General features: G+C 41.9%; 2 protein-coding genes across 4 annotated transcripts; both read right to left on the bottom strand.

Moving 5' to 3' along the window:
* Positions 1-104,177: 104,177 nt before the first annotated feature.
* On the bottom strand, positions 104,178-136,717 carry RAP2A (RAP2A, member of RAS oncogene family). The gene is made up of 2 exons (XM_061996125.1): positions 136,377-136,717; positions 104,178-108,155 (listed from the first exon to the last, which is right to left on the bottom strand). The coding sequence occupies exons 1-2, from the start codon at positions 136,688-136,690 to the stop codon at positions 107,918-107,920; spliced, it is 552 nt and encodes a 183-aa protein (XP_061852109.1). The 5' UTR covers positions 136,691-136,717; the 3' UTR covers positions 104,178-107,917.
* Positions 136,718-162,883: 26,166 nt separating this feature from the next.
* On the bottom strand, positions 162,884-275,175 carry MBNL2 (muscleblind like splicing regulator 2). Of its 3 annotated transcripts, XM_061996109.1 has the most exons (8): positions 275,037-275,175; positions 236,213-237,057; positions 198,232-198,396; positions 195,045-195,245; positions 193,635-193,898; positions 185,366-185,519; positions 180,449-180,543; positions 164,150-164,262 (listed from the first exon to the last, which is right to left on the bottom strand). In XM_061996109.1, the coding sequence occupies exons 2-8, from the start codon at positions 236,384-236,386 to the stop codon at positions 164,248-164,250; spliced, it is 1,068 nt and encodes a 355-aa protein (XP_061852093.1). In that variant the 5' UTR covers positions 236,387-237,057; positions 275,037-275,175; the 3' UTR covers positions 164,150-164,247. The 3 variants fall into 3 exon arrangements, with proteins under 3 accessions (XP_061852085.1, XP_061852103.1, XP_061852093.1); XM_061996101.1 differs by lacking the exon at positions 180,449-180,543 and having other exon boundaries at positions 162,884-164,262; XM_061996119.1 differs by lacking the exons at positions 180,449-180,543; positions 236,213-237,057 and having other exon boundaries at positions 162,884-164,262; positions 275,037-275,117.
* Between the last annotated feature and the right edge of the window lie 13,183 nt (positions 275,176-288,358).

Genomic DNA, 288,358 nt, shown 5'->3' with positions numbered 1-288,358 from the left:
CATGCCATGTAGTTGCCTACAGTAAGTATGTCTATGTGTCAACTGGGAGCGTACCCATTATAGTCAATCAAGACCTAGGTCCAGATTCAGCTGCACACATGTAGGCTTCTGGTGGCATTTGAGATGTCTCAGATGCCTGATTTGGGCTGACACATAGTGCACAATATCCGTGTCCTTCCAGAGGACAGCATTTGGAGGTCATTCAGGATACCTCGAATGGCAATGAATGCCTATCTTTAGGCAGATCAGTCAAGCCTTTAGTCAAGATAAGGGAAGCGAGATAGCTGTTCAGCTCACTCTAATCTCACCGATGTTTCTTTAACTTCATAGAATCATGAAATGGTAGGGGTTGGAAGGGATCTTTAGAGATCATCTAGTCCAGCCCCCCTGCAGAAGCAGGGTCACCTAGATCAGGTCGCACAGGAACGTGTCTAGCCAGGTCTTGAAGATCTCCAAGGAAGGAGACTCCACAACCCCTCTGGGCAGCCTGTGCCAGGGCTCCCTCACCTGAACAGTGAAATAGCTTTTTCTTATGTTTAAATGGAACTTTTTATGTTCCAGCTTCATCTCATTAGCCCTTGTCCTGTTGCTAGGTACCATAGAAAAAAGGGATGTCCCAACTTCCTGACATGGCCCTTGTGGACAAGAAGGCCAATGACATCCTGGGATGCATCAAGAAGAGTGTGGCCAGCAGGTCAAGGGAGATTCTTCTCCCCCTCTACTCTGCCCTGGTGAGGCCTCATCTGGAGTCCTGTGTCCAGTTCTGGGCTCCTCAGAGGGACAGGAAACTGCTGGAGAGAGTCCAGTGCAGGGCCACCAAGATGATCAGGGGACTGGAACATCTTTAATATGAGGAAAGGCTGCAGGAACTGGGGTTGTTTAGTTGGGAGAAGAGGAGATTGACATTATTAACATTTTCAAATATCTAAAGGGTGGGTGTCAGGAGGTTGAGACATCCCTTTTTTCTATAGCAGCTAGCAACAGGACAAGGGGTAATGGGATAAAATTGGAATACAAAACGTTCCACTTAAATATAAGAAAAAAATATGTTACTGTGAGAGTGAGGGAGCCCTGGCACAGGCTGCCCAGAGGGGTTGTGGAGTCTCCTTCCTTGGAGGTCTTCAAGACCCGCCTGGACACGTTCTTATGCGACCTGATCTAGGTGAACCTGCTTCTGCAGGGGGGTTGGACTAGATGATCTCTAAAGGTCCCTTCCAACCTCCACCATTCTATGATTCTGTGACATAACTTGATAGCCTTCCAGGCTGCACTGACTACATTGACTGACTAGAACATGCCTGTAGTAGACACCTTGCTCACATGTAGGTGCCTGCACGTGGACACCAGCTGTTGTGCATCTGCTGGACCACATCTTCCAAGGGCATAGAACCTGTAGGTGCTCTTGTCCAGGTGGAAGGGAGAAAGGGAACTGTCCTCTGGTTCCCTCACTATGGTTAGCTCACAGACCCATCTGTGATCCATTGTTATAACTAGGATCATACTTAAGGAGAAAAAACAGACAGTCGTATCCATGATCTACTGTAGGTCAGAGCCACATGCTGACATGAGTGAGTATCATTGCAGTATGAGGTGACTAGTAGGATTTCTCAAGCCAGATGACTTGCATTTGTAAAACTGCCCTGGTTTTGGCTGGAATAAAACTTATTTTCTTCATAGTAAGTGATATAGTGCTGTGTTTTGTATTTAGAATCAGACTAGTGTTGGTAACATACTGATGTTTTCAGTTGCTGCTAAGCAGTGTAAATACTAAGTCAAGGATGTTTCAGCTTCTCACCCTATGTTGCTAGCGAAGGCTGGGGATATACAGAAGCTAGGAGGGGACAGAGCCAGGACAACTGACCCAAATGAGTCAAACAGATATTCCATACCATAAGATGTCATGCACAAGTCTATAAATGGAAGAGAACTGGTTGAGGAACGCTGTGGCTTGGGGATTGGCTGGGCATCGGTCAGCAGGTGGTGAGCAATTGTACTGTGCATCACTTGTTTTGTGTATTCTATTCTTCCTCTCCTTCCTGGTGGTGGTGGTGGTGTTGTTTTTCCCATTCATTTTCTGTCCTATTAAACTGTCTTTATCTCAGCCCACAAGTTTTACTTTTTTCTTTCAATGCTCTCTCCCATCCCACCTGGAGGGATGCAGTGAGCAAGGGGCTATGTGGTGCTTAGTTGCTGGCTGGAGTTAAACCACAGCAAAACCCCAATGAGACAAATAGAAATGCTCAGTAGTTGTTTGCCTCACTGCAGCAGGAGTACATGCATCCTCTGCTGCAGATAGGACTTCAAATCACCTATTATGCATAGAAGATGTGGAACAAGTGACACTTCAATCACTGTGTTTTGGATTGTAACTTTGATTATACAGGAACAAAATGACTCCCTTAGCGTCTTGTAACCCTGTCTCACTTCACAGAACCTTTTAAATCTCTCCATTCACACATCCATACATCACATTTTATGCTTTTTGCTATCTTTTAATCTTTTGCTACTGGTTTGGTATGTACAAACAGAGGATGTGGAGCAAAATATGCTGCTGCATAGAGAAGGGAATATGCAGAAGACTTGCACCAGGGCTCTTATCATTCCCATCTGTTAAAAAGGTGATCAAAGTTACCATCTCCAGAGGCCCAGAAACTGCCTATTGTGGTTTGGTAGCTGAGGGGAAGCAGCTGAAGGCTGAGAACCACACTTCAGAGGTTGTATCCTCTGATATAGCCCAGCTTAAACAGGGTTTTCAGTGCAAAAAAGAATCTATGTGATGTGAGCAGGGAGACCTGTACATGAGACACAGGACTCCTTTGCTAATGGCAAGCTGAAATAGCTCAGCTTTGACCCTATATGTCTTCATGGAGACCTCTTAACTTCTTGGACTAACTTGACTGTGGCCTTCTGGACCTGTTCCAATTTAAATCAAATGCTGCCTTGCTCAGAGCAGCCTGCTTCCCATTACAGCCTTACAGAAGCTGGGCAGTGCAGAAGCCACGGGATGTGCCTTCATTCACTCAGGTGCAAATTTAATCAAGCAGAGAAACCGTGATAAAATCTTTCGTTTAACAAAACATGGGTGCAAGGCATTTTGGTGGTGAAAGCTTGGTGTTAAGGGACACATTCCTTGTGCAGTGGATTGCTGTAAGTTTATTTTTGAATGGTATTTCATGAGGAACCTTTCACCAACAACCTGTCATTAATTGCTAAGTGTCTGGTCTTTCATTTTTCTTTTTGAGCTCACTCATTCATACATAGACAAGGAAAAAAAAAACCCACAATACTTTTCCCTGAAGAAGGCACAGTTACAATAGCTGACTTCATTGAAGTAAGAAATGCAGTGGTTTTGTGGCTTCAGTGTGATAATTTCAGAGCATAAGGCAAGTTTTTAATTATTTCTTATCAGCTGTAGCTTAAAACAAGTCGCTTTAACTATAGCAAAGGAATTTCTTCAAGCTAAAAAGGTAACTTTTTACTGTTTTCTGCAAAGGGAAGACAAATACATCAGTATTTCATTGTTTTGTTCCAGACAAGTGCATCAGGCAGAAACATCCCTTAGCCACAGCCTCCTCATCTACTCTGCTCTGCAGCCACTCTGAGCAAGGCCTTGGTTTCTCAGCTGCTTGAACCGCAATATTTGACGCACAGCTTGCTTGGCATCTCCTCTTTAGTAAGTAAATGTGGCTGAAGAGACTGCTGAATAATTTATTGTGTTTTCAGAACCTCACTAGCCAGACCTATTAATATTTAGTGAAAATCATATTCCTGCTTTTGAAAGGCAGGGTATTGTCAAGGAATGAATGGCTGCGGTCAGTGAGGACCAAACGTCTCTTACAGATGCTTAACCAACAGGTCAGCAGGAGGAGGCTGGTGTCTCCAGGGACTTGCACGGACAAGGAGCTTCTTGTGGCAGCCATTAAGACAAGCACTAAAGTTCAGATCCCTGTGACACACTTTGGTGGGTCTCCAGCCTGAGAGACCAAGACCCAAGGTGTGCTGCAGGACATCTGCACAGCAAAGATGGGATGAACAGGATATCTATCTCTGACAAGATGAGCTGTTGTATCTTACACACCTGTTTGCTGTTTCGTTGCTAAAGAAAAGCAAAAAGGGGTGAAATGTGAGTAGAGAATTTGTGCCTGAGGAAGAAGATGACGGACGTGAATATATCTGCAGTGCTCAACCTGACCTTTGGGTCCTGGGAGCCTTCTCATGACCTTGCTTTCAATGGTGACGCTTCCATTCAGGTTGTCATTTCTCTCTTTTGTTTCTCATCTTGTATTTTACATTGAAAATATGTTACACCTCCCTACCTGTATGAGGGACTAAAATCTCTGTTTCAAGTAGGTGATAAATTAACAGAATTGGGTTGCACTGCAGTTTAATGTGATATGAAGTTTTTGATTAATCAACTTGTGGTCAATAGATGAACCCAGAAGAGAGCTCCAGAATAATATCTCAGTGAGATATCAAAGTCTGGCCTGGAATTGCCTCTTCTTTTCCTAATACTCTCAGGCTTCTGCTGTTGAAAATTATAATAATAGCTTTTGTAATCATGTCTCATGCCCCTCTAGAAAAGGAAGCATTAAGAAAAAGATATTAAAAAGTAGGTATTAAGGGAAAATAGCAATCCACCAATTTCTGCAAAGGGAAATTGTGTCTCACTAATCTATTAGAGTTTTTTTAAATCTGTCAGTAATGCAATGTAAAAATGCAAACCAATATTAAAAGGAGGTTAAAATAGTGTATTTCAATTTTCAAAAGGTGAGTGAAAAGTTCCTTGGAAAAAGGTGTATGGATGGTTCTTGTTTCTGTTCAGAGAAGTGGTCTGTTTTCTGAGAGCAAAAGCCAAGCAACAGGGAATAAAGAATTAGATGAATCCGCTTCCAACAAAGCAAAAGATAAAGAGTAGAGTACTCAAGTCCTGATCTCTTGAATAATATTCTTGAAGGCTGTTTGGAGCTCCATAGACATGAACAAGGGTGAACAGGATGCGTTCCTGTGCGACCCGATCCAGGCGAACCTGCTTTAGCAGAGGGATTGGACTAGATGATCTCTAAAAGTCCCTTCCAACCCCTACCATTCTATGATTCTATGATTCTATGATTCTATGAACAAAATGACAGGTGGAGCTCAACACTAACAAATGCAAAATCACATTGGTTAGCGAGGAAAACATGATTTACTCATAACCTTACACCATCTGCCCGTGAGGAGGTTAGGAAGGAGACTCAGATATGGTGGTGGAAGGCTGTGTATAGCCACAGTTCAAAGAATGAAACAAGTTCATAGTTGGTAAAGGTATGAAAAAAGAAGGCAGCGTTTTCATGTAGTCGATGGTGTGACTCTGTGCGGAAGACCATGTGCAGGACTGGGTGCTCACACTCTCAAGCAGCAACGCTGATCTATGTCAGCTTCAGCACAGGGTGATGGGAAGGATTAGGAGCATGTAAAAATATTCAGCAGTAGCCGTGTTTTAAAAGATTGAGATGATTTGCCTTTGAAACAAGGAGAAGTGGGAGTATGATAGCAAAATATAAACCAACAGATGATCTGGAGAAGTGAGCTTGGGAACACAAGAATTAGGGAAAATCAATGGTTTAGACAAAGGCAAACACAGTTAATTGGAATTAGTTTGTGTCTAATTTGGATAATACAGTATGTATATGGCTTTCATTGCCTCAACTTGGGACATCAAACATCTGGGCTTACCCACTTTTTCAGTCAATGAGTCTCACAGAGACAAAATTACAAAGTAATAAAAGGGAATCTTGTTGCCACAGAAAAAAAAAAAATAGACCATAAAAATCATTAACCCAGAGTTGTGTTTACCATTAATACTCCATCAAATGTTGATTGTGTGTCTAAATTGCAAAGTAAAAGAGCAGCCGTAACCACTACGCAACAATATAATCAAGGTCATTGTTGCTGTGAAAGAACACATGAGATGGATGAAAATGATCCAAAAGGTACTTTCATATAAAAGTGGTGAAACTGAGCAGGTTTTTAGATGTAAATCAGTAAACAGTTTTTCCCAATTTTCTGGTACCAAAATGATTAAGAAAAATTAGTGTCTGTTAAAAAAAATATGCACAGAGACACGTTGCAAAGATTCAGAAGCTACTTATGCACATTTAATTTGATCTCACCTTCATATATTTTGGAAACCGCAGCATTTTGCTTGTATGAACGTGCCTGTCAAATACATCCACATGAAATATCAGCTCCTGCTCTCCAGTAGTCTCAATTCAACTTTCTTCATTGTTGTCATGGCAATAAGATTGTTTTTGACACTGCCATTAATGAACTCTGAGGGTGAGAAAGGTCCTTCTCCAACAAAGAGTGACACTGCCACAAAGCAAATTAAATTGGTCTGACAACGTATCTATTGAGAGTGAGTTCACATGTCACTGGAGCTTTTAGGATCTTATTGATGACTTTGTGGCTGCCAAAAGTCATAAAGTACTGTCGTTGTAACAGGTTTATGTTTATAGATGGTATTTGCCTGCATTGTTTCCTGACCCTAATGCTGATATATTCTGTCATTTTACCTTGACAGTGGTATTCGCTACTACTCCTGTCAGTGAATTAATGAAGAGATGTGTGTGTCAGTAATCATTTCTTATCTCCAAAATGGTATAATGTATATGCCATAAACACATAACTAGGTGACAACTGATTACACTACAGTTAAGTGATAAGAGCGGCTGACAGGAGTAGCTGCTGATCACAAAACAGACATAGGCCAGTACATCCTTCTGGGTGATAAAGCTGAAATAAAAGTGTCCCAAACTACATGTGGGTAGAGCCTTTTACAGTCATTTTTCCTGGCTGTTCAAAAAAAGGACCTGCTTCCTGCAGAAGTTACAAAAGATATTAAGAAGACTTCTTTTAAATACCATACATTAATGTGGATGGTGCTTTACACTGAAAGAAAATCACCACCCTGGTGAAAGTGGATTGCTGATTATAAACCTGTAGCACTGTCAGCTCAGAGCTTCTCAGCTGCATAGAAATTTACTTCCCCTGAATTAATCAGTCTGCAGCTTTATTATTTCTGGATAACAGAGGGAATGAGGTGAGCAGTAACAGACAGCCCGACTTGCCACAGTCACTCCTGGCAGTGGCATGGGAGGGATGGGGGTGATGGATGCTGCAGGTTTGGATGAAGGGGTCCTCTTCCCATCCCAGTCTCCTGGCTGCAGGAGACAGTGGCTTTCCAGGACACTATATAGGTTTTCTTAAGCTGTGTAGGCAGCTGGTTCTATCTATTTTTACACGTGACACTCTCTGAAGTGACTGCATACCTCTCTGCTCAGGGCCAGCCCATCTTGAAATCAGTCCTGCAGGCAGTCACCATCTGTACAGGTGACTCTCTCATACAAGCCAAAAAGAGAAACCTTATCTTGCCCTGGCAGAGTACATGAGGACTGTCTGTGCATTAACTATTGCTCAATGGTGCATGAGCTTTGGGACTTTGTGCCTATAATCTTGTCTGCTATAACCTAGCTTGATCAAAGTCATCTCCCTGCCAATTTTTTTTTTCTTTCACAGACAGGGAAAAATTAATAAAGTTGCAGGAAAATGTAATTCTGAGAGTATTTCTGAGGAGATTAATGGATAGTATGGTACATGGAGCCATACATGACTTTTGTCAGCTGCAAAGTCACTGTAAGAGATCCTAAAAGCTCCAGTGATGATGTGAGCTCACTCTCAAGAAATATGCTGTCATAGCAATTCATTTGCAGACTCACAGGTACTCTGACAGACAAACAGCTGATTTGGGTTTGTTATGGCATAGCTGTAACAAGATTTGGACAATGCTCTTAACAACATGTTTTAACTTTTGGTCAGCCCTGAACCAGTCAGGTGATTGGACTAGCTGACCATTGTAGGTCCCTTCCAAATAGTTCAGTCTATTCTGTTCTGTTCTGTTTTAGCCCAGCTTGGGCTTTCTTCTGTGAGGGGGAAACAAATGCTAGAGCCAAGCTAAAGTGAGCTAAGCTAAAGTGTGCTCTTACATCCTGGGCAGTTATGAGGTGCCTGGAAGAGAGAAGCCTCTGCTACTGTTGTCCAGTCTTCATCACCGCTGCAGGCAGTAGAGTGATGAAGGAGATACATACTGAGGTGTTATGGCAGCCAAAAGGACTGAGGAGACACAGGAGAGACACATGATTTGGTAGTTACCTATGATAAATGATGTAAACTGCTTGGCTACTTAATTGACTGTCTGTTGCTGGGCAGTGCAGACAAGAGGCATCCACCATGGATTAACCTGAGATGTCACAAATATTAAGGTGTCCTTCAGCAGCAACCAAACTTTTCCATGTTCTTTTCAAGCACATTTCTGCTCTCCACCATCTTCCCCCACACAACGAAGACCCATTTGGAGTCCTCGCTATTCTGATGTGAACCAGCTCACCCAGATCTGCCAAGGATTTTCGAAGAAGGATCAGATGTGTAGGTGTCCTACTGTTTCATCCTTCTCAGTCATATTCTGCAGAGCCTCCAAAGGTTTCCACATTCTGTCTTTAAGCAGCTCCATAGTATTGTGACTGGTGATGGAAAAAAGAAAATTAAACCAGTTGATTCAAGGTGCTATGTAATCAGGAACAAGCCATTCAGCTTTACTGAGCTTCACCTAGCTTAGCTAAAAATGTGGATAGAAAGCAACTCTGCACTGATAACTAGATACGGCACCTGAAAATTCATTTTGTTATAATATCTAATACAGTACACCTTATGTGGGCTTGTGGATGGATCTCAAAGGGATTTAAATACCCTTTGGTGCATTTCTATAACTTTATCTTTACAAAAATGCTGCAGATAAAGGCTGCACAGTATCTAGCTAAATAATGTCATTGCAGGCATCAAGAATAAATTCTCATTGTTAAAGAAATATCATGACTCATAACTAGAGTTGCTTTTCATTATTTGCTTAAGGGCTAGAGAGTACAAAAGATATATTCATGACACACTTCAAATTCATGTTGCTTATTCATTTTATTTTTGATTGAACACACCAGCCTCAGAAAAACTCTGCTAATCTTTTCCACTGGAACTGATCTGCCCTCAGTCTTTGTGTGTGTCTGACACTGCTGGTAACCTCCATTTCAAAAAATAAACACATTATCAACACACACGGGAGGAGGCATCTGAAAGCTCATTTTTGTCTTTATATTTGGTCTTCTAGTCAGATTGCTTTACTCGTACAGAGACTCACTCATTTTAATGTCCTTGCAGGAACTGCTAAAATGCTCTGCCACGTGCTTCTTATATAAGTAAGGCTTCATTTAATAACTTGATTCCACCCTGAGTGCAAGTGGTAAAATTCAGCATGAAAAATGGTGAGAGAAATAAGAGCATGTCCTGTACTTCTGGTAACAAAATGTGGTTTGCTCTTTGGGTCCATTATATCAGCAAGTCCACCCTCATATTAATTTGCTGTTTCTTTGGCATTTTAGAAAACAATTTTAACTGAAAAGTAAATAATAAACCCAGTGCCTGTTTCATGGGGGCCACGTTTGTTCTTTATGACAGAAATGGCTGTTTGTAGACCAAATTTATCCTTCCAAATTCAAATTCAGAAGAACGGGGAAAAACATGAACAAAAAGATAATGAAAGAAAACATTAAATTGATTCTTGAAGCCTTGACCAGTATGGAAATTTATATTTTTAAATGACTGATGAAATAAAATCAAATGAGACAGGATGCTCCATGGATTACTTACCACCAGGACTCCAGCAGTGAAGGTTCAAGTAGACAGATAATAGAGGTGAATAATCCTACAGGAAAAGATTTGAGTCTGCTGGGGATAACAAGCTGGATGTTAGGCAATGAAGTACTGCTACTAAAGGGGGAATATCCTACCCAAATACCAAAACAGGAGCACAGCCTGCAAGACATGTGAACTAATCCTCACCTCAGGACTGGAAAGGCCTCAGAGGTGCCCAGCTTACGTGAATATATGTGATATCTGGGGAATCACACTTTTTGAAGGCTTGTGGTCTCACAATTGAACCCAGAGATAAAAAGGTTGTGGAGACATGTGACAGACCCTTGAGCTGTCTCAAAGAGTCTAACACAAGGAAGAAAGGGTCCATGACTCAGGGCAAGTTTGGAGCATAACCTCTCCTTAGAGGTGAAGGGCTGAGGGAGAAGCTTCTGTGGCCTATGGCCTGCTTTACCTGGGGAAATTTCTTTGGGTTTGGTCATGTAGACCTCTGGGCATTGATATGATGGGACGTGCCTGAGAAAGTGACAGCAGAAGGCCTGTTCTGCTGTGGCCTGGCAATGGCTGTCTGCAGGCCCAATAGAAGAACAGTGATACTCTGCTTGGTCTTCCAAGATGCACGTGCCATGTCTGTACTTACTTCATAGAATCATAGAATGGTAGGGGTTGGAAGGGACCTTTAGAGATCATCTAGTCCAACCCCCCTGCAGAAGCAGGGTCACCTAGATCAGGTCGCATAGGAACACGTCCAGGCGGGTTTTGAAAACCTGCAGAGAAAGAGACTCCACAACCCCTCTGGGCAGCCTGTGCCAGGGCTCCCTCACCTGAACAGTGAAATAGTTTTTTCTTATGTTTAAATGGAGCTTTTTGTGTTCCAGCTTCATCCCATTACCCCTTGGCCTGTTGCTAGATACAATAGAAAAAAGGGAATGTGCCAGCCTCCTGAAACCCACCCTTTAGATATTTGTAAATATTAATAAAATCTCTCCTCAATCTCCTCTTTTCTAGACTGAACAGCCCCAGTTCCCACAGCCTTTCCTCATAAGGAAGATGCTCCATTCCCCTGATCATCTTGGTAGCCCTGTGCTGGACTCTCTCCAAAAGTTCCCTGTCCCTCTTGAGCTGGGGAGCCTAAAATTGGACATTGTACTCTAGATGAGGCCTCATCTTCCTGTACAACTCATCACAGATAATCTCTCTTTTTGACTCAAGCCTTCCAAATATTGGAAGCAACTTAAAAAGCCCAAGATATTTGAAAGAATACATTTAGGTTCCTTCCTCTTTTTTTTTCAGATGTTATGGGCAATATCTGCACTGCCAACTCCTGGTACATAAGCCCAGCGCAGACATGTTCCTACCTAACTTGGATATAAATTTTTCTAGGTTTTTTCCCATCATTATGCAAAATTTTTTTGTTCTCTTTTATTTTTTTTTTAAAAAAAAAAAAGATGATCATGGTTTCCCTGTCTCTGATGAACACCTCAAATCTTCAGTTTCATGACTTAAAAATTTTGTATGTGAAGTCCACAGGTGCTGTATCTTGTATGCTTTGTTTAAGGAGTTCTCCCACCGACTTCAATCTGAGTGGTACCATCTCTCAACTCAGCAAATAGGACACTCAAGAGCCCAAGTTCATTCTTATTCAATAAAAGTCTCACCCTACACTAAGCTACATTCTATCCTTGAGAGCTTTGTTGAATACAAAGAAATTTTGGAACTGAAACCTCAGAAAGGGCCTCCTGGCTACAGAGAAACAAATTGCTTTTTGTGTTGAGTGTATTTTTGTCTCTCTCATTTAAACTTCCGTTTATTTCTTTGCCTGCCCTTAGGTTTGAGTCTTTCAAAGTAGAGATCATATTTGATGGAAGGTGCCTTGCACAGAAATACTGAAGGTGCACAACAGTGGAAATGCAACAGCTGCAATAGCTTTAACTAAAGGCAATGAAAGGAGTTTTTATCCTGCTTTAAAAACGTGTCTTAGAAATAGAAAAGAATGAGAGATTGACTGATTACTGAGAAAGGGCCAACTGTTAATCATATCTTTAAAATTATTTTAATGCTTTAGCAAAAAGCTGTCTTGAATATGAAAATGTGACTACCCGCAGTTAGGAAGTAGTGTAAATCTCATAAGTGAAGACCTCAGTTGAAGGAAACAGGTATGAGTCAGAAAGATTTAATTTCTACAAATCAGCAAGACGAGATTATAGCATCCTAAATTGTAGATGGAAGTACTTAATGAGTTTATTGAATCCCTAAATTATTTCTGAGCTGTTCTGGTGAGCTGGGGTGGTAATGAACACTGGGCAAGAATGTGGGAGTTGTCTACTTTCATATATATCTGTGAGATGGAGGCTGTTGTGCTGCTGGTAGTCAGACAGGTAGTGGATATGCTAATTTCTTTGAAGTTTATCTTCTTTAAGTGATGTCTCATTTTTCCATAGACAGGGATAAAGTCAATGGAGGACACTGAGGCAGAAACTCTTTAAGAAGGGAGCCTGAAGTTCTTAAAATGAGAACTTCTGAGGAGACATGAGAAAGTTTGCTATAGATATGACCTCATGAGAGGTCCTCCAGAGGGCCTAGTGCACATGAAATGAAGAGTTTAGGTGCACAGCTGGGCCACCAAGAGATGTGAAAAGGCCCTCAAGCTCCTCCCCTAAACCAACATCTTAAATCTGACACCAATGACAAGAGAAGTTTTCTCATGTTGGTTTGTGAGGTAATACATTACACTTCTTGTTCCCACCATCTGCCACCAGCACAGGCTTTGTAAGGTGGAAGAGACATGTATTACAGGTCACAGACACAAGTTGCTTTTAAACAAAACCTTTTGTGGTAAGTTTTAAGGGCAGAAACTCTTGGGGATGCCAGTTGCCTTGATAAAACTCTTCTACAGGTAGGACAGTAAGAAAAGAGGGACAAAACTCTCTTCCTCATCACAAAAATTAATGTCCCTTTATTTAAGCTGGCATGTTCTTCTTTATTGCCAGTGTCTGTGCTCGTGGAGGTTGATTCCATAATGCTATATTTGTAATTCATTATATAAGTGATAGTGACTAATGTCATTTTGCATGTCATCAGGGGATTAAACACAATCCACTTAATGCACTCAAGAAACTCCACTATAAAGTTGTATTTGTGATTGTTGCTGATGACGAATGTTGGCTTCTAGTGTCAGAGAAACCCGAGGGCTTCCTGGAGGCTTGCCTATTCTCTTGAAATACCCACTTAATTAACATTTTGCCTACAATAAGCAGTTCACAAAAGTAAGCCTCAGACAGGCATTACTGTCTGTGCTAAATAAATTACTGTTGCTCCTTAGTACCTTAGTGTGCTGTGAAAATAAATCTGCACACAACTCTTTTCAGATCGGTAGCCTTTCTAAACTCTGTTAGTGTGAAAGTTCCTAAAATCAAGGAGAAAGATAGAAACACAGATGCTGAACACAAAACGTGCCAGCAGTGTCTGAGTGTTGCGTTCACTTTGGTATTGATTAGTGTCAAAGGACTTGAGCCCTTGGAGAAATTTGTTGTTCTTTGGGATTACACAAGGTAGGTTTTAAAATATATTGGCTTTTCCCTTTCCTTGATATTTACTGGATTACCATGTGATTTTGTCTTCATTGCAGTACAAAAGAATTTTGGCATAAGCTAACATTAACAGGTTGTGGATCAGTTCCTGAGGTCTGACATGGAGACCAAGTGGGACAGATCTTCCTTATCTGCTGCTTCTCTGACACTGAAAAAGTAGTGTCTATTTCCAAGTTTCATACAGATGGTAACGCTAAATAGAAGATCTGACTTTCTTACCATATTAGAGTTGGTCCAAAGGAGCATATTTCACTCAAGAGGGCATCAGGCCAAAAGTCTTTCTGGAAGAAATAGGATTTTTCTACTCTTATTAAAATAAGATCTGCTATGGAAGGTTTGGAACAAGAGGCCTGAGCTGCAAATGTGCAGCATGAGCTGACTGATAAAATACCAGATAGCATCTGATAAATTTGTTTTCTGTCAAAGAAAAAGCCTCTTTACCCAGATGTCTTAATATTATAGATGTCATGAAAAAAAAGAAAAAAGAAAAAGCAGAAAAGGCAGAGCATAGTCAACATTTAGCAATGTGTACCGAGTTTGGAAAGGCCCATCACAAATATCTGAGCAATGCTCAGTCTTACCTGGGTTTCTGATAGGGAAAGATATACTTCAAGAGGAGTGATATTCAAGAGGGAGACATTCTCTGGCCCAACTCCTACCATCCTCCCTTTGAGCATGGGGAAGAGACCTAGGGAGCTCCTGGAAGGCTTTTGGGGCAATATGACTGCATCCTGCTTTTAACCCAACTAGTTATAGGGGCTCTACAGTGTTTTGGATTCAGAAAACAATGTGATTCACAAAGCAAGCATTCCCTGGAACATGTTTCCTGGGAAAAGGTAGACAAAGCTTTGCCTATTCTGTTTCCATCTGCTGGGTCTCAGGAAAGGGAAAGGGCTTTTTCCAGATATGCACTAAGAGACATCTAGGAGTCAGAAACCTCAATCCACAAGCTAATGATCTGCTCTACTTCCAACAAGCATAAACAGACTGTATTAAATGGGAAATCAGACCAGATAACTATGATCAGGCTGTTCCTCTCTTCATTATTCTTCTTATTCATTATTTTGAATGAATGAATGATGGTGTATGATTTGTATATTCATTTACTCATCATAAATCATTTAAGCCAAGACATTAAATCTATTTCTTTTTTTTTGTGAAAGCAAATTCAATGTAGAAATTAATATTTTGCATTTCAGAATCCCCATGCAGCCCACTTACTTTGATTTATTAAAAATCTATTATCTTCTGATATTTGTAAATGCCATTTTTATTTCCCTTCACTTCTTTGGACAGAGATAACCAGGCCATTTTTGTCTCTCTGTACTATGGCATGTTGATTTTTCACCCTCTCCCTTTCCACTACAACTTTTGCAAGCTCATGGTTAAAGGTAATCTCTGGGTAGCTACCTGCACTGCACATCAAAGAATTTCTGTTCTTTGGCAGGGGTACTGTAGGGCCAAACTGGAGCATGGCTTCTCATTTTAAAGCCCCTCTTTTACATTCCCGTTCTGTTCTCTGTCACTCGGAGTGTTAGTTGCAAGCAGGCTTTTGTTTGAGCCTGGGCAGCTGCCTCCTGGCAGGGGGAGTTTTGAGCGGTTGACCTGTTTGAGCTCATTGCTTGGTTAAAAGCCTCCATTTTCATATGGGTGGAACCAGAGGAAAAACAACCTTGGCTCCAAAAGCATCCTCAAGGGGTTCAGGATCATTATTCAGCTTGGTCAGAAAACACAGCAAAACAACACCAAGAAGCTTTCTCAGATGTGAATCCTGTACTATGTATCCAGACACAGCCAGCGTATTGTTCTTGCTCAAATAAAATGCACTCACAATGCACTTACTGAGTGCAACTGATGAGACTGTAGAGACGGAGTCTCTTCCCCTGGGTGCCAGACAGGGGGCACTTCCCAACCCATCTGTGCTTCGAGACTGTCCTTCCCATCCCTGGGCACCAGGATCCCCTCTGCCAGGTGGCCTTGGGACACCAAGACAGCAGACCTGCCCAGGGAACATTTTTGAAACAAGATTTATTATTTTGTCTTTTTCAGAGGGTTTCAGCAGCAGCCTTTTTTTGTCTGAATTGCAGCAGACCAGAAGCTTTCTGTTGAACATCAGGCTACTGACTGCTGCAGTGCTCACCATGCTTCCTGAAGAGGTCCACAGTGCTTTTCCACTCTGAATCTCCTCCTACAATGGCCTGAGGAAAACGAGAGGAGATGCCTATAGTAAGCTTTCCTCCCTTGAGGAAAGCAGCATAATGATTTTCCTAACATTAGACTAGTGTAAAGATATTGCCACCATTAGGTACCTCAAAATGGTATCCAACAGCTCAATGTCACTGTAGTGCAATAAAAAAACCACCCAACCCACCTTGTCCTCTATAGTTCTGTATATTGCGTGCACGCTTGGTTTCCTTGGAGCCCAGAAATCTGATGTTAAAAAGACGTCACATAGGTATGTGTGTGCTTCTGTTTCAAACCACTTATTCACATCAGGAAGAAAAATGTGCTTTGGAAAGATTTCTTCTCATTAAAAGAAATAAGTTTTATTGGGAGAAAAAATTGTGTTTGGCAGCCTGCAACATTTGATTGCCGTAATGGTGGTGACGGTAGTAATCTATTTTTTTTTGCCTTGCTGGTAAATGGAAGTATCCAGCAAAGATAAAAGGTTACCAGCTGGGATAACTATCCTCTAATTAGTACTGCAGGATTTTTTTGGGAGAATTCAGAAATAATGTGAAGCAGCCTCTTAAATTTGTTATAAATAAGACTAAATAGGAACAAGCAAAGTCCTGAACGTGTGAGCTGTAGCACCTGACCTGAGAGGGCTGATCAGCCATTTGAAGCAAAATGCTGTTGGGCTTCACTGCATTGGGAAGAGAAGCAGTTTGTTCTGAGAGCCACTACTGACAAAAATCAATCTAGTCTTGAGCTTCTAACTTGCATGAGGTGCTTCTTTAGTGGTTGGTCGAGGTATGTAGCCGATACAGTCACAGAGTGCAGAGGTGTCAAAACTAATTTTTAGTTAGGTAATTTCCAAGGTCTGGTAGCAGATTAGGTATGGGAGGACAGAGAACCAACAGTCCTGGTTGATTATCCCAAATACTACTTAATTTTGTCAAGAGTTTTACTTAGAACCTACAAATTGTAAAGTACAAGGAAGAAGAAAAATTCCCACAGTGGAGAATCGCTACTCTAGGAGCAACGATTAGAAAAAATGAAGCAATTAAACTTAACTGTGGGATGAAAACTATGGCAGCTCAGGAGCTGTGCATAGCAGGTCAGATGCCTCTGCCTTGGGGGAGCAAGGTCCAGAAATGGGTCGGCAACAGCTTCAACGATCTGATTTCAATGCCTGTGAGAGCCTAAACCCAGCTATTGGTGCTAATAAATCACACCTCAGCCTGTGCCCCCGGTGAGCTGTTGCCAATATTTTGTTAGCAAATGCCTACAACTTTCACAATACAATTGACTGGTGATGAAAGCTGAAAGCTCAAGGGTAACTGTTCCCAGAGAGGAAGCATAGGGCAATGGGGACAGTTTTTGCACTGTCAGCAAGGAGCTTGGCTGGGCAGACATGCTTAAATGTCTGGGAAACCTAACAGACATATGCCTGAAACCACCTGAACTAGCAGAGATGCAGTGTTAGACAGGAAGGATAATGGAAGGGTCTACACTCATCTCTGGTTTTATTCATGTCTTCCTTTGCCCTCACATGTGTTTTCTGAAGTGATGTGCTTGCAGTTGAGGGCAGTTTGGCCTATTTACCATCAGCAAAAACTTCTGGCAGACTAGATAAAAGTTGCTGCTGGGTGAACTGCTCAGGTATCATTCCTTGTCTGGACAGCTTCCTCATACTTTTTGAGATCAAAGTTGCAATTTATGTGTATGGAGCACAGCTGCAGCCCAAAAAGCTTGTGACTGATCCTCCTACTACATCAGCTCAAAGCCAGCAAAGGCTGTGCAGGAGCTGAGCAGGGTGACAGACCTTGGAGGCCACAAAGAGGCTGCAGCCACGTCTCAGTTGCTTCCCTGCATGCTGGTAAAGCCATGGAGAACAGGACCTGCAGCTGCCAGAAAATTATTATTCTTCACACATATTTGGGGAGCAAAGATCAGTCTAGACTGAATTGCAAAAAAACCCTTGAGGCTGCTTGTCGTCAGACCATACCCCTGAGCGCTAATCAGAGCATCCACTTTTAAGTGCCTCAGTCTGCTATTTTTAGGCTATAAGTAAGGTGAAATAGATTTTGCCTTTGGTCAGACAGGAAAACGCTTCTGGAAAACCAGTGTGGCAGAGAGGAGGATTCTTGGCCACACATTTAGGCTGTCAGTTCTCAAAGTTTTGTCCAATGTGAGCCCCTTAGCAAGTGAGACAGCAGGTTGGGGCCTATCTTATTAAATATGCTAGGCCTTGAAGGACAGAGAGGGATTGAAACATATTCCATTTGAGGGTGCCCTGCAATGGTCCTAATAAATGGGACTGTATCCCAAGCAGAATAATACCATCCACACTTTGGAGTCCATGCCCTTCTCTTCCTCAGATACACCAGGTGGCCTCACAGCTCCAGCAACTCAGTCTCCTTTCTTCTGATTCTCACCTCCCTTCTTCGGGGGGTGACAAGCACTGGTGCAGATGTGACATAAACACACCAGCAGTTCTTATACAGTCGATGCCTATCCCATCCTCCCTTGTCAAATGCTATTTAAACAGGAACAAATCAAATGCTCAGGAATCCCAGGAGATTCAAATGCATCAAGAGGCAAGGTAAGGCCAAGGTAGAGGAAACGTGATGGAGCATTTCAAAGCCTGTGAGCAATCTCCATGCAGCCCGCTAGGCCAGCCTACCTCCTTAGTCACCTCAGTCTGGGTTTCTTTTTGTGCCAGTGGTGTTACAGGAAGGATTTTATGGGCAGAATGATTCTGTGATTGACATTCATAAATCAATTTAGGAATTTAGTGGCATTTAGATCACACTGCACAGCAACAGGCTGATGTGGTTTCTACCCACTGTAGTATTTACTGAGCAGACATTGGCTTTTTGTACATTTCATGAACAATGCCAGCATGACTATGACCCCTATGGAGAATGCACCACTGTCCCAGGATAAGTGGCTGAGTTCAAATTGTCTTTGTTTGAAACTGGCCCCGATATCCAGGAAATTAGAGTCCTTGGCTATTTCTGCAGCAGAAACAAACTCATCTGGTGCTGATATGCAGTATCAGTTGCTATATAAGAATTTGCTAAAGCAATACTTTTTGCTAGACAGTCATACTTCTCAGCTCTTGTACTTTAACTATGCCAAAGCACGATGGCTGAATGGGCTCCAGACTGTCTGCATGCAACAGATCTTTCATGTGTTTAAGAGAAAAAGGGGAGCATCAGGAGCAGCCATCACTACCTGCTCCTGCAGGGTTTGAGACCTTTGTGGCCATCTTCCTGAAGGAGAAGAAAATGGTCACAGTACAAATCTTGAATGGATCTTCCTGATGCTTTGGGAGACACTTGCTGCTTCTCTCTTTTGACCATCCCAAGCAGGAGTTGATTTTTTCCTTTTTAGCACTAGAGAAGTGAAAAAAAAAGAGAACACAGTAACTATGACCCAAAACAGGACAGCTTGGCTGTCACTCTGATTAAATGCAGTGAAGGATCTGATCCTATTTTTGGAAAGAACTTCTTCAGTATAAATGATGAGGTAGCCAAAGCTTTACTTTTGATACATTTTAAATAGTAGAGTAATCATAATAACTAAGTTTTGTGACTTTTTACTTCCAACTTCTGTTGTCAAGACTTTCTGTACTGCGAGTTTCCTAAGTTTAGCCTCATATTAGAAGACCATACCCTCTTCAAAGCTTAATATCTTATATATAGAAGAAAATACATGCTAGGGAAAAAAAAACCCCGTATTTGGGGATTTATGAGATTCCTGTGGTTCACTGGGAAACTTCTGGTGTTGTGCTTTTCCCGGAGAAGTGTGATATTGCTGGGATGCATTAAAATTTCTGCAAAAAAAAAGGGACATATCTGTGCATATGTAAATGAAACCCCTGTGTTGCTGTCCCATGCCCAGATTGTGTTCTCTCTCTTATATGGGTCAAGTTACTGCCATGATTCTAAACATGCTGCCTTCATAAAAAATTATGTATGTAACTATAATTTTATTATACATTGTTACATTTTTTTATGCAACTTATCAGTACAATAGTTTGACTGACATGTAGGGTATTTTGGAAGTTGATATTTATAGCTGAAAATAAATAAGTGAAAACAGTCACCAAAAAAGAGTCTGTTTTGACCTGTTCTTCTGCTATTAGCCATTGTGGAAAAGTAAAAAAATTACTCTCTCCTGTATTACTGCCTGTATTAAATACTTTATTGAAATATTTGTGGTGTCTCTGTTTCAGTGTCACCGTTGAAAACTGTTTCATATAAACACATTATCTGCAAAAATTAAGAAATTCTAAGTAAAGGGAGTAGAGCCATTAACACAGCTTAACCACAGTGTTAACTTGGTGCTCAAGTTAGAAAATTAAGTCTCACTAGTCTGTATTTAGAAGAACACAATTGGATTTCTATCTACTTCAATTCTGATTTCTTCTTGTCTTTTGCTACTAATTGGAACAAATTTGAAAACTGGTGCTTTGAAATAGACTTCAAGCAAATGTACTGTTTAGACTCCTAGGGTCTGGGGATACTTTTGATAGTTCTTTTCAAGAAGTTATCCATGATAATTTTTACCTACGAGTCTGCTCTGCTAACTGAAAACTAAGGAAATAATTTCTTAATTTACACACCTTCGTTTATAAAAATGTGCTTTTTGTCTGTGTCTCTGTACTGTCAGCTACTGTCTATTTTTCTCCATTATACTCTTGTCTCTTTCTTGCTTTGTTCTTCCTCATGTACACTAGAATGTCTCACAAGCTACACATTTTATCCTCTTCGTGGAATGTGTTTCTCATTCACTGCAAATATAGACTTGCTTGTCCACCCAGAATCGATTCTCACCTGATCGATAGGAGATTAACCAATGTTAAATGTTTGTTTCACCATTGGAAGAGACATCTATGATCGAATTTCTTACTATAATTGTTTAAATTGACATGTTTCTTTTAAATGACACATAGGTGATTCTCCTTTCCAGGATTTTCAGTACAAACACTAATGGTTGTTTCCCAGTTTTACTTAGGGAGAAAAAAAAGTTTTCTTTCTTCCTATGGATCCCCTAGAAAGAAGGGGCATAAAGAAGGCTAAAATAAAGGATTTTGAAGTGGTGCAATATTTATGTGACAGGGCAAAGAGTTACAGGCCTGCCAAAATCCTCTGTCCTTTAACACATGGGCACGTCTGCAGGTGAACATTTTCACGCACATACATACCGATGGCCAAATCTCCCTCACACAGCATGCTGCGATACAGCTTCTGCGTCACAAACAAATGGGAAGCACAGTATGACTGCCAGGTTGCTGCATGTATTTTTGGCATGTTGACTTTCTCTGATTTGCTTTATTTTGCTGTTAATTTTAATGCTGGGGGAGGAGGGAATCAACATACTTGTGTACAGTGGCACTTTGAACACAGTAAAGCCCAACATTTCATTGCATTATTACATCGAAAGGAAAGATGTTGTACATTGCTGGAACGCAGCCAGCTCTCAAGTCAAGATTAGCATCCTGGAAACAGCAAACATTGGCAGCTGTGTATTCCTGAATCCAGCAGCTCTGTGCAAAGCTGGTGGTACACTCTCAGGTTCTGCTTACACCACGGTACAAGGTAGAGCATGGTCCATATGCTGGCCTTGAAGTAAAATAATATGGTAAACTGTGTGTCTCTGCTGCTCATGGATAGTCTCCATGGCGTGTACTCTCTCTAGAGCCACACCTGAGCATCATCTAGGAGACTGCTGGCTTGCAGGGGCTGAAGCAGAGGCTGGCAAATGAGCTAGCAAGTAGTACAGAAGATGGCAAATTAGTGCCAAGCCCATGTCCTCCTCATCTCTTTCACCAGCATAGGTGCAACCAGGGAAAAACAGTACCGAGAATTATTGGGTTTGACCTACTGCAACCCAGCTTGAGGCTGAAGGTGATGGGTTGCTTGCCATAAGATGGGCTCTAGATTTCTCTTCCAAGGGTTCATACAGCCTCTCTTTGTCCTGGGACTGTGTTTTGCTGCATGTCCCCCACTTGTAATGGGACATGAGTGTAACGACAGGAAACATCTGTCCTGGTTGTTTTTGTGCAGGAGGGACCCACATCTGGTTTGTACAGAGGTGTCCCGCTTTTTCCCAAGCCGGAGACACCTCAGGCGGTGCAAACAGTGAGAATGGCAGCAAGGAAAAGCTCTGTTTTGTGAGGTGCTAAGTTAACACTTTCAGCACGTCTCTCATAGAGACGGAGAGGCTTAAGAGCCACCCAGTACGGCTATTTGTTGTATAAGTGAATCCTGAACTTGGGATACAACCTAAAGCAAGGAGTATATGTAAGAATTTTATTTGGAACAAGAGAAAATATCTGCTGATAGGTGGTCATTTCTAAATTAAATGCTCCTTAACAAAAGCCTCTGTTATACAGTCTCCTGTGTATTATTCTCAGCCTGTCTTGTCAAATGCACTTAACTACTATATTTTATCAGCTCAAAATGGAGTCAGGATTTCTGAAAATTTTACATTCAGACTTACTCACTTGATCAGATGAACACTGATTGCACTTCCCTGATCTTGTGTAAAGGATATATGATGCATGGAGTTTGTGATCAATCAGCAGAGCAGCAATGACGCAGCAGCAAAGAGAAAACCTTTCTTACATGCTGGATAAAGGCCACTGTTTTTTTAAGAAGCCTTTCTATGGCAAAAATTATGTGGAAAAAATAGGAACAGCTGTGAGGAAAAATAAAGGACACAAAGTGCTAAGGAGACCAGCTTGATTTGGATTGCTTTGAGAGCAGTCTGCTGAGCTTTTAACGTCAATGGAGGTCTGAAGTCATGGCTAGGAGCACAGGGATGCCAGGGATGAGCAGGGCTCCTTACTGGACCTCATGCATTTCTTCTCCAGAGGAAAGGGCAAGGAGGTAAAATGTGTGGGGCTGATGGGTGCTGGGAGCTCCCAGCAATACTTTTGGGGCTGGACAGCAAACAGCAGGCAAAAGGAGCAGAAACTGCTTGTAAAAAGCCAGAATGGCTCATATGAGAATCTGCACAGCAGGAGGTCTTCAGGATGTGTCTCAGAACCAGAGAACGCATTAGCTTTCACTCAAAGACTCTGAATGCAATGAAAATCATTCTGTTTTCTTGACTCATCTGCACTTTCCTCTGCAGCAGAATGAAGCTTTCAGCAGGAAAAAAAACAAAACCCATTTTAAAAAATGCCAACTTACTAAAGTGCTATTGCCTTTAAAAAAGGCCTTCAACTATTAAGCTTTACGTCTTCCAAAGCCTAACATTTGTATTGGAAGGAAGTCAATGAACCCATACAAATGCATCACATGGTAACATCTCTTATAAACCTCCAGTCAACAACTGATGAAAATAAGTAGACAGGCAGCGTCTTTCCAGAACATAATTAAATACTGTAAATAGTTTGTTTTCAGAAGTGTATTTCATTGTAAAAACCACTGCTATGTAATTCTGTTACCCAAATAATAAAACAAAAGTCAGGAGTACTAATTGTCAAGGCAAAGAGACAAAATATAACACCAGTTTCAACCTATGTGGAATTGAAACTATTCTGCTAATGCATAGAATTAGGCTTTTACGTTTTCAAAGCAGATTTCAGAAACACTACAAGAGAACCTGTGTATTCATCCATGTAGGGAAAAGAAAGCAAATTCATCTTTATGTATGTGACAGCACTGTTTTCTGGATGACTGGTGTCTTTTGTGTTTAAAAATGGCTGCCTATGCCAATTCAGAGATATTCTGGAGTCTTGTGTGAATGCGTAGCTACATCCCTATGTCCAGATTAATTTTTGGTTAGAATTCACTAGTAATACTAAGTTACTCCTTTCCAAAACAGGAAGCTAATTTTCTGAACTAAAAGGCAACAGCATAAAAAACTTTGTGGCTGAGAGCCTCATTGAAAAATATGAAGTAATTTATATTTACTTCTTTGCTTCGATTCAAGTTGATAGCAAATCCCTTTGCTCCTGCTTATTATGGCAACTCAGGTGAAGAGGTTTCAGTTTGTATCTCCAGTCTGGTCAGCATGAGGGAATGAGGTGACTAACAGCTACCTACTATCACAGTAGTCACAGTGTTTATCTTTGCCTCCCAACGAGCAAATTCTCCGTGTTTGCCACCAACTGGCGTGTCAATGGGTGGCTTTTCAAAGTTTTGGATGAAATGTTTCTCCCCACAAGATATTGGCAAAATTCCACAGGCACTTAAAAGAAGACGCAGACAAAAGGGAGTTGTAGCTGATTCATATGCTAGGAAATCAGCACAACGTAAATTTGAAAACTAGATACTTTGCTATCAAAGACTATAATTTAAAACATTGTTAAATTCATTGATGTGACTTTTTCAGTAGAAAATTGCAGTCGGGTTTATATCAGATTAGAAATTTAATACATCTGCTGTTAAGCATCTAGAAAGTGTTGCATAACTTTCATCCATGAAGAACAGAGCTGGAGTAAAAGCACTAGAAGATGAAGGGAAACCTGCGACAGGGGTGTTGCATGGCAACTGAAAGCTTGGCTCAGCCAGTCGGTGGCAGTTCTTTGTACTTTAAACTGTATGGTAGGGAAATTAGTCATTAAAGCGGATCTCAGATGGATGACTCTTAATTTCTGAAATACCGCTGAAGCACCGCTGTACACAAAAGCTTGCTTATGAAAACATCTCTTTTCAAACACAAGAACACTTTGTGAAGAGCTGGAGGTTGAAAAAAAAAAGAAAAAGAAATGTTTGGTGAACCTTAGAGAAGAACTATTGCTCTTTTTCTCTTTTTTCGCTCACTGCAAATGATCTAGCCCAGCTTAGACCTCACACAACATTCAATCTGTCCTTCATTTTGGACAAACAATACTTTTTCAGTCTGGAAAACAAAATATAGCAAATAAAATTGCTTGGCCTCAGAATTATTTTTGTTGAATTTGTTCCGGTAATCAGCCAGTCCCATGGAAGTAAAAAGATTAGTTACATATGTGTTTACTCATTTTTTTCCACAAAGGTTGCATAGACCACAATGACCTAAGGCTTGATTATAAACATCTTTTCCAGTGGCTGATTTGTTTTCACAGAGGGCATAGATAAGCAATGGCTTGCTACTCAACATGTACCACTCTGGCTGGGGTCTAGAGCTGCAGGAAAGATGGGATCTGCTGGGCTAGGAAAGTCCTACCATGATAGGTCTGTGGGCATCTATGCTCCTGTCCAAGGGGAATTTGGGCAAATCCTCACTGTGAGAAAAGCATGCAGAGGTGAATAGATCTCAAGTCCTTTTCTAGGATTTGAGAATATTCCTTGTATAACAATGAAGACTATTAAAAGGAAGACTAAGGTATAGTCATTACTGTGCAGAAGACAAGACCAATTGTGTCCTTTCATTGGCTTTTATCATGGGTTACATGGTGTTTGCTGCTTGATTTCAATTCTGAGCTTTTGTAATTTGTAAAAGCAGTATTTATGTTAACATTTTTGGACAAAGTGCATCTCCAGAGTCAAACTTACATGTACCTGAAGAACAGACATAATGGTGAGCAGCAAGGATAGGGCTCTTCAATTCCCAAAGTTGAAGTTGGTAGCAGGAGCTAAAGACAAAGCAGGACGTTCAGAGAGAGGCCTGGGGAGATGGTGTGGGAAATTTTGCTGAGGGTAGTCAGGCCAGTGGTGGCAAAGAGCTCAGAAGAGCCTGGGAAGTTGACATGTGAATATAGTGAAAGAGGAAGAAAAAGAAATATGTAAAATAGTTAAACTAGATTTACTCATTAAGCCATTTCTAAGTTGAAATGTTTATAAATGTTCACACTGTATCATCTTAAATTTCAAACGTGGCAGACCCCTGGCTGCCTTTTCACCTTGTTTCCCAACACCTCCTAAATTTTATCATTTCACAGAAAAATTATTTTGTTCTCAGAAACCTCTAGTTTAAAATGCTCACTTGTGCTGCAGAAGGAGAGAGCCTGGGTCCATGCCAGCATTTCATCAGCATCCTTACCATAAGAAAGCCATTTATTTGTGCAAAAAAGTGGAAGGCGAGTGTTTGCCAAGAGGACCAGCTGTAAGTCTGTTGCATCTCCTTCACCTAGGAACTCTGAGAAGTTAAGCCTAACAGCACAGGGACTGCTCTAGCAGATGTGTCTGTGTCCTGTGTCCATGGAGCTTGGGCATTGAAGTAATTGAGATATCTTTGATACACTGTCCTTAGGATGCTTAGATATGAGTGAAGAAACGCGCTTGGTTTGGATTTTGGCTGCCTTTTTGAAATAAAATGATCTGCATTGATTTATTGATTGACACTAATCCAAACAGGTTTTATTTCCTGTTCCTTCACAGCAAGACTGCATTCTTGTTAGGTTTCTGTCACTAATTTCTTTTCAAATTAAAGTCTCTGGTGCTGCATATTCTGGTGCTGTGTATGTTTAATGTCAAATCTGGTATCACTGAACTCAGAGAGTGTGTTCTACAGGTAAAGATAAGGGTGGTATTACTCAGTTGTGCTTTTGCCTGTTGCTGTTTTCTGATATTAAAAGAAAGAACCTGATCAGCAATAGTACTGTTTTAAATCATTTTAGATTTACTTTTTAACATTTAAAAAAAAGTACTCTGTAATGAATATGAAACAGCAGAAGATTGATTGTAATCACAAATCTGATTTTAAGTAAATAGTCCCAACCTCATGTGTAAAACTCTGAGAATAGCTTTACCAGTGGAAATATTTAATATGATTTTTTTGGCAGTTTTTCACGGACTTAAAAAGCAAGTAATTCCCTGAGCAGCAGAATTTCTTGCAAACTTGTGTCCTTTCATGTTCAAGCTACCCTTCTGCAATACTCCAGCTCTCCTTTCTGTCTCCTATAGTATTCCTGCTCAACAGGAACCAGCAAGCACTGCGATGAGCTGGGAGCAGTGTGCCTGCATCTTGGGCTGTTAGATGCTGCCAATTGGTATTCTGTGTTTGAATTTGGACCACTTCTCTGCCAGTGAGAGCACTAATTTAGGTCTTTCTTTCACCCATCTGTGGGCATTGTCATAACCTGTAGAAACCTGGTTGTCTTTGCCTCCTTCACATCCCGTTGAAAAGCCAAACGGGTTCAAGAAGTGTTAGGGAAACTGGCAGGCATGTAATATGACTGCCTAAACCCCAGTTTCTTAAGGCAGGAAACTAACAAAGATCTAGTAGTTTAAGTTGTCTGTCTGAAACCAGGGTGTATTAATGACAGTAGTCAAGTGGATGAAAAAAGGTTACATGTTACAGCTTTCACTGCCATTTAATTTATCCAGAGCAAGGAGGAGAAAAATGAGGTGATAGGTAGAAAATCAAGTAAACTTGAAGGACTGAGGAAATGATGGAGAGGAGTAGGGGCAGCTGGAAGGATAGAAAGTTAGTGAGAAAGAAAGAATTCCCAGGCTTGGCGAGGAGTATGTTTTAGAGGTTTCATTGATCCTCCATCCCCTCTGACACTTCCTGTTGTTGACATACAGCGAAACCTTTTAGGTCTCCCTGAGCAGAGGTGCAAGCTGGGGATGTCTTATGGACAGAAAAATAGGGTTGTTGTCACCCTATTTGTGAAAGATAAATGGGAAACAGTCTTGCATTGCACCAGGGAAAATGCTGACTGGAGGCAGGGAAAAAAAATCTTCCAAAAAGGACGGTCAAGCCTGAAAACGGTTTGCCCAGAACAGTGGCGGAACCTCCCTCCATCTATATGTTCAACACTTACAAAGCCCTAAGCAACCTGGTTTAATATTTAAGTGGCTTTTGTTGCCTTTTTTTAACTGGCCAGTTATCCAGGCTAGTCAGGCAGTCAAAATATCCTCTCTGGACTTGCAATAAGCAGATTTTCTTGTCTCCTGTAATTAAGATTTGGAAAACAGTTTTGCCTCGGGCAATATGATAGCAGTTGGTTGTCATGTAGACAAGTGTACTGTCTAAAAGAGGCAGCTGGATAAACAGAGAATCATTGACTTTTTACAGTCCCTGTACTGTGACTTTTTGTATCTCCAGTTCAGTATCAGAACACAAAAAGCAGATGACTGCTGATTTACAATGCAGTTTCTCGTCTGGCACACATAGAATAAATATCAAATCTCCTAACGTCCAAAGCGTCAAACAGAACCTGTAGTCTGAACCCCATGGGCCTCCACAACTTGTCACGCATGTCAGGAAGATCAGATAGGTGAAGGTCTGGTGTTCAGCTGAGCAGTGAACTGGGTAAGAAGCTGGTGCATCAGTGAATGAGAGAGTTGATTAGGGAATGAATCACTTAGGGAGAAAGTTGTGCAATTAAACTGATAAATTTGGCAGCAAAACAAAAAGCAGAGAGGGAGGATGAGTGCAACAATCAATCAATAAAGTAGTGAATCAATTTTCTAGTTAATAAGGTAGTTAATTATGCAGAACAGAGCAGGCAAGCCAGTGTACTTGGTCGGTTTGGCTCCAACAAATTTCACCAGTATGTGTTAGTCACTGCATCATTTACTTTGTCTAATTTCTCTTAATAGAAGTTCCAAATGTTTGACTTCTGGATTAGTATTCTCCTTCCTGTAGTAATCTTTAAAGATAGGAGCTATTTCTTGACTGTTATGTTCTGCTTGGTTATATTGTTTCAGAAAGGCAATGATTAGCTTATGATCTGGGAGAATTAGTATTCTGCATCATCTGAAAAAGCAGTAAACTACCAGCATATTCTTATTTGTATTATTTCAGTATTTTATATTCTATTTTATTATTTCACGTTAAGGAAGGTGTATATTCTATTTTATGCTACTGGGGTATTTATCTATCTTTCCACTGTCAGCACAAATATGGTAAGTGCTTTCCAAACTAAAATATACAAACCTTTCCTCAAAATAGTATCCACTTTCAGAACACTTCGTTATGTTATTGAAACAGCTCTCTGTTTTCTCCCCGTTGTACAACATAGAGACTTAGATAAAGAACCAAAAATTTAGTTTGCATCCTAAAGTGTAACAATACAGTGTAATGCAGGAGGTGAAGAAATACATGAATCATTCTCGTTGTGGAAGAAAATAGAGGTGGAAGATTTTCGGAAGTTACGTGGATAACATCTTCACCTAGGTTCTGACTGCAGTATTTGTCAGGAACACTTTTATTCTACTGTTACAATCAGCTTCCACATATGTGGTGGTTTAGCCCTGGCTGGGTGCCAGGTGTCTACCAAGTTGTAAAATCACTCCCCCTCCTAAGCTGGACAGGGGGGAAAAAAATATAACGAAAGGTTTGTGAGTCAAGATAAGGACAGGGAGATCACTCAGCAATTAACGTCATGGGCAAAATAGACTCAGCTTTGGGAGAAAAGGGTTTGATTTATTAATGAATAATCAGAACAGGGGGATGAGAAATAAAACTGGATCTTAAAACACTTCCCCCACCCCTCCCTCTTCCTGGGACTGCCCTTCTTTCCCCCTCAGCAGTGCAGGGCATGGGGGATGGGGGTTGCAGTCAGTTCATTACAGATGGACTTTGTTGCTGCTTCTTCTCAGGGAGAGGCCTCTTCATACTTCCCACTGCTACACTGTGGGGTCTCTCCCATGGTAGACAGTCCCTCACGATCTTCTCCAGCGTGGGTCCTTCCCATGGGATACAGTTCCTCATGAACTGCTCCAGTATGGGCGTCCCATGGGGGCAGCTCCTCACACCCTGCCCCAACATGGGTCATCCACCAGGAGAACAGTCCTTCAGGGACAGACTGCTCCAGCCTGAGTCCCTCACAGGATCACAGGTCCTGACAGCAAACCTGCTCTGGCGTGGGCTCCTCTCACCCCATGGACTTGCAGGTCCTGCCAGGAACTTGCTCCAGCGTGTACTTCCCACAGAATCACAGCCTCCTTCAGGCATCCACCCACTCTGGCATGGGTCCTCCACAGGCTGTGAGTGGGTCTCTGCTCCCTGGTGGCCTCCATGGACTGCAAGGGAACAGCTGCTTCACCATGGTCTTCACCACAGATCACATGGGAGTTTTTCTTTCAGGGCCTAAGCATCCTCCTCTCCCTCCTTCTCCACTGACCTTAGTGTCTGCAGAGTTGTTTTCACATTCTCACTCTGTTGCTGCTGCAGTTTAGCAACCACACAGCAACTTCTTCCCTTCTCAAACATGTTATTCACAGAGATGTTACCTCAGTCACTAATTGGCCAGGCTTCAGTCACCCGCAGGATTCATCTCAGAATTGATTGACATTAGCCCTATCAGCTACAAGGGAAGCTTCTGGCAGATACTTGTTTAAAGAAGGCACCCCTGTAGCGCCCCCACTAACAGAAACCTGGACCAGGGAAAAACCACTACAACATAGTATGGCTGCAAATCTAGGCAGTTTTGGGCAAGATCCAATAACTGTCTCTACGATTTAGATGTAAGTTAGATTTGGCCTCCACTGTTGGAGCTGAACACCAGTAAGCCTTAAAGGTGCCTAAACCTCATGAGCATTTTAGTTTATCTTCTAAAAGCCCCAAAGTCTTTTAAGGTGTCCCTCTAGCCATGTCCATATCTGCCCACCACTAGAATGGGCTAAACGACTTGATCTCACACCAGAAACTGAGAGAGGCCCGCAATCAAGCTTTCCTTGTGAAAGTCCACAGACGTTGTAGTCCCAGGCCAGTTCCTCACTGCAGAATCCAGGTCTGCAGAAAACACAATCCAGGTGGTTGCTCTCTCTGTTCAGATCAGCAGCTGTGGTGTGATATTGTAATGCCCATCTGCATCCAACAACTGTTCAGTGTATAATACAGAAATAATCCTGTCAGCAAGCTTCTGTGGAAGGATTAACCAGAGTTTAAAATGTTGTAAGAATAGTATTGTCCTTGAATCTATGACTTTTGATACTCAGTTGAGTTATGAATAGTAGTTTCCAGGGCTGTTTTTATACTGTTTCAAAGATATTCCTTAAGGTGAAGATGAAGATGTTGAAGATCACAGAATCACAAAATTTTAGAATGGTAGGAAGTGAAAGGGACCTCTAGAAATGATCTAATCCAATCCCCCTGCTAAAGCAGGTTCAGCTCAATTGGGTCACACAGGAATGCATCCAGGTGGATTTTGGAAACCTCCAGATTAGGAGACTCCATATCCTCCCTGGCCAGCTTCTGCCAGGGCTCCCTCACCCTCACAGGAAAGAAGTTTCTCATCTTGTTCAAGTGGAACTTCCTGTGTTTCATCTTGTACCTGTTAAACCTTGTCCTGTCACTGTGCACTACAGAAAAAAGACTCACCCTATCCTCTCAACATCCTCCCCGTAGGGATTTGTAAGTGCTGATGTTCTTCTTTTCTCCAGACTGAACAGCCTCAGGTCTCACAGCCTCTCCTTGTCACAGAGATGCTCCAATCCTCTGTTCATCTTTGTATCCCTCTGCTGGACTCTCTCTAGAAGTTCTCCATCACTCTTGAATAGAGGAGCCCAAAACTGGACACAGTACTCCAGATGTGGATTTACCAGGGCAGATCAGAGGAGGAGGAGAACCATCCTCAATCTGCTGGACACACTCTTCTTGATGCATCCCAGGATGCTATTGGACTTCCTGGTCATGAAGGCTGACTCATGTTTGCTGTCCATCAGAACTCCCAGGTCTCTCTCTGCAGAGCTGCTCTTCAGCAGGTCAGTCCCCAGCCTGTACTGGTGCATGGGGTTGTTCCTCCTCAGGTGCAGGACTCTGCACTTGTCCTTGTTGAACCTCATTAGGTTCCTCTTTGCCCAATTCTCCAAGCCAGTCCAATAGCAGCACAGCCTTCTGGGGAATCAGTCAGTCCTCCCAGTTTGGTGTCATCAGCGAATTTGCTGAGGGTACACTCTGTCCCCTCATCCAGGTGATTGGTGAAGATATTGAATCAGCCTGGCCTCAGAACTGACCCCTGTGGAACTCCACTGGCCACAGGCCTCGACCTTGACTCAGCTTCTTCAATCACCACTCTCTGGGTTCTGTCATTCAGCCAATTCTTGATCCACCTTACACCTTACCGTCCACTCATCCATCCACTCTGCCTGAGCTCTCCTATGAGGATTTTGTGGGACACAGTGTCAAAGGCCTTGCTGAAGTCAAAGTAAATGACATCCACAGCTCTCCCTTCATCTACCCAGCCAGTCACACTTCATAGAAGGGTATCAGGTTGGTCAAGCAGAATTTCCATTTGGTGCATTCATGTTGAGTCCTCTGGATAACCATCTTTTCCTTCATGTGTTTAGAGATGACATCCAGGATGAGATGGCTGTTTTGTTAAACACTGAAATTGTCAACTGGATAGTCCTGTTCTTGTATATGTGAATTCAGTCTGGTTTGCAGGACTGGTTTAGCTTCACTTACATAGTTTCCTGGCACATTAGGTGGCACAAGATCATGTTCTGAGATGCACATGCTAAGACACCTTTACTTAGTGCTTTCTCTGAAACAATATTGTAGAGTTTTACACGTAGTACACTGGTCTGGTATTGCTCCATCCAGGAAAACCAAGTCTGCTTGTGCTTTAACCTGCTAATATCGAAGAAACAGAACAATCTTCTTGTAAAGTTTCAGTTTAGGGGGTAGATATGGTCACCTCTTCCTGACACTTGAGACAGTTGTTAATGGTTAGTAATCTATTCATTACTTCTAATCGTCCATCAACTGTGAACTGAAATAATTTTGAGCAGCTCATCTTTTGGTTTCACTAAAGATTTCTCTTTGCCTTTTTATGCAATCTGATTATTGCTTTGGTGGAAACACCTTATGTGAATGTAGCAACTTTTAGGAGGCAGTTGGGGCAAAACATGATACAATACCCCAAGTAATGCTGTCTGCTACTCTAGTTCTTATTAACACAGTGGGCTCCTGTGTAAGAGGCCTCTTTACTGAAGTACTAAACACTTAAAAATTATTAAGTAGATATAAAGACTTCCATAAAAATTCCAGTGACTGTACTTTAATCCTTCCAGTGTTGTATGCCACAGGTTGGAGCCTGCCTACATTGTGCTGTCGGATGCTTACATATGTGTAATATTCTGGGTAATTGTTTTGTATTGGGACTGAGATAGCGGTATTTTTCCACAGCAGCCCTTACAGTGCTGTGCCTTTTGTTGGTAGCTGAAGATATGTGTTGATAACACATCAGTGTTTTGGCTACTGCTTGCACAGTATCAAGGCTGCCTCTCCAACCTTCCCCCACCTTCACCAGTAGCTGTGGGTGGGCAGGATCCTGGAAGGAGCCATGGCCAGGACAGCTGACCCAGGCTGACCAAGGAGATATTCCATACCATATGGTATCAGCTCAGCAATATAAACTTGGAGAGAGGAGCAGGAAGGGAGAGGTATTTGTGATTCACTTTTGCCTTCCAAATGCAACCATTACATGTACCAAAGCCCTGCTTGTAGTGAAGTGGACAGATACCACTGCTGATGGGACGTAGAGAGTAACATCTTTATTTGCTTTGCTTCTCACATGCATAGCTTTGCTATTTCTTTATTAAACTGCTTTTATCTTGACCTATGAGAGTCCCATCTTATTTTCTCCCCTCCCTGGCTTGCTGAGGAGGGAGATGACGTAGCGGTGTGTTGGGCACCCGGAATCCAGCCAGGGTCAAACCACCACAGTGCCCATCCATTGAGCTGATCTACCTAAGGGGAAAAGCATTTTTACCTTTAGCAGACAGGGCACTTGTTTTTCTAGAGCAGGAATTTAGCATTTGAGGCTTTAAGCTTTTATTCTGGTTAACTCCTCCTAGTCATATTCTGAGGAATGAAAGACTTGTAAACACAGTCAGTAAGCCCAATTTGTCATACGTAGTAGAAACACTGTAAAAGAGGAGCTTGACGAAGCCAAAAATCCCATTGTGAGGGTCAGTGAGGAACATTATAGGCTTTACTAGGGCCCTATACAATATCCTCTTCAGTCACTTTTTAGAAGCATGTAAGAACACACAGAAATATAAAATAGTGCAAAAGCACATTGGCAGCTTAATAAGAACGAAGCTTATCATAGTGGAGTGCCAATCTATACAGAACTGCTTGGTAATATTGGCTTTCCTGTTAATCCCATAACAATCAGATAATGGTGAGATGTTGATTTATTCACTGATTTACTCTTAGCTGGATTGAAATAATGGAGTAAAATGAGGCCATTTAGACTGGTTCTTAAATTGAATGCTCCTAATTGCATTTGAAAGAATAGACTGTAATGTATATGAGTATCCCAATGACCCTGCTAATCTATGCAATTAGTTAACTGTTTTGGAAAGGCAACTACCTTACATGTAATTTTGTCTTAAAAACTAGAATATATTTTTAATATATTCTGTACATGATTCTGTACTAAAGTCATGGTCCATGTAAAATCTTCAGTTTTGCTTCAAAACTAGCAGCTCTCTGTGTAAGCTTGCAATAAATCAGCTCAATTACTTTATTATATTTCCATTTAATTATTGCACTAGAATTCTGAAATCTGCACATATATTCATTCTGGGTCACAGAGTTCATCATGGAAGGGAATTCCAAATTACACATTCCATTAGAAATTATCAAAAGGCCTTCTGTCTTTCTTAGTGGGTTTCAATCATTCAAGAGCCTGAGGATATTTAGGCAAGAAAGGAGAGCTAAGAGAGAAAAGCTGTTGCAGTAAAAATCTCAGCAGGTCAATTGCAAGTTTTGAATGTTTCTAGACAGGTAAAAGCTGACAGTGATTATAGGAGAATGTCCTGTTCCACTTAATGTTTTTCATCCTCATATTTTTGGAGAATCACTTTTAAAGAAATGTCTCAGCAAACACTTGGTAGACTCATAGCTGTAGAAGCTCCTGGCTATACTCCTGCCTATTACAATAAAGCAAATGAAGGAGACAGGTGAGTGCTAGGGATTTAAGCACTGCTCCCAGTCAGCAGATCCTTTTCTTACCTTCATCCCAAGATGGCCATATTGATAAACAGGCACCATTTTAAGTGAGATATCTGTGTTAAACTCTTCTGTGTATGTTTACATTATGGTCCATTTTTGGATACAGCTGGGCATTACCATATTGATTATGTGTGCAGCTGCAAATGAGAGCAATTGGGAGCACGAACCTGTGCATGTGAACAGACTTAAGTTCTACTCACCAGTTGTGCTTGTTGTGCAGCCCTGAAGCTAAAAGACAGGAACTATCTCAATGTTTTCAACTGGATAGGACCAGACCATTACTGTCTTGCATTTCTGTGTTTCAACAGTAAATTACCAGATTTTTCAGAGCTGAACTAGCTTACAGCTATTTATATACCTGGCCTCAGGTTTATGCAGTCATCTTGTCCTGATGCATGCATGAAACAAGCCATGGAAAACACTACAACCTTTCAAAGTAAAATGCTTCACACTGCTACAATTAAAGAACTTTTTAAAATGGGCTATGTAGGCTTTATATGTTGATAAACACATAACATACAACTGCTGATAGTTTTCCTTGTTCTTGAGATCACGGAATCTGTGGCGAAGAGGTGCAAAACCAAATGTTGGGTGAATGAGTAAAGGCATTGGATGCTTTTCTCTAGCTTTAGGTTAGGCTGAGAAATATTCAGATTTATCAGATATTTTTCAGCTGAGATATCCAAGGACAAAAAAAAAAAAAAAGGTTACTGAGGTTTGCAGCATCATCAGCAGTGGAGGAGATACCACCTACCCCACAAAAGCCACCTGCCTGATTGGCTCCACTAGGAATACAGGGTGTCCTCTTCTCATGAGATTGAGCACTATGAGCACTCCTACAAGGGTATGAATGGTGATAATGGTTGATTGTCCTTCCTTTGAGGATCTTATGACCCAGCTTGATGTCCTGTGAAGTATGTTGTTTGTCAGGACTTCAAGCCCAAGGTGCTTAGTTGCTAAATCTTGAACTCTTTGTTACAAATGAATACAAAAACTTATGAAGATAATCACAGAATGGCTGAAGTTGGAATGGACCTCTGGATGTCATCTAGTCCAATCCCCTTGCTCAAGCAAGGCCATCTAGAGCTGGTTGCCCAAAAACCATGTCCAGACAGCTTTTGAAGATCTATGAGGATGGAGACTCTACAACCTCCCTGGGCACTGTGTGCTAGTGATCGGTCACCCTCACTCTGAAATAGCACTTCCTGATGTTCAAATGGCACCTCCTGTGTTTCAGCTTGTGCCCGATGCCTCTAGTCCTGTCACTGGACGTCACTGAGAAGATACTATCTCCATCTTCTTTGCATCCTCCCTTCAGGTATTTGGCTACATTGATGAAATCCTCTCGAGCCTTCTCTTCTCCAGGCTAAACAGTCTAAGTTCTCTCAGCTTCTCCTCATAGGAGAGATATTTATGTCTCTCTTGTATTGGAGAGCTCAGAAGTAGACACAGTACTTCAGAAGTGGCTTCACCAGTGCTGAGTAGAAAGGAAGGTTCATCTCCTTTGATCTGCTAGCAACAATCCTAATACAGCCCAGTATAAGATTAGCCTTCTTCACCACCACAGCATATTGCTGTCTCACGTTCAACTTAGTGTCCTGCAGGACCCTTAGGTCTTTTTCTGCAAAGCTGTTTTCTAGCCATTGACTTCTAGTGTGTACTGGTGCCTGGGATTGTTCCTCCCCAGCTGCAGAAATTCACACTTCCTCTTGTTGAATTTGATGAGATTCCTGTTAGCCTGTTTCTCCAGCCTGTTGGGGTCCTTCTAAATTGAAGGACCACTCTTGTATCCTCAGCAGTCTTGCTGGGAGTGTACTTTACCCCATCATCCAGGTCTTTTTACTCAGCATTGATGCCTGGGGTACATTGCTAGTTAAAGGCCTCTAATTAGACTCGGTACCATTGATCACAGCCCTCTGGGCCTGTTAATCTAGTTTTCACCTCACTTCTCTGATTTTCCAGCCATAATTAAACAGCTTGTCTATAAGAATGTTATTAGAGATGATGTCAAAAGCCTTACTGAAGTCAAGGCAGAAAATATTCACTGTCCTCTCATCTACCAGACATTTTGTCATAGAGGGTTATCAAGTTGGTCAACCATTACTTGCCTTGCTCAATTCTTGCTGGCTACTCCCAATCTCCTTCTTGTCCTTTATGTGCCTGGAAATATCTTCCAGGATTATTTGTTCCATCTCTTTACCATGGACTGAGGTGAAGCCTGTTGGCCTGTAGTTCCTTTTGCCCTTTTTGAAGATGGGAAGGATAACCACAAAGGGATGGAGAACTTGTACATAGATAGATGGTTCCAGGTTCCTGGTATCTGTTTAACTTTACTATAGCATATTCAGAGACAATCAGTCCAATTCAGGAGCTGTTGGTGGCATAGTTGAGAGCTTCTGGAGAATATATGAGGCCATAGAAAATCAAGAATGGGCCAAACTTGTACTTAATTTTCAAAAGAAAGAGATGGAAGCAGTCAGCTTAACCTCAGTTCCTAAAAAGCTGTTGTCAGGCCCCTGAAAGGTACATCCAATGCAAGATTGTCAAGAACAACTCATGTGGAACCAACCTAATTTTTCCTGACAGGGTTGGCTGATAGGAGAGAATGGGTACCTATCATCTCTTGACTTCTGTGGAGCTATCACATTTGACATCCTCATATGGAAGCTAGAAAACTCAGTAGTGGAAGAAAATACATAGCAGAGAAATGTACAAAAATGCATTGCCTCAAGAATAGATACAAATAGTTTATTGTAAAGATAGGTAAACTTTTGTAAACTATGGCGAGCTGAACTACCTCCTCTACAAAAGCAGAACTACCTCAGGACCTCATCCTCATTGCAGACTTTCTTTCCCTGTCCAAATTAATGTATCAGGGTTTTTCTTGTCCCCCAAATATTCATCTAATATAGTACTGCAAAGATAATTTCACAGAATCCCAGAATGGTTGATGTTGGAAGGGACCTCTGGAAGTCATCTAATTCAACTCTTCTACTCAAGCAGGGCTACTTATAGCCAGTTACCCAAGACTACATCCAGAAGGCTTCTGAGTATGTCCAAGGAGGAGGTCTGATATCCTAGTTCAGTGTTTTAATGTTGTCAGTCTCTGTATTGCTCCATTGGCTTTCCATTTTCACTGTGTTACATAATGAAGAAAGTTTCTTTTTTGGGGCCTTTCAAGGTCTGTCCTCACTTGATATATCTTTCATACACTATCACCTCCTGTGGCCTGCAGCACAAACCTCAATCTTCAACTTTAAACACTTTCCAGAAAAGCATCTTTGTGGAATTTGTAGGTATCTATCCCTCAGATTAGGAACATTTCCCTGCAGATATATACTAAGTCACTGCAACTTGCTCTTGGAAAAAGAGAAGGAGATAATTGGGTAACATTGCTGCTAGGCAGAAAACTATGTCAGAAAGGAAAGCTTCTATGGGATAAGAGTGAATTTGCTGGCCTGTGGCTCTATGGAGGCCTCAGTGGGAAACGAGAGTGGAGACCCATTTGTGGAGCCCTGTGGTTCATGTGAGCCACCTGATACTTCTTTGTCAGCTTATTTTCTTACCTTCTATGCCTCAGAATTGAAATCTGCTCCCCAAATGTACATGGAAAACTGAAATTCAGAATAAGCTTTAGAGCCACTTGTCAGAGTTTCCCAGTTTGCTATGATCTCTCCCCCAAAATGCTATCTCCTACTACTTTTGAAAGTATTGCTTGCTTGTGTGGTGAAACCACTGCACATCAATATCCACTGCACTGCAAAGCAGATGCGAGCTGAAGTTTAGAACAGTACTCTTGAGATCTCACACAGGCATAGTTAAACATATCTTGTCACATGGCCTATTTGAGCCAAGGGTGAGAGTGTGATTATGATTTTTATATGGGAAAGTAAGGACTGGGAATAAGAGTACTATGGTAAATTGTTGAAATCTTCCCTTCCAAACAGAAGGAGTTTTTGAATAACATATCTAGGCAAAGGCTGTGCCAGGAAATTCACTCCAGATATCAATTGCCAAGGGCATGCACTGTCCTGCCTTAGCAGCCTCCAGAGAAACCTCTTTCCCAGCCCTCTCCTTTGCCTGAGACCTCATCCGAGGCTTAGGGTTGAAGACTAAGACCCATGAGAACACTTTGTCTCATTTTCTCCATGGGAAAACTTCTAGTAATAAGGTTAAACTTCGCCTGGGGTCAGCTTTCCAAGGATATATGAGCTGCCCTACACATCTTCTGCTTCCTAACCCAAAGGCAGTCCTTTGAAATACTCTTAGATCCTTGGTATCCTACTATGTGACACTCCTAACACTCCCACAGCAGTGTAGTCCCTCTAGTCCAGGGCTGCCTTGCTGACTCTTTGCCATCACTGTTCCCTGACGTGTTCAGTGGCTTTTCCTAAAGCCAGACCACCACTCAGCTCGGTTGTAGCCAAATTTCTCATTGGGAGGCAGAATGACTGTTCTCCTCACTTGGTGTCAGCAGCTGTTTCCCACTGGCCCTCTTCCAGTCCCCAGCACACCAGGAGTATCTACAAAATAGCCCCTTGCTTTCTGGACAAGAGCCCCAAAATCCATATGGTCTCTGGTTCTCCAGTCCTTGCTTCCTTTCAGCAAAGCTGGCATGAGACTACAGACAATAAGGCACAATGATTGCATATGGTGGCACATGATGACTTCAACCATTGGATTGTGTATGCTTAAAATAGAGCCTGGAGTCTATTTCCAAGGACATTCTTCCTGTCTTTCAAAAATTCTCCTTGCTGAGCCTTACCTCAAAGTCCTAGCTCTATCTCCCCCCTTCTCATGAAACACATTCTGAATCATGAATCTATAAATCTCACGGCTCTTCTTCCTGTTTCCTCTGGTATGTGGCTCAGTCCTGCCCTCCTGTTCTGTTCCTCAAGCCTGGATTTGAATGTAGCTGGAGTCTTGTCCCTATCACTCCCCAATGAACTATAGATGTCCTGAGTTTCTGTCCAGAAGCCATGTTGCCATTTGCCAGAGGTCCCTGAGGAGCAAGGAATAAAGGAAAGTGGACCTCAATGACAGTGAACTAGTATAGCAGTGTAGCCATTTGTTATCAAAGGAAGGGTTTTGGGAAGGTCTTTCCTGATGTGATAGTTGAACCAAGTGAAATACCTCTCCTCTTCTGCATGGGAGAGCCCTGTACCTCCAAGATGAAGGGTGCCACTGGGAAACAGACGCAGTGTTTTCTTGCTGAGAAAATGAGGAACATGGAAAAGGCTTCTGAGCAAAACCTAATTGTAGAGTTTATTCAAGTATAAGGTAGATGGTGAGAATAGTCATGCTTTCAGGAAGGATTTCCCAAAAGACATCCTTCTGCAGTGAAGGTAGAATTTTTCCTTGTGTCTTTTTTCTACCTCAAACTTATCACTGTTACAGCATGGACCTAAATAAAACCTACACATTTGACTGACTCCACACACTAGCCAGTAGTGTTCCATCCCCTAGCACGTGCTGAGCTAGTCTCCCTTAGTTTAATAATAAATAACAGTGTTTATTGGAGCAAGATGTGGCTGGCTGCTGGTAATGTCATATCCAGTTTGTACAAATCTGCCAGAGAAGCGTGGAAGCTGCTAGGAGCTCTCATGTAAATTCATTGTCTGTGCCTCCACAGCTGCATGCCAGATAGGAAAGTATTGTTTAGAAGAAAAGTAGATGAGTGAGCCTTACATCTGGCAGTGCAAGCAAGAGATAGGAGGCCTGCAAATACTTTATTCCCTTTAAAAGTCTCTTTGTCTTTCCTGCTCTTGATCTCTTGATTTTGGGGTGGTTTTTGTTTTGTTTTGTTTTGTTTGGTTTTGATGCTACTAAAATAAAATTTTCCTCTTGGATTCCCACGTGGTGCTGTGGGATTCTCACAGGAGTCCCACAAAAGTGGGGTTTGTCCAGAGGACACAGGGATTCTCATCCTGTGAAGAGAAGAAACCAGAAGAAACCTGCTGTGTAGCTCATGCTTGCACTGCAGCAAGTGTGAGCTACACAGCAGGAACCCCTAAACTGTAAATATGGGATGAGCTGACAGTTATGTATGTTGTACATCACAGGAGATGTATAGGCTGCCTTTGGGAATCTCTCCTCTGCAGTATCTTTCTCCTCCCACACTTTATGGGCTTTCTTGACCTTATCTGTTCTCAGACAGTCTCTTTTGTCCTGTTTCTCTGGGCTGGAGGACCCTTTGGGGAGAGGGAAAATGTTCATATTGTTTCAGAACAAACATCTCCACAAAGCCCTCTGTGGATCATTGTTGCCTGTCTAATGCCAATTAATTATTAATCTGTTTAGAGCTGTAGGTATGTGTAAATAACATATTTAAGCACGGAAATTTGTACGAGCTCTATTTTTAACCAAACCAAATGTCTGCCATCCCCCAGAATCTTTACCCTTGCTGCTCCCTTGGGATCAGAGAGTAGGTCACAGCATGCACTCTGGTTGAACATAGAGCTCAGGCTCTTACAAAGGCTTAAGGAGTTTTCCAGTCATAGCCCCTTGTTGAATACTTAACCTATCATGAATTATTCAGACATCCCCTTCTGAGGAGAGAGTGGAGAGGGTGAGGATGGCTTTCCTGGAGAGGTGCTGCTGAAAGCATTGCTCAGGGACTGGGAGGTTGGTAAAGGGTTTAGCAGAAGGAGTCAGGGGGCAACTGGAGGAATAAGGAGCAAACAAACAAGAGGAGGGGAGAACAAGGGAAGGTTTTAGACAGCCAAAACTCCTGCCCTTTGCTTACCTGAATGGTTCCTGTGGGTGATTGTTTTAACCAGGACGTTTAGGCAGCAACTGCCAAGTACAAATTGTTTTTCTTACGTGTTTAATTGAAGATTAAAAATGGACCAGCTTTGGCACTTGACTGGGTTTTTATTGCCAATGTTCAAAATGGAAACAGATAACAGCTTAAGGACAAATAGGTTTCTCAGCTCTTATTTCTCAAAGCCGTGTCACCAGATGGGAGAAGTGGTGGCACTGTATGGTGTAAAGTGTTGAGAAAGCCTTAAAGAATCGCAGGCTTGATATAGATCCAATTATGCTCAGGATGATCTCCAGAGTCTAGGATTAGGATGTGTTATTCTAGCATACCACAGCAAACTATGAGCTCGCCTGAGAGTGAAATACCAATGGGGAAAAAAAAAATCACATCTCCATGATACCAATGCAATCCAGGAAGAGAGAGAGTGCCTGGGAACAGCATGTTATAGGGAATTCACGTCTGTAAGGGAGCCGTGCTAATGATTTCCCGGTGGGTGGAACTGAAGAGGAAGTCTTATCTCCAGACTCCTCAGAGATAGTCAGTGGGAAACCACCGGCTCCAAAGCTAATTTTTCTGACTGACTAATAGAAGTGCAGAAGTCACAGATATGGTATGTGTCATGTGTCAAAGTTAAAACAGTGTTCACCAAGCCTGAATCATAACTGCGTTGTCAGACAGAAAACTTTGTAGGAAATGCAAGGGGAAATGACAAAAATAATAGGAAGAGAAATAAAAGATGCGATCCAAGGAGTCGCCCAATGATACAGAAATCCTACTATATTTCATTTGCTTCTGAGAGAAGTGTTCTGTAATAACAGACAGATAAGGATACATCATTGGTTGAAGTAGATCAGAATGGCTCTTCTGAAGCCAACAAAGCCATATTGATTTACACTGCTTGAGGAACTCTGCTTGAAAATTCATTGTTATAACAAATACTATAAAACTCCAGGTTTGTCACCAGAGGAGAGTCTGTGGGGATGACAAAAAGGAATCATCCTTCCTGCTTGAACAAAAAGGTTACTTAAATGGGAGACGGTCTTGCACCAGTGTTCCTCCATGATATGGTGCCACAGAGCTGCAAGGAACTGCCTTACGGGCAACAATCCTGGAAGCTATCTGAGTGGCCAAAAACAAGGAATGACTGGCAACTGGAAGTGTTAAACAGAAAGGAATGGCAGAAAGAAAGAGAGAGAGAAAGAAAAGAAAGAAAGAAAGAAAGAAAGAAAGAAAGAAAGAAAGAAAGAAAGAAAGAGAAAGAAAGAAAGAAAGAAAGAAAGAAAGAAAGAAAGAAAGAAAGAAAGAAAGAAAGAAAGAAAGAAAGAGAAAGAAAGGGGAAAGGGATGTAAAACATGACAACTATATGAGTTCGTTTTACTGGCTGTGTGCTCAGTGCCAAGGAGCTACATGGGTGGATGTCTACCTCAGGGCTAACAAAAGGGAAGTTGGACAGTCTTCATGGAGTCTGTATGAGGAACATAGTGAAGCCTCAGATTTGCCTGGAGAAGGGATTAAAGGGCTAAATATTTTCTTTAAGGTCTATTGTAGGCTGGAAGAGAAGGTTGATTTGAAGTTTGGGCTTTGTAGGAAGAGAGAGCTGACTTTCATTCAGGGACTGGCTTTTAGAGGCAACACATCTCCAGGGAAGAGCCTGTGTATGGGTTTGGGAATGCTACATGCTCAGCCCTAACAGGGGCTTGCCATGCTCCAGAGTCCTTCAAGTTATCAGTGACCTAGTAAACATGTCCTGATACGTACCCTGTGTCTATTAATAGTGCCTTTCTTTTTGCAAATAGGGTTCAATTCATCCTTCATCTCATTGTCTGAGTGGGGGCTGTTAGTAAATGTCATCTTTATACATTTATTATATACCACAGGAGGTTGCTTTATACTGTAGTACAATTATACACAATGGAGGGAGTACAGAAGCTAAGTGAGCAAAATCATAGAGGAATCTACAGAGCTTGTCTTTGCTGTGGTAAACACACGGTAAAACCAGCAAGCTCACAATCAACGTTATTTGTTATTCAAAAGATCTCCCAAGCCACTTCCATCAGCTACACAATGAGGATCTGCTCTTATCTTCCAAGATGTGTAGCAGATGGCTCATGTTTTATGAATGGAGAAGACACCACATGTATCTATACATATACATACACATCAACACATGGACACATGCCCAAGCTTAAGTGGTGCATGTCTTAGTCCAAAGTAGTATTGTATTCTGTGCTTTTTGATAGGGAATTGGCTTTGGCTGCTCTTCTCAAACTTTGTCAAGCTGACTTTTTCCATCTCTTTTCTCTTGCTGCTGTGGCAGCAGCAATCTCACACTGTTTACCTAAAAGTCTGCCTTCTGAAATACGTCTATTGATCTCTGCTCAGTCTAAACTATCCACCTTTCACACCCCCATCTTTTATGTGCCTGTAGGTATCTGTTTGCCTTTTTAAAAGTAGAGAAGAAATTATAGTCTCTGTTCTGATAATGTGACTCTACAGCAATCTTGACTTCTGACACAAATTATTTTCCCACCTGTAAAACTCTGATTCAAAAGTTCCTTTGCTTTACCTAAAGGCCCGATTCCTCAGCTTTGATTAAATCCTTGGACTGGGAGACAGTTGTGAAGTGCATAGTGAGGAAAATTAGCCTGGGTAAAAGAAATATGCTTTAATGTGGCCAGACTGATCAAAGTAACTGAGGTTGCACATGTATTTTGAGACATTGCTGGACATTACAGACAAACCCTTTGCACTACAGGATTTCCCCTGAAAGTGTGGAACATCAGATTATCTGCCCAGCTGGCTGACTACCAGACTTAACTGAATACATGCTTCAGTTTAATTGTCTTCAGTGCAACAATCACCTTAATAAATGCAGAAATACAATGATATTAAGAAGTTATGCACCTCCAAAGGTAGACAGACTTCTTTCAGACATACTTTTCTTTTAAACAGCACTGTTACAATGTGGATTGTATATTCAAGACTAAAAATGAAGCTGGAATACTTGGAGAGTCTCAGAGTAATTCAGCCAGTGTAAAAGATTTGCCACGTTGTCCTGAGGATATGATAGTAATTTATACTGATATGGGCGTGATGACAGTGAGCCACATCCCACAGACCCTATTGAGACAACACACCCTTTTTGCCAGAGGAGTTCTGCGAGAGATATAATGATAGTCCTAGCATCTGACTCTGCAGCAAGTTGGCACAAGCTCAAAACAAATTTGTAGATGCTTCCTTTACAAACTCTTGTATCAAACTGGATCTGTGGGTGGAGAAGAACAGAGGTATGGATTATGGTCCAAAAGATGGGACCATGGCTGGCTGCAGGAGCTGTCTTGAATGCTGGTTTCCCCAGGCTTACAGCAAAACCTGTAAAGGGAAATTCCTGTGGAGAAGGCATCTTTGTGCCCCCTGGGACCTTTCCAACCGATCATTCCACGTGAGGCATGGCAGACCCAGCCTTTGTCTGAAAGTGTCTGTTGTGGTTTTGCAAGGAACCACTTTTGCTTAGTAACAGGGGGAGGAGGCTGCAATGCAGACTAGGTAAAGAGTTCTCGGACTTTCCCCCCGGCTCTTGCGTTCAGACCCACCTCTCGCCTGGCTGGGCCAATCTGGTGTGTCACTATTTAAGGACGGGAATTTGAAGCGCTTGGCAGGAGGTGTAAGAGTGGTACAAGATGGAGGCGACCATGTGGACCCCACAGTCAGAGAAGGAGGAAGGAAGGAGGAGTGACAGACCAGAGACCCTTCTGCAAGCCGTGGCGAGAACACAGGCTGTATCCCTGCAACCCATGGAGGGCAATGACAGGCCTGAAAGCCACCAGCGGCTCTGGGTGAGTGCACCCGGATGGGCAAGGGACTGTATGAGGAGGCGGCCATGGCACAGGCCGTGCTGGAGAGCCTGCGGGCCTCAGAGCAGCCCCACACGAGAGGCAGAGAGGAGCTGCAGCCTTTAGGATGAACACAAGTCAGAGCAGCCTGTGCAGGGCTGCTGTGTGTGTGAGGTACCCCACAGACTTGCAGGGAGGACTGGTGCGGAGCCCACCTGCCCTGAGGAGAGACAAAAGGCAGAAGCCATCAGGAAAAGACTGACTGAAACCCCCACTCCCTGCCCCCCTGAGCCGTTCAGAGGGGGAGAAGATAAAGACACAGGGATCAGGGCTCTGAGCCCAGGAAGAGGGGAGGGGTGGGGAGAAGGTGGTCTTAACGGGCTGGTTGTGCTCTTCTTCATCATTATACCACTCTGTGTTGTTTTGTGTTTGTTATGCTTTGGGATTTATGGTTATGTTTTAGTTGGTGTTGGATTAAATTATTTTCTGTTTTCTTCCCCAGGCTGAGTAGCCTGGTCTGTTTTGTCCTGGAACATAAGTGGCAATTAAGCCCTCCCTGCACTTTAAGAATTCTCAGGTCTTTGGTACTTGAGTCTAATCGTGATCTTTTGTCCCTGGATGGGCCTAACCATTACAGTGCCTCTGGTGACTGTTGCACTGCGACATGACTGGTGGTCAGCCTCTTTGAGGGCTCAGCCTAGCAGCCAACTCACATTCTGTCCCCATTTTCCTGGGTTTCAACATCCCCACCCTTTCATAGAAATAGCTGAAACAGTGGGGAGCTTTTCTTCCCACCAGCCTACTTTTCAGTTTTGTTCTTTTCATAAGGGCTTCTCTCTAGAGCTGCCCAGCAAGACTACAGCAAAGTCCCTAACAAACAATTTATTTAAATGACTTACCCTCTGGTATCAAAGGCATATTCTGGACGTTCACTTATACAGCAGTATGGCCTGACATACTGGCCATACAGCCTCCATTACCTAACTGAGGGGCCTGACAGTCAGCCATAAGGATTAAAATCATGTCTGGTAACCCCATTTCTGTGCTGTTCAGAATCCCACAGTGTGTGTGTATATATATATATATATATATATATATATATATATATGTTTGTGCCTGTGTTTGTATACTTATAGAGCCAGAGTATATAGAACATATCAAGTCGTTCTGAAACAATTTGTACCCCAAAATTGCTTTCTTAACACTTTGTAATTTAATTTAGGGTGCAAATTCATCCAGAATGACTTGGTGGAATGATAACAGGATGCACTCAGGTGTTCACTTTTGAGTATGGAAAGCTTCAAGAGACATCAATCAAGTTTTGCTAGTGACTTTCCACTTACATCCATCTTCCATATTTTTTTGTGCATGTTCACAGTGTGTTGGGTTTGCTGCAAAGCCAGATCTCTACAATGGTATATCAAATAAGAGTATGCCTCCAGTTGTAAATAAAAACTAAAGAATATCCACAAACTTCATACCAAGGTACATGTATGTGTATGTGTAGGATTTTTTAAGAAGGAAAGAAAGAGGAAGCTGTGGGCTGTTCCAGAGCCCTCATCGTGCGGTATAGGATGGAGTGAGATTTCATCCAAGTTTGGTGAAAGTGCTGATGTTCATCATATAGAAAAATGACATATGATCTCTTTCTCCATGCTTTTAACTCTAGCAGAAAGTTTTGTAATGCAGGTTATTGAATGCAATAACATAAGTCCTGCTGTGTGCATGAGGCCTCTCCCTTTCCTACTTATCATCTAGTTTTGAGGAGTGCTCGCTTTCCTGTATTTCTGTAATTGAACTTCCTATCTGAGGCTCGAGTAGCCCTGTCAAGAGTTAACCTCCTCCACTGGCATAGCTCTCTGGGTCACTGAAATACATCAGCTTTCCCACCATCTCTAGATGCTCTCCCCTGGGAAGTATCATCCTACATATATACGTGTATACAGTGTAAACGTATAAAACTTGGGAAGCCTGGGAAGGCAGCAGCCTCCATGACCTTACAGGCACAGGGCATGTGATGTAAGTGGGAACTTTCCTTGAAAAATTGCTCCAAGATTTGTCCCATGTGGATTACATGCCCTGATTATATACATTAAAGTGTTCAGTGTTTAAAATACACTCCAGATGCCTTTTCCTGCCCTTTCCTCCCACTCAGATTGACTTTTCTCCAGTTGATTGATTCTCATAGTTTATATTCAGAGATTCAGTATTTCACTTACTTACTAGTTCAGCCCTTTTTGACATACCAAAAGCTGCCCTCTAAGCCCATGGGAAATGCAGTATCATATGCAGAGAAGCTGCGGTGTAGCAGAATGGGATGAGCAATCAGAGTATGAATGTTCAGCTGTACTCAGCACCAGACAAGCTCTGGGTTTTGTGAAGTCAGCAGGAGCTTTCCCAACAATCACAAAAGTACAGAATCAGTCCAGGATTGGGAAGCAACAATAAATGCAATCTATCAAAGGACTAGAAATTATTCCTTCTGGTATGATTTTGACTTGTATATTTTTTTTTTTACATAATTTTTGCATTTTTCCTAAACCACACAAATTTGAGGCTGCTTTTGGTCCCAAGTCTGCTGCTTGATTTGCCTTTTAATTCTTAATTTCTTTTGCTGCTTAGTGATAGGCAAACATCACAAAGATCCAAAGATACCCCCAGCATTTTTTTTTGCTGTCTGCCTTTACACTGAAACTCACACCTTTCCCATTCTCCAGAGAAGGAAGCAGCATGGTCTTGTTCTATAGAGAAAAGCTTACAAAGATTGCTTTCTATGCACCAATTCTCTGTACAGCATATAAATATGAAAGGCAGAATCAAACAAACCTGGGATGTGACCCAAACAGGGACATTAATTAAGAAAAGCTTTGAATGCAGAACAGACCACAGTCCTATAACTTAAAGCATTTTGGTTTCCTCCCATGGCCACTTTTAGCATTGGTGATATCCCAAGCAAATTTTAGGCTCTCTGCCAGGTAAAAGCTCTGGGTGATTGTGTGGGATCTGCTTCACATTTGCAGGACAGAGGAAAAAAGCAATACAAGAAGGTATGCAAGGAAATGCTGGTATTGGGGAAGGAAGAGGATTGACAGGCAGCCCCTTTTTCAGGGCTATTGCAAAAAACCTCCACAGGCACCCTTTTTTGTTTAATTCATTCAGATAGTTCTTCCTATACAGAGTTATTTACAAATTAAGAAGAATAATATTATTGGTGCCAATGATGTGCATGATTACCTAATAGATGTATTAAGATAAAAAGCCCTTTTTCCTTATGCTTTAAAATAATATATATATATATATATATATATATATTCCTATCCTCAAACACAGCTGATTGTACACACCACATATAAAGCACTGTGTGGCAAGGACAGGAGCAGATTAGAAAGCTGGCTTTGCCTGCCTTGTCCTGCCTTGCCATGCCTCTCCTGGCCTTTCATCAGCCATCAGCATTCACTCCCCCAAGCTGTGACACCAGCCTCTGAAATTGATTCTTTTCAGCTCTGCAAGAAGTCTGTTTATTGTTGCATAGAGTCACTGATGATAGTACAACTCAAGACACCTGGAGGTTTGTTCAGGATCTCTCGGCTGGTACTATGCTGGCTCATTCATGAGATTTCTTTGACAGGCTCCATCCCACCTGCAGGAGAGTAGCTCGTTCCTCAGCTGCTCCACAGAGAGCAGTCACAACCATTTGTCCATATATCCCCTAGAACCATCATTGACATTTAAGTGCACCACATGCACTAATGCTGTTCTTACTTCATTTTGTGATGTTGTCTTTTTTTTTTCTGTAGTGTGAAGGAACTGTTTGGATTGCTTATAGGCCAGAAGAGGCAAAACAACTGGACTGAATGTTTGCAACTCACTGGCACAGTAGACTGAAGTAAATAAAGTCGGCAATGCATAGGACAAAGGGAGCTCCAAAGCCATCAAGCCCAGTCTTCACCTATCATAGGCCCTATGCTTTTCCCTGACACTTTAGCCACACTTGTTATTGCAGCAACATTATTTTTCTACTCTCTCTGTCTTAATTCTCTGCTCCTGCACAGACAATATGTTCCCCTCACCTTTGTCTTCTTTAGGCTGAGAAAAACATGGTATTAGCTACTCCTAATGTAGTCTTTATGTATATAATCTTTATATATGCTTCATATATAACCTTCTCAATAGTCTTTCTCTCCTTCAGCTCATATTCATCTTTCTTGAACTTGTATCCCCTATTGTACACAGTAGTACAGATGATACCTCACCGATGCCTAATGCGGTGGCATTAATACTTCTCCATTTCTGCTAGACATACTAATGTTTAAGGATTACATTTGCCTTTTTCACAGTCTCATCAAATTGGTAACCTATCATAATCAAGACAATAACTAACACTATCAGATCTTTTTCTTTCTCTGTCCTTTCTACATGGTGCTCCTGGTTTACAGCAAAAAATCTTGTTACTTGTCTGGATGTACATTATTACTACCTTTCAAGATTTTGCGTGTCATTCCATTGCTATTGTGAGAGTTTGAAAAGCCATTCATTTTTTCCTCCTATGATGTTTAGACCCTTCTACCTAAGTGTCTTTAACACATTTCAATAGCACATCCTTGCTTTGTGTCAAATTTGTAAGTGAAAACATTAAATAAAGTTAGTCCCAAGACAGAGCCTTGAAAAACTCTACTTATAATCTCCCTCCAGTAAACAATTGTCTTTTCACTGCCTTAATCTTCTGTTTATTTGCTCTCTTCAACCTTACATTTCCTATCTCAGTGCTGATCATTAGTAATAGTTTCCAATGTGACAAAGTACCATAAGCTTTATGGAACAATATGTATATCTCCTTCATCTGGAAAGTCAATCCTACTAAGAAAAGATACCACATATAATATACCTTTTATACACCTGAGGTATTTTTAATCTTGTTTTACATTCTTCTCCATATTTTTAAATGTTATTACCTTTAAAGTCTATTCTAAAGCCTTATCTGCCAGAGACCACAACAATTATCTGCCAGAGATACTGAGACCAGAGTGATGATCCACCATAGCACAGACTATATTGCCGTTTTCTTGGAAGATTTGGCACAAAAGGTCTAATTTGGTACTATTTATTCTAAGAGCACCATTTCTGAATACGAACATGTCCTGAAGATCCTTACTACTAGGCTTGCAGTTGCACATCTGTATTCTTTCTGGACAATCATAGAATCATAGAATGGTAGGGGGTTGGAAGGGATCTTTAGAGATCATCTAGTCCAACGCCCCTGCAGAAGCAGGTTCACCTAGATCAGGTCTCATAGAAACATGTCCAGGTGGGTCTTGAAGACCTAAAAGGAAGGAGACTCCACAACCCCTCTGGGCAGCCTGTGCCAGGGCTCCCTCACCTGAAAAGTGAAATAGTTTTTTCTTATGTTTAAGTGGAACTTTTTGTGTTCCAGCTTCATCCCATTGCCCCTTGTCCTGTTGCTAGCTATTATAGAAAAAAGGGATGTCCCAAACCTCCTTACATCCACCTTTTAGGTATTTGGAAATGTTAATAAGATCTCCTCTCAGTCTCCTCTTCTCCAGACTAAACAGCCCCAGTTCCCACAGCCTTTCCTCACATGAAAGATGTTCCATTCCCCTGATCATCTTGGTGGCCCTGTGCTGGACTCTCTCCAGACAATGGACATGGGCATCTTTAGACACTCCGACTGAAGTGGCAAAGTGTTAGTGCCTGTACCCCATTATAAACAACAGAGCTCTAATAATACAGCAAATGAAGTTCAGAGATCTCTTCAGCTCCTCCTAATGGTAATTGCCTTGACACAAGTCTCTAGCGGCATTTGAGATGCTCAAAGTGTCTTCACGTGGTCTCCAACCACTAGTCCAGCAGTAAACAGTATTTAACTATGAGAGATGTTGCATAATTAAAAGAGAAAGAAGCAGGAGAAAGGAGTAAACGGGGAATAAGTATCCAAATATTAGACTTTCCAGAACATTTTTCTACTAACAAGGTTTATTTTCTACTAATCAAGTTAAATGAACTTTATACTTTGTTCTCAAGAATATTATTCTTTTCTCCACAAGTCCACAGGAGATTGTCCTGTAGGTGGTCTAGTCCCTCAGGATTTCTCAGGATGTTGCAGGCAGTATGGATGGTTTGTAATGCTCACTTCTCTTACTGAGATGCAACTGTTCAGAGTGTTACCCATTTTACCACTGGAATGCTTAGAGTCACAGCTTTGTGTACACTTACATCTCTCACCCATATAGCATCTGGGAATGATGAAATAAAGGTCCTGGAATGCAGCTAGTAGAATGTAACCATATTTCTTTGTCTTCCACAATTAATTTATCTTTTTGGTTTGGTTTGGTTTGGTTTTGCATTTTGTTTTTGTCCTGGATTTTTACACAGGTTTGTGCATCACTCTTTTTGGACACATCAGAACAATCGAGATTTGTAGAAGCAAAATGATATACTACTGACTAAAAAGCTGTCAGGTTTTGATAAATATGCATTCTGCTCCAAAGAGCAAGGATCTGCTCTACTAGAACTCTTGTAATAAGCTGTGATAGCACATCCTACTCGCTTCCCAAGGAAAGCAGATTCTCTCAGCCTGCTGGCAGGGGTGTTGATGTGTGTGTGCATGAGGAATTCTCTGTTGGGGCTGGAGGCAGAAGCGTTGGTCAGGAAGAATTTTTTGACTACAAAAGAAATAGTTGGGTGTGGGGAAAGTAGTAAGGTTTATAGGTTCTTAGTGCCATAAGACTGTTTCTGCCTTTTTGGCTGCGGAGCAAGTCTTGAGCTGGCCAAAGGCCAGACCAGAGTGATTTTTTCATGTCTGAAACCAATCTGTTCTGGAACTCTGCAGTAAATGCAAAGGATTCAGTAACCGAAAATGCAATGGGCTTCTTCCCTCTACCAACTGTGAAGGCGGCCAAATGCTAACTCTGCCCTCATAGCACTTAATGCATTGATTAAAGATTATTATGGCATGAGGACAAATCTGAGGGAATACAGTAGGCCTATCTAGTTACAGAACAGGGGTAGGATTACCATATTCTAGCATTTTACCCAGAAAATGGCGAGATTTCCTTTCAGATGACATACACCTTTTTACTCTGGAGATAAATACGTGTTAAAGCTAGTGATGAAGAGAAACAGAAAACACTATCAAGGTAACCTTTTGTAGGTTGTGTGATATTTTATATAAGGGCACTGAGTATTCATTCTACCTGCCAGTCTTGCCTTCCCTATATCCTCAAGTTGTCACTGCTATAAGAACAAACTTCTCTAATGCATTAATACTAATATATTCATCTACACATGGGTTTTTTTAAGTTTTCTTTTCTGTGTATTTTCTTGGTGGGGAAACAGGGGATTCTTTTTTAGCTTCAGTTTGGAGGAAATTTGCAACAACCCAAATCCCATACAAAAATTCTGATTTCATTTTTTTTCTTCTTTTTTTTTTGGGTAGCATTAAAACAGACTAAATCTTCTTAATGGTATTTTGGTATCTTTTCAAGTTGGAAACCATTCCATTTCAGATTAATTCATACTGCCGCATGAGTCCTAGAGCTATGGAGATAAGCCGAATTCACCACACTACAATATCTGTGCTGTAAACCCAAGGGTATTCACGGACTTTTCAAGTGAATGCACATTCATACGTGAAGTAGGCAACACACAGTGAATGAGTTACATTATGTGAATGTGCTCAACAGCTGAAAAATTAACTATGTCATGGATTTCAGCTTCGTGGAGTGAGCAGCTGAATTTGACGGTGACACTGAAAGATTGTTATCCTGTGTGACTCAGTTCGATTCAGTGGCCTGACAATGCCCTCTTCTTTGTGAATCCTTTGCACCTGTAGATGCACAACACTAACAAAGGTCTAATTCTGCCAGTTAGCAAAATCCAAACTGTTGGCATGCCCAAGTAAGTAAGTGGAGCAATTTTTTTTCTGATGTCAACACTGTTTGCAACACTTATTGTATGCTGAAGAATAGTGTTAGACTGATGCATTCTTTGAAAGCTCAGTTCCAAGATTTTATGTCAGAAAAATATTCACGTTGAGTACAATAGTGTCTCAAGGAAATCACAGACAAAGTGCTATTCCTAGATTGTAACACTGCAAACTTGAAACCAAATAGAATGGCAACTGTTTTGCCCCTTAGGCCACCTTGTACTAAATTCTTTGCAAGATAAATAACAGCAAGCCATTAAATAAATACAACAGATATCTCAGGAAGTCCAAGGTGATGTTCCCAAGTCAGACCACAGGAAATCTCTGTGGACTTTGCCATAGATTTTCTGATTTATAGACCCCCAAATAAATATTAAAACCAAACCCGCAAGTTGTATTCTTCATGCTGCTTGAGATCTACACTGAGCTGTCAGAATCTTAAAACAGTATGTGCTCAGGTTGTTTATGAAAAGAATAGTGGCTGTCACTGAGCTAAAGGAAAAAGGGAAATAACCATCTATCTGAAAGCATGAGGCTTGCTTCTTACTAACCAACTTTTGCCTCAATTCCGAGTTTAACAGTAAATCAGGGTTTCAAAAGGGAAAGGGAAATAAATCATTCCACACAGAAGGAAAACTAGCCCAAGTTTATATTCCAGCAGAAATGGCAACATCTTCTTGGAACTCATTTTTAGCAACAATTATACATGAAAACTCCACTGAGAAACCATAAATCTTCAAACTCTCCTGCATGTCCCCAGAAGTATGCAAGAATTTCTTGAAAGCCTCTAGAAGTCACGAGTGAGCTGCAGGGTCAAAATACAAATTCAGCTAAGATGCTGAAACATATTGCTGATTGTATGTTGAAAAGCGGTGCGTTCTGTGTTCTTGTTTGAGATTGGATTATGTACTTCAAACACACAAAAACATAAAGCAGCACTTGATTCAGTGTACAGCAGTCGTCTCAGGTACCGACCTAGCCGGGAAGCTAGGCTGTTGAATCCCTCTCTATGTGATCAATGACGCAGTCCAAGACACAAAATGTCAAATGAAATAACACATGATTCAGAAAAACTCCTGCAAGGGCCTAGACAAAAAAACAAGTGGAGAAGCTGGAAGAGGCCATGCAAGGAGAAAGGAAAAGAGTTTTCTTTCTGACTGCTACCTGTTCAGGTAAAACTAAGTTCGAAGACTATGTGGTTCTTGAAGTAGTATAGATTTTTTCTTAATACCAACATTTTCCTTCAGGTACACAAATTGATAGAGAAAGAGAGTTGGCTAAATCAAATGGGATAGTGCTCTGAGTGCCCATCATGCCCAGCATGGATGGAGATTTGATTTCAGTAGTGGTGGTAAAGTGGCACTTGATTTAGGAAAAGTGATTTGTGAGGTACCAACATTTTGAGTGTCCCTTCCAGCTGGCCAGCGTGCCATCCCTGATGAGCTGGACACATCTAAAGGGGTATGCAGAACTGGGAACAGCTTTCCCTGTGCAAATCTTATTCCCATTTCTTGGGCTGTGCTATTGGACTTAAGGGCCAAGAAGCACAATTGTGAAAAGCCTCTTCATCACTTCCAGAATTCACCTTAAGGCAATGTACTGCTGTCCTTTTCAGGAATACAAGCATGTGAAAATCACTGTGATAACTTTTGAAGCTGTCTAAAGAGTAATATTTATTGCCATTTTTCTCTTTCTTCTTTTAAGTATCAGTTGCCAAATAAGACTCTTGTATTTGACAAAGGGGTATTTGTACTATGTCGGAAGAGACTAAAATTAGTAGGAATAAAAGCAAGGACAGTCCAGTATAGTGTCGTTTTCTTGATATAAATTGAGTCATTTTATATCTGAGTACCCATGGCCAGGGCACTTTGCAATGCCATAAGGCAAAGATAAAGTGCAAGGCAAACTTAAAAATGACACCTAAACCTAAAAATTACAACTATATGAGCCCACTAAGTGTATGACAGTGGGTAAAGAAGATGATGAGGGAAGGGAAGATATGCAGGACTAACATTGGAAACATAAAAAAAAAGACACCATTGACATGAACCTTAACACATTAATTCTGTCATTCCTAAAAGCAGGCTGCAGACCTCTGAAAAGGTTTGGAAAAACTGAGAGGCTCCTGTTAGTAGTTATGCTCTAAGTAAGACAGGTAGACAGGAAGGCGTGAGCCCAGGAGATGTGCAGCCCTCTGCTCTCCATCTGTCTGTGGCAGAACATGAAAGTAACCTCACTCAATAGGACCTTTGCTAAGCATCTGCTTCAATGCTCTGTTACACTGGTCCAAGGTGCCAGGCCATTTCTCTTTAGCTGTGTCTCATTGAAGTCAGAGCTGTTAAAACCAAAGATGAAAAGGGCTGCTGAGTCCCAGGCAAGCAGAGGATGACACCAGACCCACTGGGAGAAGCTCATGGTGGCAAGAGCATGGACAGCTGAGACACGGTCTGATCAGCAGCGTGTTGCCTCCTGAGGGATGCTGATGAATCACATGAAAAAAGCACACCATCAGGTGGCCAGGAATGTAGTGCAACTCACAGAGAGAGGAAAACATGAACTAACTTCCTTGTACAAAACACTGGAGTAGGAGCCTTTGTAAAATCAAGTCTGGTTCATGTTTCACCAGAGTACCAAGGAACCAGGCACGTAAACCTGACAATACCTGCTCAGTATGTCAGGGGAGCTGCCACTGATGCTGACGGGGCCTCTGCCTTTCTGCTCTGCTTCTCCTCTTCTTTTGCCTTAAAAAGTTCTGGGGCAGGCACCTCTGGACTCTGCATTTTTGAGGGTGTGGGTCATGGCAGACACCTCCATTTCAGTCCCACCTCCTCCTTTCCTCTCGGTGCTGCTGCAGTAATGGATGGGCATGGGTAGAGAAGCACACTAGCAAAAATTGTGAGAAAGAACTATGGTAGCCCAGCTTTTTTAAGTGCCAGGAATCTACAGGTACATTATATATTCAATTTATTGTTGCTTTTATGGTCAGGAGCCAATTTTGCCTTAATGAAAATAAAGGTAAGCGCCGAAGTTCAGAGCCATGCAAATGGAGATTAATATACAATTTAAAAAAGGTTATTTAACAGTTTCACTGCTTTAAAACCATAATGCTTTTGATTTTTGAACATTTTCAGGACTATTAGCTTTGCTCAGATTTAATACAAGAAATTTATACATATGAAATGGAAAGACAAGCATGCAAAAAATTATTGCAGGAATTGCATTGCAGAGTGAGGACTGTGTATGGATGCTGAAAGACTCCATATATTTAAAGACAATCATTTTGGGGATAATGATGACTGAGTCATCATCACATACTGTGTGTCTGTGTGTGGCAACATAAGAGTAATAAATGTAGTCATCAGGCAAATCTGTGTGACTGAGTAATGAAGAGGCTGAAGAAGACGTAATAGCTGGAATAATGATGGCTGGGAGGGTTACTTGTTATGATAATCTGTGGTTGGCTTAATGAGGAACGGGCACAATAAAAGAGTCAAGATACTGCACTGTATATTATAAACCAAGATACTAGGGAAAAATGGTCAACAATGGCACGCAGGCAGATTTTGAATAGCTTATGGTACATAGTGCATTCTAGAGAGGCAAGTTAGAGCTAGCAAGGTGACAGGGTATCCTTCTTCCTAGAGCGTTAGCATCTGTGGCTTCTGCAAAGCGTGGCCAGCACACTTCATCTTCAGTGCAGGGAAGGGAAATGGGCCTTGGCACACCACAAGAGAAGCTGCTGACAGTTGTCACAAGCTGCTGGTGGGGCAAAGGCAGGCTGTCTTGTTCATGGAAAAAGGGGTAAGTGACCCTGTTGTACAGCTGTTGGTGCTCCCTCACTGAGAGAGGGTTAGAAGCAAATGAGTTTCCAATTATGAAATGCAAAACTGCTTTGGAAAGGTGGTACTTCATTTATGGGTGTCTCAGGGAGAGTTTTGCCATCAACTTTAGAAGATTAAGCATTTCTTCTACAGATGTTTATGAACCAAAAATGCTCCAATATTGAGCAATGTTTTAGCATGGATATCCTAATATGTCAATTGGGAAATAAATGATCTGCCTTGAACTTCTCAGTTAACAAAAGCAATGAGGCATGAGGTAACTCATTAGTAATTTTCTCTCTGTAGATAAATAATTTCCCTCTAGATATCAATGAAGTCTTTATTTTGGGCCCATGATAAGAGTGTCATGATGATTTAGTGACTTTCTTCAGTCGAATATATATTAATAACTGAAACGTTCGTTATTTCTGAAAGTACTATAATTTAATCGACCTGAAATGTCTAAGAATTCCTCAATATCAATCAACAGTAATAGATTATCATTATCCATTAGTTATCACTCTACTGTCAAAAGTAACTAGCAAAGAATATTAATGTTTGGGAACAACTCATCTTGTCCATGACGAATACACAGAGTTTTCCACTCCATGCAAGCCAAATATGACATTTTAGAGATCAGTTAGAGCATTGTCAGACCGTTTGCAGGGTCTGGGATGTTGAAAGATCATATCATAGAGCAGTTCATTATCTGCATTGAGTTCCCCTTAACGTTTCTCAAACAGGGACTAGGTTAATAGTTGACAGCTGTCGGTGGGAGCTGTTGTAGGGAGCTGGCGCAGGCATCCCCCTTCTCTGCATCCTCCATCCACAGCCTCTCACAGCTCTGAATGGATAATTGCACCTGAGAGCCTAGTTTTGTGCATCCTTACTCCAAACTCTGCACCTTTCAGTTGTTGTGTTTACTTGAACTGTTAATGAAACTGAAGATTTGCTGAGGAATCTGCAGGGTTGGGTGCCTAACGAACAGAATTCTTAATGGACCATAAATCCAATCAAGATTTTCATACCATGTAAGCAAGCAAAGCAGTTTGTGGAAAACAAGAGCTACTGTTATGCAAACATCATCATACTCAGGGCATCCATTAAAGCAGCCCTGGAATTACAGCCTTTTGGCTTTACACAGGAAATAAAACGAGATCAAACCAGGAGGGTATAATACTGGTCGATTTGCAAGATAAAGATTAATAAAAGAACTCATTGTATGCTTTACACAGAAATTTTATGATTACCTTGCTCTATTTTTTTAAAGACCTTTTCTTAACTTTCTGTGCCAGAACTATGATTCATTCACACAAAAAGGTTATAAGAGAGGCACAATTTTTTAGTTCATTCAGACTCTTCCATTCAAAGGAGAGAAGCCTTTGTGAGATCCGCCATTGTTCAGAGAGGGAATTAGTTTTATTAGCACTGTGTCATTCACAATGTGCCTTACACATCCATCCACCAGTTTCCTCATTTCATTTTCTTTTTTCAATTTGTTAGTGTTTCTCAGTATGAATAAAACCCATTGTGTGCTTCCTATACTCTCACCCCAGGGTGGTATTTCCCTCTGACCAAGGACACAAGACCCTTTAAAAAAGAAAGGGAGCACACACACACACACACACACACACACAGAACCCAACACTGTGGTTCCAGGATGTCAGCATTACTGACTGATTTTACCATCAAAATCTTCCTGCCTCATCCTTTCCTGTATCTTTATGTGTTGTTCTTTGCACTGAACTAGCTCAGGAGCTTTTCCTAGACCTTTGTTTTCTTTGCCATCTGCATGGTCTCAGATGTAATTCTCGCATTTGGGAGACTGACCATCAAGGCCATTCGCTACAAAGCAAACCTTTATTATTATTCACAAATCCTGATAGGATCACATGAAGCGTGGGGTGTCTCCCTGTTCCCTGGCAAGCAGACACAGGCAGACACAGCCAGCCTGCCCTGCTCTTGTCCTCGCTGCTCCAGACAGCTGGAGTGGGAGGACAAGATGCCCATGTCTCCTGGCAAAGGATGCTGCCATCATATCACTGGTGCCCAAAATAGGCTGTAAGCAGAACTTAGGTATCTCAGTTTAAGTAAACAAGTAAGCCAGCTCTTGTTACATCAGCACTCACATATAGGTGACAGATTTCTGTATTCCATCAAATACATAGCAAGCATGTGTAATAATCTGAGCTTTATTCTCATAAATTAAAAGTCCAAGAGAACCTGCTAGTGACCATCTCTGTGACTGTTTGCGTATGGCATACTGTAAGTTTTCTTCAAATTAATTGGGGCAGGAGCATCTGTTCCAGAAGGAAATTAATTGATTTTAAAATTTCCTATCCTGTAGAAACCAACAAGCTAAGCAGGCTTGGAGAACCCACGTATTTAATGATTTGTGCCCTGTTTCTCATCCGAAGTTTTCTATTTTCAACACCAGGCCACTGACTGTTGTTATTGCCGTTCTTTGCAGAATGAAGAGCCTTCAAACTCCTGTTCTCTAAGTCAGTAGTTAGTCTGTGATATAACTTCTTCCTTCTTTTTAAGTAAAACTGGTGCAGCTCCTGAATAATTTCATTATTTAGCATGTTTTTCCTATCACATTCCCTGTTTTTTGGCTTTTTTTCTGAGCTCTCCTTACGTTTTCAATATCCTTCCTCACTAGGGTGCAGGAAATGGAGACCCCACTTTGGCAATAGTCTTATGTGATGAAGGATGAATAGTCTTGCGTGAATGCACCTTCGTCCTTCTCTCTCTGCTCCTCCTCCTGGAGACTGTCTTGGTTCTACAGCCTCTGATCACAAGTTGTTCAGACCCACGGGTGCAGCACAAGCTATTGAACAGCAGTGGGCATACTTCTGGATGCTCAGGTCTTTTTCAGGGTCTTGGCATACCTGCAAGATTGCATTCTGTAAATGCAACCTATGTTCTGCAGGTATGGGCTATCAATTTCATCCTTGTCAGAGTGAAAATGCCCATGGCTTGCTTGCGGCTGTCCTAGTACTTAATTTTTTTGCCACCTTGAAGTATCTCAGCCATCCTTCTTTTCTTTTCTTTTCTTTTCTTTTCTTTTCTTTTCTTTTCTTTTCTTTTCTTTTCTTTTCTTTTCTTTTCTTTTCTTTTCTTTTCTTTTCTTTTCTTTTCTTTTCTTTTCTTTTCTTTTCTTTTCTTTTCTTTTCTTTTCTTTTCTTTTCTTTTCTTTTCTTTTCTTTTCTTTTCTTTTCTTTTCTCTTCTCTTCTCCTCTCCTCTCCTCTCCTCTCCTCTCCTCTCCTCTCCTCTCCTCTCCTCTCCTCTCCTCTCCTCTCCTCTCCTCTCCTCTCCTCTCCTCTCCTCTCCTCTCCTCTCCTCTCCTCTCCTCTCCTCTCCTCTCCTTTCTTTCTTTCTTTCTTTCTTTCTTTCTTTCTTTCTTTCTTTCTTTCTTTCTTTCTTTCTTTTCCTCCCTAAATCATTGATGAAAGTGTTCAGTGGAAAAAAGGTCAGGAACTGATCTTTGTGGGACCTCCTTAGAAACCAATCCACTGCTGAGTAACTCCCCATTTCCACATGCCTTTAGGGAACTGTCAAACAGCTTTTAATCCATACTGCTAGGAGAATAGCATTAATTTTGACACTATTCATGCCCCAGTGGAAAAGAACACATTCCAGGACTGCCGTATTTGACCAGAACAAAGTTGAATCTGCAGCTGTATTTGAGTTTTCATAGGATTCAAATAACAGACAGCTGGTTGGCCAACTCAGCCTGTTTCAGCTTAATATTTCCATGGGTTTTCTGAAAAGGAAAGGCAGACCTCTGCAGTGATGTGTTGCCAGCGGTTTAAGTCAGAGGTCCCATAAAATGTTCCCAGCTTGGTGGGATAAATCTAAATTTGCCTTTGTAAAAAAGAGAGAAAAAGGGCTGCAGAATTTTGTAATGTATTTTAACTCTTTGTGTATTTTCCTGTAATACAAGACACTGATAGGATGGCAGAAAAGCCTGTCTTAGACACAGTGCGAACAGTTATAGTCTGCTCCTAGTAAATATCTTGTGGATATTTGGAAAGAATAGTTTGTGCAGTGGTAGATGTGGTTTTGGGGTTTGGTTTTTCCCTCTATGAAAACTGAAAGTGGGAGAGGGGCAGGTAGAGGGGTAAGGAGAGAAGTTTCTAGTCAGAGTTCTGTCCCAGGGCAAAGGGGAATGCCCTGGGTACCACCCAGCTCTTCCAGTACAGATCCTTTCTCAGCACTTGGAGAAAGTGCCTGTGTGATGGGTTTTTTTAGTGTTGTCAAATGACATTCTGCAGTGCATCACTGGGTTAGCCACGACCACAGCCGTGGATGAAGGGGAAGATGCTTGGCTATAAAAAAACTCTGGTTCTCACACTTCTCAGTCTGTAAGTAGTGTGACTAGGGCTGTATCTGCTAAAATGAGCAATTTTTTGGGGTGGGGTCGAAGCAGAAGGTAGGTGTGCAAATGTTATGTCAGGTGGTTGGGGCATCCCTTTATTCTATTGTACCTAGCAACAGGACAAGGGGTAATGGGATGAAGCTGGAACACAAAAAGTTCCATTTAAATATAGGAAAAAACTCTTTCACTGGTGAGGGAGCAGTGGCACAGGCTGCCCAAGGAGGATGTGGAGTCTCCTTCCTTGGAGGTCTTCAAGACCCGCCTGGACATGTTCCTGTGCAACCTGATCTGAGTGCATCTGCTTCTGCAGAGGAGTTGGACCACATGGTCTGTAAAGGTCCCTTCCAACCCTACCATTCTATGATTCTATGAAATCCAGCCTGGGAGTCCTGCATTTGACTGAGCGACTCCAAACTGAGTGGAAGATGTCTTTCTTGAGCTGAGATAGTCTGTCATGTATGAGAATTGCTCCTACCTTGAAGCATAGTAATCCTTGAATCATTTTTATACAAAACCCATCAGATTTTCTCTGAGAATGGAGGATAGAGGTGCACTGGGAACTTCTTGAAAACAAGTCAACAAAAAAGTCAGCATTTAGATGTAGATGGATGAAAGCTGAGAATGCTTTCCCTTCCTCACCCAAGTTACCACTTCACATCATTTATCTTAATTTTCTAATTGTGAGATTGACAGCCACTAACCTTGGCACACTGGAGTACTCACATAAGAGGAATACTAATCTCCTCCACATCTGAGAGAAGCAGCAAAGGAAGTTTCCTATCAAATGTCCACTTGTCAGGAAAGACAGCAAAATGAAATACGTGGAGTAGCTGAACACGCTTCAATTTTTTCTCTGTCTTTCTAAAACATAAAAATGTCCTTTGCTCTTTTGCTGTAAGAACACAGGCTGGTTCATTTGTGGAACAGATTACAATGCAATTGCAGCTACCAGGATTTGGTTGGGGTTTTTCTTTTTTTCCCCAAAAAGAATAAACCGCCTATTGCTCACCTAAAACGGACAAAATTGCTCTTTGCAGCAAATAAAACCAGATTTGGCACATCACTCACTCGTACAACGTTTCTCTGCTGCTCGCCTGTCCCACGCACTAGATACATGTGTGTCGGTTGTGCTCGCGTCATCTTTAAAAGCCTTAATGACTGACTCATTTTTGCACGGCATGTGGCGAATGTAGGCTGGACTTCTGCGGGCTCTGGGAGCCAGGGAACAGGAGGAGGCTGTGGTGAAAGAATGGCTGCAGGGAGGCAGGCACCAGGAGGGCAGAGGAATGGGCACGATTCACTGCATCCAGCGCTATTTCTTATTTCCCCCTCCCGTTTTGGCCACTCTGTGTATGTCGCTCGCAGCCAAGCGTTCGTTTCGCAAACAGATGAGCTGACGGGAAACCACGCTGACTCCAGCTGAGTGCCGTGACTTCTCCAGGGGAAGTTATCGCCTCCCCTCGTGCTCCTGACAGCAAAAGACACAGCAAAAGCATATCATCGAGGGACTTGAGGATTGCTCTGCAGTTGCCTAGTCCTGGCTGGTTGCACTAACCCAGGTGACCTAAGCCAAGCCAAAGGAGAGAGAGCACACACAGGGGAGATACTCACAGCTGTCACGTCCACAACTGCAGTACAATATTGTTCACTAATATACTCTCTCTCAGGAAGTGCTTGATTGTTTTGGGGAGCATAGCATCAGCCATCACATAACATGGTGTCCCAAGAGAAGCAGTGTCCTGTTTCCTGTCCCAGGCTTCCTTAGTATCATCATCCTTTTAACAACTGATCAGCAAAAAAGACAATTATTCTTTTTACTCAGGTGCCCTGGTAAAATTAGACAAGGTGTGCCAGAGTCAGTGTCTTGCAGAGCCAACCTCTGACTCTTATAAAACAAGGTACTTGGACAGGTGGCTCCAGCAGCAATTTCTAGGTGTGGGTGAAAAATCAGACAGATCAAACCTCTTCATTTACATGACTTCAAAATAGTAAGAGAGCCCAGTTAGCTTGCCCATGATGGGCTCTAACAAAATCAGCATAAGGTACCAACTTTCTTCCATGCATCTATTGTGCAAGTGCTGTGGCATTCCTAAGTGGTTACATTGCTTTGGTGGCAAGGCACCTCCGAGCATCCCCCCTGAGACTGGCATCCCCCATGAGACTGGCACCCTCCATGAGACTGGCACCCTCCATGCTGACATACAGCAGGTGCCATTTGTGCAGAAGCTGAGCATGGCTTCCTCTCATGTTTTTGCTAATACACCTCAGCCCATGTTGCAGGAAGCTTGTTTTCAGGAAGATGAGACAGACATCCTGCTTGGTTTCTGCAGCAGCAACAGCATCAATTAATACCAGCCAGTTAATTACTGATGGTAGGCCAGAGGAAACTGACAGCCTTTCCTTTGTAGGTCCTCCAGAGAACAGATCCATCCCAAATGGGTCAACCAACTGTGCAGCAGATGGCTGCAGCCTTCCCTGCCACCCACCTTTGCTGTTGCTGCCATGGCCGCTTGGCACTGCCCAACCTGGTGTCCAGCACCACCTTCTCAGTCTGTCATTCAGCCACATAGAATTTGGGGTAAGATGTTCATTTATCAGCTTATTTTTGGAGATGTAAAAAGCAACCATAAATACTTGGACTGCAACTATATTTTGCCAACTCCCCCCCACCAAAACCCAACCCTGCAGGGAGTGAATTCTTTCAAGTGAACAGTTGAATAGATCAATTTAAAAGCCATTATATACTGCTGCAATAACCTGTGCACAGTTCTGCTTTATGGTATATAAATATTATTTCAAATAAAGCTAATCTAGCACCTCATTTGTCTGCATTGATTACACAATTAAAGCACCAAATGCAGTCTGGGAACACCTGGGGTCAGCTCCAAGCTTTGCCATGCCAATCTCTTTGCACATTCACTTTGTCTTTTATTTCAAGTTAGTTGTGTTGGCTCCTCCTAAGCTGCCAGAGAAGGTAATGCCCTCACTTTGCTTTTACCTAATTGGTGTTTTTCTTTTCTCCCAGGATTCATTCCTTTTATTTTTTCAGGCTGTGTGTTCTTGACAGTGATATATCAGATGTAGGCAAAGGCTCGTACAAGCAGAGCTCTGTTCCTCTTGAGCTGCTCTGTGCATCTATGTGGCAGAAGCAAGGATCAAGCTCAGTTTCAAAGTGTGCTACACAACTGTTGGTGAAATGTTAGGTTTGAAGTCATTGTAGCTACAGCTTCTTTCCATAAGACTTTTTTCTACACATTACATGAAGCCAGTTACAGAGAAAAACATTTTTCCTTCACCAGATCTAGTGTTGCCAATGGTGAACAGCCAGGCTGTTTGGGCTCTGGTGCATGTACCACCACCAGTGAGGTCAATGAGAGCCAAGCAAAAACCAGCACTGGCTGCACCATATCATGCCCAAACACGGCTGTTTGAAGAACAGTCATCTCATTCTTCAGCTGCTTTGAAACTTCTAGAGCCTAACAAGCTTTAGCTGCTGCAACTCTACCTCTCAGAGGAAGGAATCGTGAAACTTCTTTTATTTGTGTCTCCAAGAGCAAGGATTTATTATAATGCAGAACTTTTATGTATTTGTAATAGCTCTCCGCCCATCTTTCCCACAGAAGAGGGCTGCGTTTCTGTGGGTTTTGTTTCTGCATTTTGCTTGTAAAGAAGCTTGACTGTTGGGGCCCAGGTGGGTGCTGTGGGGGCACAACACTTTCCAGCTGAGACTGGCGTGTGGATCTCATCAGGATGGTAGGTTTCTAGGCTTTGAAAATCTAAAAGGAGGAGAAACCCAGCTAATCACATGCTAGACGCACAGGCTTAAGATCAGGCACCAGTTATAACTTGCTTGTTAATTCACATTCTCAGAGGAAAGTCCTTTTATCTGGATAAGCTATACTTAACTGCTCCACTTCATAGAACTGGGAGTCAAGAAGCTCTCCCTGCTGGCGAGGCACCGATGTAGGCTTCACCACCTTTCATGTGTTTCAGATCATCTTTCATTTACTCTCGTCTGGCTGGTCTGAGCTACCTGCTCCAGGTGAGGGCCAAGAGGAACACAAGCATCTGACAATCTACTTCCCACACGGTGAGGCTACGTCTCTTTCTGCAGGCTTGCCTCTTCAAAGGGGCAAAGAGCTCAGAGCAGTACAGTTGAAATGAAATAGGCGCTGTTGAAACTTTGCTTTCCAATGTGTCTAAATTCTCCAGTTTTGAATTCTGAATTCTCCAGTTTTCTCCTGAAAAAGTGGTCCAGCCTTCAAAGGCGAAAGTCAGCAGCACTGATTAGCTCCCCTGAGAGGCAGTGCAGCAGAAAAACAGCCCTTATGGTCTTACCCCAGTCATTCCAGGATCATTACCCCACTTGGGTGGAGCATCCCCAGGCTCTCATGTCCATCAGCTGGGGAGGCTGTGAGCTCAGCTTCCTCAACAGGTCTCAAACCGCACCATGGTTCGAGAAACTGGGCAAGCATCAGAAGAAACTGAGCACAAGCCCAATGCATAAGAAGCTGTTCGCTTGCTACAGTGATTAGCCAGCCGTAAAGGATGTTTCTGTGGTGATAACATCACACAAAATTAGGAGAAGGAGCTTGACACAGGTTTAAAATGATGAGGAAGAAACCATAATTTTCCAAACAGAGCTGTTCTGCTCCAGTGCAGGAGGTGGGAGAGCTTTGCTGCCTCTGCTCTTCACTCACTTTGGAGTGTGATGAAAGCAGGAATCACATACTGGGCATAAACAGTGAATTTTTGTTTTTTAAATGCCTGTCTGAGTCTGTATCCAACCACTTCTCTCTGTCCCAAGGCCTCCTAATGACAAAATTTTCTCTATGGCTGGGAAGCTGATACAGATGAAGTGCTGCTGAGTGGATAATGGCAGATGTATTTGCCTCTGAGCTATCCGCAGCCAAATTGTCACTTGACCCAAAGCACCTGAAAAGACCTCGCCAAGTTTTCTTCTTACTTGCTTGTGGATGCCACTACTTGACTGCAGAAAAAACTTAATCAGTGAAGGCAGCAGCAGCACAAAGTGTGCCATGTGAGATCAGATTCAATTTCTGTCAGTAAGGGAGAGGCTGTGGGAATCACTGCTTTTACAATACCGTGATGATGCCAAATGCAAAATTTCATTCCAGGTCCACTCCAAATCAAAATCCTTCTGAGTTCTGGACAGATATAAAGGACTTCTCGAATCAAATTAAATATTGTATTCATCCCCCAAATACTTTTTTTAAATGCATTTTTTCATCATAGCAATGGGTTTTAGGCTTGCAACACCAGGATGGGGTGATGGAGGGTCGTATTCAGCAATGTGGTGGAAATGGTAGGAGGATGCAGAGTGACAAAGGTTCTGACCTGGGGTAAAAAAATAAATAAAAGAAGGAAACTGAAATCACGTCACATCTCAGAAGTATGTCCTGACTGCTGGGAATGCCTCTCCATCCTGCATGATTTTCTGACTGGCAGTTACACAAATTTTCTCAAGTTTTCTCTCAAGCAAGCATTTCCCAGAATTCACAGATAATTCAGTCTGTCTGGAACGGAATTTTTCACTGCCAAAATCTTGATCCAGGCAAAGACATAATTCTGACACAATAGCAGGTATGATGCAGAAGTCTGCCTGATTGTGCCATACAGAGGCAACAGAGCCCGTCAAATGACCCCAGAGAGATTCAATGCGTGCCTTCCCCTTGCCTGTGGATGTGATTATCCATTGTCAGTCCTATAGTGTATTCATCTCAGAGCTGCAGAACCTCTTTGTAACAAAGACAAATGTATATTGTACTTATCCAACTAAAAAGAGATGAAGTTGGCAATTTATAATGTTGGAATGCAGCTTCAGCTGAGTTTGGTGGATTGCAGAGCTTAATCTCCTTTATTTAAAGTTTTATTCATTGTGACTGCTTCATTCTGAGCAAATTTTTCAAATGACCCTCAGAAGATGGGGAATCATTTTCAGCCTTTGACAGATTTGATCTCTTATAACTTTTGAACTGAGGATTTGGAGATATAATTATTGTAGTGTGTTTTTTAATTTGAAAATTAAACTTGTGTTTATTTTATCAATAAAAGGACTAAAGAGTACCTCAGAGGGAAGGCTTTGCAATTACAGAACCATAGAGCAAGAACACAGCCATAGTTCCCTGGTTTGGGAGGAGCTGTCTTTGAGCCAACTCTAAGATCAAGATTGTTGCCGTATTCATTTTTGGAGGCCATTGATTTTTCATTTGTGTATTCATTAGATTGAAAGCCCACAAAGTGCAGTTGTTAATTACCATCAATGGTCTGGTTTTGAATTCTTTTCTTTTTCAGACTAAGTTGATAATTCAGCTAAGTATCTGAATGGCTGAGGCTGGTTAATAGCAGCCTGCTGCATGGCCTTTCATTTCTTCTCCAGAAGGCCTTTGTGAAGAGAAGTTAGGGCACATCCACAGACTACCCTCAGCTTTTCTTGGGAGTATGATGCCAGCTTTCCCATTGATGTCTGTCATATTTTTGCTGTGAGGCATTTGAGCACAATGGAGTTGTCTTAACAGAAGTAGCAATCTTACATTTCCCACCAAAATAGATGCAAAAACAGTTGATTCAGGCAGCAGAATAAAATGGTCTTTTCTGCCAGTGATTTAGGCAAGATTTCTACCGTTCAATATTCAAGGACAGGGATGCAGGCAGATACAGCTGTATGATGAGAGCTCCTGTTCTTCTGACAAGAGGCCTCCCCCTACAAAAAGAAAGGTGAAAGCTGATATGAAGTTATTTTAATGTCATGGCTTTCAGTTTTTAAATCATTGTTGAATGGCAGTAATAGCTTGTGCTGAGAGTTATCTTTTTTTCCTTTCGTTTTTTGGGGTTTTTTTTCCCCTTTTATTTAAAACATACTGAGCCCCAAATGCATAACAAGGCGTTTCATGACAGAAGAAGTGACACGAACCCAACAACCTGATCTTCTCTGTCAGCCAGCAAGACGGGACTTCACAAAGAAAGACCTGGGAGTGAATGAGATTGAACCCAGTGCTGTAACCCAGGCAGTGACAGCTGTGGCTGCTCTCTAGGCTCATCACAAAGACAACCTACCTTCCGTTGGCATCAGAGTAAAAACCTTAGGAACTGCGGATTCTCTCCATGCTCCGTGGCTACAGCACATCCAAAACTAGAGCTCTGACTGCTGGAGATGCCCCATCTCCAAGGCTCGTGATGGCTGCAGTCACTTTACAGGGCACTCTGCAAGGTGGCATGACACCTTTGTTCCCTGGTTGTGCTCCAATTCAAGTGCTCATGTTTTGGCTGAAGGTCACTAATCTTCCTTTTTTTTTTCCTCTCCCACAAAAGGGTCCAGGTGCAGCTTCCAACCTATAACTGGGCTCCCGTCTTCCCTCTGCCGCAGTGGCTTCTTTGTGGGGGTGGAAGAAATGATTTCTGAATACACTGAGCCCTGAAGGATGCTCCTGGTTGAGACATTTGATAAGCCCGTTGTTCGTGCATCCTGCCATGTAATTACCCATATTTGGTATTTTTTAAATGACTAGTTGAAAGTTTGAGAAAACCTAAGTAAAATCCGTTTGCTAATGAAGATCAGAAAGATGTGAGAACTGTGACCTTGATAAAATTTTCCATTTTTAAATGTTTCTGGTACAGCATATTTATGCTTAGTTGCAAGGAGTGCCTAGGGAAGGGTGCTATGAAACTGCCAGGCATTAGCAACCAGATAATCCAACATTCTGATATTTTGTGCTCGTGCAACCCACAACGTCGAGAGGTCACAAAACGCCTCAAAATTCAAACCACTCCTGCTTCTCGGATTAGAAGAGAAAGAGGATGTGTTAAAAATTAGTGGAAGCATTTCTTGTGCATTGTTTTCTCACATTTTAAACCTGCTCGGTTGTTTTTCTCCCCAAACAGTATGATAGTTTAGGCAGATTTCCGTACTGGCAGCCACAACACAGAAGATATGGAGGAATTCATGGTGCTTCTTTGGTGTAAGAGGTACAGTGCCTGAACATGTCAGTGGTTATTTTTGATGTCTCGGCTCTGGCACAGCGCCAGCCAGAAAACAGCCCCCGCCACGAGCACCAATGGAGGGGGTGTGGGTGCCGATGGAGGCGTGTGGGGATTGTGGCAGCTAGTCTCAGGTTGCCCACGGGTCCTTGCAGCTCCCTAGCTGTGCCAGTGCTGTGGCCCCAGGCACTGTCCACAGCAGGGAGGGGAAGGGAGGTTGGGGCAGTCTGTCAGAGCCGGGTACACTGGGGTGAGTCACGGCAGCCGAGGAGAGCGCGCCTTTGGACTTACAGTGTCGTTCAAGTTTGCTAATATATGATGACAAGAGTTTCAGGCTTGTGTTGACGGGCACTTTATAATCACGTTGCTATTATTTTGTCTTCAGAATAGAAATGAAATCTCAAAAAGCATTGTATTTTGCTAGCCTGGTTGTTCTTCCAGCATGGGTCATTACCAAATCACTGCATTGCCATCAACATGCCTGAAATATTTTGCTTGCTTCAGTTACATTTCTCTCGAGCCCTGACTGGCTGTGTGTGCCAGATAACCAAAGATACGCCTGGAGGTTTGCTTTAAGAGCAGAGTTAACTCATATTGTGTAGGCTGAGGTGTTCTAGCTTCTGCATACTATTGCTCATGCCTTACAGTCCTTGGAGTCACCTTGCTGCCTTACTCTACGGATTTTTTTGAGTGCTGCAGTGCTGTTTGTTACTAAGTAGAGAGCAAGACTGAAGATTGCTTTAAGGAGGTGGTTGTTTCAGCTCTGGAGCGGCAGCATCCAGACCCTATTTAGATTTTTTTGTCTGGTTTCTTGTCTTCGACTGTAGTTATGCAGAGAGGAGCTGTTTACTTATTTTGCATGGCTCCCAAATGTCATTTAAGTGTTATTAACAGGAGGGTTACTACCTCCCAAATTTCTAATTAAGGTCTTCCCTTCAGTCTATTAGCAGTGCTTTTGTGGACATATTCTTTAATTAGTTCTGACTTTCTGACTCCAGTGCAAAGTAGTTTTTAACTACTGTCTGCAATGCCCATGAGTGGTGAGTCAACCTATTAAAAATTAAAAATCAATTTTAGTTTCACCAAATGAACCGAGTGCTATTTCATCTTATTTTCATTATCACAGCATCTGAGAGTCCAGGTGGTGACGAGAGCTTTACAAGTAGACAGCAAAGTCAAACACCTCACCGGCCCTGGGCAAGGGAGAGGTTGTGCCTCCGTGGCCCTGCCAGACCTTCGTCCCAAGACAAGGAGGGGATATGCATTAGGAGGAGACACAAGATGGGTGCTACACACTTGGCAGGATGAAGATGCTGAAGGCCTTGGGTTTTGATGTCTGCTCTGACGTGGATGTTGAACCTGAGCCTACCCACTAGCAGCTGTGAAGGAAGGAGACCCTACAGATCCTCTCTCTTCCAGTTATGCTGCCCTGAAGAAGCATCCCTGTTGTTCACAGCCCTGTGGAAAACACATGTTAGAGACCTCAGGCAACAAACCCATCAAGATACTGTCCAATCCAAGCTCAGACTACATTTAGCTGGGTCTATATCTGCCTTTTGAGGTCATATCCATGCCCTCAGTGCCTGGACGCCCAGCCTGGGTCGAGAGTGTCTCAGGGTTTCTATCCTGGGTGTCACAGGAGTCTGGAGTCACACTACATCAAATTTCAGATAATTGCTTCCATCCACTAAAACTGATTCCACTCCACCTTCTACTGATGCTCTTGCACTTCTTCAGGAACCTAAACAAGTAGTACAAGGGAGTCCTTGTGCTGGCTGGGGACTAGGGCAAGGACATGCCTGAGCCTGGGCCAGGACAATAAGAGGAAGTTGGGACCATGAAAGGCCCCTGTGATCCCTCACAGTGACTGCTAGTATTACATTCCCTGCAATACCAAGCGATGAGTGGACATCACTATGTCCAGAGAGGCTAAAGAGGGAAGGACATCCACCTGGAATGAGGAAGAGGACAGCTTCCCTAGCACATATGTGAAAGTTCACATCAAGATTTGCAGCCCTCAGACAAGGAAAATGTTGAGGCATAAAGCCATGGCTGAGCCCTTTGTTCATGCTGCCACAACCGGCTGCACACTGGTTCAGGAATCTGTTCAAAGCCACTTGCAAGATCAAGGCCTTTCTTTGTAGCCTGTTTGGACCAAAGATGATCCCTTTTTTATAAAATGCTTCACATCCCTGTAGCCGTTGCAAACAAAGGAAATGATTACAGCCCACTGAAACGTCCATGTGAAAACTTTGTCATCTTAGTCTGGGTGTTCACCTTTGTGTTCAGGCTCGATTTTCTGAGTGCGTGCATAATTATGGATGTACTCATTAAAAGTATTTCCCACCGTGTCAGACAACTCTAAATAGGTATTAGAACAGAAGGTCAATCAAACCAATGTGCATAAAAAGGTGCAAAAACATTCATAGTAGCAGGTCCACAGGAGTCTAATTGCAGGGCATATTTTGAAAGAGATTAATTTATCATCTTGAAGATACAGTTTTCAATTTAAAAAAAACCCAGTCTATATTGATTCTGTGTTAACTAAAACTAAAGTGGTCAGTTTCCACAGTTTAAAATATAAGGACTGCGTTGTGCATATCATTTAAAACCTGCTAGAGCACGCTAGATGAAAATGGTAAGTTATTCATAAATACTGACAAATTGTCAAAATTTTGTACTTGACTAGATATTCCACTGCAAGTAGAACAAAAGAAGTATGACCTGAATTATTTTCTGGACGATGGCACTATTCCCTAAGTATTTTTGCTTTCAAAAAATAACATCCAAGTAGTAAAAATTATGCATCGCCTGATTACGAATTGCTGCAAAAGAAGGTTTAATTCCAGGGCCTTTACTGTAATTTTCACTGAATGCTTTTCCTAGGATGAGGGCCAGGGAGGAGGGATGACTTTCAGAGTTTGATTAATGGATTGGAAGAAAGTATAAAAAGGAAGACTTTAGATGCATTTGACATTGGAGAATGTTTTGGGTGAAAGAACCTGAAGCTGGGGCCAGCTGGCCAAAAGTTAAAAATACACACCGAAAGGATAATTGAACAATGGGACAAGTTGCCCGGACTGATTGAATAGTCTTCGTCCATGAAGGCTTCCAACACTCAACAGGATAAAGCAACCTCATCTGAAGACAGTGCTGACCTTGCTCTGAGCAGGAGGTTGGACTAGAGACCTCTTCAAGTCCCTTCCCATCTGAGTGATCTGGTTCTTCAGAGCTGATGGGTCTACCATAGCTTAAAGTTGAAGTGGCCTCATAGTAAAAACCTTAATCCCAAACACCTGGCAATGTCAATTCAAAGTTCACCAAGTCTGGCCACCTCAGAATAACATGGAGCTCATAGACAGGTCAGAGGAGCATCACCCCTCACCACTGCAGGATCTGTGCATGGCAAGAGGAGCACAAGCTGCCCATCTACAATGCCTGTAGCTCCATTGCTCCTGTCTGCCTACATAAAATGGGACAGACCCCAGAGGTGACCCCTTAACCAAAGGGCCTGCTCATTGAGACAATTTCCTTCCCATCAGTGGTAGGGAAAAGCCTCCCTGAGAGGCACAGAAACCGAGGAGAGAGCTCACAGGGCTGTACTGGCGTTTGCACATCTCTGGAAGCCTCCTCCCTTGGATGGAAGACACAGCTCTGGGCTCAAGGCCTCTTGTCCTGGCTCTGTCTCTGCCCTTTTTGCCATGGTTTGCTTTCATGGCCCAACACCTGCACTGATGTGGTCTCCCCTAAGTCTTATTGGAGCAGAGAAGCCCACACAGCGGATGATAACTGGGGATCACCCTTAATGGCGGAGTCCTCCAGGCCCTCCATCTTCTTCATTGCAAAGGGACAGTGACTTCACAGGCCAGCATGTGAAAATGGCAACACATCCATGGTCCAGAGCATCCCATCTCAGCACCTCATGGTAGCTGCCAGAGGTGGGGCTGGGTGGGGTTCTGAAGAGCTGTTCAGCTCTTCAACATCAGGCATGGTGTTGAAAAACCACCAGGCACGCCAGGCGTCTGGACGCCCAGGTGTCACACTGCTCAGTCCATGAGAGGGATGACTGCTGACATCTCAATGGACACCAGCACCTCTGCAGGCAGGATTTGGCCCAGTACACATTAAACAAGTCCCCACAAGGAAGGTGAAAAGCCACCCACCACCTCCCCTGCTACCTGCCAGCCACTCGACTCAGCACTGTGGCTGGTTACTCAAGGGCAGGTTACAGAAAAGTTTTTACTGCATCTCAAAAGAGAAAGCCTAATTTCCTCACATCTCCAGCAGAACATCCCACCCGTTTTGCAAATCCTTTGGCAGTATTAGTCATTTATGACTATCAGCAACGCTTTTCCAGGCCTCCCTTCACAGCTGGTAACTAAGAGAGAGAAAAAAATAATGCTGTGACAGAAACGGTTTGCGTTTCTAAATCACAAACATCACCATTGTGTTATGCTAACAGCTATCATCCTTATTTTTAGGAGATTTAATCAATTTGGATGCTTTCAGATATATTTTATTCAGACCAGCTCGCTCTAACTTACCTCCAAATTCTGGTTGCCATGGTGTAACAATGATTTCTCTTTTAGTTAAAAATAAACATTTAGCAACAAATGTACTAGCCAAAAAAAAACCAACCACCCCAAACAACAAAAACCCCTAAAAAACCCAAACCACCATGAAAACAAAGCACCTCCCTATGCACCAATTCACCTTACCCCACACTGCTGCTGCTTGGGCATCTGTTATAGAAGGCCCTGGACAGATGCTCCCCACCTTGAGGGAAAATACTTACACACTTTGATATTCTGGCTAATGAAAGGCAGATAATTGCCTAAAACATTGCAAACATTTAAAAAATAGCATTAAAATCAAGTGCCACAAGACAGACTGCCTGTCCTCAGTCAGGTAAAACTGCCTGTCCTCAAAGCCTCTGCAACTCCCCGTCTCTGTTGGGAGAAATCTTTTCTTTTGTTGGTACAAATTCAAACATGGGAGAAAATTCTCCTCCCCTTGAGAAGCTGATGGGGAGATGGGGGGAAGAAAGAGGGGGCATAGGGTGCTCCTTCTCCAAGGCACCTTGGCAGGGGATGGAGAAATACTACAACAGCCTGGTACAAGGCCCTTCACCTGTCCTGAGGAAAAAATTCCCTACTTCACAGCTGTATGTTTTGCCCAAAACCAAAGTGGTATGCTGCATATTTAACAATAAAATTAAATTAATGGACCAAAAGAGGAACAAGTCACTTATGAGCATCTCCACTGATTTGTAAGAGTTAATTTAGAGGTGTGGCAGGCTATAGCAGTGCTTAGATCATTGAAAATATAGTGCTGGTAGGTGCAGGAAGGCGTTTTCTTTCACTTTTGATTACAAAAACCCCTCTTCCTTAGAGTCTTACTGTGGGCACTTTGCAACAGGAAGAGAACAAGTCTGGCCAGGTTTGTCCTGCCCTGCCCTGGTGCCTCTCAGAGCAAATGAGTTGGTAACTTCCCAGCAGAGCCCTGGAAAGAAATGCTTCAGCCACGCAAATCCTAGCACGCCTGCACAAAGGTGCAGAGGAGAGCACACGGCTTGCACTTCTCCTTGCTACCAAAATGCCTGCCAGCCAGCCCCAGAAAAAACAAGGCAAAATGGTAACATGGACATTGCTGAAGTTCAGTTACAGAAACAAGATTGAAGCAAAGTGACTTCTCTCCATAGGTTTGTGGAAGATGACCAGCCTCTTACCTAATCTGCCCATGTTTGCTGAGTCACTACATCTGCTGGTCCTCATGCTCCTTTTTTTACACAGCCTATGAGGCTGATCTTTGCCAGGTTCTTTGTTTTTGTAAACACAGTCACTAAATAAAGGAGGCACTCCTGTCCCTAAGGGTGACTGGGACTGTCTGGCTCCCATCCACACAACAAAGCTCCCTGGCCTTGCATCTCCACTAGACTGCTGTCATCAGCACCCTGCTTACAAATATATACATATATGTATTAAAAAAATTGCATCTTTAATGTCACTTTCCTCTTTTGTAGTTGCTTTAATATCAGAAACCTGCTTCCCCAGCTCCCATGGTGACAGCCAGCAGGTTAATGCTAATGGCCCCACAGTTAAAGACTGGCAGGTTTGAGGCAAAGGAAGCTCTGTCCTCTGAGGCGTATGTGTCAGGGCTGGGAAGCTCAGTGGGTATTTCCCAGCCCGCAGCAGAGGCATATGCTTTCAACATGCCTGTGACGGGTGCCCAGTCCGCCTCTGACAAAACCAGATGGAGCATAGGAGCTTTCTGTCTTCAACAGCTCTTTTAATCCAAGAAGTGCCCTGGGGCTCACCACTGGTGAGAGATCCTAGCACAGTGGGCTCACTAGCTGAACTCCTTGTTTTACCTGTTGCTAATGCCAGCATTTTAATTTAGATACACCCCACTCTGTGAGAGGAATGAAGCATTGATGGAATAGAACAGATTTGTACCTTGTGTCCGCACAAATCAGGCCTTCACTCTCCTATTGTTCTTTCCAAAACACGGCTCTCAGTCATGGAGGTTGTATTTGGGTAAGAATGAAGGCATTTAGGCAGACATCTCATTTCTGCAGCATTTGGGTATCTGTTGATGCCACTCCCACCCAGTTCTCATTTGAGAGAACAAAGCTGTCCTTTGTAGACAGAGCGATGGATCAATATCTTTGGCACTGTCATTCATCACACCACAACTGGGACAGCATCGCCAGTTGTGACCTGGGAACATGCAGATCTGGAAATGCTCTTCAGAGACACGCTCACTGTTCCTTTCTCCCTTGGCCCTCAGGCTCTGATAAACAGACAAGGTTCATAACATCTCCTGTCCTCACTAACAACAGCAACCACTGCAAAGAAACCAACCTCACTACTGCTGCTGATGGGCTTTTTGAACATTGCTTTCACATAGACTATCCAGCCTCCTCTTTCTCATGTCTTATATCACAGGTCTTAAGGAATAGAAAGGCCCAGCAGATGCTTTCCGCATGTCTTGTGCTGCTGGGCTTGTGATGGAGGGACCCACGAAGATGAATGAAGATGATGGAGAAGATGGAGTGAATGCAGGTTCCTGGGGAGTCTCACCGCTTTTCTTGTTCCAGATTCATGCCAATGACACCATCCCTTGGAGGGATGAGCCCTTCGACACAGTCTCTTTCTCCTCTGAGGAGTGGGAAGGATGAGAAGATGCTGGGACTGTCTGCATGTCACAGGAGGTGGCAAAGGGGCTGTGGTACTGTGGCTACCTGCTCTCTGAGGGCCTGGCTTCTGTGGAAGGTGGGCACCAGCCCAACTGCAGTGAAATTTCTGGCAGGGATGGCTAATCTTGAGATTGCTTTTGGGAAAGACAACCAAAAAATGCAGATCCATTTTCTGCCTGTACTCAGCAAAGCTGTCTGTGTTAGGCTTATGGAAACACTCCTCTGCCTCTCCATTTGAGTTTCTGTTTTCTTTTAGAGCTCACATTTTTTCCCTTTTGCTTCACAAGGTCAACCTGCAGTTTAACAAGAGCTTTAAAATCCCTACTGCGGTATTTAATGGTTTTCCCAGAGCATCTCTCCTACCTTTTATTCTACTCCTCCCTTTGCTCATCATATCTATATTTTCTTCTGGAATGTCTGTCTCCCATTCATTACAGAAGCTCCTCAGTCCCTGAAATTATTTATTCCAAGTTCACTCTCTCAAAAACCATCAGTTTTCCAGATCTGCTTCTCATAGGTAAGACCATTTATCTTTGCAAAGCCTCAAACCCAAGTTTCCAAGAACAAAAATCCTTCTGTTGACTATGAGTGTTGTCACCACTTGGTCTTTATTTATACTGTTTCTTTCTACCTTTCCCCACAAAGAGAGGCTAACCCTGCTCTGATGCACTGCCTGTCACTGCTGTCAGCTGTCTGGCATTGTCATTAGTTTCACTGAAACCAGAGGGATTTCTCTGCGTTCAGCTAAGTGTGAGTGTGCATGTTTGCAGGCTGGAGAGCAGAAAAAAAAATGACAATGTCTGAAAACTTTTGATAATTTATGGGTATAGACTTACAGCTCACTAATATAATCCCTGTGGAGGGTGAAACACATTGCAACTCATCTGGAATGGGATCATACAAGCTAAAATAGCCCCACGCTTCCTCACTGTAAACTGCTTGCCATTTTTTGCTGTCATCTGACTGGTGGACTTAAAACAGCCTCAAAACACAGAATAGTTATGGCCAAAACAGCTCTTTTAGCTGTTTAGCAAATACAAAATGAGTAAGGGGTTAAAACCCATGAAATGTTTTTACTGAAGTTTACCTAAAACCCCATCCTGCTTCTTTGGGAAACATGGCAGTGTGGGAAAAGAAGCTGTGTACTGGCACATGCTTGGCCCTCCCAGCAATAGGGACATTACAAACATGTTATTTTAAGGTCAAAAGTGTGTGACAGTCTCACATCAGCCTCACAAGGGCTAAAAAATCACAGGATTTTAAAGATCTCTTCCCAGTCACTAAGTTGTTTTCCTGCTCCTCGAATCTCATCCAGAAGTGGAAATAAAATGCCCCAAGACAGCGTGCTGGTCCCTGTTCGAATGAGCAGCACGTGCTGCTGCCCTCTTCGCAAAGGAAGAAGCTTTTCCAGATGACAAGGAAGTGTTTTAACAACACCATAAAGACTGAGAGCCCAGCTCCCTCCTGGGCATGTTAAACATCTGCACAACTGTGCCTTTGGGTACCTGGCTGTGGGAACCACTGAGCTGCACCTGTGAGCTGGCTCATCTCATAGCACTGCTGCCAAATTGGCGCCTGAGGGATGCAAGGTAGTTGTGGGAGGGGAAGGTGAAGGGCTTTCCATAGGTGTTTTCCATCAGGACTGCATGTTCACAGGAAAATGTTGTCCCTCGGGCCAGCATGGGGCTGGTTGGGTGCTGAGGATGCTGCTTGGAAGGGCTAGACATCACCTCAGGGCAGTCAGAGGTTGCCAGGCAGACAGTATATCTGTGTGAAAAAACAAATTTTGGGCTATTTGCCAGCAGCCTGAAATACCCACAAAGTCTTATCTGATTGCTCATGTTATTCTTCTCCCTCTGCTTTCATTCAAAGGCCCGTATTTCTGTTCAACACTGTAAGGGAGATGCTTTCTTTAGCTTAGCACCGTCCTTTGTAAAATCATATCCAGAATTGGTATCTAATGAGGTCAGGCAAAATACAAGTGTGTTCATGTGCTTAGATGTCTATGACTCACCCAGACCATTCCTGATACAGCCCTTGCTAAGGGTGTGACTGTGTTTAAAACTATGTGTACCTATCTATAGGTAAATATGACTAAGCAGATTCACATGAATGGGTGTGTGTGTTGCACCAGGGAAGTTTTAGGTTGGATATTAGGAAGAACTTTTTCACTGAGAGAGTTATTAAGCATTGGAACGGGCTGCCCAGAGAGGTGGTGGAGTCACCATCCCTAGAGATATTCAAAAGACACATAGATGAGGTGCTGAGAGATATGGTCTAGTTTAGTGATGGAGCTGGCAGTGTGAGGTTAGTGGTTGGACTCAGTGATCTTAAAGGTCATTTCCAACTGTGATGATTCTATGATTCTGTATATAAATACATATATATCTAAAGTGTGTAAATCTGTATTTACATAGAACAAATATATGTGAAACTAAACTAAATATATATGAAGTTGGCCTTTGATGGCACCACAGTCAAATGGGTTATAACTCAGGAGCAAAAGTGCATGTTGCTGACTCCTGGTAGTGTGGCTGTGGGTTAGATGATTTTGTGTGTGTATATAGCTGATGAATCAAAAAAACTGCTGCTTTCCCTGCGTAGGAGTGTAAGCAAAAAATACATAATGGAGGAGGCTTTAATGACCTTGCACAGTAGATCTGGTACCCAGAGCACCTGCCCCAGTCACACTCTTGTGCACCAGAAACATTCCTTCTGAAGGGCTCATGAAATCCTGAGAGACTTCTGCTCTACCTGTGTATGCCCCTTGGTGCCTTGCAGGCAGCAGAGGGAAGGAGACAGTCCTCTCTAGCAAAGCCCAAGGTTATAATTCCATTTGTATAGTGGGAAGGCAGCACAGGAGACCTAAACTGATGTGGAAATCTTGGTGAGTGCATTTGGCAGGGCTCTTAGCTGTGACTCAATTGTGTTCACCTATCCCAAGGAAATAAGATGCTCCCAAGTCTGCTACCAGGAGGTAGTGGTGAGCATATCTTCCCCAGAACTGGCACTGGGTGCTGGTTTCCACCTTTTCCTACCTTGTACAGTGCAGGAATCTACTGTGGGGCAGAGCAGCCCTCCTTTACCCAGCCTGCTCACAGGTTATATAAGTCTCCAAACTCCTCTGGTGTGAGTCCAAATTTCCAGCTTGTGACAGAGTCCAAGATTTTTTATCTTGTTTTTGTTCCAGATTGAAACAAACTTTATGTTTACTCATAGATCACATTCCTGGTGAAAAAAAAATCTCTTCAAGATTAGGGAAAAAAAAGGTTTTAGTTTAGATCTGGTATCTTTTTCATCATTTGGAATGTTTATTTAGAAAATATGTACCAGAAAATGTCTGGTTCTCTACACATCCCAATGTTAAAAGAAGATGCATTAGGAGGTAACATCTCAAGCTGTTCAAAATGTTTAGGGGTCATTATTTTTTTCACTTCCAACATTAAAAAATCCCCAAACCAGTATGTTTTAACAGGATATTCTGGATTTATCAAAATGCTTTCAGGCAGAAAATACCCAACTGGAATGATCCTCTCTTGATTTTGGTTCCTAGAGGCTACTCTAAGGGCTTGCTGCCATGGCATCCCCCTGGTCACCCCCATGTCAGTCAGCTCTGCCTCCTTCTGCAGCTGCAGGCAGTTAGAATTGTCTTCATTACGCAGGCACCTCTATGAGCAGCATCCTGGCTTTGTCAAGCACTTCTGGCAAGTGTACGTGTACACTTGTGTACTCTCCTGAGCTCCTTGAGCTTCAGTGTAACAGGAGCTCTGCTGTTACGTTAAAGTAGCAAAAGAGCAAAAAGCCTTGAAGGAGAGCAGCAAGACTGAGAAACGCTGCATCTGGAGCAAGGAAAGGAAGTGAGGGTATACAGGAAGGCAATCTCTCTAAGAGCCTCCCTCCAACTGACCAGACCTCTGCAAAGACCCTTGTGTGTTTATGGAGATGGAAATGGTGATCACAAAATCACAGAATCTTAAGGGTTGGAAGGGACTTCAAAAGATCATCTAGTCTAACCCCCTGCCAGGGCAGGACCACCTAGAGTAGGTCACACAGGAACTCGTCCAGGTGGGTTTTGAATGTCTCCAGAGAAGGAGACTCCACAGCCCATCTGGGCACGTCTGCGTGGGCACAGGATTTTTGCTTTGTTCTGACATCATGAGTTAGTCCAGAAAAAAAAAGAAGGGTTGGAAAAGCAACCACAACAACACTTTCCAGGTTTTTTTTCCTACTTCTTTTTCCTTGATCTTATTCTAACTTGTCTTTAGTAATAGAATGAATACAGGACTAAAGCCTTAATTCTCTACATACCTATTTGCTGTACTGCTGTCTGCAGGGAAACTATGGCAGGGCTAGGATGGAGCCATGGTGCTCAGAAATAATTGACTAACGTAGCAGCAGAGGATGATATGGTTAATTTGGGCTGCACTTTGTTGAAGAGGGGCCAAATTATTTTGGCAGTAACATGCAATGAGCTGTGGGATAGTCAGGAGAACCAGCCCCACAGAAGTGCAGTGATATACCCATAGTCTGTACATCTATGTCAGGCTGTAAATACCATTTTCAGCCAAGGCTTTCTGGTGAATAGTTTAAAGACTCGGAAAATCTTCTGTTCAGACTGAGACTGTCTTGGGCAGTGATAAAGCTTCCTTGAAATTGCCTCTTGGTGTCCTGTGCAGCACTGCTGGGATGTGAGAGATGGGGCGGTGAGCACCTCACAAGGACAGTGCAGGTTGATGGTATTTCATCTCCTCCTCTCCTCCTGTCCCTCCCCCCTGCCACCTGCCAGCACCGATGCCTGTGTGGCCTTGCAGTGTCATTGCTCTCACAGGAGACCAACCAGGGGAAGCTTTTATAAAGCTGCAAATGTCGACTTAAGCAAAATTTCCATGTTAAAATGATAAGACATCTTAAATGTTGTCTGCCAGTGGTGTCTAAAAGAGAAAAATCACTCTTTACCGTGGAAAGAAGGAAAGACTTGCTAAGATTGATGCTAGTCTTGCATAGAAAATCTGTCTGGCAAACATCAAGACTGGGTATATCAACAAAACTGCTGGGTTATGGAGCACTGAAAATAAAGGTCCCTGACAGTAGAGCAAGGCTCAGCCTTTCCTCCATGTGCTTGAGACCATGCCATTGCCTGTTTGCTACAAATGCAGGTCCAGGTTTCAAGTACCTTTGCTCTTCCAAAAAAATAAATTAGCTTTGAGATGAGTACTTTTACAAAGGTTGAAGTAGTGTCTGTGCATTCACACCTTCCATGGGCTTTCTGACCCAACTGCTTCATTTTTTTCCTGGATGCCATTTTCTCTAAGCTCAGGTTTAGAGGACTAAGGGCACTGCTCATTTGCACAAGGTGGCATACTTGGACCACAGCAAAGGTGTTGAAAGTGGTCCCTCTCATGACTCACAGTTACTAGAATGCATCAATGCTGGGCTGTTCCCCTGGAACAAGGTGCATGCCATCACCTCCTTCTGCCTTGCCACCAAGGCTTAGGAGTCCAGCAACAGGCAACAAATCTGCTCCCAAGTTTGCAACAAGTAACCTGTAGTTATTCTCCAAGTCAATGGGCACTGAGCCACAAAGACTGACAGACAGCCTTTGGTTGTCCCATGCTATGTTGTAGCCTCATTTTCTGCCATGTCTTCAATCATTCATTCACTCAAAATCTGTTTTACAGGGTTGTAAATCCATGAGGTTGGATTAATGAGTGGGTAAGCAGCTTGGATCGCTCACTCTTTCCCATTTCTCACACTAGTTGGATTCCCACGTTATGGTATCTGTCCCTGATTTGGTAGGTCAGAAATCCTTACTATCACACTGGCAATTTCATGGGCCAGTTCCCTCAGCACTGGGGATGGAGATTATCTGGTCTTTCTAGCTGGAATATACGAAACCCCGAGTTTTGCTTCAATCTCTAGCAGGGTAATTTCCATTTCTCTGAACACTTCCATTAGTCATCCTGGCTCTGACCCTGCAGTCTAGATAATTATTCTTATTGAACTGCAGAGGCAAGCTAGTCTCTTATTTTTTGAGACCTAAATAAATTGTTACTCCTTTTAACCCAAGCAGGAAGCTGAATGTCAGGATCTCACAGATAATTTCATTTAGGAAGGTAAATCAACGGGAGGAATCGAGTGGCTGTGAAGCAGTTTTGTTTGCTTGCTTGCAGGGACGTGGGTTCCTAGCTCCCTGGCCTCAGGCCCAGATGGACGGCGCTGGGGCTTCCAAGCCCAGGCAAAGCTTCCTTCCCACATTTCTGCATGCCACTGTCACTGTGCTCACTCTTCCAGCAGCCAACTGCAAGGCCTCTGGTCACAAGCACTCAAGCTCCCACACAGCGTCTTGTTCACCTTTGAGAAAATTTGCTCATTAGCACCTTCTTTCAAGCCCCAGTTAGACACAGCATTTTCACATTGTTAAACACTCTTAGAAGGATGCAATGGAAGTCTCTGCTATTTCTTTTTGTCTCTTTGCAAGGTCTAACCAGATCCAACTGGGGTTATTTCTGTATTAGCCATAGAGTCTGATATCAAATGTACGGTTTCTTTCTTTTCCCTTTCCTTTTTTCTTTCTTGGTCTCCACTCACAAAAGCATTTATGAGACAGTTATGACTTCTCCTGTTAAGTCTGGAGTTGTTCCATGCCCTTTTCCCTCCCTGTCTGGGGTTATCACATCGTGGTGGCCTCTGGTGGTTTGGTCTGAATGGAGCACAAAGGGGCATCAGTGTTGGCAGTGATACCTTCCCTGGCCACTCTTCATCCTCTTCTGTCTACCACAATTGAGCCAACCTCACAAGCCCCACTGCTGAGCATTCTTCATCATGCTGTCTCCCAGGCTCTGAGCCACGACATGGCCATCCAAACACTGTCATCAATGTGATAGGAGAGGTGGCACACAACAGAAGCAAGAGATATGGCAACAATACACAACAGCCATGACCAGAGAAAGTCAAATCTCCCTTTTCTACATTTTGCTATAGTTTATTTTTGTCATCTTTCCATTAGCTTAAAACAAATCCGCTCATGTCCATTTGGTCCAAGATCTTCTGCAATGAGTTTTTCTATAACCAGCTATATGACTAACAAAATAGGTTAAGGTAACGTTACCTTTGATTAGCTCAATGACAAATAAGCTGCTGCATCCAACAATACCTGAAGCTGCTGACTATTACCAGGGCTAATTTCCAGTTAGTAACTGTGAACTTGAAGTCTTTGCAATGATGTAACTCCCAAGAGAACCTATTTCTAGTGAAACTGCAAAGCCTTCTCCCACTTCTAAATCTAGTACTAGGAGAGTTCACCAGAGCACGCTGAGCCCCTTTCACAATCCCTAACATTAATAATCTCTTGCAAAGTTGGCAGATAATGCCACACTCCTCTTTTTCCTTTGGTTTCTCTGTTTCCTTAACAGCTCATAGATTGGTTACTTATTCTGTCTGTCAATCTGTCTATCTATCATCTATCTATCAAATGTTTTCTATCTGTCTGTCATGGTTGTTGCTGTTGCTTCACTATTCTCTGTACAATATCCCTATGTTCTTCCTTCTGTTCACTTGCTCCCTAATGAGTATGAAGATACTGTGATTGTATCTTCCTGATCTTGTGCACATTCCTTTTCTGTAGAAGGCCTACCCTCTTTTTCTGCCTATGCAGAAGCTTTTTTCAGCAGTAGGATTTTCCCTCTGTCCTTCCTTTTCTCATTCCTTTTTCCATTGATATCTCTGCTTTTAAACTTCTTTTCTCTGTCTCTGTAGTAAAACCAAGCACATTGCTTCCCTAAATCTCACATAATCTCCACCTCTGACTTTTTTTGTGAACTTTTCTGTTTCTGGGGTTGCCAGCATTTATCCCAACAGAACTGCTCAGGTGTGCAGGTGAAGTCCCTTTACCAAGAGAAGTTTTCCTGGAAATGTCTGCTATTGCAGCAAGAATGTGGTGATGTTGAGTTCATGCCATACTGCCATGAGATATGACACATGAGTCTTCCTTGTCTTGGATCCCTATAGAAGTGATTTTATTACTTTTCAACGTGATTATCAATAACTTGTAAGATGTTTTGATAATTTGATGCAAGCTAATTAACTGGAAAAGTAGATTAACTGCATTAAGTCACTTTCATTCAGTTTTATTGGAGTTTATGCTGAACTCGAAGATTGTTTACTCCATCCTGTGAGCAAACAGCTGTGTATTATCCACCCCTGTAGATGCCCATGGATTTTCTGGTTTGAGGTTATTGAGGCAGGTGCAGATGTACAGGACACAGCACGTTAACTCATCTGCCCTGGCCCCTGACTGTGGTTGAAAGTGTTGAGATAACAGTGCTACTGACTCTTGTTGGGATCACAGGGACAGTTGCACCTCCTGGGTTGGCCACAAATAACCTGGACACAAAAGAAGTGATCCAAGGAGAGTAAGAGCAAGCTCAATTGGTGTGATGATGTGAAAACAAGCCTTTGGGCAAAAAGGCTTTTCATAGAATTAGAGAATCATAGAATTGTTTTGGTTGGAAAAGACTTTTAAGATCATTGAGTCCAATCGCTAACTTCACACTGCCAAGTCCATCACTGAACCATATCGCTCAGCACGTCAGCTACGTGGCTTTTAAATATCTCCAGGGATGGTGACTTCATCACTTCCCTGGGCAGCCTGTTCCAATGCTTGACAAGCCTTTTGGTGAAAAAAATGTTTCTGGATATCCAATCTAAACCTGCTCTGGCGCAACCGGAGGCTGTTTCCTCTTGTCCCATCACTTATTACTTGGGAGAAGAGATCAATACCTCCTCACTACAACCTCCTTTCAGGTAGTTGTAGAGAGTGATCATGTCTCCTTTCAACCTCCTCTTCTCCAGACTAAACATCCCCAGCTCTTTAAGTCACTCCTCATAAGACTTGTGCTCCACCCTTCACCAGCTCTGTTGCCCATCTCTGAACATGCTCCAGCACCTCAATGTCCCTGTTGTAGTGAGGGGCTCGAAACTGAACACACTGCTTAAGGTGCATCCTCACCAGTGCTGAGAACCAGGAGACAATGTCTTCCCTGGTCCTGCTGGTCACACAATTTCTGATACAAGCCAGGATGCCATTCATACTTCCTTTCTTTTACTCCTGCTGTTCAGTATTTGGTGAAAGAGTATGGATTGGGTTGAAATTCGCAGCTGTGTGAACATGCGGTCCTGTCCCTGTCTGGCAGAATGGCTTAGTGCTGCTTCTTCTTTTGTCTGGCTAAGACATAAGGGAGGTGCATTTTCTCTGGCATTACTGTCACCTCCAATCTCTTTCAAAACTATCTGTCTGAAAATTGGAAGGAAGACTGGCTGATTCCCCAGAAGGCTGTGCTGCCATTCAGTGAGATCTTGACCAGCTTGAGAGTTGGGCAGAGAGGAACCTCATGAGGTTCAACAAGGACAAGTGCAGAGTTCTGCATCTGGGAAGGAACAACCCCATGCACCAGTGCAGGCTGGGGATTGACCTGCTGCAGAGCAGCTCTGCAGAGAGAGACCTGGGAGTGCTGGTTGATAATAAACTGAACATGAGCCAGCAATGTGCCCTCATGGCCAAGAAGGCAAATGGCATCCTGGGATGCATCAAGAAGAGTGTGGTCAGCAAGTCGAGGGAGGTTCTCCTTCCCCTCTAGTCTGCCCTAGTGAGGCCTCATCTAGAGTCCTGTGTCCAGTTCTGGGCTCCTCAGTTCAAGAGGGACAGGGAAGTGCTGGAGAGAGTCCAGTGCAGGGCCACCAAGATGATCAGGGGACTGGAGCATCTTTCTTATGAGGAAAGGCTGCAGGAACTGGGGCTGTTTAGTCTGGAGGAGACTGAGGGGGGGATCTTATTAATATTGACAAATATCTAAAGGGTGGGTATCAGGAGGTTGGGACATCCCTTTTTTCTATGGTACCTAGCAACAGGACAAGGGGTAATGGGATGAAGCTGGAACACAAAAAGTTCCACTTAAATATAAGAAAAATCTATTTCCCTGTTCAGGTGAGGGAGCCCTGGCACAGGCTGCCCAGGGAGGGTGTGGAGTCTCCTTCCTTGGAGGTTTTGAAGACCCACCTGGACGCGTTCCTGTGTGACTTGATCTAGGTGAACCTGTTTCTGAAGGGGGGGTGGACTAGATGATCTGTAAAGGTCCCTTCCAACAGCTGTCATTCTATGATTCTATGAAAAAACATTTTCCAGCCTTCTGAGTACAGGTAGTTTCTGCTTGTTGAGGCAAAGGCTTGTAGTGCCTGTTGTTCTGCACTGCAGAACCAGAACATATGTCTCATAGGAACATTTATCCCTAATATGAACATTCAGGCATCTATTTGCTCCAAGATATGAACGCAGAGACTTTTATTTCCACAACTTAACCTATTTAGCCTTGTGTGTCTACTAACAAATCCCACTTCACTCCTGTTCTTTTTAATCTGGTTGCTGTTGCAGAGATAAAAAGTTCATCAGGAGAGAAGACTCTGCTTGTGACAGAGCTTACTGAGAGAAAGTAGGCTTGGGGTTTGTGTTCCCATTTTCCTTTTTTCATTGCAAAGAGGTCTCAGTCAGCCAAGAGGATCCTCATTTCCATCACTGAGGCTGCAGATGATGCCCTCTGGGTGATGCTGGCTGAAGCATGGGGTTTCCCATGATGGATGCAAGCCATCCATTTCCTGACCACCTGGCAACAATACAGCAGCAGCACCAGTGAAGGATGGAAGTGGAGAGTAGGTCAGTGTCCCCAGGCATGTTCATCCAGCTGGTAGGTTGTCTTGAGGCCACATGGGGACAAGGATATCCAGAAGTGGCCAGTGCTCACCATCCAGTTTAGGCTGCTGCACCAGGTGCCTACCAGGGCCACGTGCCATGCATCCCCAAGGATGACATCCATCTCAAGGGCAAGTATGTGACTGGTGTGTTACCATTTTCATGTGTACATTAAACAGCACTGATTGCAAATTAACACTCTTTCAGCCTGTGTTGCAGTATTGTCTTTGAATAACTGTGCACAGCATGGCAATTGCCATTGATGACAGGGCAATTTAAGGATGAAAATAAGCGTCCTTTGAAGCAGGATACGCACAGCTACACCTTCTGCAAGCTGATGGTTTTCCCGGGGTAGCCCAGCCTGGGCAGATAACCACACTGTGCAGACACAAGTCCAAGTGTTTCCATCAGACGCTGAGGAAAACAAAGGAAAACTCAATATTGTTTAACCAAGCACAGACTCTTGGCAGTCTGTTCCAAGCGCTGGCATACCTGGACCCAGAGATGCGTTGAAATGAGGTGTCACAGAATCACAGAATGCTAAGGGTTGGAAGGGACCTTGAAAGATCATCTAGTCCAACCCTCCTGCCAGAGCACGACCACCTAGAGTAGGTCACACAGGAACTCATCCAGGTGGTTTTGAATGTCCCCAGAGAAGGAGATTCAACAACCCATCTGGGCAGCCTGTTCCACTGCTCCATCACCCTCACAGTGAAGAAATTCTTCCTTGTGTTCCAACAGCAGTATTTGCCCTTGGGTGATGGAGATGGCTGCATAAGTCAAAGTATTTTGGTCACCTCTGTGCCATGAAGCCAGTGCAGGCACCTGAGCTTGTGCTCTTGGAGGAGTGTAACAGGCTGTGACTGAGAGACAATCTGTTCCTCACATGGACACCAAGTATTCCAGGAAGATCCACAGCTCTGAGCAGAGAAACTTAGGCAAAGGGGTTTGAGTGGAGACTGTCCCTCAGAGCACACATCGTGCTCAAGCAAGGGAAAAAAAAGGGGGTGGAGGGTGGAGACAAGAGAGAAAGGAAACAGCTGCCTCATGTATGAAAAGACTTGCCAAGCTCCCATGGTTAGATTTAATAGCTGGGTGCTGCAAGCCCAGGAGAACAATGTAATTTATGTCATTACTGCTAAAAGGCTGGTTTGATGGCGAAGGCTTCATTTGAGTTGCCTAAAACGTTTAACAAAGGGGAAAGTGAAAACAAACATGAACGTTCTAATAAAAATGATGAGGATTTTGGGGAGACTGCCAGGCACATTTTTCCAGTGGTACAAAGTTCTCTCCTGAAAAGCAGCTCATTTTGTCTATTTTAACTCTGAGACATGAAGCTGGAGTTAGAGGTAGAAGGAAATAATTAGGTTTTGCTCTAACTATACAAGTTGCTGGAACAGTACGTAAGTCACCCCGTTGTGCTTGAATAGCAGAAGTGATGGTGTGCTTTTTTCATTCAGAATTAATTTCCTCCTCTTGAAAAAAAAAAAAGGACTTCTTAAGCATCTTTTCAAAGTATTTCGGGGATGGGAATGGAAGGAGACAGAATGGGTCCAAAAGGAGGAGGTCAGGGTGTTTCTGCTAAACCCAGCTTTTCCACCAGCACATTGAGTACGACAATCCTGTCCTCGCAGAAGCAAAAGCAATGTGTGTGGCTAACCCTGCTGTTCAGCCTGTTTCTGTACATGGTGCTATTTTTAACACATCACTCACATCCAGCATTGAGTGGAACATGGTGGGAACTCGAGTTTAAAAAAAAAATAGCAATCATCAAAGCTGCTGCTTCACGAAGGCACCGCCACTCTGCCTTTGCTTAATTCTGGCTGGCAGGAGGCTGCAGGGTGCTGAGTATCGCTGACCCTCTCCCCGCGCCTCGGCTGGCACTGCTGTGTGCTGGAGGGGTAGGCACAGCTCATGGGTGGTAAATCCAGAGCTGATTTTGGTGGTGTGTGGAAGTGGGGCCAGGGTGCCTTCCTAGACTGCCTACTCATCCTCTGCCAGCAAAACACACTGAAGGACTCACACAGCCTCATAGTGGAAACTGAAGCGGCATCAGGCTCTGATTTACTTCAGCTTGGGCTGAAGCGCTTTTTAGGGGCGATTTTGCCCTGAGCAGCCAGTCAGTGTTGGCTGCCATCCTAGCAGCGTTGCCTAGGGTGCTGATGTTTAAATTATGGGTATCAGGAATTCACCACAAAGCTCCTCATCCTGCAACAAGGGCTGTGCCTGCCTGTGTTTGCCCACCATTTGGCACTGGTGGGACCACTGGGAACAATCGAGCGCTGCCGACCCCTTCCCCACGGAGACACATGCTCCCTGCAGCTCTCCTTGCTCCCTCCATCAAGCCCTTCTCCCTTGCACAGCCACAGACAACTGCCCCAGGGGACATTTGTGATGATGTTCTGCCTACCTTCATCCAGCAAGGCTGATCTTTGCTTGCTGTTAATCGCAGCCAACTGGGTAGCAATGATTATGCAAGGGAACTGCTACCAAGCCATTCAGATTATCTGCTCCAGCATTTTTGAGGCACAGTTGATAAAGCAAATAGCAACAATCCAGAGAAATTACCTTTATTTGCCTGTAATCACAGCATGGTAACACGAGGCTCAAATGAGCCTCTTTTTTTGGTCAGCATTGCCTTTTGCATATGGCATACATTAGAACAAGTGCCAGTCAGGTACACCACCTCTTTAACAAGAAGCTGTGATCAGCTTTCCAGTTTCATGTGTGCAAACACTTGAATGTTTTTAGATGAGTTTCGAGAACATGTTATTTTACTTATTCTTGGTGTAAGACTTGTTGCTACGCATGAGAGACGGTCACAGATTTCCCACAGGCTCTAAATGGTAAGGGTTATGTACCTCAGAAAGTCCTACCTGATTTTCAGGAGGCTGTACAGCCCATTCCCTCTCCCTTTCCCTCCTTATGCAGATACTGTTACATGAGGTTTTCTTATAGTGAAAAAATATGCCTTTTGTTGAGCAAGTGAGACACACAGACTCTGAAAATCTCTGTAATTTAAGGGTTTGCCACTGCTTTTCTGTGTCTGTCTTTGTAGTGGTGTGTGTTTTGCTGTCCCATTCTCCTCTGACTCCAACACCCACAGAAACATGGCAACAGGAGTGAGGTGTTGTAGGCTGGACCATTACACAAGACCTCCACAGTGGTGGGACACTTGTGTCAGGGGTATTGAGGAGACCTTCTGGTTCAGCTTTGCTGCTGGTGGGTCCCCACCTGAGTGCTGTGTGAGGACAGGCATGGCATGTGCAGACAGCACTGCACCAAACAGCTCACTAGGAACTTCTTTAGTCAGCAGGCCTGTAGCCTGTCCTCTGGCTGGCTCCTCTGTGGAGGTGTCCAACAAGGACACAGCTTCAGTGCTGGAGCCAGCTTGGAGCAGGTGCTGCATGGAGATCTGACTCAGGCATACAGGTTGCCAGATACCCACCAGCTAGGAGAGTGTTTTGATCATTAATAATCACAGGATTAAATGCAAAGCATCAACCATGCTTGAGAATGAGCCAGTGCTCTCAGCATTACTGCCTTGGAAAACAAGTTGCTTTTCCTTAAGGGATCCAGATACAGTACATTTCAATGCTCCTGGAAAGACTTTTGTTCTCCTTCAGGTTCTGTTTTTCATGTCTGCACTGTTCCTACTCTGTTGCTGTCAGTAGGTGAGAGGGTCATCAAGAAGGGTCGGGTGCTCTTCCTGGCGTCAGCATATGAAGTACATTTGACTGACTCCACTGCAGCATCCCAGCTGAGGTGGAGTGTTTGATGCACTTTGTCTTTTCCCCTGTCTCCAGCAGCGGTTAATTCAAGACATTGGTTCGGGCAGCTCTGGAGTATTGTGGCTGTTGTGCTTTTATTCCTCACTATCGCTATCCATTGAAATGTTGCATCCATTTCAGTGTTACCAAATTCTTGACTGTGGTTATCACATGCAATAAACTCCACTGCCTTGTGTTTATCCTGCCTTATCCTGTCTTTGCTTTTGGTGTTGCTATATGAAGGGGCATGGACTCTGCTGGATCACTGTACGACTCACCCATATTCACCTCTTAGTCTCATCCTATTAGTCTCATCTCTAACCCAAACCATTCTCAGTGTTTTCACTGCTGACTGCAGAAGTTTTGCATATCATTAATTCTTCTCGTTTTTGCCTCTGTCTCGCTTTGCTGTTTCTGAAGTATGTTGTGAAATGGCATGCTAATAACCCTGTACAGTATTTCATTATACCTATAAAGATGCTCCACAGTTTGTCAATTTTCAGATTTGCTGTCTTCTTTGAAGACAGGTTATTGAACACAATAAACAGCAATAATGCCTGGATCAAAGTGACTTGAATAAGTCTAGGACATACAGTCTGTATACGACGAAAACTTTCAAATCACCCCTTTCCATGTCCATCTTGAAAAAGATTTCCACCCTGTCATGCTATGTATTTAGTTTTCACATTTAGCACTGAAGCCTCCCCAGTCTTTTGCAATATTTATAAAGTGTATATTTTGCTACCAGTCCATTCTGCCCCCTCACTGATGTTCCAGGTCGTTAACAGCTCTACTAATCACTGTTGCCAATTTGTAAGGACAGCATACCCCCTTCCTCACCTCCTGATGCATGAAAATGAATCATTTTCCCCTCCTCCTTTTTCCCTTGCCTGTTTTAGTTGATAATCAGAATACTTTTTTTTTGCCTGCTCTTCCATTTCAGTGCCTTGAGTTACCTTTGCCAAGCAAGTGGGTATGACAGTTTTGGAGCTCTTTTGCTGGGTAGTCAGAAAAAGCTGACCAAGTCTCAGAACTGTTAGCACTGAAGGGGGTCCTAGTAGAGCGTGATGCAGAGCATGGTGTGGACTAGTGAGAAGATCCTTAGCAGATTTCTGCAGTATAAGTTGGATGGCATTGAACTGTAGCACTTGGGTGTATTCTCCATTTGGCACTAACAGTAATACTTCATGTGCTAACAGCTGGGCAAACAAGTCTAACAGGCAGCCTTGAAAACTTGGCGATCACTTGAGCTGTGTTTGTGAATGTCCAGGGCAGTTCCAGATGGGAGATGCTTGATATTCCCTGTCCTGTGGCCCTGGAAGGGTCTCGCAGAGAGGAGGGCAGCCTGCAAAGGCATATGGCACATTTGCTACCCAGAAAGAAAATCAGCAGGAGGGTTCACAAAACAGTGAACTTCTAATGCCTGCAGAACAGGCACTGGAAGTGAATTTCAAATTCATGTCAAGTGCCAGGAGAAGGAAGTCACTTCTAAAAGCTGTGCTCAATCAGGGAATAGATACACCCTGCGACCTTGCATCCCATCAACACCGTCTCAGTGTCGTGAATCTCAATTAGCACTGGTGATGCTCACAGCAAACATTAAACTAGCATCTTCCAGGCTGGAACAACTCATCCAAAAGCTGTTGGGTGGGGAAAAGAGAGAGTATATTGTCACTAAAACTTATCACTCATTGAAAGGGGAGAGAATGAGTGTCTGTGAGGGCTTCAATGAAAGCTTTTAGCTGGAAAATACGAGGAGAAAAGGAACCCAATAAAACACAAAGCCCAGCTCCTGTCACAGACTTAAGCGTGGCCCTGCTGACTCTGAAAGAGGTCAGACAGATAGGCTGTGTTTCACTGCTTCCTGTTTCTAATAATTCTTGCCTGTGTGATTTGTAATGAGTACAGGTGTTTCACAAGGCCTCAGAGGAGCTTGTAGACACTCTCTCGCCTGAAAACCAAAGGTCTCTCTTCACTGAAGAAAGCAAGGACATACTGGAATACTTTCCAAAATGACTGGATCACTCACTTGGGCTGCAGGTGCAAGAGCCTCCCTGACTGCAGCCTAAAGCTCCAAACAAAACTGCATGCAGCAGATGAGGCTTTCATCACAAGGTGTCATGTTAGAGTGGGTCCCACAACAGGGCCAAGCACTGGTGTAGATGGAAGAGCAGGGGCCTCACCACCAGCCTTTTTTCCATGAGCAGAGAGAAGGAGCCCCGGTGGTTATGTCTGAAGGAATGGGCAGCCCTGGGGAGAAGGCCCTGCTCCCGGGGCTCAGCTGCTAGCAGAGGTGGCCAGGGCCCTCTGCACACACGCCGGTTCTGCCATGGTGCTTGCCCACACTGCTCAAGCAGCACCTTGCAGCTCTTCCGGTGTTTCTTTCCACTTATCCATCTTCTCTGCTCAGTCTGGGGCCAAACACATCCTTGGGAGGTGCAGCCACGTCTCACCAGGCCTAGTTTGACAACAGCCAAACTTTCCTGGCCTCATCTGGAAAGACACTTCTGTGTGTGTTCCTCCCTGCCCAGTTCAAAGATGGGCAGCTCTGAAACAAGATTAAATTTCTTTCTTACTTTTTTCTCCCTTGGAGGCCATTTCAGGCAAACAGATGTTATGAGATGTCAGATGGCCTCACCCTGAAGGTATATATATATATTTTAAAATAGTTTTCAGCAGCTCAAAGGAAGTATTTCCCTATAGGTACATGCCAGTGGAAACTGCCTGCTCAAATCACCTCACAGGCACCTTCAGAGCAGATCTCAGATGTGGGCAATTTTGATGGGTGAGAACAGGCATTTCAGCTATTGCTTTCCTCTTTAGGAAAGAAAGAGCTTTTAAAAGTTTGGGTTTTGGGGTTATTTTTGCAGGGGGGGTGGGTTTTGTTGGATTGTCATTGTTTCTGGAAGTTCACACACTGACTTCTCTTCTGTAGCCATTTTCTTATTGCTCCTTCTCCAGCTGCAAATTTCTCTATCAGTAAAAGCAGTTACTATTATTGCAAACATTTTTTCAATGTTTCTCCTGGGTTTTGCATGACAACCAAAGCCTGTCTGTTGAATCACTCTTTCCTCAGTGCATTCATCCTATGCACTTGTGGGCCGGAGTGCACCACACTCGTCACTTAAATAATTGGCTGTAGGAAGATCTGCTTCCCTGGGTGAGGGCTGGAGAGTCCCCAAAGGGGTTCACTATTCATCACCACACTGCCAAAGAGACTGGTGAGCTTGCTTTTACATACGTAGCCTCTGAGATCAGGTTCACAAAGCATTGCTCCATTTTTTTCCTCTCCCCCACCACTGAAGGATCAGGAAAAGCATTCAGCAGCTAGAATCAAGACATGTGCAAGAGACAACTTCCCTCCTTTCCTATCCACCAAGTCAGAATTCCTATTCCTATTCCTATTTCCCTCTGTCCACTACAGTTGTGAGCAGAAACGTGCAGTTACACACAAATGCATCCTTTGCTGTTTTTAACAATCCTTTAAAAATAATTCCAGCCAATTTAGTAAGCCTGTTTCCCTGGCTCTGCAAAGGCAATTCAGGCTGTCCAGGAGATTCCCCATCTGAGTGCCTGAAATGCTTTCTGTCTCTTTTGCCACATACAGCACTGAGAAGACTGGAGTAGAGTTTACATTTACCCAGACTATTTTTATAACTAGGAAACTTACGGAACTACTTCTTACTTCACTGGGACTTTTCCAAGGAAGAAGAAAGACTGAAGCTCTGAGTTTTTATAACAGACAAAAAAACCCCACAAACTTGCTTTCTGTCCCTGTTGCCTTGTACTCTATATGTGTTGATGCACTTAGAAGCAGAGTGGTGCCAAACCCAACAGTTTTTTAGTTTCAGAGTTTAATTTTTTTATTGTCATTTATTGCTACTACAGCAGGGAATTTCACTCAGAGACGTGAGTTTGGAGATCTGTTTTGCTAGAGTGCTCCTTTGGGTCAGTAAGTGTCTCTACAACATCCTTTCTGTAAGCGTGAAATGAGGATGTAATGCATCCATTTTATTCAAGAGTTTAAAGATCATTGCCTGAAAGCATGATATAAATATAGACTATAAACTCAACAAAGAGAAGTCAAAAAATCACATTTTTGAAAAACAAATTTCACCACAAGAGGCTGTTAGCCCATTAAAACAAGGCCCTGATGGTAAAGGTTACACACTGTCTAGATACATTACCAGTAAAAGCTCTGTTAAGTACCACCAGAAAAAATAATTTCTTCTTCTCAGACTTGAACATGACACATGTATAAAGGTACCTCCCTGCTGCAACAGGAAAAAGCTGGGAAAGGCAAGTCATTTGAGATTTTTGCCCCTGGGGTCCTGAGTTTATCTTGCCTTTGAGGCACTCAGCTGATGAAAAAGCAAGTCCTCACCTTTTCCAACGTCTTTTTACAACAGGAGAAAGAAGGCAGAAAAATCAATCTTAGCTAGAAACTAACTTTGCTGTAACTGAGGATCAACTATCACCTGCTTAGAAATGTTCAATAGATATTACCAGAGTATTTTGGTTTTTACAGACTTTAAAGATGGGCCTTCAGAAGCCTGTTTTTACCATCAGTATCTGACTGGTCCTGGCAGAACATTTTAAATGATGTTGTATTGTAATCACTGACAAGGAGCCTTGCCAAGTTTCACTAGATGTTAATTTGGCTCTTCTGTAGGAGCCTCAGAAACCCTCCAGTCTCCATGACTGTTTAGTTAACGACAGGAAAAACTGCTGCCCACTCCTGCTCTCGGGTGTTTGCTTTGGTCAGTATTAGAACAGAAAATGGTGAGTGTTTTGCCAATGATGGCAGTAAGTGGTACCTCTTGGGAGATGAGCAGGTAAGAAATATCCTGCTCTTCGAAGAACCTCAGATATGCTGGTGGAAGGACCTTCAAAGAGGGGGGAAAGATCCTACCCTGTAGCTGTCCATGCAAGGTGTCCTGGCACCTCCCCTGTCTTCAGTGATTTCACACAATCTGAAAGGCTAGAGAGGACCTCAAAAGATCATCTAGGCCACCCCCTCTGCCAGAGCAGGACCACCTAGAGTAGGTCACACAGGAACTCATCCAGGTGGGTTTTGAATGTCTCCAGAGAAGGAGACTCAACAACTCATCTGGGCAGCCTGTTCCTATGCTCCCTCACTGTCACAGTGAAGTTTTTCCTTATGTTTCTTTAGAATCTTTCATGTTCCAGCTCATACCCATTGTCCCTTGTCCACTGGACATCACTGAGAACAGCCTGGCTCCATCCTCCTGACACCCAGCCTTTACATATTTGTAAACATTAATGAGGTCACCCCTCAGTCTCCTCCAAGCTGAAGAGCCCCAGCTCCCTCAGCCTTTTGTCATAAGGGGGGTGCTCCACTCCATCATCTTGGTGGCCCTGCGCTGAACTCTTTCAAGCAGCTCCCTGGCCTTCTTGAACTGAGGGGCCCAGAACTGGACACAATATTCCAGATGTGCTCTCAGGAGGGCAAAGTAGAGGGGAAGGAGAACCTCTCTCCACCTACTCATCGCATCTCTTTTAATGTGTAGGTCCTCTTTGTGCACCTTGAATATCTCTGAGAACTATATTCTGCATCTTGTTCGATGTGTCTCTGGAGACACACCATTTCCAGTGCCAAGACACTTCAGCTCTGGCTTGAGCACAGGGCAGGTGTGCCAAGGGCCAGGGCCTGAGCCACCCTGTGACATGGCACAGTCTGCAGCTTAGCTGCAGCTAACAGTACTTTTGGGTTTTGTAAAGCTGTCCTCAGGGTGGTATGCAGGAGGCACATCCTGGACAAAGCCACAGAGAAATGGGCCTGCAGTGCAGCAGGCATTTTATAACACTAGAATCCACCAAAAGCAAGACACCACACTTTGGGGCACTGAGATGATTTGCTTTTGGTGCAGCTCAGTGAAATTAATGTATACCAACATCCTAACCAATCTGACAGCACAGATGCTGAATTACCCCACCAATACACCTTTGGCAGTGTGTTTATCTTGGCCAGTACACAGTTGTCTCATCAATCAGGCAATGGCCAGAGCTTTTACGGAGTCTGTTCATACAAAGCCAGGGCAACGGGAGGTCTGCTCTAAGGGGATTAGAGGGGATCTCTCCTTAATTAGTCTAAGAGAGTTGATCTCAAAGATTTATTGTTACACAGAGCAAAAAGAGCTACCAAGTGATCTTTGGGTCAGTCAATTACTGCACATATCAGGTGATGTGACAGAAAACAGCACTGGGTAAGAATTTCGATCTGGAAGAAATCCAGTATCAGAAATATCTGTGACCATACCAACATGCAGCTGGTTAGGAGCAGGCACAGACCTTCCCCTTCTCACGGGGTGTCAGAGCAGCAACCCCTGAAATCATGGCAGCCCAATTAGCCCAGCTTATCTGGAAACATCCTCCCTTGTGACCTACTCTAGCTGGCCTGCTCTGGCAGGGGGGCTGGACTAAATGATCTTTTGAGGTCCCTTACAACCCTTAAGATTATTCTCAAGGCCAAGTGAGTATTCAGCATGCTCTGGCTGTGCAGCTCCTGACCAACACCTTGAAGAGAAGGATGGCAGTCACCCCTTCCTCTGTGATGGACAGCACCTGAAGGTTAGGTTTTGTTCAGGAAAATGCAGGTTTAGGAGCAATTACACAACCAGTCAAAGTAGCTGCATGTTTCTAAACATAGTATGTCCCAGCTGTGGTCTTCAGTGAAGCTTTGCTAAAGGTGAATGTAGCAGCTGCTGCAATGCTAATACAGCTTTCTTGGTGCTCACATCGCCACTGCTGGAGCACGCTGCTCCTCACTCACGCCACATACCATGGGGCAGACACTGTTCCTTCAACCACTTCCTTACAGGGAGATTGCTGTTTTTCCTGGGACTTTTCATATCATTACTAGCATTGAGCCCAGAGTGAGGACCTGGTTCCATCATCTTTTTATACTTCAATAGAGATATCTTCATGGATTGAAGATATTGCCAAGATATTTGATATTGCTCCCCCTTCCACCCCACCCCCAGTCTTTCCTTTTCCCTCCTTTTTATTCATATTTATAGGCTTTTTGACAAATAAACGTGACAATAGTACCTGAAATCTTGTTGCTGCTGTTGTTGGAGTTACCTAGATTTGGAAAATTGAACTGGGCTTGTATTAGTGTTTTGTGTCTTGTCTGCTTGGTTTATAGTGTTTGGTATTTTTTTTGTTTGCTTGGGTTTTTTTAATCTTTAGACAAACATGCCAAAAATTTGAACAAATAAAACATTTAAACAGGAGGAATCATTACAAACTTTTTTTAAAAGTGTGGTCTATCCTAATTTCTTAGAAAATGTTGCCATTTATAAACAAGCCATCTAGGTTTATTGTTTTAGTGATACAGACTCTCTACATTTATGAGTCAGAATATCTCCTGAGAGCAGGGGGTAAGCAGCTTCTGCCATGAACTATTGATTCAAGAACACAGAGTGGCTGCTATGTGCAAAGCCAAGACAAGATTAAAAAAAAAGGTGTGTGGGGGGGAAGCAGAACAATGTCTTGTCTTATGTGAAACAAGATGTTTTCCACATAGAACAAAAGGGGAACATGAACACAGGATGCTCACCCAAGAGCAGAGGTGACTTGCCTAGGGTGAACAGCCACATACCTTGATGTGCAATAAATCTTCCCTGTCACTATCCTTCTTCCACACTGACAAACATGAAGTTTTTATCAATGTATGTTTTTGGACAAACCAAAGAGCTCTGTAACTGTGGCTGCCTCCTCACAGTGGGGAGAAAACAATGTTTGTTACTCTTCAGATAACTTGTAACCTTGAAAACTGACCCAGAAAATGAGCATTTTGCTTTAGACCCAAAGCAGAATCCAATCCCCTCCCCACTCTCATCTCATACAACTTGTCTGCAGGGGGATGTCATCTTTCTGGATTGAGGATGTCCAACTGATGGGTTAATTCTCACTTCAAATTCAGAGATTAGGGATTATCTGAGTAAATATTATGCATGTCATGCATAGCACTACTCAGTTGAAAAGGGGAACCAGTAGACAACAATGCTGTAAATGCACACTCCCACCACTCCATGGCCTCTGACTGTTTGAATAAGCACATTGCCAGAAAAACCCACAAATACCACCTTGATCAAGAAAAGGTTCCCAAGTTCACCTAATAAAAGCTGCCAACTGTTATGAAGACTTCTAGAAAGCCTTGAATCTCCACAGACATATCTTTCAGATATGGCAGAACTAGAAAAGGCTTTGGTTATCTCTCTCCATCTTAAAACACAAAGCTAAAGAAGACCTCCAAGGAAGGAGACTCCACAACCCCTAAGGGCAGCCTGTGCCAGGGCTCCCTCATCCTCATAGTGAAAAAGTTTTTCCTTATGTTTAAGTGGAACTTTTTGTGTTCCAGCTTCATCCCATTACCCCTTGTCCTGTTGCTAGGTACCATAGAAAAAAGGGATGTCCCAACCTCCTGACACTCACCCTTTAGATATTTGTAAATGTTAATAAGATCTCCCCTCAATCTCCTCTTCTCCAGACTAAACAGCCCCAGTTCTCGCAGCCTTTCCTCGTATGAAAGACGTTCCAGTCCCCTGATCATCTTGGTTGCCCTGCACTGGACTCTCTCCAGCACTTCCCTGTCGCTCTTGAGCTGAGGAGCCCAGAATTGGACACAGGACTCCAGATGAGGCCTCACCAGGGCAGAGTAGAGAGGGAGAAGAACCTCCCTCAATCTGCTGGCCACACTCTTCTGATGCACCCCAGGATGCCATTGGCCTTCTTGGCTACGAGGGCACATTGCTGGCTCATGTTCAGTTTATTATCAACCAGGACTCCCAGGTCTCTCTGCAGAGCTGCTCTTCAGCAGTTCGACCCCCAGCCTGTACTGCTGCGTGGGGTTGTTCCTTCCCAGATGCAGGACTCTGCACTTGTCCTTGTTGAACCTCATGAGGTTCCTCTCTGCCCAACTCTCAAGCCATTCGAGATCCCGTTGAATGGCAGCACAGCCTTCTGGGGAATCAGCCAGTCCTCCCGGTTTGGTGTCATCAGCCAACTTGCTGAGGGTACACTCTGTCCCCTCATCCAGGTTGTTGATGAAGATGTTGAACAAGACTGGCCCCAGAACCGATCCCCAGCTATAACTCCTGAGGTTTCACAGAGAAGTGCATTAATGCATACTGCATTGAGAGCCCTCATCTATTTATTCTCTACCCATAGGACAGGTACGTGTCATCCGTTCTGCTTTGCAGAATCCCATCTCCTTCGGATTAATAAATTACTTGTGTTCCTGTAATTAAAATATCATACAGCAAATACTGTAAAGGTTAACTTGTTATTGCCTTACTTAAAGAGATAAAAACTTCAAAGCAAAATTACACTAACACTTTTGGAAAGCTCTTCTTGTGTCACAGCACTGGTTGTGAACAGTCAGGCAGGTTATGATGTTCCTGAGTTCAGACCAGTTCTCTCTCACTGGTGCTAATGAATCTGCTCCTAGAGGATTTCTTGAACAAGATAAATTAAGATCTACAATTGGAAATTCTCCCTGATGAACAGTCTCATCCTACTCATTCCATCTCTCTCAGCTTCTACCCAGTGTGCACATGTACACATATGCAAAAGGACTGTGCCTCACACCCAGCAGTTACCCTATACACAAACTACAAAGAGTCAAAATCACATTCAATAGCAGCTTAGGAGTGTGGATGCAACTTCTATCCCTCTTCATACTAAGCAAACCATTTTTTCAGAGGTTTATATCCTGGCCAAGTTCAGACCCTTGTCCTGAGGTTGGGGTTTTTTTTTCAGGGCAATTTCCCAACGGTTTTAATTAGAAAGGTGGGAGGTCTCCACAGAATGTTTTCAAGAATTTAGTACATAAGGAAAAATGCACCTTCCTTTGTTTTATCCTTAGAAACAGCTGAGCCATTAAAAAGAAAAAAAGGACAACCAATCACCCCCAGTTCTGGGACAGATCACCCTGACAAAACTGGAGCCCTACTATACAGTTTGGAAAGCAATAAGAAACCTCTGATCATCTTGCATCGTATTGAGAAGTGTCAGGTGAGCTTTATTCAGTTCAGTCATCTATTCCATCTGCAAGAACAGAGGGTGTAAAATAACAAGCCTTTGTAATAACCAAAAGAGCCAAAATCTAGTGTCTTTTCTCAGCTGTAGAATGAAAACATGTTTTTCTAAACTGTGTTGTACAGCTGGAAAGTTAAGGTGAGGTGTCTCAAGTATTTGAGGATGATGCTGGGGATAATGGCCTTTGGTTATTAATACAAGGATTCTAAAAGAATAAAAACCAAGCATTCAGAATCTTTACTTTCAACATCTCAAGAAGTAGCTTTATATTTATTTCAACTAAAAGAAATATCTTGTGGAAGGCTACTCTTAAGATCCAGTTTGCTGATTTCCCCACTACTTTTAGCTAATAAGGTTTTTTTTGTGTAAGAATACTCTTTAATCTTTGGTGTGTGATAAATGTATTTCTCCCACCTGACATAATGTTCTCTAAGTCTACCTATATACTTTTTCTCAAACAATCTTTCTGTTTCATATTTTAACCTCTTTACCTAGATCCATCTCCATTCCCTTCCACTCCTGCCAGTTGGCCACCTCACTTTTCCATTCTTTGGTGAGATTCTTCTGTGTCTATCTGACCTTGCAAACACTCCCAAGAAGAGCAGACAGCCACATTATTCAGTTGCCTACATACATGGTCATTGCAGCGTGAAAAGTTTGAAACATTCTCAGTGCTGCCCAAACTATTTCATATTCAAGTCAAACCAAAATATGCAAGCTTGAAAGCACACAGAAAAACAGTTCCAGCAGAGCAGGAGGAAGGTTTGCTGTTAGTGATTTCAATATCACGTGGTGCCTGCCTGGTTCACAGCAATGTGGCTTTTCCTTCAATCTGCTTGCAATCCAGCGACAGGTAAACACAACCCACTGTCTGAACAACATCAGTGAGGGCTCTGCCTGATCTGTGCCTGAGAGCATGGAGCTAGGGCAACATCAGTTCCTGCTTCCAAGTTGGGTTGGTTTTGCTTTGCAAATAGGCACAAAGTCTAGTAAATCTTGCACAAATACAGCTCCGAATACAGTTAGGTAGCCCAGCCATTGAGATAGTGCTTTTATGCTCACTTTTTAAGTAAAAGTGCCATTTGAAAATATTAGAAGACTGCATGATAGAATCATAGAACCATTACAGTTGGAAAAGGCATTAAAGATCATCAGGTCCAACCACTAACCTCACACTAGCAAGCTCATCACTAAACTATATCCTTCAGCACTTCATCTATGCATCTTTTAAATATCTCTAAGGAAGGTGACTCCATCACCTCCCTGGGCAGCCCATTCCAATGTTTAACAACCCTCCAGTGAATTCTTCCTAATGCCTGATCTAAACCTCCCCTAGGGCAACTTGAACCCATTTCCTCTTGTCCTATCATTCATTACTGGAGAGAAGAGACCAACCTCCACTTTGCTACAACTCTCTTTCAGGTGGTTGTACAGAGGGATCATGTCTCCTCTCAGCCACCTCTTCTCCAGACTAAACAATCCCAGCTCCCCCAGCCTCTCCTCATCAGACTTGTTCTCCAGACCCTTCATCAGCTTCATTAGTGAGTTGATGAGTGCCCTTTTAAGAGCTGAGGCAAAAACCTCACATTTTAAGTGTCACGCTAACTTGATACTTTTTACTTCCAGTGTGTGAAGGTAAGAAAAACATGTTGTGTGGATCAGACAACAAAGCCCAAATAAGCAACAACCAAGGTAAAAATCCAGATGCATTCACACAGGCATTTACTCCCTATGAAAAAAAAAAAGAAGAGAAACCTGAATGTCTGTAAATTCCAGAACTGCAATTAGCACAGAAAGACAGAAAAGGCCTTTCCACAGGTTTTATGGGAAAACAGGAATTATGTGTAAGACAACTAAAAATTGTATCGAACAGAGAACGATCAGGTTGGTGCCTGCAAAAGGAAGATATGACTACATACCAAGTATGCTCATGTGAACCAGACAGAGCAATAAAAACAGTTGTCAGCAATTTCAGAAAGATTCTTCCTGCTCTCAGAAAAAAGGATGCTGTTTCGATGGGGAAGAAAGCACAAAGCAGCAAGTAAAGTGCAAGGGAAAGAACGCTACTGAAGGTAACTCAGGATAGACGATGTAGTCCAGTGACTCCTTGGCGAAGCAACTGCAGTAGTGACCCAAGACTGGTGATCCAGTAAGTCTGATACCTGTGGGGAATGGATAACAAGATATTTATTTCCAATCAAAATATCTCACACAGTTTCCTCAGAGAGTTCACGAGTTTCCTGCAGCAGCTATGAAAAAAAAAGTGAGGGCCCAGAGAAAGCATTTGTTACGAGTACAACATGCAAAGGTTTTTAATCGTTCCCTTATTTAAAAAGAGTGTGTTACACCGAGTATTTTCTTTCAAACTGTTTGGAAGAGCCCAATGAATTCCTGTTGTCTCTGTACAGGTACCCTCTCTTAATAGGACAGTAAAAATTCCCCTGGAACTGGTTTACAGACTGAATGGGCAGGAACAAACCCACAAAATTAGCAGTACCTGTCAGCCTTCTCTGTTATCCATGGAACTGGGAGCTTTAGAGATGTGCCAGCCTCAGGCTTCTTTTTCCTTATGGCAGTATGACATGAAAACAAGAGACCACCAAGCAGCCATAATTACTGAAAACAGGATATTTTAGCTATACTGGCATGACTAAAATGTAACTGCTGATGGGTGCCAATTAGCTAGAATAATCCCATCAGCATTAGCTCAACTGTTCATTTAGAAACCTCTGTCCCACTAATTGTATTTGAAGTTCATTCTAACACTCACTCCTTTTGTGTGGTGCTGAAAGCCTGCAAAACACTCATCAATTGAACAGCTGATATAACAAACAACCCTTTTTTTTTTAACCCTTTGCTACCTCCATGTTATAAAAGTCATTCTGCTTATTAACTATATATTGCCCAAGTTTGGATATATATTTTACAAAAAGAATATATCTCTTGGCAAGACAATAATCTTAACAAATACTGAGTCTTGCTGCTTGCTGTCACTACATAAGCAAGGTAAACAAAACCCCCTTTGCTATGGTTCTTCATCAAGCTTCTAACTTAATTCATAACATGTATCTCTCTGTCCATAAAAATTAAAGTGTATTTGCTTCTTACTTGTTGCTATTTAATTTGTACCAGAAGAGCATTTTGGCACAAGATAGTTAGCTGAAATGCAAACAGCTGACAGTGTTGTTTGGAATTATTGAGTAGCCCTCATCAGCTTCAGATAAACATTTTGATCAAGACGGACAATACAGGAAATACAAGGGAGATTTCATTAAATAAATTTATTTGTTAAAATAATTTAACCCCAAATACAACTGCTGAGTTTGCATTGAGTTCTATGTACAATTCTTGTTTTATTTGAAACATCAAGGTTTAAACAACTGACATTGTTACAAAACAAACTGTTGCCCCATTTAAAGTTGCCAGTTGTATTAGAGCTCAACAATTAACTGTGAAATACACTAAATCACCCCTAGGAAACTCCAAATCAACAGCGTTAAGCCTGTTTCCAGAACCCGCTCCAGTCTTTCTTCAAACCCTGATCAAGAATTAACAGATGCACAACAATGCAGATAAAAGCCTCCTGCAGTCGTCAAACGTTTGCTTTTGTTGCGGAGTTTCACAATTAAAGCCTAACCAGTGCTTTGTCGGCACACTGGCAAAAAACCACATAAAAATAAAATTAAAAAACAAACATGCACAAAACCCCCCAGCCGAGTGGCTGACATCTTTAGGCAACATTCTATACAGGAAAGCAAATACCAGTAGTTTTCCCACAGAAAAGTAATGGCAACTGTAGCACTGGGGTTAGGGAGAGGCTAGAACCAGAACAGAAAAATGTCACCAAAATGTTTTTGATGCTCTGAAGGAGCGGGCGGGGGGATGGACACAACAGAAAACAAAACAAAACCAAACCCAACACAGTCATGTTTAATACTCTTGATCTGATTCTGGTTTGTTTGCTTTGACTAGTTTTTGTGTGCATTTTTAAGGGAAGGAGAAAACAGTTGTTCTCACTATCATAGCTTTAGAGAACGAAAGTCGCAACTTCTAAAAAAACAAACCAAGGAAACTGGAGAAATGCTGTCTTTGTAGAAAAGTATAAAGCTCTACAAGACCAGCCAAAGGAAATTGGGTCTTTGGAACAAATGATAATATTTTAAGGCATGTTATAAGAAACTTTCAAATACTCTAATTGGTAAGCCTATCAGGGTACAAACGAAACAGCAACCCAAGACCAATGACTCCCGCGCAGGGTGGGCACGCAGCTGCCGTGTGGCTTCACCTCCCTCCCTCCCTTTCTGCTACCTCTGTCTCTTGAAGAAGAAAATCTCTGTCGAGTGCAACTGTCATTGATTCAAGCTCCACTACCTTCACATTAGTGGAAATACAAATAGTGCATAACTACTTCCTCAGAACTACACAATGAAACACAACGCTTACACTTTCCCCCTGCCATGTTGTGTGGTAGCTCACGTGCGGTCTATGTTTTTGAAAATACAAGAGTATAATGAAGAAACAGGACTGGGAGATATTTTTGTTAACACTTTCTGTCAAAAACTTACTGTGCAATTTTTTCCCCCATGTTAAAAACCCATCTGTTTAATATTGTGAACTTCATGTTAGGCTGCTCGTGTTGTGCTTCATATCATTCTCTTGGCTGATGAACATCTCTAATGTTGCACACAATGTGCACTTCCAACTTGGTTTCAGGTTGATTTTCCTTGAGTGCTGATGGCATGGATCTCACATTGACAAGCTGTTCTACAGATACTGCTCAGTAACACTCGATAAAGTGTTTCCCAGTCTAGGTATTTCAAACTTTGAGATATCGTTAATTGGACATCTCGCATCTTGCTTCAGCATGGCAGCCAACACTATGGGTGGGTGGGCGGAGGGGGTAAGAGAACATTCATACCATCTAGTTTAGGCATACCAGTTGTGTGACTTGGAGGACCAAAGTTAAAAGCCTAAGTTTGCTATATAGTCAATGGAAAGAGGTAGGTGCCTCTAGGAGGGCGACTCAGAGCACCCAAAATGGGCATTCAGATGCCAGAAATAAACGGTGTGCCTATCTCCCTAAGAGAACAAAGTACAGTAACGAAAGCTCTGCAAGGTAGATGGGAAACGGGCTACATCGACGTTCTAGTAAGGCTTAATGTTTTGTGACATCTAATGCCCTTTGATACATTGGTTGTGGAAAGGTCTTGAAAGGGTAAGGGCAGAGATGGCCAGTTCTCTTCCATCAATATGATTTCCTTTAGTTATCATCCACTGAACTACAATTCAAAATGTTAAGGACATTTACGTATGAAAATCTGCAAAGCGTTTTGTACTCAAGTTTCCTTCGTAGCAGATGAGAGCGTTTTTAGGAAGTTCTGCAGATGGAGGCAAAACTCTTGAACCTAACTCCAATCACAGCATTTCTAAGGGCCATATACACACACACACACACGCTCAACACACACACACACACACCCCAGCACCCCTGTTTTCACTCATTTAAACACAAGGAACTACACTGTTACTGCACAAAATTGAAAAACTAATTAACGCACGGTGTTATTTAGACCACAGGCTCAGTGACTCTGTATTTTTATGGCCAATTTTACCTATAAAAGATCCAGCTCAAGACAATCTCTCCAGCATTTAAAATCTAAACATTGTGATTGAAAACTTTTCTATACTTTGATTGTAAGACTTCGGAATAGGTATTTCTGTGCCATTAGTCATGCAAATGATAAATACTTCACTGCTATGAAACTAGCAAGTCAGAGCTCGAGCATCCTTTCAAAATAAAACATTTGCTCCCACCACTTAACACTCCAATAATTGGGGCAACCTTTCAATGGCGTGTTAGGCAATTAGAGAGCCATTTCCACACTCACCTAAGGAATTACAACCATAACTATTTCGCCTCTGAACCAAATGATTTCACATGGTTATTCGATTTAAGTTGTCAACGTTAAAGCTATGAAATAGCAAACTTGATTTTCAAAGGTTAGTTAGGGATCACACCAGAGAACGTAGCCCTTAAAGGCAAGAAAAAGTGTCATCTTTAACAAACTTAAAAATGCAGGATGTTCATACTGTCCCACGAGGTTTCTGCAGAAGGGAACATATGGATGCAACATGGCTTAATTTTCCTTACAAGATGGTACTAGTTAATCTATTAAAGTGTTCCTTGTTAGTAAGGCTCAGCATTTTTTTTTTTCATCACAGTTGCTTCCTCCTGGTTCAGTAAAGTGATAAATAAAGATGCTTCCTGCTTTGTAAACAGAGGGTTTGTTTGGCTTTTTGCAGACCAAAACCTGAAGTGATCCTCCATTTTTGAGCAGCAAAATGAAAGACTTAAAACATTCCAACGCCAGACTGTTTCTTCACCCGTCGTTTGTTTTCAGATCTTGCCTCTATTTTCACACGCTGATTCGCTGTTTTCTATTTCAAGATGCGGGATAAGGTGTAGAAATAATAGCATTGATTTTGAAAAAAAAAGAAAACAACTCCAAACTATGTAGGTCTCTGGTAGCCTCTTCCTCTAACACTGTCAGAAGTTCTGGTGAAATCAAGACATTTGACAGAACAAACTTGGCCACAAGCGATAGCGCACGTCCTGAAGCATGGTAATTAGACATTGAAAGACTTGGCTCTCCTTTTGCGCTTATGATAGTTGGGAATGGTGTTCAGAGATTCTATCTCCACTGCTTTTGGTTCCCATTTCCAACAGTTTTCCAGTCTCTTCGGAAAAAGTTGCTGTTGTTGCTGTCTGACTTGACAGCACACGTACGCTCGGCTGGAACGGCCCTGTAGATCAACAGGCTATGCCATAAAATTGCAGGTGCTCAAAGGGAAAAAACGGGTGAGATGTGGTCATTTAACCCAATTATATTCAGAGTCACTGATTGACTTTCAATGCTCAGCTCTGAGTTAATGTTGCTACTTCACTACAGATGTATTTCAAGTGACGCACAAACCAGGAAGTGAAGTAGACAGTTTTACCACCTTACAAAATTTCTGCAAATTAAGTCCAGGTTAGGTCATTTTTAGTGCTATTGTATATTACATGCAGAACAGCACGGATCATCTTTGTCTGGCTGTGCTGCATAGTTCATTTGTCTAACAATTTCTGCAAAGAGCTCATCCACCATTGTTTTACTTTTAGCAGAGGTCTCCATAAAGGGGCAACCCCATTCTTCAGCTAAGGCTCTGCCTTCACTCGACGATACTTCTCGCTCACTTTCCAGGTCCACTTTATTACCAACCAGAATTACTGGCACCTTCTCATACCTACAGTTTAAAAAACAAAAACAACAGCAATAATTATATTTTAAAACTGGTAACATTCTAGATGTAAACACCTATTTGCAAACACTACAGACCCAACAGGAAAGAGACATTTAGATGATCTTAAAATATTATGTTGGAAAAACGCTTTGCATGTTTCACGTTCTAGCAATTCATTGCACCATCTCTCTCTCCTCCTAGAGCTTTCTTAAAAGAGTTCTAGGGAATGTTTTCTCCTCTGAATTTTCTTTCCCATCAGGAAATCTGACAGAAGCACTACCATACTACAAAAACCAGGAATGTAATGTTTTCTACTTTGGCAATCCCAGAGTGTAAGAACAGGATAGAAGTTCAACCCTCGCTTCAACATTACAGCCTCTTTCTCCCTGAACAAGTAACACGTATTTTCTGCCTGTAATAAGGGAGGCATCCCTCTCTCCCTTTCAAAGGTGCATTTTAATGTATATGGAACTCTCAGATTAGCAAGAAAAGGGAGAAAACCAAAGGATCGGTAAATTTGTTTGAAATTTCAAGAAAGAGCCCACTTCTAGCACTAGATACACACCAAAGTACTGTTATATAGAAACATGTATTAGCTAGTACAGAATATATAACCATCCCTTGCATTATGCCAAACAGTCAGTCAAACAAGTTGAAAATAAAAAACAAAATTAAAAAGAAAAAAAATCAAGTTCCAGGCACTACTATCAACAGTTCTGCTTCATAATCAACTTGGACAGCAAAATAGAATCACGTAAGCTATGAAGGAATTTATTACTTTGCACCTCCCTGTGAGAGATCCTTGACTTCTTAGAAAACTTAAAATGCCTGCCTTTTCCCCCCACCACCCTCCTGCCATCCTCACATGCATAAACCCTTCTTCAGACATGGAACTAAAGTGTTCAGTCAGGTTTTAAATTTACATATTTGCCATGGCAAAGAAGAAAACACTGGGCCTATTTCCAAAACACTCTTACACGGGTTTTCTCACTAAAGCAACAAGGAGCAAAACCACTCATTATGGTTTTTAGCACTTAAACTAAAGGAAGATCTAAGAGAAACAAGATGGTTCCCTCTTAATTTTAACCTGATTTTCTACTTTGACTAGCTTAGTAGTCCTCTGAGTGAAATCACTTGAGTGAGGCTGAGCTGTGGACAGACAAGAGTCATGGCTGACACCTGCAGCAGTGGAAGCTGTCACCATCATTAAGTCACATATTACTCCTTCATCCCTCCCACCCACCTCTCCTGCCTCCCAGGAAAGGCAGCTGCTGTGTGTGCCTCAGCTGGTTGATGGAAACATCTAGCAGCTTAGGCTAACCTGCCAGTCACGATGAAACTCCACTGCACTACAACAGGGAACCTATGCGTTCCCCTTGGCTCTACCGCAGGGATGGTGGGCTCCCCCTGAGCCAGACAGGATAAAAGAGGCAGTAACTTCTCAAACTGCCTCAGCAACTCTTAAATCACCATAGCAGTATCAAATATTGGCCCAACTATGTCACATGATGCATCTGAATTCCTATACTTTGTTATGTCTCGTTGCCAACTATGGATACATCATTTAATCCATAAGCCAGAGCAGCGGTCAGTAGTTCCCCTCACTTTCACCATTTATCCTATCATTGTTTGCCATCTGAAGAGACACAATCCTTTCCTTACTCTGTAAATATACAGTATTTAGCACAATGATACCTTTGGAACTCTTGCAAGAGCTAAGCTGCCATTAATTAAGGACCAAAATACACACAAGCATCTTGAAACCTGTCCTCCTGCATTTAAATACACGATAGCACAGTCTTTAATTACATAAGATGGATGGCATTCAACAGATAAGACAGTAATTCAATATTTCTTTTTATCTTTATTGTTCAGGTGCACGTGTCCTATTATATTTGCTGCACTGCACTAAAAACCTTTCAAGAAAAGGGGAATCAGGTATACCTTTGCTGCATTTCTCGGTATCTGAGGGCCCCAAACTTCCCCTTGCCTCTTGCTAGCTCCTCTGGGTACTCTGTATCTTCTCAATTTTACCAGTGGGAAAAAACTGAGAAATTCAAAGCATTCACTTGGGAAGCATTCAATGAAGAAGTAGATGAGCCAGAATTAAAACACAAGAACACCTATCTTCTTGTTCTGCAAGATCACTCCAATTTATTGAGAAACACATGCAGAAAAAACAACCTCACACTTGTTGCAGATTTATAGCCGTTTCACTGAAATATTCAAGTGCTTAATAAGGTTTAGGAACCTCAAAAAAGCTGGGCAACTAAACAACTGAGGATCTATTTAACTACAAGTACTTGGCACCTGGGTAATGGAGCAGTAGAAGTAGTGAGGTTTCATACTGCAGAACAAAAAGACCTCGTGACAGGATAGCTGTGAAGAGTCTAATTCATTTATTTGCACCGGACCATCTAGGAAACTATTAGGTAGAACAGACAGAAGCACTTTTCTGTATTGCTTTTTTCTGCTTTTGCCTCTTGCTTTTTCCTACCTTCACCACCTAAAAATGAGATGGGAATCCTACAGTCAATAGCCTTATCCTCCTTATAATCCAAATTCGTCCAAATAACCACTTTACAACATGAAATTGCCTACGGAAATGTTTCTGCAAAACTCTCATCATCTTTATCAAATACCTCCTCACAGGGCAAAAATAAAGTTTCTTTTGCAAAATATGTCCTTGCATTACCCAAATTTTGAGTAGCCAACTTTAGAGAGAAATGTTTTACGTATAGCATACACATATTACATATATTTTATACATATAAGAAGATATACACTTATGCCTGCCTATATCATGCACAGAAACTGTAAGAGATACACACAGAAAGTCACGTAATTTGTCTTTCTATATAGAAAAGTCAGCACCTGTGAACTAGAATAACACAGGGCAGAATATGGCAAATAACGGGAAAAAAGTCCATGGATACCAAGAGGGAGACTGGCTCCAGTATGGGCTCATGAGCTCCAGTTCCGTATCAGTCCCATCAGACCCAAGCTGAGTATGGGAGAGACAGAACAGACATCTGTGTATTGTATTCTCTACAGACCAAGATGATGATGGATTGCCTGTGTGTCAGACAATGCCATAAGTGAAGTAAAAGGACTTTACAGAAACTATGTGATTCCATGCAGTGGTTCCAGCCTCTGCTCATCTTCATTCAGGGTCCCTAAGGGTCTCCACACTGTACTTCTCAGCTTTTGAGTTCTGGTAACACATTGTGGAAATCCTAGCTCTCAAATAAACCAAACCTTATAAACTCTGAAGTTCAAGTTGAGCCTCCACTCTTTACCTCACAACACTGCCAGAATTCCCTCTGCCTTGCTTGGTATCCTGGGCAAAATTACCTTTGAGTACAGAAGAGATTCCTGGCTTAATGCTCTCCTTACCACAGCTGCTAAACTTGCCAAAGGCAACTTCTGTCTGCTCCTGGAGTCTTTATTGGCTGTTTGCAGAGCTTCAGACTGGCCAGATGTTGGCATACCCACTGCTGAGGTTGGAGGGAAGAACCACCTCACAGGCTTTTCAGCTTGCTGAATTTCACCCCTGTTGAACATCTGTGACCCATGAGAAAAATAGCTCCCTTGAAAAAAAGAGCCACCTTGCAAGGTCAAAGCAGCAATGCAGAACTCTTCCACACAACCACAAAAAAACCCACAAAAAACCTCCCCAAACAAACAAATAAAGTCTGACTCAGGAATTCACAAATCCTTCCAAAAGCTTCAAGTAGGATCTAACCTACCTTACAAATACTTTTAGTGGTGCAAAAGAGGCTAAAACCTCACTACCTGTACTAAAGTCCTGAAGAGCCAGACCACTGCTGCCATCACAGGATGTATGGGAGAAGCAGGTCAGTGCACTGTGGGAGCTGGGCAGAGGCTCTGCTTTTCAGCGTGGCCCATCTCCCCCAGCTGCCCCCTTTGCACGGGAGAAAGGGGCATGCTTCTGCTCCTCATTCCTGGAGCTGGAAAATCCAGTTCTCTCAGTACGGCTAAAAGGCTTTGAGTGGCGCTGATCATTCCTAGTGAAAAGCATGAAAATCAGAACTGTTGCCAGTTTTGTGTCTCGGTGCAGCACTGTACGCACTGCAAGGCAAACATCAGAGCAGAGCTGGTAAGAAATACACTCAAATGCAGCACAGGAAGGCTTGACTTTTTAAGACTTTTGAGGAAAAAAATTTTGCATGACCAATTAAACATGTTTGCAGTTTGTTTCAAGAACAAAGTACTTCAACCTGTTCAAATGATCTCACTATCTTAAGCTCCAGTATGACAGATACTGAGCAGTGGCAACTCCTGAAAAGATAACATGACTGCAGTCATTTATAGCCCCATGAAAGAGACTGCTGCAGAGTGAAACACTATCATATCTAGAATATCGTTACTAGCAAGATAGAGTCATTGCTCCATAAAAGACAACCTGCAAATATTTCCGAGTCCCAAATAACTATTCAGTATTAAAACCTACCCCGTTACCAACAAGCTTTTAGGACCAACAGGCCACAGTAGATTCCACACCTCTCCTGAGGATGGACACCATAGCCACATGCAATCAATAAATAGATAGACTTAAGATGTTTTATGTAGGCCAGCTATGCACCACTGGCCACACACCCTTACATGCCAAGCAGAGATACACAGTTTCGCTATTTTATCTTACTTCACACAGCACATACGTCATCCACAGTTCTCTTCAGATTAATATGTATACTTAAAACATTTAGAAAGATTCCAGATGAATAGTATATCAATTAACTTTGGAGATTTTTATCTCTCATTTTTTTCTACTTCAAGTTTTATTCTGAGAGAGAAAAACATGGGCAGTACCTAACATCACATCTGAATCTCTTTAAAAGGTACTTTTCAGAGTTGTGGTTAGACCTGTCATTGGATAAAGATAAAACCAAAGATGACATGAAGTAATGCTGTGGTTTTGCCCAGCCGGGAAAAGGAAGAAAACCAAACACATCTCCTCCCCTTCCCACAGGACACAGCCCTGAGTGAACTTCTCTGGTGTGGGTTCTTCCCAGAAGCTACAGCTTCTGCTGGGCATAGTCACTACTCCTGGCACAGGGTGCAAACAAATCTCAGCTTCACCAGTCCTCTCTGCAGGATGCAGGGGAGTCTCTGCTCCAGCACACCTCCTCCTCTCTTCCCTCACTGACCTTGAGGTCCACATGGTCACTTCTCTTTCTCCCAACTCTTTGCACCACCACCAGTCAGAAAAGAAGGAAAAATGGAACAAGAAGGAAAACGAAGAACCCCCTTCTCTTCTGGCTTCTTCTTAAAAAGTGATTGTGGAGGCACCTAATTGTCTCAGCCTCAGAGGTGGGTCTGACTCAGAACTTCATAGAGAAGCCATCTTTACATCTCCTTCCCCATTACCAGAAATGGTTCCATGTGAAACCCTGACAAGTAAAAATCTATTTAAAATGATGAATAAAAAAGGAAAGGAAAAAAAAAAGTAGACCAAGGCTAGTAAACTAATCTGACTCCCTTAAACTGTGCTAGAGATTGCCCAGTACCCCTAAACTGGGTGAGTGGACAGGGAAGAAGCGTGCTGGAACAGTATGGAAGAAGACATTGAAAAGTTCAAACGAGTTCCCATTTCCTCATTTCACATTCTTGTAATGTTGCACCTTCTCTAGGGTTCTTGCTTGAGCTTCATGTCTGAGAATTACATTCATGCAAAATACAGAAACTTTCTGCATAATAAAACCAAATTCAGATTTAAAAAAAAAACCCCATATATTCTTAAAGACTATTTCTTATAATTAGCTTCAGGTCTGTTGAAGTTTATAGAAAGGTATCATTTTCTAGCTTTTCATGTTAAATACTGGGACCACTGAAACGTAAAAGGTATCTATCCATGACAATTATTCCTAAGCATGAAAAGGAGTCTCCACTACCCAAGCACCTTTATAATCTTTTACATATGAAGGGTGTCCTCTTGTCTTTATTTAGTGTTTTAAGCACATATTTATGGCACTGTTGGCACTATTTCATAAAGGAAAGTTATTTAAGGGATAAAGATATTAGGGACAGTGACAATATCAGAAAGTCAGTAAAAATAACCACCCTTCATTTTAGACTTATGAAAAATTTGTGCCAAGAATCCTGCCAAAATACACAGCAGAGTAATTCTGGGCAATATGAAATAAAGTATCAGAAATGATAGTTAAATCTATTAGATTGTTTAAATATTACTAAACATTAATGTATCTTGCAGAATTTTGATTATCTGCTGTAAAATATGCCATAACTTGAACTGAAAGTTTCCTCATGTAGGAACAGAGCATATTCCATGTGTAACTATCATGACTTTTTCTTACCCCTTCCACACAATTCCTTGGGACGATTAACATAGAATTCTCAATAGTTAAAACAGCTTCAGAGGATAAGACACACAATGCTCCTTAGTTTGATTTGGATCCTCTCAAACACCAGGATGAGAGGAAGCGAGACCACAGAACTGTCAAGAGGAAAACAGTCTTTGTGGAAAGGTTCCAATTCTGGAACCAAAGCAGCAAGAAATATATATACATATTTTTAAAGCTATTACTACTTTGTCTTAGGAAATCCAACCAGAGAAGGCATTTCACTTTTTCCAAACCTCAGTTATTTCTATTTTGCTAGTTTGAAAAATCTCAACAGTATGAGTTAAAGCAACAGCAGGAGCTCAGTCTGCAAAGCTGTATCATTTTCCATGGAGTCCTGCAAATACACATAAATGAAAATGTGTCTATATCTGCATATGTCTAGTGTGTACCAGGAGAGAGACATGTAGATCTAAAAATAAGCAAGTTTCTGCAAAGTTCGAGCACTTCGCTCTCTAATAGAAATGATTTCAGCTTCCCAGGTAAATTCACATAGAGCAGCTGTAAAACTCCCACCATTCTGATGCAAACAAGTCATTCCAGTTTATCAATTACTTGTATTAAATATTCAGTTTTGTAAGCTATATTGTGTAAGGATTTAATTACTTAAGCAGCAACTCCCAACTAAAAAAAGAATCTTAAAATCATTTTAATAAATGACTATAAATGTTAAAGAGCTTATTGGAAGTCCCACTGCAATTAGGTGGCTGAGTCATGAATTAGTTTGCTATAAAGAACAGCGTATGGTCTAATTGCAGGACTAGGGATCTAACATTTTATTCTAGGCTTCGACGTGAACTCCTTACAAAGCCTTTGGGAAACAAACTCTTCAGATGGATTGACTGAGGTATACAAAGTCAGAATAATTGTACTTACTCACAGGGAAGCAAATTAAATAATAATTGTAAAACAACTTGAAGAATGATATTAGAATAATAAATAACCATCACACCATAATGCTTTTGAGGAGGCTTCACAAACTATCTTTGTTCTTGTATGTGAAACTTTCTGGAAATAATCACCTCAATGTAAATAAAATACTTCCAAGTCAATTCAGTTCTGTGGTTGTTACAGTCAGTCTACACTCTCCACTTTGGTTTCAAGGTCTAGAGAAAGTCTCAAGCAATGCTGGTTTTGTTGAAATTGTTTGGCAGGCTCACCTTTGATACTGTGTGTGTAAGTAATTAAGAGGAAATAGTCCTCTTCCAAGCAAAAGTGTAAGAAACAAGAACAAAAAAACCCCAATGTAGCAAAGCACTATATATATTTGCTTCCCAACTGTTACTATAATCACTTCTTAACCAGAGCACTTAAACAAGCTATTTCTAGGCAGCTTCCAGCTGAGGCCTTCCAAGGGACGAGAATAGTGGACAATACTATCCAAATATACGTACTCAAAGGCTTGTCCTGTAAACTGACATTCCTTTGCTACACAGGCAACAGGATGATGCATCTTTTTCTATGAAGATCAACAAAGAACTTTTCAGGTAATTTCCAATCACTTCAGAGAGAAATTCTAATCTGTTGAGGATTTTCCACATGTAAGATCTCATGGAGGAACTAGAAAAACAACAAACTCCTTCCACGTGTTCAGGATGTTTCTGCAAGTCACTGCAGATTTAGTCCATCTTCAGGTCCAAGTCACCTGCTTAAGTGTTAAAACACCTAAAAATTCAAAGGCCTGCCAAGATGCCCTATGGGAACAGAGTTCACTGTTCACTAAAGAGAAGTCCTAAAGAAAAATCCCCAATCACCAAGATATTAAGAAGATCTCTTCTCGGCAAGCCTGCGGAACTCCTCGAATGTTTGAACTATGTCCAGTGACACTATCAGTGTCAAAGTAAAGCTCCGGCCTAGGAAGCAGTGGGGATGACAACACAGAGTCTATGACAGGAGTAACAGCAGTTCTCATCTACTGATATTCTGATGCTTGAAAGTCTTTACAAAGAAGAGATTAATTTTCACCTTAAACAGGACGCTTCCCTCGAGTATCTATTGTTAAAATCCATATCTAACAGTGAACTCTACTGTTAAGAGTGAAAAGACCTTAAGTGGTGTATGCAACATCTACCAGCTTAGCACTGCTAAGTATAGGCCAATGAAAAAAGCAGATACCTATCAAAAGCAATATAAGCCTCTGGCACATCATACAGCAAATCTATGGACTCTAATTGTTTCATATTTTAAATTTCTTACATTGCTGTGTTCAAAGAACTTAACAGTAATCCTAATATGCATTACTACTTATCAACATGCCTTGTCACAAGAAGTTTCTCTCAGAAACGTATCTCCACAAGCAAATTTAGATGAATTACTGCAATGCTTTAAAATACATTGTAAACTTACTGCACAACATTGACAAAGGTTGGGGAGCAGGAGGAAAATGATCAAACACATTTGTACCAATTCAGATATATCAAACTTTATGCCTGTAGCTGGGTTAAGGAAAAATATTTGAGACAAAGACATTGTTACTATTCTATCTGGAAAAGCTGAAGCAGCATCCAGGTCTTCTATAATGTCCCAGAGTCTGGAAATGAATTTATGAGGACAACAGTAGGCCTGATTTCTTACAGATTCAGTCAATGCTCATATCTCAAGCTCTATTTTTTCCCGTCGGTCTACAACTCTTCCCTTTGTCATTCTCCAGTCCATCATTAGGACTGAGCACACACCACAGTTTCTTCCATAACTAGAGTACTGACAGGGTATCTTTCCCACCAACAATTCTGATAGAACGGGAAGTCTCTATTCTAAACCGCTACTCAGAGCGGATCTCAACCAGCTTGCTCAGAGCCATGCACAGTTCAGTCTTGAAAATCTCCAAGGACAGACTTCCCACAATCTCTTTGGGAACTTAACCTAGAATTTGATTTTAACTTTGCCACAGAATTCAAAACTTAGTACAAAGTAATGGAGGAAGGTGATACAAGCAGACAACTGAGTTGCACAAGGCTTGTTTCCACAGAAAATGGGCTGAGAATCAAACACCAAAGCTACAAAAAATATTTATAGCTCTACATTTACATAGAGGAACTGATGATCACACTTACAGGACTCAAGATAGACATATATCCTAGAATTATGAAAGCAAAGTAAATTAACCAGATTTTACAGAGTTAACTAAAGCTCAAGCATTAGTTAATTAGAACTACAATCTTCTTTAGTTTACTTCAAATCTAGAAAGCAAAATTTGTAGTGGATACACAAGAGTAAAAACTTCTGCTAATACAGATAGTAAAATGCAAAACACATTTTAAAATTAAGCCAGACGGCCATAGCCCTGTAAAGTATTATTTCACTCTTCAAAGTAAGTGCACTCGTATTCCTTTAACCAATTTATAATCACTTGATAAAAATCCCACTACAAAAATTATTTAGACTATTCTAACCAGATTTTCTCTAGCTAGTTAAAATTACACTTTTAATGTCTTCAAGAACAAGTCTAACAATTAATTCATAACCTCCTTAGCAGCATCACCTGCTTCCAAAGAATTAAGAATTCAGGAATCCTTGTGTTATGCCATTCTGTCAGCATCACACAGAAAGCAAGTTTCTCCTCCATATCAAGGTAAGAACTTGAGAAACTGCAGCTGCTGACTTTCAGCACTACCTAGATCCAGCCTCTGAAAACATATGCACATCTAGGGTCACAAAGCTCACCTCTGACAATTTGACTGTCACTGTCATAGAATGTTAAGGGTTGGAAGAGACTTTTAGGGATCATCTATCCAACCCCGCTGCTAAAGCAGGTCCACCTAGATCGGGTCACATAGGAATGCACTCAGGCAGGTTTTGAGGACCTCTGGAGACAGAGACTCCACGTCCTCCCTGGGCAGCCTGTCAGGGCTCCCTCACTCCTCACCGTAAAACAGTTTTTCCTTACGTTTAAGTGGAGCTTTTTGTGTTCCAGCTTCTTTCCATTACCTCTTGTCCTGTCACCAGCTACCACAGAAAAAAGTGATGCCCCACCCTCCTGACAGCTACCACTATCTGGTCTGTAGAATCAACCATGATGTATGGATACAAACTGCCTTTCCACAGTGGCTTTTATTTATTTACTTTTAAAAGAATTTGACCTTTTTCAATGAACTTAGCTTCAAGTCATTAAAACTTTTTCTTAAGTAATAAAAATAATGGATAGGGCAGCAAACAGCGTAGCATAAATTTCTGCTCTCCCATCAATCGCTGCATGGAAGCTAAGGCAGATAGATACCAGAGTTTATATGATACTGCATTGTCTGTCGAGAATTTGTGTCTAGTATGAAGCACAGACTTCTTTGTTGCCCTAGTAACCACACAAGAACACAAGCTTAGTGTCCTTCAAGCTAATAAAAATATCCTACAATGCATACAAGAAAACGTTGCAAAACATGCCTTGCTGAGACAGATTTTCCTCACAATGATACAATTAGGTTACAACTCTGGCTATTTTTCAGAAGATAGGCTATTTTACAGAAACTCTAAGCAAAAGGCCATGCTGGTACAGTGAACCAATTTAGGAGAAAATAGTACAAGTTCCATCATTCTCCCTTTTACTTCAGAAGTAGTACTATACTTCATATCCTCTTGACTATTAGTCAAGTCCTCTTTTACCACAATAAAATTTGTCACCAACAAAGAAAAAAACCGCTGTGAATCTGAAGGCCTTGACTAGCTTCATTAGCAGATGTTCTGAAAGCCTCTTCACTCCTGCTGAGCTTCTACCACAACATTCGACTTCTACCTCGGGAAAGAAAAACATTCTGCCACGGCTTCAGAAAGTTGGTGGCCCTTATCTTGCAGAATAATTTATGCAATTACCACAAGCCTAGTTGAAATATCTGGAATGTTTGAGAAGGTTTTCTTCTCCAGTTTTCAGAAATTACCTCTATCTTTAACAACTCGACTTTCTAACTCTAGAAATTTGATTTGAAAAGAGCATATCAGCTAGTTAAGTGAAACTTTTCATATCTAAAGATGAATTTTAAAAAAGAAGAACTTCCAAAGTCACATGGGGATATATTTTTTGTTTGGTTATTTGTTTGGGGTTTTTTTTAATAAGTTTCAGTCCATCTTCAAGTATAAAATGCTGCTTCCCAGCTTGCTACCTCTTTGCAGCGAATATACAGTATGAGTTACCGATAACCTCTTATGTTGAGCGTAAACTTCATAATATTTCTAAGAGTTTTTTCCATTCTTTCTACAATAACAGAGTTATCATACTAAGAGAAACACCAACAGACTACTTCATTCTAAATCAGCATCTTGAATATAGTGGAAGACTTGGAAGTTCCCCTGTTCTAGTAAGAATTTCTTTATAGAATGACATTGAATAAAGGGTATCTGATATATAAACCAGTAAAACCTAAACATTTTAATCTTCCTTACATGTGTGTTTATTTTTCAAATCTAATATTTATGTAACTCAGACACAGCTTTATGAGGAAAAGCTGTGGGACCTGAGACTGTTCAGCATGGAGGGGACTGAGAGGAGATCTCGTTAATACTTACAAGTATTTAAAAGTGCATGTCAAGAGGATGGGACAACACATTTTTCCTGTTGTCTCATATGACAGGACAAGGGGTAACTGACAAAAGCTGAAACGTAAAAAGTTCCACTTAAACATAAGGAAAAACTGCTTTACTGTGAGGGTGTTGGAGCCCTGGCACAGGCTGCAGAACCTCCTTCTCTGCAGGCTTTCAAAACTTGCCTGGACATGTTCCTGTGTAACCTGATCTAGGTGAACCTGCTTTAGCATGGGAATTGGACTAGATGATGTCTAGAGGTCCCTTCCAAACCCTACCATTCTATGATACACTAACCACCTCAGATGTCGAGTATAGATGAGCCAAATAGATGAGCTATTTGTATTTTAATTAAATGTAATGTCTTTGGGTCTAGCCTAGGTTAAAAACCCTCTTTTTTTCCCAGAACTTTTACTAACCTGTCTCACAGTGATTTTACTGTTTATGAAGACACTTTGTGGTACTCAATCACCTTAAAGACCATTTTATCTTGCACACATTAACCATATGAGGTATTAAACCATCTACAGCAGCAAGGTTAGCCTCCACAACCACTGCATCTCTGGGGCTTTGGGCACCTGGTTGCTTTGGGCAGTGCCAAAGCTGTGTCAGCAGTGGGGCAGGTGCATTAGGATCAGTGCCCAAGGCTCCTGCCCATCTCCATCCCTAGGGCACTGGAGAGCCTCCAAACTAGCTTTATGCTGGTGGCTGCATGCTGGCTAATGGACTGTGTCACCCAGAGAGACAGTTACTCAGCCCAGCTGAGGGAAAGGATGAGCTTTGCTAGCTGTTACAAAAAAGCAATGTGTGCATGAGCTTGTGAGAAAGGGAGGGAGAGAGGAAGAGAATAAAAACCTTCACAAGGAGAGGCTATATCTCTTATTGATATATGTTTTTCAGACAAACAAACAAGCCAGACCAACCTAAATAACTTCTTTAAAACTGGAAGTTCCTATATGGACACCAAATTTTAACATTGCTTAATTTAGGCAGGAAACAAACAACGTGGCTCTACATTGGCTTAACCAAATTTATTCAGAAAGTAATTTTCATATGTGGACCAAGTATATATTAAGCTATTTTAAATAGAAGATGACTGCAGAATCTGGGGAGAACTGCATTTTGCTCCTGTCCTGGCTCCTGACCCCACAAGACTGGAAGACTGAAAAAGCCATCTGCACATATGCATATAGAGGTACACTTCAATTGTCTCTCCTAATAAACTTATTTTTAAAGTAGCAGCATTTATGTAGGTAACGGTTTGTGAAAGATGCTGAACTAGAATGTACTTTGTTTTATTCTGAGAAACAAAATATTGCCTCCACATTAAAGTGTCTGTCTGTCACATTCTAGGTATTGTCACATTGCTAACTTATACACTTAATCCTCAAATATTTTATTACCATCATTACCATCACTTTTTAGAAAGCTTAATTTGTTTTGAGGAAGGGCCTATATTTAAAGATACCCCAAACTCTTGTGTCCATCACACTTTTTTCACTGAATCACTGATCGGTAACTAGAATTTCCTGAGAATACTCCACTAATTATTTTTTCCACATTACGTTGTCCTATGCAGAAGGCCATTTCAATTAACACGAAGGTGTGTGCAGGGGCGTGAAGCCCAGACTGTTCCCAGTCCTTTTAATCTAACCACATTTCTTCCTGACAGACAGAAAGTCTTTCAAAGGAAGGCGTTTTGATCATCTCTGGGAGAAGAATGTAGACTTCAATTACCAGTCCAATTATCCCAGCTAGGAAGGCAATACAATTGCTTAATTTTAGAGTAATAAGGGACTTTCAAGGTGTGCCTTCTCAGCTTTCATCCAAAATTGAGCTTTCCATTGTCCCTCTCTGGCAGATGAGGCTACCATGATGGCAATCACTATTTCAGAATAAAAATCATCTGGAAGAGAACACGACATGTGCCAAGTTCAGTGATTTCAGCACCTTCAAGTGATTTGTTTTTGTTCTTGAATAGGCTCATCTCAATTTTTATAAAAGGATGTTTTTTGAGGGTTAGAACAAGACGAAGAAAAAAAAAGCAATACCTGCAATAAACAGCAAATCATACTGAATGACTAAGTTCTTGAGAACCCATGAGAAGAACACAAGGTAAACATTTTTTCCCCTATTTTCTTTCCCATATTGAGTCTACGAGGTAGAAAAAACCATTGTAAACAAAGGGGCTTTTCCCCATTAGTTTGTCCATATTAAGCCTAGCAATATACCAATACACCCTGTGATACATGGTATGCACGTCACCCTCCTTCCCTCTTCCTCATGTTCCAGAACAATATGGACGTTTTAAGTTCAAGTATCCTGAATCTGCCTTTTTGTATAGTTTGTTTTCCTTTTCAGAACTTAGCTATATTGTAAACTTTGGTAGGTAAAAATGGTATTACGGGGACTTGTATAAGAAAAGAGTCACAAAAACAGTAAGGGGAAGTGTACAGGAGAAACCACCTTTCCATCATCAGATCAGACTACCATGACGCTTATTTTGAGCTTCTTATGATAAAATTTTTAGACAGACAACAGCATTTTGAACATGTCCACTACAGTTTAGTAGTGGACTGATAGTCTGTATTATCTTCAAGTGCAAATCACTTCCTTCTGAAGGAATGGCTTTGCTTTTACCTAAACATTACGTGTCCAGTCTATAAGCCATGACAGATGTCCACTAGCTGAACTCCTGGCAATTATCAACATTACTCATGGTGTAAGTAAAAAATATAAGAACAGTAGCCCTAGTCCATCAGGAGGCCATCCGAGGACTGCATTGGCTGACTATGATTCACGAAAGTCACCCTTGCACAGATGCAGAGTAAGTCCAGCAATCCTCCAATTACGTGGTCAGCGCAGCATTTGAGGCACGGGGCCTGGTGGCAGCATGACATCTTTCACAATTACACCAGATCTTTTTTAAGTAAAAGCTGGTACTTGGAGTGGCAATAGGAACAGCATTGCTTGCCAACAGTTGCTGACAGACCTCTGATGGGTAGCAAGCATCTGTCTTTGGTTGCTATGAAATCTAGCACTAGAAATAAAAGGGTTACAAGAGGTTTGACTAAAAACTGCTACACGGTAAACAAACTCATCAGAAATTTGCAGCAGCTGGAGAGCAAGACAGTGATACTTCAGTAAGTAACACAGGTTACACAATCCCAGATGAAACAACTAATTACATGTTGCACATAGTTCCAGACCAGAGGCACAACCATTAGATATCCATGCAGTCCAGGCAAAAACATCATCTGATCCACAACGTTATCTTTAAAGGCAGCAGAGGAATCTTCAAATCTAATCTCATAAAAACATAGCCACTCATTCACCAAATCAACAGGCAGCCTAGCTACTCCACAATTTGAATAAAATTTGAGAATACCTGGATTGAGTAAAATTACAGAACATTGTCATACGTACATTTTCTGGAATAGCATCAAGAATCAAGCAGCAGGTGGCTATCAATTCTCTCATGACAAACGTGTAACAACTACTAGAGAAGCAGGTGACATGAAGATAGCCTGCTAAGCATCCGCAGCTTCTAATGTTAAGCGAGGCTGCAGACATCTAAACTAGAAGAAACACAGAAGAGATATGTATGAAGAGTAATTCATCAAGTTTCTTCATGTTTGATATTTAAGATTAATGTCTATGTAACTCTTGGCAGGCTATCTTGATATCATCTGCTTCTTCAGAGTCTTCCTACGAAAGAATCTATCATTCCTTAGACAATCACTTGTATGAAGACAGGCAGCTGAACAGATTCTACTCCACATCTAATGCTATAATCAGCAACATAAACTGTGCATAGAAAATTTTTTTTTTTAGAGAAGACATCTGAAATACATGAATTGTCAAGCCCATGCTGTGAATGACATGACCAAGTCAGTAGCCTGCTCAATATTCCCTACTAACAAGATCCGTATAAAGGCATTCAGAAATTCACTGCTCAAAGGACAAGGAATGAGATGGAAGTGAAAATGCAGTAGAGAGGAAAAACATTCTGATGGCAAATATTTCTTGGCTTTGAATGCAAAACTGAAGTAGGTATATATATTGGGACTCCAGAAGAATTTGAGGAGCTGTGTCCATGAGTCTGCTCCAAAAAATTTCTGCATACGCACCTAATTTCTTGACAGGCCACATCCATCTAAAGTTTTTGTGCCAGCAAGGAGCTGTCTGAAGGACTACAGATTTGCAAGCCCATCTGAGCTATATATTGAGGCCGTAGCAGGGTCACACACCTAAGCTCACTTGGGATTTACAGATGAGACGTGCAAGCTGCCAAGTCCCTCAGGAGGCCAAATTCACTAAATATTCTTCCGTGAATCTAGGATCACATCAATAGTAAGATACTCATTAAAAAAACCACCACAGATACCACTTCCATAGAAAACCATAGGAATAAAAGTGAGTAGTGGCAATGCTCTCACCTTTAATGGAGCAGTACATCAATTACAGCACTGACCAAAGAGGTGAAAGACCTGCCCCATATACTTTCTTTAGTCATACAAGTCTCACTTCAGCTTTTCCCCAAAGATTGCTCTAACCACTAAGCTAAAATATAGGTTGAGAAAATACTCTTCAATATTCCTGTTGAAGATGCACCACTATGAAGGCAAATACAAACACACAAAAGTAAATTCACAAATCCAGACTGAGCAACAGAAAAAGATGAAGTTTATAAGCTGAAGAAAGACACTAGGGACTGAAATCCAGAGATTTCTCAGGACTGCTTATTCGCTTCAGGTTAAGAAGTCACTGAAAAAATGCAAAGTCAATATCCCATATAGTGAATGGTCATCAGAAGATTCTCCTAGTCCAAGTGACCATAATATTATTTCAGGAAAGGTTATCTGTTCTTCCTGAGCAGCTTCTATTTTTCTCCCATTCTTTTACAATGTAAGTGTTTTGATCAGTGAGAGGGCTTGCCTCGCAAGGAGAGATACATACACAAGACAATACTCCTGTGGCAGCAAATATCTTGAAGCAACGCAGATTCCTAAAGAACTGACACAGAAAAGAAATATTGAACTATTTTGCAAGACTCATTTCTCATTTATTTCTCAATGAAATGCAAGAAGACAGAAGGCTGTCATTGAAAAAAAAATCTGCTTTGCATTATATGTTCAAAAGACCAATGCCAGGATTCCCTGCTTTGGAGAGCATTCTGCACATTTAGTACAAAAACCAACCTCTCCTAGCCCCAAAGCCCCCACTGGATACTGAGGAGGTTACCTATTAAAATACCCAAATAGATCAAAAAGATCTCCCTTAACACCATGCCCAAACAGACAAAAGTAATGGAAGAACTCATTCCAAAGTGCTGCTTGCATTTTGACTGTGGACCTCGGCCTTATCCCAGCAGAAGGTGACTCATGTTTCTTTTTTCCTGGCATTGTAAGGAGTAAGTTGCATGTCAGCTACCAAGAATCTAACTGCTTCTGGGAATAGCAAAGCAGATGCCTTATTTAAGCAGTGAGATGCAGAGCCTGAATCTGACCAAAGACTGAGCAGCACTCAGACTGGTTGGGATTTGGGGGGTTTTTTTTTGGGTGAGGGGGGAAATGTGTATAAAGGGCATCTTATAAAATGCTCCAGAAGAACTAGTTTGAGGTGATAACCTTCTGCCCTCCAAATTATTTTCCAAAAAGAATATGAATTCCTACAGTTAAAAATACCTCAGCCCTTAAAAATCACAAAGCACATAGAACACCACCATTTGACTGGTCTTCAGCAGACAGAGGGGTAAATTTTTAACCTGAAGACAGATCACAACTGGAAAATCCTTTACAGCGTTAAGTCCTTTTGGCAGCACAGACTGAGAGCATACCTTCTTAAAAACAGTGTACAAATAGCAGAATATGAATAAGGACTGCTGGCATGTAGTTCAAAACAATACACATCCAGGATTCTGCATCACAGACAATTGCAATTAAACACAGAGAAATGTGAAAAAAAAAAAAAAATCCAAAAAAAACCCCCCAAACCCGGACTTTTTTCCCCTACTCATTTATTTTTGGGAAAATGGTATAAAACCCAAACATTCCATAATCTTTGCTTTGTTCTGACAAAAACAATGAGCTCCTAAACTTTAAAAATTAAATTGAATTTGATGGTAAGGAAATTTTAAAAGAAAAGCAATTCCTGAGGAAAGATAATTTATCCATTTCTAGATAGGTCTTACAAAGTTCATGGCTATTTCAAAAGAAAACAGCATTGCAATTATTTGCACACTTCTGAAATGTTGCAAGGAAGATTTTGTACGGCAGTTAAAAAGATGTTACAGCAATGTGGGAAACTGTAACTGGATCTAATCAGATAAAGTAGGTTGATCAATCCTGGCTTATCCTCTATACTGTAGAACACATTAGGAGTGAGATGGCAAACAGTACAAACATTCTTCTATCAAAACTTGCTCGTCACAGCAAGCACACGTATAGCCCCGAGGCAATCTCCATCCTTATTTCTCGAAAGCATCTTTTCTTGCAATTAATCAGAAATCTGGGTCCAAAGCTACTCTTTACAATATTCAGAACACTTAAGTTCACTGCCCTTATCCAATTCATTTCCTGTTCAAATTAAATTGTAGCTGAGTTGAAATTCACATGGGAATCTCAAAGACTATCAATCTTTTAGTTAAGGTGTCTACCTGTTAACCAGAAAAATAACAGGAAGTCGCCAAACTGTTCTACAAAGTGAGTTCTGTTTTATTTTACCCCAGACTGCTACCCTAAGTCATTACATTCTAATATTTTGAAGTGCTTTAATGTCTGCTTCATTACCCTTTTTTTGCAGAAGAGTATTTTAAAAGTTGCTAAAGCTCTATCTGCATGACACAAGTGATGTTTTAAAATAAGCTAAAATCAACTCAAAAAGGAGATAAAAGTGTTTTTATTGTCTTTCACTTGATCTTTCACCTAGTCTAGGCCTAATCAAGATAGGGATTAAAATACTGTCACCACTGCATTTTTAAAGAGTTCAGTATTAACTAATTGAGCCAGCCCCACGACATTAATTTGAGAAAGGATAACGTGCTCATATCACACCTTTAATTCTCTTGTCTAGACTAGGATTTAAGTCAACACAGCTGCTAAAATACAAGCCATTGACAAAGACAGCGTTCAAGTTGCAGTCATCATTGTAAACTGTACCTAGACTACATTGTTTGCCTCAGTGAAGCAAAAACAGAATGCTAGTCTGTATTGGAAACCTCTGGAAAAAAATGCAAAACCAAACACACAAAAAAAACCCCCAAACCCCGCAGTTTGCCAGGAAGCTAATGAAAAAGAGAACATGAAGAAGCAGATAGCTAGAGTTCTTGTTACTTTAACCATCACATAAATCTTTGTACAAGCCACTACATGCCAGGATAATTTAGCATTGCAGTTCCAACTGCTTCCCTTTTCTCTCTCAAAACGTTATCATCGCATACCACCTACACAATTTACAAGGAGGCAAGGAAAAACTAATAAAAAAAAAAAAGGTGTTTGAGCAACACTTGCAATATTTCAGAAATAAGATAACCAGTAAACCCAAGTTTGTTCTTGGGTGCAACAAATAAAAATCTGGCACTGAATTACTAACGGGAAAATTAGAAGAAGAGATTTAATGATTTTTGAGAGACACCCACTCAGACATTTCAAATTTTCATCTGAAAAATTTCAATTGCCAAAGAAGGTCTATTTTTGAAATTTCAGTCCAAAAAGTATGCCTGCTAACATAAGAGTTTTAACAAAACAAACTGTTAACCAGAATGTTTTATGTATGACCAAACAACAAAATTTGTTTCTATCCACACACTATCCAACTGAAGAGGAGAGAATCGTGGTTATTTTGAAAGAAAAGAAGAAAGTTGCTGCCAACTCTGTTGGCTATAAAAAACAGTATTTAAAGAATTATTGTCCTCTAGGCAAAACAGAAATTCAAAGGCAAACCAGAAATTCTAATGAGCAATGATTATTTTTGACAAAATTTTCCAAATATTCATTGCAAAAAATCTGTGTCAAAACAGCTTAATGAAGTACAAGACAGAAAACATCCCACCCCAAGCATTAAAGCTATATTACTGAACTAGATTATGAAAGTTATTAAAGGCATTGTTATATTTGGTCTTTAACAATTTAAACAGCATTTTTACAACACAGACACGATCAAGCAACACTGCACAACTAAAAACAAATTTAAGAAGTCTTGCCAGATACTGTTGTACTATTTGACAATTGTAGCTATCCATATTTATTCACACCTCTACAACAACATGAGCTACGGCAGCAATTAAGATCTGAGCAGAGAAGATGATGCTAAGTGATACAGGAATCGTAAAATAGATGCCAAGCTCTAAACTAGCAGAATCTAAACTAAACATGCATACAAAAGGAGCTTGCCTACCTGGCGTTTTCAATAAAAGTCCAAAGAACACCTAAAAAAGCAGGAAGGGATAAAAAGATTTATTTTCAGTGCCCACATACAGAAACTACAATGTCACTTTACCTTACAAAGGGAAAAAGAATAAATCTTGGAAAGGAGTATATATACAATTCACTGGGGAAGAAGGGGGAAGCAGAAGAAAACCCCACTCCAACCCATATTAGAGCACGAGTCTCAAATTATCATGGTTTCCACAGAATTCAAAGCAGCATGGAGATTTCAGATTATCAAGAAAGTGAAAGTGAGGGGGGAAAAAAAAGGTCATAAGTCTACAAGGAATTTAATTCAAAAACTTCTAGAGGAAAATATTAAAGGTAATATGTTCCAAAGATGCAGCAGAATTGAAATATCCAAGTAAAAGACTAAACCAAGCAACTTAAAAATAATCTTCTATAGTTTAAAATTGCACACTGTCAGAGACATTTTTTAGATGATTGTCTATGTATGAATTCTCCAGTTAAATCAAGAAACCTATAATTTTGTCTGACAGAATTAGTCCATTAATTTCAAATTAAAACAAAGGTAGATACACAAAAAAAATATTTTATCTCTACAGAGCCAGAAATAAAGTTTTGTAAAGTTACTCTACAAGCATCAGAGAACAAGGAGAAAAAGATTAGTTTAAAACTAAATATATTTTACAGTAATGACCTATATCCTGCAAAATTGTTACTCCTGTTACAGACACTTTCTCAAGGACAGTCTGTATAGCAGTTACCCAATAAGACACCAGATATGGCCATACAGCTGAAGCTTCTGATGTTATATACAGGGTCAATTTGATATGACTGACTACTTGCGTTTACCACTTCTTTATGTCTCCACAGGTGCTTAAATATTTACATTTTCTTCTTGTAAACAGATGCAGTTCTCAGCTAAGAAACAGCAATCTGTAGATATCCTTAAACAAAAAAAAAAGGAAAAAGAAAAAAAGAAGAGGCCAGTACAGCTCTGATACAGTACTTCAACATTTTAACACAAAGGCCAATGTCTGTACCATGTCAGAATTCCAGCCAGGTTCCTACATTTTCTCAGAAGTATGTACAAGTGTTCAATAGAGTTTAAAAATCTATTAATCTCTTCTTGCAATAAAGTGCTACGTTTCACATGATGGGAGCTTAACTGTGGCTGGCAGCTTGGCCAGGCATCCTACAGATAACAGGGGCCATGCTCATTACCTGGTCCACCTTTTTCACATCAAGATGAGTACTCCAGTCAATCCACTACCATTGAGATTATTAAAAGAAAAAGAACTCTTGCTAAACAAAAACTTCAGGATTTCAGGCTGTACTTCACAAGTAGCATCTATGAAATTCTCTAGACATTTGTCAAGCTTTTTGCATATGGTACTTCAGGAGAAATAGCATTTTCCAAGTTCCGCTTCTATCAAACACTTAAGTCTTTCTTTCTGCAAGAAGACTGGAGCCATGTTTGTGGCTGGATGTGTTGTAGCAGCGTTTATGAAGAATTCTTTAACTAGATCTCAAAATTAGAAAAATATTTTTTTAAAGAAGAGAAACACACAGAGTTTCAGAAAACTGAGAAACTCAATCTTGTTTAAAGAGGACTTTCGGTCTTTGCATAGCAGAAACATACTCAGCTTTCATAGTACTTGGAAAGCAATGTTTTCAAACTAGATATTTGAGCATTTTGTAATTTCAAGTACAGTTTTTCAGACTTAATCACCATTAAGTCACTAAACACATCAATTATAATTGACTGAAGATGCTGATTTCACAATTAATAAATTTCAATAATTACATCTCTTGTATCTTTTAAATTACCACACAGAATCCCTACACTGGGAGGCAGATTTTCTTCCTGATGATATCCACCATCACAAAGAACATTCTCATCTCTGACACATATTTGGGTGAGATTCCACAGTAATATACCGACATCATTTAGTTTGCATTTTCAGCCAATCTAAATGAATAAATTTGCTTTCTAGAGAAAAGGCAATAGATTCATGGAAAGTGCTTTTTTTCCCCTGCTACTTTCAATAACACATTTATCAAAAATGCTATTTTAAGTACAATCTGTCAGTCTCCAAAACACGAACACAACAGTCCTCTCTTTAAAGCACTGGTCAGGCACCTAGAGAAACTATTGCAAGTGAAGAACTCTGAATTAACTTTGAAGGGCTTTTATTCCTGTGCTTTATTTCTGTGCTTGAAGAGAAACAATACTACTCTATTTCATGGAGTTCTAATAAAAATATCTACATTAAAGCCTGTAGGATAGATTGGGAAATTACATTACTGAAGGCTACATAAGCACCTAGAATACATATGCAATGAGGTTTAAACACCTTCACAGGAGAAAAGTATTGGCAAAGCCAAAATGAAAATTCAGTATATGGTAAACAGCAGACTCTGAGAGCTTCCTAATCACACAGAAGACAAAACACAATAGTGTTAGAAGTTCCTAATTCTTTTTTTCCAGGAAAAGAAGACTAATAAAAATGATACTGCTTAATCTGCATACTCTCTACTCATTTCTGATATCTAACTGGGGCGTACCACTTACAATCTGCTCCACTTGACAGCTTCTGTTCTTTCTTCAGCTGCTGAACTTCGCTGGCATGGGCCCACTCATCCTTTTTAGCCTTGCTCTAACAAATAAAAGCTTTCTCCAGAAAACAGCTAATTCTGAAACTACAGCAAGTTGTATCTGCAGCATAACCAATAGTTCTTTGATGCCAAGCCTGCAAATCTATTTTGAGGGAAGGTCCCAGAGTTGCAGCACCTACAAACATACAGGTAACTTATTTTGTGTAATATCTCACCAGGAGGCAGCAGAGCGGCAGTCGATTACCTTTATTCTTCTTGTATACAGAAAGTAAGAGTTACTCTTCAAAGGTACCATACTAAAAAAAAGTGCTTATGTACACTCCATCTTCCCAACAGTACAAACCCTCAGCATTTGCAAGAATCAGAAGGAACAAGGCTTAATGGACATATTTGGAACATGTGGGATCGAGAAACTGGTATTAGGTGCCTGAAAAAACTCTAAGACTATGGGGCTGGAACAATGCATTTCAGATAAGCAGCTGATTGTACAGTGACTAGGAGCTCCTAAGCTGTTTATTTAGCTTTACCGGCTGGCTAGATGAGGGGAGAGCAGCAGATATCACCTACCTTGACTTCAGCAAGGCTTTTGACACTGTCTCCTATAACATCCTCATCAGAAAGCTCAAGCAGTGTGGCTTGGATGAGTGGACAGTGAGGTGGATCGAGAGCTGGCTGAATGACAGAGCCCAGAGGGTGGTGATCAATGGCACAGAATCGAGCTGGAGGCCTGTGGCCAGTGGAGTTCCACAGGGATCGGTTCTGGGGCCAGTCTTGTTCAACATCTTCATCAATGACCCGGATGAGGGGACAGAGTGTACCCTCAGCAAGTTGGTGATGACACCAAACTGGGAGGACTGGCTGATTCGCCAGAAGGCTGTGCTGCCATTCAGCGGGATCTCGACCGGCTTGAGAGTTGGGCAGAGAGGAACCTCATGAGGTTCAAGAAGGACAAGTGCAGAGTCCTGCATCTGGGAAGGAACAACCCCATGCACCAGTACAGGCTAGGGACTGACCTGCTGCAGAGAGAGACCTGGGAGTCACGACTGATAATAAGCTAACCATGAGCCAGCAATGTGCCCTCATGGCCAAGAAGGCCAATGGTCTCCTGGGATGCATCAAGAAGAGTGTGGCCAGCAGATCGAGTGAGGTTCTTCTCCCCCTCTACTCTGCCCTAGTGAGGCCTCATCTGGAGTCCTGAGTCTGGAGTTCTGGGCTCCACAGCTCAAGAGGGACAGGGAAATGCTGGAGAGAGTCCAGCACAGGGCCACCAAGATGATCAGGGTACTGGAACATCTTTCATACGAGCAAAGGCTGCGGGAACAGGGGCTGTTCTGTGGCAACTGCTTCAAACCAGCATGGAGGCACTTTCAAGTTCCTAAACCCATAGACCAACCCTATACCTTTGGCCTCATTGTGCAGAACCCTACAACTCACTCTACATAAGAGCACATCTCCTCCATCCTCCTATCTTCTGATTAAACTCCTTACCCAGCAAAACTTCCGTAGCTTCATTCACCTAGGGAACATCCCCTTTCATCAGTTTCCTGACCCTCACATCCTGATACTGAAGGCCAACTCCTGGGTAAGCCAGGCTAGTTGATGGCACTGCAAAAACAGCTGATTGCAGAAGCAATTGCTTTGTCTAACATAGGCTACAGCCAAGCCGTTCCTTGGGTAGAAACTAGAAGCTGTGATATGCAGCATCTGGAGGAGGAAGAACAGCAGCTGTGATTTTGCACCCTCGTGATCCTTCATCCAATGCCCACAGCATTCTTCACAGTGGGAAGCTCTGGCCCAGAGTACAGTGAGCACTTCTGAAAGATCACTTCTGAAACCTTTCCCTTCTCCTCATCCTGTGTCTAGGCATAGCTGCTAGGGGTGCACTCATCCACCCAGAACTGGCAGGGCTGTCTTATCAAAAATGAAAGTACCTCTATTAATTCTTTGAAAAAATTGAAAAAGTTTTATTTACTTCAAAAAGAAAAATATGGTTTACATTTTAACCATTTACCAGGAAAGAACTTCAACTACACAAAATCACAGAATGGTAGGTTTGCAAGAGACCTCTAGGGATCGTCCAATCCTCTGCTAAAGTAGGTTCACCTAGATCGGATCATACAGGAACACGTCCAGGTGGGCCTGAAAATCTCTGGAGAAGGAGACTTCACAAGCTCCCTGGGCAGCTTGTGCCAGGGCTTCCTCACCCTCACAGGCATGAATTTTCTCCTCATGTTTAAGTGGTGCTTCCTGTGTTCCAGCTTGTGCCCATTACCCCTTGTCCTGTCACTGGGTGCTACAGAAAAAAGACTCACTCCATTCTTTTGACACCCACCTTTTAAGTATTTAGAAGTGTTGATAATTACCTGTTTAAAAATTATGGAGGCATCTTCCATTCTTGTTAAAACTGTGCACTGTGACTGAAAGGGAGGCAAGGCTCCCACACTACAACGTACACAAGGAAGCTTGACTTCATAGCTCTGCCACTAAGAATCTTCTCTACCTACTGCAAGACCTGAATTTCAGTCCCGTTTCTAAGTCTATTAATGTATTTTTTTACTATTAAAAAGAGCCATTTAATGACAAAAGAAACTATACTAGAAAGAGCTGTCTCAATCTCCCCTAACCACTAAGATTCAGAGTCAAGTAAAGGTCCACTTGGTTCTTCTTTTTTGTTCATGAACATGTCATTCATTCCTACAAAGTACCTCATTTTCATCAGAAGGAGTCAAGGACTCCCTTAGCTCAGTTTGGCCTGGTATGTGGTAGTTAGACCTGGGAAGCAGAAAACTCAAGTGTGCACCTCTTGACCTGATCTCACTTGGCTTTTCTACTTCTTGGGAGAATAATTAAAATGACTCTCTAATTATGTAATAACACAGGGATTCTTCCAGTAAAAACAAAACAAAACAAGGACAACATGTAAAATGCAGAAGTAACTATCAGAGATACAGACAGTTGGTTTTCAGGCACAGTGAAAGTTCAGAGATTTTTAGGCCATGGTTTTGTATCATTATAAGCATACAGTTGTATTTTTCAGATACGTTCCATCCAAAATCCTTAAGCAAATAGAACTATGATTATTTGTCTCTCAACATGGATTAAATGCATTTGTGAAACAGTAAATTATAATTTAGAACTCCTTGTACAGATGCATATTACATCTGTAAATATGCATTCTTCCAGTTCAACTGGTAACAAGGATGCAAGCTTGTCAACATCACATTAGGTCTTACACTGCCTGTGAACTTACTTCAACTTTCAAAACGTTAACAGCAAAACCCATAAACATAGGATGAGGCAAGTCAAGGAGGAAAGATCTGGCACACCTGCTGAAACTATATTTTTGTGATATTGCAAGTCAACAGCACATCCCTTTCAACCACAACTCAATTAAATTTTTCAGGATTTCAGCTGCTTTTAGATTACTTTGCACAAGTGAAATTTAGGATTAAAACCCTGCTCATGTGGCATTCATGAAGTACCTATCCAAAAGCAGAAAAAAAAAAAGACAGCATAAGAAAAATAAGAGCAGCGTTTAGACCCACTCTCAGCAGTGCTGAGTCAATGTAACTATGGAAGTACAAGTCTCTTTCTATTCTGCTTCACCTATCTACAGCTTGTCAGCTGCGGTCTGAACACAGCTGCACACAAGGTACAATGCAAGCTGCAACAGCCACAGCTAGGCGTTCAGGGCTAAATGGATTTATAACACTGATTAAACACAGGAAAACCAAAAGCATTTATGAATGAATAAAGTCTACTTACTAAAAAAAAAAAAAAATGTTCTTCTATTAAGGTATGTGTGAGTGATCAGCATTGAGAGGATATGGAAAACCCAGTTTCTATAATCAATTCAAAGTAACTTTGTTACACTGGTCTTTCGAAATCTCCAGTGAAAAAGTTAGGGCACACATTAAGAAACATCTACTATGAGAAAGTTGCAAGCCTCTAAAAATATCAGTGCTTTGTCTCCTCCCTCCCCTTTCCCCTACTCACCCTCCTCCCCAATTTCAAAACACATCTTCCCCAAGCCTTGGTCTGGAATGGTTGTTGCTGTGAACAGACCATACCCGATGGTTTGATTAGCCATTATCATCTTTTACATTCCACTCTAAGATGTAAATCCAACAGCTGTGGCCCAACTAAGTTATTTACAAGGGTTTCCCTTTCAGATGTCCAAGCCAAAGCTACAACCAGTCTTGTAACATAATTGCAATCTCTCTCCACGGGCAATATAACAGATCTCTGCCTGTGACAACCTGGCCAGCAGCATTTTCTCATCCACGCTGTTTCAAATGGTTGGTAGGATTTCAAAAGGTACTTCTACCCTTAATTTTAGCGCGACTGGCTACATTTCAGATCCTGACATCTGACTGATGGACACATATCTAAACAGTGGTTATAAAAACAAACTGGCAGGGTGCACCGGCGTTTCACCGCTGTGGATTCACTCGGAATACAGCAGCTGGCAACACGACCGTGGGAAATTTAAGAGAAACGCCGGCATCCATAAGGCCTAACGCTCACAGCCGTCATATGTCTTTACCACGAAAGAGCCTTAGCGCTCTGCACTTTTAAGAGGTGCGGTAAGTTCACGGAAATACCTATACAGGTATCCGAAAAGGCAGATCTCTATCTGCCTTGGGAGACCTGTGTGCCGGGCACGAAAACACCTTGGCGCTTACCTTGCAAACCAGCTACAGCACGTCCACTCAGAAAGTAAAATTGGAGGAGCCTGACCCTATCCGATATGCGGAAAACCGCTTTCCCGCCCCTCACTTGCAGCCGCGGCACAGCCTGCCGCTTGCCTGCCTGCGGCCAGCTGCCCGTCTGCCATATTTCACGCAGGAGCACCCCAAACTTACAGGGTCGTAAACGCGAATGGGGGGGAGGGAGGAGGTGAATGAGGGAAGGCGGGGGACGACTAGTGGAAACCGCAGCAGCCCCCTGCTCCCGCTTCGCCACCCCTGCGGCTGGCTGGCGGCCGGCACTCGCCCTCGGGGAGCCCGGGGCTGCGGGTGAGGCACCGGAGCGAGCGGCAGGGGGGAGAGGGGGTGTCCTGCCGCCCAGGGGCGCCAGCGGGGAAGGCGGGAGGGCGGCGAGTGAGGGAAGGAAGCCGCGGGGCAGGCACCTGAGCGGGCAGCGGGCAGGGCGTGGGCAGCCCCCGGGCCGGAGATCCGGGCACCGCGGGGCGGCCCGGCGCGGCGCAGGGGAGGAGGGGACGGAGAGGGAACACGGTCGGCCCGCAGGCCCCGGCGAGCCGGGCCGGGCCGCAGGTGGGCGTCGGGCGCGGCCGTCGGAGGAGTGGCCGCCGGGCAAGTCACCTCTTGACGCGGATGATCTGGTCGCGCATGGGTCGGATGTCCTGGAAGCTCTGCTGGTTGACCAGGCTGTAGACGAGGATGAAGCCCTGCCCGTTCTTGATGTAGAGGTCCCGCATGGAGGCGAACTGCTCGGTGCCCGCCGTGTCCAGGATCTCCAGGACGGAGGGAGAAGCGTCCACTTCGATCTCCTTGCGATAGAAGTCCTCGATGGTGGGGTCGTACTTCTCGATGAAGGTGCCGGTCACGAACTGCACCGTGAGCGCTGACTTCCCCACCCCGCCCGAGCCCAGCACCACCACCTTGTACTCGCGCATCCTCCCGCCGCCGCCAGCGCGGACCGCCCGCTCGACTCGCACCTGCCGACGGCCCCTCCTCACCCCCCCGCCATCGGCCGCCCCGCCCCGCTCTGCCCTGCCCGCTGCCGCCGCCCCCGCTCCGGGCCCGCCCGCCCGCTCGGCGGATGCACCCGGCCGCGGCGGCTCCTGGGCGGCGCTGCCGGCGGCAGGGCCGCGCTCACGGGCTGCGGCGCGGCTGAGGTGCGGCGCCGGCCCCGCCCCCTCCTTCCCCTGTCGCCACGGCAACAGCCAACCGGGCGGCGCGCGGCAGGACGGGCAGGCGGGGCGCCGGGGAGGAAGAAAGAGCGGAGAGGAGGGCGGGCGACGCCTCGTCACGTGGCGCGTGTCTTCCCCCCTCCCCCCGCCACTCCGTCCCCCGCCACGGGGCGCCGGCCAACCGGCGGGCGCGGCCGCCGCACGTGACGCCGACGGCCGCAGCGACTCGTCGGGGCGGTGGCGGCGGCGGCGGCCGGCCGCCCGTCCCCTCCCGCCCCGCCCCTCGCCCGCCCGGCGCTGTCGCCGTGGAGATAGCGGCCCGACCCCGCCCCCGGCCCGCTGCCTCGGGTCGGCTCCGCGACACGCGCCTCCCGCAGGGCCAACCAGCGGCCGCGCGGTGGTCACGCGCCGGGAGGGATCGGCCAATAGGAGCTCGGTCTGGGGGCGACCGGCATTGGGTGGGCGCTCGGGCGGCCTCGCGGCCGGAAGCGGCCGTCAGGGGCCTGTGGCGGCGGCAGCGGCGGCGCTCGGGGGCGGTGCGCTCGCCCTGGGCCCCCAGAGCGGTCGGTAACCCGAGGGCGAACCGGCGTCGCCCCGACAAGGGTGCGGGAGATTGGGTGAGGTGGCGGGTAGCCCCTGCGCTACCCTCTGTCCCGATGGGTGGGCGGGAGCGGAGGGGGCGGGGAGAGGCCTTTCGGTGCCGCCCGAGGGGAGATCCCGTGCAGGCCCATCCCCTCCCCAGTTCCGCTTCGCGGTGTGCTGGGGGAGGGGGATCCCGTGGGTAAGTTTTGGCCGTTTTGAGCCTCGCAGTTCTGCAGGGGCCGAAGGTGTCAGCGCAGGACCCGAGGCCACCGTGTTAATCCCAGTCGTGTATACAAAAGTAAATGGGATTCATTGAATTTGACGCAGCGATCCTGTGAGCGTTCCCTTTGAAGGCACTGCCGTCGTCACGCTGGCGTGTGCTTGCGAGGGATGCCGTTAGGTGTCTGTTACTAAGGAGTGCCAACCTCCTCATCCCCTTCTGATTGAGAAGGTGGGGGAGAGCGGGAGGGATGGTGATGCAGCCTGAAAGAAATATTCTTATCTAAACAAGAACGAAAATGGAGATGATTGATGAGATGACATTAACAGTTTCTCATGGGAATCAGTATCAGTCTGGTATCAGACTTTATTTCCATTAGAGGCATAAGGTTCAGCCAGAGCCAGTTGTCTGCTGTTCAGGTACTTTGCAAAAGCTGTCAGAAAAGAACCCCACTCCTGGGGTTGCATTTCTTACTGTGCTGTTCCTCCTTTTGCATCGTCACGTCGTCATCTTAAGTAAGGGGAAAGGTGTCAGCCTGCTTTCCAGGCAAGACCCATTCTGCTTCCCTGGGAGTTTTGTGAGTGGCAGATGTGATTTTGGCTTTTTGAATCACATTTGACCTCTGTCTGTGTTTTCTGGTTAATTGCCTGCCATGTACAGTGTTTTAAGCTTTCTACTGTTTTGCCTTCCTCTGTGTGTTTTTGGTTTGTTTTGTTGGTTTTGAGCAGCAAGTCTTCAAAACAAAATTATCATAGTAGGATGCCCATAGCTTTGATCTGTCTAGAAGAAAGATTATTCACGGGCTTCTCGCAATGCCTGTGTAGTCAAAAACCACCAAAGCAGAACGAAAACCTTGTACATCTGTGTGATGTAAATATATTCCATACTAAAGAGATACATAGATTCATATTTTTTTAAAAGGACTGTCAGAATCCATTAGTAAATGTTTCAGAGCCTGGGAAGTCTAGTCAGAATTGAGTAATAATTATATAATGAGTAATCTCATTTCTGTTGGTGACTTGAGACATTCAAATAACAGAAAGGAGCCTACAAGAACATGTAATAGCACAAAATGCAAGATAGTGCATGTATGGATTAATAAGTATTTGTAGTATACAGGAACCCTCCAGCAGAGTAATGGGAAAATACCTGTTTTTATTAGTCGAGGATGAAAGGAAGCTGCCAGTTTAACATGGTTGTGAAAAAGCAACAGTCAAGTTTCTGGGTGACTAGTGAGACATGACTGTGTCCAGTTCTGAGAAACCAGATATGGGAAAGAGGAACTTGTTTAGAAATACACCTGGAAGGGTTACTGGGAAAGAACCAGGAATATTTGTCTGATTAATCTAGGAAGAGCAAATGCGGAGGAGGGTTATGAGTAACCGATAAGGCATAGTAGAGTCGAGCTCAAGCGAGCAGGCATTTAAGGTAATGAACAACATTGAAAGAAGAACATGGATCTAAAGTGATTAGATAGAAAACTAAAAGCCATCTCAGAGGACTCAGGATATCACCTTCTGTTAAGAGAAAGAGGAACATGTCCAAGAGGCTTTAAAATGTTTTGCACTGCAGAACAAGAAGGTGATGTCAGGACATCACTTTTTTATTTTGTATCTAGCCACAGGATAAGGGGTAATGGGATGAAGCTGGAACACAAAAAGTTCCATTTAAACATAAGGAAAAACTTTTTCACTGTGAGGGTGAGGGAGCCCTGGCACAGGCTGCCCAGGGAGGGTGTGGAGTCTCCTTCCTTGGAGGTCTTCAAAAGCTGCCTGGACAAGTTCCTGTGTGACCTGATCTAGGTGGACCTGCTTTAGCAAGGGGATTGGACTAGATGATCCCTAAAGGTCCCTTTCAACCCCTACCATTCTGTGATTCTGTGTGCCATCATATCAAGTGGATTTAAGTGATCTATGTTGGAGGAGATTTGGGCCTCTCACACATCCCAAGACTGCAACAAGTTTGTGATGTTCAGTACTTCTCAGAAAGCAGCTGTCCACCGCTGGTTTGTAATAAGGATGACGGTTAAAGTGAGAAGGCAATGGTTCATAAAGAGGTGACAGGAACACTACCACTGGAAAGATTAACACCAGGTGTTCACTCTCATATATAACTGAGTTTGGGCAACAATGCGGAGTTTTTTCACTTAATAAGGATGTGCAGGGGCTAAAGAAACATATGCAAAATATAGAGAGACAGTGTATATGGCATGGAGGATGGAAAAGAAAAGGCAGGATGGTCAACTGGACGAGGTGCTAGGTGCCTTGAATGGATCTTTCATACAAGGAAGCCCTAAAACCAAATACAGTATCAGTTATGTGGAGTTGCTTACAGTGAAGTGGAGAACTTGGGGCCCTTTAGGTGCTGCTGGTCTTTCTTTTCCACATGTAGTTTATACTTTTGTTGTTCTTCATCAAAGGGGGGGTGGGAAGAAGTGAATTTCAGGGGAGGAGAAACTTCCTGCCACAAAAGATCGAAGTGAGCTGGGCTTGCAAGGCAAATATCTCAGCCAGCATTATGTTTTCCCAGCATGATTTCCTTTGCAGCTTCTCACACTCCGGAGTCATCTAGTCCCTCTGGGTTTTTGCTGACTTCCTAGGATTTAGAAACTTCAGTTTTATTGCTCATTTCTCAAGTCTTTTTATGTCTTATATCGAACTGTCTTCTTTCAGACTTCAGCAGCCTGCGGCTGACCACACTGATTTATGATAGGTTGGTGTTTCTCAGTAAATACTGAATTTTTATCTTACGCGGAACGCAACACACTGGTTTGTAAGGTTTTTGCTAGCAATTGTAGCCTCTGACTACATGTTAGGGTATGTGTATAAAAGAGGAACAAGGCTTCTAACATCTAATTTCATCCCAAAGCCGGGGTTTACTAATTCTTCTGTACTAACAGTATCAGTAGCAAGATGTTAACTGCAGCAATATGAAAAATGGGGATAGCTCACTTCATAGAATCATAGAATGGTAGGGTTGGAAGGGACCTTTAGAGATCATGTAGTCCATCTCCCCTCCAGAAGCAGGTCAAGCTTCCTCTGAGAGCTGATGATGGTCTCCCGACACCAAAGCACAAGAAAACGTGTGAAATAGAGCCTGTCTACTCCACAAACCCTTCTGGTGTATATTTGTTTTCCATGGTCAAGTGATTTCCTGTCCTTGCTTACTGTTATATTTTTACATTGTGGCTGTGAATGCACTTCTGTCATCACAGGAATTGCTCCTAACCATGGCTCATTACAGTATTTTGGGAAGTGTAGCCAGTGTTAAGGATTGAGATTATGTTTAGTCCTTAGTATTTCTTGCTAAATTATTTTATTCAAACTGTCCATAGGGGAGGTTTAGATCAGATATTAGGAAGAACTTTTTCACTCAGAGGGTGGTTAAACATTGGAACAGGCTGCTCAGAGAGGTGATGGAGTCACCATCCCTGGAGGTATTTAGAAGCCATGTAGATGAGGCACTGAGACATGTGGTTTAGTGATGGGCCTGGCAGTGAGAGGTTAGTGATTGGACTCAATGATCTTAAAGGTCTTTTCCAACCAAAACAATTCTGTGATTCTAAGGTTGTTACCAAATTGAGGATGCAGTGAACTGAAGTGAAAGGTGGTTGACTTTTCTTACCCGTCTTTAGCATTTTCAGGTGCTCACACCATTCATTTCCCTTTCTTCCCAGCAGTAATATGGTCCCTTTGTTTTATTTTTTTTACCAACTGCAACTTTGTAGGTGTTTGACATTCTCTTTTCATGGAAACAGCAGCTTTCTAGGGAAGGGCGGGAACCTCCCAAGTGCAAATGTAAAGGGAAAGGAGGTTGTCCCTCCTCGGTCCTATTTGGCAGCAGTCGGGTGGCAGGTCTGATCTCCCGCCCCTCTGCCTGGCTGCCAACAGCAAACCCTGTCTCCAGCCTGGCGGAGGGTGTGGAGTGAGGTTTGACTGACTGCGCTGGAGGAGCCTGTTAGAGAAGCAAAGGTTCATTAACTTCACTGCTTGCTGACCAGTTTGGGGTTTGCTGAGGATTTTCATTCTGAAGGAAATGAAAGCACTTGTTTTTGAAGGTGTAGTAGGAGTGCTTGTGTTTTGCAGTGGTGAAGGCCGGTGTGACCCGTGAGTGAGATGGCTTTTGTGTCTGTGTTAAGCCTCAGTGAAGTCAGGGGTGCTCTGTGCAAAGATGAGACAGCAGCTCTCCACAGAGCTTCCTGTAAGATCAGAGTCAAAATGTGCAGCACTGAATTGCAGCTGTCAGTGTTGGAGTTAACAGTTCATAGAATCATTACAGTTGGAAAGGACCTTTAAGATCATTGACTTCAACCACTCACCTCACACTGTGAGGCTTGTCACTAAACTGACAGAACTAAACTCAGCACCTATCCATGCATCTTTGCAGTATCTCCAGGGATGGTGATTCCACCACCTCCTGGGCAGCCTGTGCCAGTGTGTAACAGTCCTCTCAGGGAAAAAGTTCTTCCTAAACTCAAAGAGCTGTCTGTGTACCATCCTAGACTTAGCACCCTAAGCTGGTAAATTAGGGTGCACTGAGGCTGAAGCTCAGCTGATCCACAGAGAGTCGTGTGACAGTGTTCAACATCTCCATAGTTTAGTTCTGGGAAGACAATTCACAAAGCTGAGGTAAGAGCTAGGAAATTCTTGGCAAAACGGAGACTTTGGGACTTGAATCAGGGGACTGGAACATCTTTCAGATGAGGAAAGGCTGCAGGAACTGGGGCTGTTCAGTGTGGAGAAGAGGAGATTGAGGGGAGATCTTATTAACATTTACAAATATCTAAATGGTGGGTGTCAGGAGGTTGGGACATCCCTTTTTTCTATTGTAGCTAGCAGCAGGACAAGGGGTAATGGGATGAAGCTGGAACACAAAAAGTTCCAGTTAAACATAAGAAAAAAATATTTCACTGTGAGGATGAGGGAGCCCTGGCACAGGCTGCCCAGAGGGGTTGTGGAGTCTCCTTCCTTGGAGGTCTTCAAGACCCACCTGGACATGTTCCTATGCGACCTGATCTAGGTGACCCTGCTTCTGCAGGGGGGTTGGACTAGATGATCTCTAAAGGTCCCTTCCAACCCTACCATTCTATGATTCTATGAATTCACAGCAGTCAAGCATGCTGAGCAAGGAGATCTTAAACTAGCTGACCAGAAATGTGTGGGTAGTTGTTTTTTTTCTCCTCAGTTCAAATTGCTTATAGCTTTAATTTAAGCATATTTAGAGTCAGAGGACCAAAATCTGAAATGATCTCTTGCACTTTTTGGACTCCATAGGAGTGTAAGCAAACCCTGTCTGTGGTAGCTCCCCAGTGCTGCCCAGACTGACACCACTTTCCTCTCTCTTGCACCTGTACTGGGCCATTTCAGCTCACTGAATTTATAGAAAGCAAATCCAGTCTAGAAATGCAAAGTGTTTTATAATTACTATCTGCCAGGGACTCAGCCTTATGAAAGCGGAACAGAGTTAACACCATCCTCAGCTTGAGACAGTGTAAACCCCCACCTATTGCTTCCCAAGAGACTGTTTTGTGTAGTGAAAGAAAACAAACTAGATTACATTCCAGCAGAACGAGATTCAATTAATGCATTTTACCTTTCAACTAGAGAGGAGAACAAGTGTGAACATAATTACTGTGACTCCTCCAATAGATACTCCTTAAATAGCTGGTCCTGCCACTTTCAGTTGTGTGCTCCAGTCCCCGGGTTTTTTTGTTCTTTACAGTTTGAGAGACATTAGTTCAATAGGAGTCGGCATACTGGTGTCTTCTCTCGGCCCTGATTTGGTTTTCTAACTGGAAAGGAGTGTTAACAGGCTACCCGGATGGGTTATGGAGTCTCCTTCTCTGGAGACATTCAAAACCCACCCAGACAAGTTCCTGTGTGACTTATTCTAGGTGGTCTTGCTCTGGCAGAGGGGTTGGACTAGATGATCTTTCGAGGTCCCTTCCAGCCCTTGAGATTCTGTGATTAAAGCTTTGGTCCCATGGGTTTCTTTCAGAACGTGGCCAGTTCGGTGGCTCTGCAAGTCAGGACAGCTTTCTGTTGGTATTATCTCACTAATGTTCTTTCCCGATGCTGCTGGTTGACCATTTAAAGGAAAGGGCTCACTTGTCAAGGAGTAGGGCTGATGTTTTTTTTAACTACCTCTTGCAGTGAGGTAGCCATCCCCATCACATAAGAAGGTTGTCATCTTTAGTTGAAGATAGTGGTTAAATTTAAAAAGAGTAATTGCTCCTGGCCCCTTCTTTTAGTAAGAGTGAAAATTTGATCAAACCATTCCCCAAAGCACCAAGAAATCTAAGTGAAAATATTACAATTTAGCTCGTGACCTGATTTTCCTTGTTTTTAGGGGAGTTTTGGTGGACTTTTGCTGAAACATTATGGCGTTTCAAAACAAAGTTCTCTTTGGTTCCTGTAAAAGCAAACAGGAAACCTTGGTGCTGCTATTAATTTTAGTGAAAAGGTTCCATTGCATATTGTAGGATCTATAATAAGTCATAGAATCACAGAATGGTAGGGGTTGGAAGGGACCCTTAGAGATCATCTAGTCCAACCCCCCTGCAGAAGCAGGTTCACCTAGATCAGGTCACACAGGAACATGTCCAGATGAGTCTTGAAAACCTCCAGAGAAGGAGACTCCACACCCTCCCTCTGGGCAGCCTGTGCCAGGGCTCCCTCACCTTACAGAGAAACAGTTTTCCTTATGTTTAACTGGAACTTTTTGTGTTCCAGCTTTATCCCATTACCCCTTGTCCTGTTGCTAGGTGCAATAGAAAAAAGGGATGCCCCAACCTCCTGACACCCACCATTGAGATCTTTGTCAATATTAATAAGATCCCCCCCCCCCCAGTCTCCTCCAGACTAAACAGCCCCAGTTCCTGCAGCCTTTCCTTGTATAAAAAATGTTCCATTCCCCTGATCATCTTTGTGGCCCTGTACTGGACTCTCTCCAGCACTTCCCTGTCCCTCTTGAGCTGAGGAGCCCAGCACTGGACACAGGACTCCAGATGAGGCCTCACCAGAGCAGAGGGGGAACAGAACCTCCCTTGACTTGCTGACCACACTCTTCTTGATGCATCCCAGGATGCCATTTGCCTTCTTGGCAACGGGGGCACATTGCTGGCTCATGGTTAGCTTATTATCAACCAAGACTCCCAGGTCTCTCTCTGCAGAGCTGCTCTCCAGCAGGTCAATCCCCAGCCTATACTGGTGCAGGGGGTTGTTTCTCTCTAGGTGCAGGACTGTGCACTTGTTGAATTGGATGTTTGGATTGGCATCGTCTGTCCTGAGTTGCAAAGCTGGTTGCTCTGCAGAGGATCCAGATCAAATGGCTCAAAACCTCTGAAAGGTCCCTAAAGAGAGGCAGGTTTTAAGATCAGATTGAAGAGATAGGTTTTGAGGCTGATGGCTGCTGCCTGGGGAACATGAGAGCCCCCTCAATATTTGGCAGCCAATTTGTCAGGAAACGCTGACCCCATCTACATACGCATATAGGTGGGCAACTGTACCCAGCTCAATGTGGGCCCACACTCCTTCCCTCAGGGAATGTGCAGATGTAGGTAGCAGGTAATCTGGGGACATGGCTGTGGGGAGGCAGGTCTTACCTGTAGAGTAACTTGTCTCTTTCTACCTGAAGGTCTTCTTCTGGTGTTCCCACTTCAGGGACCTTGTTGAGCGCAACCTCTAATTAGCAGAACAGGAAATTTTAACTAAATGCTTCAGAATTGTGAGTTTTATGGATGATCTTTATCAACAGAGGGGTTGCTAATCAGTGGCCTTCAAAGATAAACATTAAAGGCCTGAAAATCATGAGGTTTTGCATCCCAACACTGACTCTTGGATTCGCTTTTTAGTCTTGGGACTAAAAGTCAGCTCTTTCAAGGGCTGTGTTTTTGTGAGAGGCCTGTCCTACAAACACAAGACACGCACATGCTACTTTGAAGATGAACCACAGCTCATCTTCTTGAGGAAAACAATACCAAAAAACATTAGCTCCAGCCTCTCTTTCTATTTCCTCTTGGTACTTCAGTGAGGGCTGATAAAATTGCAGGTAGATTCTTGCAAAATGATTTGGGAGCAAATTAGGACACACTAAGCAAATTCATACAATTAGGTTTTCCAGAGTTATACAAGAGCTTTCATGCAGATCTGGTCCTGTTAAAGCTGAACTTTATCAAGGTAGCTTTTGTGGGGCAGATTCCAACTTTTCCTCATGGGTTTGGGATGAACACAGTGGGTGTGTTACCTGATGAATCTACTAGAACTGCACTGTGACAGTCTTCTCAAGGTGGTCAGAGCCTGCTAGATTCTCTCTTCTTTCTGTTTCTCCCATCATGTTCCAAGGCAATATTTTCCTCACATTTGGATTTCTTTTCCAGTTGCAGGGGTGGGAGGGAGGAGAAAAGTAACATTTTCTATTTAAAGAGTTTGATGCAGCAGTGCAGCAGAGGGGATTATCTCTTGGTTGGTTTTTGTTCATGGTGTCATAATTCTTTGTTCTATGTTTGCTGCAAACTTCTCTTCCTCATGTGACCACTTCTTGGCTTCTTTTTTTACTATAATGTCCTCACAAGTCCTCTTCTTTCCCAAAGCTATGCTTTCATGGAATGTTAGCTCTGATAGGCAAACTAGATGACCAAATTCCTACTCTCCCCACTAGCTACTCACCCTATCATCCCCCAATGGTCTCTCATCCAGCTAGTACAGAGCCTTTGGGCTCCAACACTGTTGTTCCTCCTTTTTTCAGTTGCTGCCTGTGAGGCTATTGTTGCAGTCTGAGGAATTGTAGGAAGAAAATCATCACTATTCTGGTTTTTAATGTGATTGTGTTTATGTCATTGGTGTTTTCTACCTCTCAGTACAAACTCACCATTGATGCTTTGATTAACAAGTTCAGCATTCACAAGTTTTTTGGCTGTATTGTTTCCTGATATCCCAGCCCTGTAAACATTCACTAGCTGGTATGGTGCTCAGTTTCTGAAATCACCCCTGAAGGGGGTTTTAATTCCAGCCCTACAGCAGGACAGCACTGAAGCATCTTACACAGAGATGTCAACATCGCTGCCATGAGCAGCTACAACTGAAACATACTGTAACTTCTTCAGAGCCACAGAAAAAAACAGGCTGCTGAGTGCATTTCAAGAAGTCAGTCACATAGGTCATGCCCTCCTTTGAGGCAGTTTGAGTGCATCAGGGTGAGAGTCCTGATGGGCGTTAAAGACCTCAGGAGACAGCCCTGAGCAACCTCATTCCATGCGTTTCTGTCTACACTGTATCAGTCTGAGGTTCAACTTCAATCTCCCTTCCTGTGGTTTAACCCTGTTACACCCTGTCTTGGTCACTCAGGTTGCCAAGCCTTGTGCCCCTTTTTCAGCAGACTTCTAGAAACCTTAATAGAACCAGATTTTTCCCTTGGTCTTCTCCAGGAAAAAAGTGCCATGGGCAGTACTGTCTAGAACTCTGATGGAATTTGCATCTTCACTGGAGTTTTCCTGAAGCAGAGCATCTCAGGCTGGACACAGCACTTCAGTTGAGGCCTTCCCAGAGCTGAGTAGATAGGACTCACGTTGCCAGGGTTGTACCTGTTCATACCTCCCAGTATAACCTGAACTTCTCTTTTACAACAAAACCAGACATTCAAAACCCAGCTGGACAAGTTCCTGTGTGACCTTCTCTAGATGGTCCTGCTCTGGCAGGGGGAGTGAACAAGATGATCTTTCAAGGTCCCTTCCAACCCGTGAGATTCTGTGATTAATTCTAATTTTATCCTCCAGTGTAGTTACAGTCCTTAGTTTTGTATCATCCTCACATCTAATAAGAGTCAACTGTTCCAACAGATGTAATACACCAGCAAGTGACTGGTTGCTGCATCATTCCCTAATCCACTAAGTATTTATTGTCTTTACTATTATTACATAAGAATCTAGATCTTAGCAAGTTTAGCAGCCGTGAGCATCAGACAGCTTAGAGGTATCTGCCTTGTGCTCACAAAAGTGACGGCAATGCAGAGTACAGAGACCTGAGCCAGCTAGCACAGAGAGCACATAAATACTCACTGAACTTGGAATAGTAATGAGTAGCATAATTTGCACTGCTCCATCTAATTCTCTAGGTAGTGGTTGGTTTGGGTTTTATTTTTTTCCCTGAGAAGCTTGTATCTACAAAAACTTGCTGCCTGTTTAGGTATGGCTGCACCACTGGTTAATGCCACCACTGAAAAAAACTCCAGATATCATTTAGGTAAAAATCACGATGGCTCAGCTTTTTCACGGAGTGGGACAGAATTCACCTCAACAGCCACATCCCATCCAGGCAGCTGTTAGACAAATCTAAGTATTGAATTTAAAAAGCCCAATTAATAATAAATGTCACCATATAACTTTTTTATATTTACTTTTGCTTCCTAAAATTGGCATCAGTGTGTCATCAAAGCTACTGATTGCTTACAAATCCAATCCTTGATTTGCAACCACACGGGGAAAAAAAGATGCTGCAAAAGTCTGGCACTGTGGTCACTGCTGTCTTTGGATAAAGATGCAAAACTAAATCCATGGAGGCCACAGAGACCTGTGGGACGTTCACCCAGAGTCTGAAGACCTGGGACCACGGTATTGAGATCCCTCCACCCTCACTCCGAAGGTGCAGTTTTGGGGCCTGGAGCCACAAAGTGGTGCTTGTGCCGTGTGAAGGGAGTGGGTGGGTTTGTGGCAACATGGGTGCCCTTTGGTCACACTTCATGCTGGTCCAGGCGCCCCAGTGAGATGCAGGGACACCCAAAGGCAGAAGCATGACTGGGAATACCGACTGCTAGAGGCTGCTTAATTCACCCCTTGCTTATATGAGTTACTCCTTTAGACTGAAGATGTTTTAATGCGCTTTTCTCAGTAGTTTCAGCTGGGAAGGCATCAGATAATGTGCAGGTGGCAGGAAAACCAGAGACAACATAAGTATCCAGGGAAGAATGGTGGAAAGTAGCAGTCCAGAGAGACATCGTCAAGACGTGCAGCAAATGAGATCTGCTTGTTGGATGAGAGCTGGCAGTAAATGAATGCAGGTTTTAGCTGAGAGAGCACAGGGTAAGGGCCATTTCTCTCCACACAGACCTGGTGTGGATGTGTCTCCTGCAGTACTGCCCTGTGGCTCTTGGCCTTCGGTGCCTGAATCACCTGTGAAGGTGATTGTGACTGTGAAGTCATTCAGGTGTTGAAGAAGTATCCTATTTAGCTTTTTAGACGCAGTCTCTAATGGGATACAGTAGGGAATTAGTGTCCCTCAAGTAATTTAAAAGTTGTTTGGAGCAAATCCCAGAAAATAACCTTATAGGTCTCCAAACCAATTCTTTACAAGAAGAAATAGCTGCAGTTTAATGTGTGAGAAAGCAAAACCAAGCCAGTAGTAGCTGAGGATCAACCAGAAACAGATGTGCTGCGTGTCAGGTGGTGATCTTTCCTGAACAGCACTACTCCCATATGTCTGCACTGTGGTGTGGGTATGGCTGCAGTTCATAGTGCATGTGTGGGACCAAGGTGATGCAGTCTGGGGGGTAAGTGTGTGTGTCCTTGCTCCCTATAGGGCTCTTACTGAAGCAAGCACCGGCTGGTTTGGAGGTGAGGTGGTTGTGGAGCCTCCTTCCCAGGAGGTTTCCAAACCCACCTGAATGTGTTCATGTGTGACCTGATAGAGTTGGACCTGCTTGAGCAAGAGATTAGACAAGATGATCTCTAGAGGTGCCTTCCAACCCCTACCATTGTGTGATTCTGTGAGGTAGGTGTGTATGTATGTTACAGATTTCCATCAGATAACATCATCTTTTTCTTCATGCAGAGGGAGATACGAGCTGCAAAACTTACTGGTTGCCATGGCCCTGAAATGTTCTCTTAACCATACAAATCAGCCAGCTCATGTCTAGTTCAGAATTAGATTCTCATAAAAAGACTCTTCCAAGTAAAGTTTTGAAATTATTAAAAGCATGCTGGAAACAAAAAAACCCCATCTCTGTTGTATTTTAAAAGGTGATCATTCAGTTGGCATGTTTTCTAAGTACCTGTGCAGGTATGGATGTGTATTGTGTGTCTCTGTGTGTGTACGTAAACTGGCTCAAACCCCACTGACTTAAACCCAGTCATGATCAAGAATATTTTTAGAGTGGTTAATTCTTGCCTGTTGCAGCAGGAAACAATATTTTTCCAGGTTCTCAATTAGATAGCTGTCCAGATTAAAACAAATATGATCATAGAATCATAGAATGGTGGGGGTTGGAAGGGACCTTTAGAGATCATCTAGTCCAACCCCCCTGCAGAAGCAGGGTCACCTAGATCAGGTCACATAGGAACGTGTCCAGGCGGGTCTTGAAGACCTCCAAGGAAGGAGACTCCACAACCCCTCTGGGCAGCCTGTGCCAGGGCTCCCTCACCTGAACAGTGAAATAGTTTTTTCTTATGTTTAAGTGGAACTTTTTGTATTCCAGCTTCATCCCATTACCCCTTGTCCTATTGCTAGCTACTATAGAATATATGATAATTGAGAATATATGATATTTCAGTTCACCTGACTCCATTTACAAAGAAGAGAGAAAGCAGCGTGTTTTGATTAAACAGACTATTTACAACTCTGCTTGCACTTCATTTCCTTTATTTTGGTGTTTTAGCTAGTGCCTAAGAAATAGATTGTCTGTGATGTGGATATATTGTTACACAGAGCCATTGGATGAGAGGAAGAAACATCTATTTAACACCACGAAAAGGAAATTAAAGAGCAAGAATGATCTTAGATTCAGTATTTTCTATGGCCTTGAAAAACCTTCAGACAGAGTTCTTGGCTGCTATAAATCGGCATAAGCTCCAATACCTTAAAGCTGTGTTGGTTTCTGTGAGCCAAGGTGATGGCCTCTGGGATTTTGTGAGACCACTGTATAAATACCAAAGCTTTCAACCTGCCAGGGTCAAAATAAATAATGCTTTTGGTCCAATCCTGGCTCCATGCTTACGTGCTGCTCTTTGATTTAAGCAGCATCGTGTGAAGCAGCAGAGGGGAGAAGGGAGCTTTCAGCAGTTCTGCATTTCTCCCCAGCAAAACTCCCACCAGAGTGTTGCCAATTTTGTCTTGCAGATGAAGAAACTGATGAAGAGAGAAGCTGTCTCCTCTCTGCCTTGCTAAAAAATGCACTTCTTTTTGTAGCCAAAAGAGGCAGTGGTAGAGCCTTTTCCTGGGGAACCTCTGGCAGGGCATGAAAGGATTGTTCCTCTGAGCCCTTCACTTGCTACTGGAGCAACACAGAAGTAGGTGGAGAAAAGATAACAACAATGTTCATGTCCTCCAGAGGCTAAAACTGAAGGGGTGAGGTGCTGCTCTTGCAGTTCTGCAGCAGTCCCCTCATGCCCAGGCTGCAGATGTTTCTTTCATGCGAGGGCAAAACAGGTGGAACAGTAGGTTCCGCACCAGCTCTACCCATGCAGCCATGCCCATCTGCAGCAGGTGGGCAGATGGACACACAAGGATAAAATCAGACAAGCTGAATTGTTAGCAATGTAAATGCCCCAGGAACAAGGGTTTAAAATGATTTTCTGTTTCCACAGAGATCGAAGTGGCAGTGATGAATGCTGTAGTGGTTTTGCCTGGGCCAGTTTTTTTGGTAGTGGGGAGGCTACAGAGGTGGCTTCTTTAAACAAAGAGTTGCCAGAAGCTTCCCCTGTAGCTCGTAGGGGTAATGCCAGTCAGTTCTAAGCTGTTCCCTGCACCTGACCCAGGCCTGGCCAATTAGTGATGGAGGTAATGCCTCTGAATAACATATTTGACAAGGGGATGAAGTTGCTGCACAGTTGCTAAATGGCAGCAGCAACAGAGTGAGAATGTGAAAACATCTCTGCACACACCAAGGTCAGTGGAGAAGGAGGGAGCTTAGGCCCTGAAAGAAAGACTCCCCGTTCACCTGTAGTGAGGACCATTTTGAGGCAGCTGTGCCCCTGCAGTTCACGGAGACCACTGGGGAGCAGAGACCCACTCGCAGCCCATGGAGGACCCTACGCTGGAGCGGGTGGGTGCCTGAAGGAGGCTGTAACTCCATGGGAAGCCCACCCTGGAGCAAGTTCCTGGCAGGACCTAGGAGCTAATGAGAAGAGAGGAGCCCACGCCAGAGCAGGTTTGCTGGACCTGTGATCAGGACTTGTCATCCTGTGAGGGACCGAGGCTGGAGCAGTTGGTAGGTACCTGGACTGTTATCCCAGTGATGGGATATCCCATGTTGGGGCAGGGTGTGAGGAGCTGCCCCCGTGGGAGGCCCCATGCCAGAGCACTTGGTGAGGAACTGTAGCCCATGGGAAGGACCCACGCTGGAGAAGTTTGTGAGGGACTGTCTCCCGTGGGAGGGACCCCACAGTGTAGCAGTGGGAGGTGTCATGAGGCCCCCTGAAAAGCAGCGGCAAAGTCCATCTGTAATGTACTGTCAACAACCCCCATTCCCTATCCTCTGTGCTGCTGGGGGGGAAGGAAGGAGAGTCCTAGGAAGAGGGAGGGGTGGGGGGAGGTGTTTTAAGATTCAGTTTTATTTCTTGTCTCCCTGCTCTTATTGTTCCTTTAATAAAGCAAACCTTTTTCTCCCTAAGTGGAGTCTGTTTTGACTGTGATTTGCTGACTGATTGCTCCATCTTGACTCACAAGCCGCTTGTTATATTTCTCTCTCCTGTCCGGTTTAGGAGGGGGAGTGATATTATGACATGGTGGACACCTGGCTAAACCACCACAAACGCAAACCTTAGGAGCTGAGGGTTGGCAGAAGGTGCCAATCTGAAGTTTATCCCAAGGAAAAAGGCAGAGTTCTGTGAGGTGCCAGGGAGGCTCCTGGCAGAGGAGCGCAGAGCTGCTTGCAGCAGCTTTGCTGCACCAGGGGGCGTAGCTGCGGGCTCCTGTCATCATACACCTCCAGCTATTTTCATGGCATCAAAACAAATGAGAAGTTCTCCCCTAAATAGGTACAAAATACTCTAAAGGTGTCTTGGGTTTTTCTAAACAAGTAAGCCAAGCCCTGTATCTTGTGCCTGCCCTGCGAGGCCAGGAAGCGCTGAGGAGCTTTTGCTGGAGTACTTGGTTGGAGCTGAGGGAACAGCTGAAGGTGTGAGCCTGTGTGAACAGCATTGTTAGCACGTTAAGTTAGCAGGGTTGAGGGCCTGAGGCACTTGCCAGGTCCCTCTTCCGAAGTAGCCAATGGGAGTTGAGGGCAGAAACAGGCAGACATGTGGGAAAGCTGCAGCTGCTCACAAAGCCTGTAGGTGCTTCATGGGACCTAATCAACCTCGCAAACCTCTCAGCATTAATTTTACTGATGTTAAAATGGCCTCAGGCTCCTTAAGGAACTGCAGCTGAGGAAGCTCCATCATAGCCTACCTGTCTGCACGGGCGCTGTGAAACCCACCCACTTCTCCAGGTCCCCCACAAGGCTGTCTTCCAAGTGTGGTAGCAACAAGCATTTCTGTCTTTGCACATGCTCAGATTCCTCTGGGTTTTGCAAGAAGGAACCATGTCAGAAAGGGCCAGCTCCAGGACAACTAGTGCTGGCACCCACCAGAGGCTCAGCAGAGGAAATCCCAAGAAGGAGATGCCAACAGGATTTACAGCAGAGGCCACAGACTTTCCTTCTTCGTAGTTGTTTCTCAGAGTGGGCTTGCTACTGCTGATGCCAAAGGTTAGAGGACTTTGGGTTTAGTTTTGAACGGTGGTACTATTTTGCACATGCAGGAACAGGGTAGCTGTCGAGGCTGTTGGGATTCTGCTAGGGGGATGTACCAGGCCACTCAGGATGAAGACACATCCCCAGGGAGGTGCCTCTGAGTCCTCTCCTCTGGGCCCTCCTTGTTGTCTCCAGCTCTGCCAGGAGGCTGTAGGACGCTCCTATAGTAAATCTAGTAATCTGGCTGGCAGACCAAGCTGCTTTTACTCAGGCACCTAAGACCTTCTATGGCTTGTTTACATGGACAGCCTGGTTGTCCATGTGCCAACTGCCAGTCTATCATAGAATCATAGAATCATAGAATGGTAGGAGAGTTGGAAGGGACCTTTAGAGATCTAGTCCAACCCCCCTGCAGAAGCAGGGTCACCTAGATCAGGTCGCATAGGAACATGTCCAGGTGGTCTTGAAGACCTCCAAGGAAGGAGACTCCAAAACCCCTCTGGGCAGCCTGTGCCAGGGCTCCCTCACCTGAACAGTGAAATAGTTTTGTCTTATGTTTAAGTGGAACTTTTTATGTTCCAGCTTCATCCCATTACCGCTTGTCCTGTTGCTAGCTACTATCATCACAGACAGACGTGTGATGATAATAGCCATTATGCTTAAAAAAGATGAGATGCTTCCATTTCCAACAGCCAGGGAAGTTTTCACTGCAGAGCAGCTGCCCCACAGCTCCTACAGAGCATGAGCACACAGGGAGTCTCCATAAATCCACATGCTAAGCTCATCCTAATACCCTGCTCAAGTAACCTGGCCCAAGTTTACTCCTTTCAGCTACGCATCCAGCTTCAGTAATAAATTTCTAATGCCATCTAATCCCGACTGCTGCAAACTCTATCGGGTTTGATGGGCATGAGTCCCGTTTAACAGGGCCTCCTGAGGCCTCGACGCTGCAGCACACCTTTCTAGATGAAATTCATGTAGAGACACGCTTCCATCACACAGCAAACTAAATCCAAGTTCTACAAATACCACACCTTATCAGGGCTCTTTATCAGTTTCATCGCAAATTGGCACAAGACTACAGACTCCTGGAGCATGAAGCCACATCCAGCTACATCTTAGCAAAAAATAAAGCAGAGACAGCTGTTTCTCTCTGCAGTATTCATGAGGTAATAATAGTAACAATGAAGGGAAGTCAAATAGAGCAGTTCCATTGTGATATTTTTTTTTTTAGGATTCAATTGAATATCAAATGATCATTGATTTTAAGCACTTTGATGGATTCATGTTTGATTTTACCAGAGACATTTTCTGAGAAGAGCAGAAAGAAAGCTGTGTCAAGGGGAAACAACTCTCATTTTGTATAGAGAGGTGCCGCAGAGTACCACTGCTGGAACCCTTTATTTAAATAGGAATCATTCTATCACACAGGAAACCTGGATTTGAAAGTAGTTCCTCTGATAATTACTCCCAAAGAAGAATATATCTGCTGCATTCACCAAAGCCTGAAGGCCAGTCTTGTATCACAGCGGATCATCTGCATTATAGCTAAAATTAAAGCAGAGGGACAGAGGGAGAGGAAACAAACAACGAAGGACATAAAATTCTCAAATTCCAGGTCCAAAAAGAAAAGTTCGTTCCACCAAGGAGTGGTGAAAAATCTTTCAGAGTGAACATCTGACGTAGACAGAGGTCAGAGGCAAAGATGAGAATAATTACATCGAACTTGGTTTCCACTTGCAAAGGAATCCTTACTGGTTCTTCTCTGATGTTCCCTGACAGCTCTACACCTTCAGCTTTCCATTGGGTTTCCACCAAAACTGTGAGTTCTCTTCAAAACCTTTCCTGTGGATGGCATTCACTGGGAAAGACTGGAAAATTTATCTGGCCAAAGAATTGTAAGCAAAGAGCTGCTTCTGCTGCTGAAGTGAGCTTTGCAGTCAGCCTGGATTGCAGCCTGCCCTCCCTCTCCATCTTGTCTGACCTTAAAATGTTGGCGAGGCACTGCCTACATGGAAGTCAGATCCTCTCCAGGCAGGTTTTGGCTGCTTTACCTTTCATGCAAAGCAAATCTGTAATTAAATGATGCTTTAAATTCTCAGGCCACTGTGGTTTCCCACTTTAGTTATGAAAATGAAGACTGGCTGGTGAGTCCCACTGGAAGTGACTCTCACACAGGCTTTCTTAAGCTTGAAAAGAACTTCATACACTGAAGACCAGCGTGGCTCTTAACTTGGGTCCAAAGGTCTCCTAAGGAAGGCCAGCAGAATCAAGTGGCTGAAGATAAAACCTCTGCACACAGATTCAACAGGATCAGCTAATACTTGTAAGAGGCAAGAGGTCATTTTCCTCCTGAAGTTTCTCTAAGCAGTAACAATTTTGTATTCATGTGCATGTGTAGCACTGGCAAAAGGTATTTGATTAGTACAGAACAGGTCACTTACAAATCATCTCCTTGCCTTTCAGTCAGCATGCTCAATCTGTGCTGGTGAGAGAAATCAGTTCATTGCAACTATTGGGCCTAAATCACAGAATCTCAAGGGCTGGAAGGGACCTTGAAAGATCATCTAGTCCAACCCCCCTGCCACAGTTCGACTACCTAGAGTAGGTCACACAGGAGCTCGTTCAGGTGGGTTTTGAATGTCCCCAGAGAAGGAGACTCCACAGCCCATCTGGGCAGCCTGTTCCAGTGCTCTGTCACTCACAGTGAAGAAATTTTTCCTTATGTTTCTTTGCAACCTCTTATGTTCCAGCTTGTACCCATTGCCCCTTGTCCTATAACTGGACATCATTGAGAAGAGCCTGGCTCTTCTGCCCTTTACATATTTATAAACATTAATGAGGTCACCTCTCAGTCTGTGATGGTACAAGGACTGGAACATGCTCCTTGACCACATGATGATACAAAAGCCTATGTCATTCCTAGAATGAAAGAAAAGAGGTACCAGATGCTTTAAAAAAAACCCAACCACCTTCAGACAAAACACAAGGCCACAGAAGCTGGCAGGCAGCACAGGGCAGGCTCCAGACAAGGCAATCCTAGAAGCTGAATGTTGTTGCCCTCTGGCAAAGCCTCGGTCCCTGTCTCTCCATTTGCTTATACAGGAAGCCTGGGGCTGAATGCAAAAGGCCTACATTTTGTGTGGTAAGAACATACTTCTGTTCTGCCTCTACATGGAAAAGGATGCTCAGAGGAAAACTATTGCTACTGTTTAGGCAATCTGTATAAATACAGTGCTACATCTGACAAGTACAGTGGTTGCAAGCATGAAAGTGCGGTTAGCTGATAATTTCATGTAGTTTGGTTTCTTCTGCCTTATAGGCTGTGTGATGTGGTAAGTTATTTGTTGGACTATACTTCACAAAGCAGAATATTTGAAACACCTTGCTGCAGAGTAAGTTGTGTGAAGAGTAAGTGAAACTGATCTTGAAGACAACATATTTGAAATGTGCATTTATAGATGACTGAAGCAAACTTGAAATGTATTTAGCCTGGCCCTTAAAAGCTACAAAGGATGTGTGATCAGTCTAACAAATAAGTTGGGGAGAAAAAGACTAAACCAAAATCCCTATACATACACCTCCATCTCCAAATAAACTTGGACTGGAATAAGTTCAGCCTCTCCCATCATCCCATTAAAAACAGAAAGGCCACAGGAGGAGCTGCCAGTGTTGTGGCTCCACTGCTGCCCGTAAGCACTTCGCACACACTCTGAGATGATAGCTGAGGTATGGGCAGTGCCATCAGCCCAGGGACTTCTCCAGAGATTGGTCTGTATCAGAAGCTTACCCTTATGGAGGAGGGCAATAATTCCCTGTTAGAATGTCCTCTAGAATGGCTACAAAGTACTACTTTAATTAAGTATTACTTTAAAGTATTACTTCCACTTCTAAGGTCATCAGAAAAGGAAATGCTTTCTATCACGTTGTAGTTGCAAAACCTATCAATGTGCCATCAAGGCTGACCACTGTTTATCCATGTGAGTCCTTGTTCACCCATACTTGCTCACACAGCTTTTCTTTTGAACATGTTTGGCTTGAGGTAGGAGACAAAACAGGACTCTTGCCTTCCACTGTTTATCTTAAACCTGGAAATGAATGGGCTCTACCAAACGCTTGGCAAAGGACGGCTTGTTATCAAGCCTTATGGAGAGAGAAATTTAAGCAACACAACTACATTGGGTACAACTGTTTCGTACAAAGCACTTAAACAGGACAATTTATTTGCATACTGGGACAGTCTATCCCATTGCAACTGCATTCAGACTAAGTTATATTGATAAAATCACACCTCCATTGGCATAATAATAATTGAAATAAAGCCCACGTGAAGATTAAGCCTGGAGAAATTACATTACATGCCAAAGGGTTACCCCATTTCTTCATTCCTCCCTGTAGCATAGTAAGAGACAAGAACATCTCGAATTCACCAAATCTCTAAAATTCATGCTGTCACTTTTCATGACTTTCTCAAGAAGTTTGGGTATTTCTCTTTACCTCCATGAACACACGGGCATGTTAGGTGACACAAAAAAACACTTCTAGGCATCATAGTAGGCAGAAAAAAGATATTCAAGCTGTATTCCAAGTACCTACAGAGACAAACAGGCTGTTTAACTACCAGACCACTTAAGCCAATCTCATGGTTTTGAGATTTCTTGTGCAGGACAGTGTACTAAAATCCACCAAAGCCACTGTTACGATAGACAGGCCCACGTGAAAGCCAGGTGGGATTCATTGATTGAACTTGATCTGAGGTGCCACAGAGTATCTGAGACACCTGCACGGGGCTGGCAGACTAAAGATACCCATCCAGACATGTGCTCCTCCAGAGCAGCATTTTTAGGCCAAGCGAGTAGCCTGCAGTGTCTGAAATGATACTTGACAGCTACAGACAGAAAGCTGGATGCCACCTAAACAGCTTTCCAAGTGTGGAAAGCTTGCTTGCTTCCAGTCGTGAACTCTCAGCTACCAACTTTAAGATCTCTGAGTGTGCTCTACTGGCATTCAGTGTGGTGACTACAACCATAAAACAAGGAAATAAAGCTGTTTCCTCCCTCTACCCTTCTGTGAAAAAGAGAGGCATTCATAGCAAGTGTAAACGCAGTTTAGGTTTAGTGTGACCATCCCCGGGGGTTGTTTTCTGCAAGGCAAACCCTCCACCTTTGTGGTCACCATCACATCCCAGCATGTATTTAGTCTGGTGACACTCTGAGGAACTACTCACCTCGCAGGCTACACCCTGACTTTTGTGACAATTAGACTAAGGAGGACACTCACCAGAATTTGTTTTCCTTAAAAGTAGTATCCAAACCCAGCTCTTTGAAGATGAGAAGAACAGAGTGTCCTTCCTGTAGTGATTTTCCTAAATCATAAAGCCAAGTGCATTCTCCTCACCCTGTAAGAAGCTTTGGTGGAATTAATGCAGCTGCAACACAACACTGCATAAGCAACTGACACTAATATCTTCCTTTCACATTTCTTAGTGTTTCTTTTTCCCCCTGCCACAGCAGAAGGTATTTTCATATAATGAAACATGTTATTTATTTCCTACAATTTCTATGGTTTCTATAATTACAGAGCTAGAAGAGTAAGAATTCAGAAGACATTTCTGTAATTTATTCCTTCACAGATAATCTATGTATTCTATACCTACATTTGATCGTATCCATTATATGCCAGCAGCAGTAACTGCATTCATGCAACAGCTGCGATGGTGTTGCCCTCACACATGCTCCAGCAATAAAAATCATCTTGTCCTGTGAAAAAAGCCTCCAGAACGGTCAACTATGACATCTAAGAGGCAGGTTACTTGACAGAAGGCTTGGCTAGAGAAATGACTGCAGGCATAAAGAGCGTGGTATGCATACGATCAGATGACAAGGAAGGTTTTCAGCAATTCCAGGCAAGGCATTTTTTTGGGTCCCATGAATTCATGCAGCTGATGCCACTAGCAGAAGAGACAATGCCTATAGCATCAAGCAGCCTTGCCCACAAGTCCTTTTTTTCCATCATCACCCATGGAATGATGGTTGGGTTGTTTCGAGGCTCTCTTCTGGAGTGAAACCACTCTTCCTGAAACAAAACCCAGCTGCTGTTTCAGTAACTTGCTCAACAGACACTCCCAAAATACAGCACAGGCAAAGCTGATCCAGTTTTGGCTTCCTTTGCTGTACACAAACATGAAAAGCTACCCCAGCAGGCTCTGGTCCCTCAAATGTCACATCTCCTTTTGTTTCATGCTATTAATTACAGTAGGCCGCAACAGAACTCCACCCACCAGCCCTCAGATTTCTTCAGCTTTTTGAACCAAAACCCAAGCAAAACACACTGGAAATAATAATTAGGCCTTATGGCCACAGCTAGATGGTACGGGGCCAGAGGAGACATACAGCCAAACTCTGTGTGGACCTGACCCGTTTGCTCTAGAGAAGGCCGATGTTGAGCAATGCAGCACTCGGCCTCAGGGCAGGGACAGGTCCTGGACAGGGAGCAGCCTTTGGCACCAAAGCTGTGGCCACCATCTGTCCGGCAACACCAAAGGTTTCTAAATCCTCTGGAAGGATCTCGCTCTGTTTTGGAAACACTGACGTTATCTGAAGCATGTACAGTCCACACACAGAGGTGTGCAAAGACTGTCAGCTTGGTGTGGCTCCCGAAAACTCATAGCTTCCATGACTGCTTCTCCAAAAAGTGCCAAAGTTGACAAGAAACAAAGCAGCTTTTAGACAAGAAAATCAATATAACCTGACCCTTCTCGGCAGCTGACAACTGTCCAGGGTGGGGTTTAACCTAAGAAACTGTGAACAGACAGGGCTTCCACTCCAGCGTCATTAGGAGATGAATTGTTTGCTGCTTCTGCTCCACAATGCCCTTGCAGCCCTCTAATGCTCCTTCTCTGTCCCTGCAAGTCATCTCCCTGTCTCCTCTGCATCCATCATGCTTGATCTCAGCAGGCTTCTGGCTCGGTACGTTTCAGATCCGTCCAAACCGACGGGTTGACCTGGTGGTTTTCCACATCACACTTGTGACCTTGGACTCCTTTCAAACCAGCCTCCGCGTCGACGAAACGTATACAACAACTTTACAACATGAGAACTCTTCTTGATTCTGCAGGAACTGTTTTTCTTTTAAGCATTAAAAAAAACCCCAAAACACAGATCAGAGAAGATGGTGTGAAGGAAACCACGGAGCTGTAAGCCAGAGGTTTTAATTCCTCCTTTGTCAGTAGCTTGCCAGGCGATCTCTGCCCTTGGGCACACAATTCCTCTGCAATGCTGCTCTCCCCGGAGGAAGCAGTAGATAATGGGGATTATTTGTTGGCATGATACTCTCCAAAATGTAGGCAAGAAAAGAGGATGCAGAGGATGCACCAGCAAAAAAAATCTCCCAACTGTCATGCGTCTGGTGAGCCACCCCGCTGAGATAACCAGTGGATGCTCATGCATCCTCCAGCATGCATGAGCAGGCAGAGAGGGCACGGCCCGGCTGCTTGGGCCTACAGCTGTGCAGCGTGGCGGCCTCGGCATGCCAGCTCCAGCAGCAGAAGGGGACATGCTTCCTCAAACATCACCTGCCCGCGTCCTGCACTGAAGGGTTTGTTACTTGAACATGCAAACATGGAAAAAATAATAAAGGCAAGTAAAAAACAAAGAAAGACCCCCCCTCCCCCAGAACAGAATTTAAAAAATCTATGCTTTTTAAAGACTCCTCCACCTTCTCATGAGGACTTTCGTTACCCCTCTTCCCAAAGCCGCACCGCAGGAAAGGATTCGCTCCCACTCGGCTCTCGTTTTAAAATGCTTCTTTTTATTTCAGTGGTTGTACATTGGGTGAATGAATTTAACGTCACAACAGAAAGAGAATGGCTATTCAACAGACCACTAGTAGTTATAGGCTGAAAAAGAGTGAACGGAGGGGTTCTTTTAACTGTTTACCGAAATATTCATCGTACGTGCCGTTGGTTATGCTGGATGAGAGAGGCAAACAAAAAGGTGTTTTGGTGAAGTGCTGTATCCCTTGAAGAAAATAAAGGCTGAGACACCTCGAGTCACTTGAAACCGTGTCTCAGCTACAGTATTCACTGTCTCTGTGTTGGCCCATCTCATGGTTCTTTTAGGGGATTTTTATTTGTTGGGGTTTTTTTTTTAATTAAACAAAGCATTTAAAATTTAACCCTTTTCATTAGACTTTTTCTTCTTTTTTTTTTTCTTTAAATATAAACAAAGTTTTGGCAAATAATATTCACACAGAAAAATAGTTTTAGATCTTCCCAAATTTCGAAATAGTCTATAAAATTACTTTATAAATAAATAAAATGCAGAATCTGTTGTACACGTATTTGCACATCTCTGTAATTGCCTCCTTACCGTTAAGCGTAGGTTTGTACTCGTACAGTTTTCAGGAATATCACAAAGTCATAAAGTCGGAAAGTGGATCTCTTAGTAAAAATACATTTTCTCTCTTTGTATATTTTTTTTCCTTTTTTTTTTTTGTCTGTCAGTTTATCTGGATGAAAGACCTGATGTATCTGAAGCTTCGTCATCCATGGGCAAAGAAAAAACAATAGTAGCGTTGGATTAATTGTAAAAAACGTAGAGTAACGGTTATTCCGAAACATAAAAAGTTCACACAAAACAATGCCTTGAAGAGTTATCTACATAAAATATTTCAACAACATGGATAATTTACCATTTAGTATTATACAATAAGCTACCCAAATGCCTAAATTAACTATTATAAAAAAATAAAAACAACTTTGACAGATATAGGCAAGTTGCAGTGTCAACTACCTAGTTATAATGACTGAGAAAGTCTACAAATATTAGTGTTTTAATAGTATATAATGGTGATACCTTAACTGCTAAAGTAACGAGTTAAGATACGTTATTTCCTCCACAAATTAAAACTAACGTGACGTTACAAGCACTATGTTAATTTTTTTTTTTTTACAGTCGAATCGCGGTCATTCTTTTGTTTTGTTTCTTTCGGATGATCAAATCTCCAGCTTTATATATAAATAGAGAGCAATTAGACATCGGACAAACGCGATTGAGCCAGGAAAAGAACTTCCCGAGCAAATAATTATATCGTTAGTGCCTTCGTTCCTTGAGAACAGGCAGTGCCTCCCAAAGTTTAAAACAGTTTACAATCAATCTGAAGAGGTTAAGTTAAAATACTGCAATCACTAATAATGTCCACATAGAAAACTTATGCTGCAAACAATTATACATAATATCCACTTATAACAGCTGTCTTGTTTTTTTGTGGGTTTCTTTTTTTGTGTGTGTTTTTTTTTTCTTTAAAACAATAATTTAAAAACTATGTCATTTATGTGATACATGTGCAACATATAAAATGTGAAATATGAAATATTTGGTACAATAGTGCTTGAAACAAATCTCAAATCAAAAAGAAAAATTTAATTATACATATATAATTACCTTGTAAATCAACAAAGTATTTAAAAAAGTAAACAACATTAAAATCTGCTTCATCCATATATATGTATGTATGTATATATAACATGTATATAATTGTATTAAAGATATCTTCATACTTTTGTGACATAAAATATGTTTTTAAAGAAAAAACAATTAAAAGAACTATTTTGTTTTCCTCCACTCTAACCTGGTTACAATCCTGTAATCCAATCAAAAACAAAAACCAAAGCAAATATAGTAATGACTTATTAAACTGCATCTCGTTCTACATTCTTAGTGTTCAGTTAATAGTCTAGATTAAAGTCACCTCTGAAGTTTCAGTGACTCAGCTGAATTTTAATTAAATTAGAGTATCATACAAATCTGGTCATCTACAGCCTTCTCTTTCTCCTTTTCTTACATTAGTTTGGTCTTTTTTTCTTTGTTTGTTTTGAGTTTACACTTCTAGAAGTTACTTCTTAACAGCTTGGATCTTTTTTTGGTAACCTGACGATGAGTTTGAAAGACTATTCGCTTCCGGTGAGATCTGACTGTTGGCATCAGGCTCACTTTCATCAAGTCTGATGTGACAAAATTTAGGCACTTCTGCAAAGTCTCTTTTAAAAACATTATAAATATACTTGTAAAATAATATTCTCAAGACTTTGTTCTTTTGGGGACTCAAAGGGGTATGAAGCTCATACTGTGCAAAATTTAACGTTTTTCTTCTGCTACTCTGCTATGATTCAAATGCAACTTCTCCATACAAGTCAAACACCAACCATGTGCATCTAAAGAATTTGTGCTTTACTTTGGACTTCTGGCTAAAAATATTCAGATTGGCAGAGTGACGTGCAGGACGCCGGAGGCTGCGTTTCACTTCCTCCGTCTTGGAATCAACTCGCCAAGGTTGTTTGGTGTTTTGTTTTGTTTTTAACCGAGAAGTAAAACCCCAATCATAGTTCAGGGGGAAATTAAACCTGCAACCGGGGTACATTTTTTTTTTTTTGCCAATACAACTTAATTATTGCTGAGCTCGAAAGATTCATCAGTGCTGAATCTCACGAGGCTAACTGAACCGGACCATTTCGTTAGGCATCGTTATGGAGAAAAGACGACGTTTGCAAGAATTAAACTATGCTTAGAAAAAATCTTTAAAACTAAATGTTACCCTTTATGCCTCGAAACATCACAGCTGGTATCAGGTAGTTAACTATTTTAAGGTTGGAGTATAGTAAGCATACCATATTTAATATTCATATATGACATAGCAGCACTAGCTTTTTCGAGTTTGTGATTTGTCCATAAGAACAAATTCTTGACTTAGCATGCAGTTTGTGGCAACTCTAGAGAGGAGGAGACGGGGTAGTATGTACAGTAGCCGTGCTTGGCCGTCCGCAGGGAGGCTTCGTGACACTCCGTCCCGCTCCTGCCGGCTATTTCAGGATTATCTGCCAAGAGAAAGGAGAGCGTGATCGCGCTTTTAGGTGGTGCGGGGGGAGCGTTTCACGTTCTGAGTGGCAGGCGCCGGACTAACTAAGCTTGGGACACCGTCCCATAACCCTCGCTCTGCCCGGGAGGTGTTTGTGTTCCACAAACCTGATCGGCTTCCTCCCAGGGGAGCCAGAACGCACAGAGGGGGGCGGGCTTTGCGCCAAAAATGCTGGAGATGGCAGCGAAGGCCCTAAAGAGGGGCCTGGCTCTGTAGGTGGGTTGTGCATCCTCAGCACCTCGGCAGAGGTGAAATCGACCCTGCGCCACCACCCCCAGAGGAAGCACAAAAGCGCATCTGTGTCTAGTGTGGTTCTCCACCTCCCTCAACTGCTCCCACAAAGTCGGGAACAACCAAGGGTTCAGAATGGGGGCGGCTGGGCCACTCGCCACCAACAAGCAAAACCAATGTGCTGGGCTGGGTGATTCCCAGTGTCTTTTCAGTGCCCTTCAGCAAACTTGAGAGCGTTTTTCACACTTCCTTATGTCAGGAGATCCAGGATAATGACTGTAACAGGACCTCTGTGCGCCTAGCTAGTCACTTCCCTTCTTGCTTTACCTCCACAACGTCTCAAACTGAGGGTGAAGCAACCATTTCACAGACGCTTCCAATACTGTGAGGGTGAAATGCACAATGGGTCCAGCCACCGATTTAACCTGCTCACAGTATTGGAATAGTCCAGATTTCCATCGCCTGCCCTTTGAAAACAGCTGTCGCTGAGAGCGATGATGAGAGCCAGGGGGTCTGATGTTTCATCACGCCACTGTTCACCTGTGCTCCAGACCTAAGCACATGCCAAGGAATGAGAGTGCATCGCCTGGCTCTTCCCATTTAATTTGGCACTCGACATTTTTAAACTGTATTTGTAGGTAGGTCATGCGAGATGGTCATGACTGGACACGTTCCTATGCGATCTGATCTAGGTGGACCTGCTTCTGCAGGGGAGCTGGACTAGATGATCTCTAAAGGTCCCTTCCAACCCCTACCATTCCATTTTATGATTCTATGACAGCACTTTGACCTACTTGTGCATTAAGAAGCTACATTGCTGCTTAATGCAATATTTATTTTAAAAGAGGAGGGAAAAAAAACCCCAAAGAAAATGTTTTGAAAATAACTCCAGCAACATACTACCTCTGACATACAGATTGACAAAAAGAAACACCTCTGCTCGCTTCTGGGTGGAAGGCGCTCACTCCAGACCCGTGCCCTCCCTGCCACGTTTTCACACATAACTCACAACCAGAACTGCCTCGCTCTAGTATGCAAATACCAGCTCCCTGACCCCATCTAACTTGCCAAGGAGTCCTCCTCGATTATCATCAGCGCTAGTGACACGCGAGGCCCCACTGTAACACCGTACAAACACCCTCTGCTCCAAAGGGCTTTCACGTCTAAATACAGCATACGTACAACAAGGACATATATTTTTAATGAACTTCCACCCATTGTGAGTTTGTTAGCTGACCGCCTATCTCCTGTTTCCTATTGAAATAACACAAGAAGTGCCTTTGCTGAAATAATAAAGCCCTGCCTGTGGTAACCCCGGTCCGTCTGCAGCGCGGTGATTTGACAGTACGTACGAAGGATGTGGCCGTGCCGAAAATAAGAAGTGGCTGAGATTATCGGCACCGGTATTTTTAGCACGTTGCAACCCGACATGTCAATGTAATTAATAAAGCAGCTTTAGCTGTACTGGGTTAGCCATAATCACGCAAGTGTATTTAAGGGATCCCGAGGTCTGATTTAATGGGACACAACCTGAAATCTATTCGGTGTAAAAAACCTGGAATTTCAGACGCTGCGCCTGCCTACATCATCTGTCAGCTTTTGAGGGGACAAACTTGCATTTTCCTATAGGTTTTTTCCCCTCCATGTACAGAGAGACAGATCACCGTCCCTTATGCCGAGATATCCTAAAAGGTCAAACTGCCCTACAAGACTGATGCTCCCAGTTCCTCCCAAATGTGTGACACTGGCAGAGGGCCTCATCACAGGCTGTTTCTTGGGAAAACGGGAGGACGATCCCCAGCACTTTGATTCACCCAAGTGCAACTCATCCTGCTGTGTGCCCAGCAGGATGGTGGGATCCTGGGCAGCACAACAGAGAAGGGACATCTTCTCTTTCCTCCTCTGGTGAGCAGCAGAGCCCAGGTAAGGACTTCCACCGCCCTGTCCCTGTTCCTGCTGTTTCTCTCCTTCTCTCAAAACTCAGGAAGGAGCGAAGACAATGTAAACACTTTCCTTTTGTGCGCCAGCATGTCCTGTTTATGTGGCTGTGGGTGCAGGAGGTGCAGCTGGAGCTCTCCCCACCACGCTTCTCTAGCCAGCAGTGGCTACAAGACTGGCTCACTTCCACCACAGCCTCTGGGCTGAGCTGCCGCTCGTGCAGGCAACGTAACTAGGGCATGTTGCACCCTGGCTATTTCTAGTACATGTAGGAGTCCTAGGAAAAATAAAATAACCTCAAGTCTCTCCTTCAGAACAAGCTTTGCCAGTACGGAGATGCAGAACTGAGGAGCTACTATTTTTTCCTTTTTAACCTTAGCCACAAAGTGTGAAACATATCCCCTAGTCTTTAATTATAGGTTCACACCCTATTTCTCAAAAGATATCACAACTCCGCAGTAGCTACATACACACGTATCAGCTTCTGCAAGTGTTTCTTTCACTGTGTCTGACAGGAGAGCATAAAATGCTGAACTACTTTGCATGGAACACACACTGTGAACCTCTTTTGTTTAATCTACAAATGAAGTAATAAACTTCGATGGAAGACGGAGGCTATCTAAGTCTGCATCGCTGCTAATTGCTCCATCGTTTGCATACTGGGAAAGGAGAAGCTGTACAGAACATACTGACAAAGGAACATCCCTGCAAACGCTTACTACAGAGTCTGTATCCCCTCCTTACTTCTCAACAGGCCCAACAGCCTTCATCTTTGCTCCTGTTTCAATAACTGCATCTCAAATGTACGTGCAGATGACTCGTCATATTTGCAGTAAATACCACTGTATCATGATACTTCACAGGAACTTGATATAATGTACTGACACTTTTACCAGAGCACATATAAGCACTAAGCCCTGAAGCATAAGACCACACAAGGAACGTGCACCACCCCACAAACAAAAGGTCTGTGAGTCACACAATGGGAAAGCATTCGGTTATTGCTCTGTGGGTCAGATGCACACACAGGTGTGGACACAGATGAGCCAGAAAACATCTCTCCTGCTGCTGCAGTAAGAGATCAAAGAAGAAGGCCATTTCTAGCACAAGCAGAATGGCCTGGCACTTACGGTCTGGGGTAGTAAGGCAGGAAAGATTTAGTCACAGCAAAGGGCATTTCTTTGGAGGTAATCACATAGGGCACACTCTCTCGATTGCCTTCTTGCTTGGTACTTGTCTGAAGTGCCAGAAAGCTGTCTGCCCTTTAGACTAAAAATCACTAAAATGGTGCCAGTGTTCGTTACTAGACCTGAATGAAAGTAGGAGCACAGAGAGTGAATCTAAGCTGCTGCAAACTACTTTGTAACTGCCAAGAAGCATTTGCTTTTACCAAATTTCCCAGCTTTTTAGAGGTGACATTTTCAGTTCCTAATGGAGGGTGACAGAGCCCTGGCACAGGCTGCCCAGGGAGGGTGTGGAGTCTCCTTCCTTGGATGTCTTCAAGACCCACTTGAACAAGTTTCTCTGCGACCTGATCTAGGTGGGCCTGCTTCTGCAGGGGAGTTAGGACTGGATGATCTCTAAAGGTCCCTTCGAACCCCTACCATTCTATGATCTACGATTCTAAATGCCAAGAACTTTCTTCTCTTTTCTATCAGAGCATGGCTCTTTTAAGACTTCTGGTTGACCACAGTGGTCCTTAAGCCCCATGTGCAACACAGAACACTCCTAAATTCAATCAGGGCTGCTCCTAAGGGTGACAGAACTTTTCAGCGTCCTCCATGGGAACAACAACCATGAGAGATGTCACTGCCAATGGTTTCAGCTTCTTACTGAACTACCAACCCATGGCACACATCAGCCGACAAATCCAGCACAGCTTGCGATTTCCTCAGACCCAGCAAAGGCATCTGTCGTCAGTTATTGTCTCAAGACTTAAAAACGTAAATTGAGAATCTGTTTTAAACTAAGGTGGAAATTCCACTTTTGTGAACTCTTTGCTGACACCCAGGCTGCTGTGTGCGCTGCTTCACTTGATACAGTTCACAGAATCGACCAGATTACCTAGAATCATCACTGAGTGCTGCGAATTTCAAGAACATCATTCAGCTTGAGATTTTCTGTTTTGAAGCTACAAACTCAAGAAGCTTCTTTACTCCCTCTGTGAACTGTTTCCAGTTCCAGATCTATTATACAACAATGAAAACAGAAAACAATCCATTCCGCATGAATTCAGTGTACATGAACTCTTGTTCAACTAAAGGCCCGTCACTCTGGATCAGCCAGAAAACATGACTTTGCATCTACCTCTGACATGCTTCTCTTTCAGAAGTTCTGAAATTATTTCTCCAGACTGCATTTTGCTCCATCAGCATTAATGCATTTTAAGGAGGTGTTAAGATCGTATTTGACCTCCAAAAATGAACTTAGACTTTTCAGTCTTTCATTTTAAAAGCAATACAGTGACAGGAGCTTCTTGTAGACAAGATGAATCTCAGATGATTTCAGACATGTTCCCCTCAGCTGGCCACCCTATTTTATGTCTTCCTAGTCTACCTCAGAGATCTTACTTTAGCATGAGAGAGATTACCAACTCATGATGGTTCTGATGTGGTTTTTTTATTTCCCCATCCACTAAATGAAAGAGTCTGTGGAAAATAGTTCACACTAGAGTTATTTAACTTTTAGACACCTGCGTCAGGGCAGATGAATCCTTCCCTAGTGACATTTTCTGTTTTCACGTTTTTTCACACGAGCAGCAGACTGGTCAGATGCATCCAGGGTATACATTAAAAACGACAGATATTTTCAGACAGCCAGCTCATATCAAGCTGTCTCATAACTTCTCCTGCTTTCTAAAAATAAAACTAGCACCAAGTATTTCTTCCCTTTGACATGAAACCCAAGACTATTTATATTTCCCCGTGCCTTTGGGAAATGCTTCCATCTCTTTATTTTTCATTTTCTCTTAGAATGCTCTTTTGTGGCATGTGCCTTGTTCTTTTTCTTCAAAATAATGCAGTCTTTTTTATTTTAATCAGAAGTGGAAGAGTAAATATTCAGACATTTACTGAGAGTAATCATAGAATCAGAATCATAGAATGGTAGGGGTTGGAAGGGACCTTCAGAGATCATCTAGTCCAACTCCCCTGCAGAAGCAGGGTCACCTAGATCAGGTCGCATAGGAACATGTCCAGGTGGGTCTTGAAGACCTCCAAGGAAGGAGACTCCACAGCCCCTCTGGGCAGCCTGTGCCAGGGCTTCCTCATCCTCACAGTGAAATAGTTTTTTTCTTATATTTACGTGGAACTTTCTGTGTTCCAGTTTCATCCCATTACCCCTTGTCCTGTTGCTAGCTACTATAGAAAAAAGGGATGCCCCAACCTCCTAACACCTTCTATTTATATATTTGTAAATATTAATGAGATCCCCCCTCAGTTTCCTCTCCAGACTAAAAAGCTTCAGTTCCTGCAGCCTTTCCTCATAAGGAAGATGCTCCAGTCTGATCATCTTGGTGGCCCTGTGCTAGACTCTCATATCAGTCACGCTTGGCCTTACTTAGTTTTTACAGCCTTACAGATGGACTTCTTCACTTCCTACTTCTCCACATCTTCAGCAGCACCATCTCCATGGAGCACCAGCTTTCCAATCCCTCACCTCAGGACTCTCACCGGTGCTCCTCCAAGTGGTGAGTCTTGTCCTCAACTGGCTAACAGCTGAGTCAGCTCCAATGTCACTTGCACCAAAAGTATCCTGCCTGGTCTCAGGGCAGAAAGGTACTCGAGTACATGTGCCTCATATCTCCCATCTTAGCTGCCGTCCTGCTCCCTTTGCTGACCCTGGTACGAGCTGTAATCCCTTGCTGGAAGCCCCTTCCAGTCCTACTGTCTGCACTACACCACAGGTCTCGTCACAGCTGCAAGAGCCCTCCTTTGTCTCTTCCAACCACCTTTGTGCATTCATGCATCCATCCAGCCTCAGGCCTCCCTCACTCCTTTCTCAATTTCCACTTCCAAAATTCATGGTCGCCACTTTGTACTTCTTTAAAACTAGAATCAAACTAGCATCTTTCTACAAGTTCATCTGCAAACACTTAAAAGAAAAAAAACCCCACAAACAAACATATCCCCAGTCAAAACCTAAAGGAACTACTAATAGGATTGGAGTGATCTACTGAAAGCAATTTGATACTCCAACCAGTACAGCTCAACACCTCACCACTTTTCATGAACACAGAGCTCCACCTTGTGTCACTGGCTTCTTTCCCTTGCTACTCTCCTCTAGATGGCCAGAAGCCCCATTCTCATTTCCAGCATGTTACAATTTAATATATACATACTTCATTTTTCTAACTATGGACCTCTCTTCAATTCAAGGGATCAAGAAGGACTTTTACCTTTCCACTTCTCCATTAATCCAATGCATCCCAAATACATTTATCTACTTTGCTCATCCATACTGTGAGCTCTGATTTCTACATAAAGGATGAGGTGCCTAGGCCACAGATGACCTTCTTGGTTGCCTGCTCGTACAGTGACTAATACAGGTGGCATCGGGTGTTTCCTGAGGGGGGATGTCCTGTTTGTTTGGTGTTTTTACAGACCATCCCCGGACACGGTAATTCTGGTGCCTTGTTCCATCCTCTCTTTTTTTTTCCCCCCTAAATCTGAGTGTGCCCAGTTCTGTCTGTTTCACATGTTGGTAACATGCCTCTGGAAACGGCTGAGGGTCAGATGACCACACTGGAGTGTACAGATCTGCTAGCTAGCCCACTTTCATTCCACCAGGAACAAGCTGCTGGCCACCAGGGCATTGTAAAGCTGACACAGACCTCGTCTGAATCCAGTTCTTTACAATTACCTACAGAAAAGATCAAGGCAACTATGGGATTCCAAAGGACTCAAGGGTTCAACAGCATCATTCTTCTCATTAATATTCACAGAGTCCTGAAAGAGAGTCCAATGCCTACTTATGCTGTCAAGTCCTTTAGTGTGCTTATGAGTTTCAATAGGTATTTACTCAAGCAGTAACGTAGAATATTTATGTTCGACTTAATAGGTATTTACTCACTCTGAAGAAACAGGACTGGTTGTTTTAAAAATGAAAGCAATCTGGCTTTGTTTATTCTTCTTTAAAGTAATAAATAATGCAGTACTAAAAACTGATCATAACACACTCCAATATATTAAACCAAAATCTATTTTTAAGTAAAAGCACAGGCAGCAGTCAGACTACACAGAAATGAGAAAACCACTGCTGTAATGTTTTAGGACTGTTATTCAGTGACTGTTTTGAATAGCTACTCAATTTTACTTTTCTGCAGGTCTGAGCTGCTGCAATCATCTGTGTTCTTCACTTCCTACATTCAGCTCATTTTCCTTCTCTCCTTGAATTTTAGAAACTGCCAGAATAGGCTTACGCAGAGGAACTGAAAGCACAAAAGAGCTCTGAAAGGCCAAGCACAAGCCATGTGTTACCTGTGCAAGTGCCTGAATTCCTCTTGTAAGAGGTGCTACTTGTCCAAACCTGCATTTTCTTAAGTGTCCTCACCTAGTGTTTGGTTTTCTTCCTTTAACAAAGCCTGCTTTGTATTTTCCTTTTACACATCACGCATGTCCAAACCATGTGTGAGGCTGCCACTAGACACATGACACCCATTCCTTTCTGCCAAACGCTGCTGCTGCACGCAGAGCATGGTGAGCACTTCTACAGTTTCCCCAGCTCTGAAACCCCTCCTCGCCTAAAACCTGGCACTCCAGTTCAGACTGAACCTAAAGACAGAAACGTACTAAGTTTATGTTCATCAAGGTTACTCGCTAACTTACAATGAGTAAATGACAGCAGACTTACAACACTTGTGTCAGTTTTACAAAATTCACTAAAAGCTTCTCTGACAAAATGTTCCTGATTTTTGACTTTTTCAACATTCCTGACTTTTGACTGCTTTCTACCTCCTTAATTTTCTTCTTCTCTGAATACTTTCCCATAAACAGACATACATACTGCTGTGTGTCACTGCAGATAGGAGAAGTGAAGTCTAAGTCAACAAATCTTTGCCTCAGGCTGAAAGTCACTACAGGTACAAACACCAAATAAATAAATAAACAAACAGATGTTTCCACTGCGGTTACGTGGGCAGCCTCCTGCACACTCAAAGCCAAAGATCAGTATTTTCTGATGGGCAATAAATCACACACTGAGATTAAAAAAAAATGATATTCAATGAATTAAAAGGAAAATAGTTGGAGCAGCTCGAGATGTCCAGATGCAGTTATTTCAAAGAACAGAATCCCAAACAAGTACATCTAGAGCTCTGAACAGCACTGTATCCTTAAAGTTTTATGATGGAAAAGAAAAGAACTAGGCTCACATGAGCATGTACATGCTAAGCATAATGAAACAAATGGATATTTCCCCGAACACCTACAAAAAGGAGTTGACCTCAGAAAAATTCTCCTATGTTTAAATAATAAATATATGCCCTAAAAGACTTTTACTCAACTTGTCAAAGTATCATTTGTTGAATAATTGAAAGCGAGAACACAAAAGGAACTGATCATATCAAACATAAAAACTTTTTAAAAAGAAAATTCAATGCCAGGAAAGCTGAAACAGTCTGTAACAAGAAAGGGAAATATGTCTTGATTTTTGTTATGTATAAGAAAGAAGCCTCTGCTCCCAGCTCGTGTTATGTGACACTGCCATCTAGCCGGCTACCAGGGGAAAGCAGGTCAGTCCTCTAATTTCTAAAATAAAACCGATTTGGAGATTTTCCGTTTCTTCCCATTGGTTTCTTATATATAAGCATGTGATTGAAAACTCTGTATGCAAGCCTGACAGAGGTCTTCATCATTTACCCAGAAAGAACACGCTATCTTATGAGACCAAAAAGTGCTATTAAAAGTAAAGCAAAGTCTTGGTTAAACTTTGCATGAGACTTAAAGAAGATAGTTCCTTTATATTTCCAAGGATAATCTTTTGGCTTTGGCTCTTTGCTGCCTCACAGCTGAAGAACACAAGTTTTGCCACGTATTTTGTAACATCAGTTGTTTCAAGGCAATTCAGTGGGTCTTCTCTTGGCATGGCTTGAGATTTGTTGTAGGCTTTAATATTGGAAAGCAGGAGCAAGTGGTTTAAGTTTGCCCTTCCTTCCACGACAAGCTGTTGTTATTCAAATACTTTTCCTAGAGAAATGACTCATTATGATCAAGGATCATCTAGGTTCATTTTTCCAGCCTGGTGCAGGTACAAGGTGAGATGTCCTGTCCCGCACCCCAGATGCCAAGGCTTGCCGGTACCTCTATGTAGAACAGCGTGGCACCATACGTGGGCTCGCTAGATGCCCAATAGTGTTGTGCCCAGTGCCCACTCTCTGCAAGAATCCCTTCTGAAAATGTGTCCGAGAAAGGAATCTGTTCCTCCAGCTCCATTTTTGAACTCCTTCATGTCAAGATTCAAATCGCCTCTTCTGTTGTTAGAAGAGAATTCTCCATAGGGTATTTAACTTGACACTTAACAGAATTTTTAAACCAAAACTTTCAGTCAAAAAAATGAAATATTAGTTAGTTTCTTAATATTCAGAGCAGAAGTGCTTTCCTACCTGCTCCCCCATTCACTTAGAAACTGCATTTAAAGCTTTTCAAATCACTAATAAGAATTTTGCGTAAGCTCTTATAGGTGACACTGTTGTACACAGGCACTAAAGATGTAAATAACAGTTGTTTCCCCTTCCCATATTCCTTCCCAAAAGCTTGCTTTTAACCAACAAAAAAAGGCCATTTCCTACTACCTTCCAGATTTTTCAGCTCATTTGCTCAGTATATTGCTACTCTTCTGCCTGTTTACAAGCTCGGCAGGTTTCCACAAGAAAGAAAGGCACAGCAAAGGTCTTGTCAGTAGGGCTAAGGGAAGCCTTCTGCCCTGCCAGAAGGCTTACTGGGCTTTAGTGGGTAAACTGGAGAGGAAGCCCTCTTTTTCTGGGGACATCAGAGAATATTTGCAAGAGGGAGCAACTGACACTTCTGTCTTATGCAGAGGGAGAAACAAGCTTGAGCATATGCCACACAACATTTTGGTCTAAGCAGCATTTGCCTCCTTTGGGAGTGGCTGCTGCCTTAGCAGGCAATTTGGCAAGGAAAGGTGGTCTGCCGCTGCACAGCCCAGCTCCCCTCCTTCCCCCTTTCCTTCCCTTCTTCCTTCCCTCCCTGCCTCCTTCCCTGGGAGCTGCCAGGCATGGCATCTCCAATCCCTGTTCAACATTGGTCATGTTTATATTTTACCCTAGGTTAGCTACTTTTTGAATTCTGGGGCAAATATTTTAATTGCCCTTTTGTTTGTGGCACTCGAACGTAACCTAACTATGTTTACTTTCACTTTGTTGCATCGTTAGAGATTTTGTCAAAACTGAAGGCTACTGAATGATTTCATAATGAATATCTGCATAACTGCCACCTACTTTAGTGCAAACCCTAATGCATCATTTAAAACAGCTGTGCTAGATAATCACAAGCCTTAGCATGAGCCAGCCTGTTGATCTTGTTATTTCTTCTCAGATGTGGTCTATGAGTATTTCGTTTTTCTACCAGATCTGTCTTTTACTTTTTCCTTCTTGGTAAAAGGTCAGTGGAATAACGTTCTCACCAAATAACATCTTTAAGCAGCATTCTCTGTAATGCTATTTTTATCCTGTCAGTCTTTGGCCCCTTTTCATTGCCACAGAACACAAAGCCAAATACGGTTCTGTTCTGAAGTGATGTGTGCAAGACTATTTGAATTAAAATCGTTTGGAATTTGTTAATTGCCCTGTAGCATCCAAGAACAAAGGATGCAACCACTGAGCTTGAAGACACAGACACGTTGGTTCTTAACCTCCCACCTGAGTCAATGGGGTGACACAATCTAGTCAATAAGCCAACAGAGCCTGGAGATCACTTCATGGGACCACAGACTGCACGCTCTGGTCCTTTGCTTGCCAGGCTTTTAATGTCATTTGGGCTAAGACCTCCTGCCTGTCATCCAGCTGCTAGCTCAGAAGTGGGAAGATTCATCTCCAGGCCCCGAGTTGCATCTGCCAAGGTTGAAATAATGTCTTGGATAATCTAGACATCCAAGGTTATTTTAGGACAAGCTTAAACATCTATTAACACAGGTTTAGGCATCTGAACCAAGCCCTGTGTGACTTCTGAAGGGTAAGCCAGACTATTCTCCAGACTCCCTCTGACAATGGTGATAGCCTTCACAGTCTACAACAGCTACTTAAATTTCTAGCTTGCACATAGACACCCATATCCAGACATCAACACTTAGGTGTTTTAATTTCAGGCAGAATCCTAACATTTTAATCCTTGTAGGACCCCGCACTGCATATATGTAAATGCTTTCTACTTAGAAATGTAAATGAAATTTAAATTCTTAGAATTGAAAGCTCCCCTGCCCCCAAGCAGACACGGGCATTATTCAAAATTGAAATTTAGTCTCAGAATTGAGAATAACAGCTTTCTCACATAATGCTAGGATAGATCATCCTCCGTGTTGGTCTTCTGTTAATCCACTTCCGGAGTGCAGGGAGTTGCATCTCTCTGCATTTGCATTAAGATGCACATCATCAGCACCAAGTCGTCTCTATCTATCTTTCCCCAAGCTTCTGGTCCTGTATTTACTTATAAATCAAATATTAAACCAAGAAGAGAATCAAACTGCCAAAATAGTTTTCCTTAAGATCAATGACTTTGACACGGTCCTGAATGCACAGCAGTGTGCATACTTAGCCAAAAAAGCCTCAAAAAAATATTGCCGTGTTCCTATCTGAAAGGAAGTTGTAGTAAGATGAGGGTCAGTCCCTTCTCCCAAGTAACGAGTGACAGGATGAGAGGAAGCAGCCTCAACTTGCACCAGAGAAGGTTTAGATTGGATATCAGGAAAAAAATTCCTCACCAAAATGGTTATCAAGCACTGGCACAGGCTGCCCAGGGAAATGGTGGAGTCATCATCCCTGGAGGTATTTAAAAGACAGGTAGATGTGGCACTGATGGTTTAGTGGTGGATGTGGTAGTATTGCTAGGCCATCAGGTATGGGAGTAACAATTAAAAGATTTCTTAAAGAACTCTGAAGTATGTATTTCCAGACAAGGACTATATTAATATTTTAAATAAGAAGCTTTGTATACCTCTGCACACATGCATGCACTAGAGGGAGCTAGGACCAAATCCTCTGTATTCATGCCCTAATGCTCTTTCACTGTTATTTCTCACCACCTGGAGCTAGTTCCTGGTTCCATCCTCCACAAAAACGTTGTCAGTATTCCCAAACAACAACTGAACAAAAGTTCATTACGGATCTAACCTTGAAGTGAAGTAGCTGTGGCTTCCAGCTCCACTCTGGTGAGAATGGCTGGAGCAGCTGTGAAGGATGGTAAGATGAAAAGGGATAGGACCTCTCAACTCTGACTGGTCATGCTCCCAGACTCCTTACTTGCCTTTGGAAATCCACCCGCCTTTCATTGGAAATCCTAAGCTGATGTCTCTCCCTTTCATGCCTTCTTATCACAGCCTGACAGCTAGAGTAAGCAGGGACATCCCTTCAGAAGATGTCAACATGCAGCTAAAACTAACACCATTAGCTCTTGTACCAACTGAATCAGCTTTCAAAATAGGGTTTGTTAAAGCACTTTTGCTCCATCCTGTTTTCATTGCACTGAGTTACAGTGATTCTCCTCCCCTCTGAAGAGAATTATTTCAGTTTTAAAACCTAACTTCTGTAGGTCAGAAAAGCAAGAGACTGAAAATTTGCCATATACTCTTAACTGGTGTCACCCTGCATGGATGAAGCATGTGAGAAGACCGTAGAGTTAAAGGCTATACATCCACTTGAACACACAACGTACAGAGTTGCTGGCCAAGCATGACTGACTGTGTCTGTATCAATGCAGGCACATTTCGAGCTGTCAATCCTTTTCATAAAGGACATACAGAAGATCTGAGACATAGCTCATCTGTTATCAAAATACAAGCTGACAGCACATACTAAATAATTTACCAGACTCAACAGAGTCATTATTTTTTTTAGCCATAAGATGAGACTCTAACTTTTGGGACGTTCACTTTTCCTTCCACTGGTGCTTGAAGGACACCGGGATCACCACACACAACCCAAGGAAGTCCAGCAATCTTTCCTCAGGACAGAATGCTAAGCCAAATGATATTGAACGAAATGATTATGCCCTGTTACAACTTCCTTTTCATGCTTGGCGTTGTGAGGAGAAGCTGTGGAGACTGAAATGGGACAGGTTGAAGGCTGTAGGTTGATTAAAAAAGTGCAGTAGAGACACTGGAAAGAAGAAATTGTATCCCAAAGACATGTAAAGCAGTGTAGCACGGGTCAGGAAAAGATTTTTTTCTAGATAAGAATAAAAAAGTCCTTTTCAGAAACACACAGAAGAGTATAAATCCATACAAGTGGACACAAACCAAGGATGTTACGACCACAAACAAAGCCTTAATCCAAATTCATGACCAGCTCCTTCTGCCTTCTTGGGCTAAAGAATTAGGACCATGGAGTTACTATGGGGTCTTTCCCAGTGTTGTACCTTTGGCTCTAGCTCTTATGAGAGCAAACTTGGTAATTTGCTTCTTATAAAGAAGTACCCACTAAAACTACTATTTTTTACAGAAGCTTTTAAAGATTTGCAATGACCAAAACAAAGCCAGGGATGAGAAGAAAAAGAGAGTGATGGAACATGCTACACTGGCCAATGAGAAAAGCTGCTGGGGTGGGACTCACCTCTGCCACATGCAGTGAAGCAGAGCTTTAGTTACACACTTAACGCTCCTTCCACAGGCAAGAGAAAGAGAAAGTGGCAGGACCTTCCAGGGGAATTTACCTTGGCCTGACTTGGACTTGTGGAAAGACAGATTAACTGGATGCCAAACTTCCAAATGGCTCGAGTTAAACAAGTGGAAACCCATTCCCCCTGTATTAAACCATCCTTTAATTTCAGCATGGAGTTATATGCATACACACACACACAAATAAATGCAACTAAATAAATGTAGACAGACACTTTTAACAAATCCTGGTAAACTTAAAATGCTCTAATCCTCCAGTGCAAACAAAATTTGCACTGGGAAAGGAGGGGCTCTGCCTGCTATCCTGCTAGATGAGAAAGAGCATTAAGACACGCCAACGTCTCCCCAATGGCAAAAGTTACTTGTGTGAAAGTTTTCCCACTAATTAAAGAAAAAACAGACTGCTTACTCGTCCTTTTGCAGATGTATGTGTATTTGTTCTCCTTCGGCCAGTCATCCTCTCTGGTGCTCAGGAGTGTAGGTGGCAGAGCTGCCCAGGCTGCATTCCCATGCTAAAGACGGTCCTCAGCTTACCCCCTCCCCAAACCACCCCATTCTCTCACAGTCCCTTGGCATCTTCAAGTCTCTGTGTCACTGGGATCACTAAACTACACCGGACACCACCAAAACCATTTTCTGCTGCAGGTGCTGTTCTGGAGAGGAGGGTGAAACACACCATTTGCCTGCTGCACTTGCCTCCTCCTCCCATGCAGTTTTTGATTAAAACAAGCCAGCTCTCAGAGAAGAATGCACAAGACAACCACTCTCTCCTGATGAAAATGCTAGAAGCACAAACACCACAAAGCTGGCAAATGAGCCTTTGAAATAACAATAGAGAAAACTGACTGGTTGGTGTTTCTTTCAGGAAGAAGGGTGTATTTCAGAGGTAGTATATTTTTCCTAATTTATTATAAATAAACCCTTGTGGCAACTTCTGTTTTTCCATGGGAAACTTACACAGTTTTGGAACCGACAGTAAAAAATAATAAATCTGCTGGTATAACATTATTAAGCAAAACACTTTTTTGTAATTCCTTGGCAAGTGGAGGGCAGTGAGTGTTTTACTACATCCGCAACAGCCTGTCGGTCTGGTCAGGTAAAGCAAAAGGAAAGGTGATGGGGACATAGCCCTTTGCTTTCACTTAGTGAGAAAATCTGCTTGCTTCCTCCTCAGTTTGACCTCTCAACTCGTGAGGGGAAAACAGCTCTCAGGAATTGCCCAAGTGTGGTCCCAAAGCAACAAAAAAGCCAGAGAAACCCAAATGCTGTGAAAAGTCTTTTCTTGGCAGATGCCGAGTGCATGAGAGTGGGAATCTCCACAGCCCCAACGGAAGAGTCAAAGATACACTCTCCCCACCTCAACAGATATGTCCTCCCTGGGACCTGGGTCCTACTGGAGGAGAGGGAAACCCTACCAAAATGAAAACTGCCATTAACATAACAAACTGCAGAAGAAAGGGAGAAAGTATCATCTTTCCTAGACTGCTTCTGCCAACAACCCTTGGGGTTCTTCAGAAATACAATTCCTAGGTTAAAGATACACTTTCAGACATAAAGCAGGCATAGTCAGAAATATCTTGAGTGCTGTTTTGATCGCTGGCATTTACAGAAAACATTCAGTTTTGTTTCTCTCTCTTTTTCCTGTTCAGCTGTCCTGTCCCGCTTGTGATTTTAGACAGCTTCCTTGCTTACAAATTAGTCACTTCCACATAGGGCATGGAAAAGGCTACGTTAACACACCTGAACGTGTCAAACCTGTGATGGTCTCCCTTTTTGAACTTGGGAGTTAACAACAGACTTTTGTAAGTAGTCCAGTACTACGGTGACTCTAACTCCAGCTGGGTTAATTACACGATAATTAGGTACAAACATCGCAAGACAAAACACAGCTACATCATTATTTGCAACAAATGTTAACTCTAAATAAGTGCAACCTGTCCCACAAACACTTGCTATAAACGACTTAAAAGTAAAATTTGATGGGGTAAACACAGAAAAACAAAACAAAAAAATTCTCTGGGAGAATTTTTTTTGTTAAAAATAAATAAATTAAAAAAAAAAACTAAAACAAAAGTCTCAGCACTCATTTAGAGTTCGGGATCTTGTGAAAGAAAGCTTTAAAAGGAGCAAACCTGATTTGCTGTGGCTGTTGCGGCGAAGGGAACACTTGTTGCAGGAGTTGTTGCTGCAGAGACAGTGGCGGCCGTAGCGTTGTGCATCATGGGTACTTTCAGGAGGGGAACCATGGAAGCAATGAACAGGAGGGTGCAGCATTATGGTAAGAGAAGTGGTATTTTTTTGGCATGGTGAATATCAAGAGCGGCAAGCCATCGTCATGGGGTTAAACCGGCAGATGGCATGCAATCACAGTGCAAAGCGAGAAAGCGTGGCGGAGAAATAAAAACAGAAAAACAAACAAAAAAAAAAGGGAAAATAGCTTATTACAAGTACAATTAAAGGAAGGTTGTCAACACAATCGGCGATTCCCAGAAAAAAAAACTCAAAACAATGAGCAAGGACCGCTGAAAACGCGGGTGGCAGCTCTTAAGAAGAGGGTTACTCGTGCAAACGAGAGGTCTCTACCAAAACAGCCTCGTTACCTGAGAATTCTTAGGGAGGCAATTTGGTTTCCCCCAGTATCGATACAGAGCAGTCCAAAGAGAAACTCTATTTAAACAAACCCCTCCCAGTGGTTTGTACTGGGAAGGAAAGTGATAAATGTTTCTCTTATTTTTTTAAAACACAATTGAAAACCAAATTGTTTTCATGTATCCTCATTTTGAAGTAAGCCAGATACTCACTGTCTTCCTTTGTAATCCAATTCATGGCTTGCTTGCACTTTTCTACTAGTGCTGTGCAACTGTTAAGACTTTATCAGAGTTACATTATCATCAGCTTTTAGGCAAAAATCAGGAGAAGGATAATAACAGTTTTCCTGATTTAAACACTGCTTTGTATGATCTCAAAAAGCAAGGGTGATTTTGTGAGAATTGCTGCTTTTTGCTCATTTTAAGAAATCATCATCTTTACGGGAGAATTATTAACCCGATGTTTTAAAGCTTTGATATTTTAACTGCTCGTTTGAGTAGTCCCACACAAAAAAAGTTACTGGGATAAGGCTACAGAACGGAAGAAAGACTGCTTTTCCATCTTGGAGGCTGTTGCATTGCACTCCCATTTTGCATACCCAAAATGTTAATTCCAAGCTGCAAATACATTTAAAGGAGGAGTGAGATTCAGATCACGGGTTTCAAGAGAACCTCTGTGGATCCAAGTAGGCATTTCTGGGAAACGCTGACAAAACTTTCTAACACACAGCAAAAAGGAGAAATAGGCACACCACTATGAAACTTTAAAACACTGATGAAACTTGCTGGCTTTTCCCAGTATTTTATGATTTTATAGTACTAGACAGTATAAAATATAAAGAGAAATAAAACTTTGAAAACTGAAAAGCAGACCGGAATTCATGGTATTTTGCTTTTGCAGTGTAGTTGTTATAGCAGGTGATATCACATCTAAACTGCAGCTTCCATCTACAAATCTAAACACTCTGCGAAGTCAACCAGAAGGACAAGAGAACCTTTAATTCTAGTCAAGGGTCTAAATCTTGCCTAGGAGTTTTGAAACATACATCATATACAGCATAAAAAGAGATCAATAAAGAAGTTTGGAACCTACCAATACTGGTAGCGGGTGTCATGCACAAAACTGACCCTGCATGTCATGCAAATGATAGGTGAAAAAAGTGAATAAAGGGAAGAAACAGGTTAGCCGTTTAGAGTTAACATTCAAAGTGAGATTCAAGCATAACCACAGAGAAGTAAGTTAGTTAAATGAAACTGTAAGGTCATTCATAGTTTTTCTTTAACACAAAGGAGCTTATGCTCTTGCTAAACTCCTGAGTATACAGTGTGAGTTTTGGCATGCTTCTGTGTATACACAACAGACTTCATAAACCTTTTTATTTAGTACTTTCACCCCTTCACTTAGTGCTTCTGCAGCAACAGGTTTCTGTTTACAGAAACATTTTTTGTTAAATAGCACATTATTTGGGAGCACTCATCGCATAATTCAGACAGCTCAATGCTGTGCTGGTCAGCACTCACCAACTTTTTGATGTGCAGAAGTTGTTAAAATGGAACTAGACGATACTGCTCTGTAGGGGCTTTGCTTTGCGTTTGATGTGAACGTACTTAATGCAACATCGGAGGTGGAGAGGTGCTTTTGACCAAAGAAAACAGCACCATGTCAGCTCCCCAAGCGAAACACCTCAAAGTGTGCAACGTTCCAGCGAAAGGCACCTCAAAGATGTTCTGGAAGGACTGCTCGCCCGCCATGCGATCGATATTTTGGGGCCTAGTCCACCTTTAACCTTTCTGGTAACACCAGATAAAAAAACACAAACCCCAGAATGGCTTATTTTCAGTACAGTGTATACAGCAAGCTGATGAAGGCAAGCAGACAAGGAGACTAGTCCCAGGTACTCTTGTCCCAGGTGCATATTTGATATACAGTCAAATACTACTCCTGTATTCTTGCCTAATTACTACCGGAGCCTCTTTCTGGAGCACCACGGTAGCTGTGTTAACTATGAATGACCTTACCCAAGAACAGTCCTCGGAGAATACACAAAGTTCCTCCTCTAGAGGCTACAGAAACACTAACAAACAGCAATGGGAAAGAGAGAAAAGGTCTGTTGTGTTTAAGATCATTCACCAAACAACAAGGAGAAGGTGACAAAGCAATCAAACTGATGTAAAACAAACAAAGTGCAGATCTTTGGAGGTAAGCCATGCTAAGTCAAGCCCCACACTTTTTATTACGGGAGCAAGTGGTTAAGAAAGCAGAGAAGTTATATAAAACAATGAAGTTTTATATATATTCCAGCAGCAAAAATTGCCTTAAATTTAACTTCACACACACACACAACACATTTGAAAATTATACCAGTTCAGAAAATATCACATAATCATTTAAAATCCAACAGATAATGTCATGCATTGCTCCTTACACCTGGCTGGTGAGACACCCACCAAATCCAGCCTTCCCAGGAAACACAGGAATAGCAGACACAGCTTCTTTAACTAAAAGCTCATGACGTCCACTCATATAGAGGGGGTTCCGCTTTCCTAACCTCCTCCCATACCCTACTCTGCTCTCTAACATCCTTTCTAGGTGCTGATGGTACCTGCAAAGAGCAGGAGGTTCAGCACTTTGAGAAAGATTTTCTATTCTGGGCTTGGGCTCTATCTGCTGTGTATCCCCATTTCACCTTTTTTTTCACACACTTGTTTTGTGGCTTTCTGACAATCTAGCCCTTGAAGTTTTTGTTCCAAGATCCACCCTTCCTATCAGCAGAAATTTGTAAGATAAAACTAAAATTACAACCATTAGCTGAAAGGAGGGATGGACAATAAAAAGCACAAAGAATGAGCTACTTGAGGCACCAAGCACTCCAAAAGTCTGGAAATCCAAATGCTATTTTACTGAAAAAGGTGTAAACTACTGTATTTTCCAAAGTTAATTAAAAATCCTTGGCAATTGCAAGTAGTAGTGACCAGCTCTGAAAGGGAGTGCTTAAGAGAAGGAATGATGCACATCATACTGCAATTTCTCAGGGTTACAATGTAAAAAAAAAAAACAACAAAACAAGACAAAAAGTGGTGGAAATTTCTGTATGTTCATAAGCACAGGGGCAGTTCTTCCATTCATGTCCAAATAGGCAGTCTCACCATTTATTTTTTTCAAACACTCCCATAAATGTCAGTATGTTTCCTGCCACAGATATTCTGGTGCACCAGTGTGCTAAAAATACGGTGTGCTATAACTTACTATTATAAATACAGGGGCAGGCTCCAAGGTTGTTACTCAGGCCTTATAACAAAAAATCCATGAAGTCAAAGCCATCTGTGTTTGTTTTTATCTTTAAAAACATATGGGAATGCTGATAGAAGGAGAAATCATCATGTTCTGCGTTTCATCCCTTGTTTAACCGACATGGTTTCTATAAACTAAAATAACATCGCTGAAATGTCAAGCGCATTTGCAAACACGTAGCTTTAAACTATTCAGGAACTTCACTTGATAACATTCTGATACTCGAGTATGTCATTTGTTAATTACAAACGAAATCACAGAACTCATTAGGCAGGATATTTACCTGAGGGAAGTTTGGAGTGGGGAGTGACAGACATAATTTAGAGGGTTACGTTGTTATCGTTCACACGAGCACCTAGCACAATCTTTGTCTCGCAGGGTTAAAGAGAAGCCCTGCCACCAGCCACGGTGCAGTTCAAGCCACCTCTGAATGCTCTGATTTTTACAGAGTTCTGAGCACTGAAATGCAAATTACGTTCACTTGTCTTCAGATCACCCGTATGAAGAATTATAACCCCAGCTATTTAGCTGCAAATGCTAGGGAAAGTTCTGGTGGCGTTCCAAAACGAAACCCACAAAAACGCATCTGATGCCTCAAAGCCCTTTAGTGCAGCTGTGGGGAGTAATGTCTTCTGCTAGTGCTTCCAAGCAGGGATCAATTGGAAGGTTATGGCCAGTGTCCCTCTTCTTGCTCCGCTCGTGTGCAGCTCGGGGGGAATCCTCACAGCTGCAGAACTGCACTTGAGGGAGCAGGAGGATGTGCCTCAGCCACAGCGTACTCCCTGTAACATCTCTGAAGTGTGATGCTTTCTTTCCCCAGCATTTTTGTTAGGGGAACTTTGCCCTCTCATCTCCTGGGAGAGCACTGGCAGATAAAAGTCAAAATCAGCCCATTTAAGGTAGGGGAAAAAAATAAAGGGCAAACTGTAGGCAATGATGAAGGAGGCTATGAATGTGAAAAGCAGCCCAATGGCATGTTGACATTTCTGCTTGAATTCTCCTACTTTGCCAGAGGAATGAAAATAACACGTGAATAAAGTGTAAATATCTGTGCAGACTTCGACTCAAGTTAGGGCAGGGAGTGTAACAAAACCTTCTGCTAGGTGCAACTGTCTGACACGGAGGCTACCTAAAGAAGGCAAAATCCGTTCAACGTGGGTACAACATACCTGTCGGGATAAACGCCGCGTGTTGCTGCAACTGAGCATTGGCAAGAGCCTGTTGATAGTGCAAGACACTGGGATTGAAAACGGCACTGGCACCATTGCTTTTTTCAAGTGCTTGTCTCTTTGGTAAAGGGTGAAGAACACCAGGAGGAAAGGCCTGTAAATAAGAAAGTTAGTTAAAATGGCACCGTTTTTAAGACCTTGTCCACAACGTATACGTAAATACAAAAACTTATTGTTTTTTAAAGCAGCTAAAGATGCCTCGCCATGCATATTAACTCAAAGCACAGCAATGTAAAATGAGTGAAATTTTGTTATTGATAGCAAAAGCATGGTACTATTAACCTAAAACTGTAGCAGCACAACTACTGAAAAGAAAGGCCTTTAAAGCAACGAAAATGGCATTGCCTTGAAATAGGTTTTCAAATATTACAGGGAGAAAAAACCACTTGTGTTTCATTGCCAAGTATTTTCTTTTTCTTTAAAAACAATTTAAATATAATTTCCTATTATTACAGAGATTAATGGATTACATTAAGCAGTTTTCGATTACAGAAGCAGTTTTATCTCAATTCGACTTTTCATGAGAGGGTATTTAAAAAAATGAAACCATGTTAGGAACCAAACTAAATCGTCTGCGTTTATTACGGGTATGAGAATGAGATGGATAAATAGAGTTTCCGGTAAATTAACGAGTATGTGAAATCATTTTCAGGTTGATGTTCGAAAAGTAAAGCGATACAAATTTCATTAGTTGCTTTCTCTGAAAAAAATAAAAGTAAAAAAAATATATAAAAAGCTACATGCAAAGCAAAAGGTGAAAGGTCAAAGTACCAGGTCTACAGTTGCTTCGAGAGGTCGCTTCATTGCTTTGGCAGTCGACTGAGTCTTTTAATAACAGGCAGCGAGCACATGATGGCAGTGGGCCAATGGGATTCAAGCGAATTAACATACAGGTAAACAGCAAGCAGAGGTGCATCATGGGAACGGCATTGCATTTGTGGATAGGTGAGAAGGAAAAAAATATTCTGAATGCAATATACAACATACAAAACACTAGGCATGCACAACAACAAAAATGTCTTCTAAAGAAATGAATATTACATTTTGAATTAGTACCGAAGCAAAAATGCATCTACTATACCTTAGTTAAAAGCATATAAGAGAGTAAAATATAGATGTTTGAAATTCAGGAAAGTTGAGTAAAAACAGCAGCTTGCAGACACTATTAAGCATCGTATAAACACTTCACAGAGACGCAGAAAGTTTTAAGGCTATGCCTATTAAGAATTCCTGATAAGTTAGTTACGTCACATTTTAAAGCGGAAAGATCAATTTGGAAGGCAATGTTTTCAAATACAAAGCACCAGCGTAAGCTGTAATGCATCACAAACGCTGCTAATGTCAGTCCTTGCAAGGTGAGGGTCTTTTAATTGAGAAAAGTGCGTCATTCCATGAATTTGAGGTTCAAAATGAGAGAGGTTCTTCTTTTCCAATATAAAGCAGAATAAATAATATGTCTAGTTACACTAACTTATCATTAATTCCTTTCTTTTTTTTCCCCTACAGCTGAGTCATTTTTGTAGGTTTTTTCTTTTTCCTTGTAACTTACCACATTACATTGAGAGGGAAAAAAGTCTTTCAGAATTTAAAACATGTTCTCTAAATGTTGCTACAACCTTCAGTACTAGCTTCAGGAGCAGTGAGTAAAAGTACTGCTCTCAGTTCACAAGAGAACATTTACGTGTGAGTTATGATACAAGTTCAACATTGTTCATTTTTTTCAAAGAAAGTATTTAAGCATAAGTACATAGGCTTATACATTTCTGTATACTTCCATAATAAGATCAAACTTAAGGCTGATATGATGGCATTTCGTAGAAAAATCTTCTCATATATTACTTTCAAGTTTTATAGGGTAAATCATTGTTAGAAACCTTTAGAAAGGAAAGGAAGATTTACTTACAAAACAGATTTTTTTGCTTTTGTATTTTTAAACACAGGCTGATATTTAGCTCTTTTTAGGATATGCAGATTATGTCAAGATAGACATCAATGTGTGGAAACAGGGAACAAAAGTGAAGAAAAAAAATAGAGGACAGGGCACAAAATGCCTACAAACGACTTACTGTTACAAGATTAGCTAGTGCCAACAAGGTATTTTGCGGGATAGCCCTCACTTTGTCTATTTCTAGTACCTAGCTCTGTTTTATCTATGTTGCATGAAGTTTCCCAACATCCTCCCCATGTCTCCTTGCACATTGCTGGATAATATACTCTTGAGCTACAGGATTTGGCCATCTGGGTCCAAGACTCAGACATAGCAAGAAACACTTGGTGTGCAGTAAGGATCTGGAGGGCTTTCTTGTGTTGGCTGCTGTTGCAGTCAACATGTGGTACCCCCCTGGGTAGCATTGTGGTAGACATCACTCTGTCTGCACAGGGCACAGCCTCAGATCCACCCTGAACCCACCATGGATGGAAGTCCATGTGGAAGTGAAGCATTATGACTGAATTCAGCATTATACGATGATGAAGTCCACAAATTCAAATGAACTTCATTAAGAGTAAAGCATTTCAGTTAATTACCTTTATTATCAAAATGTGAGTCTTACCTGATGCCACTTCTTAACTTAGCATGATTGTGTTTTTCTACTTCCTCTCCACGGTCTTCTTAACCTGCCCTCTCTATATTGAAGCATTTTGCCAGCTTTACCCTCATATTCCAGCACAAGTTCAGTCTCACAATTTTCCCAACCTGAAGGCTTTAACTTGATCTGTTTCTAGACCTACTCATCAACCTTGTTTCCATGTAGTCTCCCCAGTCTTTTCAGGCTTTCAGAATGACTGTCCATTTTTATCTCTCACCTTCATATTTTCTTTCATTTTGTCCTAATAGTAAAACTTCATTTGCCTCTTTATATTCCATCAGGCTCCTCAACATTTCATCTCCTACATAACTAACAATCAAAAAAATCAATAGCTATGGACTAGAGTGGAAAAGACTATGAAAAGGAAATAAACATTAACAATAAAAACTATCAAACGGTGAGGCATAGCATTTGTGTATTGTATGTCACACTGGTACACTATAATGTCTCTGGGAATACCAGCAATATCCACACAGCAGAAGGCCTACACAGATGTCCAAGGAGCTCGTAACTAGCTCAGATGCTAGAAGGGAAGCACACAAGGAATGGAAGCAGGGACAGATAGCCTAGGATGAGTAGGGACAAAGCCTGTGGACGCAGGGATGGGTCAGGAGAGCCAAAGCACCTACAGCTGAATCTGGCAAGAGAAGTGAAGGACAAGAAGGCCTTCTCCATGTGTATCTCCAACAACAGGAAGACCAGGGAAAACGTGGGCCTGCTACTGCATGGGGCAGGTGACCTGGTGACACAGGACATAGAGAAGGCTGAAGTACTGAAAATCTTCTCCAATCTTTACTGGTAAGACTGGCCTTCAGGCCAGTGGGAGACCAGTGTGAAAGTCTACAGAATATTGACCGTTGGAGCAGGAGGATCCTGCCAGGGTGTCTTGGGTTCAGCTGGGATAGGGTTAATTTTGACAAGAAGCTGGGAGGAGGACACAGCCAGGACAGCTGACCTGAACAAGCCAAGGGGATATTTGACACTACATGACTGTCATGCTCAGTATATAACTTGGGGAGCCGGCAAGGGGGATCACAGTTCAGGAGCAGGCTGGGTATCGGGTTCACTTTGTAAATTCCTTTATTACTATCATTGTTATTATTCCTTCTCTACATGTGTTGTCCTATTTAGCTGTCCTTATCTCAATCCATGAGTTTTTACTTTTTTCTCCCAATTCTCTCACCTCACCTGGGGGAGGGAAGGAAGGGCCATACAGTGCTTAGTTGCCAGCTAAGCCTAAATCATGACACCAAGGAAGATTTAAACAAACTGGATGTACACAAACCCATAGGAACAGATAAGATGCACCAATGGGTGCTAAAAGGGAGCCAGCCAATATCACTAGGAGGCCACTTTGAAAGGTCCCTGAGATTGGGATAATTTCCTTAAGATTTCAAGAGAGTAAATGACATTCCTGTCTTCAAAAAGGGCAGGAAGAAAGGTCTGAGGAATCACAGAACATTAAGGGTTGGAAAGTACCTTGAAAGATGATCTAGTACAACCTCCCTGCCAGAGTTGGACCACATGAAGGAAGGATGGCCAGCTTCCCGTCAGTCCCTGAGAAAGCTATCAAGCAAATCCTCCTGAAAATCATCTCCCAAGCACATGAAAACCAAGAAGGTGGAGCAAACATACATTCATGAAGAGGAAATTGTGCTTAACCAACCTGACAGGCTTCTACAATGAGATTGGCTTGGTGGATGAGCAGAGAGCAATGGATGTTGTTTCTCTTGACTTCAGAAAGGTTTTCAACACAGTTTCCCATTTCAGCCTCACAAACGTATTTGGTTTGGGTTAAATGGAAAACAGTGAGGTGGTCTGAAAATCATCTCGGCTGCCAGGCTCAAAGGGTTGTGATCAGCAACAAAATGTCCATCTGGAAGCCAGTCACTAGTAGTGTAAAAATCAGCAGAGCGTTTGATACTTAAGATAGGTGTTCTGCTTGGGACCTGGAAATGCTGGAGAAATGGGCACAGAGGAACCTTACTAAATTCAACAAAGAGAAATATCAAGCCCTGCACCTAGAGAGGAACAACTCCAGACACTAGTACATGCTGAAGGTCACCAAGGCTTGCCAGAAAAGGCCCTCATCAAAGTCCTGGTGGACACCAAGTCAAACATCAGCCAGCAATGCACCCGGACATAAAGGTAGCTGATAGCATTGTGGGCTGGATTAGGAAGAGCGGCAGCAGCAGGCCAAGAGAGGTAATCCTTCCCCTCTACTCAGCAGTGGTGAGGCTGCATACAGAGTGCTATGTCCAGGTATGCGCACTCCAGAACATGACATGCATGTACTAGAAAACAGTCCCATAAAGGGCCCCAAAGATGATGAAGGGACTGGAGCTGCTCTAATAAGAGGAAAAGATGAGAGAACTGAGACTGTTCAGCCTGGAGAAGAGAAGAAGCAGGGAGATCTCATCAGTGTACATAAATATCTGATAGGGATGTAAAGATGGAACAAGACTCTTCTTAGCAGCGCCCAGAGATAGGACAAGAAGCAATGGGAACAAATGTAAATGCAAGGAATTCCATTTAAATGTAACAAATTTTATTTCATTTTTTTTTTTTACTCTAAGCATGATTTAACCACGGAGCAGGTTGTCAAGCTGCGGAGTCTCCGTCCTTGTAGACTTTCACAAGCCAATTGGGCCTGTCCTGGGCAATCTGCTCTAGCTCACTCTGCTTCAGCAAGGGTTAGACTAGGAGATCTCTAAAGGTCCCTTTCAACATCAACTATGAATTCAAATTTTAATTTAGGCTGTACATTCTTCAGTGATTTTTTTATGCTCTCTGATGCAAGACATGAATATTTGGAGCTTCCAGAGTACAATGATTAATGACACTGTCTTCTAATGTACTTCACATTTAAGCTGTACACAGTCTATATAACCTCTTTCACAGCGTCTTTCTCCCTTCCTTTCACTTGAAATGATGAGGTCACCTAAGATATTGGAATCAAAATTCCTAAATTTTAGTGTACACAAATACAGACAGGGTATTTTCTGCAAGGTCCCAGACTGCAGAATTCAATGATCTTCAATGGTCTTACAAGTTTTGCTTACAGTACTCTATCCACACTGCTCACCTTTATGAGCACCCTCTGCACCAGAGCAATGCAGCCAGCTCCTCCAGGAAGGAAAATGTCTTGGACACAATTTCAGCCTGGGTGCAATCTGCAAGTGAATCCTACAGGGATGTATTTGTATTTCTGCCTTACTTTTGCTCTCTAGTTCCAACCAAGTATTCTTGGTCACCTTTGAGAGGCCTTGCAGACATGTGTCTGTGCTAATACTTTGTTGTTGTTATTGCTATTCTGATGATTTTTCACAGAATCTTAAGGGTTGGAAGAAACCTTGAGAGATCATCTAGTCCAACTCTCCTGCCAGAGCAGGACCACCTAGAGTAGGTCACACAGGAACTCATCCAGGTGGGTTTTGAATGTCTCCAGAGAAGGAGACTCCACAACCCATCAGGGCAGCCTGTGCTAGTGCTCCCTCATCCTCAGTGAAAAAATTCTTTCTTGTATTTCTTTGGAACCTCTTGTGTTCCAGTTTATATCCATTGGTCCTTGTCCTATTATTGGACATCACTGAGAAGAGCCTGGCTCCATCCTCCTGACACTCACCCTTTACGTATTTGTAAACATTAATGAGGTCACCTCTCAGTCTCCTCCAAGCTAAAGAGTCCCAACTCTCTCAGCCTTTCATCATAAGGGAGACGCTCCACTCCTTTCATCGTCTTTGTGGCCCTGCACTGAACTCTCTCCAGCAGCTCCCTGTCCTTCTTGAACTGAGGGGCCCAGAACTGGACACAGTATTCACTCACTCTGACTGTTTCAAATCTATATTAAACAAAAAATAGTTGGATTATAAAGAATCTTTTCTGTTTGGTAGTCTAAATGTGCCATTAAAGTATTTTGTATGTGTTTTTCTGTAAAAAGTTACCCTGAATTACAGGTCCCTTCTTTCTCCTGTGACATCAGAATGCTAACATTTCAATTCTGTTTCCAAAGATGCTTCATCTTGCTTTCAAGCTAATGCAACTCCCATTACTGCTTATTTAGAAATCATAGGATATATATCCAACCATTACTGAAGTGAAAAAAAGAATGGATCCCCTCATCTGTCTCCCATTCTTCTTTAGCATACTGCCTAGAAACACAACATTCTGTAAATGGACAATAAATATTGCACAATAGAAGCTAATTAAAATTAAAAAACAAACAACCTCTTTTGCTTAAATTTCCAGATGGTATTCAATTTCTGTAAGCACAGCAAAGTTTAACTAAAAATCACCCAATTTGAAATAGAAGCTGGGGATACCATAAGAGAAAGAATACTAAAACATAAGAAACATTTGGAGGTTACTTTCTTGCATAATTTACTCTTTGTCTCTCAAAGTCTGGTCTTCGCTAATTTGCTAAATAAAATAGCTTGGGGTGGTTATATACTGTACTGTATTGTGTTTCTGGTAGGCTTTTTACTCAGAGAATAACTGTATTGTCTATAACTATTGTATGCACTGCCCACAAGTCCACAAACCACATCTGCTTAATTATTCGTCCACTGCCAGCAATGAGGACAACGATTCTTTGATTTGCTGCCAGTAATTTTGTCTCCCAAGTCTGGTTCTGCATGCTCGATTTATTTAACTTTATCAATACCACTCTATTTAAATTTATCAGCTTTCCTGGTAGGAGAGATCCAATACTGGTAAATAGATGGGCTGACTTGCCTGAACAGTTTTAAGTAAGAGCTTAAAACACCTGAAAATAGAAAGCCCTCAATCTCTTTTCTTCTGACTACAGTTACTTAATGTTAATCTTAATGACTCCCATTTTAGTTTACTACTTTTAAACACAGTGATTCAAGTATGCTGAATCCCGCTTGCCTCTCCCATGGCAGTGGGAGAGGCAAGAAAATTCTCTAGGCTGAGATTTATTTAATCAAAGTTCAAAAATATATAGTCAACATTTTCTCAAGATACAGTCAGTGGGGACAGATGTGTATCTACCAGGGCAGTTCTTTCTCATCCTCAGACAGGCATTAATGGTTGATCAGACGAATGGGCTGGTTTTTTTCTCCATGACCTATAAAGTGACACCAAGGTGGCTAGGCTGGTCTCAGATAGCTAACTGCCTGTTGAATCTTAATAGAGGGTTTTTTTGTACTACCTATCTCCAAGGCAAACGACCTCTCTTTGCTTTCCTTCCAAATTTCCACATGTCCATCTGCCATCAAAGAGCTAAAATACAGCCTATGTGCCCCTGTTTTCCAGGAGGCGTTGAAGCTTATCAGTTTTGTTTCTGTTTGGAAATACTAGGGACAAATTCAACATTAAATCAAGGCAGAGAACAGAAGTGGTATAGAGCGTCAATTGCTTCACTGACTTGGATAGAAACAACAGCATTAAAATAAAGCCATAAAGAAAAAAACTGCTTCCTCCCATCAAGCAATAGTAATAATTTTATAAATTCTTAGCTTTTAACAAAAAAGAAAAGAAAAAAAAAAGAAGAGGCAAAAGAGAAAACAAAGTATAAGCAAACAGCATTAAATTGAAGCAAAATAGGCATCAAAGAGCTTCTGTCAAAAAAAAAGGCAGCCATATATGCCAGCACTTACCATCACAGTCGCAGCTGCCGCAGCTGCCTGGGCTGCCACCGCAGCCTGGTTGGCTTGGTGTTGCGCCGCTTTGATTTTGGCCTGCAAATGTGCAGGAGGGTGAAAATATTTGCATTTCTCCCTCATGCAACGACCTTTTATGTAATCCATACACACGGTTACGGTGTTGTCGTTTGTGTCAATCATTGTGCTGTCTGCCGGATGCGCAAAGCGGCAATCAGTCTCTCCACGCGCACAGTTTCCTCGCTGGAACTCCCTGCACACCTACATGCAAAACAACAGGCGTTGCAGGGGCAGGGCTCGGCGCAACGCAGATGGGTAGGGAGAGCCTCCCGCACCCCCAAAATACAGACCTGCTCCCTTTCCCTGCTTAGTTCAAGTTTTTCAGCAGATTCCATTTAATAAACCCTCCATCTTCCTCCAGGAGGGGGAAGCGCATCTATTTTACTCTAATGCACTCAGCTTCTTAGGTAGCTCAGCAGTATGGTGGCTAAATGAACTCAACATGCAACAGAAACATTCCCCAATGCCTCCCATTTTTCCTGTCTAGAAAACACCTGGGAAAGGTGCTCGATCCTCCTGCAAAACTAGTTGGGAATCACAAAATATTTTGTCCCTTTCTGGCTACACTTTACACTCTTGCAGCTCCACTAGTAGGGAAGAAATTTCTCTTGCTGAGATCCAGGGAAGATATGCATCAGATACACTGTATTTTTTTTATACAGTCTACAAAAATACCCAGAGAGCCTCCTTAAAAATAACTTTTGAAAATGAGAGAGAATGAACACGCTGATTTTCCTAAGAAGAAATGTACTCTAGATAATAGTGCTTAGGGTTTTGAGAAAGGACATTCATTTCTGCAAGAGCCATTTGGCCTTCTCATGTACTTGGATCACAGATTCCACTGAGGCCAGTCATGTGGAGATCCATCAACAGCAGAGAGGCTCTGCACATAGCTGGAGGAGTGGCCCCTTCAGCCTGCTGCAGGGCTGGTAACATTCAGCATCTCTGTTTGCAGGTCAAGGCTGAAAGGGCTATACCATTCCTCTAACATCAATGCAGAATTAATACTACAACAAAAATGTGCCTATTAGAGTTTCCACCAAGACACACCTTTCCAGGCATGTATACCTGAGGCATTTTTTGGAGGAGATGAGCTTTACAGAAGATGAAAATTCATGTTGATGCCTGTGTATTAAATTTGAGTGAACACACTACCTTAAAAAAAGAGAAGTGTTTAATTACCGTTGGCTGCCAAGTGTAAAAATCCTGCCTGGTTACATGGTCTTTATTTGCAGTAACTAAATTTAAGCATCACTTCTAAAACAAAAGAATTTTTCTCTCTGGGATCCTTCCTTCACAGAGCTTAACAGGGAACTGTATTTCTAGTCGCGGCGGTGTCTACAGTACCTCCAGTTTATCAGTCCTGAGGAGTTTCTGGGTAGCAGTTGAACCAGGGACTGAAACCGGCGGACTTCCAGGAACAATGACAGGCGGCGTGGGTAGGATCTCAGTCGGGACTAAGCCAACTCCTGGTGTTACTGGCGTTAGGTAAGGAGCAAAGCTAATAGCCGTGTTCGTTCCTATTGTGGGACCCACTGGAAATGTGGGCTGTGAAAGAAAAACAAAGATCAAGATGAAAAAAAACCCTCAACCTCTTAATCAAGAGCTTACTAGTTGTCTTTTGTGTGTTCTTTCTGGCGCCGATTCATGTTCCTAATGAAAAAATTTCAAACAGCTGGCAAAACACAGAGCATACTCTCTTCTTTGAATCACATCACATTCCAGCAGCATATGAAGAACCGCTTCTGTGACTCTATTATAGGGAAAGCGGCTGCTGATGCAAAGGAAGTCGTACTTTGAACCTGAATCTCTCTGGAGGTCCAGCTTACATTGCGGGCTTATTTACACATCTAAAAGTAGAAATAACATAGACTTTATTGCTTTTTCTCAATACTTATTTTCCTTGGGAAAACAGGCTATTTTTCAAAGTACCAGATTGCATAGGTGAAGCGTTATTAACTATATTAAAGCCATATTTCTAATCAGAGTATATATAATGAGCTCTTTGGCATGTAACTTCCATCTGTTTGCCTGCTGTATTTTGCCACCTCCTGCAATTATATGTTACTATGGCTCACACACTGAAAAACCTCACCTTTGCAAATGTTTGTGTGCTCAGCTGTCACTAGTGGCAAGCAGAATAAATATTATAATCTCAGCTGGACACAATATTTAGAAAGGGATTATTCAGGCTTAGCTAGAGTTCATCTTACAAAAAAATTTGATTGGAAGGAATGATACGGGTCTAAAAATCTGCTTCATGTCTTCCTACAGCGAGTCAGTGAAGTCATGACCAGAAGAAAGAGCACTTGTGTGATGCTAAAACGCAGCCCTAGCAAGACAGAATGGTGGGTTTATTACCACCAGCTCCATGAGGGGTAGAGGCAGAACATCACCATGGTCAGACCCGGAAAGTGCTTTAGTTCTGCAGAGCTGACATTTACCCCAGAGAGTGAAGCTATAATTATAAGTGAAGAAAAACGATGCAGAAAAATAGGACACATCTCAGATTAGCTTTGTCAGAAACAGAGCTTCCAAATAAGCTGGCAGCTAGAAATGAACAACACAACAGCAAAAAGCTAAGAAAAGACTTAAAAACTCTTAATGAAGGAGGAGCATCTTTCTCATCAAGGTAGACTGCAAGGCCTTTGTTTGAGAGGGGCAGCCAAGTCATGCATAGAAAGAAAAAATGCATAGGAACTAGAAGGTTTATTTATGATTTTGTTTTGGTTTTTGGAGTCTTTGGAACCAACGACTACATTATAAATATGAATGTGATTTAGTACCAAGAGACCCTTTGAGCAGCAGATTAGCCAGGAAACCCAACTGTACAGAAATGGCATCTACCTGCCCTTAAAAGTGAATAATGCTCTGTTTTTATCAGATTGATATCAAACTGTTCCGTTTATCTGTCAAGTGCAAGCTAAATTCTTCAGAGCATAATAATGAACATTTATATGAAACAATGGTTCGACTATGATGAAGACAATACATGTTATGTAGATTATAAAAAATAGCTCTGTATCAGACATAATTTTAAGAATAAATAGACATCACACGATTTCTATGGAATTGTCTTTCACTTTTTACCCATTTGGTCAAGGCTGAGTCATCTTAAACCGGCAATTTACGTGAGGCAGAGAAATAAAACCCAGCACTTTTATCACAGCAGTCACTACAGAAGGGAGTATGTCAACGAAATTGTGAAGTTCAAATGATGAAATGGGTGAGCAAAAATAAAAGTATAATTTTGCCACTTCAATTTTTTTTGTAATACTAAGAGGTGGAATTTATTACTTCATCAGAACTTTTCATGGTGAAAACTTAAGCAGCAAAAAATGAGGAAATACCAGAACATCTTATGCCAACGTACAAAGATACATTTTGAGGAATATGTACCAGAAATCCAGGGACTCCTGACACATAGTTTTTGTTCATGCCTCCCACACCTTGCAGTACACGTTTCAAATGTAAAAACACATTTGAAAAAGGCATCTGGGGCAAGCTTCCTGTGACCAAATACAGACATCTTCCCCTGAGATGCTTATATTTGGCTTCTGTGATAGCCCATGGAAAGACAACTTAAAAAACTAGATCATCTGATCTGAATGAAGACGTTTGAAACAAACCAAGTAAATAGTAATTAGACGTGCCTATGTCTTTTGATAAAGTGCAAATGGACCTTGGAAGCTCAACAAAGAAGTTAATGCCAACACTCTAGATGCCTCAAGTTACAGCAAGAAATCCCACTCCAGTGGGATGCCTTACACTAAGCATTCAGATTGAGAGAACATCATTAGCAGTCATGTGGGAAAAGTTTAATTCAGAATGCCTAACCATGCTTTGGAAGTCTGGCACAATGAGGAGCTCAACTGCAAAGGCAGCCCAGAGCAACTCATCATTTTAACGTATATCCAAAGATGCTGCTCATCCATGCAAGGTTTTATGTCACCTTTTGGATTCCAAGTGTCCCAGGCAACATACGCGTTACTTTAAGATAAAATGCTGAGTCTGTAAAGTGCACGCACCAGCAATTCTCTTATCTTCTGGGACACTTCACATTTCAAGAGAGTAAGAAAATGCTACCCAGAATGATATTAACCTTTGCTCCTGGTAGTGGGATTAAACACTATTTAAATCCATTCAAACCCATAGACTTTGGAGAAACTTTGCAATTCTACGCAAATAGCTTACTAGCAAATTATTTTTATATAAATTTTCACCTCCAGAAAGATTATAGGTAAAAACATCTCAAATCTAGACTAAATCTGACATGAACTGAATGAAGGAAAAGTACAAAAGAGAAGAAAAAAATATACAAACTATTCTGGGACAGAAGAACGTATAGAATCTACAGCAATACTCCATTATATCTTCAAATGTAAATACAAATGAACCACTCTCAAGCATCTTAGTAAATCTTTAAGTCAACAGGCAGGGACTATTTCTATTGATACTAGTTCAGAGAACTTTTGCAGGTGAGTATAGCCTTCAACTTTACTTACCATTAACACCATCAGAGAAATATACTTACCACTGGCTGTAGCGGTGTCCCTGGAAACATGAATTGCATTTGCTGGGCAAGCATTGCAGCTGCAGTTTTTTGTTGGATTAAGTTGTTCCTGCCATTGATTTCCAGTTGAGTTTTTAAATGAGTTGGTGGATGAAGGTACTTGCAGTTCTCTCTTGTACAACGACCCTGGAAAAAGAAGTCACACTAATTGGTCTGTTGCTTTTGATGATAGCTCAATACCTCGAGCAAAATATTACACCATAAACTAAGCAGGAACTAACGAAACACAGGGTGTTTCCTGGGAACTATGTAGCAGGCTGGGAGGAGCTGATGGCCTTGAGCTCTGCCTCAGCCCACTACTTCTGATTGATCCTTAAGGCCAATAGCCACCAAAAAAAAGAACAAAGTTTTTGAAACAGCATTTTTATTGTTAAGTATAGTTAACTGCTATACAGTTAACACTCTGAGTATCATCCTGAGTGCCTGAGCTGCCTGTCATGATATCTTGGCTTAAAGTATCTGGTGTTACTATGATATAAATGTTTTTTATAAATGATATTACATTACAAATAAGAAATCTAAACATTCTTTAAGAGGAACGCAGCTTTTAAGTACATTACATTAAAAAATAATTGCATGTTCATGGTAGTAAGGATGCCAAGTGGTCACTCTCTGCTTATGTTTGCTCATATGTTCACCCTTATTTCCAGTTCATTGCCTTCTGGCCTCCTGTTTTTATTACATCAGCACAACTTTGAACTATTTTCATTCAAGTATAAAAGAACAGAAGTCAAGCTGGTACTTTTGCAGCCTAAATTTAGAAGTGGTATGTGGAGCTAAATCTGAAGGTACACCGAAGGTACACAGCAAAAGTAGAGCTCCTGATCAACCTGAAGGCAGGAATTTTTAGATAGCTACGTGGTAGTAAGAGACAACCAAAATATAGGTGGGCAGTCACTTCTGACGTGGCTTGAGCTGGAGTAGACGAACAACCAGCACACCTCTACAGGCCATGCATGCTGACCAAATCATGGGCAGAGCAGCATAATATATGCTGATGTGTTTTCCCCCACGAAGAGAAATCGTACAGTGTACCAGCAGGTTATGCAGCTGCAGGGAAGAAGATGCTCAGATCAGAAGCTCCTCAATGACATGGCTTACAGTCACAAAATTTAAGAACTGTGACCGGAGGATCTACAAACTGTATTTGACACACTCAACTTGTAGAAGGTAAGTTTCCAAAATGAGACTTTTTTTTTAAAAAGGCACTTTTTGAAGTTCCCATTCACTGGTGTACGGGCTTTACAAATTGTAGCCAAGAAGTAATATACTTCTATAGCCAAGAAAACATTAAGATCCCTCAGCAGGTACATCACACAGTACACACATATATGGGTTTTGTGTATGCATACGTGCACAGATGCATTGCTACGAAACCTTCAATATTCTTTGAATATCCCTGAGCACAAGCATTAATGTTGTATTTTTCACTCAGGCAGGAAAACACTGCTGATTCTGCTTCTAATCTGCTATAAGGATGTAATAACTACCTAGAGGAGTGAGTTAAGCATGTTCAGGAAGGTTCTCCCAAACTACTGAGAACAGCCCTTTCCTGAACTGTGCCTGGCCACTGCTCTGGAGTGTACTAAATGGCAGAGGCCAGAAGAGTTCAAGAAAGCTAAAAAATTAAGTAAAAAATCTGGTCTCAGGACCATGGAGCACTTCTTGGTGCTGTTTTAACACATTAGTATAATTGCAGCCATTTTCAGGACATCATAGCTTCCTTCTTTCTGACTTCTGTTGTGTGAGTCACTAATGCTGTCTAGTTTGATGAAGTACTCAAAAGGAATGTTACTTTGTCAGTTGGCTGAGCAGAACCAGAAATAGTCATGATTTGATGGGCACAGAAGAAGGTTGTCTCTTCCATTCAGGAGAAAAGAGGACATCACCTTGTCATGGTTTGACATGACAGCCATTTCTAGTGACGGGGAAGGGGCTGCAAAGATGGCTGCTGTAAGAAGTTGCTTGAGCTCTGAGCCAGACCCATTTCTGGGGCTGAGCCAATTAGATGCCTCCACGATCACTTTTTAAGAAGCCAGAAGAGGAGTTTTTTTCTTTTCTCTTCTTCCTGTTTCTTCCTTCTTCTGTCCCTTCTTCTTCTGGCTGGTGGTGGTGCAAGGAGTAGGAAGAGTGAGAAAAACAACCATGCGGACTCCAAGGTCAGTGATGAAAGAGAGGAGGAGGTGTGCTGGAGCAGAGACTCCCCTGCATTCTACGGAGAGGACTGGTGAAGCTGAGATTTGTTTGCATTTTGCTAAAGATCCCACATCAGGAGCAGAGAGTTATCTTGATAATGACCCCATATCGGGGCTGAGATTCATTTTGCTAAGAACTCTGAGCTAGGGACAGTGACTATGGCTGGATGAGGCCGTGTCCTGTGGAAGGGACCCAATCACGTCATTACAGACCCCGAGCCAGGGGCAGTTATTCACTTCATTAAAACTATGGCCGGAGGATGTCCTGTCCTGTGGGAGAGACCCAATATTCACTGAAGCTTTAACTGTGGGGAAGAACCCTCAACAAAGAAGCTCATTAAACTTATGTCCAGAAGAAGCCATGTCCTGAGGGAGGGAGGGACCATGTATCTGCAGAAACTGCAACTGTGGGGAAGAACTCACACCAGAGATGTTCATTAAGGACTATGTCCTGTGTGAGAGACCTTGTATCGGCAGAAACTGCAGCTGCTGGGAAGAACCCACACCAGAAAAGTTCATTAAGGACTGTGTCCTGGGGGAGGGACCTTATATCAGAGCAGGGAAGAATGTCAGAAGTCGTCCTCATATGAGAAGAGAGAAGCGGCAGAGTCCATGTGTGAGAGATTGACCACATCCCCCATTCCCTGCCCCCCTCAAGCTGTGGAGGGGGGAGGAGGTAGAGATATCAGGAGCAGTGAGCTGGGCCCAGGAAGAAAGGAGGGATTGGGGAGGGAGATCTTAAAAGTGCTGGCTGTAGTTTTCTCATCATCTTACTCCCTTTTTGCTTTTATTCCGTTCTGTTTCTTGTAGAATAAACTTTCCTACTTTCCTCTCTAAGTCAAGTAGCTGAGTCTGTTTTGCCTGGAATAATAATTGGTAGTGAGCCCTCCCTGCCCTTGTCTTAATCCACAACAACCTTGCTTATCTTTTTGCTGGGGTCTCTGCCATCCCAACGAAGGTGGGGGATGAATGGGGGCACCAAGTGAGAGACTGTTGTGGTGCTTCTGTGCTAGCTGGGCCCAACCACGACACGCGTTAATAATGTTAAATTTGAGCACACTCAGCCCAGGCAATGAGCATATGTTTTTGTCTTGCCTGGTGAGGTCAACTGAGATCTATTTAACCATATATGAATGGTTCATAGAGACTATCTGAAAATTAAAACACCAAAATAAAATCAAACCACTCTACCTGATGTAAATATCTACTGTGGAAACAAATATACTTCTCAAATAAGGACTGAGAGTAACTCTCAACCACAGTGGCTTTTGAAGTATCTTAAGCCTGAGAAGTGCCTTCAGCCAGCCTTCCACTATTGCCTCTGAAAGCACACACCTACTACACAACATTGCTTCAAACTATGCAAAGCAACCCACAGTGCACAAAAGACTGGTTATTTCAGAAAACTTTCCAAAATATTCTGACCATACAAAACTGTACTGTCCTCTCTAAACTCATTCCTGTCTGTGCCTCATTTACTAGTTTTTCGAGCTCCTGGTTAGCAATGAACACACTATAAAAGAGCTATGTGGCCCCATCATGCTACTACAGAAAGCACTGTAAACAGATCAAGCCTTGTTGAAATTAAATGACCCAAAATAAACCGCAGTGGAATGAGCACCGAAAATAGGGAATAGACTAATCCAGCCCTTGCTATGAAAATTAAATAAATTCTGAGGCCAGCTTTCACTTTTTGGACCTACAATGGTTGCAGAAAAATGCCGATAAGCAACTTTTCATTCATTTTTTAACAAATGCTTTATGTCCCTGTGAACTCCTGATGAGATTACTTTCAGAGAGCAACTGAGCTGATTCCCATCTAGTGATCATTGCAAGAATAAAAATTAAAAACTGTAGTGACATCTTCATCAAATGGGACCTTGGATTTTTTTATTAAAAAGTCAAATATGAAGTCCAACTGAGATGACAGCACGTATCAACCAAACAGCAGAACAGGCAACTGTACACCGCGTGCAGTGGTATTCAACATGTTGGTTGGGTCAACATCTACAGTAAGAGTCCATTTCAGATTCCTGCAAAAAATTACTATGCTAGCAGGCCATCTCATAACAAATATGGAGACAAAATTGAGTGCTTTAGCTTTAGGATGCATCAATGTCAAGCCTCTGGAGCGAGGCTTGGCTCATCACAGCTCATAAAACCAGAGCAGTTCAGGAGCTGCCCTACAGACATTCACTCCCATTGGACCACAGTGGCACAATCTCTATCAGCAAGATCAGGCAAGCAGCAGGGAAAATAATTGCTTCATAGAACCTTTAACCTGCTCTCACATATGAGTCAGAGCTCTGAAAGTGAGGGCACCGCCAGACTGGTTTGAAACTTGGTCCCCAGAAATTCCTGTCACCCGTGAAGTGAAGGTTATCAACCAGCACATCATGAGCTGTTGTGCACTTCCCATGCAAGTTCACTTGATAATATCACTTTCAATGATAGTAACAAAGAAAAGACATCAAATTAAACTCCCAGCACTCTGTTACTCCCCTTGTCCTCCAAGGATGGTACCTACCTCTTGACGTTCATTTCTCTGCCTTTGCCCTCTACAACTAGTCTAGTCCGATGCATAGGGCCACATTTCTGGAGGGCAATCAAAGTTTCAGCAAAAAAACTACTTTCTATTGTTAATTATCCAGACTGGGAACATGCTATGGCTTGTATAGAGGGTGTGTCACAGGCCTCATTCCAGTGAAGAAGTGGGAGAGGGAAAGGATGCACCAAGGAGCTGGGAGTTCAAAGGACTCCAGTGCCCATCACTCAGGCACAGGCACAGCAATGAGAGGCTCTGCTTCGAAAGGGCAGTACTCTGGGGAGCTGCTACCCAACTGGCTTAATATCAAACCCACATCCCTTAATAAGCTATGTCACACCATTGACTTATTTTTTAAAAAATGAATAGATTTTGCTATTAAGAACAACAGGTAGCCTGCCTAAAATCAGTGGCACAAGACAGATCAGAGACTGCAGTATATTAAAAAGCTAGCCTTGTGCTACGAATTATCATTTTAAAATAAGCAAAATGAGGTGAGTGCAGAAGTAACACTCCATAACTTTGCATATTGAAATACTAAGAACCTATTTCCTGTCTACAAGTTGTACAGCCACATCTCTGTCTTGAATATTTTGTAAACAATAATAGTAATTCATCCAGGCTCAGGCTGGGAATTATTTATGCATAATAATGAAGTAGTTTTTACTTAATAAAGTTACATTTATCATTAATAAAAAGAAGATGCTTGAATTTAAAAAAAAAGACAAAATGACTTTTTTTTTATCTCTTAAGCTGTGAATCAACTAATGCATCCCCAGACATTTCACTTAGATGCTGAATTCTGTTTTCAGATGGGGTCAATACATACCATTAACAAGCTTATCATAGAAGTCCCACTAGTAAACCTAACAGCCTGAATCTATACAGTCAATCCAAAGCTGCCGTAAGACATTTTTCTGCAGTACAATGTGGTGGGGTTTTGTTTTTTTTTTTTTTTTTTTTTTTTTGCAAAAGGAGAGGCTAATTCTAGTTGGAAGGGACCTTGAGAGGTCCATCTAGTGCAGCCTGCTCAGAGCTGGGTCAGCCCTACAGTAAAACCAAGTTGCCCCAGTGTGTCTTTGAAACCTCCACTGCTGAAGCTTTCACAAACTCTCCAAGCAATCTGATCTACTGTTTGCCTGTCCTCATGATGCAGTTGACTTTCCTTATATTCAGTCTGAATCTGTCTAGTTTTGCTTTACGCTGGCTGCCTTGTGTCCTCCCACCACATACAGCAGGAGGAGTTGGGCTGCATCTTTGGACAAACTCCTTGTTCTTGAAGGCTCCTCTCTACAGGAGGAGCATCACTATTAAAAATCATCATGTTGTCTTCTGTTAGCGTGCCTGTCTCAGGCTTGAACCCTACAGGACACATGTTAGATTTTTTTAAACCATATCAGCTAAATTAAGACTCCCTCTATGTTTTACCTCATATTTTGGGAAGGCAGCAACCATGGTTACATGCCATCCTACAAAAGTAGCAGCATTATCCATCATCAAACAAAAGAAATTATTAATATTTTCCTTAAATAGCTGAAATGAGGAAAATCCAGTTTGAAGTTGAGTATACAAATCTGAAGTTAATTGAAGCAATTTATGGATACTAATAGTGGGAAATATCAGAGCAAGTCTCTCCCACCTCACAGCATAGCCTAATATCTGACATGGGACATGCCATCACCTTTAAAAGACTGGTTATTTGACCAGAGGCAGAAACAGGGAGGCCTGCTTCCTTGCAGACATCCATCCCTTGTTCCTAACATCAGTTCCCAGGGTGCTTCAAGCTTCCCCCACCCACCCAACTTTGTTCTCCCTGAACTCCCTGCTTCCTCCTTTACCTCCCTCTCTCCTTCTTCCCCAGAACACTCTCCCACCTCTCCTAACTGTAGGCCAGGAAAATCTCACAGGATAAATATAACTTGCTGAAGTCATACATGTCCTGGAGGGTCAGCCAAAATGTGCATGCAGCTGGCAGACCATGCTGGGGAGCAGCTCAGTGCATGCTCTAGCCTTTTCCTTAATGGAGCAGGGATTTGGATCTCTCTCTTCTCTTCAGACAGTGATTTTTGCATAACCAGGAAGAACTTTGCAATAGGTCTGCTTCTAGCAACTTCATTTGAAATTGGCCAGGGTGTTTAAAAGTTATTAGGGTGCAAGGGCGATCCTTGCAAAAATATGGATAGTGCAATTATGCAAAACCTATTTCCTTAAGAAAACAAGTTAAAACTAACAAATGCAGTTTAAATTGTATGATCTCTCAGGATTAAATACACAGTCTTATGGGAAAAAAAAAGCGGGGAATATGACTTCCAAGACAGGAAAGGTTTCAGAACGCATGTGAGCAACTGGTTCTACAAGGTCAAAAAGATTTTCTGGTTTCCAGCTAGACACATGGAGATCCAAATGTTTGCTGAAGTTACAGAAGGCACAGCAAAAACCCCCTTTTTTACAAACCTAATAATCACCTGATGACACAACCACCTTTCCTACTGGGAAAAAAGAAATGCAATTCTCTCTATCTTGCAGCTTCAGCAAACTTGCACATGCATGTAAAGATCAGATCACATTTCAATAAAGTAATGCACTTGCAACTGTGGGCATGCTGGTTAGCTACACATCACTTCCTTGATATTTATATTAGATACCTGAAGGTACTGCAAATTGTTCAAACCTTGGCAGAGCAAGAGCTAGCACAGGCCCCTGTCTAGGGCAGTGGCAGCACACAACAAGAATAGCCACAGACACAGCAGTGTCAGAAGCTGTGGAGGTACCTAAGCTGTAAACAGTCCTCTGGAAGACTTTCTGACAAGAGCAGAAACTGTTTCTTCTCCTTTGGGATTCTTTCTCTGCAGTCCCTCAGCAAATTCTGGTTATGAATGAGTGTGGCCTCACCCAAACTAAGTAACAATTTTATCATTACATAAATCAGGAACTTCTCAATTCTAAAAATCCTGGGCTCCCTGGGGCTAAAAATCGATCCAGTCAATAAGAGAGTAGGGTATTTTGAGACACTTAAGCTTCTGCTCCTGTCCATAGGCAGTCACACTAACTCCATCACCCCAAAATCTCCAGTTCAAATGTTATTTTTCCAATGCAGGAATATCAAAAAAAGAAAAAAAAATGTAAAGAAAACACTGATTATGTATTAATATGCAGAGAGGGATGATTCCTCTTGTTCTACAGCACTTGCATTTATGCATTTCCCTATATACTTTAGTACATGAGAGCTCAATTACCAACAGCACTCTCAACCCTCGAGTCCAGCACAGGGCTACCAAGATTATCAGGGGACTGGAACATCTTTCATATGAGGAAAGGCTGCGGGAACTGGGGCTGTTTAGTCTAGAGAAGAGGAGACTGAGAGGAGATTTTATTAACATTCATAAATATCTAAAAGGTGGGTGTCAGGAGGTTGGGACATCCCTTTTTTCTATTGTAGCTAGCAATAGGACAAGGGGTAATGGGATGAAGGTGGAACACAAAAAGTTCCACTTAAACATAAGACAAAACTATTTCACTGTTCAGGTGAGGGAGCCCTGGCACAGGCTGCCCAGAGGGGTTGTGGACTCTCCATCCTTGGAGGTCTTTAAGACCCGCCCGGACATGTTCCTATGCAACCTGATCTAGGTGAACCTGCTTCTGCAGGGAGGTTGGACTAGATGATCTCTAAAGGTCCCTTCCAATCCCTACCATTCTATGATTCTAAAAACCCTCAAGAAAAAACACTACACTTCAGCTTGTACTGTGTTTAAATGTATTTTCCATCTACCACACAGGAATTCAGTTTTCCTATGCAGGTTTATCTGCTTCCTAACTCCTCTCTGAAAGTAAAAAAAGAAACCACACCACATATTAAAGTATTCTTTTTGCACTTGCTGTGAACATGTACTGTCTTACACAATCCGTTGGACTGCACATGCCTGTAGAGTTAATCACATGTACAAGGATCTAGGGGATTTAGTTAAGCCTTAAGAATGACTAGTCATAGATTTTTAAAAATTTAACTTAGCATTTCTTCCTTAAGGTATACAAAAAAAGCTTCCTACTTTAAAAAATTTTGCATAATTTCACATCTAGACTATGTTGACTTGCAAATATGGATGTTTATGAACACATTATTCCTTTAGCCTATGCAGAATCCTACCTAATTTTACAGAAATAGAGAATAAGATTCCTTATCTTGAAAATGAGACATAATTGAACTATTGGAAAAAAAGGAATAATTTCAAAAAGAGAAAACTGTACTAGAAACGAACATTAAGCTTTTGATGGACAATTCAAATGCCTCAAACTTCATTTGCTGTTGTACACTTTACCTAGCACAAAGACCTGAAGGAAAACAACGTATTTCAAAGAAACACAAGCATCTTTTATATTACACTGGAAATACTTCATCTGATGGATCTGTTTTCCTGGAGGAAAAAAATAAAACCTCAAAACCAAACAAAACCCACCAACAAAACAACTTAGAAACTTAGCTAAGAAATTAATTATGTATTTCTAAAGCCACCTTGCAAGTCCGCCCACCAAAGTCAGTGAATGTGCATACATATTTATATGCACCTACACACTTCCGTTTCAAGAAAAAGTAGAAGGCAAATTCACTTCCCTACTTTAAAGTAGAAAGAGAAAAGAAGGTAAAAAATTCTCAGGTGGTTTCAGCTTGATTCAGTTTCCAATAAGCTAAGAAAACTCATTTGCTGCTCTTCTAATGATTTCAATTATTTGCAAGTAAAAGCTGGTAAAATGAAAATGATCATTTTATTCACAGAGAACAAAACCTGCCTGTAACTGCCAGAAAAAAATAGAAAAATATAGAAGAAAAATGGAAGTCTTACAGGAAGAGGGAAAGTCTAAATGATATAAGAGTCTTAACACTAAAGACTTAAGAGGAGACATTTATTTAAATGGAAAAAGACAAAATGTTCTACCGAACAGCACATTTGCAGTGCACAAAGAGCTCTGAGTCTCTCAAGATGCTCTTTCAAACAAATGTTGAGAAAGATGGCTGCAGAGAATGGTTTAATAATTTGCCTTGCAATATCAAGGGAAGTGTACTCAATATTAAATTGCTCAGAAGAGAAAGAACTCAAGTAGATATTGCAGATGTTCCCCCCAAAAAACAGACACTTATAAAATTGTAAGTCCTTTGACAAACATCCTTAACAAATAAGACAAAGAAAATTCAGACAAAGAAACAAGAGTTTAAACTAATATCAATTTATTTTATTTCTGTGTTTACTGCCTTGAAAATAATTTGAGAATAATAGGGAAATAAAGATTATTTCTTCCTCAATTACATAGCTCCTTTTCTTTTCCTTTTGTTATTTTCCCCCCTCAGTAGCATTCAAATCTACACCATTTATTTTTATCTTAGCTTCACGTTTGGATACCAGCATCAATCAGTACATTACAAAGCTACTGTGGACAACCTTTGAAATAAATCTTCACTCTAATGCACACAAGCAACTTTCACGGAACAAGAGGCGGGACCTCATTTAGTTAAGATTCCTCAAATGTCTGATTTCTATTGCATATGGATGGTGAGATCTTCACAGGATGCGAAGTTGGCTGGTGCAGGGCTCTACCAAACATAAAGCTCCTCCCCTGGAAAGACTAAATGCCCTCTGCCATGAGACTCAAGACAGGTTGCAGAGTACTCATTTAAGCCCTCAAAATCTGCCAGTTCAGAGAAGTCAATGTATTCACAGGTTCCTGCATTATAGAAAAAAAAAAAGTCTAAAATCTTTACAGAGTCTCACAATACAGCATTACAAACAATTGACGGCTGGCCAGCTTTAAAGAATCCACTCATCACAGGGATTGAGTGCATGTTTTCGTGGAAGAATAGAGCTGTTTAAATTGCAGGTGAGTCCACATGGTAACTCAAAGTAACATTGATATTTTGCTGGTAAACAACATACTCCACCATTAAGTTTAGCTTGATTGAACTGTAAAAGAAAAACATAAGAGCTTGGAAAGAGCCTATTTTCTTCAACTTTTCTCAGTATCTTGACAGCAGACAAAAATAGCCATTCCAGAAGTAATGGCCAGTAAAGGCAGGTATGTTGTTTGGCTGCAGGTCAGCAAGCAAGAGAAAAGGCAAAAGTAGTGTAGCAGAAGAACAGAAGAGGACCAAGCAAGAAGACAGGCAATGATGCAGCACTGTGTCCTAATGTACCTCTTTCCTCACCTCCTTTACAATTCCCTTTAAAGCCTTCAAGCAGACGTATGTTGACTTTAATGTAAGCTTGCTCATACAAACAGGACTGAGATTAAAGTCCCCTGGCTTAGAAACACCGCTTTGCAGTGAAAAGGTAGGCAAAGATAACTGCAGAACTGACAGTCAAGCCCTGAGATACCTTCTCTCTCGACAGCCTGTAAAAGAAAGCCATCATGTCTCGGCACACAGACTACACCCTCCAACTTCCATACCACATGGCCTACACTGTAAGCACTATAGAAAAGAAAGAGTGAGTAGTAAGGACAGGTCTTTGATGCTCTTGAGCCCAAATAGTGAGCAGTCCAGCAAGGACCGGGCAATGGGCTGATACATTGACAATAGTTCTCTCAACAATGCAGTCAGAATCTTAATGTGCCTCAACAAAGCACCATAAAAACAGTTATACAGCATCAAAAAAGGAATAAGAGACATGTGCCTTGGCCTACCTAACCAGATCAGAAGGAAACGGGATGAGACTGCTGTAAACCCAACCATGTTAAGCTCCTGGAGCAAGTCACCTGCCCAAGGGAGCTTTGAGAACACTTGAGAGCTGCCGCAGAACAGAAGAAATTTGGAAAATGCCCATTATCTGGAAGTGTCCCACCATATAGAAAAGGTCATCAGCATGATGTAGCAAGGTCCTTACGTACCAAGAGACCCCACTGGTGTGTGCTAAGGAGAAAGGTAGACCTGACGTACCGTGAGCAAGCAATCACCTTACCAGTGCAAGCTGCAGGCCCCAGATCTCAAGCTGGATGCCCAGCAGCCATGAACTGCTACAGGGGTGATCTGATCTGCCAGCAGTGAGTCCCTCTGTCGCTCCTTGCGGGGACACTTTCACCCCATGACCAGGCCACCCTGCACCCGTGTACACGTCAAACAATGCACCGGTGCTCCCAGTCCAGCTGGGGCTTACAGGGCCTTTTCCCTGTTGGTGATTTTACACTTTCTTGGTCAATTGCTTTACAAACAATAGGAAAAAGGAAGAGTCAAGTTAAATAGACAGATTGCCATGGATATCTTATGCAATTGCAGAAGTGAAAAGTACGTGGTCTTGTCCTTCTGCAGAGGAGGAGCATTTACTCACTCTCAGCAGCAGCGCTGGAACTGCAGCTGCGTTATTAAAAAATCATCATCTTCGCTCCTGGCATGAGCCATTGACGGCTGCATTGATACCAGCTCTCAACTCTCTGGAACACTGCTGAAAGCATACAGAACCTTCTCAGTATTTCAGAAACTGGATTAATTTAGAACTGCATTAAAAAGCACTAATTGAAGGAAAAAACCCTAAAACCCAAAAATATATTTGTACTTCCTAAGAAGAATTACACATAAAATCCCCTGTACTGTCTGTAATTGCATGAGAAGTGTCAAATTATTTAGATGAAGAGACATCATACCGGCATGGGACCACTCACAGAGCACAACCGAGTGTGCCTGACCTGAAAAGCAACAGGTAAACAGGTATCTCTCCAAGCCTTTTCTATACTCAGTGCATGCTCCTCGTCTTCTGGGAATTCATTTCTTAACATCAGTGATACGCTTCAGTTTCTTACTGTCTGACACACCTTGGATTTCCCTCTTCAGGGAACGGTGAGAAGCAGCAAGGCATGAGAGTTATCAGTGAGAAAACACCCAGAGAATCAACTACTTCAGCTTAAAAAAAAGGTGAGGAGGGTGGCAAGAGGTGGAGAAATTCAAGTAAGAGGAAAGAATGAAACCCTGGCACCCCAGTAACCCTCCAAAAATCCTTCTTTTTGCTGAAGGGTCTATCTGTCCCTCTCCACCTCATTTTAGGAAGCTTCCAGAAGACCAAACAAGAATAGCAAGAAGTATAATGCAGTTCAATTTATCTCAAATAGTAGCTTACAGAATTAGGCAGCTAAATCACGGTTATGAGAAGCGAAAAGATAAGACCCATTATTCCTTGAATGTTATATTCACCTAAGTACTAGAGTATGTAACTGTGGTCTTGACAGTCAGTGCTTATACCTTCTCAATACTGTGTTGAAGGAGCAGATAATTGTTCTCTTCCTTAAGATAGATTCAGTGCTGACTAAATGAATATCTAGGTTAATCTCAAATTAAAATACTGCCTCTAGGTTTTCCAAGGCATATATCCGTGACTTTCAGGGCAAGACACACCCCAGACTCCCTACCATTTAGTATACTGCAATGACATTGCCAGTGTATCCAATGTCCATGGTACATGTCCTCATCAGTGTTGTGAGCAGAAGCGGTGATACCAATCTCAATTACATGACCACGTCTACTATTTTACACAGCCAGGCAGTGAATAGGCACTTCTTTTAACTCTGACAATCAGTCGGTATCAGTACTCTATATACCCATGTTCATCTATCTCCTGGCTCACATGCAAGACATTCACTCGTTTTTGGGTCTATCCATAGAGTTGGTTCTATAGGACCACATTAGGAATGGTTCTGTTAAAATTAATGGCTTCCTCAGTCTTCTTGTGAGACTGAGCAGTATTACTTCCACTATACACAGAATTTAACTGAGATCAAATACAGTTAAAGAGCTGAGAAGTGCCTGCAGTTTTTAGCTGTAGATCTCCGACTTCCTTCCACTTTGCCTTTGCATCTGTGTGACACATGCAGGTGCTCCACTGGACTCCTGATGCTCCTGGGTTTTGGGAGTCCAACCACCTAAGGGCTAGTGGTAAAAATACCAGTTCTGTGAACTCATTCCCCGGTCTCCAGAAAAGCAGTGAACATCTCCTGCTAACTGCCACTGCGCACCTCACTTGCTGCCACAACACCCTTTGGTTGGGGACCTGATCCCCTCGACATGCCATCCCCTCTCCAGAAAGTTGTGATGTGCACCCACCAAGAAAGAGGAAAACAGAAAGCTGGAGGAAAGCACATGCTAACACTGCCTGGGCAACACATCTCCAACGTGTTCCTCACCTCTTAGCTCTCATCCAGTTCACCCGGCTTGTCCCAGCTCTCTTCTTCTGCCTTTCCTCACCTTAGTCACTGTCTCTTCCCCACTCTCAGCACCAGCACTTGACACCAGAAGGAGCAAATGCAGACAGCATTGTGCTTGGTCCTCAGTCTGAAGCCAGCTCAGCGTGTATGGAGCATGTGTGATCCACATGCCAGCCCATGCATGGCCTCTGCCAGCATGCATAGATGGCGAGTTTTCACACATACAAAATGACCAAATTTGGGTGAAATTTCCAAAAAATTACATAAGGCAAATTACTGATAGCTGAGTAACCTCTCTGCTGTTAGATCTCAAAGTTCAGCTGTAAAGAATGAGATATTAAGTTTATTATTGAACCAATTTTAAGAAACACTTAAGAAGTAAAAACAAGGTAGTTGCGTCTTAGCTGTTTGTAAAAACAAGGTAGTTGCGTCTTAGCTGTTTCTCAAAAACGGTTGAAGTGTATCACCGAAACTTTAAATAAGCATTCTGAGTCAGTCACTCATATGCCTTAGCCTGGATAATTGCACTTTGAGAGACTTACAAACCACAGAAAAGGAGGATATTATTTGGAAAGTGGTGGGCGAGATTAAATCCAGGTGATGATGATGGCACACTGTTCGTAATAAAACACCCATTGCGTGGCTCATCAACACATCCAATCAAAGGCTAATAATCACAGGATTAAACTTACAAAGAAGTAAAAGTATTTAAACACAATGTCATTAAACAAAACATTTTAATAACATGTTGAAAGTGAAATATGTTGGACCATTTGTCCAGAAATACTTTAATGCAAGTAGTCAATACAATCCAGCTGACGCACTCCACAGACAGATTAGTTACCAAATAGTGTTCTGAAAAATACAATGCCTATAAGCATATAAAAATATTCTCAAGGCAAACTTCTGTATTGCAAATTGCATCAAAAGGGATTATGTACTAGTGTACCAAGTCTTTCCAGTGTCATAGCAAAGCCCTGATGATCTATGCAGATAGAAGAAAAAAGGACAATTTGACTTGAAGAAGGACTTCTAATCTGCTTTGTTTGCTTCAGCACTTTAAAGACGGTACATTTCAATCCTAACTCTTAGTGGGTAAAAGAAGTTCATCAAGTATTGTGTCGTGAGGTGCCACTTTTGCTTGGTAACAGGGGGAGGGGGCTGCACTGCAGGCCTGGTAAAGATTTCTCAGACTTTCCCCAGGCTCTTAGGTTCAGACCCACCTCCAGCCCAGCAGGGCCAATCTGGCACTTCTACCATCACTATTTAAGGACAGCAATTTGAATTGTGTGGAAGGAGATGGAAGGGAAAGGCAAGATGAAGGTGACCACGCAGACCCTGCAGTCAGGAAAAGCCAGAAGGAGCAGTGCCGGACCAGAGACAACTTTATAGCCTATGATGAGAAGCAGAGACACGGTGACAGAGTGGGTGAGAGCTGGAGACTCCGAGTCAGAGGGAGTGGGCAGTTTAGACCCCAACCTGGAGAAGATGAACTGGAGATTGCAGAGGCCTGTCAGAGCAGCCCGTGCAGGGCTGCCCAGTGTGTGGTAGACCCTGAGCTGGAGCAAAGGAGGATTAGCGAGGAGCACTTCTCAGGAGTGAGGAAAGTGGCAAGAGACATTAGGAAAAGACTGACTGAACCCTCCATTCCCTGCCTCCAGCACTACTTATGGGGGGAGGAGGTAATGATACTGGGCTCAGGGCTCTGAGCCCAGAAGAGAGAAGGGGTGGGGGAAAGGTGATCTTAAAGAGCTGGTTGCAATTTCATCATTCGCCCTACTCTGTATGATTTTTCCTTTGGATAGTTCTGTTTGTTATGATTTAGTTTGAGGCAGATTACATTAAGTTTTGCTTTCTTCCCCAAGCTGAGTAGCCTTATCTGTTTTGTCCAGGACCATAAGAGGTAATTAAGCCCTTCCTGCCCTTTGAGAGTTTCAAGATCTTTCATACTTAAGTCTAATCATGGTCTTTTGTCCCTGAATGGGCCTAAACCATGACATATTGACAGGATATTATGAGATCTACTGTAAAATGTGAAAACTCATTTGGATAATGAACAACCTTTGTGACATGTTCTTTCTTCCCCTTAAAGTTTCTACAGGAGACAAGCAGGCTCCCCTGCCAACAGTGACAAATCAACTGCTTTCAGTGTCCATCTCCTGGAAGCCTTCACAGGTTTGGCACTACTCTTATTTGTTTCTCAGGGGAAACTAAGACAGGGTCTGAAATACTGTTTTCCAAACAGGAACCAAAGGTCCACATAACTTATGAGTTTTCTTTGTGGGTAAAGTGTTTTCACTGCCTGTACCTTATCTAAGTAGCAGTCACAAGACGGAGATTCCCATCAAACATCTTTTTGTCAAATGCTTCTCATTGTTTGGGTGCCAAGGAGAAAGAGGCAGGATGCAGTCAGAAGCCAAGGGCACAGCCAAGGCTCTGTCACTGCTTTCCCCACCAAAGGGGCAACAACCAAGTGAGAAATTCTAGGTGAAGATTATACCACCTACGGTTGACAGACCTTCTTCCAAGCAGGACTCGAGAGAACAGAAGCACTGAGAACCTTCCTCCCTGGAGCAGGAAGGAGGAGAAGACCGTAAGCACCAAGTCCTCAAAACTGTACATGCACTTGGAGAAGGTGTCTGGCTTACCACCTCACATGGCAGTGTGGCTGAACCATGTCTTCATCATTCCCAGAAGAATCATTAATCACAGGTACTTTACAGGACTTTGGTTTAAATATTCTTTATAAATATTGCAAGGCTGAAGAACATATTTAACTAAAACTCCACAAAGAAAAACAAGGTTTTATAGAAGAAAAAAAATGCACAATGATCTCATGTTTTTCACAAGAGTAGCTCTTTCACAGCCAGGAACCATGAAGTGTTTGTTTCTATTTTCTATTTTTCTTTGTCTGATACACACATCATAAAGTGATTGCAATTACCATGGTGTGTCAAATTCAAGGACATTTAGGTTAAAATGTAGTATGGTATGAAATGTTAGTCATAATTGAAACAGTCTTGATTCAGATTTTTAAAAAAGCCTTTGCAATTGCAGACAGTCTGGAAAAGAAGTATTTAAATGACCAAATCAGTGGGGTTTTTTTCCCATCGTGCTGCTTTTAAGTGAAGAAAAATTGTGATGGATGACTACTATTCATCAGGAGAAATAGTCAAAATATGAGATCACTAACCAACATCTAGACGGGGTTTAACCAACTCCCTTGTTTAATCACCAGGGATTCAGTGTCTGGATGGAGAGAGGGCAAGAGGGATTTAGATGTTTCTACAAATCTAACAGTAACATATTTAACACATTTTAAAGCATTTTAATCTGCCTATAGTACCTAGCAACATTTATCATGGGTTTTCAGCAGAGCAGAAAGAGGATTCTCTCAAACAACAGTGACCGCATGAAGGTTAGCATATGCGACACTAAGAACTATTTTGTCATATTAGCATGGCAAGGACTAGTTATGTGTTCTTTGTCAAATGTACTGTAAAATCGTGCTCAAAAGATACAGCTCCCTATAAAGGCCACCAAAGGCAGCTTATAAAATCAGGCTATTAAATCTCTATACTATACCACTTAGTAAATAAATAACAAATGCAAAAAAAAAGGATCTACTTTCAAAGATGTTTTCACATCTTCAGGTCAGTCTTGGGGGCACATAAGCTGCTCTGTAGGGGTAAATGTCAGGGTACCAATAAACTCAGTATGGGAATATAAAACTTGTTAGGGACCCCCCGGAAGACCTATAAGCCAGATGGAGCACCTTCATACAAGGGCAAAGCTGTGACCCTAGACACTGCCAAATAGATCGCAAGTACACAGGTGAAAGGACTGGACTCATCACACAAGCCACACACTGCAGGATATGTGGATTATATATATATATATGTAGGCAGACCAATCATATAAAAAATGTGAGATTTTTATAAGGGTACCTCTGTACCCCTGTAGATACAGTCTCTGATGCAGACATTGCTTTAGAGATGAGTCAAACACGGATGCACCCCAAACACATCATTATTAGCTTTACAAATATTTAGTTCCATTTGTTTTTATAGATTTTTAGATACCTCAAAAGCAGACTGATTAGAAGTATCCTTTCTTCCTGCAGCAGATCATGTGCCTGTTAAGTAATTTGAGTAGAAAGGAAGAAACTGCCAACGTTGTTTATGAATTTTCATCTGACATTAAGACTACAGCAATGCTGTTAACATTTTTAAGATGTCACTGGGCTTTTTATATATTTTATTTTACCATCCCACACCAAAAGCCCGATGTTTCACCAGCAATTATTTATCCAAGTTCTTCTCAGCAATGGTAACCCCAGTCTCAAAGTTTCAGTTAACACAGAATGACAAATTAGATTTAAATGTTAACTCTGTTTTGAGAAGAAAAAGAAACACAGGGAATTTTAAAAGTATTGAGGCTTCAACACAAGGTTCATCACACATACAGCCACCCACCATACTGCAGACCACGCTTTATTAGTTTTCCCATGCTGTAATCCAGAAAAGAACAAAATAGAGAGATGGCTAAGAATGGGGATGTATGCCCAAAGAATTCGCTTGGACGGTTGTATTTAACAAATAAAGTGTTCAGTATTAACTAGTTAAGGAACATCTCATTAGTATATCATAGTAAACCCAAAGAAAAGGTTAGAGCTATGAAAAATCTTTTCAAACATCAAACAGAAATGAAACAAGTTTATAAATAGCATTGCCTGGAAGCAAACAATTTCTGGAATGTACTGGGGGAAGCAAAGGAGAATCCCACAACAAAGCAGATTGCAAAAGCCAACCCAGTTTAACAAGTGGAATTACCAGTTTGGAGACTACAGGGAAACAATGCAAAAACATCAGCAAGTCTGATACAAAGAACTTTTCTCAGTATTTGACAAAAACCCCAACATAAAGGCCAATCACTAGGTAATTAAATATGTCTCCCTAGAAATACAAAGCTGTACAGAGCTGTTAACTGCTCATGGAATACTAAAATTAAGGAGGATCTGAAGGTCTCTCAGACATCTGCTCACAGCTGGAAAACATTCAGCTATTTTAGTACCAGACAACAATTTCTGTATTATCCAAACAGCTGTTTGTCAATTTATCATGTGCGTCTTGCACATACAAAGAGCTGATAACCTATGAAGACCTCTAAAACATGATTGTAATGCTTTAAATCTACCTTTTATGGTTGCTATTAAAAACAAACCCCCACACACAACACTAGACGTACAATGAGTACTTTCCAGATCTCACTGGCTGCAGCTAAGATGATGTTGGCAACCCTGCTATGATGGAAATGCTATGACTACCACTGCTGTCTAACACTCTAGAAAACAGAAAACCACACAATCCCTCTAATGCTGTAGAGGAATGCAGGTAATTGAGAATTCACCAGTCTGGGAATGAGAGTCATTTTGTGAAATTTCTCCATGCCCATGCATGGCCCAAACAGGCACCATGTCTCATGGATTCAAAGAGCGAGCCTCCTACAGAGGCTGGTAGAGTCCCTCAGCTGTTGTACACCAGGCCATACTCCACAGCAGTATTCAGTGCCCCTGGTTCCCATTGCTTCTTCTCACAGAAGACAGAGGGATTTATCCAGGATGGCTCTGAATAGCTGTAATGGGAATTGCTGGTGCTGTCTACAAGCCAATGCCCATCTCTGAGGACCCAGCAGAAAAGACAGCAAAGAATTCTATCCAAACCATCCCCCCTCATCTTTGCACTGGCAGATCCCACAAAACATGGAGGGGGCAATCCTGAGCTTTTGTGTTCAAACAATAAGCATCTATTTAATGATAAACATCATCTTCCATTTGGAAAGGTAACATACAATACAAAATGCAATTGGTCGTACCTTTTGCCTATGTTCATGAACAGATTAGGGGCTAACACTAATATTCCTATTATACTCTTTAGCTGCCCTATAGCTAGAAAACCAGAAAATCATATTCCAGAAGTTAATTTTCTTTTTTAATCTAAAATAAAAATACATGTTGGCATTCCTTAAAATGAAAGTGCTTCAAGGACAGTGGAGTCAGATAAAAATATATTGCCTGTTGGCCAGTTCACCATCACCAGAGAAGCGAAAAACGCTATTCCAAGTACTGCAGCCAGGAAGTATTTAGGACAGATATTCAGCCAACTTTAACTAACTCCTGAGCAACAAGTCAACAAAGACCAGTGTCTGTAAATGCCCTGACAACTCATAACACAAAAGCAAGGGTCAAGGTTTTCAAAATTTCTAGCTCCTTTTAAAAATATAAAAACAAACATAAAGGTAGAAGGTGAATCCAATAAACAATAACATTTAAAAAAAATGGTTAAGTGAAAAACACTAACATTTGGGGAAAATAATCAGATGATAGTGCACTTAATTACAAATTCAGTTCTGATGATTAAATGGGTAGAAGTACAGTGTAAGTAAAGTCTGCACTTTGATGTCCAAATATAGAAATTGGTTGGAAATTCTGTGAACCCAAGTCCTAATCCCAAGAAAACTTTCACCTTTTCATACAGCCATGTAAACAGGTAAAATTAATGCCCAAGAACCTCAAAAAGACCTCATTCTATGGTTATCATTGTAAGACCAATCTTCCCAACTCCAGTGACATTAATAACACTATTTCTATGATTCCCAGCCACATCTGGGCTCACTGCAGCACACCGGTAGCCTATTACTGACTTCAGTGGTATATGAATTAGAAACACAAAAAAACCCCAACTTCATAAGGCAAAAGAACTCACATTTCTATGTCTGTTTCTTACAAAAAAAACCCCAAACATCAATTTGATATTATTCTTTATATTGAAATAAAAAAATATCTCGGTATCAAAACTAATGTTAAAACATAGAAGTTCCAAAAAGAAGGCTTGAAAGGCTGTAGTTGTAGGTCCCTGAAGTTTTGCTAAGCTGATTTAATAAAACATTCATTGTCTACAGTTTTGATGAGGTATTAGCAAATTTGGACAACCCTCCCCAGTTCTCTCCTACTCCCCTTCCTGAGCAGTGGCAACAACAGCTACCAAGTCTCAGGTGGATTTTGTTCCCCTCTGACATCTCTTTTTTCTCCAGAACACAAGCTGGGGTAGCTCCTCTCTTTCTCTGCTGTTGGGGTCTCTGGCTCTTCTTCGCCTCAAACATCCAGATTTTCCACTAGTTGTACGCTTCATTGCAATACACACTTACTGCCTCTGTGCTTGGCAGAAGGTTACAATTAGTAACACTTCCGTAATTACTCAGATGAACTGTTCCACACCTCTGAATTGGTCTTCATATTTTCAAGAGCAAACCACAGACTCCTCTCTTCAAGAGCCACTGCAGTTGCACACAAGTAAATAACTAAACCCCACTTTTTTCTGACAAACGACTTGGCATTTAAGAAAATAAAAACAGCTGTACTGTGTTAGACCAAGGTACATCCAGCCCTGTATCCTGTTTCCAAAGGCAGTCAGCAGCAGATGCCTAGGGAGTAGTATAAGAACAAGGAAACTATTTAATGATATATATTGAAAATATTTTTCACATATCCTTGATGGAAAACAGAGATGGAATTTTGACAGAAGTGGGGAAAAAAAGGAAAAGAAAACAGAGTCCAACACACACACACCCTTTGCAAAGGCATGAAACATTCCTTTCAAAATAAAAAGAGAACCGAGGGGAAGATAAATTTCACAGATTTCTTCTTTTTTCCTTTATTTTTCTTTTTTTTTTTTTTGGAAAGAAGCTTGCAGGAGCAAACAACCAACCCAGAATCTCACTTGCTATTCAAAAACAAAGGGTAAGCACGTCACTAGCCAGATAATTGTTAAGAACCCTTGACTATGAGTGTCAATGGCTTTTCTCTTACAAAAGGGTACTCATGGAAACCTCCAGTTAGGGAATCACATATCACAGCTGAGAGCTCCCAAAGTATTTAAATTAATGGATTTATAAATACAACCTCAAAAAGTATATACCTCAGACAGAGGGAAAGATTGTCTAACTAATTCCCCACGCAGAAGTACAACCATTAAGGCACCATATTGGGAACAGGCAAACGAGGCTGCACTTGTAAAGGTACATAAAATGTGGGGACAATTAAGTGCTATGAAATCAACTGGAGCTTTAAATTGCCAAAGTTGGTTATGAGATAACACCCTGGAGGTGTCATCCAAGGCGACACGGGCTGGAGGGGCTATAAAGCCACAGATGCAGAAACTAACTGCTCTGATTACACTGTTAAGCTTCAGATCTCTAGGACACCAGATTTGTGTTTTTCAGAAGTTCTAGATAAGGTAATGAAATGTGCTAACAACTCAAGCTCATTTGGCAACAGGAAGAGAGAAGAATCAGGGTATGACAGAAGATTATGATCTTGAAATCTGGAAAACAAGAATCAGTGTGAAATAATAAAGTATTTTTAGCCAAAGACATGAACTCCATCATCAGTGAAGACACGGATAGGAAGGTGCTTGGCTATAATCTGGGGCTGTGGCAGAGAAGACCATCATAGATGCTTTAATCAACCACCAACTGATGGTGGAGGCACTGATGTGACAAACTGTGGAAAAGACAATCACAGCCTCAAGGACATATCAAACAAGGATTGTCTAGGAAAGGCAGCAAGCTGCTGTGGCCAGGCTTCTCTCATGGCAAATCTCTACTTGAAATGCCATGTGTACTTCTGGTCACCAGCATCCAAATAAGATGGATTTGGCCTGGAGCAGGCACAGGCAAGGGCTGCCAAGGTGACTCAAGGAAAGGAAAGCCTGTCTTACACACAGAGAAACAGAGCATATCAGGGTTTTTTGGCTGAGCTAAAGAAAGGCTGAGGAGGGTATGCCTGTTTCCAGTCAGTGTCCCAGGAGAAGCTGTGATGGCAGGGAAGGGTGGTGGGAAACAGTTGCTTCAGCTGCAGAACAACAGTGGCATTTAGCTCAACAAAGGTAAATTGGCATAAAATAAGTCCACACTGGTAATTAGAAGAATGTACATAAGGAGTGTACCTATAGGAAAGTCTCCTGACAGAGGTAGGAAATAAAACTTCCAAAAAACCTCACCCACATTTAGTATGGAGATTAGTAATTAACTTTAGCAAGGAGGTGACATGACTGCCCATGACAGAAAACAGAGTGGAAATGTCTGACTTCCACAACTCCCTCAAAAATATCTTTCTAACCTGGCATTAATAAAATAAGTATCTGCTAATGTACCGGAATGGTATCAGGGATTCAGAAGTCACTGCTCAACAGAGCACTAATAACCAAAGCACTCAAGCAGACTCAGGTCCTTCCTGCTCAGCAAAACAGTGTGCACAAAACAGAGCAGAGAGATGCTTAAAGGAAAATCTTTGCTGAGCAGCAGGTGAGGCAAAGGAGATTTATATATAGGATATATGTATATATATATATAAATGTGATATATATGTAACATATTTATATGATATGTATTAGAAATGAAAAAATCAATCTGATTTACCATATTTTTGAGCCTCTAGTTTCACACTGAACAGCTACATTACAACTAAAAAATTAAAAAAGGTGAGGAAAGAATGAGTTTGGATGTTAACATATGCCTTTAAAGGGCCAGTTTTGATGTCTGGACAAAACCTCAATGAAAGGGCACACTTTCCTACCCAGAACTTAAGAGAAAATTACATCAAGCTTCAGCAGACACCCTAGCATGAAAACAAAAATACTTTGTGCTTGATAGGTTTGTTTTGAGAATCTCTGGCACGCCTGACTTTTAAAAAAGCTGGAAATGAAATTTTCTTTCCTGTGGGAGCAGACATCAGTGCAAATCAGCACTCGTTACCTACTCTCTGAAAAGCCTTCAGTGTAGTACCAGGCTGTGGGTCTGGCTGCAAGGCAGCTAGATGTCTCTCACTCAAGGGGCTTCTCATCCACTTTTCGGAGCCCAAATTCAAACACCTGGGCCAACACATGAAAAGAGAGAGGTCTGATTTTAGGTACTATATACAGGGGACCTGATCATCTTTTTTTTTCTTCTGAGCATTGGATTCCAACAATCAAATAGCCAAGCCAGAGAACATGCAGTATCATCTAAACACCCTCAAAACAACACTGGCATTCCCATTCTTTCTGTACCTACTGGGTTTCATTATCATAACAGAAAACAGTGAGTTTAGAGAGCAAGTTGCTTCACATGATGTGCAACAGCAAGCAGCACATTGTTCTGCATACAGCTTCCCCCTTTCTAGGAAACTGCTTTATTTGTACAAATCTCACTCAAAAGTCAGTGAAGCATTTTCGAAACTGTGTTGTCCACTCTGTGGTTTTCTCCTGGTATCTGCAGCCATGCAGGGTACCAGTGCCTACTACTGGGCTCTGCTTCCTCACCAGTGTCTACAGGCATCCCGGGAAGCTAGTGGAAACACTATCCCTGCAGGTACTTAGAAGACACATAGATGAGGTGTTGGGGGACACGGTTTAATGATGGGCTTGGCAGCGTTAGGTTAGTGGTTGGACTCTATGATCTTGACAATCTTTTCCAACCAAAATGATTCTATGATTCTGTGATTTCAAGTGATAAAGCAGCCAAAGATCACAAGAACACTGAGACCATCAAAATCTCTTAGGTGTATCAGGTCATTAACTTCCGTTGAACTGAACCAAAAGCCAATTTGCCACAATTTGTTTATGGTGGCTAAAGAAACTACACATTTATTAACTTACTATACTACTTTTCCATTTGGTATTTCCCCATCTACATCAATAAGTAAACCCGTTAAATAGGATTTGGCTGTGTATACAGATATGTCATTAATTAATTGACCTCACTTGCTACTTAATTAGTCATTGAAAACTTTTCTTCTTTCACTTTCACACCCCTGATTCTCACTTGCATTGCTGAGATGCACTGCTGCCTTACAGCAAATCAAAGCATACCAAGATAAAATTGACACAGATCACAGCGGATGTTTTCACAACATCCAGGACTGAAAGACAAATAACTATTTAGAAAGAACAGCCTTATTCAATTACCTAACACTAAACTTCCTTGTTTGTTAAACACATTACATACATTGTAACAGCTGGTATACTGATGAAAGAAAACCTGCTTATAGTACTGAGCTTTGAAGAAAGACAGCTAAATCTGGTCGGGGTTTTTTGAATAGTAGTACTTGCTTAAAAGAACATCTATGGAAGGGCCAGTAAAGGACTTAGTTATACTGCAAAAACGTTGAGTTTGGGGGAAGAAAGAAAGAGCAAACATCTCTAAGGCCACTCTTGAGTAATGCCAAAGACCTGCTTACTCCTACAGCAGGACACAGAAAGAGCCTTTGGGCCACTGCCTCTAAAACAAAAGGAGTTGCTAAGAGATCAGGACAAAATGGTATATGGTTCTTACATAAAATGTAGTCACCTCCTCTTCCAGGATAGTTTTAATTTTTTTATCAAGTGTCCATCTAAAGAAAAACATGCCTAAAGAAATCTATCAGCAGAGATGGTAACTGTAAACTTATCCTTCCAGATAAGCTCTAACCACACACTCTAAAGAACTACACTTTCTCTCACCATCTTTTATCATTTTTGTGGTGCTTTCTATACAAGATCCAGCTTCAGTGAGGGGTGTCACCTTTCCTACCTATCATTCAAGGTCCTTTGACTGCCTTGCCTGCACATCTAAAGTAAGACCTAAACCTGTATTCTTAATGGAAATTTCCTTCTCCCTGCAGAAAAAGAAGTAAAGGTAAGTACCAATGACTCAGTCAGATAAATCTGGTATTTTAAAATGTTGTAAAAGGAAAATATCATGAAAACTACACTTAACAAGCAAGTGGAGACTAAAGTTAAGAGGGAATGACTGCAAGTGGTCCTCTGCAACAGTTCTGCTCAGCACAAAAACCACTAGTATGATTAAACAGGTAGTGCTGCAAGCACCAGCACAAAACATAGCTTCCTCATGAGTTGTAAGGACCTCCTCGTACCTGCACTCTCTAAGAATCTCTTCATTTGGGAGGGTTTATAGATCTCTCCCTCTTTTTTCCACCCTACTATTTGGCTGCCTGTTTTTATAAAACTTGTAGGAACTTAACTGTCCTTGAGACTATGATCTCTGTCAAATTTGGCTGAAATTGGTCAGGGGGTTCACGAGTTATTGGGGGAGGTGGGAAAGAGAGGCAGCCTGGCTGCATAAACCTCATCTACCTCAAGAGCTTAGACTAAAAACAATTATAGCCAGAAGGTTCAATTAAAGAGAAATGTAGACTATTCCTGCACTTGGAACACAAATTGGTTCATGCATACTAATCAGCTAACACTGCTCTCACTGAAGTCATGAGAGTTTTGCAGCAAATTAATATTTGTATTGATTTATACCAAAGACTGCCACAGGCTGCAACTTCAATAGCATCAACATGTTCAGCATGATGCACAAAATCACCTTCATACCAAAACCATAATTTACAGATGCTCACAGTATCTCCACAGCTATATCCACACACCTCCATCTCTGCACATGCAAACCCCATGCCTCCATTTTTAATAACACTGATGTATATTGTGTGACCAATGCTATGAAGCACAGAGGTATGGCAAAAAGCATTTGGGGAGTAGCCTGCATTTTTATGACATATTATCCACTACCTTAGGGAAATCACCATTAAGATACTTACCAAAAAGTAAATTTTTTCCCATTTTGCATCAGAAACTAATTGCATGCCTACTTGATGGCACTTGGTAGATGTGTTCATATCTACAAATGATGGAGAATCAGAGTTCAGGAGAATGGGATTTCTTTGTGGTAACTTTCATGGTTTTTCAAATGCACAGACCACATCCTGGTTAATTTGTAGCTTTAAAATCTTCATGAAGAGGTAGCTATGACTGCTATTCCTTTTAAATTAGCAAAAGGTTGACCATCTTTTTATTTTGAAATATACTGAGTTCACTGTCACAACATTTCTGTGCTCAGAAAGATTTTATTTCTTGATATCAGATAGCAAAAGATGAGCCCAGTTACATGGGCCACAATTATTTCAGATTAGTGAGTTTACATTAGCTGTTACCATTACTAGTGGTGAACTATAAAATACATATTGAAAAAGTTCATCCCATTCTTGGTCTCAGCAAGGGTATTCTTCTGGTACAGAAGACAGTTTCCTCCGGGTTTGCCCTATACCCCAGCTTTCCTCTCAGCCAGATCATCACCATGGCAAATGCACTGCCCACTTTTTTAGTCAAAGCAGTTGACGTCAGAGCCTCCAGTTAGTACAAGACCTAATGTTGCCTCCCGAGAACCACTTCACTCTGTTGCCATAGAGAAGTCAGCAGGACCATTTGGAGCACCCTGGGACATCTTGGACCTCTGCATGGTGCCAGCAGATATGACACACTCCTCTGACATGTCACTGGAAAGCCATCAAGATCACTCCAGGGTATCTCAATAGTATCAGATGCCCCTCCCTGTTTGAGCAACCTGAATCAAGCCCAAAAACTCAGGTGCTTTAGACAGCAAATAAATACACATCCACTTTAAAGTGATGGCCTTACCTAGAAAGAGATCTTCGGAAAAAAAGAATAAATCTCTTGACTTTCACATGTTACACTTAACTTAAAAAGTTGGTTTTTTGCTGAGTTTTTAACTTGGCTGGGGCTGAGGGCTAGAGGCCTTTTTGACAACAGCCAGTGAGGCTTGGTCCAGTGTCTGACATGCTAGATTTTATTTTTAGACTCACTGTGAACCAACAGAGAAGGTCCCAGCAGCTCAGTGAGCTTCTGAATCACAGCTGAGCTGTTCTCACAGCCAATACTGCATCCTCCCAGGTGCCACCAGACTGACACTCAGTAAAACCCTCTCCTGACAACAAGTTAAGATGGTGCATCGGAGGTATAGCTTCACAGGGGAGGCACAAATGGAATTTAAAGCAAAAGTAAAGAAATAAGGTTTTCAAAAAGTTGAAAAGGTGCCTGGTGTATGGGACACGCGAGTGCAGGGGCAGCAGCACGCCTGATGGGCTGCTAGCCCAGGCCATCTATGCAGCTGCCATAACACAATGCGCCCCACAGCCCCTCTCGTTCAGTCCAACCCAACCTGGGAGGAAGCAGGGTCTGAGAACTTTTAATGCCTCATCAAAAACAGCATGTCTACACTGTGGTGATTGGTGGCACCAGGTCACCTTTCAGCCTTGAGCGTGGCATGACATGGTGCCACATGTGGAGCAACCCATGAGTCTGGTGGGTTAGGCCCTTGAGCTGACAAGTGCACACAAAGCTGTTATACCCACAGCTGCTATGTCTCTCATGTTTTCATGCAGTTTTCTACTGCTTGTTTGCCACTTTTTTTCTTTTACCACTCAATGATTCATCCTCGCAAGCATTAGGACTATCCAACTTTAGAGGCACTGTTCACAACACAGCTTAGAGATGAAGCAGATGAGAAAACAGTTTATTTTTCCCATTATTAATTTATTATTTATTGTGGTCGGGACCTTGCAGAAATTTAATCCTGGGTGGCAAAGCTTGCACATATCCACAAAAAAAACCATCAAGGTGAAAGAAAACAGATGTATATGATTTCCTCTTGTATGTCACTTGTGAGATGGATACCTCGCAGCAGATTCTCAATTATATGTTCCAATATCTCTAAAATCACAACAGTTTTCCTTTTATTGCAATGGGTTTGCAATGCAATCCACTTCCTTAAAAACAAGGTGCCAGTCTTCACAGGAGGAGATACGAGTTGGGAGAGGGGTAGAGTTGTCACATATACTTGCAAATTAATTTCCCAATTCTCCTCATGTTTAGTTTTTTTAAATTTAAAATATCCTTCCAGCTCTGGGGATAACCTGAACTAACAGGAACATGAATCTTGTCTCTGTTAGGCTTTTATATCAGGAAGCTCCCTGCATCTGAGCACAACCCTATCTTTTGTACTGATGATGCAGTCAAAGTGTAACAGCTTGGGAAAAACAGTTGATGCCTGAGCTGAAAGAAATCTGCATACACAGGACCAAAGGGGGAGAAAAAAACAACAAAATGGGGGGTGGGGGGGTGGAAAGCCTGGAATGAAAGAGGAACCACCTGCCAGAAAAATGAAGGAGTAGGTGGGGGACCTGGAGAGAGCAAGCTTGTGGGAACAGTGAGTGACCTGAGTTAATAGGGAGCATGGGGGAGGAGTGGGCAGTGAGCAATTGCTCTTGTGTTCAAAACCCTAGCGATGGGATGAGTCAGAGACTCTGACTGAATTTTGCCTTCACTACACCCACGAGCTGGTTATTATAAAGCTTAGGGGAGCGCAGGTTGGTACAGCAACAAAAACTACACAGTGATTTGATGGGTATATGAAGCACCCCCAAGTGCCTGAAAATCTGAAGAACATCTGCCAAAGACTCTGCCCTTTCACACAAGGTTTCCTGTAGCTCTAACAAGACTGCCTAGCTGCTGTTCCTCATGTAGTAAGGCTTAGATTGATAACCTAGTGGCAGCTGCACCTGAGATGAAGGGATACCAGACTACCTGGTAATGTTCTTTGTAAGTCCCCACTAAGGCTTCTGGAAGCAGCAAGCTGCAGGAGTCAACCCTGCAAGACCATTGCCTAGCAGCTACTAAATTTTCTTTTAGTCCCTTAGGACAACATGATTCACTGAACAAGAAGATATGTTTGTATTACAACCTTCAGTGATTGTTCTTAAAACACATTTTCTTTCAACCATTTCTGTTCCTAATGCTCATCCTCCTCCCTAAGCCAAGGGCCAGGCAACCCACTCAGCAAGTTCTATCCCACTGAAACAAACAGTGAAAACTGCTGGCCTAACGGGACAAAGGAGGCACAAGCTCTTACAAGAAATCTCCTGCTTATGAAAGGCATTTGCTCTGACCACCAAGAGACTTTGCCACTGATTAGGAAGAGAGGCTTGCTACACCTTCAGAGAGGAGGAGGCTCTGGGTAGAGCTCAGCTATCAAGTGTCCAAGCCAGTTCTCCTTCAAGAATGTAACATACCAAGTTAAAACACACAGTGCACAGTCTTAAAATCTGACAGGTCAGGTAGTGATAGGTGATATTAGTGACAACCAGAGCAGGTTTGTGCTCTCATTGCTGCTGCTCAGACAGACAGACAGAGAAACAAAACAGGGCCTGAAGGAGACACCCAGCTTTTCCAACAGCCTGCATAATAAATTTCAACTGGTTCAACTTCTCTGCTTTTCATAGTTTCAGTTTGAGGGCAGAGACATTGGCAGCAGGTTAAGACTTGCTCTTCTGAGTTGACTTCATAGCTAGTGCCTCTCTGCTGCAGTGACCAGCCCTCTGCTCAGCTCTGGCAGCTTTCAGGGTGCTCCTGCTGCAGGCAGAGAGACTGAGCTCTGCCTCCAGGCTTTGCTCCAAAACGGATGAGAAATGTCCCTCTCAAAAGGAGGACAAATCCTGGCGAGTGGCACAGCCCCCTCTGTAGTGCATAAAAGTCCACAGCTTGCTAGTTTATTTATTCTAAAAGCTAAACACCATGTAACACCAGCGTTGAGGCATTATTTTGGTTTTGACTCTCTTCTAACCAATTGAAGCCATGCTTGTGGATTTTTAAGGGTGCCCACCCAGCAGTTCAACTAGCTGTTTTTTAACTCTACCTTTAGTGAAGCCAGAAGAGTTGGCACAGAGACAGCTATTAGAACAGAGAGAAGGGAGGCAAAAAGGAAAAATGAAGTGTTAAAGGAACCTACGCATGCTGGAAGGACTACAGGAGAACACTTGAAAATGGACTTTTTTTCAGAAACCAAACAAGAACAGGTGATTGACATTGTAGGGAATATCAAAAGCCTCTAAACAAAAAAAATATTGGGAAGAGGTCTTCAAAAAGACATTCCTCTTTCTTGAACCCCATAATATCTCAATTCATACTAGATGTTGCTGACTAAAATTTATAGTTTTGTCCTACACTTAATGCAGTTCTCCCCTTTCCTTTAGATCAACTCAAAAAAGTTGTGTGGCTCCATGATCACTTGAATAGAGATTAAAAAAGTGGAGCTAGCTGTGATAGAATGTGGGACCAGATGAAACCAGCTCTTTAGCAGCAGCTCACAGTTGCACAGGTTGAGTATAAGGTGAAATACAGTCTCAGGAAACAGGATAGCATAATTTTGTTTACCATCTGACACCATGCACTGTATTCTGAGTAAAAAATTTCCCATAGCCTGAAAAAGCAGGGTCTTCAGGAATCATACCTGTCCAGGGAACAGTATCCACCTGCATGTGTTCCTGTGCAACCTGATCTAGGTGGACCTGCTTTAGTAGGGACATTGGACTGGATGATCTGTAGAGGTCCCTTCCAACCCCTACCATTCTGTGAGATTTTCATGGAGTAGATTTAAAACAGTGAGTCTTCTCTCAAGAGACTTCCTTTGAATTCAGTAGGGAGAAAGCATGCCCCTTCCAGAGAGAAGTCAGTGGAAAAAGCCCACCCAGCTCCATTTTTAGAACAATTCACATCAGATTCTCTTTTGCTTTTCCAATACAACAACTGGCGGTATCCATGAGACAAGGAGGTTTAGAAATGAACAGAAGTTGGTTTCCATGCTGTAGGTAATGAAGTTGTGAAAATCTTCACTGTGGCACTCTGTGGTTGCTGAAAGAGTACATGATGTAAAAAGCAGCAGAACAAATCCAAGGGAAAGATGATCACTGGGAGCTACTGAGTTCAACCATATCATGCCTGTCTCTCAGTGTCCTTGAGCAACATACCACTAGGAACTAGGAAAGCACTCCAGGCAGCCATTTCACATCTGCACACTACCTCCTAAATTTCCACTTCTGGCTATTTCTTGGTCACTGGGCTAAACGGGGCTTTTGCCTGATGCAGGGTCCCTACTACTATTCTGAATAGAGAGCCCACAGAGTTAATTCTAATCTAAAACTGGCCTTGATTGACACTGTCTTCATGCCCACACTCTGCAGCAACTCAGGCACACAAAAGCTTCTGCCAGGTGGTATTCACAGACTACCTGTCATTTATTTGACTTTTTATAAGAAAAAACAGAGGTGGATTAAAAAGAAAGGATGTGGCCAAACTTGTTGCTCTGTAGGAAGAGTGAGATCTGGATTCTGCATTCCCCACCTGGAAGGCTTCAGCTTGCAACCTGCATGTCCCCAGAGCTCACAGCTACTAAAAACAGCAGCCCCTCATCCTGATGAAATTGGGGCACTGTGCAGCAAAGCAGGCAAAATTCATGAGTCCAGAAGGAATATGCCACTCGGTCACCCAGGAGGAATGAATTTGCCTGTTTCAGTCATTGTTCTCCACCAGCTGTAGGCACAGCCCTTGAACTTACCTTGTCTTTGAACAGTGTCACACCACATAACTGCACTATGAGCAGAAATTTAGCCAGCTAAGACACTATAAACAGCCATTTAAATGCCTTCTAGTATACACAAAACTAACCGATGCCCTCTTTATATGGTGCTCATCTACAGTCTATCCAGACTGACCCATCAGCCAAGTAAAAGCAGGTATCACCTACTTCAAAGTGTGAGATAATACTGAGTCCTTGCCATTTGTAGAACATCTAGAAACTCACAAAAGAATGGCAGGAAGGCAAATGACTACCTACTGCATTCCAGCTCTGAGCTCACTCTCTAACAAACAGCCTGCTCATTTTACCAAGACTTTCCTTTTCCTAATTAAAGCTGAGGTCATCTTAAAAAGATTATTTTCACTTTCAGATATTTGTACAAAGTGGATGTTCCTAAAGTGTCTTTTTTTTTTCTTTTCTGGAATCCTTTAAACTTGGTAAACAGGTCTCTGTGCACAGCTTTCAATTACCTTTATATTCTGTGTTGCCAAATGAGACCAGATAGGCATATTCTTAAAAGGCTTTCATGAAAATGCAAATGAACAGTTCACACTAGTCTGCTGGCTCAATAAATAGAACAGTTCAAAGTGTTTAGACACTAGTAAATAGATAAAAATACAGAAAAAGCCATCTGTAGCCCTAAGGAAGCTTTCATTTTCTTGTTACCACCGTAAAACTTGCAATGACAGTATCTTCAAGATACCTCCTCTGTTATCTGTATTAGCCTAGACAACATATCCTTCTACTAGCAGACCTGCATAAAGTGTATAAATCTGAACTGAAAAATAACATCAGAATTTAAAACCCAGACTTGTCTGAAAACACGAGAGCAAACTCCCAGCAAAACGCACATGGTATTTTCTCATGTGCCAAGCTTTTCCCCTCTCCCCCTCCAAGATGTCACTATTCATTTTAATGTTTTCCTTAAAAAAACATTCAGCAAAAGTATGCAAAAGTATGGTGTATTCTTGGCCCTTGACATTATATGATATATTCCTTTACTAATAGCAAGACAAGCAAGCCTTGAAAACAGGTTTACTTCTACTGTCTAACTTGGAGGGATCTAAATGTGATATATTAAGTGCTATATATCCAGTTTCTTCACTTTTAATTTAAACTACTTGAACCCAGCAAGAAGTATAAAAATATAAACAGACCAGTTCCTGAAATTCAAGCTTCCCAGTTAGACATGACTCTTCACCGATCCTTCCCATTGCACAAACACTGCAGCATCCAAAGGGGAGACTGTAAGGGCTCCAGAAAGGCTTCAGGAAGGTTTATGGCAGAAGAGGTTACAGCTCTGGCGGTACTTCCTCATCTTCCCTTGCCATCCAACAGCAGGGCTCTGGGCCTCGCCATGGAAGTGCCTCCATCACAGGCATCCAGATTAGCTTTAAGACATTTTCAATTCTCACATTAAGTTCACCAAGGCCACTCGCCCAGTACAGTTTTGAGTGTGCCATGTGGCCACCCCATCTGGCTGAGTCACGGAGAGCTGGAGGGAGCCTCATCACTGCTGGTGATGCTATGACCTGCTAACAGACATGAATCTGGCTGACTGCTGCACCCATCGTCCATTACATGCACAAGAATGATCTGCTCATACTCTCCTAACACCCCCAAAATGCCCTGATCAGAAAAGATCAGGCTCTGTCCTTCACTAAAGAGTGAGAAACAAATGCTGAGCTGCATCTCAGAAACCCAGGAGGCAGAATCTGGCTTGAAATCAGCAAGTTTCCGGCCTGAATCTGAACCAGGCTCATTCGTCTATAGCTATTTCTGTCTACCCTGGAGCATCTCACAGATGAAGGATATTCAGAGTCCAGACAGTCTTCAACAGAGAGCATTTTGGATCCTCAAAACTGTAATCAGTCCAACGGGTTGCTGTTGCAACTTTTGCTGGGTTTAAAGTCAAGTGGTGCAAGGACAAACATTCAGAGCCAAAAATCCCTTTTGAGTTAAAAGCAAACAAAGTCCATTTAATTCTGTTGACCTTTTACTTGAAACCAACAGACCTACAAATATACCTACTTAGCAAAGGAAAATTTGGATTCTGATGCAATCATGTTGCTCCAGAAACCTGGCCACAGGACTATCACTGGCAGAAGTGACACAGTGCTATGTTTTCACACGGCCTCTCTCCCTCTGTCAGCAGCAGCTACAACAACATAGGTTTAAGCACAATTAATTTTAAAGCCCGGTGCATCGCACAATCACAAAGGCAGTGGTGGAAGCACAAAGGAGGACATGGCATTGTGTGGAGGCAGGTGTCCCTGGCTGAGATTATTTCTTTCAGTCCCAGCACCAGCTTTCAGTAGCTTGGAACAATCCTGAGGCTATGGGCAAGTCAGCGTAAAGATGCTTCTGATCACACAATCACATGATGGTTGAAGCCAGAAGGGTTGTCTGTATGTCACCTGGTCCAACTTACTGCTCAAACAAGGCCACCTAGAGCCAGCTGCCCAAGAACCATGCCCAGATGGCTTGTGACTATCTCCACAGATGAAGAATCCACAACCTCCCTGGGGAACCTGTTCAAGTACTCAATCACACTCAAAGTGTTTCCTGATGTTCAGAAGGAACCTCCTATGTTCCAGTTTGTGCCTATTGCCTCTGGTCCTGTCATTAGGCCCCACTGAGCAGAGCCTGGCTGTGTCTTCTTTGCATCTTCACTTCAAGTACATTGATGAGATCTCCCTGAACCTTCCCTTCTCCAGGCTGAACAGTCCCAGCTCTCAGTCCCTCCTCACGGAAAAGATGTTCCAGACCCTTCATCACCTCTGTGGCCTTGCACTGGACTCTGCCCTGTAGCTCCATACTTGTACTTTTGGCTCCCTCATCACCTTGAAAATCTAGAAAGAAGAAGGCACAAAGGACAGCGCATGTCCCTTCCCAAAACAGGGGCTCTTTTGATCAATCAATGTGTTAAGGAGAGTCTGTCTAAGAGTGCTGTATGTTTGACTGACTTCTTATAGAGCAGCTGCAACTACCGGGCACCACCTCAATGGAATCCATATCTCATTCCAAGACTAAAAAAAATTCTCTGTCTTCTCTGGATAGGAACATGTTTATTCAAAGACGTTCAACGTGCTTGCTCTAATTTATTTTTACAGTGGGTACACCAAATCAAGACAGTTAAAATGCTAAGCTTCCAAAGCTCTAGATATTATGTAAATAAACTCTAAATAATTGCCTGCATTCAAGTGTGGTTCAGCAAGGAAAACAGCTCTTGTTTTTTTTTTTTTAATTAAATTCTGATTTTATCTATAATTCTAGACTGTTCTGTTTGTTTATTTACATGAAAAGTTATCCTGCTTGTTGACTGCCAAAGCCTTATTCTGAAACTATATGATTAACACTATTTCCAAAAGCCACTCATCAAGTGATTTATGTGACTAATGACATTAAGTCTCTCAACTGGTAATATAAGCAAACTGAGCTAACCAGGCACATTCTTGCCATACATTTGGCAATTTACACTCTTCTGAATAACAGAGATAATGGCTGTGAGGATACCAGCTGATGCAGCCAAGAACCATGCACTCACAATGATCCCTAACAGCCCTTTATGCACTGTGGGGTCAGGTGACACACTGAAACACATGGCTCCAACTCAGGCTCAGCAGTGAGAAGCTACAAGTTGAAGGCATCCTGTTAGCAGATCTCCTTCTGCTTCCAGAAGGGTTGATGGAAAGATACTTGTACTTCCAACCTCTGCTGCTTCAGGCTACAACCTGGCTTCCTGGTATAATCCTAAGTTTACCAGTGATTCTATCCAATAGTCTCAACTACAAAATGCAAGATGGAATGCCCAGGTGCATCCTTCCTTCTGCCAGCTGGGAAGAGGGTGATGACGGGCAGCGGGATGGAGCAGCACTGCTTCAGCCACCAGAGCCTGGCTGGAGCAAGCTGGTCTCTCAGAGCAGGTGCCCTCCCAGAACAGGACAAAAGATGCCTGCTTGCTCTGACTACAGTTTTAACATGGTTTTGGACTTCTCTCCACTGAGCAATGATGCTGGTTGGCAGAAAGTTATCCACAGTAATCCCTCAGGATTTCTCTTTACAGTATTACTAGCTTAGGCTGTTTCTCCAGTTTTGATTCATGGGTAATAACTATCCCTGCACAAAAGTCTCCAGCTTGAACAGTTGGTATCTCTGCTGTCAGTGCCCCACACTGCTATAGAGAGTGGTACTGTACTGTCCTCGGGGAGCGAGGGCAGCTGCATCACCACTTTGGCCAGGACAATGCAGCAGCAGCATCTCTTGCACTGCAAACCCAGAGGTGCCCAAGCCCACCTCCAACCTCTCAGCCACAGCCCTGAGTTTTTACAGTAGAAAATAAACTACTTAAAAAACTCCTCCTGTCTTATTTTTCATAAAAACTAATTCTTGTCTGTTTGCTGCAGACATTAGCCTGTATGTTTAAAAAAAAAAAATATGTCTCATTGGCTGATAACCAATATACAAGAACATCTACAAAGATGCTGTTACAGTTTACTGTGCAGTAATCCACAGATTAAGGTCATTAATAGCACTTGGTAACATATTGCCATGACTCCAAAGGTGCTGTTCTGTCTTGCAAGACTTACAGAACCTAACCCCCCCACACACACACATTTCCCCTTCTAAATTGTCCAAAGAGGAGCAGAAATGAGAATGCCTTGAAGAAGGATGCCTAGTACAGTATCTTGCATTGCACAAAAAGAAATTATAATGAAAAACCATTAACATTTCCAAATAACACTGAATTTTCTTCTCATTCACACTCCTGGTTTCACAGTAAGACACTTCCTGGTAAGTAACTGAAATTTGGATCTACAGAGCTAAATTTTAAAAATAAACCAAGACATTCTCTCGTGCCCAGAAGACAAAGCCACAACTAGAAGTTTCAAAGTAAAATCTACAATGCTCAATTTTGTTGTTTAATTATTTATATGAAATAAGCTTTTTCCTTCCATGGACATGAGAACACAAATGTATCATCACAGAAAACACTGTGTACTCCCCAAATCCCATGGCATCGTAAATCATCTTTTATGCAGCACAGGAAGTCTTTCCAAAGAACTTTCAAAATAAGTTTTCTAAAGTGTGTTTGATGTCATTGGGAAGTCAGAAGTTGATGGCCTAACAACATAATTGCTAAATATCCTCCAATGGAGATAATATCTTCACTGTTCTGAACTTAAATGGCTATCTACACTATCCATATACGTAACTATCAATGCTATTAATTTATTTGAGAGTCCTCAATACTAAACAACCCACTGTATCAAAACTGAAGTAATAGACAGACTGTTCTTACTTCTCTTGATTTCAGTGCAAGAATATGCACTCTTTCCATACCATCTGTTTCACTAGGACTCTGGTAATGGCCCAGTACTGTGCCACTATGTGTTTCATTTCTCATGAAACAACAATAATTCATAAAATGTTCTCAGGAAAATACAATTGTCCCACCAGCTGTAAGCAATCGTGTATCCCACAGTCACATGCAATTTTTGTAAACAACATATTGACGCTCGATAAAAAAAATCCTTACAAGGAAATCTTTCCAATGCTTCAATCAACACAAATTATGACAAATAACCCTTGTATTAATATACATCTTCCCAGGAACAAATCACTTTCCAATTAACCTAGTTTATTTGTAACTCATCATTTCCATTTGACTTTCAAGACAATGTAGCAGTATTTTCACTACAAATGCAATTTTTTTTCTTACCTTTAAGGAATCAAAGCAGGCAATAACTCTTCCATTTTCAACCTGGCAGCTTTTAGGAGGGTGTGCAAATTTGCATTCTTCATCAGAGCGTGAACAAGTTCCCCTCTGAAATTGTCTGCACACTTCTAAGGTTAGCCATTTTGTATCTCTTACAGGAGCAACATTCAAAGCCATGATGAAAAGCTGATTTCGAATTTGTAAGTTGCTGTCAAGCGGATTATGCCAAGGAAATTTCCAAAACTAATGACAAAGAAAAGGGAGAAGAAAAAAAAAAAAAGACACAAACAAAAAAAAATAACCAGAAAAAAAATTAAACTCCAATTGAAAAGAAAGTTAAAAAAAAAGTGGGAACGATTAACTATGTCCAAAACACACAAAGCAGAATAAACAGAGAAAGTTTATCAGCAAGCAGTCATTCATCAATCATTAAGTCCCGCTTGTAGACTTTTGGCTGGGAAAAACCATGCTCAGAAGCATTTCTGTCTGTAAAACACTTGGGCCTGTTGATTGTTATCACGGATGCACCAGTTTTAAGCCAAGGTCTTTCAATGCAATGGCACTCCTTGATAGAACAGTTCTCTGACAATCGCTTGCTGGTATTCACTACAGATGAAAAGCAATGCAGTCATTTGTTCGTGTCCCAGGAATAATAATAATTATTCTTCCTCTTTTTCTGTTTTCAGTTTCCCATCAACTAATTGGCAAATGGAGACAGCTGAGGTATCTTCTGCCAGGTGTAAGGTGAAGGCAATGTCTGGCTGGCAAAGACAGGATTTGGAGAACACAGGCGAAGCAATCCTCACTCATAAAAGTGACTTGACAAAGGCACTTTTTAAGTCACTGACCTGGCAAAACAAATACAGTATCAGTTCATGTGCAACTCTTTCAAATTGACATCACGAGATCTATTAATTCCCTTTTTATCACATATTATAAACATACTGCCAATGCTTACATGTATGTATTTTTTCCAAACCATATCAGCCTCCTTTGTGAAGTTACGTGTGATGAGGGAATAACCAGTTGAAACACGTACTGCAGTAATTTTTCTAGGCAGCAATCCAAAAGTTGGGAATGATTTAAATAGATTAATGTGGCAGACACAATAATTAGGGATGCTGGTTGTGAAACAATTCAATCTAATATGCTTTAGTCTCCAAAACAATATACAATAATCCATTTCCATTAGTTTATCATTTGGCCCTTTAGGTTATGTTACTACAGTATAAGCTGTTACTTGGTTTTTTGTTCTGCCTTCGAAATGAGGATGGTAGTACCCTGTTCAGACTTTTTGTCTCTCCCTCCGTAGCTGAAGAGAAAAAAAAAAAAAAAAAAACCAAAAAACCCCCACACAATCAAAACTACCCAGAAATTGTCATTCCAAAATTACAGAGAAAAAGATCCTTCCATATCCAGAAGACAGAGCTGGTTTCCCTGTTAAGCTAAGGCACGTTTCATAAAGCCTTCATGAAAGGGCTCGCCACTAAGTCATTATCCTCTAATGAGTTCTTGAGTTCTTTCTAACTTGAAGCAGTCTTTATTTAAATTTTCCTTTGATTAAATTAGCTTTCATGTACCTCTACAAATACATAGTTCGGCACAAAAATCTAAGACTTAAACGTGGAATTTAAGCTATTTGGGGACTATAAAATGCCTAAGATATTTTATAGATAAACAGATCTGAAAATCAAAGGGTTAGATATTATAAATATTTTTAAATAAATTACTACATTTTACACACAGATGGTTAAACCATGAACATGATGTTTTCTTCTATTCAGCTTCAAAAGAACACAACCTTCACTTTGCAGATACCAGCCAGAAACAGTTGACGGATTATTTTTATGCACAAATAAAGAAAGGAGGAACGACTGGAACAGATTAGGTTTTCAAATGCATTAATAAAAATAGCCCTAAAAACAGTCAGCTTTCCCATGCCAGAATAATTACCATTCTGTGCTTGGATTAATCTGATTTAATTGAAGTCAGTATTGTTAGTAATGCGAGTAAGAATTACTCACACAGTTTCAGGAACAAAACTCAGCTCTGACTTCTGGCTCTACACATCAAAAGGCATTTCTATTATATAGGAATGCTACCAGAAACAGTTTAACTATGTGACTGATACCTACACCAAAATTTGCTACTGCTAGCATGAATAAGGCAACGCAATGCTAATTGCTCAAAATTTCAGTTTCAAGTCCAATATGTGATGTGGGTCTGGATGATACTTAGCTAGCTTTACCTGGTCATCAAAAATAATGAGTTGTGAGAGAAGCAGGACATTCAAAAATAATTCTACACAGTCTCAGTATTGTACAGTACATGAATTAGATATTCCTCAAATTAAATATTCCATCAATGTTGTCGCACAGCATCAATGAGTGAGGTTAATCTGAAAACACACAGAGGTGAAAAAAACACTCATAATTGACAAAAAGGAAGAAGAGAGGGAAAGACAAGGAGAGCCTCTCTGTAAGAGCTTGTTGAGATGATAGCTTGTTGGGCTGATGATTTAGGCGAGTAAATGCAAAAGAGGAAATATTCTCCCTAGAGCCACCCATTCCTATTCAGAAATGTCAGTAACGGTTTTCAGTAATAGACACAGGAGACAGACGGAAATTATGGAAAAGGGTAAATGTTATACTGCACATTGCTGAAAGTCACAAGTAGTAATACCCTTCAGGGCTGCATATTACTAAAATTGACAAAGTTGTTTCTCAAGTAGTAGGTGTTAAGACCGAAGAGAACCAGACATTTCACATGGCAGCAAAGTAAACAGTATGCAGTACATAAATGACAGTAGCCATGGTGTTAAAAAAAATGTGCACAACAAAATCATAAATGAGATGCAGGAGCCTGCATCAAGAATTAATACCAAAAAGCATGTGGAGGGTAGAGGGTATAAGTGAAATAATAGCATCATTCTATTTTTCTATCTAAAAAAAAAGAAGCATGAAAAATTGTCTCGAAAATGTGCGTCTTGTTAAAATAACAACACTATCTTATTTTTCAAGAGGCAGTGACTGCTTCAGCAGTTTCTGCTCAGGCAGGCTTAGGAGAGACAAAGCTGAGACCTTGAAGGAAGCTAAGCCTTCAGCAGGAGGCAGGTGCAAACATGATGGAGACATAAGAACTTGAAGTGCTTCATCCCTACTATTTAAATGACCTGTGTGCTCACAAACAAATCCTAGGCAGCTGTCATACCTTTTTGCTCATCACCTGCACCTGGAGAGTGAAGGAGGAGAAGCCAACTGGAAAGACTGAACATGAAAAAGAAGCATTACAAGAGAAAGGAGAAGAAAGACAAACTGGGGAGGGAGGGGCAAAAAATACAGGAGGAGTCAAGGAAAGTAGAGTATTAGACATGAGGAGAAAGCTCAAGACAAAGAAGAAGAAAAAAAAGGAGTGGAAGGTAGGGAGGGAAACAACTGATTGTAGAAGAAGAAGGAAAGCAGAAGCTTCATAGGAAGTGAGGAAAAAAAATAAGATGAGGAAGAAAGATGGAGGGAGGATATGAACCCTGGGGAAGAGAAGGGTGAGAAGGAATTTCAGAAGGAAATCAGCAGATACCATGGTTACACCCCGACTTTGTATGTTGCCAAACCCACTCAGATGGAGAACACCAGGGCCTCCAGCAAATGTTGAAGTCTGCTCTTCTTTCCACTATTTCTAACTTCTATTTGTGTCCCAACATATAAGTCAAAGTTAGTTCTTTTGCCAAAACCAACACGATTTCACCAGACTAGAGCCCTCTGCATCAACAAGTTCTCTTGTCCAGGCAGATGATTTGCTTTTTGGTTTGCTTGGGGGTGTTTAGTTGTTACTGTCATTAACAATTCCAGACTCCTACATTCCTCATGGTAGCTAAACAAACTAATAAAACTTATGCATTGACAACTGAGATGGAAGAAGTTCCTACTGAAACTGAAAAACGCACTCAACAGAATACATATCAAGAACTATTTTTGTTTGTTTTTATACAATTATTGCTGTTTATTTTTAATTTCTCACACACTTGGATCAATGGAATTGATCCCGAATACATGTCTACAAATGCAGGCTTTCGTATGCTAAGAAAAATAAATTTCCAGACATTATTTGTAAAAACTGCTTAGTTTCAGACCAGTTTTCAGATAAGCATCACTTCCCTTTTGTGGAAAGCTAGCAAGGCATGGTGGAGTAGGAGGCTTTTGCCAAATCTCATGTTCTGAGAGCAGGAAAGAGCCTGTGTTAAGCACTCCAGATCTGCTGTTCTAAGCCACAAAATAATTTCTCCTTTTCTGAGTAAGCAAAAAATCAAAATAATCTTTTCATTATTAAACAAGACAAAACACACAGGCTGTAGGTGTCTCCAGAAAACAGTCTTACTCTGAAGAACACTAAGCAACCAAGGCCTTTAGGAGTTGCAAGCAAGCACGAAGCCCTGTCCTATAACAAACCAGCTGGATGTCTCAGATTGAAAACAGTTGTTGCTATATACAAAATATAAGCTGCTTTGGTACAGTAGTTTTACTTATCAGATAAATTATGTGGCAATTGATTATACAGTATCTGCCTCATGGATAGGCTGAGGCTTCCTGGACAAGGTGTATTGATGCTTTAGTAGATAATGTGTGGAGACCTCATCTTCAAAACATCAGCTCTGCAGGTGATGACTTCCTGTAAAGGAGCAGAGTCCTTTACATGACCCCAACACAGATCTCTAGTGGAACCACAAAGTTGACTCAAAAGTCATTAAAACAGTTTTTCATTTTACTCTTACAGAATTAAGTACTCCATATCACACTAAGATCTTCATTAAGAGATTTCAACACTGGGACTCATTTTGTTGCTCTTACTGTCAAAGCTTATCAACATGATCCAGATATTTCTTCTACATATATATCAGAAACTAAAAAAGTTAGGAAATCCTCAGTTGTACCCAACAAGGATTGCATAGTATAAAGTATACAAAGTCCTCTTTCCCAGCAAGCCAGAAGGGAAATGCTAACTATACTTAGTTTTACAAGTTTGATCATTTACAACGGTTTCCTTTAAAAATAAGGAATTGAAACAAACAAAAAAAAACCCCAATCACAAAAACCAAACACCACCCAAACCCAAAGTCCTAAAGGCTCACAATGCTGCCCAAATTCACTTAAACATCTCAACTTATGTAGGATAAAACTCACATTCAGAACCTACGTACAGTCACCAAGTTTGACCTGCTGGATACTCTAATGCCAAGAGAATGTCTTGAGGACTAAGTTTTCAAACCCAGCATGCATATACTGCAGCTCTTCAGAGAGAGACTGTTGGCTTAGGCAAACATGGGGACACATTCCAGAGGACTGAAGTCATATCTGTAATCCCAGGGAAATGGTACTGCCCGATTTTCAGCCCTTGACTGTGATTCTGTGACTCAAAGCAGGTTGTTGCTACAACTTTTATACATGTACGTTTAAACACAAATTCACGTTGCTTACTTTACAGAATGGTAGGGGTTAAGAGGGACCTCTAGAGATCAATAGTCCAATGGTCTACCCATCAGGTCCATATAGATCAAGTCACACAGGAACAGGTCCAGGCGGGTTTTGAAAACTTCCAGAGGACACTTCACACCCTCCCTGGGCAGCCTGTGCCAGAGCTCCCTCACCCTTACAATAAAGAAGTTTTTCCTTATGTTTAAGTGGAACTTCTTGTGTCCCAGCTTTTGTCCCTTACCCCTAGTTCTATCACTGGACACTACAGGAAAAAAAGTGTTGCATCCCCTTCAGTCTTCTCCAGGCTAAACAGTCCGAGGTCCAGCAGTCTTTCCTCATGAGAAAGATGCTCCAGTCCCCTGATCATCTTGGTGGCCCTGTGCTGGACCCTCTCTGGAAGTTCCCAAGTGAAGCTACTCTATGAAGTTACTTAGAGAAAAACTTGTCCGTCCATAGTCTTAAATTCACTTCAGGAATTTTTTAACAAAGGAACAAGAAAATGATCCTGTTGTAAACACCAGTCACAAAGAACTTCAGGTTGAAATTTTAAGCTCTGGCTAGAAGTTGCAAGAAGCAGAGAACAGGGTCTCTACCCTTAGATAGTTTACTGTAAGCATCACTGGCATCAGGCTTCACAATGTAAGTTCAAGAACCAGAAGAGTCTCCATCACATCTTACTTCAACTCAGATTCTCATGACATCCCTATCTGTCCAGGAGATAAACAAATCTGTAAGAAATAATACCCTCAGTTTAGCCACTACCTTCAGTCTGGACTGGCTAGTTTTGAGTCAGCATTTTACCTGGGACAGACAATGCAGGACAAAATACAACCATTCTCAGATGTTCCAGGACATCCCGTGACATCCAAACACAAGGATTATCCAATGTGTCCCACTCTACAGATACATCTTCAGACTACTGACAAGCACTGTGTTCCTTCAAAAAGCTGATGTGCCTTCAAAAGCTGGACACATTTGCAAAGGAAACTTGCTTTGCAGTTCACCATGCTTATACCCAAAACCTACCATAAAGATTCCCTGTGTGGGTCTAATAGGTAGGGATCTTTCTGTAACCAGATCAAGTGAAGTATCTTGAACATTCACAGTGGAAATACAAATATCTGAAGACTGACAACCAATAAACACTCTCCTTTAATGTCAGGAAAAGGCATTCAAATCCTGCTAAAACTTTGCTTCTTGTTTGCAGCTGCCCTGTGGACTTGACTTTCAACGCACTCAGGACACAGCCACACTGGCAGATGCTTTAGCCCAAAAGATGGTTGGACTTCAGTTTTTCAACATCACTGTTACATTCTTTTAAACATTTTTCCCCCTCATTGTTTGTGTTTTAAATAGCATTCAAGGCCTTCAAACCAAAGAGAAGCTACACACCAAAAGACTGCCACAATGCCACAAACACACTCCAGGATTGCTTTCAGTTCCAGCTACTTGTCATTTCCTTGACTCCTCTGCCCTGTCTCCTCCTGCCCTCCCTGACTCCCTGCTGAGGGCAGCAAGGCTGGAGCTTAATCCTAGGCTAAAGCTGGATCCATTATAACCTGCCTCCACAGGTGCAGAATAAAGCCAACACAGCAGCATAACACACCCTGCCTCACACAGACTGGTCAACTCAGCCCAGATGTGTCCACCTGCCCGTGCCCCATGCCTGGCTGAGTAAAGAGAGAGGCCCTGCTCCTTCCCCTGCAGTAGGTCTGCCTCTTCCTTTGTAAGCTCCTATAATTATGATGCAGTACCCCACAGGATGAGTTCCCTGTCCCTGGAAAGTAAAGCTGACTCTCAGTCATCACATACTAATTTAAGCCTCCCTGTGCCAAATCCTCCCACGGACAAATACAGAGTCAAAAGGTGATAAGGTGATTCTTTTGTTTTTGTTTAAGTAATTTTACAGACAAATAATGTGATAGTCAGCATGTTTTTCAATCACATTTGAACAAATTACATTCTTAAAGCAAGAACGTGCAAGAGGTTTTCACGCAGTAGATTGGCTTTTCTCACTACACCAGTCCATCACATTAGGAAATAGAACCAGAAAGTGATGTGACAGCACAGAGGTATCATGCATCAGTAAGTACTATGCTAGCTTCATATTCTTCTGTTGAAACAGTTTCTAATGTTGCTTTTTTTTTTTTAATGTTTAACCTAGTACTAGATATCTAGTAAGACTGCACAATGTACAGGAGAGTTTAGTAATGTCTTTGCCTAGCTCAGCATAATTACAGTATTAAAACGAGGCTTCCGTCTCTTTTCCAAACTGTTGGGAAGTCACAAAAAATAATAACTCCTGTAATTCAAAAAACAAGAGAAAACAAGACAAACTTCTATGAAACATCATCCATTCTTTGATGGCAAATTTAAAAGGAAAGACTTTCTACCACCGTACACATTTTTCAGTAAAAAAATTATAGTAGAACATGATGAATGCATTTTCTTCCACAAATTTAAAATGAAACTTATGAACATTTCTTTAGTCTTTTTAAGGGACTTTTTCCACTTTCAGATGTTAAGTGGCTTCTATTTGGCAGCAAGCAAATCAGGATTTCTCAAATAAGAAGCCCCACCAGAGAACCAGCCCACTAGTTTGACCAGGTAGCTAGAAGCCAAAAATACTCAAATTCTAATCTTAGTTCCTATATTAATTAGACCTAAACCCAGTTGAAGTCAAAAGCGTCCTGACTTACAAAAGGATCATTGTTTCGTTGGTTTTTTTTCCTTGGCTCGGAGATAACTACTGTAATATCTCTCTTTGCCTGCTGTACAACCAGAGATGAACACTTGTCAACTATAACTGTGATGAAAATTTTGCCCAGGGTTGATCCTAACTATTCTAAATAAGCTGAGAGAAGTCCAGGAACAGGTTAGAAAATATCAGTCTGTTTTATTTAAACCAAGCATGACCTCCAAACACCAGTTTTGTTAAATGAACCGTATTCTCCTTGTCAAGATCACTAATGTGCCAGGTTCAGGCTTTTTAGTACACCTCACACTATTTACAGTATAGCAATGAGCTTCCTATTAAAACCTGCCGGCTCACTTTGAAGCTGGCTTTACAATATAATAACACTAATGTCCTTTGTCCCCGGGGAAACAGGTGAGGAAGAAGGTGCACCACTGACTGTGAAACAACAGACACAGCCTGGGACCTTTTCAGCTACCCACTGCACCACTTTGCTAATGGACCGTGAAATATTTCTCCCGAACTTCAAGTCTGTAGATAACTGGAGCCCACAGAGTACTTTCTAAGATCAAAGTGCTTCAAAGTCATGCTGATAAAACTAATGCACATTATGCTTCACTTAAAATGCAATTGCAGAAAACAGGTTTTTTTTCTAGCAAAGTTTTTCTATGTGTTTTTCTTTTTTACAATGGTATTCATCCCACTTAACTTTCTGCTTCTCTTAGACTGTACCTTCTCTCACAGCCTGTAACATAAATACTTCTTGTTTTTAAGTCCAAAGAAAGCTGATTTTATCCTCTAGCTCTATGAATTGCATACACAAAACTCTGCTCCCACCTTGACATGAGGGTGAAAGCAATTTCTGCTCGCAGAGGCACAGAAACAGAGTTAATCATCCCCGGCAGCAATGACGTTATCACTTGGCCTCTCATGGACACAAATGTTTTGCTTTTGGCAGAGTGCACCACGTAATAGCTATTAATCAAACCCAATTCCCAAGAGAAGGGTACCCCAGTGCATTAGGAGCTACTACTCACACCCAGCTGCAGCCGTGCATTCTGTTTAATTTGATTTTTTTAGGACCATAAAAATATTTACAGAAAAGTGCACCTATGTACTGTGAAATTTTTATAGACTGGCATGGAGGGAACATGGGATCTGTTCTCACCTGCCAAGGGACTGATAGCTTGCTGTTACACAGGAGCACAATTTAAAAGAGCTCAGGCTGCTATAAATTTTCAATTTTATCTACGCCAGTTTAACAGTAAGCCAAGACAGAGGTATTTCTTTGTGTGATGAACAGCATCCCTTTGCACTGAAAGACAAGGATAGGCCTGAATTAACTAAGGTCTTCATGTAAATGAAGATATGTTGAACTTGCAAGCTGAAAATATGTTTAAGACCACCAACAGTGTTATTAATTATATTCCAACAAATTACATAGCTCTGGGAAGTTGCATGGCACATCCAAACAAAGCTCCCAAGGCAAGGGCAGCAAGAACACTACCTAATGCTATTAACTCTGACTGCCTCTCAAGTGCTAAATCCATTCTGCTGATCAGATTCCCTTGCACAAAAAAACAAGCATCATTGCTGTTCTGAGATTAAATACCTGCATTTCTGTGTTATTTTCTCTATTTTCATTTTACCTGAGGACACCAGAGTACACAAGGACAACTTCAGCAGGTCAGCCAAAAAGTCCACCCTGCCCAGTATCCAATCTCCACAGCCAATACTCAATGTCTACAGAAGAGCAAAAACCAGGGCAAGCAGAGTATCATAATTCCCATGAATCTCCTTTCAGCAACCTGTAACTGATGGATTTTTCTTCCCTGGATTTGCCTGCGCTCTTTTTGGAGACTCTGTCAGAAGTGTCTTTCATCATGTGTGTGTAAAGTAGGATACAGAGAGGAAGTCTGACTAGTTTTCACAATCATTAAGAAAAGCCTGGACTCTCAAGAGGGTATGGAAGGAAACACTCCAGGACTTTAAAGATTTACAGAAATTTGAAAACAGCAAATGGAGCTGGGGAGTACGATAACCAATTAAAAAACGTCTCAAGTAAATTTGTGTTGTTATTGGCTTGTTATTACCCCTGAATGCCTTAAATTGGAAGAGAGAATGTACTTTTGCCTTCTGGCAAAACAGGAGCTTGGACAAAAGCACTTGTAAAACCTATCAGAAGAGGAAGAAATACTAAGATCCCTTCTTCTGCACTCCACGGTGCATCACCTAGAAGCAATGCTTTCTTAGAGATCCAACAGAGGAGGAGAACCTGAGCATGCCTGAAGAAGCCCAAGCAAGGCACTCCTCACATTTCCCCAGGCCTGTAGGAGTTCACAGCTATCTCAAATGCATTTTGGAAGCAGCAACCCATCGCAACGTGAAAGCACTTCCAACTGGGAAAAATCTCAACCATCTTTACTTCTCAGAGGGCTGCCCAAGCAAGCTTTCATCAGCATCCATTTTACTGCAAGGATTCAATTCCCTCTTCTCTCTCCATTAGTAGTATGCACATAGCACAGAACAATAGTTTTATTTACCTCCAAAACTAAAGAAATACTCTAGAAGAAGAACATATACAAGTGATTTACTACTTATGTATCTCACAGGACATACTGCAAAGCCAGATTAAGCATTTATGTGAGAATACTTTACATCTTACAGCGTTAAGAAGATGGAACAGCAACCTAGCTTTTTAAGTCACCTATGGAATAGCAATAGCTGTCAAGTACCTTCAAAGACAATTTAATCTTTGTGCTAACATTCAGTCAACAAATGTTTTACATAACAGAATCTGAAATCTTCCAATAAAGGCCATTTCCCAAAGACCTTTCCCAGTCAAGGAGAAACTAGTAATGGGTTGCTTGTTTTTTGGTTTTTGTTTTTTTTTTAATACAGCCTTGGAGGGAAGAAATTATAGTAGTAATCAACAGATTATTAGTCTCTTCTTAAGGTAAACTGTCTTTCTATGCTTCAAACAGAGAGATTGTTTCCTGCTTTATTTTCTTCAGTCCTCCAAGGGGAATAAAGAAAATATTTAATCAAGCCCAATGAGGAGACTACAGTAAAAGATTTTCTTTTAAAAATTCATGCAATTTATCTGTTTACAAAAAAATCCAACCAACGCTGCATTTAAAATTTAGGAGGATACCAGTGCTTTTTGACAATCTGACAACACATAACGGAAATTCATTTTCCCTGAAATACAATAAATTTGCATTTAGAGAACTGTTGTTCTGTTGTCAGATAGGTTTCATGAGTTCAGAAAGAGAATGCTCTTCCTCTAAAATTGGGGTTTTTTGCAACTGGTGTCAGAAAACCAAAGACTTTTGTCAAAGTACTTGCAAGTTCTGCCAAGTTTCTTTTTTCCGGGAAATCTTGAAAACTCGTATTTAATCCTGAGGCAAATAAAGGAATTACAACTGGAAGAAGTGATCAGCAATTGTCTGCAGATACTGCCTACCAGAGCAAACGCTTTTTTTTTTTTTCATCTTTACAATGATGAATTTTGGGTTTAGTGTGCAGTACTGCTATTGACCTTTCTTTTGGCTTGAGCACCGATTAAGAAGCACTGACCCAATAAAAATGGGTCATATCGATCTGTTGTTTTAATTTGTGTAACACGTCTCCCTAGGTCCAAAAGCTCACCACCCATTGCCACTTGAAGAAAGTTACTTTTTAACCCAGTTTCCCTTTAGAAAATATTTAAAAAAAAAAAAAAGTAACTGGAGACAAAGTACTTAAAACCATGCAGAGAGGATTCATAGGAACAAACTCAGAAAATTTATTAGCCTACAGTAAGGACATTGCATGAGTTTGTACTTATTTTTCTGCTGTGTGCACAGTTAGTTGTCTGCAACAGTAAAAGGAGATATAAACTACATTCAGATTTGTGGAAGGAAAAGATCCACATCTGACAGTATCTTGTAAAAGTAACTCTATTGCCTAAAACCTTCATTTTTCTTAGCTGATATGTCAAAAAGGGAGTGGCTCCAGGCAGCAATACTGGCTGGTTAGGCAGCATTAGTCCAGCACTCCTAGGTCCTAGACCCAGGCATATCCCTGCCTTAAGTAAAAAATTTTCTCAATATTTAAATGACAATCCTGCTCTATTTTTAACTCAGTTATTTAATATGAAAAGAGTGCAATAGGAAAAAAAGTCTTTCCTGCTATCACTAGGCCTCGTTGAAAACTTTCCTTCCGAAGCAAATTTCAGCATCTCAATGCCTCGTCTGACTAAAACATGAAAGTACTGGGGGGAAGAAAAAATTCCGCCTTGACACTTTACTTTCTTATGGTTGAATCACTTTATCATAGCTTAAATGTTATCGTAGATATGCACACAATTATTCAGGAATACATTGCATGTTGTGTCTCAATACCCAAGCTGAAAGAGAGATCTTTCACGCCTTCAAATTGCAGTATTTCTGCAGTGAAAACTGAGTAAGTTTCCCAGAAATGTTTTGACAGAGCACTTTTCCAGGCCTTTTTCTAGTACCTTTGCTTACCTGTTACCACGGAGATAGCTCACTCTTGCTGGAGACAGCAGTGCTGCTAAGCACAGCCCGGCATTCACCACTGCTTCCGAAGCGATGGATATGCTTGTGACACCAAGTACAAGCAACTGGCTTTTGGCAAGAGAGAATTTTCTGCTTACATTGCAGTGGAAAATTTGGATCAGTTAAAATAAGTCTCAATAGTTTTGTCCTTTTCAAAGGTTTCATTGATTTTTTGAACTTCAAGCTTAGTCCCAAATGGGTACTTAAAGCCACAGTTTGTTTTCCACTGTACAATTTGTATTGCCTTGCACAACTTCTATGTTAATTTGTAACTCAAAAAACCTGCATGAATCCCACCTTGATAGACAGTAATGTTTTTGAAAGATAATGTCACATTTTCTGTGTTACTAAGTCAATAAATAGCACAACAAATATTTGGTATTTGAGCAAATAAATAACATCAACAACAATGTTAAGAGACAAAAAATTGTCTATGTATAAAGATAAGTTGACTGTTCCTGTTAGACACATTTCCATTTCAAAAAACAACTTTGTAAAAATGAATTAACAAACTTCTGTGTTGAATGAGCCTCATTTTAATGCAATAATTGCTTAGCTTGCAAATAGGACATTTTATATCTTCTAACCTCCAGCCTGTGTACACACACTGGCCCCTGACACTTGATAGAACTTTTTTCCATTTCATACATTTCCAAAAGCAAGCAGCTTGAGACACAAAAAAAAATCCAAACAAAAAAAGAACCAACCAAGCAAATTAACCACCTCAGTCAAAATTATGCCCTCCAGTAATCCTCTGCAACTTTATGGGCTGTAAAGTATACATAGTCAATATTTGACTTTCACAGAGACACCTATTTTCCTACTCTAGAAATCTAGAAAAACGACTTGAAAGGCCCTTCTCCGTGTTTATCACTCTGCCTGGCATCTGAAATAGTAGTAACCACGGTACCACTTTATAACAACTGAACAGAACTGCCTGTCCACTACCAAAAAAAAAAAAAAATTAAAAAAAATCACTATTACATTCTGAAAAGACAGAAAAGGGAGAAACTATAAAGATATGATAGTGTTCTGGTTTTATGTTTTTAGGATTTCTTACAACTAAAGTTTTTACAATTTACATATTAAGAGGGTTAGGTTTCTTTTAAAATTTTATTACTATAGTTCTGTAAAGTTGGATGGAAATCCACAATTCAAGGTCACAGGTTTTTTTCTGGCTTTATTACTGCCAAAAGTTCACCAGATGAGCAAGGTCCGCTGGGGGGGAAAAAAAAAACAAAAAACAAAATAAAACAAACAAAAAACATTAAACAACAATTTTGCTGATGCACAAAGCACAATGCAATCTAAATTTTGTGACGTCAACACTGGAGACAATATAGTCACACAAATAAGAAAGGTTTAGTATTTTAAAATCAGGAAAGTAGAAACTTGCCTACAGTTTTTAAAGTTATATTTCAAGGCAACCATTTTTACCCTCCCATAAAGCACCCCAAGAATGAAAACCATCACATTTAGAATCATAGAATGGTAGGGGTTGGAAGGGACCTTTAGAGATCATCTAGTCCAACCCCCCTGCAGAAGCACGTTAACTTAGATCAGGTCACATAGGAACATGTCCAGGGAGGTCTTGAAGACCTCCAAGGAAGGAGACTCCACAACCCCTCTGGGAAGCCTGTGCTCCCTCACCCCCACAGTGAAATAGTTTTTCCTTAGGTTTAAGTGGAACTTTTTGTGTTCCAGCTTCATCTCATTACCCCTTGTCCTGTTACTAGCTACTATAGAAAAAAGGAATGTCCCAACCTCCTGACACCCACCCTTTAGATCTTTATAAATGTGAATAAGATCTCCCTCAATCTCCTCTCCTCCAGACTAAACAGCCCCAGTTCCCGCAGCCTTTCCTCATATGAAAGATGGATGTTCCATTCCCCTGATCGTCTTGGTGGCCCTGCGCTGGACTCTGTCCAGCACTTCCCTGTCCCTCTTGAGCTGAGGAACCCAGAACTGGAGGGCTGAGATACAGGTGGTTATCTTTACCAAAGCAGACCATTACTACTAAGTGTGTTTTAATTTCATTGTTCTTGAAGAAAAAAGCCAAAACAAACAACTTTTTATGGATTCCTATGACAAGAATCCACAAGTTTAAGGACTCGCTACACAATCCTACTGCAGCGTAGCCACCTCTCATCTATTCCACTGGAAGTCTGGAAATATCAACTGCATTTCATAAAGTCTTATTACTTATAAGTATGTTTACAAGGAACTGTCAGTTTTTATTAAAGGGTACAATTCTGACAACTAGTAGAAAAGAACTAGAAAATACAAAGCCTTAAAGATCAAAATCAAGAAAAATGAAAGCAAATTAATCACCTCACCTTTGTAACTTGATTTTTGTGGGACCTAATTCTTGTGATGACAAGGGCCTTATGGATGTTAAAAGAAATTTAATTTAAATAATTTATATTAGCTAAAAGTGCAAAGTATTTGCAAATAGTATGAAGGCTGAAGTCAGAGCAGAAGTTCAGGGTCAGCAAATTCTACAAAAGCCCCCAAGCCCAACAAACTCGCATGGTTAAATATCATGCTTTTACTTCTGTAATCTACTGTAATTTTCATAATGAAATGTACCAACAGTGTTGTCCTCCTCTGCTTTGCCACATAGCCATAAACAATAAAAGACAGTTTGCAGTTAACATAAAATTTCTGCAAAGTCATACCCAAGGCCAACTCTGAAGAGTTGTGAAAGGATTTCATGATAAAGAGTAACACTGGGTGATAAAATGACCTATGATAATGAGTACACTGGATGATAAAATGACCCAAGAGTTTAACATAAAGACGGGCAATATAATGCAGATGAGGGGAAAAACTTAAAAGTAATAAAAAGTGCACACGCAACACTAGGTTCAAACAAGACATCACTATAAAGAACTTGTGGACATTACAGGCAATTCAATGAAAACTTCAGCAAAACACTCAGCAGTTGACAGAGTATAAAGCAAGCAGAACACTTGGCAATATTGAAGGGAAACAGAAAAGTATTACGCTGCTATGTATAGTCATGGGGCATGAAACTTGAATGACTAATCACGTTGAGATTCTCCCCATCCCAAAGCTGTAACTGTAGAGCTAGAAAAAAGGGGGCAACAGTAACAGCATCATCAGCACTACAGAAAGGCTTACATAGATGAAGACACGATGGCAAGACTTTTGATAACAGAAAGAATATGACATTAATAGAGACTGATGATCGGGACCACTAAGTTTTGACTAGGAGGCAGGGGCTCTCAAGTGAATTATCAGTCAGGAAAACACACAAAAGACAGCTATCTTTGCATATTGCAAGTAGTCGGAGTGTGAAGTTCAGTGGCAGGTGATGTACTGAAGATCAAAAATACAAGTTCAAAATAACTGGATTTTTAAGTTGAAAAGTTGTTTAAATAGTCATCAGCATGATCGATGGCTACCAAATTCAGTGTCTGAGAAGGAAAACTCCTGCTCAGAAAGCCTCTCACCCTTGGTGAGTAACAGCTCGTCACATGTCAGTTAAGACACACACTGCTGTCCTCAGCTTACCCGTTTGCCTTCTCCACCTAGAGATGGCAGCTCCTTAGAAGCAGCCTAGTTCTGCTAGGCTGGCTATGGATCCATAGGGACATGCTGATCCTCAAGCCCTCCCATATGAAACTCAACACTTTCATCTCCTGTTTCAAACAAACAGATTTCAGAGATGGCAAACTTGTTCCACCTATCTTCAGGCACTTAAATGTGTCACTGGTGACCTAAGAGTACAATCTCCTGCATTTTCCTTGTGCCAAAGAGGACACAAGCACCTTCAAAGGACAATTCAGGACGTGAAGCCATAGCTTTATCTCCTGGGCCCATCTTGAACCACCGACCTAACTGGAGAGACATGTGCCCACAAGAGCTGGCAGATCACACAAGCAACTGTGCCACCTGCTCTGCACTCCAGAGGAATGATTTACCAACTTGGGAAAGCCAAAAAAAAATACTGTCAGAAACACGTTTGTTCTCAGACCTCACTTCCTTGACCTTTGGTGGCTGTGTTCTGCTCCTCAAGAGACTGGGGAGAGGAGGGGGAACAGAAACACTGTGGGAAAACCAAGAGGAAAGGGTCTGGATCCCTCATGTCCTACAGAAGTGTTCAACCACTTCCAGCTCCACAGGTGAGGTCCAGGTCCCAGATATGGATTTAGTTCTACATATTGCTCTCCAACTCCTCCCTTTGAGATGGATGTTGCGGCTTCTTATGACTTATGACCTTTTACAACAAGGATTAAGTCCCTCAGCTTGTCCCCCCCGCTGGCATTTCCACTTCAAAGAACTGCTACTGTGGATATCAAAGCCTTTGAAAGTGGCCTCACTGCACAAAGTCATGAACATTAAATGAGGTCTTAAAAAAACCAAAAAAAAAACACAGAGAGGAAAGAAAAGGTATTGGCTTTATAAACAAGTAAGTGCAGACACTTTCAAAGTCTTTCATATCTTCTCTACCATGTTAAAGAAAATTTTAGGGCTTTTTGGCTCCCTGCCGTCCTCCCCCCACCTTAAAATTATGGCAATAAAGCAATCCAGGCCTAAAGCATGCCCTAGCATTAGCAGAAGGGAACTAAAATACACAGGGGAATTGTAGAAAAAAAAACCACAACAACATGCACACGAAGCAAAAAAAGTTTTGAAACGCAAGCGCTCTAGCTCCTGGCCAGCAGCGCGCCGTGCTGCTGGCACATGCTCAGCATGCCAATAAGGACTGCAGCACTGCAACCCTGTGAGTCCTCAGCACAAGCAGCCCACACACCAGCACCCTCCTTCACAAATACCTCTTGCCAGCCAGAGGAGGTGAGCCAGGGCCTACAGTTTTTGGCCTGCAAGGGAGAGGAGATGAAGGTGGGAAGGCCCGCATTGGGTATCCTCATGGCAGTCAGAGGCTGTAGCTGGGGATGCTGTGCCACAGGTGAACACAGCCGTTAGGGAAATCCCATGCAATTTATCACAGTCTTTTAAATAAATAAAAACAAGGCAGTGCTGAAATCCTGAACTGTTAACTGGGTATGGAGATACACTCCTACTGTCCTACTACTGGCACAGCCAAAGGTGTTTCCTCACAAACCAGTGCAGCCGTAAGCTTGGAATATGCATAAATCTGCCACTAACTGCACCACAGGCCGTCTCAAAAGTGGCAAAGAGTGTCCCAAAGAGACAAAAATGTACCAAAAGTAGGCTTTCATATCATACAAGGAAGCCACTTCCCCCACCTGGCAAGAGGAGTCTCCCCAAGAGAGCTGCCAGAGAAGAACGTTAAGGCATAAAGCCAACGTGCTGAAACTCAGCATTGAAAAATCATCCTTCTGAACACCTGAAAATAAACATAAATCTTGCCACTTTGCAATTTAAGTTTAGACTAAGTTCAGAACGCTGTCCATAATACCTATAAAGTGCAAAAATTCTGACAGATTTCAGAAACTGGGGGGTGGGGGCTGAGTCATTTACTATACCTGAAGCATATATAACAGAGCATTTGAAAAAAAAACCAAAATGCAAAAATCCTCAGAAATCGGGGAAAAAAAAATAGTATTCATCCTGGATAGGAGAGAATGCTAGAGAGTTTAAAAAAAACCCAAAATCTTTAAAAAATTTTATGCTAGGCCTATATCTCAGAAGTGATCACACACAAAAACTATACTGAAAAGTTGCCTTCAGAATGCACAAAAATGAAAAAAAAAAATATTTCTAATCAAGTGCTAGCTTCCTTCCATAAAACTACAGAGGGAGAACATTTCTGTATTTTTCCTTGCTTGTATTCTCTAATTTTTCCTCCTCTCAAAGGCACTGCACTCTCTGCAGGAGAGAAGACTTCAGTACATGAACCTCCAAATAGATCCTCTCTTTATGAATTCAGCCATGTGTGACATCCAGATCTTCCTGAAACACTGTTGATCATCCACTCAGAAAGAGATAAAAAAATTACTGATCCGAAGTAGAAACAAAATAATTAAGTTATGAATGAACCATCTTTTCCTATTTCCTGACCCATTTCTTTATGCAACAACTGTATCAATACATCCCTCTTACTGTCTTTATCAGCTATTGCTCTTGTATTGCAAAAAAAAAAACCACACCAACCAACCAAAAATGAAAGTCCATATTTTTATGAGTGTATTACGTAAGTATATATGCCTTTCTGGACACATATCTAGGTATAAAAATGGAGGTGGGGAGAGAGAAAAAAAGAAGGAAAAAAAAAAAAAAAGAAAGGGTGTTAATGTGTGTGTGTTTATCTCTTGTTTAGAGCTGAGAGCTTCTAACTTGCAAAGTTTAAGGTACCACAAGCCCATCAGGTCCTTTAACAGGCTGCTGGCTCCAGGAATCCTACAAGTCTTCTGCAGTAACAGCAAGCTGCACACTGGCACTTTTCAACAGCTTCAGTAGCACAAAGAGTCGCCTACATTAATTAGTGTTTCCTTGTGTTAGTTATAAGTATTTTGCATTTAGCCTCCTGTTAGGTATCCTCTTTAGTACTCACAGCCTCAAAATTCTTTTTTTTTAGCAGTCCAAAATACTGAACTACAAACTTTGTATCACCAGCACTGTCAGATCATCAGCTCAGTGTTTTAATGGCCTTATTTTAAGTGTAATTAAAAAAAAGGGGTGATTCAGAAACTGGCAAATTCTATAAAGAAGCTGCATGATTTCTTTCTCCTCACACATCCTCTACCCCAAATAGAGCTGAACAACTTGACTGTAAAAGACCTTGGACTCTCTGTATTGATAACTGACAACTGTCACTGCATTCGCTAATAACGTATAAGAAGATTAGTTTAATTAGTCAAGCAGTTCATACTACTATTATTTGAACTAGTTTTCAGCACTGACAGCCTCTTGAAATGAGTTTCATTTTCCTCAGGCTATAATTTCAGCATTTAAACGGACCAGTTACATAGCAGTGGTTCACACTAGTTAGCCGTAACATGTTGTATCAACATAACATATCAAATCGGCTTCACAATTATAGGCTGGAAAATGGTTTTAAAAAGAAAATACATACTAACAAATGCTGAAGCGATTACACTCTGTTGCTATAATTTTGTAACAGATATTCTCAGAAAATGGGGGCAAAAAATAATTGGAGTTAAAAAAAAAAAGGTTCTTCTCTGAAAGAGAAAAAACCCTCAAAGTCAGAAATTTCTAGTAACATTGGAAAAAAGCTAACATTAATTTATTACATGAAATTTAAATCTTTAAATCTTAGCATTGTGTCTAATGATTTAGGAAATTGAAACCATATGTGAGACTAACAACAAACTTCATTTGAACACTATAGTATAAAACCTGAATATTTTACAGAACTTTTTACAGATAAACACAGGACAGATTATCCCTGACATACTTGTGAGCAACAGACGGACATTCATTCACAGCAGAGATGAGTTACCAGAACTGAGTGTCTGAAATCCCACATAACATAAAAAGCTATTTTTCTTGCTAAGAATTAGATTTCTAGCATAGGATTAGTTTAGATTTCTATAAAACGCATGCTTACAAATTAACTTGATTTGTCTTTATAAACATTCTGTATTCAAGCACTATAACATCAAGATCTGCAACTCATTAGAAAATCCTACCTTAGCAATATTATGAAACTAATTCTAAACTGAGCAATTATTCCTTGAAAACAGACAGACTGCACACAGTAAGACATTACTGCACTAATAGCTCTGATGAAATCCACAGAGCAATTAAGCAGAAAAGATACTACTAAATGAACAGAGGCACCAGAATCTGGTTCAAAATACTTTATTACCAACTATTTACATAACAAACGTAAACACAGAATATTTACTACCGCCTCTACCCTCCTAGACAAAAGCCCATTTATCCATCCACACAAAGCAGTAGCACATATACACCTTGAGTAGGATTTTTTTTATTAATCTTTTTGTCACTTGATTGTCAATAGCTCAGCACAAACTATTTGACCGAGTGATGAATGCAAATTTTCACTTCAGCAGTCAGGCATAATGCGGGTAATTCTATACATTGCAATCTCCATCAATGGTGATATGTAAACATACGTATATATTCTTAAACCATGAATTTTTAATAAGAATGTTTTATACCCTAACATGTGTTTCACTTGCTAGTAGAGTTTTAAATTCTCAGGAGACATAAGGTTGATTTTACTTAGAGTGTAGCATTTAAAAATAACTGGTTCATGAACTGAAGATGTATCAACAACCTAGCTGCAGATCTCCAGAAGGTATTTAGTCAAGGAGTGAGGAAGTTGAATCAACCTCCTCTGAGCAGAGTCAGCTGTGAGGACCTGGGAGGTGACATGGGTAGTTTTGAGCCCATATCCTGTGGTTCTCCTTGGAAAGGACAGACAGCTGCTCTAGAAGGGCCTGACTTAAAACTAGTTTACTTGTTTCTAGGATTAAAACCATAATAAAATTTAAAAAAGAAATCTTTAAACTTTCCCTAAAATTAAACCACCAGAAGCTTTTCTAGGCAGTGAAAGATACTTTACTTAATTTCTTCTTTAAGAAACTGATCTTCAGTTTTCCTCAGCTCATACTTAATTTTTCTACAGACATCCTATCTGAATACAAATCTCTCTAGGCAATGTTCTTTGCTCTTACAGGAGAAATAAGATGATAACATTTTCTTACTGTTTCACCAACTGTTAAGTCTTGAAAAAAAAACTAAACTGTATTATGTACTGTATATATAAAAAACACTGTTATAATTCAACTGTAGATAGCATGTTTATGACCTAATTCAGGTCATAAATTAGGTGGAATTCTGAAAAGTACTGAGCAGCATCATTGGTAGTCTAAGAATGCTGAAGAGGCTTCAGCACATCACAGGATGAGGCAATGTCCTCAGACCCTTCCCATAATATGACAGTAAAGTTTGCTTTCAATCTAATTAATAATAATAAATAACTCCTTTATTATTGCAGATTTTTTCAGACTTCTGCATAAATAACACTTTTCCTTCTTTCCAGAACATTTAACATAAATTTTCTCCATTCCTTCCTGAGCCTCCTCCTCAGCAAGAAAGTTGATGTGGCTCAGTACAGTGAAATCGTTGCTACAAAAGCCAGCCTGCTCATTAAATTATTCTGCTAGCTGTGCATTCTCTCATTAAAAATGTATAAATATCAGATAATTGCAGCACATATTAACCTTGTTTTCACATACAGGTTCTGGTTTGCTGCCGAAATGAAGATCTGGAAAGGGCAGGCAAAATGCTCAGCTAAACTACAATATGAAACTCTCCGAGCTTGCCTTCAAGAGCACAAGAAATCAGTGCTTTTACACACATACTTTTAAAACAGGGCAGAATATTGCAGTCTTATTGTTTGGCTCCTACAAGTGTAACACAGGCAGTCTTGGCTTTAGTTAAAGCCTCCAATAGGGAGTTATTTAGATCAGACAGTCTAATTCACCTAAATCTTCAAACATATATGCTATAAACTTCACAGATACCTAGGTTGGCTCCTTCTCCTTCTTAAAGCTAGGAAGCACTACCAGACAACAACCCAGCTAAAAAATCCAATTAGGGTAACAGCACTTCTGAAACACACTGACCTATTTCTTTTCTTTTACTTGCATTTAGTAAGCATATACTTATGTTCTATTTCTGAAGAGAGCTATTTACATTAGAAATTAATTCTCTTTGAAAACAAGTTTCCCTAAAATGCACTTACTGCACCAAAGCAGAATACACTCATCGGAGAAACATTGTTTCCCCGACTCCCCCAAGCAACATATAGGATATGCAGCACACTGCAGCGAACTCTTTAGACATTCAATAAAAGATAACCATCCTCCTACCTTGTTTAGCCCTCTCTATTCGGCACATTCCCAACGTGAACAGGAACGTCTGACATAAACAAACAGCCGTATCTTTCCCATTGCATCATGGCAAGTAATTTTCACGTGAAACAATGAGCAGCCTGTAATTTTTAATTATTTTTCCCACACACACACACTCTGAAAGCCTCGTGCCTTATCTGGGGATTTTTCCTCAGATGATGAAGCAAAGACACAGCCTAAACTCTGTTGCTGAAAGACTGCAGCCCTTCCTTCTCCCAGAGCCCTCCCAGCATATGGCAGCCAATCACACCCAGCTTCGTCAGCCCTACTGCTCTTAAACTGATCCTAACAGGATGATTGACATGGCAACACAGCACTTCTAATGTGTAAAAACAATGCATCCATACTGATGAACCAGGAATTTCCCTCCCGCAGGGAAGGAGTTTTACTGGCGAGGTAAAGCGATACCTCCATGAAATAACATACGCAGCAAAAGCAAACAACTCCCTTCCTCTCTGCTGCAACAGCAGCTGCACCATTTCTTGCAGAAGGATTTCCGAAGCTTTTTGCTAATCGTGAATTCCTGCACAAACAACATTTCAGAAACTGCAGAACTGCAATGAAGGCAATTTGGTTGTAGAGGTGTGCTGTGCACCATGAACCAGACAACCTATCTTTTATTTTAACAGGCAGCCGAAATGCACTCTGATGCAGGCAGTAACGTTCTCATTTTAATACTGCATAATCTCATGTACAGTGTTTGCACTTAACAGCAATACACACATAACATCTTTCCAAATATTTGAGACCAGTTGTTAGGGACTGCAGGTATGGGATGTTTCTCGATGAAAACATAAGCTACATGATGGTGTTTTAATATCCTTGGCAAGCAAATCACATCAGCAGCATCTAAACTGCGGTTCATGTGATAAGCTTAAAACTGATGTTCATTTGTATCAAGGTTCTGGCAAAACGACTATGATACCAGTTGTCATTTTCAAGTCAAATTGTGGGTAGCTCAATACACTTGGTAGACAAGGTCTGCAGTCAATCAGTTTCCCCACAAATTTTGCTGAAGTTTCACAACAAGAAAACAAAGCAGCCAAGGATTATTGAACAAGAGTTGCAATTAAGAAAAATATAAAAAGGAGCTTAAGCTGAAAGTCAATCTTTATCCAGAAAAGGATAAAGATTGCAGTGCTACTTTAGACAGCAGTTTATGCAGTTCAAGCCATTACATAAAAATGCGTAAAATGTGTTTAAAAATCCACTAAAACTTTAGAAATATGAATAGACAAGAGGAAAACAAAGCTCTCATTCACTGGCAGCTCTGTCCCAAAGCCTCATTGTTTCCTATGGACTGTTTTGCATATTATAAACGCAGCTTCCCAAAAATCCATTATTACTCTATACTGCAAGCAAAAACTCCCCTTCAGGCTCCACCATCTCCCACCCAAACCCTCCCCTCCCTGGCACAGCTGAAATACGCTCCTGCCAAGGACGATCATGCCAGCCAGCCCTCGCTCTTGGCTCAATCACCCGCCCCACTCTGCCCTATACAAAAACCCAAAACACTCTCCTCAAAAAAAACCCTCCACAAATAGTTGATTCTAGTGGGTCCCAAGAGACTTCGGGTACAGGGGTGGCAACTCCATCCATTATTAAGATAACCTGGTGCATCTTGCTATTTTCCACATTCTTTTGACTTTGCCAAACTCAAGCTGCCTGTGTTAAAAATTTTCCATGCTGGACATCTGCTGCAGGATTTATTTACTTTTCTGCCAAAACACAGTTTGTCCATTTCTGAGACAGCCTAGACAAAAACATGTTTCTCTGCCACCCTTGTAACTCACTCACCAGGGAACTCTGGCTCCCCTGCCTGCGGCAGGGCAGTCTTGAAAATTTGGCAGAGTGCTGATCCCTTGCTTTTTTGGTTGTTTTTTTTGTTGTTAAATCAAGGATGTGGGATTTTTGCTATACTTCTGCAAATACTTTCCTATTTGACAAAGCTTTACAACCTGCTAGAATTCAGCTGACACACACTATCTTCTCAACTCTTTTTCCTGATCCCTACGGTGCAATCCTCAGAAAATGTTCTGCTGTAATTGTCCACCGCCTCCTCCAACCATCCGTCCATACGCGGCTGGAAAGGCACCAGCCCCACGGTGCGACTGAGCATGTAATGGGCTCAAGTTACAGCAGATTAGCAGGATTTCCCCTGTAACTGCTGCTCCCATCTGCCAGAGACCAGACATTGGAGCTGACAGCAGGAAGACAACCTCGCCTGTTGCTTTCATGACCCTTCAGCTGGTGCCCCACAGAAGTGTAAGAGACAGGCCCTTGACAGCACACTGCAGAAGGGGTGTGAGAAAGGTCAGGTGGACTAAAACGTGACATGAAGCTGGGCAGAAGAGGGAGACAGAGCGAGAAGAGGGAAAGGGAAGAAGAGACGTGAGGCAGAGCACGGAAATCCTGGGTCTCGTTGAGCATAAGGTTACAACAAAGAAGAAGATGGTGCCCATGCTGGACGAGAAGTTGTGGAGAGTGACACAGGAACCACCAGTCAACAGGAGCCAGCTACGCTCCCCATGGATAACATTCACCTTCATATGGCAACATGTCCCAAGAGCTTTTGTGATCTTTAGTTTGCTTCTACAGAGGGAGGAACTTGCAAGTTACCTCCGAAAAACCTCAAATCACAAACCCAAGACAAGTCACTAGCACAACTCCCTGAAAGAGCAACATTCAGCACTATCTTCACAAACCCCTTTCAGTGCCATCACTTCACAGCGCACATGCCAATCTTCAACCACTGAAGAGCTTTGACTGCAGTCAAACGAGGTTCAGGTGTTCCCAGATATCATCCCTAGGACTCTTAAATCATGAACACAGAACTACGAGCCACACACCCACCTAACCCCTCATATGAGTTAATACATTTTAGTTCCTCCCTTGTCAAAGGACCAGAAGCCCTTCAACTCCCTCAATGAAGGTTAAAATAAATCACATCACATTTGTGAACCCTTTGGCTACGCCCCATCAAAAAGCTCAAGAGAAAACATACGACCTTTCTCAAAAATGGTGCTTGAGTAGTGTGTGGCAGACAAGGCATGAGCTCATGGACTGAAGAAAAAGAGATTTTTTTAAAAAAATATTTGTTCTGTACATTGAGGAGTTCCAAAGCGACTCATCTCAAATAGAGACATGCCCACATGCCCATTCAATTTTCCCATCATCTACAATGAAAAAAGACGGGATTTCAATTTTCAGGGCAATTTATATAATAGCTTTATATATTTAATTGAAAAATGACATCATCTCAGAGAAGCTGAGAAATTCAGATGTCAAACACAACAAAGAATAGCAAGTAAAGGTAAATTCCCAACCCAGAAAATGCCATCTGCTGTGCTTGACATGCTCCTATAATTAATGAATCAAGGGAAAAATACTGCTAAAGGTATTACATGCTGTTTTCTGAAGGTTATAGATATTACTTTTGGAGAAAGGGGGACTATTCTGAAACTAATAAAGAGGAGATCTGGAACACACAGAACCCTCACAGTTATGTTTCCTCCTTTACTCTTGAAATACAGCAATTGGGTCTAAACTCAGAAACAACCAAACTTCTCAATTGAAATGGAATTTTGCAGGAAGTGTGAAATACATAACACTAACTTTGAAGACACCAAGCATCTTACGTGACATTCAGTACAGCAGAAAGATGATTTTGAGTCTTGCATAGATGACCTTTGGCAACAGTGACATTTTAAGTTCAGCACAGCAAGAAGAACTCCCAAAACTATTTCCTGTGTCAGTAACAGATTCTTCCCTTCGTAACTTCCCACAACTGCTACTACCAGCAAAATTCAACCTTGGTAGCTATGGTCTGAACGACAGCAAAAAGAAAAGTCAAGGCAGCTGTTATGATTTTTAAACTAGGCACCTAGACCTATTCATGCATAATAACACTGATAGAAGCCTTTATAAAATACTTCTCACTCTTCAAGGGCTGAAGTGACGGTAGAAATCATTATACGTTACAAAAACCAAAGAGTAATGCCAAAATTCAAGTTACTAACTGGAACAGGTATGATGCCCTGAAAAGCTGCTGCTAGGTCTACTTTTGTTCTAAAGTTATATTTGGACTTTAAGTCTAACATTTCAATTGATTTGTCTTCCTAGCACCCAGACACCCCAACATCTCCCTAATCCAGGAAAACTGGAGACTGTGCACAGACATGAGAATGGACCACTCTACTTTCATCATATATGCTGAGAGAAATACGAAAACACACCACAGAAGCAAGCATATATTTAGGTGACACGTTAGGATTGAATCTTACCAAATTTAAGGTGGCTTCTGGAGGCCTTCCAAATCCCCTCTCTCCTTCCACTGGTTGCACAAGAAATTTAAGCCATGTCTAAATTGTGAGATCCAAACACATGGGTTCAGGCACGCATTTAGCTTGTATCCTGACTTTATTTTGGGATGACACCAGTTCCCCATGAGGTTGAAAACTGAGTACATGTACACCGTTCCTTTACAGGGTGGTTCCAGTTAGGAAGGGTGATGAAGGTATCAGCCCGAGGAAAGCTGCAGTACACTCCAACCAGGCTTCGTAGATGAACGTTTGAGACACATATCCTGGGTGCCATGGAGAGCTGAGCTGCCTCTGGATTGTAGCCTTATGCACTTAGCTTGAAATATATTTGACCAAATATAAACAACCACATCTCACTGAGTCACTCTACTCCCCCTCTCTCTTTATAGTCACTGAAGAGAAATAGGCATTTGTGGGCTGTGATTCATCCTATCCTAAAGTAGCTATTCTAAGAGATTCCATCATATCCTAAAAGTATCCGTGTTTCTCTATTGGTTACCTGAGATGGTCACCCTTAGGTTCCTTCTGTCACGTCCTTCATTAAACATGTAAGAGGTGAAATCTTACTACAGAAGCTCTATTAGGAACTTAAATATTTAGACAATTAAGTTACAATCGCTGGATAGCAATTTTGATTTTCAAATACATTTAAAATAACTATAGACATTAGCATGTAGCTAAAGAACACCTCTATTTTGACAATGTTACAGTTACAGCTTTGGTGTAAATCCTCAGCTTGCCATAAGTATGTTCCAGCTATGTTGCTATATAAGCTACATAAGCTTGTTCTCTAAGCTATGCTGAACATGTTCCAGGGCTTTTCCCCCCCAATCCCCGACATCAATCCCTCTACTCACTCACGCCTTTCCTCCTGTGAACAACTGATTGACATCAAATTAACCCAAGAGGAGTTGGACTGGGATCCTCCTGATTTTCTTTTTAGTTTTGGAGGAAAGCATTTTTAGGGAAAGGGCAAGACTAGTAACACAGCCAATATCTTGCTGACTCTGTCTATACAACCTAGGTAATGTAATTAGCAAAATAATAAGATGGGTAAAGTAAGTTGGCAAAGCATTTACATTGCCTTATATCTAGAATACAAACTTATGCTAAAAGAGTTTGGGTTTCTTTTTTTTCAGTAAAGTGATGATATTATTCTTTATGACAGATTAAAAAAAAAAAAAAAAAGTTGTTTGCAGTTTGCTAATCTCAAGCACCAAATCATAGAAATATTAAAACATTAACACTTAAATATTAGTCATCAAAACTCAGACATCTGTTGCTGCCTTAGATGCCCTAGAGAACTCCTATTGACATCCAGTGGCCACTGCTAGAAAGCCTGGATTACTGGTATGTCCTGGTTTATATCTGCCAGCCCTGTGCAGATGTCCCAGATATGAAGCGGTCTAGTGTCATTTCAGATGCCATGTATTTAGGTACCTGTACCCATTCAGAAAATGCAAACCACTTCCTCAATACATATCAGAACAGATCTTCCCAACTCTTCAATCAGAATGTAAGAGGGTTACATACAAAATTCAAACCCTTTATCTTCAACTGCTGAACCCTACTCAGAATTGATGTTTTAGGAATGACAAGGAATTATCAGGTAAAAGTACAAACACTATTTAAGCCAGGAACATATATAATAAAGTCAAGATAAATTTCCCTCTTTGGTAACTGATTTTATGTCTGCCTGTTTTGTACTGCATCTACTACAACCACAGAATTATCTGAGGGAAGGCTCCTATGTCTCTCACTCCTGATGAAATAAACAACAAATGCTTAAGCCCTTATAAAAGTATATTTTGAATCCACATGCTTATGAAGAATTCTTTCCAAACGTGCCAAATTAAGAAAGCAAGTGTTGTTCCCTTTAGTCTTTAATACCCAGTTGGAAACAATGCAAACTCGTAAACTGTCACTACTCACTAATGCCTAAATTATCTTTAGCAAGACCCCTGTGTATTGGGAAGTTCTTCCATTGCTGATAAAAACATGCTCCTTCCTCCTCAGATCCCTCCATGACTAATTTCCTCTACAGCTATTGTTCTGGCCTGAGATTTGGAGTAGCTCCTATTCAAACCCACAACAGGAGGAAACCATTTGATAAATCACCTTGTCAGAGAACCTACTAACCTCAGCCACAAAGTCATGTGGGCATAGGAAAACCCTCTTGTGTTTCAGGGTGAAGGATGAATACACGAAACTTTTACCCCTTATCCTGAGAATCTGCTGTCTTCCCATAATAACCAACCTACTGGTAAGACAAAGAAACATGGTTTGTCCTCTAAAAAGTTCCTAAACCACCAAAAGGTAATACTTCACATAACTACATGAGAGAAGTATTCCAATCACATTTTCTGCAGGCAAACCAAATATTTTTTTGAAATCTCCTATGAAGCTTCAGTTACCAGCCTTTAATGTATCCCAGATCCTGCATACAACTTAAGCAATGGCTGAAATGAATAAATCTTCTGACCAGTGATGTAATGAAGACTATCTAATTACTCTTTAAATCCAAAAGCTCTATTTTGTGACTCCATTATAAACCGATGCCATTGAAACTAAATAACATTTCTAATTTTCCTATATTCAGTTAGCATGAAAATAATCCAATTCACTCTAATTCAGTAAAATTATCATGTTGTTTTTACACACCACTGCCATACAGGTGTAAACCATCCCATTGTCACTTAACAAGTGATGCTAGCTCCCCTTTCCCTACAAGCTGCCACTTAGGAGCCTGAGTCTGCAGGGTACATGCTCAGGGGCATGAAGCAAAGTCAGCAAGCAATCTCCACTGTAAGCAGAGAAAACAGGCTCCAGGAGACTTCACAGAAAAGGAGAACCAATTGGATAATTTTTATTTTTTTAAAGAAGTAAAAGTAGGATTTGATCTCTCACCCTTCTCCAGTAATTAATAACCTGCACATGTAAAAGCAGAGGACTACATATAATTAACAAAGCATTACTTTGTCAAGGAGAGAAGGCCTGGAGTATGTAAGTACAGGGTTTTATTTCTTTCTGTGAAGTATGGATGACAGGTAGGAGAAAGCTATGCCAAGTGAACTGCTGGCAAGCAACTAGTCTTTTGGTTAGCAGGCAGCTCTGTTTTGTCAAGTCTGTGAGTTTGTGTTCACATAGGCAAGCTTTTCTTTAAACATCAGACTTAGATGCATTCAAACAGTCATGAGTTTTGCACCAAATCTCCATTTTCATCTCAAAAGGCGTTGTTTGTTTCAGCTTGCTCTCTGATTACCGTGAAGTGCCAGGAACACTTTTATCTGTATAATGTTTTCAAACATTACATGTGGATCTCTGCCTAATTACTCTGTCACATAACACTATATACATGATAGTGAACCTTTATTTTTCCCCAATATCATGTAACAGACAATGAAAATTAAGTTGGTATACACACAGGAAGAAACAAGAATTGTTTTCACTCAGGAAAAATACACAAACAAGAGTCATGAAGCACAAGAAACAAGGTCCTCCAGAAGAAGTATCAGGTGTAGGATAAAATGGCATCCAAAAGCCTGAGATCTTATAACAGCATATTTCAAGCAGTATACACCAAGATTTAATGCTGACAACTAAGAAAATGAAGTAAATATCAGGAAGAGTGCCTAAAAAAAAAATTAATCAAAACACAGACAGGACTTCATTCATCAGATATAAAGGTAGAATCGGGTGTTTATTTGCAGGGAAAAGTCTGTCAGGGGCTAGCACACAGATTTTTAACACTGTGTATTTCACGTTTTCTCTATTTTTCTTTGACTCTCCCTCTCAAAAAAAAGTGCTATAAAATTGTCAAAGTCATTCATTTGGCTATTCCTGCTCATTACCAGTTCTAGTAATGATAAAACATGAGCACTAATACATATCAGTAGAGTCAAAAGAATATTAAAAGGCATCCTGTCTGCTACCTTTGGCTTACTTAAAGTTAGCACTAAGCAAAAGGGACTGAAGAGGAGGAGCACAAGAGGAACATTACATAGGTCTTTTGCTACTGGGTATACAGCCTTCTGAAATTAAGATTCCCTGCCCTCTTGGCAATCGTAATGTCACCTCATCCCCAAAAGTTGTCTTCAGCAGGTCCACGAGGAGAGGTTTGCCTGTAGTGGTACATGAACTACACATGCTGTAATGAGGACACAAAATGAAGTTTACCACCAAGCATCCGACAATACTTGGTCATCTCAGTTCAAAGTTGTCTAAAAAATTCTTCATTTTGGGAGGATCTGTCTCCTAGAAACTTTGGTTGGATGAAACCTCTGGAAATTACCTAAGCCTGACTCAAGACCATCGCCAGATCAGATCAGCTGTGGCTTTGCTTTGTGGAGTCCTGAAAAGCATTGAGGACAGATATTAACAAAATTTTCCCAGTGTCCAAACTGAATCTTCAAAGCAATGATTTGTTGCCATTGTCCCTTGCTGCCATCTGACACTACTAAGTAGAGATTTGCCTTACTACCTTCATAATCATCTTCTATTAGCTACAAACAGATACTGGATAGTCTCTTAGCCAACTTTTCATCCAACTAAAGAAGCCCAGTTCCCTCAACCGAGACCCCTGTTTATAATAGTAGCTCTTAACTGAATCTGTACACAGCAACAGGACTTCGTTTCAGCTGGAAGTTCTGCTTTTGAGAAAACCCCATGTGTTCAGTTCCCCATGGATAAACTAGACAGATGTCCAACCTTACTTCTTCCCTTTACTGTGTGCAGCATATACAAGGGGATATCACTCAGATGTTTTGCAATTGCTCCTTTTGATTCTTCTTTGAACTGCTGACAGAAGGGATAAGGTAAAAGCTCAGGATCCTGTACAGAAAGGTCCATAGAATTCTGGACCTTACTATTTTAGTTCTCTCAGATATTTTGCATATTGAATTAATTTCAGTTTTATAAAGATATCTATGATCATGCCATCCAGGAACAACAAAATGAAGTTACCAGTGTTTACTTTCTAGAATGGTTCTTTACAGGTCTTTCAAAAATCAAAAATTTTACACAGATGCTTCCAATTATGGCCACTCTCCAAAGGTTTTTTGGGGGAGTCTCGTTTTGTTTGTTTGGGGTTTTTTTTTCGGACAATGTAACTTCAAGTGTGTTGGCAGCTCCAAAGAAAATCCTAACCTTTAAGGATATGTCATTCATTCTGGTCATTATTTCAGTCTATTATGTAGGAAGTAACAAATAACTATGAAACCAGAGATAAAATCCTGCCAAAGTAAGCAGAATGCAACTATGGCAGTTTTAATCATTCCTCCTGTTTAGAAGATTAATCGTCTCAATCCTAACAGCCTTCTGTACAATTCTACACAAACCAACATGTTCCCCCTTTCAAGTTTGTTTCCAGTAGCAAACTCCACCAGGGACAGCAGTAGCATGTAGCACAGCTCTAGCATGTTTGGCACTGCTGGTGCAACATAAGAAAAAATGCTTCAATCGTCTTTGAAATTTGTAAAGAAGAATAAGATAAGCTTTCTAGAAAGTGAGAACAATGCTGTAATAATCCTCTTGTCAGCCCCAGGGCCACCGCCACAATTCAGATGACCAAACCTCTCAACTGCTTCATGAGGGAGGAGTATTGAGTTCCACCTAGCTCTGGCTTCCAGCTATTGCCACACTATTAGTCAAGAGGCCTCTTGATAGCTCAGAAAGCGTATTGATTTTTCTTCTCCCTTCCTCTAATTCACAACAGTGAAGACAGGTTATTTCAAGAAAATGACTGACCGAAGCCACAGACAACACCTCCTTCTGCTGGAATGTGCCCTAATCTTACCATTACACCTATTGTGCCCGCACCCTTCCTGTCCACAGTTACCACTGCTCCCACACGATGCCTATCCAGGTTTAACCACTCCCAGGATTCAACAGCTTGCACCACCAGAAAGAACCACAGAGTGGCTATGCCTCTCCCATGACACCTAGCAGTCCAAACGGCACAGCCCTGTTCATCTGCCATGGTATGAACTGGAATGGGCTGTTCAATGAATTAGGAGAACTACCGTAGAAATCAGACACCTTCCAAAAGCTGCACATAGCAGGAGAAATACACTCCACTACAAACAAGAAGCAAAGAGTATAAAGCATTATGAAATTACATGAATGAACTGAATAACATAAGACCTACCTCTAACTGCCAGCACAATCCCAAGAGCACAATCCCAAGAGTGAAATACCTGATAAGTATTGCATCACCCAAAGCTGCCTAGATGACGTCCAAATAGCATATCTCTCCCCTTCCCTCCCCAAAATACTGAGTCAAAGACTTGGGCACAAGCAGATGGCAGGAAGCCCTTTTTTCACTCATTCTGCAAACATGAAATCTAAGGTGCCTCTAAGTAAGGCATCTTTATTAGATTTCATTACTCTAAAAAGCTAAAGCTAACATTTATTCACTTAAAGACTACAATAAACAAATGGCTTTAGCAAGGCTAACACTAATATATTTTAATGGAAGGTAGCAAAATGTCCTAGAATTACACATTTTGCGAATTTCAACGAAAACATGGCCAAGATTAAACATACAGAAGTTCCCAAAACTAATATTTTCATGTTTTGTTTGAAAAGCTGGTTTCCTTGTAGATTCCATCCCACCTTCACAGGTCACCTCTGATCCAACCTGTAGAGTTGGTCCTATTTTGAACCTGACCCTTGACAAAGAAGTTGAAGATTAAAGATACCACAACACTACTGTTGTTTTGGAAGGAGCATCACCTCATTCAAGTAAGTGAAAGAATGTCCAGTTTGCCAGGAACCAGAAAAAGCCTTAAGTAAAGCACAAACTGAGAAACTCAAGTAAGTGAAAGAATGTCCAGTTTGCCAGGAACCAGAAAAAGCACAAACTGAGAAACTTCAAAATCTTTTCTAGCTCACGTAAAGCCAGCATGGCAAGGGCTTGAGGCCCAAGGAACCACTAACTGGTACCTTTAACAATGATCAAAACCACAGCTCTTAACAACCACTGCTCCAGTAGCACACACCAAAATCACCTTAATTTTTTTCACGTCTTATCATATACACACATAGGACAGAAATTCCAGTTTTGAAAATGGCAAATGAAGGCTGAAATAACTCACACATCAAAGCTTATGCTAAAGTCTTCAATGCTCAGAGCTTATAATGTCCATATGGACATAGGGCATTGCAAGGAAATGCTCTACTTCGTGAAAAACCTTGTGCACGTTAAAGCCTGCTCACTTAAGAAGAATGCACCAACAGATGGCTTACACAACTCAAGTTTGACCACATTTATACACCCCTGCACCTTAAAACAGGTGGGTTTTTTTCCTCACAGAACTGTGAATTCAACCTTCCAGACCTCCTTTTTGATACCATCAGGCATAAAATATTTGTTTGTGAACAAGGGGGTGGGAACAACTCATGAGGGCGCATAAAAATAAGACAAGCAGTTTGGAGCCTTCCTGGATAATCTAGGAGCAATGGGTAAACAATCAGCAGTACAAACTAACAGCATTGGGAAGCTGCTCCCTCATCACTTCAGTCCTTCTCCTGAAGAGACCTACAAAGCTCAACTCCATCTACACTACTTCCCACAATCAGTGTCAAAGTCCCAAGAGAAACAGTTTCAAACTCTCTCAATGTGGAGACACAACAGACCTGTTTATCCTTCACCACAAACAGCTGTAGCACCATCAAAACCATCCCCTATTGAGGGGTTGCTAAAGTTAAACCTAAACCTGGAATTCAGTGGTGAGCAGAGGAAAACGGCATCAAGAGGTTGTGGCCACAGACAGACACTGGTTTTGTTGCTTTAAGATACATGATCCCAACTGGTCATAGGTCAGAAGTATTTCTGGACTTTACACTGACATTAGACTTTCATACTGAAACATTACTCAATGACACTCTTGCTGTCTCAGCTCTACTTAGGCAAAGAGTGAACTGCGTCTCCAGTATGCTGCAGCTTATGAAGCCCATGAAGCTTTCCAGTCAAGGAAATCTGACTATTCCAGAATGTGCTACATTTTTTCTCAGAAATACAGCTGCACAAGAGCATCCTCCCATCTTCCAGTCTGAAACCTCACAGTGCTCCAACACCTACCCACAATCTTAGAGCCCTCTGTGGGCCTGGGCAGAGGGCCCTGGTCCTGGCTCTGCAGATGAACAGTCCCTGATGGCCATCGTTGTTATCAGTTACCCAATGGTAACAAAAATGTTGGTGTGCAGCCACAAGTCAGGATCAACTTTAAAGCTCTTTGAAGAAGTCTACCACTCCTTAGTATCTGCAGTTGATTGAGCTATACTGACTATATTTTTATTCCAAATTTAGTTGAGTGTTTCAGTATTGCATTACTCTGAAGCCATAAGCAAATAGATTGTGTCAAACCCAGTTATAACAAAAAATCCAACTACAATTATCAAGATAGCAAAAAATGCAGGGGAAATATCACCAATAGAAAAAGAGAGATTGTTTTTGTTTTTAAAGGTTTATTCACCAGAAATGAGTGATTTGAAACTGAAAAGCCTTTTTGATCAACACTCTTCCTGACTTTCACTTCAATGACATTTTAATGAACGCTTTTTAACTAGTTCTACTTACATAAAGCTGCAAACGAACGTGGGAGAATACTGAAGAAAGATAATGGGGGGGGGGGAACCCAGAATATTCTATCAGGTATTTTATTTCTCGGATGCCTCTGAGAAAATGAATAATAATTCATCCAAGGAAAAGTGATCCAGCAAAGATTTGATTGGTAAAAGACATCTGGAAAGGAGTAATAAGTAGATAGAGCCTGAATTATGATAGAGGGACATGAAGAAAGATACAGTGAGATCTGGAAACTAATTGGGTTACTTTGTACTTCTGCAAAGATGAAGGCAGTGTGTTCACATCTGTCCTGAGTATTTCAGCCACAGACAGCTAACAGTAAACTGACAGAAAAAAATTTACAGAAGAGCAGTAAATGTGATTGTAGGACTGGCTGGAGCCATCTGAAGTGAGATTTCTACCCTGATAACTGACAGTATGGTAATATCTTCTTTGATAGCAGGTTTAATAGGTTCATGGTTCTTTATTTCTGGTTTTATTGGCAGGTTGGGTCAAATTCTGAAACTTTCCAATAGAACCACAATAAGAACAATGACAGCGTATTAAAAGTGTAGGGAGAAAAAAAGGCACTATAAACAAGCAGGCCATTCATTCACCTAGTGTGGCATGAGTTTCAGTGAGAACATGCCAAACCTCAATAAATTAGGCTGTATAATTTTACTCAGAAGTGTAGGGAGTCAAATAATCATACAGTGTTGCTGAGACTCCAAAAGCTACCCAGAGGATGCAAAAACATCTAATACCATCAAGCAGCAATGAGAATATCAATTTAATTTGGTTTTTCTTCTTCCTGCCATAAATTGTTAACAGAACTTTTTCCAGTGTCTTGTAGCCGAGATTTTAAAACCTCCAAAAAAGCAAGTCTAAGAAGGTTCCCAAAATGGTAGTCAAATGTCAGGATTCACATACTACTTCTGCTACAGTAGGTATAACATGATTAAGAATCCCTAGGTTAGTAGAAAAACTAGTGTATTTAGTATTGCATACTATAATTCTAAGAGTTTCTGCAACTAGCAGAGAAACTACAGCTGTAGTAGAAGAGATGAGAATTTCACACACCAAGTATTAGCAGCAAGTAGACTTTATTTTTAATCTTCTTATGACAACTGTTATTTTTTGAAAGCCAAATTTAAGAAAATTATGCTCAAATGAAGATTTCGTCATCACAATCCCAAACATACCAATGCCAAACAAGATTTTGGCAGGTCTGCTCATGTCTAAAAACAGGTGATCTTCTTCAGAGGCATAAATGATAAAGGAGATAAGTTTCAGAGGGAAAGTATTTTAAGGTGAAACATGTCCCGTCATCCACACAATGCAGAAGCACCGCTCCTGTGGTGACAGCAGGGATACCACAATGAAACTGCTCAACTCTCTGGCTATAGGAAAACATTACTGTACAGCCATCTTTTTACAAGTTACCTCAACAAACAGACCCTTACCCTAGTACAAAGCACTACTGTAGCCCACTACTGTTCAGATTTCACTTGCACATAGATGAGCTACAGTATACACCAGAAATGAGAGCAAGCACCAAAGACTGATGTGTCCCATCTCAGAGCTCCAGCCTGTGCCAGAAGTTTTGTTGCTACCATCCCCAGTGAGCAACACTGGCTGGCAGCCCCCATCCACCGTTATCACCGGAGAGAGAAGCTGCAGGGCTCTATCTGGGGTTCATACATCCTCTAAAAGCATATAATGTTGACACTATACAAAAGGGCTTTGTCCATAGTGGGACGAACTACATGCCTTTAAGCAGCACTATCAGCTGTACTGGATATATGCAAATAGCATTAATGACAATTACAAACTGGCATCAGGGATGCTGAAGCAACAAAAAAGACAAAAAACAAAACAAACTAAACAACAAACACTCAGAAACTAGATGAAGGAAGCTTTCCACTGATCCTTGATAGTAACTTTTGAGCAATTTCCCAGAGAGTTTAAATATGTATTTGGCTCTAAAGCCTACCACAGGTACCTTTTCCATTTGCACAGTGTGGTATGTGCACACACGAAGGAAAAACTGAGGACAGATGGCTAAATCTATGAATATTTACCAAGGCATGAATACCATGGTGAAAATCATAAGCACTAGGCCAAGTCACATGTTTAAAATTAATTACACTTCCGCTACTACCTACAAGTCCACGCTGCTTTAAAAAAAATCTACAAGTCTGAACAAGATACGTCAGTGTGACATGATCGCTTAAGTATATTAATCCCACATGGATATCCTCTGCAGCTGAATTAAAGGCACACAAGTTGTTCTGTGCTACTGTTCAACGACATATACAGCAACATATACTGCTGGCTGTTCCCCTCCCAGCAGGAACGTAAATATGCCTAAAAGACAACAGAAAACAAATCACTGCCTGTAGGCAATGTCCTCATAGCTCAAAAAATACGCGTATATATTGCATGCATACACAGATGAATATACATATGTGTACGTTGAAAGAATAGGTAGATAGGCTTTCTACGCAAAACTAATAAAAAAACCCCATTCGATTTCTGACAGTTTTTCCCTCTGGCCACGCTCACCTTCACGGGTGGCAATTCCCGCCCCCCGTCCCCAAAACCTGCCCAGCGTTATTCACTGCTGCCCACGGCGAGCCCGGGCCGCAGAGCTGAAGCGGGGGACATGGCGGGGGGCGATCTGGAGGAAGGCGCTGGGCGGCCCCGGCCCCACGGAGCCCTTTTCCTTTCCCCTTCCCGAAGTAACAAAAACTTGGGATTCCCGCTCGCTGCTGCTCCCCGCAAACACGCCGTGCCAAATGCTGAGTTAACAAAACCATAAATCACCGCCGAACCAGATGCAACGGGCGGTCAGCAGCGCCCGCCGCCTCCCGCCCCGTCCCACGCCGCGGCGGCTCCCCCAGAAAAGCGCCGGGGAAGCGGGCGGCGGAGGAAGGGGGGCACCCGGACAGGCGCGGGGCCCGGGTCGCCTGCCCGCCCCCTCGCCGAGGCGGCAGCGGGCGCAGAGGCCGCTGCGGGCCCGGGAGCAGCGGGAGCCCGCCCAGGTGCGGCGGGACGGGCAGCGGCGCGGCTTGGCCGGGCGCGTCCCGGCGGGTGGCCGCTCCCCGCGCAGGGAGGCGCCGCGGGCCGCCGCCGCGGGGCTCCCCCGGGGCCGCCGGCACCGCTTTGCCGCAACTCCTCCCCGGGGCGGCGGAGAAACGAAACTCCCGCCGCCCGCGCACCGCAACGTCCCGGGGAGGCTCGACCCCGCGGCGGGGGGCACACGGAGACGCCGCGGGACTCACTGTCCCCCTACAGCAGCGAGGCGGGGGCGGGCGTCAGAGCGGGTGGCGGCAGCGCGGACGGTTGCCTTACCTCGGAGCGGGGCACGCAAGGGCGAGGGCGGGAGCACCCGCTTCTCCCACCCGGTCGGAGGCGGCTCCGCACAGCGGCTTGTCACCTCTCCCGCCGCGACCGCGACAGCGGCGGCTGCTCGCGTAGGGGCGGCCCAGCCCCTCCCTGCCGGGGCCGAGCGCCGCGCCGCACCGCCCCGGGGCCGGGCCGGGCCCGCCCGCCGCGGCCCGCACCGCCCCCTGCAGCCCGCACCGCCCCCCGCGCGGTGCTGGGGCCGGGGCCGGGGGCCGGAGACGCTGGGGGTGGGGGCCAGCACCGCGGTGTTTTGCCGAGAGCGCAGCACGCCCCAGAGACTAACTCGAGCGTTTCCTCCGCAAAACTGAAGAGTGGCCAAAATAGTGGGTACGAAGCGTGTTGTTCTGCTGCTTTTTTATTGCTGGAGCTATGGAGTGTCACCGTTACTGCAGGCGATTTTCCGGAGGAAATAAATGCGTGGCGCGGCTCCCAGACCTCATTCTTCCCGGATTTTGACCCAAATTCGTTTCTGTTCCTTTCGAGTAACATTCACAAGCGAAAAGCGCTCTGCCCTCGCCCGCAGCAGCCAGCGGAGGCCTGTGGTACCCCTTGCCCCGTCATCCTGCCGGCAGCCCTCCCCGCAGCAAGGGTGAGCCACCCTTCCCTAAAGAACGTGGAATACCCTCAAGCCAGAGAACTGGAAGCTGATGTGGTTCTCGGTTGGCCTCCAGCCCATCGAACTGCGCTTGTGCTCTGCTAGATGAAGCTCAAGGTGGGCTTTCACATAGCTGTCGGGGCATAGCTGCGTGCCCCCTCACCCCACCACGATGTCAGCTAATCCCCGCTCTGTGGGCTGGGAGGGCTGAAGCCTTCTCTGACAAACCTCACAATTCATTTCCAGGCAGTTGAGGTCCCCTGAGGAGGCTCCCCAGAAAGTCAGGCAACAGAGATGGTCAGGCACGGCCAGGAGCGAAGACACAGTTGACCCAGCCTAAATGGATATAAACTGCTGAGGCATCGCAAAGTAAGGGACGAGAGATATAAATCAGAAAGCATCCACCCTTCAATTTAAACTAAATTCCTTTAGTCTTTCCCTGAAGCCTTCTGCAGGAATCAGTAACTGAACTTTCAGACTTCAGCTACTGCAAAATGTGTTACATTTTGGGAAAGAAAGTGAGCTTTTCAACTTAATCATCTTCTTTGGCATTCAGAGGCTGAAAAAGAGTAAAAAAACAAATCTTTTTTTTTTAAGTAATGAGCAGAATGATGAATTCATATAATTGGAAACCAGTTCTAACCAGTCTGTTCAAGGTGACCCCCGTGGATAAAGGTATTTGAATATAACCAATGAGGAAAAGTATGTTAATATTGCTCTACTTTGAAAAGGAAATATAATAAATGGAACAAATACAAAGCCCAGCTAGAGCCTAGCTGAGGATGCCACCAGGTACAGTAAGTACCCTCCCTCAGATGGTAGGAGGAGAAGAGAGTGCCTCTGAAAAGGGTGGGAGGAATAAGAAAACAAAAATCTGCTGTTAGTGCTGGTCTAGCTTAACCCTCTGCTGAAGACAGTAGTCTGCAGGCGACCAGGAGCATCAACAGCAACACCTCTACCCATTCCTTCCCTCCATTTGTACAATTTTGTTCTCAATGAATGTCAGGTCTATGAAGGAAAATAAGTGAGACTGTAAACTTTTTTTCCCGGCATGTTGTTTTTTAATCTTCATTTAAATGAGAGAAAGCAGAACTGAAAAAGACATTGTTAAATAATCAAAAAGCCTCAACAGGACATTCCATCAGTAAGACCAGTGCAGAGCTGATATAAAACTCAGAATCACCTGAGGCCTTCTGTTAGGCACCTACTCTCAGTGAAGCAGGATTAAATATATTTCAGGCCAAATCCAACATATTTTTTTATCCTGCTTTTAAAAACTTCAAGTGAAGTGGCTATTCTTTTCAGGCCTTACTCTGCCTGATAAGTGTTTTTGCACAAGCCTCTCTTTCTGCAAATTAACCCAATTATACTTTGTCTTCCTCTTGTGATTGTGGAGGATAACTAATGTTACTCTGTTTAAGACAGTCTTTTACGTATATATCATGGGCTATATTTTCCATTCAGACTTCTCTTTTTTATTTACATTGTCATGTTTTCCCAGACTTTTAGCCTTCTTGTTCCTCTCCTGTAGACACTTGAATGGAATGTCCACAAAAGGACACCATGGAGCTACTGAGCCTCGGTGGTAATGAGGAAAGCAGAACAAATAATGATGATTTACATATAGAATATTTGCCAATAAGCCCCTCAAAAGTTATTTGTTCTTGTTGCAATGGCAACATCATGTTGACTTGTTAAGTAGGGGCTCAGTGCTGACAACACCCTTTCTTCACCAGCTGTTCCCTGTGCGAATTTCGTGCCTTCCTAAGTGTGTACTCAGCACTTGCCCTCATCTTGCTCACTTTTCATACCCTCCAACAATGGAGAGTATTTTCAGTAGCAATGGTACATTCTGAGGCAGCTTATTGATATTAAAACATGGATCATTAATTTTGCATTTTTCCTTAAAAAACATTTTCTAAATCAGTTTAATGAGGCTTAGTCCATATTATCCTACTTTGAGAGGTGCAGCCTAGAAAACTGATGAGAAAGCAAGGCAAAGTGAAATACTATTAACTCTTTGATATTTGCAGGGTTTTTGGTCTCATTTGTGTTATTGGTTTTCACTAAGAATAGATCACAAAAACAGAAGGTACCTTACCATTAAAACAAGGTGTATGAATAGGGCCATTCGTATTTCCTAGCACAATAAAATGATATTCAGGAACTTTGCCCATCTGTCAAATCTTTTTACAGGGCATGGGATCCATTCTTCTGGTCTCAACCTTCCACTCCCCTGCTGCACCACCTGCACCTCAGGGGCTTGCCTTGAGGCCACCAGCCGTGTCCCCTGGCTGAAGCCCAGGACCCTCATACGAGCTGGCTTGCAGAAGGTGCCAGCAGACATCCATGTTCCACCAGCAGCCATCCCCCGCCCAGTGGCGCCCTCATGTGTCTCCATATGTGAATTTCAAACATTAGGATTCCAGGAATTTGTTCCTACTTTTACCAGTCACTAGACACCTGGCACATGCAATCCATGTGCTGCTCAGCTCCTCTCTCTAGAGCTTCAAATCAGCTTGGGAATTTCATACAAGGGAAGATATAGGGAGTGAAGTAACTTGAGCCCACATTGGCATAAGCTGTGCTTCTGATTGAATAATAATGGGTACCAAGAAAATCCAGTGACATGTTTTAGATCATAGCAAACTCCCAAGTTCAGACATGGGTTCTCCTTGCCCCTTAATTTTCAAGGCTACTGGTAAAAAGAAACTTCACAAAAGAAACTTTTTAGTATCTGTATATTCATATGCTGCAGCAAGGGAAAGTTGGCACACTTTCACTGACATTATGCCTGTCTACACAAGTTGAGACTAATTTGTTGTTTCAAAGGCAGTCAAGTCAGTTCAACCCGATCTCATTTTTGTTAAAGAACAGAAAAAATCATCTGAGCATGAAGGTTTCGTGTATGTGGGCACCTATATCTACACACACAGGCCATTTGGATTCATAGCCAGACTATAACTCATTCTCTTCTTTCCTTCTATTTTTTTTTCTTCCTAATAAGAAGAAAACATGAAACTTAAACTATGAACTCATACAAGTTAATTGAACAAAAATTGTATTATTAATGCTGGGGCATCATGTTTCCATAATTCACTTAAAGTTTGTGCAATGCCATCATCCAAGGAAATGGAAGCCTGCAAGCTGCTTCTGCACACATTTTGCAATGCCTTTTTTAATGTATGCAACATTCAATTTGTTCATATGACGACTGGGGCATCTGCCCCATCTTCTCAGGTTGCTTTTTGGAAATAATACTTCAAATACTTTCATGATATATTCTATTAGGAAGTTTCCCATACCTTCATTATTTCAGCACTTAAGGCCATAGTGGATCAATAGCTTGCAGATACCACATGCCACTTAAGTTTCTCAAGACACAGTCATAGAAAGCCAGTCCCATGACTTTGTTACTTATCTTCAGCAGTCACAGTAGAAGCTGTCTTACCCCACAGCAGACTGAGCTTTGTGTGTTCTACTCAAGGAAAAGGAAGAAACTAAGGTTGACCTGGATGAGGGGACAGAGTGTACCCTCAGCAAGTTGGCTGATGACACCAAAATGGAAGGACTGGCTGATTCCCCAGAAGGCTGTGCTGCCATTCAGCGGGATCTCGACCGCCTTCAGAGTTGAGCAGAGAGGAACCTCATGAGGTTCAACAAAGACAAGTGCAGAGTCCTGCATCTGGGAAGAAACAACCCCACACAGCAGTACAGGCTGGGGGGTCAAACTACTGGAGAGCAGCTCTGCAGAGAGAGAGCTGGGAGTGCTGATTGATAATAAACTGAACATGAGTCAGCAGTGTGCCCTCATGGCCAAGAAGGCCAATGGCATCCTGGGATGCATCAAGAAGAGTGTGGCCAGCAGGTCAAGGGAGGTTCTTCCCCCTACTCTACTCTGCCTGATGAGGCCTCATCTGGAGTCCTGTGTCCAGTTCTGGGCTCCTCAGCTCAAGAGGGACAGGGAAGTGCTGGAGAGAGTCCAGTGCAGGGTCATCAAGATGATCAGGGGAATGGAACATCTTTCATATGAGGAAAGGCTGCGGGAACTGGGGCTGTTTAGTCTGGAGAAGAGGAGATTGACGGGGGATCTTATTAACATTTACAAATATCTAAAGGGTGGGTGTCAGGAGGTTGGGACATCCCTTTTTTCTGTAGTAGCAACAGGACAAGGGGTAATGGGATGAAGCTGGAACACAAAAAGTTCCATTTAAGCATAAGACAAAACTATTTCACTGTTCAGGTGAGGGAGCCCTGGCACAGGCTGCCCAGCGGGGTTGTGGAGTCTCCTTCCTTGGAGGTCTTCAAGACCCGCCTGGACATGTTCCTATGCGACCTGATCTAGGTGATCCTGCTTCTGCAGGACTAGATGATCTCTAAAGGTCCCTTCCAACTCTACCATTCTATGATTCTATGACCAAGGACTTGGTAGGCACTGGCTTCTTTAATCTGCAGTGATGCTCTATCTCCAGATGATCCTATGAGAAAACCCATGAAAACCCATGCCCAAGCATCTGAGAGGGAAGTTTTCCACATGATTTCAGAAAATGAGTTTTTTCCCATTAAATGAGTTTTTTCCCATTGACATTCCAGCTCTGGGAGAAACTCATTTCCAATGTGTCAGAGGGAGATAACCCTCTACCCACAAAACACAATTGGGCTATTGTGCCTCAGAGAGAAGCCTTTCCTTACTGTGACAGCCAACCAGCTGAAGTCCAGACATGCAAGATTTTAATATATTCATTGTCTTAATGAAGAGCTGCAAATGTAATGAACATGCTCAGGGCAACGCAGTGCTTATATCCTCCAGCGGGACTGCAGAGTGATATCTCCATACTACTGCATGTGATGCTTCTCTGATCCTATGGCCAAGTGACACAGCGTGTATTGCATCCACATGGATAAACTTTTTCCTACACCCAGTAAAGCTGGCCAAAGTTGTGCTGCCTGGTGTGCACATTTATTCCCTGAGTTTAGGGGATGATGGTGTCTGTTTGTACGTTCGGTATTATCTAAAAGCACATAAGCTGTCATGTGACTTGTTAGGTAGTCATGAAGCAGTACGGACCAATGCAAATTGCCAGTGCTAAGCCCATAGTCTTGCCCTGTGCAGTTTCAGAGAATCACAGTTTACTTGTGTGCATGTAAGGTCATAGAATCTTCAGCCAAAACAAGCATGCAGCACTATGACTATCCATCCTGAAACTAGGCTAAACTATATGTGTGGAAAAGAATTCTGATTAGGTTTTCACCCACTTAATATGTATGAATCCTTCACCTTCCCCAAACACCTATTCCATTAGTTATGTTTGCTGCTAGACTGCTAGTAGGCCATCTTTCATTTCAAGTTTTTTAGCCAAATTGGAATTTCCAGCCACCAAATAGCACTGTGCCTTTGATGTCCAGGTTAAAGATGTCCAGCCCTGATTGAGCTCTTTCTTCTGCTCCTTGACATACCTAGCAGACAGTTTAATTCTCATTAGTCTTTGGTAAACCGCATGCACTTCATTTCTCAAGCCTCACGTTGGAAAACGCTTTTCTGACCCCAAGTCTCCTACCCCGTAGATACAAGTGATGTTGTCAGATCTCGTGTGTAATACATTGTGTTTAGGCCTTTTAATTTGACTTAAATTAGATGATTCAGCCTCACTGGCAAAAGTAGTACATGGTCTCCAATATTTACTATCCTCTGTAAACTTTACCATAATATTTTATGTTATCTAGCTCATTGATAGAAGTGTTAGGCAAAAAAATATATCAATCCCAGTTGAAAAATCCTTCATCACAATAATTTTCTTTATGTTGTTCATTAACGGTGACATCTGGAGATCAATCAGTGAGACAGTTTTTAATCCATGTAACGTTAATTTCTTATAATGGAAGCTCTTTTAAATCAAAGTGTTATTGTGTTGACTGAGAAGCTTTGAAGAAATTAATGCTGTTATGTGAACAGAGTCATCTATAGCACTCAGAATTACATACTTTTCAAAGCAAGCGAAGAAGCACAGACATCTCACAGAAGCAAAAGAACTATAGTAAGATCTACCTTCTGGGATGCTGTTAATTATTTTTTAACCTCTATTTTTTGTTAATAAGACTCCAAACTAGCAATCTCTTTGCTATGATTATGAATGACTTCATTAATACACAAGCTATTCTTTCAAGCTTTTATAAACTGATGCAGCTTTGACAGTACTCTCCTGGAATTACCCATGACCTAGGGAAATTCCTTATTAATGGCTGAAGACAGATACTTGTCTAACCCTGCTAGGATTGATTTTTAATTTTAACAGATTCTGACCTGCTTGCTTCTCACAGGTGATATTTACTCTTTTTTACCTCTTTCTCACATGGGTATGTAACCCCTTTGCTCCAAATACCAAACAAATCTCTTGTGGTGTGTACTTCCCATTATTCATCTATAATTGATGTAGGATTCTTCCTTTCTTTTCTTCCTAATGCTTACTAAAAATGCCCTTTTACTGCACTTAATCCAGTTACCCGCTAGTACTCCAGCAAGTAATTTTTTTTAATGTTGTTACTTTTAATACCTGACATTAATTTCTTTGTTTCCCACCTGAGTTTTTACAAATTGATCTTCTGTTTTCTCATTTCCTCCTTTCATTTTTTAACTAGGCTTTTTGCCCAGAAAAAGCTTTACATGCTAATGAATTCATGGCTATCTACATATCCAACTGGCTATCTTTGAATAACTGGTAGTTTCTCCTAACGTTTCCTACTTCAAAGCCATGTTCTGTGTCCATTATGCTGACAATTAGTCTAAGCTTTGAGTAATTAGCTCTTTCAGAGTTTTGAGAAGGAATATTGGTGTTACCATTACGTGTTTGCACAAATGGAGTGTAATCAGACTCTAATCAGGAATACATAAACAACAGAGTAATTTTTAGAATGACAATTAACAATTCTTTATCAAGAGAAGGCCTGATAATGAGTCATTTCCTTTGGCAGCAGGGCATGCTGCATTAAGAAGCTTTAAAAAGAAAATAACCCTTCTCCTTGAAGATTATCAGGTTTGGTTTTTTTTTCCAGGAAGACTGTCCAGCAAACATTCACTAGGTCAAATTAACTGATGGTATGTATTTTCCATCTGGATCTTTTATAAGCTTTAGCATGAAACAATTTGTCATTAGGTAATATTCAGATGTTTTGACAACTCATATATAGGAGAACATATTTCACATGTTTTATCCTATCATTTTTTAAGGTTAGTAGAGACCACAGAAATAATCCAATCAGACCTCTGTGTATACAGGCCATAGGCCCCTGAACTTACAGCATCAAGAAGTCAAATGTTGCACCAGTTATTCCTACTGCTATGACACTCTAAATCCGAGCACATAAGCAGAATTTAATGCTCATCTGCTGGGGATGTTATACTTTAAAAATAATATTGGTTTTGTTTTTATACAAAATTCCATTGTATATCTGTTTCTACACAGGCTTTTTAAAATACCATTTTTGTACCTAAATGTAACCAAACTTTATAACTCTATAAAAAGACAGGACACATATTTTAAACTATTGTTAGTTTCCTAACAGAGAAGTTTTCTTATACTCATTAGTAAGGTTGCTAAAGTTCCTACTTTATGGTTTCACCTACATCTATTTAATAATTTACAGGGTGGGAATTGCGTCACTGAATTCTGTTTCAACAAAGCACTTAAAGCATTTGTTTAAGTTCATTGCTATTTGTCAAGACACTTAAGTATGTCTTGAAGTTCCAGTGGAGCCTTGGTATGTTTAAATGGTTTGCTGAATAGAGAAGAATTTAAGTATACAAATTTGGTGGGTTTTTTTCTGAAATAAAGACTTATTCTGTAATTTGACATATACTTTCTGTGTTCCTCATCCTACATCGTCTAAGAATGATAGCTGTATAAGAACTTTGATTTTAAAATTATTGAGGAAAAATATGCATTTTTTTAATAATTTATCATTTGCAATACAGAAGAAAAAAGCATTGAAATATCCAGTGGCTTATAAACTACAGTGAATTTTTTAAATGTGCAAATGGCTCTTATAGGGATATGCTCAACGAATACTTAACAGATCCCTAAAGCTACTGGCACAGCTTCACAGAAGTTTATACCTATGCAGCACTGCTGCAAATGGATAATGTTTAAATAATTCATTTCCTCCTACATGCAATGCACTGACAAGCAAAGGTGCCCTCCTAGCTACCTGAGCCTCACTTATGACTTTCTGTAAGCACATACAGTGCAAAAGTAACACGATGAAGTAATTTGTATAAATTCTGACATGACAAATAAGTGTTGAAAACAAGAGGGTTTCTAAATCCATTTAATTTTTTTTAAAGTAATAATAATTTTTAAAACTACAGTGGTATTGTCCCAAATGCAAGCAGCTTCACAACCAGGCCCCAGTTTCAACTGCCATCTGGGTTGGGTATTGCCACACACTCAGTACAAGCAGGCAGCCTTGTCAGGACATGGAACTGGAACTGAGCAACCTATTAGAACAAAACCAGAAGGGTTTTTTATATCCAAATCAATAAAGAACGCAATATAAATTGAAGTTGCAGATGAGAAAGTGATACATGCTTTCACATCTGCATAAGTCTCCACTAATATAAGATTCATAAAATGCACTTCCTTGTGGATAAGTCCAACACTACATTGTGAAGAAGCAATGCATCTGTAGGGTAGACAATAGGGTATCTGGAGATGAACGAGGAAATCTTGTACTTGATTTTACATCTTGTACTGATGTTACATATGGAATAAAACTGATTTGACAGCATCCTATTTTTAATTGTGATTTGTCTATCCTGGACCAAATTTACAGCATGTCAGGTATAAATGGTGTATTAATTATGTTGAACATAGGTTTACACACTAAATGGCTGCCTCTACTGTGTTTTACAAACCTGAAGAGGCACACATATTGGGTATAATCCTTACTACTTTCTCTTTGACTTTTCTCTCCCACAATTTATCAAAGGCCCTCTTTTTTTAAATAACCAACTTAACTCCAATGAACTTAACAGTGGCAGTGCTCTGCCTACCTAAGTTAGAGTCTTCATTATTTTAAAAGCTTAAATACACCTCTGTTTCAGGGGGGAAAAAAAAGTAACCACAAAACTTTTAAGAATGAAGCTGTGAAACCTGGTTCACTTAGAAGCATTGTGGAAACATGGTACTTCACCAGGGAAAGTTCAGTTCTGGTTTGTGATGCTAGCAGAAGTTATGTTACATAGTATATAAATACACAGTAGAATTTTGTTTTACCTAATCTTATGGATAAAACATCCATCTTTCAAAGTATGGTTATTTCATAGCAACACAACTTAAGGGAGATGTGTAAGGCTGACACTATAATATAGGAATATTTGAAACTATAATATAAGAATATTTCTGTTCCTTTTGATGGATTTTAGATGGATTGAAAAAACAAGCTGCAGCTAAAAATTGCAACCATATAAATTCCGATGTAATAACAAAGGTCAGTAAGATTTAGCCCTTTTTATTCTGTTGTTTTACCTACCATTATGTACCTTCAAATGTACTATTGCTGGGGCACTTGATATCTCCACAAAGCAAATTAAATTCAGTAGAACTATAATACAGAGTAAGAGTGGCATCACAGAAAAAAAATGAGTCTGGCAAAATGGATATGAAATCACTGGATAATAAAAAAAGTGCTCCATGTATAAATTGAGGGGGTTGTTACAGACCTTTTTCTGTTAACAAACTTTCTCATAAATTTGGAAAAATAGAGGATTAAACAGAACAATTAACTCAGTTGAAATCTCAGATGATCTCTAAAGGTCCCTTCCAACCCCTACCATTCTCTAATTCTATGATTCTATGATTCTATGATTCTATGATTTGGGCTTCAAATTCTCGTCAACAAAACCAAGAGTTGTGAGACTGATACATTCTTTTCTACCCCCAAGTAAAACTATCACAGTCTTTTTAAATGCTCAATAACATCTTTTTGCTGCATGATCAATATTTCACAGCACTTTGCCTCTTCAAAGTGCAATGTAAGTGCTACAAATCCAATATAATGTTAGACTGAATTTTAACAAGCTAAGGATTATATTCATTTAAGAGAATGCTATCAAGTCTTAAATTGTATTAAAGTAAGTCCTCTTATTTGTATTATTGATTAGAATTAGCTACATTTTCTTCTCAGACTCAGTGCTGTGCCCACCTCTTTGGGTCCTGTCTGTTTTAACACAAGACTAATACCAATCCTAAACTGCCTTATTTCTTTTACTCTTTACCTTCCTAAGCCATCATAGTTTGTATACTTCATACCAACAAAGGCTCATGCCTCAATAATATGCACTGAACTTAATCCTTCGCATTGAATATATATTAACATATTGTTTCCTACAACATCTTTTTTTCTTCCTTTCTTTTTCTATCTTTTAATTATGGATCTTTCTATATTTGAGGATTTTCATATTTGCTCCCATTGCACCTATAATAAATACTGTAAAGACCAAAGGTGGATATTACTGGTTTGAAAATGCATCTTGTGTATAGGTTTCCTGAGATGATGCCTCATATGTCAGGGAGAAAAGGCAGCAATGGCACATTTCCCCTTAGGACAAGTTATAAAGGCTGCCTGGATCATGGCCAAACAGCCCTGGCACATACACTATAGGTATATGTATTCTCGGTGCATCAGGCTGCCCAGGCTCAAAAGCAGTCAAAGCAAAAAGATTTCTAGGTCCTGCAACAAAGCTAACAAGCAATATGCTAATCCAGAGCCAGAGAGCATGGAGAAAATGATGTTTTTGAGAAAACATGTCTCTCCAGGGAAAAGGTGAATGTAGGTGACTGAACCTCTGGGAAGAAAACAGCTTTGTCCAAATCACAAGTCCTTAAGGATGTAAACTGGGTCTGTTCCTTTCTTGTAGGTGAAGAGGGCAACCCCATTAAGTACAAGGCAAAAATGTGTTTAGGTTTTTTGCTAAAGAATTTCTAAGTGGTACTTTACTCAATTTGTTAATAATTTTCAGCTTGCTTTCAGAAGACTCTTTTCTCATCCCTATCATGACTACCATGACTATGAGAGGTTGACCCAGGAGATACAGAACCATATGATTGCAGTCAAAGGGGATCTATGAAAGGAACTAAGGCCTAATTCTTAAAAGCATATGTTCACTTGCTCTTCCAAATCATATCCCACTGCTTTACTGAATTTTATAAAATCATTACAGACCATATGGAATTAAAATAGCATCTGGGAATTGGCTCAGAATTCCAAGTTTCCATGTAATCCTCAGCCATATCTTTCCTATTCATACATATATCTTGGATATCTTCCAAATTCTTTGTAATATCTACTTTCTAGATAACAAAAGGGGCCTATCTATGTGGTTCTTCAGAAAGTCCTTGGCCTGCTGTAATTTTTATTCGAACACACAAGACTGGAGTTTTATGTCCCTTTTTACTTACAACATCTGTATGAGATCAACAGTACCATTTTGTCCTTGTTTTTAAATCCCCATCCAAAAGATTTTCTCTGATAATCTTTAACAGTATTAAAAGCAGCAGCAACGATAGAGCTGTGTACTTCCACTCTTGCAGATAAGGCTGAGGAGCCTTACATGCATTTTGCAGCTGTGTACCAGCACTGCAATGCTTCCAGATGAACTTTCAACACTCAGCGCACACACACACAGACACAGTCTGATTAATATTCTCGATCCTTTATTGTGATGGCTTTGGGACAAACAGAGAAGTGGATGTCTACAACCATTTCAGCTTCCCAAAGAGATACATAAATTAAGCCAGCTGTTCTTATTTCTCACCACAGAGATCCCAAAAGAAGCAAAAGGGAAAGCAACAGATCTGGACACAACATTTTATTACGCGGAAATTCCTTACAAAAGGATCCGTGATACCACAATCTTCTTTAAACTGTCTTCTGGAACATGTGAAATGGCAATGAGCAATGACTGATATTACACTTGCATTATTTACAACTCTTTAAAAGGCAGATTTAAATTATTCTTTTAGTTACTATGGTAATCTTGGAGACCTTTGCAGCCTCCAGCTTTTCTGAGTAAGGAATGAACTGTTGCTTCAAACCACTTTCAATATTGCTACAGAAGGTTATTTATGATGCTTCCCTTTTTTTTTTTTTTCCTTTTTAATCTTTCCCTTTTATATTCATTTGGCTGGTAACACATTAGATTGCTGTCATCTGGAGCGGTGACTTCAATATAATGATTCTGGCACCAGATCTGTAGACAGCATGGGTTAAAGATGCTCAGATTTTCATCCTTATGTGTAACAATGTAAACCTAGATTTGCCCTGTATCAGATCACAAAAGTACTCCTGATTAATAAAACATGAGGTAAAAAATTGGTATTTACATTATTATGATGTTACATTGAATTTTTTCTTGGTTTTGTATGTCTTCATTGGAGGATTTAAATTTGAGGTAAGATTTAAGTTACCCTTACAGATGCTCTTTTTCTGTTGAGATTCACAAGAAATGTTTACAACTACTCTGAGCTTCATGGAATAGTACTAAACATTGGTAAACTGCTTAAAAATATTATCCTATTACTCAGTTTTCATGTAACCTCTATGCAAATACATAGATTTTTTAAAAGAACTACATAGCTATAAAAAGGACTGGGAGAGCCCTGAGATCTTAACTTGCAGA

Source organism: Colius striatus, chromosome 1 (assembly GCF_028858725.1).
Source record: "Colius striatus isolate bColStr4 chromosome 1, bColStr4.1.hap1, whole genome shotgun sequence".
In the NCBI taxonomy this organism is placed as follows: domain Eukaryota; kingdom Metazoa; phylum Chordata; class Aves; order Coliiformes; family Coliidae; genus Colius; species Colius striatus.
This window is presented reverse-complemented; position numbering and strand designations above follow the sequence as displayed.

Bases quoted from the DNA above. Each gene is read 5' to 3' on its own strand.
- MBNL2 (XM_061996101.1), bottom strand. From the start codon at position 236,386: ATGGCTTTGAATGTTGCTCCTGTAAGAGATACAAAATGGCTAACCTTA. The intron at 198,397-236,212 runs GTAAGAAAAAAA...TTCTTTTTCCAG, and splicing joins CCTGCTTTGATTCCTTAAAG to GGTCGTTGTACAAGAGAGAA. The intron at 195,246-198,231 runs GTAAGTATATTT...TTTCTTTCACAG, and splicing joins GGACACCGCTACAGCCAGTG to CCCACATTTCCAGTGGGTCC.
- RAP2A (XM_061996125.1), bottom strand. From the start codon at position 136,690: ATGCGCGAGTACAAGGTGGTGGTGCTGGGCTCGGGCGGGGTGGGGAAG. The intron at 108,156-136,376 runs GTGACTTGCCCG...TTTAAACTGTAG, and splicing joins CAGATCATCCGCGTCAAGAG to GTATGAGAAGGTGCCAGTAA.